We start from the raw sequence: 229,290 nt of genomic DNA on the forward strand, positions 1-229,290 counted from the left end.
AAATATGAACTTTTAAAATTGGGTGATAGGAAGAATGACAGTATTGGTTCAGATGCAAGTGAACAACCTGAACTGCCTTTTGTCTGTAATCCAAATTACATTCTCAGTCTGTGATGTTCAAGGTGTTCTGGATCACAATTCACCAACACACTTGGTCAAAATTATCAGAATGACACCATATCAGTGGATGGTGGGTTCAACCACATTCAGTGATTGTATCCCCAGTGCTCACTGAACAAAAAGTATCTTAGCTATGGTTATTCAATTAAGTCAATTTATCACAATAAACTGAATCATAAACTAGTCATGAAAACTCGATTCACAGAACATACTAAACCACAGTGTGATTGGATGGTTTGTGATTGCACATAGTGTATACACATATCCAGCATAAGGCAAGTCCCTGTGTAGGGAATATGACATAGTAAGGCTGTTAATAATAGAATAACAAAGTTGGAAAGGATTTTGGAGATCTTCTAGTCCAATCCCCTGCTCAAGTATATGGAAGCTGTTCACAGAATATCTCCCTGTATCAGAATTCTGAGTTGCAATTCATAATTCCAGAATTTTGAAGAACTGGAACTTTAATTTGTATCATTAAGCACTGATGATGGTCCTCCAATACCGTAGCATTGAAGCAATCTGGCTCACTGCACTTTGAATACTTCAATAGCTTAATAATGTTCCATTAACTGAGCAGAGAAAGAAGTGACACAGAGTGATCATCCCTGTATTTTGGCAAAAATGTCGCTTTAACAAAAATTTTATAGGATGACAATTTAGATGCTATAAACCCAGACAGCATCTGGGGAAATTCTGAGGGCAAAACAATTAAGAGAAAAATTGCTATGCAAAAACAGAAAAAATGTTTTTACATATAGTAAAGGTGAAAAGAGGCATAAATTTCACAGTGAGTATTTATGCTTAAACGCCAAAGCTCAGAAGAAGGATTTGCTTTTCTTTTCAAATTTTATTCATATCTAACAATCACTAAGTCTTACTGGAGTTTTGCCAGATTCCTCTCTAACCATAAAGATATGGGAATGAAGTATGGGTAGAGGATACACAGGGCTAAATCATACCTGAACTTAGCCTCTTTGATTTCCCATGGACTCTGAAATGAAATCAAAATGAACTGGCTGGGATGCAATCATAACAAATAACAGATATTGACAAGTAAGGGATTTATTTGAAGAAATGAAAAATGAGCATATATTAGACTATACCTAATGTTTCCCAAAGGGGAAACACCTGGTAAAGGTGTTTCAGTGAGTATAGGTGTATGTATATCTTAATGCAAGTCTCTAACTATAGTAATAACATGTCAGGCAGTAATCTTTGCCTGTATGATGTGTAGTTTGCAGTGAGCTAAGTCACACTGAAATACTGAAAGCTGATTTCTCAGGCATGCTGGCTGAGGAATTCTGGGAGTTGAAGTCCACAAGTCATAAAAGGGCCAAGTTTGAAGACCCCTGCATTATATAATTTAACAGATTCAAAAAGAGAGGAATTCAATGCTTCTGATCTTTTGGGGGGGAGCAATTTGAAGGGAAAGCAATTCAGATTCACCAATTCAGATTCACTTAGCAATAGGTTCAGTGACCGTTTCTTCTTATCAGAGGGAATGGAACAGTTTTCATTTCACAATTTATGGTGCTTTCGCTATAGTTAGCTTCTCCCTGATGGTCTGAGATGACATGAGTTCTATTAGTGAAGTCTTTTACACTTGTGACTTACGCTAGAGTGGCTTCACAACACATGTTTCATTGAAGTGTGAACACAACCTCTGAGGGAGCAATCGACATATAAGCCTTCATAACTGGATTACACTGATGAGGTGAAAACAAAACACTTTACTTAGTCCTCTGAAATATGATATTCCCCCAAACCATAAAGAAGACATTGGGGTCTATTGGTTCTGCCTATTCATCAGGGAGATACAAGCTTTTTAAGCTGGAGATTTGAGAGCATTTTGTAGGCACATTCACAAAATGACTGCCACAGATGATTTTTCTGGTCACCAAAAAAGCTTCCTATAATGCTGTGGTTTCTCATTAACTTCCCTTCCTTAATGCAGCCTGCCCATGTAATCAGACTTTTGCGTGGTCCAAAGTATTGCTGCAAATTTTGAATGTTTGTTTTGAAGCATGCTAAATTCTGATTTTTAGAACATGTATATTGAGCAAATGAAGATGTTTCTAGTGGTGCTAGGTTGCCTATTCCAGCAACATACAATCAACACTTCAAATATTCAAATAAGTTTAGGGTGTCTGATATAGGCTGCCATATATTTATTTAAAAACTGAAGTACAAGTTCATAAAGGAGACATTTTTAAAGGAAAAAAACACATACAGCAGCAAAGAACTAGATAACACTTTTGGCCCTGTTCCAATTGTCCTTGACTAAATTGACATTTCATACCATACTTTATCAAAGATGTTTTCCTGCTTGAAGGGGCTAGTTGAGTTCTCCAGGCTATGACTGTGTGTGATTTCAGCTTCAAGACAAGAAGTGCTTTTGTTTTCCCCACACTTATGAAAACCTGTTATTGACTTGAAGAAGAGCAACAATTCTCATAACAGGATTGTCTTCTGTTTGTGTACATTTCAAAGCCAGGACTTTATTAGATGTGCCATAATCGAAGCTGTACAACAGTTTTGGCAAAAGAATCTTGAAATATAGATGAACTTGACAGATCTTGAAAAACTAACCAGGATCAGAAGCCATTAATACTTAGGAGGAAGGCAATCATGAAATCCTAACATTGTAGACTAGAGTGGGTGATTAAAAAAAAAAACACTTGGGAAGAAGACAATGGAAACCATTTCTATATTGCCTGAGAAAACTGCATTGGCATTTCCATGAAATCATCACAAGTGGACGAACCAAAAAACCACCTGTACCATAGAAAACGTCGTGTCCCTTCCTTTGAAGTCAGGTTACTAGGAGAAACTACATTAGGAAGTGAATCCATACTTAAATGTTAAAATAAGTTTGAATTCTTGGTGCTTTCCTATGTTTCTCAAGTATAGCATAGTGAGAAAGTTGGAAGCCTTAATTTCTATTTCAGATTCATAACCAATTTTAATTTAATTATTATTAACTCTGATTTAGCAAAACAAACCAGACTCACAAGCCAAAGACTTGTGAAGGATTTGTGAAAGATTTGTGAAGCCAAGTTAATATGAATCAGGTTCAATAAGGAACCACAATTAATTGAAATGACAACAAAAAATTCCCATTTCTTTTCTGGTCCAGGGAGTAAGGCATGCGAGCCCTACAGATTCTATATCTAATGCTTAGTTATAGTTGAAAACTAGCCTATATACTTCATAATACAGTAATCTACACTTTGTTCATGCTCAGGTACTGCATGAATATTCAGTCTGATAAAGAACTGTATTACCCATATCAATATTATACATTAAAAGTGGCCAGAGTTATTGTGACATAGAACTAGGAACTGTAGAAATCTACTACTGTTGGTGGATCAAATCAGAAGAAATAGATGGAAACACACTGCTTTCTTTTTCAGAGCTGGAGAAGTAGATATTAGAAGTAGAAGTAGGCGGTCTACTTGCGAGACCGCCTACTACCTCATAGTTCCCTACGTCCGGTTAGATCCCACAGGCTGGGCCTCCTTCAGCCCCCGTCGGCCAAGCAGTGCCATTTGGCGGGGCCGTGGAGGAGGGCCTTCTCTGTGATGGCACCCACGCTTTGGAATCAGCTCCCCCCAGAGATTAGGACCACTCCCACCCTGTTGGTCTTCCATAAGCTACTTAAGACCTGGCTTTTCCGGCAGGCCTGGGGTTTATAAAACCTTACCCCTGGATGATTGTTTTTGTATTGTTGTTTTGTTATGTTTTATGTGTTTTTATTGTTAGCCGCCCAGAGTCCTTCGGGAGTGGGGCGGCTTATAAATTTTAAAAATAAAATAAAATAAATAAAATATGCAGCATTTCTCAGTTTCCATTGCTTTCTGTTTGTGCTCCAAATCAGGATGTTGGCAAGTCATTTCTTGCAAATAAACCATTCAGGTGTTCTCCTAAGAAGCATTATTTCTCCTCCATTGAGAATGCTGACTTCTCTTGCCTCCTGCAGAGTTTCCACACATTCAGAATTTATCCACATCAATTACTCAGGGGCTGCTTGAATTAGCTACAGCATCAGAACTGCTTCTATTTATGGAAACTCTCAATGAAATGGGGCCCTCTGCTTCTTTTGCCCCAGAGATCTTCCTGAGGAGAAGTGTTTGCGTATGGATCTACACTAGCCACAAACAACTTTTGGGGGCCAGTGCTCACACTTAGAAACTTCAGAGCACATTATGGGGCCTCTCATAAAATGATTTCCGTGGTTGGCTTTTCCAGTCACAAAACACTGAGGTACTGTTTACCAAAAGACAAATTGGTTGGTGTATTCCTAACACCTCTCTCTAGCATTTTACTTTTTGTAGGCTGCTTCCTACTTGCTGTGAGCAAAACAGTCCTGATTCAATTCAATTCAAAATCCACAGAGGGCATTATTTGATTCAAGCTTGCAAATTGAGATCATACTAATCTGATTCTAATAGGTTCAAGGACAACCTTAGCTTATAATACAGAAACATCAAAATGCCTACTTTTTTTTTTTTTTTTGTCAGAAAGGGAAAAAAATTGCAGGGCAGAGGACCTTAATTGTGTCTACTTTCATTTGTAGAGCTGTAAGATTTTCAACACAATATGATTTTAAAAATTTCCCTCCACCCCTGTCAAAGCAGAAGTAATGGAAAAAGAACAATGCAATAGGTTTCAAATTGTCCAGCCAAGAATCTAAAGTATTCTTATCACTACTCTTTGAATTGGCATTGGCAGCCACCAAGAGAAAGAAAAAAGGTTCAAAAAAATTGCTTTGGTCCTTTACTTTTCCTCACCACTTTATATTCTGCCTCAATACCACACTGTTTGGAAGGCAACCAGGTCAGTCAAATGCCTGCATGTATGCCACATCTTGCCCATGGGACCTTAGTAGAACAGAATGTGTTACCTTTGGATTGCAAAAATCCATATGCACTCCAGAGAGCAGCAAAGAGGTAGAAGAAATTCTAGTTCTGCAGCCATTTAACAACTAGAGTTTTGCAGCCTAAAGACAGAAGCCCTGGCTCCAACTTGCATCTAGTGGATAACTGGAAACCAACTTTGTATCATTCCTGTTGAACCCAATAAAATTCTGTGTTGATGTCATCTTCTTTTCATAACGATAACTATGTTTTAATAGCATGCCACTTCCCATTAAATTTTTGTTAGGTGTCAGATTTTGATTCAATTTTTATTTCAGGAGTGATATAATACTCCTTCTGTTTTCTCAATAGCCCTGAAAAGTAGGTTGGGCAAAGAGTTAGTACCCAGTCATGCAGAGTTGACATAGGCCAGAACTTGAGTCTTCTAGTCCACATTTTAACTGCTGTATCACACTGTCTCTCTTTAATTCTGGTGGCTATTAAAGGAGGCATCTGTGGCACAACAGGGTCCAGGGACACCATGTTGCATAGATCAACTCCAAAATAATACACAAGAACAAAGAATGAGCCATACTCTGGGAAGTACCCAAATTGCATGAAAAGAAGAACCTGGAGACTTAGAAGATGATATCACTCAAACACTGTCACAAATGAATTGAGCCTAGGTATGTATTTCAGGTTGGTGTTTGGATTCAATCACAGTACATTTAGAAATAATTAGTGAATGGTATCTTTACCGCTGTAGCTTCCTTTGAGTGAGGCGGATGGTCTTCAAGTCCTATGCAACTGCTCCCTCCATACCAAATTCTTTCCTTATCAAGGATGGATAATAAATGGTAGAAATGTATTATGTGTTTTAGGGGCAGTACACTGGAACAGAAGAAATGGACCAAACAGTCTTATTTACCAGACTAAGACTTACTTCCTGAAAAGGAAGTGAACATTAGTGCTGCTCTTATCTTCTAGTGCTGGTAAATATTTCGTTGTCCATAGATGTGTGAAGTCAACAGCATGGCTGGCATCCTTCCCAATTTCAATTATACTCACTTAATTTATGTGAGCACCTCAAAAGGAGTAAAGTAATAGGTTTTATTGGAGTAATTTCCTTTAAGAATTACAATAGGCAAACTTGTAAGGTACCAAAACTCATCTTCACACAGAATGAGGAAAGAGAAAGCTAATTCAGCCTCATACAAAGCAATAGTGCATATGCAAATACCTTTAGTCATTTCCAGCCTATAATGTTCAAATTACCCCCCTAAAAGTCTTTCCAATGTACCATATGGGTTGTTTGCAGTATATTAACCACCAGGAGGGTTACAGGATGTTACAATGACTAAGAAACTTGTGGCATTTAACCAAGGTATTCTGTGATTAGTGAATTCTAATGTGTTTGAAACACAGCTGCATTAAATACAGAATGCTGAAAACAGTTGTCATTTTCCCAAATTTAAATCTAAAACTGAAAACATTTGAAATTTTACAATCAGTTCTCATAATTATTAGTTAGTCATGAGTGTATTAAATTCATGTCCCTTTGGGTTGGCTATGGCTTCCCAGAGGTGACATATTGGGTCTTAGCAATGGTGATCATCCTACCATCTCTTAAGGAGGCAGTAGTTTGCCCCTTTCTCAAGAAGTCATTGCCGGACCCAATGGTGCTGAACAATTTTTTCCATTCTCTAACTTTCCCTTTTTATCTGGGCTCCCTTCAGTTAAAATTCAGGTCTGGTTATGTGACTGAAATAGCATTTATCATGCTTGTAGATGACATCTGGTGAGAGCAATATGGGAGTGGAGCATCCATCCTTGTTTTTCTTGATCTCTCAACATCTACTGCAGTACCTTTCTACTGTAGATCTGCTTCAAAGACTGGGAGGTAGTGTGTTGTGCTGGTTTTGTTTTTTTTTTCATTTCTCCATGCTTGTTCCCGTTGGTTTCAATGGAGGGTGAAAGAGCCTGTCCATGGTCTTTTGTGTGGTACCATGGGATTCAGAACTCTTCCTGCTTCTATTAAACATCTACATGAGACTTTTGAGCGAGATCATAGGGTGAGATATTATGTGTGCTGATGATACCCAACTTTATTTTTCCATCCCTGGCTGCCCAAGTGATGTTATGGAAGTTATTTCTTGATAGCTGCAGGCTGCAGAGGTTTGAACTCAACCCTAGCAAGAGTGAGTAACTTTGCATTTTAGGGATTGGTTCTGGGGGCTTTTCCTCTTTAGTTTTGGGCTGCCATATCCCAAACAAAACCAGTTTTCAATTTGAGTTCTGCAGGATTTATAGCTCCTGTTTAAAGATCAGGTAGCAGCTGTGGCCAGGATGGCCTTTGCACATCTTCATATTATGTAGAAATTGTATCCATTCTTGGACTATGAGGATATACTTATAATTTATATCATGGTCACCTCCTGAATGGACTTTACATGATGATGCAATGGGAGAGCACCCCATCTAAAATCAAAGACAGATGATTCCTGCAACCAGGAGGTCCAAAACTCAGAGCCACTCAATCTTGCTTAGCTTGAGCTGAAGTCTATCATGCCCTCTCCAGGTCTCCAAAGCCTCCAGAAACTGTGACAGAATTTCCACAAAGATGACCTGGGATGAAGTAGTAGTAATAATAATAATAACAACAACAACTAGAAAATGATAAAATTAAACTGCTCTGGGACTTCAGAATTCAAACAGACAAGCACCTGCAACATAACACCCCAGACTTAACAATTGTCGATAAGAAAGACAAAAAAGTCTGGACAATAGACGTGGCAGTGCCTGGAGACAGCAGAATAGAGAAAGAGCTGGAGAAGATAACAAAATACGAAGACCTACAAATAGAAATAGAAAGACTGTGGCAAAAGCAAGCAAGGGTAGTACCAATAGTCATAGGCGCCTTGGGTGCAATCCCAAAACAACTAGAGCACCACTTGAACACCATTGGCGTTGACAAATTCGCTATTAGTCAATTGCAAAAGGCGGCCTTACTAGGAACTGCTTCCATCCTGCGACGATATCTGTAATACCATCAAACATCCACATCTGCCTATCCCAGGTCCTGGGTAAGGACTCGATAGGTAGACAAAATGCCAAATCCAGTCTGAACATCTGGCTGACTGTGCTATGATCCATAATAATAATAATAATAATAATAATAATAATAATAATAATAATAATAATAATAATAAGTTGGAAGGGACCTTGGAGGTCATCTAGTCCAACCCCCGCTCAGGCAGGAAACCCTATACCATTTCGGACAAATGGCTGTCCAGTCTCTTCTTAAAAACTTCCAGTGTTGGAGCATTCACCGCTTCTGGAGGCAGGTTGTTCCACTGGTTAATTGTTCTAACTGTCAGGAAGTTTCTCCTTAGTTCTAGGTTGCTTCTAACCAAGATTAATTTCCATCCGTTGCTTCTTGTCCTGCCTTCAGGCGCTTTAGAGAATAGCTTGACTCCCTCTTCTTTGTGGCAGCCCCTGAGATATTGGAGCACTGCTATCATGTCCCCCTTCGTCCTTCTCTTCATTAAACTAGACATACCCAATTCCAGCAGCCGTTCCTTATATACTTTAGCCTCCAGTCCCCTAATCATCTTTGTTGTTCTTCTCTGTACTCTAGCTCTAGAGTCTCAACATCTTTTTTACATCGCGGTGACCAAAACTGGATGCAGTATTCCAAGTGTGGCCTTACCAAGGCATTGTAGAGTGCTATTAACACTTCACATGATCTTGATTCTATCCCTCTGTTAATGCAGCCCAGCACTATCATCAGGATACTGAAGATACCTCAATCCAGATTACCTCACTCAGTGGCTTCAGGTAGATAAACAGGAGAGAAGCACTACCCACAAAGTAGCAGCTGGTAGATAGACCCACCACATCCCAATACCAACTGGAACTGACTCTGGAGGAAGGAGGAGAATGAGGACACCATGTTGCTGACCCCCAACTCCTAGAGAATACAGCTGCATGGACAGTTATGCATGCTTTTTGATCAACACACAATATACCTCTTGCTTCAAGAGCTGATCTGGTTTCCATATAAAGCCCTTTATACCATGTCTGAACTAGTAGGGAATGTCATCTTGTGGAAGTCAGGGACAGAACCTGACACCCAGCCTTGAGAACATAATTCCAATAGAGCTTAGATGAGGAAAGTTGTGCTTGAGCCTGTGCAATAGTTGTGCTGATTTATTTTTGATGGTTTTTATCTTGGCTATTTTTCATCATTTTGTTTTAATGCTGTTTTATTGTTGTTGTGAATTTTTTGTGAATTTGAAATGGTCATATAAATTTAAAAAAAATATTTTAGAAAAACGCAAATCTACACTTCTTTGGAATGCCTCAGTGAACTTTAATGAGTTTGTTTCTGAATAAGCATATACAAGATTCCATCATGTCTAAATATTTTTGCCAATTTATTTTACTACAAATGCTTGAAGATTGGCTAAGATCTTTTTATATATTTTTTTGTTAATCAGCAAGCTTTAGTCATTCATTGCTTGTATGTCTCACCCTTGCCAATGCTAGCTAGGACAAAACCTGCCCCCAAATCACTCCATGTTTCGTCCATTCATGTGACATTATGATGACCCATCCACCAAAGCTTTGGCCAGGATTTTAAAGGAAGTGTGGCTTATGAAATGTAACCCAGCCTGCTTTATAGTTTATGCAAACCTGAGAACAAGCAGTTCCACCATCACATTCCCTTTGGTCTCCTGTCATTTAGATTATTAAATGGCAAGGGCTAATTCCTGGATGTGGTTTTTTTATGCACAACTTTGGAAACTTTCCTGGCTGAAGAGAAAAAAATGTAAGTGATGTATATTAAAGAAAAGTGAAAAATTCCAGACCTTAAAACTTAGATGTTAAAGTGAACTAGAATTATAAAGGACAATCCATGATTCTACTATGCAGCATTTGTACGACAGATTTTTATCTTAGCATTACCTGTTGTTGCATTTGTCTACTCCAAGGGAGGATGAAGATGCTTGCAGATTAGTTTCTAAATTTTAAAAAATGCAAAGCCAATGTTTTGCAGTAGTGAAGTGTAGCAATTAGGTTTGAATAGTGCTCAAAAAATACGCAGGACAACCCTCTCTACAGCAAACAATTGTACATGAACATAACCTTGCATTTTGTAGCAATGAAGAATAATTTTACTTAAGTAAAAATTAAGGAGCCTTAATGCTCCCATATGGAAAAAAAATAGGCCATTCTCGTCATATAAATATACTGATTGAATTTTCATTATGCCGTTACTTGATTAGCATCCTTCCATTTTCTTCCAAGTTTTGTTTTTGGTTTCAAAAGATCTGGAAGAAACTATAGGAGAACTTTTTTAAAGGGCTAGATATTGATTAAAACCAAATCAAGTATTCTCAAAACTTATTTTATTATTCTGTCCTAGGAAAATGAATTTGTGATGAAAAAAAGGGGTTCACATGGACAATAGTGAACAAAAGCAAAACTGGAGTTCATTCTCCACTGAATAAAATTATCCATCAATTTGTACACCATATGCCTACCAAAAACTCTATATATTGGCCTGACATAAGAAACAAGGTATGGCCATTCTTGTTTACTTATCTCAAAACTGTAGAGTTGTAAGCCACTCAGAATCACTTGGCTGAGCTGGATGGCTATAGAAATTGATAAAATAATTGTGCAAAAAATCCATGATAGGTATATTTATTTGTGATAAATCACAAAAATTCCTATTAAGACAGATCATGTAAAAAAGCTGTGTGGTCAGAGGGAGTTAATGATAACTTGATGGCACATAATCAATTGCCATCATCTTCTGATTCAAACAGAAACAAAATCTAGAATGTTGTTTTGGCAAAAATAAAATATAGAAAGGTCCTGGAACAGATATCAGTGTATCACCCCATTGCTGCTTACAAGAGATTTGGGCCCCAGTCCAACAACCATCTTACCCTCTCCTTCTTTTCTTCCCTTGCCTTAGTTCAACTGTTAATTATATAATGGTTTGGGTACATGTTTATTATAATGGATTCAGCAATAAGGAGCATGCACTTAGCAGGGCATATCATATGAATTTATCTGTCTTGTTCTGTTGCCTCTGCTCCTGGATTCTGCCAACCAATATCTGTACACACAGTTGTTAAGGCAACTTAGTCTTGTCCCCACTTCCATGCCTTCCTTCTCCAAACTCTAACCCTCTGCCACAGCTATATTTCAGTCTGTACTGGTTTTTTTTTTAGACAGTCCATGACTTCCAAAACACCTGTTTTAATCTGGACAAAACCAATACCATGCATCAAACAGTGTCATGCCCATCAATGTTAGTGTGAGATATGTATAGTATTCACTTGCAGTTATATTACCAGTGAGCAGTAAGCACTGTAATCTCATTCCTGAGCAGAGAATGGAAAATGCTTTTGGAAAAGATCAAGAGTTGCATATGATGAGAAAGAAGGGAAAGATAATGAGTATGATATATGAATCAATTGAAATATTGTTGGAGCCAAGAGTTAGCAATAAAACAAAATTAGGATGACAAGGATATGTATATCCTTGCAGACACCAAAAAGTCAAAGCTTATTTAGATGACAGCATCTAAATAAAATTGATTCTGAAAAACTGCCCTCCACTGCAAAATCAACTATAAAGTGATTTGGAACAAAAGATGGGACACTGAATTGATAAAGAGTTTTAGTTCAAAGTTCAGCTGTTTCAAAAAGGAAAACAATTTCATTTTAATTGAACATTTGATGTATTTCACATATAAATAATCAAATAATTCATTTTTTGGGGGATCTTTGTAAATCAACATTTATCTTGATTTAAAAAAAAACATGCAATTTTATGGAGTTAAATTTTTGTTTCCATATTTGCATGTAATACTGTACCAATAACAGATTACAGAATATTGAATTTGATAGAACAGTCTATCAAAAATGTAAAATATAAAGTTGAAAATATTCTTGGGCAGTTTTCTACCAGCACTTTCAAAACATTACAGCTACTTGCAGAGGATATTTTATTGTCAGTCTCTCCAACCTTGTTTTCTTGTTAAGACTAGGTTTGTGATTCCAAGATTAAACATGCAGCTTGTGCCTGTCACTCAGCACTGGCAACTTATGTCCAGCAGCAAAGGCGGCTGCTATTTGTCATCCAAACAAATATGCAGGCTTTGCTGGCTCTGATCAGGGCAAACAGCATTCCCATGTTCCTCTGCCAATTTTCACCACATATCATAGCTGCTATCCCTCTAGGTTGCTATCTAAAACTCCGCACCTTTAAAAATAGTTTCTAGAAGCAGTAGAAAAACAAGTCGACCCCTGAATAACAAAGCATAAGAGACAGACAGAAATAGGACTAAGATCCATAACTGAATGTCTCCAAGAGTTGAGAAAATCGTATTTAAATATCCGCCTGCCCTCAACTTTGACTGTTTTGAAAGAAACAGAGAAATCCTGTTTAACATTTTAAATAATGGTAAACTTTTTAAACCACATTTAATTTGTTCAAAAATGAGGTAGGAACTGTCGTAATGAACCTACCAATGAAAATTACTTGATCTCTAAAGAGCATGGAGACCATATCCTACTTTATGATTTCTATGGAAAACCAGCAAGTTCCCCTATTACTTAATGTAGAAAACATTAACTTTTTTAAAAAATATTTCCTTGAACTGTTCCTAGTTTGACTTTTTGTCTGTTAGTTTCACACAATAACAAAACTTTCTTATTCCTCCCTATTTTTTTTCTCTCTCAATGCTGTGAACCATATTTTACTGTCAGTTATCTTTTTCAAGCCAACCAAGAGCTGTCCTGCATATATAGTATCTGGGAATCCCAGTGTAGGAACTAAGACTACCAGCTGCCAAGCCTTTTTTGAGAGTAACAAACTCAAGAAGCAGAAACTACTTGAATTTCTGAAATGAACTTTACTGCTACTATGGTAATGTAACAGAATCTTTAAAGTAGAATTATTTGCCAAAATAATTCTTCAGTTCAACATGTCTATCATAATTACATCAGAATACTGCATCTTTTTCACAGTTCTGTAAAAGACTAAGAATTCTTTGTAGCAGTCCTTCTATGTCTTCCTCAGCAGGTCTACTATTTTTATCACATTTAAGTACTCATGGCCCTTTCCCTTAATGTCTTTTAGGTTTCCTGTACTGGTTTGTGACTAACATATTATGATGATAGCCATGGTGTGACTTGTCAGTTCTCATCTCCAAACATTTATGCCAGTTACCTGCTACCAAAAGAATTTATCAGCAAGAATTTAAGCTAGGCTAGCTTGACATATGATGAAAGATCTTCTGTGTTCAGATAATAGACTCCATTCAAGAATGAAATCTACAGCATGTAACTTATAGATCCTTCAAAGCACTGGATGCAACTTCTGGAACACTTCCAATAATTGGCAGCAAACCGTTAATTATTATGACAGAATAAATAATGAAATAATGTAGGGTAATCATATTAACTTTGAGTAAATAATCCTGGTCACACTCTCTTTTTGGAATGCTGCACTGACATGCCTGTTATTTTTCTCAGGATCTAAATTAACTTGATAGCTCACATGGTGCCTTTCAGGACTCTCAAAGTTGGTTATTTTCCAAAATCCAACCAGAATCCCAATGTTTTTAAGAGGAGGATTCCTTATGTCTATAAGCAATAGCTAGCTAATCAGTAATATAAAACAAGAAAACCAGAATTACCTAGGCTACTATCATTCATCAAGATGTAATGCTTGTCATCCATGGCATACTGAGGGGGAAGAAAAGCTTCATTAACCCTTTTTATTTCTTAAATGAGAGTGCCAAACTGGAAGAGAAAAAAAATCTTCCAGCCATATTCAGATTTTTTTTTAAAAAAAGTCTAAAATCCAATCATTGTACTCTTGATATCAAAATACTCTTCAAAAGTAGAATAATTATATTCATTTATTCATCACATTTCTATACCACCTCTTTCACTTAAGTAATTTATTATGGGGGCTTAGAAGCAAGCAAGAAGCTATGCAATGATTAAATGGCACTGCCAACATTTCCATCTATATTCTTTATTGACTGCTTCCTTCAAGGTGAAACAATATACATACTGGTAGGTCTTTTTGTAGCCTATAAGCTACAAAAAACAAACAAACAAACAAATACCCTCACCCTTTTCATGAGCAAACACTCAGACTTTTGTCCAATTAAGCTTTGCTTCCATTTACATCTTTGTCCAAATCTCCCTGCCCATTCTCCCCCCCCCCAGCTGAAATTCTTCAAAAATATTACTTACAGCAATATTTACAGTTCAGTTACAGTGGTGAAGGCCAGCAGATCTAAGGAAATGGAAAACAACTTAGGCCAAAGGTAACTTGGATAATGAAAGTAATTATCAGCAAAAGGAAACATATATTGTTGAGATCATTTATGTCTGATTCTATTGCTAAAGAATACATACTTGTGGTAGTTATAGAAGCATCAGAAATACCAATGGAGGCTTCTTGTCTATGAATCTTTTTGCCAATTTTATTATGATAAAAGAGATGTGTTCTGTTTGAAAAGATTTAAAATGGCTTGTCAGGGACAAAATTGGTATCAACAGTATCAAATAGTTAGCTACCAGATAAATGATTAATTGCATCATTTATGATGTGAGGAAATGACAAAGAAAAAAGGTAAAGTTCCTCAGTTACTTTGCTTTGATCAAAGGGCATGTGGAACTCCAGACTGTAATCTACAGTGCAGAATAAAAGAAGCCATCTGACACACATATCCTCCATTTCCTATTAATACAAAAGCACTATTCAATACAGGAATAGATTTTAAATATATATATTTAAATGTGTCAAGATTGGAAAAGCTAGCTAAGAAAACAGAAATGAAGAACATTGGGAACAAATGCCATCTGAAAGAAAAAAACTGAAACTAGAAACTGGAAAAGAATAGATAACTTGGGACATCCATCCTTTAAATATTTACCTGTGAGTTCTTTAACTAAACTCAGTGGAACCAATGTCTGGGTAGAGATGCAAAGGTTGCACTCTAAGTAAATGAAGATCATTGTGGAAAGCAAAACTCTAAAGGGCAACCATATGTTATTTATACCATACTGAATGAAACATCAATAGCTCATATAGTTTAAAATGCCCACGCTTAAGTTTCTTAGGTTGAATTAGTGAATGTCCTTTTTAATACACCCTCCCCACATCCTTACTGCAGTAACAATCTTAAGGAAATTAGACCATCAAAACAGAAATTCAAACATTCAGAGGTGGTGGTGGTAGAGGGAGCTACAATTCAAGGAACCACTATTTATCCAATGGTTAAACTCCAACTGTATGTCATAGTGTAAGAAAATGTGTAATTTTTTTACTTGCAATATGTAATATTCACTTATGAAAATTTAATATTACCTTTTTTGTTTTTCACAAACGATGCAAAACTGAATTATTCTTGTTTACACTGGATTTTACATCATGTTATCTTTGGTTTAAAATACCTCCATAGGAACCTGTTATCAGAGATTTCTATTTGTATTTAAAATCTAATATAAGCTGCTGATATTTAATCTACAGTGAGAGAGTATTAAGAAGCCAGGCATAGAAATCTGGGATATATGAAAGTGCCGAAATCATTAATGACAGTTAAAGAGTGCAAAATGTACATTCTTTATTCTGCCATACAGAACAAAATTTGATTTTTCAAAATATAAAAGTAATGGCAGCTCTGTATGCTGTCCATTGGCTTCTAAGCGTAAAGCACATGTACTTTCCAGTTTCATTGCACATTGTTTACAGGTGTGATGTTTTTTATTTACATGTGTTTGGGCAACATCATTTTTTCCTAGTACATGTTATATCATGGACATAAAATTCAAACAATACAACTCAAAAGGATACTTATATTTAAAAAAAAAATCTTTGTCTAATAATTAAATGCAAATCTTTCTCCTGGGAGTATCTCTGATTTAATTACCGCCATCATATCTAGTATCAAAAACTGATTATTGCAAATAAATAATCTGTGCTTCTCAAATACCCACTTCTGAGGCAGGATGTTCACACCTGCAGTTAGTTAGCTGGCAGCATAAAAAGAACCAGTTCCTTTTTAACCAGTTTGATTCAACATTGAGTATTACGTAAAATATTTGACTTGACAATTATAAATACTTGGAAAAGACATGAAATCCCAGATAATCTTTTTTTTTAATCAAAATATATTCTGTACTTGTGGACTTTGCATAAATTTATGCCAACATACAAATGATCTGCAGATATTTCACTGTCTGACTCTTGACTGTCTGTCCACTCTCAATTAGTATTTCCATCAGGAATTATTCCAGTGGTCCCCTAGTTAATAGGCTGAAAAATGAGATTTACAAATGTAAGCCTAAAGAACTATTACTAACACTAAATGTTTAAAGTTCTAGAAATATTAGTTCCAGCAAAAATAATGCTTTTGTGGCTTCCTAAAGGAACAATAGTGGCAATTTATTACTTGATCAAATGAAATTACAGCTTTTATTTACATTCCATTTTACTAGAAAAATCAGTCCAAATTCAATTTTAATTTTAGTGTTAATTTAGTTTAATGCTCATATTAATAATAATGCTCAATTTTTAATTGGGGAATGCACTTTCCTATCGCATGAAACCAATGCATCACCCACACTCTTCCAGTAAGATCCTACAGTTTAGAAGACTGTGGGAAACGAAATGGTAAAAGGGGAACTAGAGAAAAACTACCGTATTTTCCAGCGTATAAGACGATTTTCTAAAGCATGCAAATCGGCTCCGAAGTCGGGGGTCGTCTTACACGCCGAGTTGTCTTATACGCCGGAAATTACGGTAGTTTCCGGCGTATAAGACGACTTTCTAAGCATGCAAATCGGCTCCGAAGTCGGAGTCGTCTTATGCGCCGAGTCGTCCTATACACCGGAAAATACGGTACACTTCATCCTCCTCCAGTGACAACTCTCTGCTGCGTTCTTGCTCTGGATGGAGGTGCTAAAGAAAATATCTAATATTTAGCTAATAATAATATTTAGCACACTTAAAAATAATTTATAGTTTTTGGCACTGGTTTGCTCTCCAACCTTGTTTCAATTGAAACAAACTTGGAGATCAAACCACTGCCAAAATCTAAAACCTGAGCTACAAATATTTTCTATTATTTCAATAATTTATAGTACCTGACTTCTTTTAAGCTTCATAATATGGCAGTTTTTCAAAACCAAAAGTAATGACATGAAAAACCTATCCTTTATATTATTTTCACTCAAGCTACAGCAAAGCTTTTATGACTTTTGTTTTTAATCTATTAAAGGAAGTTACCAAAGGAAAAATTGGTTTTCCTCCAAAAGAAGTAACTTTGTTAGAAAGTGAGCTAATTATGTTAAAAATGTGGAAATGTCACGTTACACTTGTTGACTCATGCAATCCTACAAACTCAGATAATTTCCCCTCTATTATCTTCCTAATTAACATAATTAAACAGCCATTTCATCAACCATATGGGATGCTGACTGATGTTATAAAAAGATACATTTTTTTCCAAGCCTTGCAAGATTAAAAGGCCCTTAGGTAATTTTAGGCATATATAATTGTCAACTGCTTCTCATTCCACATTCATAAGAAATACTATTTGACCACTGCAGCATTTGGATATTTTTTCCTCTTTATCAAAAACATAAGAAGTGCTATAAAGAATATCTACTTTTTAGTATTAGTTACTGTTTAGTCTATGGCAGTGGTGGCGAACCTATGGCACGGGTGCCATAGGCGGCACTCAGAGCCCTCTCTGTGGGCACACGCACCGTCGCCCCAGTCCTAAGCCTTCAGCTGGGTTTTATAACCTTTTCGCTTTAGGCCTCTGCTGCTGTGTGCAAAAAAAAAAAAAAAAAAAAGTTTCAATCAATCAGTCAATTTCAACTTCTCACGGGAAAAAAAGGTCCTGCAAAGTTGGAATAATTGATTGAACTTTTTAGTCCCACCCAATCTGCCATTACCACAACCACACCCACCCAATGGGCCACACCCACCCAATGGGCCACACCCACCCGGCACCCGATGATGCGTAAGTGGGTTTTGGGTTGCAGTTTGGGCACTCGGTCTCTAAAAGATTCGACATCACTGTCTATGGGGCATATAATTTCAGATAAGTATGCATCCATGCATACTGTTATTGGATTTATTCCTATTACATTCTATACTACGGTATTATCAAGGCCTGTTCCCATTGTATATTTTTAGGAAAATAGGCTTGAATATATTGGGACATTTAGCTTTTACTTCATTTTTATTTCAATTTCTCTTTTACTATATAATTCATAATTGGTAAATCCTATTCCAGACTCTTCTAATAGATGATGAGTTACGATTATGCGGCATACTATTACAAAATATAGTTTTCAAAATATATTACATATTTCAGCAAGAATGACTGATTCCTATGCCACAAAATCTTTTTTCTTAAAAATGAAAAGGCTTTTTTAAAAAAAAAACATCGATGTTGTGCTTATAACAGCTCAATTTTATGTATGTCTATTCAGAATTAAGCCTTATTAATCTGATATAAATGGATATAAGTTTCAGCCTAAATTCTCTGAAGTGGATCATAGAAAGGAATGTTTTAAACAAATGCTGTTCCATATAAATGGGTCTCCCAGAAAATATATTAAATTAAATTTAAAAACAGATGAATAGGCCATATTAGCCATATTTTAATAACCATTATCTAATCATGAAAAACTTGAATAATTTATTATAAGATTTCTGCAAGCAATTATCTCCTGGATAAGCATACAAAATAATGTTAGACTTCTTTTTAAAATGGATATTTTATATACCTTCTGCAGTAATTAGAAAATTATCTACTTTGATTTTAAATAATTTTAACCTGTACTATGATGTCATTTAAATACTACACACCATAGATATAAAAAAGAAATGTTCAGCCTGAGAAGCAGTGAATCCACAATGTTAAAACTGTTTAAGAAACAGTCTGCTTTAAGACAATTTAATTACCGTAAATGCCGGCGTACAAGGCGACCCGGCGTATAAGACGACCCCCGCCTTTATAGCAGGGCCGCATTCCTAGAACGTCGTCTTATACACCGGAAACTACCAGTATTTCCGGCGTATAAGACGACTCGGCGTATAAGACGACCCCCGTCTTTGGCGCCAATTTCAGCACTCGCGGAAGTCGTCTTATACGCCAGCATTTACGGTACCTGAGACTTGCCATTTGAAGACTGCTTCTAAAATCATCTTTAGGATCACACTGAAATTGGAAGAAATATAGATCCTGCTAGTTTAATGGTCTGTTTCTTGCTTTAGATACATTTAGAAATGTGCACAATAATGTTATTCAGATACTGAAATGCTGAACTGTCATTTTAATCAGAACATTCAAATCAAATTAAATGTTTTTATCATAAAGGCTCAACAAAAAATCAAACTGGTTTCTTTGGGCACATATTGTATACCAATATATTGGTATCTTTGCCCTTTTGCTGTGAGGTGACAGTGATTAATTTAGAAAAGGAGATTGTGGAATTAGTAATGCAGATGCTGAAAGGCAAGTGGCAAGACTTTAAAAGAAGATTATCTGCAAATATGCTACTTGTTCCCCACTCTACTGGCACTTACCCATAAGGTAAAAGTCCAATATGACCAAAGCCAAATCAATGGTAGTGTGCAGAATGTCAGCCAAACAAACAACATAAAACAAATCATATGTTATCTGTGGTCACTTCTTCAGGGTTAGTCCAAGAACTCATAACTTACATTCTTCTGTCCTTCCTTGTTTATTCAATTAAACATGTAATGGTTAATAAACTGACGTAGTCCAAAGTTAGTAGGTTGTATTATAACATTTATTAAAATAATGCTATGGGTTAATAGAAACAGCAAAGAACCAAAGAATTAAAATGCAAGCTATGTAAAAACCCAACTAAAACCCAAATATGTCTAATGTATTCAATCCAGTAGCTAACTAAAAGCCTAAGAAAGACAACACTCCCAATATAATAATAAAGTACTGCAAAACAATTAGCAATTTTCAGTTATCAAAATTGTAGGTTTTGCATTTTTGTATCCTTTTCTCAATCAGGAAAAATTATTCTGAATGTTATATAACATACATATAAAACAAGATAGAAAAATACATTATAAACTTGTAACAATGGCTGTAAATACATTATCTTACATGTTTCTCATAGGCAATAGGTTGGTTATGTTACATACATAGCATCAAACTAAGATAAAAGAATAGACAAATACATGTCATCTGTACGGTTACATACAAGCGACACTCCCATATACCCACTCTAAAAATTACATAATACTGTCAGAAAAAAGACTTATAACTACAAATTTTAAGAAAGAAAAATTCAATAAAGGATGATAATACTGAGAACCAAGGCATTCAGAGATTCAAAAGTCATGCTTTAAGTTGATCCAAAATGTTATCAACCAAGTTTTCAAACTTTTTTTCAGAACAAATATTACTTTTAGAAGTCACACTTCTCTCAAGAAGAGACCTCTGATCAGCATCTAAAAATGTCCAGGTTTATCACAGTTGAGATGAAACTGGATCAAATACTGGTAACGTTATAGCAATCCTCTCTCCAAAATGTTTGAGTGTCGCAAGTTTATTCAACCAAACAAAAATCAAAATGGCACAGCATATACCAAAAGTAAAACCAAATAAAAAATAACAAAAATGTTATGTAACAGGAAGACAAAGCCAGTGGCAGAATAAAAGGAAAGCTAGCTGCATACAAAAAGATGAATGTTTATTGCATAGTAAATAAACTGATACTTGTTTCCAGGTGAGACACAATGTTGATAAAGTCACCATGCAGATGCTTAAAAATAAGCCCTCTTATCTAACTTACTATTGACCTTTGATTTGGAAACTGTGAAGGTTTTAGGAGAATAAGCTGACACAATGTAAAGGGCAAGGTATCACCTGGTCTTTGCCAATTTGCTTCAAAGCTGTGACCATGTTGATACTGGCTCATTAATTTTACACTCCACTTTTGTGCGTAAAGTGTTTTTGAACACTAGTGTTAATTAATACTAATTCAGCCACACAAACGTCTTTTAAAAATTCAAACTGAACCACAGCTGGATTTTCCAAGATAGTATATCCTCTTTAATGGAAAGTGCAACCAGTAGTTAACATTCCTCAAGTAGAAGTTTCATGAAAAATCATGTAAATCCATACGCACTTGGCATTGTAGCTAAAACATCCAGAACTTATAACATGCTCAATCTTAATGTTTGATTAGTCATGGATGAAATTATATGGGAGCAAGTTTAAGTTCCCTTGTAGTTTCCTGCATCTAGTTCAATCAGAAAAAAAGATAACTAATCTCTAAATAATAATAAAAAACCCAAACACTTGCTATTCTATTATTACTGTAATCTTATAATTTGATTTTGAATGAAACTGTATCGTAGAACCCTTTGGTTTAAGGCTGAGCAAGTATTATAAAAATATATTGTCTACAATTGAAGAGGGAACATGTTACAAAAATATTGCAGTTGGCTGTTGGTGGAACAATTCTATTTCACAGTTTGGGATCTGGCAAGGTTGTATCATGCTGTGGCAAAAACCAGGTAATTTTAATAGTCAACTCATTTGTCTTTCCTCACAGCTTCTTTTCACATACTGGGCGGACTGAGTGGCATGCATTAACTTGCTGTCTTAGGGAGGAGCTGATTATACAACACACCTGACTAAATGACCATGAAGAAAATAAGGCACTTTCTTTTCTTTATACTTATTCCAATACTTAAAAAATAAAAAAAGAAAGACGAAAAGGCTCTTTTGGTCTTTTGTTTCTCGACAACCACCAGAAAAAAATCATTTAATGAAATAAAGGGTTTCTTTGTTCTTTTTTCGTTTTTATAACACTTGAAAGTATAAAATGCTACATTTCCAAAAATATATATTTCTTCTGCACCAGCACCCTTGTATAGTAAAAGTATCTACTTTTTTCAATTTGTTTCAATGCACTACACTTTATCTACAATTTCATTACATGTATACAGCAAATAGGCAAGCATGGCTTTTATATCCTTATGAATTTACTCTATACAGGGAGGCTTAAAAAAATATTTGAACAGTTTGCCCAGTAATGTGACACATAATGCATGTACCTTGTACTCATGTAATTTTTAAAAGGAAGTTAATGTATAGTAAAATAACTGTATCTCAGCATTAGCTTCGATAGGGTTGCTGTCTTTTAATGCATTGATGTGGTTCAAAAATTCAGTAATCTATTTTTCATGGCACTTTTTTTTTCTTAAAAACACCCAATTTGGCAGGTAATATAAAAAAGGCTGCATCTTCTGCCCTTTGAGGGCATTGGTAGTGATTACACTGCATGTCAAATTTTGAATACTTTTAGGAATCCCTTCACCAATGAGATCACTGACCAAAGGTTCATGCATGATGCATCATCACACAGTACATTCAAAGAGAGCTTTGACTTCTTTATGAGAAGAGTAAGATTCCTAGAAGTGTCACAGTAACTGCCTCTGACATCAGGGAGTTAAGGGACATCTGCTTCCATCTCTTAAATGAGGCCCTCCTTACCATTTTTAGGGTGGGACACTAAAAGATGATCAGTGCGGAAGGATGAATTGGACCTTATTGCTTTACTACTATTCAGTGCAGGTTCTAGAACCACTTTCACCCAAACAGGGAAAAAAAGCTGAGTTGGAGGACAACAAATTCTTTGTCTTTTTGTTAGATGGTAAGACGAACGGACAAATGCCTCAGCTCGCTGCACTGAAGACAGACAAGCAAAGGCGATTACCAGTTAACTGATCAGCAGGCAGGCATGGTCAGGTCATCATTGGGTGAAGAGTTCAGAGGTCAGAAGGTCATAGGTTAGTTGCCGGTGGCGGCTGGGTGGTTAGAAACAAAAAAAACAAAAAACAAAAAAAAACAAAAAAGAAAGAAAGATAGAGAAGAGATTAGTTTCAGCTAGTGACGGCTTAATGACAACATGAAAACTAATCACAACTAATAAAAACAAGCATGTTTAATTCTGACATACTGCTTGACACCATCTACAAATGCAATAAAAATCATGACAGTCTAGTATCATGATTTGAACATATGAAGGAGAAGCCCAGTTCCCACAAAACTGGTTAACAAGGAAAAATAGAAATAAAAATATAACTAATGGTTAGTAGCAGTCAATGAAAGAAAAAACAAAACAAAACAAAACAAAATGATGAACAATTTCTGGAACTTGATAAAAGAATTGAGAACAGTCAGTGCACCATATCAGTATCTGACTGCTATTAAGCATTAGTATTCTCCCATGTGCAAGCAATCAAAGCAACTAGTAATGATGAATGTGATTATTAATACTGACTGTTAAGAGAAATGAATCTAAGAAATTTGACTTGACATTTGATTTCACAAACTACGGGCCAAACAAGTTTTTTGTTCAATAAATTTTATTGCTTTTCAATGATTCTATTTACAATCAACACTGAACTTCTTGGCTTCATGATACAAAGCAATACTAAATTGAAGTCTAGAAGAGTAGGCATCGTTCATGGGAAACAGAAAAAGCCCAAATGTTCTAGCCATCTTTTTCCTTCTTTAAAAAAAACAAACAAACAACTATCTTACAGATATAGGACACTAAGAAAATGCACTTGTATGTAAACACTGTAAAAGTCCTGCCATTTAAAATTCTATATTTAAAATGCTCTAGTTACATCAAAAATATAGGAAATCTAATTGATACTAATAAGGCATTTTAAAAACTACAGTTCTTTTTTTCAAAGCTAATACTTTGCAAATACAATAAAATTTGACATTTCATATACATTCCTGCTTTATATTTTTATATTTTAAAAGAAGCCACCTGTAAATACTATTTTCTTTTCCAAAACACACAAATATTACAATAAAACATAAAAAAGTTCTCAAGTGGAAAGTTATCATTCCCATTTGTCTTGAGCTGTTTCTTCTTTAATCACTCTCTTTCTCATTCTCCTTCAACAACTTGGTCCACTTTACAGTAGTACAAATTTTAAGACTCATTCAACAGCTTTATTATCTCTAATAAATTCTGAGGTTTGATAAGAATATTTGTACTGTTGCCATTGACTAAAGCAGAGGAGATGAAAGTGAGAAAGGTGTTCAGTGCAAAGTCAGAGTTGTGCTATTTTAAAAAATGAATTCAGTAGGTGCAATGTTCACAGATAGCACATTTTTAAAGGCCGTACATCTTGGGTTGGCTTTATATTATTTCTATGGCCTATCATTTAGGCTACAGTTCATGAACTCTAAAACCATTACTGTTGTAACTTAAATGATACCTTATTTTCCCTGATTTTTTTTAAAAAAATGCTGAGAAGTGGGGTTTTAAATTAAAAAATATTGTAAAAAAACTTTAAATTAATAAATATTTAATGTGGCATTATCTTGCCACCATAAAAATGTGTATTAGATATCCAGAATCTTAAAGTGTTCTTGGTACTTACTACAATTTTGATTAATATGGTATTACAATTTGTAGATATAAATTATGTGAAAACTGGCTTTGAGAAAAACACTGTTATAGTTTCAGCACTGCCATTTCTTGTGTATTTAAATCAATGCAAGCTATCATAAGATACGAGTACACCTGTGATACATCCTCTGCCAAGTCCCTGACCATCTACAGTACACACAGGTTTGTCAAGTGTGCAACACCATTACAGTTTATTACAATTAAATCAGTCAGTCTCTCTGTTACACAAATTCAGTTTTATATTATTTATATGGCGGGGCTTTAGGAGAAATTATGTGATCTCTTTAATTCTCAGAGAAATGAATTCTGAAAAGTTGGGAGCTCTTGCTTTAAACACAATGCTTACATATAAGCCAGCATTTAGAATAAATTCTTTAATCAGACGATACAATAATGGGATAGTTATTTTAAAATCTCCGTTAACCAATGATCAAATTAATGCATATGCTAGCTTCAGTTAACTTCTCATAGTTTTTCTTAAGAACAGAAAGTGGTTCAGTTTATTGACATTGAATTTTAACACATATTGGACTGGACAATTATTCAAACATATGTAAAGCTATACAGTTAGGTTACAGTTAGGTTAAAACAATGGAATTTTCAACTTGGTTGCACGCAACAAATGAAACTTGAATGGGGAACCAAGTGATATAAATAAAAAAATCTATTAATGACAAAAACTAGTATAATCTTCTACTCTTTTAAACTACTGTCCACAATTCAAAACAAATAAACAAAGCCACCTCAGAGTTTGATGGAATCTGGAATTATTCATCATGTTCACTTATGTCACGTTTATCTGAATCATATACCACCATTAGTAAAACCAATTATTAGGGAGAAAATAGTCTATACAATGGTAATTATAACTAAGATGTACTTTGGAACAATCTACTACTAAAGTGCATGCTACATGCTCTCAAATCTTAATAAAATATAAATATATATCTTAATACAATGTCTGCAAATTAGTTTTAACAAATCTCTCCTAAACTTACACAACATTGTTTCTAATAACTGCCAACTCTAGATACAATTAAAAATTCAGTCACAAACTGAACTAGCGCCCAAACTTCAAAGTCTTCTAGATACAAAAACTTAAAAACTAGTTGATTCTCTGGCCCAGTAACTATCCAACACAGTTGTCTCAATCAGCAGTGAAATATGATTTTTCTCCCCATTCCAGTTGATATATCTGTCCTGATTCCGTTAACTTTAGATATCCACATGGGACCATAATTTGCAAAAGAGAAGAATCAATAAAGTGAGTTTATAGCATATTTTTTTCACATTAAACAACACTCACATGTGGCATCCAAGAAGAATGGAAGTAGGAATGCATGATCTTGCTCCCTCATTATATGTACAAAAGGTATTTTTCTCAGAAGTGAACATTCATAACGGTGATTCAATACAAACAACAATGTTTTTTTTTTTCAGAAAAGAAAATCTTTTAAAATACAATGTGGCATTTCTGAAATACTGCAGAAAGTACCTATCTAGTTTGGAATGTTTCTAACAATGAGCTCCTATGGCATGAGCTCAAGAACTGGTTAAAAGTTAAAAATAAAGGCACTGGTATTAATTTAGGATTTGAAATATCATTTTGCAATAAAATTTCTTATTATCTGAATTTATTCTAGTTCAATATTACAAATGTACTCCAACAACTAAAATTTTGCATTCTAATCAGACAATACAACCTAAGTTAATCCTCACAATACCTCTGTCAACTACAGGAGGTATATTGATATCACAACTGAATTGCCAAATTCAGAAACCAAAACAATATTACAGTGGAACAAATGTTCCTGAACTGTCATACTGCTTTCAGTAGTAAATTCAATGTCAATAAACCGAGAAGTCATTTCTCACAAGAAAAGAACATCATTCAAAGGCCTATAAATTTACAAGGAATGTAAATTGCATCATATAAAGGAGAAAATGAAAACTTATTTTCCCTTCAATAACCAAGCCAAGCAAGTTTTTTGCTTTGCCTACCAAAATATCAAAAGTACTAAGTTCAAAAAATGAATTTTAGTTGCAAATACATTTTTTAAAATCCTAGAAGCTAAGAAAACACACTCAAACTTGAGATATATCACTTTTACTCTCCTTGTTAAATGTGGAGATTTTAGGGCAAATGCCACAAACAACTTGTCAGCAGAGAGGAAATAAATCTTCAATTTTCTCCTGAAATAATACATATAGCACTTACTTCTACCTTATTAAGCACTCATCCATTCATTTTATTTTGCAACACCAATTTGAAATATCTCAAATTATTTAAGAGTCCCAAAGGAAAATCAAATGACCCAACAATATGACACCTACTAGAATTAAATCATAGTGCTCACAAAGGAAGTTATAACTTTGTATACTCAACACACTGAAGTGTGTGTGTGTGTGTGTGTAGATTTTTGATAGAAAGGGTACAGTAGTTTTAAATTGCCAGAAAAGAGTTATGTTCACTTCAATTTAATATAAACATCAATAAAACAGTCAAAATAGAATTTGATTAACCACTTGTGGTGTTGCAAATTTCCATGTACACTCAAAGCATTTCTTATAAGCAAGAACTGCAGAACTAAACTAACCTCTGTCTGCGGTCACAATCCTTTGGTAAGGATGGACACGCATATCGTGCCTTCGAACTTTAGTAGCCACCGCACCTAGTTAAATTGCAATTACCAAGACAGTTAGAAAACATTTGATAAAACATTAACAGCAGGCTTATTAAAATGGATTTTAAATGATCACTTTCTTAAAATACTATTTAAAGAAAGCAACATGTTAAGGCACAGTAGTTTCAAATTTTAACCTTAATATATGAATTATATCTGTGCAGATTAATATTGCATTTATTTTAAACATCCAGGCCTTAACCTGCATTCATTTACAAACTTGATTACAGTATTTCATGAAATCTACTAGACCCAAAGACAATTGAGCTTTACTAGTCACATATTCACTGAAGTGCCTTCCTTGCAGCAGGACTATCTTAAATAATGCCATTTTTAATACTGAAGGTTTTTTTTACAAATTTTTAAACAACTTCCAGTTTTTATCATTTAAAAAAATTATAACACAATTCCTCAAGCCTACAGACTGTTTTAAAAACTAAGTCAATAACTGTGAACTGCAATGAATTAGGTGATTAGTAAAGCAAATAGTACAGAATACATAGCAGTCAGTATACTACCATACACTCATAAATCACAGCTACCTTGCCATAGCACAGGCTACATCAAATTAATAGCATTTTTATTTCTATGTGCAAAAAAGTGCAAGTAAGTCACTGACTGCTAGGCTACATTTTTTTCAAGGCTGCTGAAAACTAAACATTTGTTAAAAGTCAGCTCTGATGAGGTTCATTTAAGACCATTCTTGAATTCTTAGCCTTTCGTTGGGAAAGCCATACCTAAAGATAAAAGGGAATTAAACATTAGTCAACTAAGATTTGATGCTACTGTCAATCCTTCCCATAAATTTCCTAATCTTCCTTAAATTATTTACACGTTTTTCCTAAATTACTTTTCTTTCTAAATCCTAAGATTTTGCCAAAAATATTAGTAAATTGGGGCTTTACAAATTGTTTGAAATAGTTTTCTTTCTTTTTAACAAAGGGGAAGGGGCACATACAAAGCACAAGTTCTCAAACAATTAAAGAGGACTCACTGGAGGAAATAGGCACGCATATGCATGCAAAAATAGCTGAGAACAGCTTATGAACTTAAACAAAAAGATGCAGCTGCTTTAACAATTAAAATTGATAAAGTTCTTACACAATCAAAAGAAAAACTTCAAATAATTTGCTGGCATTCATCACGAAAAATAAAGATGCATATTTCCATAATAATAGTTTTAACACTGTAGCATTTTAGAGCCAACATTTATTAACATATAGTTTATTAGACTTATACTTAATTTTCACAATATAGCAGGAAATAATATATAGCATTTACTTTAGTGATCAGTTTTCAACATCAGAAGCATAGTTTTGACTCTGATATTTTGTTGTAAGAAATGATTATACTCTCTATATTCATAAAATGTATTACATCACCTATTTCAGATTTGATTACTCTTCAGAGTCAAAATTAAAATAAATATTTACACAAAATTCTAAACATTAATTTAAATTAGTAAATCTTTAGTAAGGGTGAACTTAGCTGAAAATTAGTCATAAATTAATACTATGTATAAAACTACATTATTATATTTAAGTTATGATAGGTGACATAGATATCTAAAATGTCAGCATGTAAACATTTCAAACAGAAGCAGTAACTTTTTTTAAAAAATATTTTTTTAAAATTAAAAAATTAAAAATTATAGGATCGTGTCCTATTCTTTAAAAAATCCCTAACTATACAAGATTCCAACAGTCTAGCCCTAAAATTTAATTAACATCTTAATTGCATAGTTAACAATATTTAATGGCGTATTATAAATATCTATGGAAATGCTACATTCATCTTATTTCTGTGTGTTGAACCAAATGAAGTAATGTAAAAAGAAGCATTTATTAGTGATTATAAATATATCTAGACAAGCTAAAGTGTTCCTGAAAATACTATCATCTTGAAAAACTCAAAAAGGAAGTGAAAATGTGAAGCAGCAGATAAATACACAATTGCCCTGTCTTAACACTATTGTTAATTGTAATTAATTTAAAGTAACAGCTATTTTATGTAAAAAGAAGTCTGTTGTGATTACAGTAGTAGAATTGGTATTACAAAAATACTTTTTAATACAGTGAAATATAAAATAACTATGCTGTTTTTTAAATCCCAGAGAAAATGGGAACTGTAGATGTAGGCATGAATTTTAATGCTTTGCAACCAGGCTTAGAATTTTAGGTTAAAAAAAAAAATAAAGATATGGAATTAAATAACTGATTCAAGAGTTCAAATGCCTAGGGATCCTAAAAGGCCAACAGTTAAGCTGTACCATGGATTTCAATGGAAGAGTTTTGCATTCAGTAATACAGTATATTGTATAAAATTCAATCAAGCATGCTTTCACATGCAACTAATTTCTCAAACTGAAATCCATGAGATTTTATGTATGTTTTACTTGGACTATATTTTTGCTCCTGAATATAATCACCAGCAGTAACTACTTTTTAGTCAAGTATTAAAAATGACATAAAACATAATTCATTATGTACATTTAATATAGGAACAGAGCAAAAAAGTAAAATGAACAAAAAGAGCAATATCAAATTAACACTAACTTTTTCTAAGTAATACTAAAATAAAGCATTCATGCTGAAAACCAAGGAACCAAAGTATTAAGAATATCAAATATTTCAATCTCCTAATCTCCACTACAGAAAAAGAAAGTGCAAGTTTTCAAACCCAATATCCTTATTATGTCGGGACACACACTTGTTTTAAAAAGGGAAACACATTTCATTGACAAAAAAAAAAAAAAAATGCTTTCAGAATCTCCCCAAACATAATGGGGCAAGCCATGCTACCTATAATGCTCAATTAAACTGTCTTGGAGAAACTTACCTAATACCCCACTGGGTTCAATAGGATACTCAAGAATTGATGTAGCAGGTGCCAGTGTGTAGGGATATTCATAAGGTGTGTAAATTAAACCAGCTTCAGGTCCTTGGGGAACTATTGCAGCAGTTGGGTGAGGAGTTCCATTTGGCATGACAGCGGTCTGTATTTGTCTGATCAAAGGCATTAAGGTAGGGCCAGCTGGCGTAGGGGTACGCAGGGCAGCTGGTGGGAGAACAGGCGCAGGCCCTGTTATAATCCTTGGAGCCTGGGCTGTTGCTGCAAGAGAAAAGGCAAGGGCTGCTACAGTAAGCAAAGAAATTCAGAAGAAAGTATGGAGACAGTAGTGCAACACATGAAAAAATGGGGAAAGTAGGAAAGTAGGAAAGAAGAAAAAAAATAAAAGGAAACCATTAGTACATGCATTGATCACACAGTGCCAAAGCACACCATTCAAAAGCAACAGCTTTCCATTTCCCAGTGTGAATAAGAATGAACATGCAAAATAAAAGCCAATTTAAAATGGCAGAATAGATTTCTAAAACACAGGTAACACACAGCACAAAAGCTCAATGTAGATCACATATTTTTCATTACCTATGCCTTCAAGACTGCATGAGACTGAGAGGCATGCAGGAAACAAAGAAAATATTGTTGTAATTGCATATGGAATATTAAATAGTGAGATTTCAGCATCTACAGATATTCAGTGAAACTTAGATATACAATGTAATATTTCAGTTGCAACTTAACCAGTAAACATTCTATTAAGTGAGCAAATACATTATAAACATTTGTTGGTATCTCCTGCCCTTTTTCTGAACTATCGCAGCACAGGTGGTGACAAGGATACAGAGAACTTTACTGTGTGCCCTTTCTCCCATTCTAATATAACTAGAAAACAATTCTGTAACTTTTTTTCTCTTGAGACAGGTTGGTAATATAAAAAGTAAAATACAATAAACTGTAAGTAAAGATGAACATTTATGTTAATATATATGTTAACGCTATTTGAAAAATATTTAAATTGCAGTGAGTTCCTAGTTAAGCCTAGTTTTAATAGTTTATCAAAATAGAGCAAAATACTGATATATATATATATATATATATATATATATATATATATATATATATATATATATATATATATATATATATTAAATTGGGTTATGTGCAGGCAGCACTATTTGATTTTTGAAATTTAACATAAAGCTGAACTACTAAAACTATTGACTGATTAATAAAGAATACATAATGAGTCAACTCTGAAGGGAAAGAAAGCTGTAATTTAACAAAAGCAAATAAACAGCATGCTGGTCATGTTATGGGTCATTTAGTCCTGTCTTTCTGTGCAACCTCTTCTGACAGATTCCATTGTTATTTTCTACCCCAGTATGTTTTCCTAACATCACTTGTAAAGCTGTTATTTTACAAATACCATTCCTAGCAATTCACAAGGAGCATGTGCAGAAAAGAGGGGGATGCCTTAAACTGTCATTTACAGTTTAAAAGAACTGTAAATGACAATAGAAATAAAGCTGTGAGATACTGAAGTGTAGCCAATTCATCACAAAAAGGCAGGCTTCAGAGAATCATTCTTTCTCAGGACAACATAACCTGGTAAAGATATCTAAATTTGAAATAATAGAAAATATTTGTAGCTCAGGTTTTAGATTTTGGCAGTGGTTTGCTTCCTCCAACCTTGTTTCAATTTAGTTTCTGAATGTTTCATTACCAGACTAAGTAACATCAGCAGCAGGATTTTCTTGCCCTATTTTCCTTAGATTATAAATGTCTGCCAGTGTGGTCAGTTGGTTGTGTGATTGGTTGTTCGTTTGGAGCTATATTTAAATTGTGAGCAGCTGATTGGTTCTCTTGTTGATTGAAAGTTCGAAAGGTCTGGATTCTTATATATTCATATGCTGGCTCTAGATCAATATGCTTGTTAATTGTTCCTTTGGTAGAATACCAGGCTTCAATAAATTCACATGTGTGGCGGGTGTTGGCATGTGCAATGATTTTTGTTCCTTTCCAAATGATGGTGTTGTTTATTATCAATGTGGTTTGAGATCAGGGATTTTTGCTTGTGCCATTTAATGCTAGTTGATGTTCATGAACCCTTATTTCCAATTGCTTTCCAGTTTGTCCCACATAGAATTGGTTACAATTGTTGCAACTGATTTTGTATACTATGTTGCAGTTGTCTTCCTTTTGTATTTTGTCTTTGACTTTAGATAACTCTTTTCTGAGTGTAAATGTGGGCTATCATTATTCCTAAGGATTTCAGTATTCTGGCAGCCATTATGGATGTCCCTTTGATGTACGGCAGGACTTGTTTTTCTGTTGTGGCTGGCTGTGTATTTATCGGGGTTTGGGTAATAAGCATTGTATTATGAAATTTTGGGGATAGGCATTGCTGAGGAAAATATTGAAAAGGTGTTTCTCTTCTACTTTTCTTAATAATTCAGTGCTGCAGTGTGTTCTGGCTCTATTCTACCAAAGGAGCAATTAACAGGCATATTGATCTAGAGCCAGCATATAATGATGATGATGATGATGATGACGACAACAACAACAACGACAACAACAATAATAATAAAGTTGGAAGGGCCCTTGGAGGTCATGTAGTCCAAACCCTGCTCAGGCAGGAAACCCTATACCATTTCAGACAAATGGCTGTCCAGTCTCCAAACTTGCAGTGTTGGAGCATGCACAATTTCTGGAGGCAGGTTTTTCCCTGATCAATTGTTCTAACTGTCAGAAATGTAAGAAACCAGACCATTTGAACTACCAATCAACAAGAGAATCAATCAGCTGCTCAGAATTTAAATATAGCACCAAACAAACAACCAATCACACAAACAACTGACCACACTGACACACAAGACATTTATCAGCTAAAGAAAATAGGACAAGAAAATCCTGTTGATGGCGTTACCTAGTCTGCAGTGGTGGGATTCAGCCGGTTCACAGGTACAGTAGAACCAGTAGCTAATTTTTTGTTGACTTTGGCAAACCGGCTAAAGCCCTAGCCGAGAAAGGACAGTGGAAGTGCGTGGACGCCACTTCTGGAAGTCTGTTCTGAGCCAGGGAGGCCTCCCAGGCCCAGAACGGTCCACCAGAAGTGCATGGATGCCACTTCCAAAAGTCCATTCTGTGCTGTGAGGCCTCCCAGAAGCAGCATCCATGTAGAGAACCGGTTGTTCAGGTATTTGAATCCCACCACTACTAGTCTGGTAACGAAATGCTCAGAAACTAAATTGAAATAAGCTTGGAGAGCAAACTACTGCCAGAAGGTATCTAAGTTGCCAATGTTTTTTTTAATATGATTCATATACTCATTAATTTGTAGATATTTTAAAATACTCTGGCATCTCCTAGCATGATGGAAATGTAAATCCTAAAGCGGTTATACTAGAAAATGGTGATGCTTTATGATAAATCTAGCAAATATTTCCATAAACAACAGCAAAGGCATGGCAAGATTACTTCTTGAAACTATGAGAGGTCTATCATTGCCTTGGAGCATAAAATCTAAAATCAAAAAACATATCACTAAAAACATGTCAAAATCATCGTATGTGAACCAGTAAATTACTTTCAAAACAAAAGCTTTGGGGCCCAACAGGAAACACAAGTGATTATTAGTGGTCAAGACCAAGTACAAACTAATCAATGCTTCAAAGTTTTAGAAATGTTAACAGTGTTTTTCTAATGGGATTCTGGAGCATGAAAAGAATGTATTGGGATGTGGTTTGAATGCACTATATTATTGAAATCGGAGACCATTAACGAAAATGTTATAGTGCAACATAGACTATGAGAAAAGAACTAAAAGTAAAATTCAGATAAACACTAAATATTAATAGTGATTCAGCTGTCCCCTAAGCTGCTAAAAAATCGTATTACCCAAACCATAGTATTAAAAAAGAAAACTTATACACTATACTAAATTATTTTGTATTTTATAAGAAAGAGTAATCTCTCAAAGCTGTAAATCATTTTTTTATGAAAAGTAAAGAATCTGGGATCAGATGCTAAAATAGGTATCATATTAAATGGCTAAACTTTAAGCAAACCCACACTACTGTAAACTCAATACTTTCATGACCAAATGCAAAATCCCTTTATACTGCAGGTACAAATTCATTTTAAAGCTCTGCAACTCAATGTCCCTACAAGTTTATTAAGAAAAGTTAGGAACGTTTCAAATGAGTATTGCTTTAATGTATTTATCTTTTATTCCAACTTATGTTTAGATATGTTCTTTTAATGCCATGAATCCAAACAGAGTGTTGCAGCATAATAAAAAAGTATTTTCTTTGTTTAGATTTATTGGTAGTGGTATTGGAGAAATGTATCTCTGGATTCATGTTTTTAAAAGGACTGTTTAATATTTGATAATAATGTAAAATATATGCTGAATTTCCCACACTGCCAATTGCCTGGGAAGCTCTGAGTAATAGATATGTTTAAGCAGGTATTCTGCAAATTTCTGAAATATTGGCTTATCTAAAATTATGGATAAAAGAAATCCAACAGACAATAACTTCCCAAAGCACTGCCAGAGTTCTGAATCAAATTCAGCCTTATTCTGCCATAGAAGGGATCTGCAATCTTGTTTCTACAATTCCTTACATGTGTACATTAGAAAATGAATCAATTTCAGAAACAGATCTGGACCAAATGTTGTGGTAGGCCCTCCTCATACACGAGAAAACCTTGCATTTCCATCAGTTTTGTGATTCATTGAATATAAAAGAGCACTGGTGTGAAGTATAACTTCCTATTATCTATTAGTGGTTAGATAAACCATTCTTATTCTCAAAATGCAATGATTTGCCTGTTAATGTTTCAACATGACTAAAATATAACCCAGTCAGTAAGTGAAAAGTATTTAGTTTTCAAATATCCCCGAAAACATGCATTTGTGAAAACATGCAGAATCAACTAAGAGTGTTTACAAAGTCATCATTACTATTGTATGACTGATCTCAGTATCCACAGCAAAAGAAATGGGGGAAAGTAGAAAACAAACAAAATATTACACAGTATGAACTATGGTCTGATCTCACTACTTTCCTGAAGGTGCCAAGGCTCTGTCCCCACGGCTGAATTAAGCAGAATTTATTTTGTAGTCACCACAATTAGGAATGTATTTAGTGAAGATTTAGTTAAGAAAAACCAAGAGATCCCCAGAAAATGTGTGCAATACCATTTTCTTTCAACCACAAGCTTTGCTCAATCTGTACTCAATATGGAGTACAAAATATGAACAGAGATATGCATGCTCTGGAAAGCAAGATAATACACATGGGGCAAATACAAAAAGTACTCTATGAGCACCAAGGATATTTGAAAAGGGTATAAAATATCATGTGAGTGACAAAAAGAACTATAACACATTTTGACAGCTTCTATCTGGCATATAAAGAACTTAAATTCTTGTACGCATATGAAAAGTTCTACAGCACTATAGGACTTACGTGATTTGATATTGGCGTCTCGATAGGTACCATTCAGAATTGCAAGTTCCATTAACTGCATCTTTTTAAGGCTATCTTCTCCCTCTGCCTGCACAAATGAAATACATTATTAGCAAAGCAGTTTATAATCTCATAGCACAATTGCAAAGAATTTGATACAAGTTCTAAGTGATATATGAAATAGAAACACATTTATATAAAGGAAACTGATGCTGATGCTGCTCTAGTCACATAATGCCTTTTTATATGCTTTGTAAATTCAAAAGCCTACACCTTCCAATGCACCTATTAGATTTCAAGAATGGGTAAAAGCCACTGTAATTATACTATACTATGACAGTGCTATACAAAATAAATAGAGACTGCTTTCTTCTGGACAGCAATTCCAATGTATAAAACAATGCATGAAATCCTTTCTTTCAAAGGTAAAACAAATTTGGAAGAGGATAGGAAACTTTTTACTGAATTAGAGTTGTACAAAATATACTATGGAAGTAGTTTAAAGGGCTGAATTGAGTCTTAAGTCCAAACTGAAAACTCTCAAATGAATGCCCAACAAACTTCAAATTGTAACACAACTACCAATGCTTCCATGAGAGAAATCTACAAGCACAATATTCAAAGCTATGATCCATGCATATTTGCTACTTATAAGCCGAGTTTGGTTACGAAAACTTTAAGGGATATAATTTCTACAAAATTAAACTGTATGCAGCATTTCTATATCAACAGGCCAAAGTACAAACAGTAAACTAATTTTTTCTTTGTATTTATAAATATTGTTAGTTTGCATTCTAAAATATAATTGATTAGAGTTACTAATAAGCAGTAAACAAAAACTTAAGAATATATTATTTATAAAAATATTTTTATTGAAAAGTTTAACAGCAATAATAAGAAGTAATACAAACTAAAATAGAGGAGGAAAAATGAAAGAAAAGAAAAAACAAAAAGTGCAATAAAAAAGGAAGAGAACACGAGGGGTCCTTGGTGCTCTCTGAGCTTGCTTGTTTCTTGCAGATGTTTCATTACTCAAATTAGGTAACATCATCAGTGCTAGTAAGAAGTGCCATTCACTGTCAGTTTATATTCTAGTGCAGGGGTGTCAGTCGTCACGTCACGTGATGTGTCACGATGTATCGTGACTTTTTCCCCCTTGCCGGAGCTGGGGTGGGTACGGCCTCCATGTGACGCATCCGGCCCACGGGCCGGCAGTTTGACACCCCTGTTCTAGTGACTTGCCTAGCAGTGTTGGTGGGATGGTCTTAGAGATTCTTTGGTTGGGCTCTTTGACTGATGTTGGCTTCTTTGGTAGTTTATTGATTGGGATATTGTTTACTTAATTGTTGGTCTGATGTTAACCTTGGAGTTAATCTATGTTGATCTGGGTGCTGATTGCTGGTGGAGATGAGCTTGGGTGTTGTTGTTTTTTTCCTTTTTGGGCTGAGTGATAGTCTCGCTTACTTAGTCTTACTTACTCAGTTAATTTAAACTTCGCTCTCTAAAGTTAAATCATGACCCTCCAGTCTAATCATCAAAATGATACATCACAAGTTGATTTTTTAAATAAATATATAAATCTCTTATGGATATATATATATATATATATATATATATATATATATATATATATATATATATCTCCATAAGAGATTTCCAATCATCAATAAATGTACACATTATCCTTAGAACATTTAACTATGTACTGTTAATTGCAATATATCACCAATTCACAATTTCTAAAATTTATTTTATTTATATCTTGCCTTTATTATTTCTTTTATAAAAAAACACACGTCAGTGAACATATCTAATATTCCTTCCTCATATTTTCACAACAACAACAACAACAACAATCCTGTGAGATGACTTGGGCTGACTGGCCCAAAGTCAGCTAATTGGCTTTCATTGCTAAGGCAGGACTAGAACTCATGATCTCCTTATTTCTAGTCTGGTGCCTTAAACACTAGATGATACTGCTTAAATCAAATTCTGTAAAAATATAACAGAAAAGAAGCATGTCATTTTAGTTAATTAGCTATTATTAGATTGGCAATTACAGAAAACTGGTACAATGACTGTAGCAGTTTTAGAGATATATTCTTCTAAAACAAACACAATACTGTGTATATCAGTGAACTGAGAAGGAGCCGATTTCAATAAATAAGGAACAATGCTTATGCATGCTTTTCTTTTAGTTTAAAATAAAATAACTTATGCAAGCGTTTCATCTTTGAAATCACAATCGATCATAAACACATACCATCTGAAAAATGATCAGAAAAATATATTATTGAAATGTTAAAAAATTGTTAAAAAAATTGGTGATTACTAGAAATGTGCTTTGTAGGGCTATAGATAGTTGTATTTACTAGGCATTTTAATCCCTGTTGTAGTTTCTGATACCAATATTTTTTTTTGTCTCTAACAATCTTTTTTATTAATTTTTTTCCCCATCAACATATGTTATTTTTTCCAATCAACAAGTTGTCTGGTGTTTGCTAAGCTAATACATGTTCACTTCCTAATCCTTCATTCTTTTCTCTAACCAAGAATAAAATAAATTTCAAATTTTATAATAGTCCGTATCTTCTTTGTCTTTCAGCCTCATAGTTAGTCTGTCCATCTCTGCACATTCCAATATTTTCGTGATTATTTCTTCTTCTGGAGGCAATCCTTCATTTTTCCAGTACTGTGCAAAAATTATTCTTGCTGCTGTGGTAATATGTAGAATTAAATATAATTTCTGCTCATTAATCTTTTCAGACATAATGCCTAGTAAAAAAAGTTCAGGTTTAAAATCCACTTGTTCACCCAATATTTTTTCTAACCACATATGTATCTTTTCCAATAGGCCTTTGCCTTCCCACATGTCCACCAAATATGATAATACGTGCCTATGTTATGTTTACATTTCCAACATCTATCTGACATATTTTTAAACATTTTTGCTAATCTTGCTGGTAGAAGGTGCCATCTATAAAACATTTTATACAGATTTTCTTTGTATGAAGTTGACATTGTTAATTTATAGTTTCTTGCCCATAACATTTGCCATTTTTCTAATTCTATATCATAACAAAAAAAATTTGCCCATCTTATATCATTGTTTCTTTCACTTGTTCACTTTCCATATCTAAAATTAACAAAAAATATACATTTTCTTAATTAATTTCTCATCCGAGGTTAACAAAATCTTATCAAACATTCTGATCCTTGTAAAATCCATACATTTTTACATCTTTTTCATATCTACTTTGTATCTGCAAATGTGCCCACCAGGACAAATTTATTCCTAAATTTTCCAATTCTTGTTTAGATTTCAATTTCCCATCAATATCTAAAATATCTTTATATGTTCATACTTTTTCAAAATCTACCAGATTCAGATGTATAAATGCCTCCATCGTTGATAACCTACCCTGGAATTTTTGAATATATTTTAGTTTTAATTTTTTTCCTATACTGTTAGTAAGGCATTTCTTATAAAATGATTTTGAAAGTACTTATGAACTTATGTTTTTCCCATACCATAAAAAAGCATGCCACCCCAATTGTAAATCATGTCCCTCTAAATACAATAACCTTTTATTTCTGAGTGTTATCCACTCTTTCACCCATATTAACACAGATGCTTGATAATACAATGTCCATTCAGGCAACCCAAAACCTCTATTTTCCTTAGCATCTTGTAATGTTTTCATCTTAATTCTAGCTTTTTTCCCCTGCCAAATAAAGTTCAAAACCAATGAATTTAAATTTTGAAAGAATTTTCTCTCAAGTTTTATCGGGATCATTTGAAATAAAAATAAAATCTTCGGCTACACATTCATTTTTACTGTAGCAATTCTTCCTAATATTGACAATTGGAGATTTTTCCATCTTTCCAAATCTAGCTTTATTTGCTTCAATAATTTTATATAATTGTCTTCTTTTATTGACGAACATTTAGCCGAAAGATGAATACCTAAATATTTAACTTTTTTCACTATTTGTACCTCTGTTTTCTCTAGTATTTGCCTTTTTTGTTTATCTGTGAGGTTCTTTACTATTACTTTAGTTTTATCTTTATTTATTTTTAGTCCTGCCACTTTTCCATATTCTTCTATCTTTTCCCATAGTTTAGGAATCATCTCTAAAGTTTCTTCCAAAATAAACACTAAATTATCGGCAAATGCTTGTAACTTATATGTTTCATCTTTTATTTTCAATCCTTTAATTTCTATATCTTGTCTTATCCTTTTATTTAATACTTCCAGAGTAAAGATAAATAATAATGGGGATAGTGGACATCCTTGTCTCGTGCCTTTCCTTATCTCAAAGTTCTCAGTATGATCTCCATTCACTATCACTTTTGCTGTCTGGTTACTATATATAGTTTTTATCATATTTATAAAATTCTTTCCAAAATCCATTATTTGTAATTGTTAAACCATAAATTGCCAAGAAACATTGTCAAACGCTTTTTGAGCGTCTAAAAACACTAATGCTAATTGTTTCCCTGGGTGTAGTTCATAAAATTCTAATACGTCCATTATCACCCTTAAATTATTTTTGATTTGTCTCTTCGGTAAAAAGCCGTTTTGATCTGGATGTATAAACTCAATTAAGTATCTTTTCAGTCTCTCTGCCATTATTGAAGTAAAAATTTTGTAATCCACAAGAGTAATGAAATCGGTCTATAGTTCTTAATATACATCAAGTCTGAATCTTCTTTTTGGTATCAAAGTACCGTAAATGCCGGCGTATAAGACGCCTTCCGCGAGCGCTGAAATCGGCGCCAAAGACGGGGGTCGTCTTATACGCCGAGTTGTCTTATACGCCGGAAATACTGGTAGTTTCCGGCGTATAAGACGACATTCTAGGAATGCGGCCCGGCTATAAAGACGGGGGGCGTCTTATACGTCGGGTCGCCTAATACGCCAGCATATACGGTAATATTTGCTTCTATCCATGTATTTGGGAGTTTGGCCTCTAACAATAGTCCATTGCAAACCTCTTTCAGTGGTTCGCTTAATATATCTTGTAGCTTTTTATAAAGTTCCTCCGGTAGCCTGTCTGGGCCTGGTATTTTCCCGTTCTTTTGTCGTTTTATAGCCTCTAAGATCTCCATCACTGTTATTCTGTCTTCTAACATAGTTTTGAATGTCTCTGGAATCTTTGACAATTTACTTTCTTCTAAATATTGAACAATTCTCTCTTTTGCAGCCTCCTCTTTGCCATACAATTCCATATACCGTATATGCCGGCATACAAGGCGACCCGGCGTATAAGACGACCCCCGTCTTTATTACTGGGCCGCATTCCTAGAACGTCATCTTATACGCCGGAAACTACCAGTATTTCCGGCGTATAAGACTACTCGGCGTATAAGATGACCCCCATCTTTGGCGCCGATTTCAGAGCTCGCGGAAGTCGCCTTATACGCCGGCATTTATGGTAATAATTCTTGATTATCTTTTTTATTTCTTCCTTTTAAAATTGTAAACAACCTTTCCCATCTACTAAATTATGTATTATTTTCTTCTCTTTTTGTTTTTTAAGCTTATAAGCTAGCCATCTTCCTGGCTTGTTAGCATTTTCAAAGAAATTTTGTTTTGCTCTCTTTATTTGTTCCGCCAATTTTTCTGAGTCCAACAAATTCAGCTTATGTTTTATTATTTCCATTTCTCTTTTCAAAGTCTTTTCCTGCGGGTTTTGTTGTAATTCTGTCTCTAATTTTCTAAATTCTTCTTTTAATAATAAATATTGCTGTCTTCTCTGTTTGTTTTTCTTTGCCATATACGTTATAGCTATACCTCTAAAATACGCTTTAGCTGTATCCCATACATTTTGTAATGATGTATCTTCTTCTTTATTTTCTTTAAAGAAGAATTCCATTTCTTTTTTGGCCAAGTCTATAAATTCTTTATCTTTTAGTATAGATTGATTTAAAATCCATCTTGGTTTTTTTTAATACTCCTTTCCATGTCGCTTTTATAGGGTTATGATCTGCCCATGTGCCTATTTCTATCTCAATTTCCTGTATTCTGATACCAATATTGATCTCCCCCTGCCCCCACCAATTCTTCTCATATAAGAGAAATCTTAAAATAGCTTCTCATTAATGGCAAAAGCAGTAAATGAGATGAAGGGAAAGATATTGAAACTAGTGGCACAATGGAATTAATATGATCTTCAAAAAGAGAACTGAGAAGTTTAAAGAACAAAAGGCTAAGTATGAATTGGTGTATGGACATAACCAAACCATCAAAGGATGGTTTTCAAGGACAGAATAGCAGAGAAAGTTGTAACAAATAGGTTTAATATAAACTGGATTTAGTCAGAATTTCTTTCCTTTTCTTTTATCTCCTGTCTTCAACTTCTTTTGTTACTCTTTTTTAAAATAATGCATAATGAAGAAGATACTATAATGTATATGTATGTATATAGAGCCAGTTTGGTCCAGTGGTTAAGACACCAGGCTAGAAAGTAGGAGATTGTAATTTCAAGTCCTGCCTTAACCATGAAAACCAGCTCGGTGATTTGGGGCCAGGCACTCTCTATCATCCCAACCTACTTCACAGGACTGTTGCTGTGGGGAAAACAGAGGAAGGCGTGTTGTGTGTGTCCACCACCTTGAGTTTTGAAACAATCATCAAAAGTTCAGTGTACATCTTTGATAAAGTTATCTCTTCCTTTTTTTCAGGCCACTCTTTGGAAATAAAGAAGAAGTATTTGGAAAAGGAAGAAATCAAGAGAAAGTGCCTGTTCCCATTTATATTTAATGCTGATTCTATCCATTTGTTTCATATTGCCCATCTCAGGGCCCCCAAGAGACTATCCTTGAGGAACAAATCCTTGGCAAAAAAGTTTTCCCATTCCTGATTTTGATAAGGAAACTAGTTAAATACATTGACTGCAAAATATAAAACATCCTTTACAAATTATTATTTCTAAGTTTCTTAAAGGATTTCTTCTAAAAATAGTAGATGTACATGTTCCATCTTCCTAGACACCTTATTTTAAACTTGAAATATATTAAGCTATATACAAAGTTAATGTTTACTCAAATATTGTAATTACACAGGGATGGCCCAGAATGCTTAAGATTGACCACTCAAACTTTAGCAAGCTTGCTCCATTTTTCAAAGTTTCTATTGTTGTTATGGGAAGAGTACATGATTTTAAAATCTAAAATGTCTTCTATTCTAATGAATGAAGTGTTACTAAAAGAAAATATAGGTAAGTTTTATCTGATCATTTATTCCCAACATAGGAAATTTGGTATCCGAAAGAATGACCCAAATAATACGTAAATATAAATAAATCCTTTCTCATCCCTATGAATGGTATGTATCTTCCTCAGTCTTGGGTCCTCTATTAGAGGTCTGGAAAATTGAAGATTCTTAGCTGTTCCTAGCATGGCATTATTCTTGGGTAGAGATGTTCTTGGATGATGTTGTTCCTTGGATGATGTTGGAGCCACTCTCCCATGTTAGGAATCACAGACTAAGTATTCCTACTACCACTGGGACCACTGTACTTTCCTCATCTTCTCTAGTGTCTACTTCAGGCCCTGGTGCTTCACCAACTTCTCAAACCTCTTCTTCCTGATGTTGCTTCATTTGGCACTGCTGCATCTATCACCCATGCTATCTTCTGGTCCTTGTCTACTATCAATGTTGTCTGGTTGACTGGCCAGTACCTGCCTATCCATCGGGCTCAGAGTTGTCTTTAAAACCATGGCATTCTTAATCTGGGATCTTGCTATAATGTGTTGTGCATGATATGTGAGGCAAAGTTTCTAGATTTTTAAAAATGCTAATCATCATAAAAAGCTGAACAGCTACTACTAATCCTAAATTCATTAACTGCGTTATACCATGCTTTTGTATGAAAATAATATAGCTGCTTCATTATCCAAATTAATGGAATTTGGCAATACTCTAATTGCACAAGCTACAATGGGGTGTGGGGGGGGCTTCAATTCCTTAGATTCAATTTGACATGAACATTATACTAAAAGTTTACACATCCCTGCTCTACAAAGTTGCAAAGATACTCCTCTTCATCCACAGATCTCTTACTCACTATGGTGACAGATCATTAAAACACAGTCCTCATTAGCCAGTTTTGATATGACTCTTCCTGCCATATGAGCCCCCAAATTCACCTTATAGTATGTATCTGAAAGCAAGACTAATTGCATTTAAAATATAGAATCCCTTTCTATAATTGATATTTGGTGTGGTATTACTGAGGTCTACAAGTAGTTCACTACTTAATTCCCACAATTGGGAATCAACTTCAGTTTTTAAGTAATGTGATCATTAAGTTAGTTGCGCCCAACTTTACGACCTTGCTTAAGCAAATTTGGATTCCTCCGCCCCAATTGTCAGAAGCCTCCTGAGAAGGTTTCAAATGGTAATCATGTGACCCCCCCAGGATGCTGCAAGTCATTTTTTGCAGCATCGTCATAGCTTTAAACCGTTCTTAAAAAAATGATCATAAGTCAAGAACGACCTGTAGTATCATAAATAGAAGGATTAAAGGAACAGTATTATATAACTTCACCCCTTTTACACTGAAATAATTAACTCTAATCGATGTAAATTGCTATTTTAAAAAGTAGAAAATCTTGCTTCATCTACGCTCACGTTTCTCACAAGCTTACAAATCAAACGAAGAATAGTTCTGCATATTTAAGAAATCCTTCTGTTCTGCACTGTTTTCCCACCTACCACAGATTGGCAGTTTATGAAAACTGTGAATATTAGCAAGACACACACAGCATCAATGCTCAAATTCTGGCTGACCCCATTTGAACAACCATTTTTAGAAGGCTGGATTTCGGCCCAAATATATATTAAAACACAGTGAGAAGGCAAGAATTTATTCTTTTCATTTTATTAACCTGAACCTCAATCTTATTATTTTTAGAATTAATTCAGGGCAGTGAACATATCCAATACACTTTCCTCCTATTTTCCCCACAACAACAACCCTGGGAGGTGAGTTGGGCTGAGAGTGGGAGACTGACCCAAAGTAACCCAGTTGGCTTTCATGGCCAAGGCAGGACTTGAACTCTTGTTTTCTAACTGTGTGCCCGAACTACTAGATCAATTGGCTGGTTCACAATAAAAAAAACCTAAGTGTTTTCATTTATAAAAATTATTTTTTGTTGACATTAAAGTCAGGTATATACTAACATATATTAATTGAGGGATTCTTGGGCATCTCTGAGCTTAATTGTTTCCTTGCAGACTTTTCATAAACCAAACTAAGTAACATCATCAGTGCTAGTAAGGAGTGGCGTTTGCGCTCAGTTTATATACTAGTGGCTTGCCTTGTCAGTGTTGGTGGGAGTGTTCTTAGTGGTTCTTTGATTGGGCTGTTAACTGTTGGCTTGTTTGGCAGTTTCTTGATTGGAGTATTGTTTACTTGATTGTTGGTCTGATGCTAACCTTGGAGTTAATCTATGTTGATCTGATTGCTGATTGCTGGTGGAGAGGAGCTTGGGTCTTTTTGTTCCCTTTTTGGCTTGCTGATTGTCTCTTTTGCATAGTCTATGTGGATATTATTTATATCTAAAAAGTAAAAGAAATACTAGAAGACAAAGAAACTTACATCCCAGTAAACACTAGCAGAATACAAAAATTAGACAACCGGATCAAGAGAACTCTCAGTGATATCACTAAGAAAGGCCAAATTACCAAAGAGAAAAAAGGCAACACTAAACAGCCCCAAGAACCTCTAAGGCCACCCCCAACAACAACAATGACAGAGCAAGCCACTAAAACAGGGGTGTCAAACTGCTGGCCCGTGGGCCGGTTTCATCATACCAGAGCTGCGCCCACCCCATTGCCGGCAATGGCGAAAAAGCTCCGATACGTCACGCGACATCATATGATGTCGCGAATTTGACATGCCTGCACTAGAACATAAACTGAGTGCAAACCTCACTCTTTACTAACATCGATTATGTTACCTAGTCTGGGTAATGAAACATCAACAAGAAAACAACCAAGCTCAGAGAACACCAAGGACTGCTCATTTCAATCTTGAGCTACAAATATTCTTCTTTATTGATACAATTTATTTATTAAATTTGTTCGCTGCTCATCTCGCTGCAAGGCACCTAGTTAATTATTTTTATTTGTTGGGTAAAACAATGGTCTTTATTACATAAATTTAAAATTGGAAATTGAGATTGACAATGGAACTGGAACTGATTTATAGAAGAGACAACAAGGTCAGATAGTCTTCATTTAAGAACCACAAATGGAACCAGCAACTCTGTCACTAAGTGACGCAGTTAAACAAATCACCCATGGTTGTTAAGCAAGACATCATGGGATAGTGGCTTGTGGGTTTACTACTTTCTTCTCCATTGACTGATATGTTGAAATCTGACCATGAAGCATGCAAATAATGATCATGTTTTTGTGGACACAGTAACAATAAATAAATACCCAGAGATTGCAGAGCATCAAAATCTCATGCCCTCAGGGATGCTACAACAATCGTTAAGTGCAAGGACCAATAGTAAAGTTACTAAACAGCCCTGGTGGTATAGTGGTTAGAATTCAATATTGCAGGCTAACTCTTGGAGTTTGATCCTAACTCAAGTTGACTCACCCTTCAAAACTTCCAAGGTTGATAAAATGAAGACCCAGACTGTTGGGAGCAATATGCTTACAATTTAAACTGCTCAGAGAGTGCTGTAAAGCACAATGGAGTGATATATAAGTGCTATTGCTACTTTTTCAGTGCCATCATAACTTCAAATAGCCGCTAAACAGGACAGCCATTAAACAAGGACTACCTGTATTTATTTAATCTCTTTATTAATTTTTCTTAAGTACACCCAACATACCACTAGATATCCATAAGGGCACTCAAATAAAATAGTTTGCACTTGTTTTATTGAAAGAAATTTGAGAGTAGAAAACCTTATAGACAACTTTCATAGGAGAAAGAGCGGTTGCATGGGGGCTGGTTTCAGATGCCACACTTAGCATCTCACCTGGAGTTTTAAATAGCATCATCAGAGAAGACTCTGAAAAGGAGAAGCTTAGAAAGGAGAAGGGGTGAAATGAATTCAAGCCACTGGCTGTTGAACATGGGCTGCTGGTTTTAATATTAGCCTCATAATGGGCTGATAAACCTGAGCTTAATTAGATTATGGGTAAATGGGAAGATTACAAAACCCCTTTTCAGTCCTACTTTAAGGAACATGCTGAAGAGTAGGAGAAAGTGGGGTCACCTGCCAACTCAATGTTGAAAACTCATAGTGCAGCTGAAAATGATGAAAGATAAGATAAAATGTACTTGAGGAAAGCCTGCAAATAACAAGCTATAAGTGTGATTGATGGAGGGATTTTGGGCAGTATAACTCTAAGACTTTCCTTAACTGATGAGGGGAGGTCTATAATTTAGCAATATAGAGGGTACATACATGCTAGGTACAAACTTAAGTTCATATAATAAATTGCTAAAACATTCATATTTAAGACAGCTTTTAGTTCACATTCATGTATGCATACCTATGTTATTTGTGTATCTAATATTTTCTTACCTAAATAAATGTTTTGAAGTTGCTTTGTTTTGGGTAGAATTCTTCAACATAACACCTACCTTAATTAGGAGCTGCTGATGAGCACTTTTGGGATACAATGATCATATAAATTCTGTAATCTAGTTTTTATTTTACAAATGTTTCCTTAAACTACAAAAAACACTGTACAAGGGTTTTTTTTTTTTAAAAAAAAACAAAGATTTTAAAAATTTATAGCAAATAATAAAAATTCTATTTTTACTGATTGATTGATTGCCTGCAGATTGCTTGCCTAGAAAAACAACCACAGAACTGAACAGGAAGAAATGGATTAACAAAACAACCCAGCAAAAATACTATCTGGCTATTGGCTTGAAGGTCCTATCAAATGCACAGTGCACTCACTGTAATGCTCACCAAACACAGCTGTCTTCAAATGTACGTAGCAATTTGAAAATTCAGAAGCATAGCAAAACTCTATAAAAAGTGTTTCTTTGCATCAGCCAACCAACGTGAAAAAGAAAGCTGAACACACACAAAACTCACAAAGATTATTTATATTACAACCCCTGGAATTCCACACAGCAAATATGGGAAAATAGCTATATTTAAAACAATAATTTATTTATTTATATGGCTGGTAGCACTTTTTTTTATCATGACCAAAATTGATTTGCAGCTGCTGAACAGGTGCTTCACTGATTCTCCCTTATCCCCATTTCTTCCACCTCAACTGACTTCACCCAATGACAGCAAAGATGAAACCTATGCCTGTTTAACAATGTAAGAGAAGGAAGAAAGGAAGGAATTATTAAGGGGGAACCTGCAGAAAAGATTACACGGACATGAGAAAGAAAAATGTGAGAAAGAAATTCAAAATAATATCACCGTGATTTTGTTTAGTATATGATAGGACAGAAAAAATATATAGACAGGCTTTCAATATTCTGTTCTTCTACATTACTATAAAAAGAATCCCTGCTGTGTTGCCTACCTCAAATAATCCTTCAGGTCTCCATGGCATGGAAGCATTTGAAACAAAAACAACTAACCAAATCACCAAACCAATCACAGAATGTCATGAAGCAGCACGGCACATAGGATGATTTACTTGAAAACAATTTTGATTTTGGAACATTATGCAATAATTTCAATATGCTTTGCAAAGCTGTGCTAAACTATGGTTAATTTAGCAATTAAGTACAAGTGGTCATCTGGTCATTTTTATACATTTGTAAGCAAAGTATGAAAGCCAAGTTTACTGCCATGAAGCAACTGTAGTGCTAAGTAGGTATGATGCACCTTACTTCCTCTGAAGAAATTTATATATTACAAGGAACAGCAACATTATAGCTCAGGGCTTTTGAACCTTTTCACAGATTGAACCATTTTTAGGACATGACAATATTTGAGTACCATCAGAGCTAAGCAAGGTGTCAAAGACTTGATGACTAAAAAAAAAAGGGGGGGGATTTTGGGTTTTACTGATTAGATTCATTTGTTGTTACAGAAATGGCTAGTTTATAATATTATGAAAAGTAAAAAGTTGAAGTTCAGTGTTAATGCCTCCTTCTACTGAAACAGAGGAAGTTGGAAGTCAATGCCTTTTCTTTTTCCCTTCTCCCCCTCTTCCCCCCCTTTCCTCCCCACAGTGTCCTACTATTTGCTTTTGTATTTTATTCTATAATAAAATGTTACAAACTGTAAAAAATAAAGTAATCACTTTCCCTTTACACTGACAAATGTATGACAAATTTATCCATATTTATTAATATGCACCACTACCTTGGTGGTAAGCTGGCTGGTCGGCCCTCTCTCCCTCTCCTTTCTCTCTGCCTCCCTCCTCTACAGTGTAGTAAGAATGCACACACATACCAGTCCCTTCACTGTACCTCTAAAGAAACAGGAATAAGCGCAAAGCAAGAAAGACTCACAAAAGACTCCCAGAATAAAGAAACACTAACTCAGACTTTTTTTCCTTCAAGCTAACAAAAAAGAGACTCAGCCATTTCTCAGTTTAAAGACTGTTGCAACCAGAGCCTGAAAGCCTCTGGCAATTGCAAAAAAGTGATAACCTTAAATTAAGCCTGTTTACCCACAAAGAAAACTCGCTAAAAGCCATAGACAGACTCAAGATAAGGGGGTAAAACTAATTATATTTGTTTAAACCCACATTTTGGACTCATTGCTAGCCTTTGTGAAACAGACTAAAATATTCCAATAATAAAAGCACACAAACCAAGCCTCTGAATTACAAAACTCTGTAAAAACTGTATAAAAATCCTTATGGTAATCCATTCAAGCTGCCAGCTGACCCAGAACCCATCAGCATTAATTGCATTCTCCTGGCTAGAGAAAACGAACTAGGGGACCTTTTCTTCCATCATCAGCTTCTTCTTCCCTGTCTCTTTTTCCTCCCTGCCTGCTGGGCTCTCCTTCCACAGCTTCTTCTCTGTCCCTGTTGTCTTTTTTCCCCTTTCCCACCAAAACCATCTCCCTTTCTATCCTTTCCTCTCCCCCTCCTTTTCTCTTCAGTTCACCTCCAGCTACACGCTGCTTCCGGAAGCGCCAATCAGCTGGAGCCCTGCGGCACTTCTGGGGCTTCTGCCAAGCCACGATAGTCCTGCAGCTGCAGCTGCCTCTCCCTCAGGCTTATGTTGCTTCAGCTCATTTCCCTCCTTCGCTACACTTCTCTAAGGGGGTCATGACCTGCCAGGTGCCAAAGTACCACTGGTGGTACCTGTACCATCAGTTGAAAAGCCATGTTATAGCTATTATATACAGTACAAGCCTTCCAAATTGAGTCTTTACAGATAACAGTTGAACCATCTGGCTTAGGGATGGAACAGGAGATGGAGTTTTGTCCTTTTTAACTATTCCAATTGCAATCCATTCAATGATGGAATAAGAAGTAGGCTTTACTGCCCTTACTCCCCAACTCTTGACAATGACTATGATGCAGTGACTATATTTTACATTTCATGAACTCAAAAGTGAAAGGAAAGGACAGAGAAAGGAAGGAGTGCCACTTGTTCGGTACAGCACTTTGGAATTAGTGGTCTATCTGTCAATAGATTTTTCTTGAGTGTATTGTTGCTCCAAAGTAGCTAAGCAAACACCACACAATCTAAGCAGCACTAGTAATGTTTGGGTAGAGACCATAAACTTATATGATAAAAGCTTTTATTTATACTTTATAGAATTTTCAGTAGGAAAGGATTTCAGAGGTTACTAGTCCAATTCTCTGCTTGGTGCAGAATCTGCTAAAGCTTGATTATCCAGCTTATTTTAAAGACTTCCAGTGAAGGAGAACTTCCACTATATGAAATAGCCTATTCCACTGGTTGACAGCCCTTATTGTTAGAAAAATTCTCTTAATATCTACCCTGAGTCCACCATGATATAGTTTCAAGTCATTACAGGTAATCCCTGAGTTATGAGCATTCACTTAACACTCATTTGAACTTAGGCAATCAGCGCCCCCTAGTGTTTACAACCAAAAAATTACGAATATTGCAGCACCATGGCAGTTGTTCGCCCTTACAAATGCCTGCAGAGGCTCTGCAATGTTCACCATATCTCCCTCCCATTCCTCATAACTGCTTCCCCCTCCCTTCCTGCCACGCCGGACTCACTTACCTTGCAAAATCCATCTCCTCTCTGCCACAGTTTCTTTCCTTTGAAGGAGAGGAGAATAGCTTGCAAAAGCTTGCTTTTCATGCTGACAATGGAAGCTCCTGGGTGCTGTAATATCATGAGCGTTCAAACACCCATTCACTCCAAAAGTAATCATGGGCCCTGGAAGCTTCCATTCTCTGGGGAGGGGAAGTATTTGCTTTTTTTGCATGCCTATGGGGCAAGGCGTGGAATCAGAGTCAGCCGGGCACAAGAACCAATACCATCCATGGACTGGCTGAGTGGCTCACTTGCATATGCTGGCCTTAGTTTGAGGGCAGGATTGAAGCCTTCAACTGAGCGGGAGGCATCGGGGGGCAAGGTCCCTTGCACCCTCATCCAATCCGGCAGTGATGGCAACCAACTGAGTAGCCATGATCCTCAGCCAGCCACTCCACCTGACCTACTCTTCAGCTGGCCAGCCAGCTGGCACAGATCATTACCACTCTTCTCCTCCTCCTTCTTACTCAAGCAACAGCAACACCTTGGGTTTCTCGGCTCCATCCGGGTGGAAGAAAGCGGAGGCGCAGCAGCAGGATTGCTCTAAAACAATAAGACCCAGATGCACTGCTTGCTCGCGTGCGCCAGCCTTATTGACAGCAATCCTGCTGCTGCACCTTTGCTTTCTTCCACTCAAATGGAGCCGAGAAACCCAAGCCAGTGCCACTCAAACTTTTTATCGAAAGGGAGACCTTGGGAAAACTGGATTCTTCATTTGTGAGCAAATGGGGTGGTTCAAAATGAAGCAAATTCACTATGTTTTCAAGCATTGCATTTGCACACAGAAGGAGCTCCCCATCTACCCAAGGTCTCCATTCAGATAAAAAATGTTTGAATACCTATGGGAGCCTTGGAAACGCAGCAATTTGCTGTGTTTTCAAGTGTTGTATTCGCACACAGAGGAGCTCCCCATCTCCCCAAAGTCTCTTTCAGATAAAAAGTGTTTGAGCGGCAGCGGCTAGAGTTTCTCCATTCCGTCCGAGAGGAAGGAAATCGGGGTGCAGAGCAGGATTGCTCTCAATAAGGCCAGCGCACGCAGAGCACCCGCATCTTATTGAGAGCTATTCTCCAGTTTCTTCCTTTCGGACGGAACACAGAACCTCAAGCCGCTACTGCCACTTGAGTTGGGAGGACGACAAGGAAAAGAGTGGTCAGGATTTGGGCTACCAGCAAATCAGGCAAGGAGTAGGTTGGGTAGGCTGGATGGCTGAGGAGGGGAGATTGTGGCCACTCAGATGGCTGCTGCTGCTGCCTCCAACAGCTTGGATGCAGGTGCAAGGTGACTGCCCCACGATGCCTCCCTGCTTAGTTGAAGGTTTAGTTCCTGCCCTCAAACCAAGGCTGGCATACGTGACTGAGAAACGCACCCGAGCATTGGTTCTATGCCTGCCTGACTACAATTTCATGCTTTGCCCCATAGGCAAGCAAACAAAGCAAACACTTCTCCCCCCACAATGGAAGCTTCTGGGGGCCATGATCCCTTTTGAATTTGTGCGGTATTACAGCACCCAGGAGCTTCCACTGTCGGCACAAAAAGCATTTCCAAGCCAACTCTCCTCTCCCTGAAAGGGAAAGGAAGTGTGGCAAAGAGGAGACAGATTTTGCAAAGTAAGTGAGTCTGGCACGACAGGGAGGGAGGAGGAAGCATGAGGTCTCTTAGTGGGTCGGGTTGGCCTTGGGGGCCTGTTCCATCACTAGGCCCTCCATGGCCTTCTCCACCCTGAGATACCACATGTGCACATAATGAGCCATGTGTGTCTTAATGAGCAAGGAGTGATCTCATTAGAGGTACAAGATTCACTCCCACAAGTTTTCGAGTTACAAATGGAATGTGCAGGCTCCATTACACTCATAACTCGAAGACTACTTGTAGTTCAATGTCAGAACAAATCTGACAGTACTCTAACAAATCAGATCTGGTAAATATTGTGTACCATCTTGTCATGTGATTTCAGAGAAAGAAATATAGACAGGACCTATCCTAACAGATCAATGTTAAAATTGGGAAGTTTGTACTTTCAGACTTGCAAGAATCCATTAATATAGCCTTATAATAAAGTAGAATTATTTCATATAGTTGTGCTTCCTGACTGGCTTACCTGGGAACGCTGATACCTAGTTACTGCATGGACTAATCTGTGCACTTTTTCATGGCAAGACTCACAAAAGTGGCTTGCTGTTGCCTTCTTCCTAGAGAAGAGAGTGACTAGTCCAAATTTACTAACTGGCTTCATTCCAATGGGATACTGGAACTCATAATGTCCCAGTTTCCAGTCTGGTGCTTTAACCACTATACCAAAGTGACTTTCAGTGTAAATCTAAGCAGATTATTTTCCTGCAGCTTTTTATTGCTGGCAGCTTGTAGATTCCAAGATGAGATGTTAATGCTATTTCTGCTGGACTGTCTTGGCTCATATTACTTCTGGCAAAGGCTTTACATTCAGTCAGTTTAAGAATACAGAGGATTAAAGAAAATTGTATGACTTCTCTCTAAAGAGCAAATGTAATTTTCATTCAAAATCCTTAATTCCACTTTGTTTTCTTTATATTGCTGGGAAGAATTTTCTTTATGTATGCATGTTTTAATCTAGCCTCTATATAATACATATTATTGAAGTTTAAAAATACAAAGATAAGAATACACACAAACATATATATAAAGGAATTCTTAAAAAATGAAAAAAATACAAATAAAAATTAAAAATTTAAATAAAATAAAAAAATAAAAAGTGTAGATAGCAATTAAAAGGCAGAGAGAAGAAAAAACATAAAGAAAAATATATGAACAATTTCATCAAGACAAGTGCAAATAATGTTACTGAAATTGTTTGTACTTGTCTTGATGAAGGGATACAATGTTTGCTTATATACTTTCTTCATATTTTTTCTTCTCCCTCTGCCTTTTAAATGTTGCCTGCACTTTTTATTTAAAATTTTCAACCAAAATCCTTGCTATCCCATATCTCATCTTTTATGTATTAATAATAAAGCCTCATCATTATTAAAGAATGTATGATTAAATGGGCACAAAATTTTGGTGAACCAGTTCTACTAGATACCTGGGAAACCATCTGGGTGAGGAATGTTAAATTTACACAAGCCCAGAACTTAAGGGAGAATTTTTACAAAATGTTTTATAGATGGCACCTTGATCCACAAAAAATGTCTCTCATGTATCCTGACTTACAGCCTAAATGTTGGAGATGTGGTTGTTTGGATGCTACTTATTATCATATTTGGTGGTCGTGTAAAAATATAAAAGCTTTTTGGATTAAGATATGGTGGAATATTCAAAGAATTTTTAGAAGGAGGGTAAAATTTACCCCACAATTGTTTTTGTTGGGTATCGTTACTGATTGTGATGTTAAGGAGGTTATACTGATGTTAAATTTAATTACAGCCGCAAGGTTGTTAGTAGGGCAATACTGGAAGAAGGAATCTTTGACTACCTTGCAAGAATGGTTTTTTAAAGTTTCTTATTTGGCGGAAATGGCAAAGATTTCGGCTTTTTTAAAGGATCAATCGCAAGAGAAGTTTTTTGCGGTATGGGAAAAATGGATAGATTTTATACAACATAAGTTGGATATAAAAATATTACTTAGTTTTTCAATAACTTATATATAAATCTTAATATTTTATAGATTGTATTTTTTTTCTTCTCTTTTCTTATATTTCTTATTTTTATTTTATCTTATTTTACTTCTTTTATATATATATATACATCTTTTCTTCTTTCTTTTCTCTTTTATTCTTTTTCTTTTTAAGCATTTTTCTTTTTTAATATTTTAATAATATTCGGTCGGGCTGCTGGAACGTGCTACATCCCACCAGCTGCTGCTTAAACTGTAAGTTTTGGGAGAATCCACCAGGAAAGTAGCGGCCCGCGCGCCTAATGGCGCGCGAATTATATAATTAGATAACTAAAAATCACAAACAGTAGCAGTACATTCAGGGCAAATGTGTCTGACATCCCCTGTATCTAAGATGTCCGGCTTAGTTCAGTGCAACACCTGCTTTGCAGCTGTTTTTTGCAGTACCCTTTTCAAACTTGGAAACTGTCCTATCTGTAAACAAATCACTAGCCTACAAGGACAGATCATTTACCTAGGGTCTGTAATCCGTGCTCTTCGGGCAGAAATTAGGTGTCCAGTTCAGCCCCTCTACTCTAGTAAGCCTCCCTGCTATCAGCCCCCTTTACCACAAAGATCCTGCAGGAAAAGGGCAGTGTGGACAACCGTGGGATCTGGCAGGGTGAGAGCTGTGAACCATAAACACAAAGCTTTCGCTGTGTCCCTGCACAACAGCTACAGTGCCCTTGCTGACCTTAATAGGGACATTAAGGAGACTGGTAAAGGTATTTGTGAAGATAACTCAAATAAGCAGGGGATTGTGGTCCGAGATGAAGAACTAGATTTTGACAGGGAGAAGTGTGAATCAGGTATTGCACATCAGTCATGCAAGAATAGAAAGGCTCCCAAAAAGAGAAGCTACCTTCTGGTAGGTGATTCAATTATAAGGGATGTAAATTTAGGAAAGGACACAGAGGCTTTGAAAGAGGTCAGGTGTCTTCCAGGTGCTACTGCCAGTAGGGACAAGAAGCGTATTTCTAAAATAATCAAGAATGGCAGCAAGGACTGTGATGTGGAGGCTATTGTACATCTTGGCACTAATGATCTGTCCCAAAAAGATGTACTCTCTGTGCAGAATGATTTCCAGAGCTTGGGGAAGGAACTTAGCAGAATAGGCTGTAGGCTTACTTTCTCAGAGGTTTTACCAGTGTATAAGGAGCAAAACGGAAAAGGCCAGCGCATAGCACAATTCAATATGTGGCTAAAGGAGTGGTGTAAAGGGGAAGGCTTCGGATATATTAGTCACGATGTCAGTAGCTGGTCCAATCAAAAGATGTACAAAAGAGATGGTTTGCATCCATCAAAAAAAGGGACTGAGTTACTCGGCTATAAATTCACAGATTTTCTGGAGGGAAATTTAAACTAAACAGCGGGGACAGGGAGTTAATTGATACGGAACAACCCTGTCCCCGGCAATTTAAAAACTATAGGGCTATCAGTGCATGTAGCATAGATGTGTGTGTGGACAAGAATACCAACCTTGCTACCAATCAAAATGAAGCCTCTAATAGCGAGTGCCACATAAAGTGCACTAACCAAATAGGTGGTAAGACAATAGGGGAACTCAGGCACCACACAGGTTATGTAGAAAGGAAACACAGGGCCACCCACAAAGGACTCAAATGTTTATACACCAATGCACAGAGTATGAACAGCAAACAGGGTGAACTAGAAATTCAGGTTAACGAGGGCAGATACGATATTGTTGCCATTACGGAAACATGGTGGGATGAAACTCACACATGGAACACACAGCTAGAGGGATTTAAATTATTTAAAAGAAACAGACCAAATAAAAGAGGAGGTGGAGTTGCTCTCTATATAAGAAATAACTACATCTCCACAGAAATAGAGTACAACAATGATAAAAACTGTCTTGAATGCATTTGGGTCAATATAAAAGGGGGGGGAAATGACATTGCCATAGGTGTATACTACAGACCACCCAACCAAACAGAGGAAATAGATGAACTTTTTGCTAGTCAGCTAACTAAGGTATGTAGGAAGCACATCACAATAGTAATGGGGGACTTTAACTACCCTGACATCAACTGGAAGACAAACTCCGCACCAAGTGGAAGATCAAACAGGTTCCTGGCAAACCTAGCAGACAACTTTGTCTCCCAAAAAGTAGAGAAGGGAACTAGGGGATTAGCCATTTTGGATCTAATTCTCACTAACAGAGATGAAATGATAGACGGTGTTGAGCCATAGGAACCCTGGGAGGAAGTGATCATGCAATATTAGAATTCAACATTATAGAAGCACAACCAATAGAACACAGTCAAACTAGAGTCTTGGACTTCAAGAGAGCTAATTTCAATAAACTTAGAGAGGGCTTGGGAAGGATTCCATGGATGAGAATCCTCAAGGGGAAAACAACTCAAGAAGCTTGGGAAATTTTGAAAAATGAGATAATAAAAGCACAGTCTAGCACAATACCAACAAAGAGGAAAAATAACAGCTCTCAAAAGAAACCAGCATGGCTGCATAAAGAACTCTCTGACAAATTAAAAGATAAAAAGGACAAGTATAGAAAGTGGAAAGAGGGGAACATAACTAAGTCAGAATATCAGCAAATAGCCCGAGCCTGCAAAGATGAAGTGAAGAAAGCCAAGGCTCAAAATGAACTAAGGCTTGCGACCAAAGTCAAAAATAACAAAAAAAGCTTCTTTCAACATGTAAAAAACAAGAAAAAAGTGAAGGAAATGATTGGTCCATTAGTGGGTGGAAGTGGCAAGAAGGTGACAAGCAACAGGGAGAAAGCAGAACTATTTAACTCATTTTTTTGCATCTGTCTTTACACAAAGGGAAAAAACAGACCAACCTATCAAAAATAGTGCCATAAAAAACAAAACAGAAACACAAGTTAAGATAGGCAAGAAAATGGTTAGGGAGCACCTGTCCAGCCTAGATGAGTTCAAATCGCCAGGACCAGATGGATTACACCCCAGAGTTCTCAAGGAACTGGCAGATGTGATATCGGAGCCACTGAACTATATTTTTCAAAGATCCTGGAACACAGGGGAACTACCAGAGGACTGGAAAAGAGCTGATGTAGTTCCCATCCTCAAAAAAGGAAAAAAAATGGATCCAGGAAATTACAGACCTATCAGCCTGACCTCAATACCTGGGAAGATCCTGGAAAAGATAATCAAACAACGAATCAACGAACACCTAGAGGCAAACAAAGTCATTACTAAAAGCCAACATGGGTTTGTCAAAAATAGATCATGCCAGACAAATCTTATTGCATTCTTTGACCAAGTGACAAAATTAGTGGATCAGAGGAATGCTGTGGACATAATTTACTTGGACTTCAGTAAGGCATTTGATAAAGTAGATCACAACCTACTACTTGACAAGATAGAAAAATGTGGGGTAGACAGAACCACCACCAGATGGATCCGTAGCTGGCTGACCGGCCGTACTCAGCGAGTGGTCCTCAATGGAACTGCATCTATATGGAGGGAAGTGTGTAGTGGGGTGCCCCAGGGCTCTGTTCTGGGCCCAGTACTCTTCAACATCTTCATCAACGATTTGGATGAAGGGATAGATGGGGAACTCATCAAATTTGCAGATGACACCAAGCTGGCAGGAATAGCCAACACTCCAGAAGACAGGCTTCAGATACAGAAGGATCTGGACAGACTTGAACACTGGGCACTAACTAACAAAATGAAATTCAATGGTGAAAAAAGCAAGGTTCTACATTTAGGCAAGAAAAACCAAATGCACAAGTACAGCATAGGTGGCACCATGCTCAATAGTAGTAACTGTGAGAGGGACTCGGAGTCCTAGTAGACAATCAGTTAAATATGAGCCAGCAGTGTGCGGCAGCTGCCAAAAAGGCCAACACAGTACTAGGCTGCATTAACAGAGGGATAGAATCAAGATCACGCGAAGTATTAATACCACTCTTCAATGCCTTGGTAAGGCCACACTTGGAATACTGCATCCAGTTTTGGTCACCACGATGTAAAAAAGATGTTGAGACTCTAGAAAGAGTACAGAGAAGAGCAACAAAGATGATTAGGGGACTGGAGGCTAAAACATATAAGGAACGGTTGCGAGAATTGGGTATGTCTAGTTTAACGAAGAGAAGGACAAGGGGGGACATGATAGCAGTATTCCAATATCTCAGGGGCTGCCATAAAGAAGAGGGAATTAAGCTATTTTCCAAAGCACCTGAAGGCAGGACAAGAAGCAACGGGTGGAAACTAATCAAGGAGAGAAGCAACCTAGAACTAAGGAGAAACTTCCTGACAGTGAGAACAATTAATCAGTGGAACAGCTGCCTCCAGAAGCAGTAAATGCTCCAACACTGGAAGTTTTTAAGAAGAGACTGGACAGCCATTTGTCCGAAATGGTGTAGGGTTTCCTGCCCGAGCAGGGGGTTGGACTAGATGACCTCCAAGGTCCCTTCCAACTTTACTATTATTATTATTATTATTTATGCTTTTCTTTTTTACATATATATTATTGTTAATTATCTTATAAGTTTATGTAATGTATTTAGATATATTTATGGTTTATACTTTTTTAATTTCTTTTTAAGATTTTTAGAAATTTTAATTAAGCCTATATTCAGTTCTGGGAAGGTTGGGGGGGATGGAGTGGGAGGGTTGGGGTGGTTGGGTAGGGTTGTTTTTTGTTTTTTATTTTTTCTTTTCTCTATTTGTAAAAATTTTAAAAATTTTCAATAAAAAAAAAATAAAGCCTCATCATTCATTCTTAATCAACAAATTCATTAAGAGCCAGAAATAACTATATTTTGATCTTAAACAAATAAATTAATTTCATATTCCTTTCCTTTTCACAGTAACTTATTATTTTCTCTAAAAACACAACAAAACATCTTTTTCTCCAGATCGTCTCTCTTATCTATAAATATTTCTTCAAAGCCTCACCATTCAAACTTAATCAAGAAAAATCCCAGTGAGCTACAATGCCAGAAACAATATATTGAAATTTAATCCCTTCAAATACTGGTTTATAAATTAATTTCTTATCATCTTCTCTTCATCTCCTGTTTAACAGATATTAACACTTTTCTTCTATTTTAATATTTATTCCTTTTAAATATTCCTAAAAGCTGATTTCATTCTTTTTTTCAAGAATATCTTCATAAGTGTAATACATCTTTTTTGTAAACTTAAAATAAAAAAGTTGTCCAAGTCACTCTTCTCTGTTGAAATCCACTCATACAAGTCACTTTACTGATTTATTATTTGCATGTCCCTTTTACTTACCGTATATTCCGGCGTATAAGACGACTGGGCGTATAAGACAACCCCCGACTTTGAGAAGATTTTCAGGGTTTAGAAAGTCGTCTTATACACCGGAAAATACGGTACAATATTGAATTTCTGTTTATAGATGAGCACAATAGGAGCTCCATTCCTTTGCTGCTAGAAAACGAGTGTTGCCCACCATTGCTTTCCTAATGCTTCCTGAATTCAGCTGGTATTTTTTTTCCCATATATTTTATTGATTTTTTAAACATAAATCACTTAATAGTTGGTAAACAGTGTGTTTGCTGGGTTTACATTTGTAAAGAAAAATCATTAACAATTGGTTTCTATAATCTATAATCCACATAGTACATTTAGTTGATTTCCCCCTTTCCCCAAAATGTCTTCTTTGCAAACCTTGAAATAATATAGTTCTTATTATTTTGATAAAATATATTTAATCTTTAAATATTCCGTTTAATGTGCCTAGTCATCTAATCCTTTAGGTCTTATTCAAAACATTTTTTTCTTTTTTATACATTATAATTTCCCTAAATTCAGACACATTTAATTATCTAAAACATTTCCGTCATCTAGGCCATTTCAGCAGTATTATATTACTTATATCAAGAAATAAAATAAAAGGAGGGGAAAGTATACAGTATTATTTAAGGAATTCATCTCTCTTAGAATGACATATGTATTCAGAATCTTTTCTGTTTCTTTAACCATATTCAAACAAATGTTTCTTTTTTAAATATTCTCTCTGGTAGATCCCATCATCTATTTTCTTAATTTTCACTTTGATCTTTTTCCTTTGACCAATATCTTTCTTAATCAATGTGATTTGCTGAATCAAAAAGTTTTTCCATATATTCATGACTGCTGCTATACGTATAAGAAGTAAATTGAATGTTTCTTTTTTTTGTAGATGTAATGTCCTTAATTTATATAGCTTACTGTTTTCTACTATTTAATTGCTTTTCCTGAAAAAGAATAAAGTGATGGGCGATGTAGAAAAATGGGATTTTTGTATGCTTTGTCCTGTTAGTGCTTATTTCTGTAAAAAAAAAATAGGGCTGGCCACTAGGGGGCAGATTGGTTTTAAATTCAGAGAACAGCTACTCGTATATTCCGGCGTATAAGATGACTGGGCGTATAAGATGACCCCGACTTTTAAGAAGATTTTCAGGGTTTAGAAAGTCGTCTTATACACTGGAAAATACAGTATTAAAACATCAGCTAGTTTCATTTTAAACAGCTATTTTGTCAACTTCATTCTTGTACCCTGTCCATTTAATATCCATATCCAATAGTCTGATTTTAGTTGTATTTTTTTCCTTTCTTCTTTTTGTAACAATTTTTATAGTTATGGATAATCTTAAAATAAAGTTCTGACTACATTGTTGCTCAATATCCTTGATAATTTCCAGAGTTTTTTTTTTTCCATTCTGTATTACTGGGTCTTGTCCTTTAACTATAATTATAATAGTAACCAGCCTTCAAGGTCTTGTCTTACCACGTTTCTTTCTAATGCACATCATTTTCCAAGAGAAAGATTTCTTAAACTTAAATACAAAATCTTCATATATTTTAATAGGATTGTAAACAAATCACAGTATATTAACAATTATCTTATTACCAATCAGTTTGGTCTCTTAGTCTGCTTAAAACTTTCAAAATTAACAATCTAATCACTCTTTTGCTGTTTATTTTCAAATAAAATGTTTTCCTTTAAGTACTTAAAATTACATAAAAGTTCTTTCTCTGATGACTGAATGAAAATCACCCAGTATAATAAAGCATATCCTTCTGAAGGTTTTTTCCTTAATCTGCAAAAAAATTCACAGAGCTCATTCAACCCCACCATGTCATATCTGACTTTAAACAGAAAAAGAGCTTAATGTTTTTTGCATAATAATTGTAAAAGGTATACACAATTAAATAACCTGACACAAATAATGAATATAGAGAATGAGATCGCTGGGAGATCTCAGAATGAAGATCTCATAGGCCATCTTAAGGGCTCTATTCTACTTTGCACATAGAAATGTCTCCCACTGATTTAAAATCTTCTGAAAACTAAAGGTTTTTTTCTTCCCAAGAGTAATCATCTTTCTGCAACTTTTAAAGAGGGTGCCTCTCTATAACATAAAATATCGTATTTACAATCCACCCTAGGCTCTCTAATAATCCTAAATTCTCAGTGTCAACTATTATTAAGAACAATAATGTTACACAGTACAATTTCATATTTTACCTAATAATAGCCACCCAGGGTTGCTCAATAGGACAATTTTCTCATAACAAAGGAGGAGATTTAGGAAAGGAAAATTATCCTTTGGATTTTTTTAGCCAATTAATTCAAACATCTAGCATGTTTACAGTTAACTTTAGGCAGTGAAAAAAATAGCTTTGAAGCTGGTTTTGTAAAAGCATCAGTGTTGTTTATTAAGGGCAACTGGAAGACAAGTTCCTGCTAACAGAAGTTCCTTAACATGTGATTAGGCAGTTTACTTTATAAAACTATGATAAAAATATAAGAGATCCTAAATAGTGTGTGGGGCGGTTGCTGTTCATGGAAAGAATATATAACATTTTCAGACAATCTCTGAACAGCAGAACATTTCTCAGATAATCAAGAGCACTGCTTAAATGACAATTATCCTACAAACAATTGTGTGATGGAATGTTAACAGAAATATGTGGATTAACTATATGAAAAGTATGAAAAAGGATTCCTTGTGAAATAACAATGTGAAAGAAATATTTTTCAATTACTGTACTGCAAACAACAAGTATGTGATGCATAAGGTGTATAATATTCATAAGGAGAAAAATAGCTGTAAATAATGTAGTCAAACAGTATAAGGAACAGTTAAGATAAAGAGATTAAAAAGTACACAGCAATTTTGATGCCAATAAACAAACTGTTTAAGAAATGGGTAATATGATATATAAGAAATATCTAGCAGAGCGAGTGTGATTAAAAATAAAATGATTGGGGACTTCCGGTTGGGATGCTGTGCTGATGGCAGCTTTCTTTGGGCTGCGAGCCCTGTGATTGTGTAAAAGCGGGCGGAGACAGTGAAAATCAACTGTCTTGCGGCTTGGAAACCTCCTCCTTGGGAGAAGAGGGGGGGAGAGTTCACCTCAGGTAGAGGTAGAGCTTCCCTAGACCTCCTTAATTATTTGGAGGTCGAAGGGTTTGAGTTGCCTCGAAGCCAGAGGCTTTTTCTCCGCACTCCAGGACGCCTTTGTTCTGAGTTTTAGGAGCAAAGCAAGACGCCGCACCCACATCTGCACTTCAAAGGGACTTGTGAGTAATTTAAAAGCAGACAGAGCTGACCAGGAGAAGTTAAAATTGTGAATGCTTGAAACTTTAACTCAAGGAGAAATAATAATCTCCATACTTTAATTTGACTTAAAGGAAAAAATGGCACCGGAATATTGTTTCTTTGTTTGAAAGGACAGTGTTAAGAAAGAGCTACATTTGGAAACAAAGTTTAAATAGTGTATTAGACTTGGGCTATTTACTTAAAAAGCAATTTTTACAGAGTATTTTTTTCTTTTTTCCTTCTTTTTTCTGGGATTTCGCTTTTTATAAGACTAAAATATTATCTAAATATATGACTATGAAGGAAAAGGAAATGTTAAATTGACAGGTTTTGAAAAAGTGAAAAAGGTTAAATATCTGGGAGTATATATTACAGCTTCTAATGCAAAATTATATAAAAATAATTATGAGATATTATGGTTAAAAGTTCAAAAGGACTTAAACAATTGGAAAAAATTGCAATTATCTTTGTTGGGGAGAATTGCAGCTGTTAAAATGAATGTTCTACCAAAGTTTCTTTTTTTGTTTCAAATGATACCAATTTTGAAAAAAGATGCCAATTTGGATGAATGGCAGAAGGGTATTAATAAATTTATTTGGGCGGGGAAAAAACCAAGAATTAAACTTAAGATCTTACAAGACGTACGGGAAAGAGGAGGACTTAAGGCGCCTAATTTGAAATTATACTTTGATGCAGTGGTTTTAACACTGGTTAGTGATTGGCTTAATTTAACAAATAAAAGTATACTTTATCTTGAGAGATGGGATTTATTATATGGGTGGCATGCATACTTAATTTATAATAAAAAAGTTGACCAAGCTTTTAAATCCCATATTTTAAGAAGTGCTTTATTGCGTGTCTGGAAGAAGTATTATTATAAGTTAAATTATAAATTACCAATCTGGGGATTCCTGGACACGCGATAGAGGGGGTATCTATGGGTGTAAATTTGGATAGGATTTCTTATAAGGAACTACTTAAATTGGTAGGGAATGATTGGCAATTAAAACCATTAGTTGAGTTAAAGCAAGAAAATATTGTACAATCTTGGTTTCAGTATAATCAATTGTTGGCTAGGTGGAAGTTAGATCAAAAGGTTGGTATTACTTCAATGGATGAGAATTTGGTAAAACAGATTAAAGATCAAAACCGAGCGCATATAAAGAGAATTTATAATGCTTTAATAGAATTGGATTCGGAAATGGATTTAGTTAAAGATTGTATGGTAAAATGGGCCCAAAATATTCAGGAACCGATTCCATTGGATATATGGGAGGTAATTTGGATTAGAAATGTAAAATTTACCCAGGCCCAAAATTTAAGAGAAAATTTTTATAAAATGTTTTATAGATGGCATCTGGATCCTAAAAAGTTTTCTTGTATGTATCCTAATTTAAAGCCCAAATGTTGGAGATGTGGTGGTTTGGATGCTACTTATTTTCATATCTGGTGGACTTGCAGAAATATAAAAGCTTTTTGGATTAAGATTTGGTGGAACATTCAAAAGATTTTTAGGAGAAAGATAAAGTTTACTCCACAATTATTTTTATTGGGTGTTATTGTAGATTGTGATGTTAAAGAAATTAATTTGATGTTGAATTTGATAACAGCTGCAAGGTTATTAGTAGAGCAATATTGGAAGAAGGATTGTTTGCCTACCATAGAAGAATGGACGCTTAAAGTGTCAAATTTAGCAGAAATGGCTAAGATTTCTGCTTATTTGAAGGATCATTCACAAGAAAGATACATTTCGGTTTGGAGAAAATGGATAGATTATATTCAGAATAAATACGGGACTAAAAAGTTCCATTTACTTTATGAGTAAATTTTAGAGTATTATTATTATTAATAGTTTATTATAGTGGAATTTTTATTAGTTTTATTATTATTTTTAGTATTAGTATTGTTTAACAATTTGGATATTGTATTGTTCAAGAATTAGGATATTAACTTGTTTATATTATTATGTTTATTTTTATGTTAAAGGGGAGTTAAAGCGCATTATGGACTTGATTATTTGTATAGTTGGTTAATGTTAGTTAGAGTATGATTATTATATTTGTTACCTTGTACTCAGCTCTGGGAAGTGGGGGAGGGAGAGGGGGGGTTTAAGGTGGGTGGGTTTTAGGGTGTATATTGTAACTTTTATAAAACTTTTCAATAAAAATAATAATAAATAAAATGATTGGGAAGAAACTAACTCTAGGGAATGTTGAAACAAGTATTTTAGAGATTTGAATGAGTGTGACAGTAATGCATTACATATGCTATAAATGTTACTGTCCAAGAAAAATGATGAAAGGGAAGTCACAATTGCAGTGAGAATGTTGAAAAATTGTACAGCTGTAGTTGCAGATGGCATAATTGCAGAAAAATTAAAATCTGGTTTGCTTCTGGAATGTCTTTGCAATTTGCTTAACAAATGTGAAGATTATCTTATAAATGGCAGAACAGCATTACTTTTTCTTTACACAAAGCCAAAAGTAATAAAATAAATGCAAAAACTATAGGAAAATTAGTATGTTTAATGCTCCCAAGAGTCTCTGAAAAATTTCTCACTGAGAGGAGACAATAATCAAAATTTGGGAAGTGTGGCCTTATATATGACAAGGAATTGACATAGTTTGGTTTTTCACAAGTTACTGAAAAAGTGTGGACGTAAAAAAAAAATTTTATTCCAAGTTTGATGATTTAGAAAAAGCACACGATGAACACACACTTATTATTACAATCCAGGATCAAAATAACAAAAAACAAGTCTTATGGCATAGGCACAGAATTTAGATAGTGTAGAAATGTCAGGTTATTTACATTTTAGAAAAAAGAAATACCATTGGTATGAACAACCAGGCATCTACAGTGAGGCAAAAAAGTATTTAGTCAGCCACCAATTGTGCAAGTTCTCCCACTTAAAAAGATGAGAGAGGCCTATAATTGTCATCATAGGTAGACCTCAACTATGAGAGACAAAATGAGAAAACAAATCCAGACAATCACATTGTCTGATTTGGAAAGAATTTATTTGCAAATTATGGTGGAAAATAAGTATTTGGTCAATATCAAAATACTTTGTTATATATCCTTTGTTGGCAATGACAGAGGTCAACTGTTTTCTGTAAGTCTTCACAAGGTTGGCACACACTGTTGCTAGTATGTTGGCTCATTCCTCCATGCAGATCTCCTCTAGAGCAGTGATGTTTTGCGGCTGTCGCTGGGCAACACGGACTTTCAACTCCCTCCAAAGGTTTTCTATGGGGTTGAGATCTGGAGATTGGCTAGGCCACTCCAGGACCTTGAAATGCTTCTTACGAAACCACTCCTTCGTTGCCCGGGCGGTGTGTTTGGGATCATTGTCATGCTGAAAGACCCAACCACGTTTCATCTTTAATGCCCTTGCTGATGGAAGGAGGTTTGCACTCAAAATCTCACGATACATGGCCCCATTCATTCTTTCCTGTACACGGATCAGTCGTCCTGGTCCCTTTGCAGAGAAACAGCCCCAAAGCATGATGTTGCCACCCCCATGCTTCACAGTAGGTATGGTGTTCTTTGGATGCAACTCAGCATTCTCTCTTCTCCAAACACGACGAGTTGTGTTTCTACTTTGGTTTCATCTGACCATAGGACATTCTCCCAATCCTCTTCTGGATCATCCAAATGCTCTCTAGCAAACTTCAGACGGGCCCGGACATGTACTGGCTTAAGCAGGGGGACATGTCTGGCACTGCAGGATCTGAGTCCCTGGTGGCATAGTGTGTTACTGATGGTTGCCTTTGTTACGTTGGTCCCAGCTCTCTGCAGGTCATTCACTAGGTCCCCCCGCGTGGTTCTGGGATTTTTGCTCACAGTTCTTGTGATCATGTTGACCCCACGGGGTGAGATCTTGCGGTGGACCCCAGATCGAAGGAGATTATCAGTGGTCTTGTATGTCTTCCATTTTCTAATTATTGCTCCCACAGTTGATTTCTTCACACCAAGCTGCTTGCCTATTGCAGATTCAGTCTTCCCAGCCTGGTGCAGGTCTACAATTTTGTTTCTGGTATCCTTCGACAGCTCTTTGGTCTTCACCATAGTGGAGTTTGGAGTGTGACTGTTTGAGGTTGTGGACAGGTGTCTTTTATACTGATAACAAGTTCAAACAGGTGCCATTAATATAGGTAATGAGTGGAGGACAGAGGAGCCTCTTAAAGAAGTTACAGGTCTGTGAGAGCCAGAAATCTTGCTTGTTTGTAGGTGACCACATACTTATTTTCCACCATAATTTGCAAATAAATTCTTTCCAAATCAAACAATGTGAATGTCTGGATTTGTTTTCTCATTTTGTCTCTCATAGTTGAGGTCTACCTATGATGACAATTATAGGCCTCTCTCATCTTTTTAAGTGGGAGAGCTTGCACAATTGGTGGCTGACTAAATACTTTTTTGCCCCACTATATCTTTTAAGAATTGGCTTAGTTGGGAGTGTAATTCCTTGAAAAGTCTACATAGAATACTGGATAGGCTTGAATTATGAAATGTTTTGTATGAATATAGTTGAAAATTGGGGTTGCTGATTTTGAAAAAAGCGTTATGTAATGAAAGCTAAGCATCTGCAAAAACAAACTGAATGTTTGTTGAATATTTGAATGTTCAGCATTGATCAATTAATCAGACAACCATATGCAATGCACTTTGGCTATTTAATGCATTTATGAATTAAATACAATTGAACAAATTAAATAAATTAAAAAGTTGCCTCCAGAAGTTGTGGGTGCTCCAACACTGGAGGTGTTTAAGAAGAGATTGGACAACTATTTGTCTGAAATGGTATAGAGTTTCCTGTCTGAGCAAAGGGTTGGAGTAGAAGACCTCCAAAGTTCATTCCAACTTTTTTTTTTGTTATATAATGTTGTACATTAGCAGAGTATTGGTTAGGGATATACATACAGTACATATTTACTTTTAAATGGTGAAATGCCATATTGTTAGACTGATTTAATGCTACAGCAGCTAATAGGGACTAAACATTAATCTGTCAAAAATGGCTCTTTGTTGTGTGGGGATTCCAACTTAAAAAGTAGTTTTAATCATGTTTTTTTCTTATCTCTTGTTTTAATTTATTACATTTACTTTTTATTCCTTTTGGTACTCTGATTGTTATGCTCCATTTCAAAAGAAATGATTGTTGGATGGCAGAATTATGTGTGAACGTGTGTGTGTGTGTGTGTGTGTGTGTGTGTGGATATATATACACACACACACACATACACACACACACATGAATACTTAATGCCAATCTATAATGCTGAATTGCACTGCAAAACTAGTATTATAGTAACTAGAGAATGTAAACCATTCTGAATTTATAAACATACATCATGTTTTGATATAAATAGGATAATTTACTTTTATTTTTATAGCTGAGTAATATTATTAAAATAGTCATTTCCATGAACATATTCTACTTTCTCATATTTTAGAAGTGTCAATATGAAGAAGAAAACTACTAACTCAAAACATAACCTCTTTAAAGTGGAAATGATATTTGGTTCTATTATATTTATATATAATCTTAAAGAATTAGTTCAGGCCACCTCATTTGCTTCAAATACAGATCAACTCATGACCACAATTGAGTTGAAAATTTATGTTGCTACTTGAGACATTTGTTCCATTTTGCGAACTTTTTTGCCATAGTTATTAAGTAAATCATTGCAGTTGTTAAATTAGTAACATGGTTGTTAAATGATGTTAAATAAATCATTGCAGTTGTTAGATTAGTAACATGGTTGTTAAATGAATCTGACTTCCCCACTGACTTAGCTTGTCAGAAGGTCGCAAAAGGTGACCCCGGGACACTGCAATTGTGATAAATAAATCTGAATTTTGATCGGGGATGCTGCAATGGTTGTGTGAAAAACAGTCATAAGTCACTTTTTTCAGGGCCGCTGTAACTTTGAAAGGTCACTAAACAAACTGTTGTAAGTCGAGGACTACCTATAAAGCTTTTAGTATCCGTCATAGTTACATTTGGCATGTCTAATAAATATTACATGCAGAGGGGAAAATTAAAATCAAATTAACGTTTGGTGAAAAAACATAGTTCTCTTTTCAATAGAATTTATTGAAAAGATATCTAATTCAGCAAGATAATTTAATTTACATCTACAGCAATCAGATTTTTTTTACTCAAGGGAATTGATACAAACTCTCTTGAATTATGCTTGCTATACTATATAGCATTAGGCAGAAACAGTTTAGCTTTAATAAGCTGATAGCCTGCATAGAATTTCTTCTCTATGTAAGCATTTTCTTTAAAGCCCCATGCTGTTTGCTGCTCAGTCTATGCCAGAGACAGCAAAGATTACTCCTTTAAAACCTGTAATTTATTATGAGTTTATTCATACCCTTCAAATCACTCAAGGGAATGCCTATTTGAAAATTCCCATGGCAACTGATTTAGTTTGGCAGAGAGACCCAAATTCAATCCTTTTATCCTTAGACTAAACCATTACAATGGTAATTCTATTCTGTCACTCTGAAGAGACTGCTAATTACTGTCCTTGGGGTCCCAAGACAGATTTTCCATTCAGATTAAAATGGCATTGGATGGTCGGAAATAACAGTAACACCTTTTTGGCACATTAGGACTACATACAAATATATATGGCTTATTAGGAAGACTCTGTTATTGCAAACTCAATATATATATCATGAACAAACATTTCAAACTATATTTTCTAAATAGAACTTTATATGTTTGAGTCAGTGACTAAACTGACTCAAATTTCTGGAGTCCTTAGTCCTTCATTACCCAGCTAGGTAACATCATCAGTGTAAGTAAATGTGGGGTTTGCTCCCTGCTTATATGTAGTAACCTCCCCTGCCTATTTCTGGTGGGGGTGTGGTTTTCTAAACTGACTTGAATATCAAAAATTCAAGTTACATTCCCCATTTCCCATCCACAATGCTCACTGGTGGTTTTTCTCATTCTAACCTACTTCATAGACTAGTAGTTGTAGATGTAGACGCGAATGATGTAGAACTGGCCACGCCCACCCAGTAGGCCACACCCACTCCATCCACGCCCACCCAGTAGGCTGCACCCACTCTGGCCACACACATCCGCCCTCCCTGAGGGCAACCGCAATGCTGATGCGGCCCTCAGTGAAATTGAGTTTGATACCCCTATTGTAAAGTATTCAAGACAAGTATGCCAATTAGCAAATGTTTTCCCCTTTGGAAAGAAAATACCATATTGCAGAAATCTATGCATCTAACATCATTTGAGTAACAGCTACTTACTTATAATGAATACTTATATTAAAATCCATGTTTTTATGAAAGGTGATGCACAGCCACTAAAAATATGCAAAAATTATAGAGATTCAATAGAAACCAGTACACTTTATCCTTAAACTAAAATGTCCTGCTTAATTATCTCTTGTGTTCAAAACCTTTAAGTATCAAACCAAGGAATGTAAATGCCGATTATGCTGTCATACACTTTAGATCATCACTCAAGCAGCTTAACTGTGTTCGTCAACAATAATTTAAAGAAAATGCATAATAATTTATGCAAACTGACCATTTATCATTAGAAATAGATGGTTGTATGGAGGCTTAGCTTATTTACAGGTGTAACAGACAATTTCAACTTTGTTAAGATGTGGCATGTGCATCAATCGGAGAACTGTTTAAACAGATTAAAGTAATTTTCAACAGGCACTTCAAGTTGTTTAAATTTATTGCCACTTTATTGTCAATTTTATAGTTCCTAGCAAGGGTACAAAATAAAAAGCTAGTCTCAATCATAATTATGTTATTGAACTTTTTTTTTATTTTATGAACTATTGGAAATAAGATACGAGGACTTCACAAGTCTTCACAATACTATTTTTTAAGATTTACCTACTCGTCTTATTGTTATTTAGGGAAGCGCATAAACTATATCACTATTCTGCATTTAAGAATCTTAATTTCAATCCACTCTTGGACTAGAACTAGAGAAATACTATATTTGCTTATACTGAAACTTTGCCATTTTAATTTCATTCTCCCAACAGAAATAACCTTTTGAAAGAATCCATTGTTCCTTTCTCTTTTAACCACCCTAAATTATTTGGTATCACCAAAGTCAAAATAACTCCACAGAACTGAAGATATTAAAATGCTTCATATGAGCAAAGTGGATAGACCTCCACTGTGAGAACTTTGTTTGCAATATTTCTACATCTATAGTTGTTTGTTAACTTGTAAGTAGATCATTTATTTTTTACACTATCCTAGCTATAATTCTAAAATGACAACAGCCAAGGAACTACTATTATGCCATTCATATCTTGCAGACAATTCCTATTGGCAAAACTATATAAAAAACCTGTATTTTGTCATATATCCCAAGTTCGTTTTAGAATGACATATTGTATACATAGACGAGTCAAAGTTATAGCTTGATAGTCTTTTTATCCGCACTCTTAATCGGCAAATGTACCAGTAGAAGTTGCAAACTGGGCTATGCTAAAATACATGTTTTACACTGTTTCCAAATACAAAGTATTCAAAAGTAGAATTATAATTTATAATCCTTGCATCTGAAACAAGAAAAACTCATACTGTTTGGATTATAAATAGTTGAATACAACCTCTAAAATAATAAATTTCAGCATTAACATAATTTAATGTTTTTCTAAAAAAAATATTACTATCATTTTAGACCCCTTAAATCCTCAAATATAAACCTTTAAGAATTTCCTATTATCTAGCGTTTGCATGAATGTTTTCTTTTTTTTTAATTCCAAAATGTCAGTATTTTCTATAAAATACCTAAAATAAATCACAATAATATGATTCAAATATATTTACTAATATTTAGCTTCATGGGTCAATTTCAGGGAATTGTAACTGTATAAGTTATACAGTTCATAAAATAAAGTGCATGTTTACAACTAACACTTTATAATCTTATAAAAAGGTAAAATACCTATAAAAGTTGCTTATTTTTACAACTTTTTAAATCAGAAAAATTACAGCCCAACTTACTTTTTCGGGGAGGAACTTATCAACCTTTGCAAGACCTGGAACATGACACAAAAACTGAAGTTAGAAAGAAGAAGCTCCTTACCTGTTAGGAGAATTCTTCCTTAGTCACCAAATACACAGGAAGCTCCATTCAACAAATGAAGACAATGTATTTGGTTGCCTTGCTTATCTTTCACTAATTAAAACATTCCCCAAAGAGGGAAACACTACAGATAGTTGATTAGACAATGGCACTCTGGAAGAACTCTATTTACAGGAAAGCAACCTCCATTTCTCATGCAGATGATCCTGCCCAGTCACAGGTTCAATTGGACAGAAAATATAGTACAGGTATCTGACCAGTTGCAGTTGTGTCATTATTAGAAATTAGATTAGATTAAGAATGTTAATACTAAAATTAGAATTAAGTGATTAAATTTGGAAGAGCAGAGACTGAGTAAAGCCATCACATTTGTAAAGCATATACTGTTGTCAAGTATTTTCAAGGAAAACGAATTTTTCTAAATATAATCCTCAAAGTGCAAATTTAGCTCCCTGTATAATTATCATAGAGGAAGCTAATTATTTCTTGAATGTTAACACTCTATACCACTTCTCAAATAATTTGTTGCAATATTTTATTCTCACAACAGCTCAGCGGTCTGAACAAGACAAATCAACAAACTTCATAAATAAGCAGAGCCTCAAACTCAAATCTTCCTTTCAAATCACACTGGCTTTAACCCCAAAGTTGACAAGCAGGTATCAGAATGTATGGATTCAAGATTTTATTTTGAGAAGAACAAGAATATTAAAAATGCAGCAGCTATGTTACAATGAAAACTGTCACAAAATATAATCTATGTAGTAGATCTACAATCCTAAAGATGTTTTTAAAAATATTGGCACAACAAATATATCGCCCTGTTTATGGCCCTTTCTAAGCAGCCAAGAACAAACAAGTCAAGGGATTTCAAAGGTCTAAATCAGATCTACAAAACTTGTAGAGGGGAAAGGGCCATATTGGTAAGTTAAAAATCATTATGGGCTCATAAAGAAATACCTGGTGCACCAATCAATTATTTAATAGCTAGAAAAGTGACACCAGCACTGGAAGTGGTGGTAAGGGTTACAAGTGCTCAGCAATGGATCTTTCAGGGTGACAGTAGGGTGAATTAATTCATTTTTTTAAAAAAAGCTGGCCAACTACACAAGACTGTTTAACAAGTCACATGTGGCCTGTGCACTATATGTTGTGCAGTACTGATCTACATAAAGAGGTGCATCTAACCTCTTAATAAAACTATACAAAAATGCAGAGATGTCTAAAGTAAAAAAATCACGATTCTTACTAATTTCCCCAACACTACTATCAAGGTCCACTGCAATCTCATTATGCTGGTCGGTACACATTATGAGAGGTATTCTGACTAGTATTCAGGCCTAAGAATTTTGAATTTTATAAATCAGCATCAATACTTTTGAGGTAGATTGATACTCCCCATACAGACTGCTGAGTAGTATTATTTCTAGGTAAAGGCAGCCTTATGTAGAATGTGCATAGTAATCTAAGACATTATAGCATGGTCATTGTGGCCAGGTTATACTTATTTTAAAAAGGGCATAAGAGACAAATGACCAGAACTGAAGAAAGCCAATCCCTGCAGCTACCCAGGCTCCAGAAATAAAACTAAATCAAGGAGTACTAACAAACCATAATCCTGTTCTTTGAAATGAATTTTCATTCAGAAATTCAATTTTACCAACTCCCAAATCTGGAACCACTCACTCACATTTTATGACATTTCAATTTCTGTTTACCAATCATCATCTAGCCTTCTGATCCCTTTATTACTTTACCTGATTAAATGAATTAATGTTGTAAAATTAATGAATTCCCTTGGAGAAAGTTATTCAGAAAGAATTCTATTAAAATAAGAAAATTGTATCTTTAAATCAGGTCTAAATTCTCTTCATGGCCAAAAGTATGATCAACTAGAGACACACTCTATAACAGATATTGAACTCCTAAATTTTAAAGTATGCCAGGAACTAATGTAAAAGAACTACTACCAATTTACAGAAGTAGTTTCGAAAATTTCTAAGTGTAATGATAATACAAAATTATTTTTAACTATAATTAATTATTGGTTGATATAGTTACTCAAAGGTTACCTGAATGTTTGTTGAAATCTACCTATTTTAAAACTTTACTATGGAGGCAATCTTAAAGATGCACAATCAGGTAAAGTACATAATCTATTACTGAAACCTACAGAGGATTGCATCACAATAAAACTTCCTGTTCTTTCTGAATTAGCTACACAGCATAAAAAGCAAAGTTGAAGATAATGACTGCATCTGTTTAGAAGGTTATAGAATATGATTTTCTATGGAAAAAAATAACATAGAACAATCTGTTAAAAATGCACAAACTACTTTCTGTTTGAACACAGCATAAACAATTCGTTGTTTGAACTTCCAAAACATTATGTATTGATACTTATAATGTATTGATAGTTATTATTTCCTCTAATTGCGAATTCACATGATTAGGTGACATCAAATATGGAATCAAAACAAAACTAGAGAAACAAACGGGCAGAACAAATATACTTGGGCAAACATCGAAGCAAGTAGAATCATAAGTAGAGTCATAAATGTTTTATATCCGAAAGAAAGATACTATACCATGTCAAAGAAGTTTAACAGATTGCGTGTATTTAATAGTTTCAGAACCATGCAATGTTCAATGTTGAAAAAAATAAAACAGAAAAAAGTCAACTGAGACATGAAGAATGAAGTCAACTGTTTACATAATTTATAATAAACTGGTTGGCTAGCAGAATGCTGAACAGAATTCTGCAAGTAGCTAAAGATACATTCAGCATTTTGTTGAGATTCCATTTGTTACACAAATGGCTCTTGGCATAGAAATTAGATACAATAGTTTACTTTTTTCATGCTACTATAATCACTACTTGGACTCAAATATGCTAAGCCATACTTTCATTTTAGCTCAGTGCAATTTATGAATCTGAGTGAAAAATTCAATGGAGCTGGCAAACAGTGGTCTACAACTTAATGTTGTGGTAACCTAAATATTACATCTTGTTCAACAAGCTGCGTGTATTAAAGATACTAATATCAATTTCTCCTACAGTATGACTATCAAGAGTAATATTTCCTGAGTCAAACTAAAAAGTTTATACCTTAATATTTACAAAGAAAATTTGGTAGAATCAATACAAACTAAGCTGAGTGAAAAATAGATTTCTAAATATAACTTGATGGCCTGCAGTTTAAGAATCACAGCCTTTAGTGTGATAGTATTTTAAACTACTAACATGATAGTCATTTTCTTTATGATTGTCCATATAGTCAAGAACATTTAGATAGAGGCACTCAAATAAAACTGTTTTCTTGTAAAAATGCAAACATTATTTCCCTCCAAGTAAAAATGGTAAAAAAATAAAAATAAAAAAATAACTGTAAATATGTAAAGCATATTTTGGATATATATCAAAATATTAACAGTGATAAAAGGATACAGAGTGCAAAACTCAAAATATAGATCAATAATAAACAATGATCTGTATTAAAAATATTGGCCAATTTTATGGTTTGTTATCTAAAATAAGAACTTAAAAAATACTTTCTTTTTGCATACTTCATCTTTATATCCTTATCCAAACCAACTAAAATCAATTTGGATAACATACATTAATTAAAAGTTTAATACAGTTCGCAGTCTAGATTTGAACAAAAAATCAGCACAATTAAACTTTAAACTCAATATATCTACAACTGAGATCAGTTCAGTTAGAAATGACTATGTGTAAAGCAAACATTTTCCATTTATGACCAAAAATGGAACTAAATTAGTTTATCGCTGAAGAATTGACTGATTAGCTACATGAGCAAAATTTAAATTAATGAAGTTTTTAGGTTTTTGTCTTAAGCCAGGGGTGTCAAACTCGCCTCGTCATGTGACATGTTGCGATGTATCACAAGTTTTTTCCCCTTGCCGGACTTGGCATGGTGTGTCTTCTGCCTGACGCATCCAGCCCGTGGGCTGGCAGTTTGACACCCTTGTCTTAAGGAAACAAACTATTCTATACAAACTATTTCCTTGATAAGAATGAACTTTCTTTTAATATTTGATTTTTATCTTGCTTTTATTTTTGACCCACATAAGATGGAGTATATACTTCATATTCCTCTTTCTATGAGATGGATAGGATTGAGATAGTATAAGCTGTCTCAAAGTCATCTAGCTAGTTTTCATGACTAAGAATTGGAACTCATAGTCTCCTTGGCCACTAAATCAAACCGGCTTTCAATTTTTACTAAAATTGCATCTTTACATGCAGTTTCAATTGTTCTCAATGGCTGAAACATGTAACTATTATCAAGCAAGGGTATTCAGAACTGATTTTAAGTAAAGTTGTACCATTCTTCTAGCATTTGTCATAATTTAATTCAGTAGTATAACAAAGACATATTTATGTCTCTCTGATCATTTTATTATAGTATCCAACTATTAAGATACAATTTTAGAAAAAAGCCATCTAACTTGAGTTTGTATGAAAAACGTATTCCAATTTTATATGGGTCTCTAAGGAACTTTTCTTTCTATATTAAGCAAACAGAATTTGTGTTTGTATTTTTGTATTTATATTTTTACATTAGTTTTCTTCCTCTGCATGTTTCTTTCTTTATAAATACCTATAACCAGACATCCTGCTCATGCACATACTTGGAATGAATATCCCCATCTCCAAAATGGTCTTTTATGGAACATAAATGATATAAGAAACTATTTTCTTATATAGTATAAATAAACTACAACCAATACACTGATTTCTTTGATACATTTCTCTGATATTTATGTTCAGCAGAACAATTTTATAACAAGAAAAATATTTCCTCAGTGAATTATGAAATCAAATCTCAAAATTATGGCTACAGTCAATAGTATTATATAACCTAGTGAGATGTGATGAACCCTCTTTCCACCCACCTGGATAGAATAGATAAGACTAGTAATTAGTAAGAGTTACTACTACAGAGTGTACATAAGTCATGCCCTGCTTAACAAATTGTTTTTCCTCTTAATAGGCCTCCTTATTATAAACTGTTTCTGAAAATTCCACAAGTTTAACTAATAACTTTAAAAGTAACTTACTACAGAGATGGGATGCTTTATTTAATTGAACAACCTCATACCTCTCCAGACAACAGTAAAAATTATCTGAAATATTCCTGTTTCTCCTATAAATCTATTAATTTGTCTTCTTAGTATGCATTAGTTATATATTACTCTTTTCAAATCAGAGAAAGTTGCTTTCGAAACAATTGATAGCCTACATTCAATCTTATTTTTATATTACAGTGCACCATATGCTTTAGATGAAAAACATTATATTTGAACATATTTCCTTTAACTAGATACTATGTAATACCACATGGAAGATAATATGATCTTAAGGAACACCTATCAAACATCAATATGTCAATAATATTACTTACTGCAGGTACCAGTAATTTTTTTACTTCTTCCACAGCCCTCTTCAATTTAATTTCTGCTCTATTTTGAGCATCTTCCACAGTGATTAATACATGCAAATCTTCATTCAGATGTTCCCAATTGGGCTTGCCTCTGTTTTGTTCTTCCTAGAAAAATGAAATATCATATTTAATTGGTTAGACTTAATTGCAGCAAGTCAGATTACTGGACAACATTAGAACCATATATGAGTATGTGTGCTTACATACTTCATAGTACATTTTGTATTTCTGAAAGCCCTAACAATTATCATCAAATGGCCAAAAAAGCACTTTCTGTGGCTAACAGGGAAAATTCAACATAAAAACTTTCTAGAGATTTCACTGAGTAAGAAAGACAAAGGAATAATTTGAGAACTAAGGATTTTCTCACTTTCTACAGGCTTCTTCAAGTCAGCAGCATAGTGAGAAAAAAACGGCAAGCGTTTAGGCGCTGTGCTGATCCCAGCGCTGCAAGGGGAAATGGAGAATTCACAAATGGGGAAAAAAGAACCATACAACCTGCTCTGTAGTTAAGTTTGAAACTGGGAGCCAAACTGACACGTCTTTTCTGGGCACAGACTAAGTCATGACTGGGAGGTCTCCTGGCCCAGGAGAGGCGTGGCAAATTTGACAGACTTAGTCTAATTGGGCAGGAAGACAGAGTTAACCCATTTGTGGATTCTCTATCTATCATGCTGGAGAAAGTGACAGTCACCTTAGGCTTTTTTTTTTTTTTGGTAAACATCAGCATCTTCCAAACATCCTTAATACATCCTGCTCATTTCAATAGCCCAATCTTGCTATACTCGACAACTCAGTTCATTATTACTATATACAAAATTAATTTTTTTTTCTTTTAATAGACACTTATGTTGTAGTGTGCCAATTTATCACACAAGCATTCCCTCATATAGAAAAACATTAGTCTACCTTATATGTCTATTATAAAAATTATCTCATTCATTTTAAGGCAATTGTTATTATTAAGTAGAAAGAGAACCTAAAAATTCCAGGAATTATATCAAATTCTGACTTCTACTTCCCCCCCCCCACTAGTTTTTATACATCTATAAAAGGTATCTGAAATACTATTACCGTATATTCCGGCGTATAAGGCAACCCGGCGTATAAGACGACCCCCGTCTTCGGCGCCGAGTCACATGCCTAGAAAGTCATCTTATATGCCAGAAACTACCGTAATTTCCGGCGTATAAGACGACTCGGCATATAAGACGACCCCTGACTTTGGTGCCGATTTTACCGCTCGCAAAAGTCGTCTTATACGCCGGAAAGTATGGTACTCCTGGTTTCTTTGGTTTCTTCTTTGTACCAGTTCATATCAAATTATTAATGTAAAGCCAAAGATGCAAAGGTAGTACATTGAAACCTTGGAATTGCACAATTACTGATGTGTATTTCAATTAACTTAACATATTATATTGTTTCCTATATATATGTAAACTGATCTTTTCACTATTATCCCACATACTTTAGACAAAATATCAAGAACTCAAATACACTTGCTTTATCTACTACAGTCACACAAATCAAATATTAATCTAAGCAAATTCAAATGTGTATTAATATCTTTCACCAAAAGAAATATTTGAATTGCCAAGGAGTAGGAAGTATAAGACCACTGTTTTCCATATCAAGCAAAGCAGATAATTAATTGCTATTCTGACATAGTCCTTTATCACCAAAATGCACATCACTGCTAAGTTTTTCTCAACATCACTTTACCGTGCTACATATCAAAGCAAAGCTGATGTTTCAGGGTCCTATTCACTCATTTAAGACAGAAGCATAAATATATTTTTAGACACTATTATTACGTACACTGAAAAAATCTAATTCTAAAATATAGAAAGGCGAACATGCAAATGTGATATTTTCTCCATAAAAGATTGCATTTCATTTTTCAGTTCCAAGAAGCTAGTTCACTTAATTTTGAATGCAGAGTAATTAGGCATGCAAATAATCTAGAAGCGCTTTGAAATTTTAGATTGTGTGCAATCAATCCTATTCTTTTTCTTCTGCACATAGAGACCTCTCATTAGAAGATAAATGTCTTCCAGATGTCTTTTTTTAAAGATCATACTATTAAGAAAATGCACAATATTCACAAGATATTATGAACTGGATCTAAATTTAGTTGTATATAAGGAGGCTGGATGCCAGAATACCACTGAGCAACAAGAACCCGAAATGGCAAATATAACATTTAAAAAAAAGCAACATACTTCATAGAGAGGGTATTTGGGAGAAAATGTAAATAAACATGGTGGCGCAGTGATTAGAATGCAATATTACAGATTAACTCTTCCCATAGCCAGGATTTGAACCTGACCAGCTCATGATTGACTCATCCTTCCTTCCTTCCGAGGTTAATAAAGTGAGGACCCAGATTGTTGGGGGCAATATTGGCTGAATCTGTAAACTGCTCAGAGAGTGCTGTAAAGCACAATGGAGCAGTATATAAGTGCTATTGCTATCACTAAACTAACTTACATTGTCATAATTTAAGAGAAAAATTATATAAAATGATGTAGTGTTGGTATATGATACCAACAAAATTATCAAAACTATTTCTAAAAGTATTTCAAACCAGTGCTGGAAATTCTGGTTACCAATTCATATAATGATGCAAAAAGTTTTAAGGACTAATACTGCTCAAAAATCAGAACTTTTTTTTATTGTGACTTATGGTACATTGCTACTGTAGATGGTAACTGCAACAAGATTATTGTATACACAATGATGAAAGAATAATGACATTTCCAGTGGAGGAATGAATTGTGAAAATGTCAGAATTTGCAGAAATGGAGAAACTGAGCTGACTAGTCAGAGAACAAACAACAAAAACTTTTTTTGAACAACTAGAACTTTATATTGACTTTTGTTAAAAGAATAAAAAAAAATGAATCAATGATTTATTTATCTGAAGACTAAGAAAGGACTAAATGAAAAGGTGAAGGTCCTTGTAAAGTATTTAGGAGAGAACACTGATTTTTGTGCACAGCCTAGAGTTGCTTTTGATAAGATGGGTGGCTATACAAATTTGATCAACCAATCAATTAATTAATTACTAAGAATAATATAATTATCTGTTTACAGGACGGCTAAATGTCATCTCTGTGCTTCTTTGGTTTTCTTTTTTATTTTCTTGCAATTTTCTGTTATTTTTCCTTTTATTTTGGTTTATTTTATATGAAAATTTTCAATACAAATTTTCTATATATACAATAATAAAATTATTATTAAAACTATTCAAAAGATAAATATAAGAGATTCATTTCATGTCATTTTTAAATGCAAAGGGAAATGTCTTTTCTATCTAATATGCAACATTTCTGAACTGATTTCCATTAAATGAAAGCATTAAGTGTCTTAAAATCTGTTAAATAAACAAAAGCACAGTGGAATTTTTTTTCAAATTCTTTAAATTGAATGCAATCTAATCACCATTTAAGATATTCATTACCACGTTTCCCCAAAAATAGGACCAGGTCTCATATTAATTTTTGCTCCAAAAGACACAGGGCTTTTCCGGTTAGGTCTTATTTTCGGGGAAATATGGTACTAAATGCGTCCATCTAGCTGATAATCTTAACTGGAGCTTATTTTTGGAGTGGGGCTTATATTACGAACATCCTGAAAAATCATGCTAGGGCTTATTTTCCGGTTGAGTCTTATTTTCAGGGAAACACAGTAACAGCATCTGGTAATAAAAATGGGTTGTGTTTTCAAAAATAATCTCATAACTGACTTTATTATAATTAAATTATACATATAAAATAACTAAACTTTCAACAAATTACTTTGTTGTTGTTATTTTAGTAGGTAAATGCTGAACAATGAAACTTGTTTGTCTCTCAAAATATCGGTTAAACTAATTGGAAAACCGGGAATCGTTTAGCTGCAGGATAATGAATATAGAATAACCACTAAAATTTCAACAAAGATAGCATTAGAGAGTGAGAGAAAAGTTTATATTTCATTTTTAAGTTTACATAGCATCTCTTTCTGTACAACTAGCTAACAGGACCATATTTCTACAGAAATCAATCAAATTTCCATATATTCACTAATTCAGTGAATCTTAACATTCTAGACTACAACGAAATAAACAGAGTTGCTTTAACTTCAAGGCCTTAAACAAGATATAGAGAAGCTTCTATTCCTATAGTATAACAGTTTTAGCCCACCTATCACATATACATATATTGTGGTGCTGATTAGAAGGGGCGTTGTCTTACCTGAACGCCTTTTCTCAGCATAATGATGGAGAATCTACGAATAGGTTAACTCTGTCTTCCTGCCCAATTAGATTAAGTCTGTCAAACTTGCCACGCCTCTCCTGGGCTAGAATACGACCCAGTCACAACAAAGGCAAAGCTATTGATGACAGTCCGATGTGTTGGCTCTCCTACCTGACACGGGACCTGATGGACACTAAGGGGTGGGTGTGGATTCCCCATCATCATGCTGAGAAAAGGCGTTCAGGTAAGACAATGCCCCTTCTCCAGCATGAAGATGGAGAATCCATGAATGGGACACACCAAAGCTGCCCTGTCCCTATGGGAGGGAATCAGTCTGGGCCTGTGTCCCACTATGTGGCACTACTTGCTGGAGCACTCTCCGGCCAAATGAGGCGTCTGCGGAGGCAAACCTATCCAGCTTATAATGCCTCACAAACAGAGAAAGCGAGGACCAAGTCGCCGTCCTACAGATATCCCCAATGGATGCCTGTGTCACCCACACCACGGATGTCACAGCACTGCGGGTGGAGTGGGCAGTGATATGGCTTGGGACAGGGAATGCGACTGATATGCTCTTGCAATGCAAGCTTTGATCCACCTGCCTATAGTGGAGGCCGAAACCTTCTGCCCCATGGAAGAGGGTTGAAAGGAGACAAAGAGGGCTTCTGACTTGCGAAAGGCTGAAGTTCGCTTAATGTAATGGCGTAATGCCCTGCAGACGTCCAAGGTGTGCCACTGATGTTCTAAGTCATGAGATGGATGAGGACAAAAGTCTGGTAGAATCACCTCCTGCATCCTGTGGAATAAGATATTCACTTTAGGAATAAATGACGGATCCAATCGAAGGACCACCCTGTCATTATGAAAAACACATAGGTCATCTCTGACAGAGAGCTGCCAGTCCCAAGATGCGTCCAGCCAACGTGACAGCTATCAGGAAGGCTACCTTCATGGTTAAGGACCACAGTGTACAAGTCCTGATGGGTTCAAATGGCAGTGAGATAAGGGCCTATAAGACCCGCAACAATTCCCAAGAGGGATATCGATAAAGGCGGTTTGGTATTAGTCGCTCCCTTGACAAAGAAGCACACCACGGAGTGCTGAGCCAATGGCTCGGAACTGTCACATGTAAATACCGTGGATAGAGCTGCCACGATGTCTGCGGATAGTATTGGGCGCCAAACCCTTGTTGAGCCCCTCCAATAAATAGTCCAGGATTCTTGAGATCGTAATGGCCGAGAGATCTAACTGGTTCTTTGCATACCAGTGACAGAAACTCCTCCCATGTGGAGTCGTAAATCCTATTTGTTGCAGGACGCCGGGATGCTTAAATCATAGCAATTACACCCGCCGAATAGGACTCCTGCGTCAGGAGCCACCGTTCAAGTTCCAGGCGGTTTACTGGAGCCACTGGGGTTCTGGATGTTGCAGAGCTCAATGGCTGAATGCAATGTGACCTGGAGGAATCCTCCATGGGGGAAGAGATGGAAAGGCCCACGAGGTCGACAAACCATGGCCGTCTTGGCCAGTGTGGAGCAACCAATATCAACTCTGCCCGTTCCTGCATATCTTCTGGATGACTGCTGGGATCAGAGGGAGAGGAGGAAAGGCATATAGCAGGTCCTCGGGCCATGGGCCGCGGAGGGCGTCTGCCTTCTCCGCCCCTGGAGATCGGAACCGGGAGAAAAACCTTGGAAGCTGGGAATTCGCTGGAGAGGTGAACAAGTCCAGTACTGGATGACTGAACCTCTCTGATATCTCCCTGAAGAGATCGGGATGCAGGTGCCACTCGAAGTGATCCACTGTCGACTTGCTTAAGAAGTCCATCTGCTGATTTGCCTCTGCCGAGATGTGCTCTGCCCTAAGGGAGGAGAGGTTGGTCTCTGCCCAAGAGCCCAACAACTGGGCCTCAGTCGTGAGGGACCTGGATCGGGTACCCCTTGCCAGTTCACATGGGCTTTTGCTGCCACATTGTCCATGAGGACTAGGACATGTTGTCCCACCACTCTGTTGCTGAAGTGGCGTAGGGCCAGATGTATGGCTCTGAGTTCCAACCAGTTTATGTTGTGCTTCAGGTCTGACCGGGACCACCGGCCCTGAGCCAACTGAGACCATAGGTGCACTCCCCAGCCAAACAAACTGGTGTCCATAGTCAGGGTAAGCCGGGCTGGCTCCTTGAACAATGAGCCTCTGGCTACCGCTGGGGAGGTCCACCACTAAAGGGATCTTAGGGTTTGAAACGGAACCCTTACCCTCTGGTTGGAGGAGCTGGTGCCCAGCCTCTGAAACGGAAGCAAAAACCATTGCAGGTTCCTGGAGGGTAGCTGGCCCATGGCACTATCACCATGCAAGAAACCATCTTCCCTAACAATTGGGAAAGGATGGCCAGTGTAACTACATGCTCCCTTTGGACCCGGAGGACCAGGGCTCAGATACTGTCCTGGCACTCCCGCGATAGATAGACCTTGCTTTGTCTTGTGTCTATGATCGCGCCCAGGTGAAGGAGGTGGGTTGGGGGAGCTGTCTGGCTCTTTTGGAAACTCACTGAGAACCCGTGGTCTTGGAGGGTCCTGATGGACAAGGCCAGGTCCGACTGAGCCGCCTGAATAGAGGGGGACTGGATGAGGATGTCATCCATGTAATATTGAATGCGTACCGGGACTAGCCTCAGATGAGCGGCCAGTGCTGCCAAGATCTTTGTAAATACTCTTGGAGCTGACAAGAGACTGAACGGTAGGGCTCTACATTGATAATGGTGGTTTATGTAACAGAACCTGAGGAACTTCCGATGGCCAGGAAGGATGGGAAAATGCAGGTATGCTTCTGTGAGGTCGATAAGACGTCAGGAAGTCGTCCCTTCTGATGCTGTCCAGAATAGACTTGAGAGTTTGCATTTTGAATTTTTTATAGGCAAGATGAGAGTTCAGCCCCTTTAGGTCGAGTATTGCCCTCCATCCTCCCGAGGCCTTTGGAACGACGAAGAGGATTAAGTAGAACCCCCTTCTCAGTTGTCCAGCTGGTACTGGTTCTATGGCCCTTATCTCCAAAGGTGTCGAATGGTCTCGCTCATGAGGCCCTTCTTGACTGGATTTTTCGACGTTGAACAAGAAATGAAATGTTCTGATACAAATTCCAGGGACAGGCCGCACCTGATGGTGTTGAGAACCCAGGTGTCTGTGGTGGTGGTCTCCCATTTGTGAGCAAAGAGAGTCAATCTGCCAGCTATGGGGGAGGTCTCCCTGAAGTCACTTGGATCTTCTGAAGGGACAGCCTCCCGTGCTCAAAAGGGCCGCTTGGCCTGGAATTGCTGCCTGGGTTTGGTAGCAGAACGTTCAAATTGGCAATCTGATCTGGCAGGGAAGGAATGGGGAGGCTCAGCCAACTCCAATCCTAACCCTGATTGAAAGGGCTATACGGGTTCAGCCATCTGTCTGCCCATCTGGTAAGGTGGGACATCACCTTACGTTTGTCCTTATTCTCCACTAGGTAAGCGTTCAGAGCCTCTCCAAACAGCTGACCGCCACGGTAAGGGGCAGCCACTAAGCACCACTTTGATTTTGCATCTGCTCGCCATTGTTTGAGCCACAGGAACCTGCGTTTGAAGCTATGGCTTGGGATGAGAATCTGGCAGCGTGTAGTGACACATGCGCCATGTATTCTGAGGCAGCCGCTAACTTACCCAAGTTCTGGTGTGTTCGTACGTCCTCCGGAGGAACTGTGGCCTGAAGCTCGCGAAACCAGATAAGAGAGGTTCTGGCGAAGGAGGTGGATATAGCTGCCCTTACCAACCATGCCAAGGCCTGGTGAGTCCTGTGGAAAGAGAGCTCAGATTTTCTGTCCTCCGCCTTCAAGGTTTCAGCCATGTCCCCTGACATCGTGGAAGAGGAAAATAGTGGCGTTAGAGGTTCATCTATAACCGGAACCTCCAGCAGTTCTGACAAGGCAGGGGCGACATTAAAGAGCCTTTTGTCTGTTCCCCCCAGTGTGGGGAGGGCGCCAGGTATTCCCCACTGCTTTTGAATAGTATTAAGAAAGAGAGGAACGGGGATGTGCCTTTGTGTAACAATAGGCTCGGAGAACAGCAGATTTGTGTCTTGGCTGGTGGATGGACCCGGTTGAGGCTCCTGATCAGGGCCAATCTTGGCAGAGGTATTTGCCTTGTGGAGCAGCAATTTGAATAACGCTGAGTCAAATAGGCCCACAAAGGGAGGAGGGTCTGGAGAAGGTTCCTCATCCTCCGATAACTGTATGCCCATTGCTCCGTACTCCTCGGAACGTGACTCTCTGTCTTGAGAGGATCGGATAGAAGAAATAGAACCCAGATATTCTGGGGTTCCCGCCTGGGAGAAATAAGATGGGATCATTGATGCCACAGATTCGGGTCTGGGAATCATCTGGGAATCATCTCCTCCTGTCTGGGTCTGCCCGATGGACAATTAAATTGGAGGGGGCAAATTGTGGCCCAAAAACTGAATCCTCAGCTGGAACCGGGGAGGCATGGCCTGTCCCCTTATGCTCAGTTTCTCAACTTTGGAAAACTGCTTTTCCAAGGCTTGGTGTCTCCTGCTGGCCTCCTTCTCAGCCGCCTAAGAGGGCCTCTTGCCCGAAATGGCCTTGGCCTTGGCCTTAAGTTTTCCCACAGCCTCCAGTTTGGAGGATTTGTGCTTCTTTTGGATGGGAGTGCCAGGAGCACCATGCGTGGTCTGAGGTGCCGTGTTGTCTGCCATCGCAATGGAGATATCTCAGTGGTGTTCTGAGAGGGATCTCAAAGTAAAGGAGCAGAGTACTGATCTGTGACTGTGTGTCACCACGATGGAACCAGCAAGTACTCTAGGTAATGGTGGCTGCAGGACCAACTTAATGGATTCTCGCACACCCACAACGCTACTGATGGCTGTAACACCAGTTAATGCACCTTCAGTGCACTGCTCAAAGCTTACTGTAGCAGCAAAACCAACAGGTGGTGACAGCCAGCACACACGTAACTCACTTAGTGGCAGCAAGATCACCTCAGTGATAACGGCTGGCACACTAGGCCTATTTGGTGGCGGCAAGGCCAAGAGGCATGGCCAGCACACTTTGTTGTTGCGATAAGTAGAGAAGCACCCTGTTGAGGCCTGGGGCTGTATGTGCTACCTCTTGTGAATGACCATCCACTATGAGAAACTTGGACTTGTGCTTCTTTGTCTAGAAATTGAAGATATTGAGTATCTTTATATGTGTATAAACAGTAGTATAAAGGCCTGATCTCAATAAGCTATGAGTACTGTGCAGCCTGAACGCTGTTACCCACAGAAGGCCTCAGTGGCTGGGAACAGTCACAGGGGAAGAACGCCCCCCCCACTGTTGCTTATTTTTAGATCTATGGACCTTGTGGCATTCTGACCACGCCCCATCCTGTTTCAAGCTCCTGTCTGATAATTAAGATTCCGATGCAAGGTTTGATCTTGTCTGTCTCTCCCTTCAGATTCAAATGAATATTAGCGACGCCTAAAATGGCGGCCACTACATAAAATCACCTCAGGAGAGTGAGTGCCGATCAGGAGAACCAGGAACAACAAAGGAACGCATCCCTTTAGCCAGTTAGTTTCTGGCTGAAGGAAGCAATCCAGGCCGTTAGGTGTTGCAAGCGGCAGTTGGGAGGACACTAAAAGGATTTTTAGGAAAAAAACGGCTCCCCATGCAGTTTTTAAAATGGCAGCCGCGACGAGCGCTGAAGAATGGGACAGCTGCCAGGGGCTTTCCTGAGCCTGCAGTCCAGTTGGCAAGGCCGATAAACTGCCTATGCACTGCGCTGGTCCCAGCGACTGAAAAAATAAAGGGAAATCTGATTTCAGCGATTTAGCCAAAATAAGGAGCTTAGAGCCAAGGCTGCAGCTGAATGGGAGAAAGGGGAAAAAAAACGCTGAGCAGTTTGTCGCAGCACTGATCCCAGCACTGCAATGAAAATAGAGGATTCACGAATGGGTGAGAACCATACAACCTGAACAATGAAGAATAAGTCTGAGAAACTGGAGCCAAAAATTTTACATCCTTCTGGGCATCAGACTAAGTCGTGATTGGGTGGTATTCTAGCCAGGAGAGGCATGGCAAGTTTGACAGGCTTAGTCTAATTGGGCAGGAAGACAGAGTTAACCCATTCGTGGATTCTCCATCTTCATGCTGGAGAAAATAAATCTTCCAAAGTGAGACTGAATTGGTGATGACTTCACCAAGTCACACGTGTGCCATCTTCCAGGATGTCTAACCCTAGTAGTCTCCATTCAAGCAACCTAAGTTCTGTATGTTAGATGGGCAGCCATACATTTTTTCTAATAATATTTATATATTTATGTTTCTAAGCCTAGATGTGGTTTGCTGGATGATACTATCCACATAAAATTATGCTCTTGGTACTGAAGTGATGGTAGAGAAAATACAAAATTTATTGGAAAACATTAACTGGAAAAAGAAAAAATAGAGGAGAAGGAAGAGGACCTGAGCTCATATTTAATGCTAGATACAGTATAATCATTCCTCAGTTTAGTATCTAAAAATATAGTCGAGCTAAAATTAGCTATCTTCTAAATTATGTTATACCTTAGTTTTATTTTTTTATATTTCACATAATAATCAGAACTCTATAAACATAACATTTTATTTTGCATACTTTTGCATTTATATTCTTATAAAGTGAAAGCTAAATACTACTGTCTTAAATTTTATAATTAATCTTTTAAGTGCTGATATAAAAATAATTAGTAGTCTTGAGATTAAAAAACTGAATCTATGTTTCATATCAAACTCTTAAAATACAGCTCTTTTTTTATATAAAAAACCAACCAGAAGATTTCATCTGTTTTTTAGTGAATGGTTAATTAACAATGAGTAGTGATATTATAATAGAGAAAACTCTTTTTCTAAACATGATATTGTCTTTAGGATTTTTGCAATGAACATCTCAGTCATAACTATACAACAGAGGAGCCAAGATTACAGACCTCAGTATTAAAATCAGTCATGATTTACAATCATGGTTAACCATGATTGTTAACAGCTATTTCTTAGTCCAGTCAGTTTATATATTAGGGTTTACTGAAATATGTAATTTCTCAAAATTCTTTGCATAATCCAAATATACTATGAATCCAATGGGCAGATTTTCCATTTTTTAAAAACAAATACAGCTGCCCCTCTATTCTTGAAAATAAGATTGCATTTAATTCTTTTTTAATGTTAAATTTAATTCTCTCCATATCTGGAGGATGTTACAAAATCCCAGGAGACATTCCACCAAAACACACACACATACACACACACTTTGTAAGTAAGCAAAGCCTCAAGATTTCCTTCAGAACATATAACATATGTACAAATGATTTGAATAAAATAAAAAACTTTTTTTCCAAAGTACTACATAATTTAGTAATATAGTTATGGAATATTTTATTAACTTAATCATTTAATTATATTGGAAATTCTGCCATCTGTGAAAAAGTTTTCCTGACAATAAATTGCTATTCTTTAATGAACTTACCTTTTTCTTGTCTCTCATGGACCCTTTGCCTCGGACCATTATCTTACATCCTGTTTCAGCCTCAAGTTGTTTAGCTGTTAGCCCTCTAGGCCCAAGAATTCTTCCAACAAAATTAAACTGAAATTTTAAAAAAGAAAAATTGCTCAGAACAGAGTGAAAATAATTTTACAGCATTCTGTAAAACTTTGCCTTAGCACATGCCTATAATTCCTTCAAAACAATGAAAAAAACTTTGATTTTTAAAGTTTAACGAAGGTAATCAAGTAAAACAACTACAATGATTCACTAAACTATGGCAAGAAAGGTCATAAAATGGGGCAAAACTCACTTAATAAATTTCTCATTTAGCAACATAAATTCTGGGCTCAATTGTGGTTGTCAGTTGAGGATACCTGTATTTAAAATTAATATTTTTTGATAACTGGGCAAGCTTCTTGGCTATCAAATTTTCCAGGTTTTTTTTTTTTTTTTTTTTACAAAAATTCAACAGGTTAAAATTATTTTCCATTCAAGGACAATTGCAAATGATGTGAATTAGAGACTATATAGTTGTTAAAACCTTCAATAAACTGTCACTAACCATAGCACATTCACAATCAAAGAATGGTTTTGAGAGGCGCTTGGTCCCTTAAGTCCAAGATAAAGTCTTGAACTCAATTAGTAACTGGAAGTTACTGAAAACATCTAAGATGCACTACTTGGCACAAATAGCTAGCTGGAATTAGAGGGTACATAGCGAAGCTTAAGAAGTGTACTTTACCCCCGTGGTCCCCTTAAATCTCTTAGCTCTCTCCCTAGGGAATTAATCAGGTGATCTGTATCCAGTTTCTGAACCTGAATATTCATTACTATCTTCACTGTGATCAGTAGACATCATGATTAGGCTGAGTAGCAATCTAGAAAGAGGCACTATTACAAAAAACTGTAGACTAATCGATACTAGATCAAAAACTATAGTACTGTTTACTGTTTACCGCATAGGAATATATTTCATCAACCTAAGTACTGAAGTTCTAATAACACATTATAAACTTCCTTTAAAAACAAGTATATAGAAATAACTCTAGTGATTATATGCTTCTTTCTTATTTTCTTTCGTTCTTATTAGTTTTAAGCCCAATGCTTTATTGAATGACAGCCATTTAGTAAAGGATTAGGGTTAGTCTTCTCCATGGCAGCTTTAGCATCAATAACATGATCTTAAAATTCCACAGATGTTAAAATGTTTGCATTCTTCTGTCTTACTAAATTTGTTTTATCGCCTTGAAATCTTCACGAATACTGAACTACCCCATACATGAGGCAAAAAACTCCATATATAGATCCCAGGTTTATCCAAACTAGGGAAAGGGAAAGGCAAATGCAGACACCACTTATCCTGTGCAGACAGTTAAGTCTCCATACTTCAAATGAAATCCAACAGGGGGGAAAATGATGTAGAGAAAGGAAAGCGTATATATTTTTTATCTTCTTTAAAAAATGCATTTCACTATTTTAGCTATCAAAGGTTCTGCAATATATTTAGGCATGTACAGTAGATAAAACACCTGAAGGATCCTAAAGGGAACAAATGGATGATTACCTGGTGACTTCAGTATTATCTAAAGATGGACCATTATCTCCAAAAACCTTAAAGGAACAGATTTCATATGAAAGTCTAGGAATGTCATATGAAAGTCTAGGAATTCAGGATCAATGCTCAAAAAGACCCAGGTAACTTGGAGCCAATAAAGAAAAGTTGGCAAAGAAAATTAAGATAAGTCATGAAAGAGCTTTTACATATAGTCTTCACTTATCAACTATATTGTTCAGCGACCAAATATATGATGGTGCTGAAGGGGCGTTGGTCTTACCTGAACGCCTTTTCTCAGTACGGAGATGGATAATCCACGGATGGGTTTTCTCTGTCTGCCTGCTCTTGAGACCAAGTAGCCAAAGCTTGACACGCCCCCACTTCCTGTGGAGTCCATTCTTAACGAGGGCGAATTGGCTGATGATTGACGAGGTATTGGCTCTCAGCTCCCTACTAGCGGCCTACTGGCCTTGGGGTGGGTGTGGATTATCCATCTCCGTACTGAGAAAAGGCGTTCAGATAAGACCAACGCCCCTTCTCCAGTACAGGAGATAGATAATCCACGGATGGGACGTACCAAAGCCTCACTGTCCCAAGGGGTGGGAAACAGATAAGGCCGGTAGATTGATCTCTGAGACAACTTGCTGGAGGACCCTCCTACCAAAGGAGGTGTCCGCCGATGCAAAGCGGTCTATCTTGTAGTGTCGTATAAACGGGGAAGGCGAGGACCATGTCGCGGCACTGCAAACTTCCTCGATTGACGCCTGGGTAGCCCATGCCGCCGAAGTTGCAGCGCTTCGGGTGGAATGGGCCGTGAGATGACTTGGGGGCGGCAGGGATGATACATTGTAAGCTTCTGCGATACAGCTTCGGATCCACCTTCCAATGGTGCCCGCGGAAACTTTACGCCCCAAGGTGCCCGCTTGGAAGGACACAAATAGGGCCTCCGATTTGCGGAAGGGTTCTGTACGCTTTATATAACGCCGCAAGGCTCTGCGGACGTCCAATGTATGCCACTGCCGCTCCCGGTCATGTGTTGGATTTGGACAGAAGTTTGGGAGAATTACTTCCTGTGTCCTGTGAAAGAGTGAATTCACCTTCGGTATGAAGGCAGGATCTAACCTAAGGACCACCCTGTCCTTGTGGAAAATGCATAGGTCGTTTCTGACTGACAGTGCGGCCAGTTCCGAAATTCGTCTGGCCGATGTGATGGCAATCAGGAACGCCACCTTTAGCGACAGGTGTCGCAAGGAAACGGTCGCCAATGGTTCAAATGGTGACCGAGTGAGTGCGTGAAGGACTCGCGGTAGTTCCCAGGACGGGTACCTGTGAATTACTGGAGGTCTGGTGTTATAGGCGCCCTTGATAAAGGCGCGGATCCTGTGGTGGTGAGCTAAGGGAACCGAATCCGTGCAGGTGAGGAGGGTGGACAAGGCCGCCACTTGCCTGCGGATGGTCGCGGGGGCGAGGCCTCTGTCTAGTCCCTCCAAGAGGTAATCTACTATCTGAGGGATGTAGAGTTTGTGTAAGTCAAACTGCCATTCCCTGCACCAAAGGCAAAAATTTTTCCAAGTGGAGTCATAAATGCGGTTTGTTGCCAGACGGCGTGAAGCTTAAATTATGGTAATGGCCCCGGGAGAGAATAGTTCCTGTGCCATTATCTGGCGCTCAAGTGCCAGGCGGTCAGTTGTAACCATTGGGGTTCCGGGTGACTGATGGTTCCCTGGTGTAGGGACACTTGATGAGGGGGAATGTTCCATGGGGGCGACTGAGACAGGTTCATCAGGTCGGCGAACCACGGTCTCTGTGGCCAATATGGTGCTACTAGGATCACTTCTGCCCGCTCCTGAATCAGCTTGCGGATGACCGCCGGTATGAGTGGTAGTGGGGGAAAGGCATAAAGCAGACCCTGAGGCCACTGAGTTCTCAGAGCGTCCGTCCCCTCTGCTCGCGGGTTGAAGTAACGAGAGTAAAATCTGGGGAGCTGGGCATTGTCTGATGATGCGAACAGATCGAGGATCGGGTACCCGAACTTGCGGGAGATGTCTAGGAACAAGTTCGGGTGTAGCCCCCACTCCGAAGGGTCCACTGTGGTGCGGCTTAGGAAGTCCGCTTGCTGGTTGTTGACCCCCGATATGTGTTCCGCTTTTAGTGACTTCAGATTGGGCTCTACCCAGCTGAATAGGAGTCGTGACTCTGTCATCAGGGTTTTTGATCTGGTCCCCCCCTGCCGATTGATGTGCGCCTTGGCTGCTACGTTGTCTGTTAGGACTAGAACGTGGTGGCCTCTGATTCTGTCTTTGAATTGTTGCAAGGCTAGGTGGATAGCCCTGAGTTCTAGCCAGTTGATGTTGTTTCTCAGATCCGTGGCGGACCAACGTCCCTGTACAAACTGGGAGTCCAGATGGGCTCCCCAACCATACAGACTGGCGTCTGTAGTGATGGTAACTCTGACTGGTTCCTTGAAGGGTGACCCCTTGGTCACGGCCCGAGAGCACCACCAGCGTAGCGCCCTGCGGATTTGTGCCGTGACCCTGACTAGGTGGTTGGATGCGCTGGTGTTCTGCCGTTGGTAAGGGAGCAGAAACCACTGTAGTTCCCGTAGGTGGAGCCTGGCCCAGGGTACAATGGCTATGGCCGATACCATCTTGCCCAATAATTGGGAAAGTGTTAGTATCGGAACTGAACGTTGCCTGTGAACCCAGCGAGCCAGTTCCCTGATGCCGGCCACCCAGTCTTGGGAGAGATAGACCATACAGTTGGTTGTGTCTATCATGGCCCCCAGATGCAGCAGCCTGGACGAGGGAACTGTCTGGCTCTTCTGAAAGTTTACTGAGAATCCGTGTAATTGGAGGACGCGAATGACGGTCCTTACGTCCGCCTGAGCTGTCTGTAGGGATGTTGCTTGGATTAGTATGTCGTCTAGGTAACATTGGACGCGTATTGGGATTTTTCTCAGTTTGGCGGCTACCACTGCTAGTATCTTGGTAAATACCCTGGGTGCCGAAGATAGACCGAAGGGGAGAGCTCTGTATTGGAAGTGTTTTCCCCCGTAACAGAAACGTAGGAACCGGCGGTGGTTTGGGTGGATGGGGATGTGAAGGTAGGCTTCCGTGAGGTCTATCGATGCCAGGAAGTCTCCTTCTCTGATGCTTCCCAGGATGGACTGAAGGGATTGCATCTTGAATTTTTTGTATGTGATGTAGCGGTTGAGGTTTTTTAGGTCCAGGATTGCCCTCCATCCTCCTGAAGTCTTTGGAACCACGAAGAGGATGGAGTAAAATCCTCTGCCTCTGTATTCCGCTGGGACCGGTTCTATGGCTTGAATGTCCAACAGGTGTTGGATGGCCTCCTGCATGAGTTTGCGTTTGGTGGGGTTCCTGGAGACCGAGCAGTTGATGAGTCGGTCTGGGGGTGTGACCAGGAACTCCAGGGACAGCCCGGACTGGATGGTTTGTAGTACCCAGTTGTCCGTGGAGGTCTGCTCCCACTGGTGGAAGAAGTGAGCTAGTCTTCCTCCAATGGGTAGGTCTATGTAGGAGTCATTTTGTCTTCCGGTACGGACGACCCGTTCCACAAAAGGGTCATCTCGACTGGTTTTGTTGTCTGGGCTGGGACCCCGGTCTGTCGTAGGGGCGGCCATACGGTTTGTTCTGCCTGGGAGTGAATGGCTTGGGTGCCTGACTGATAGGCGTGGTTGTCGGTTGGCGAAAGGACTGCCTACGAAAGTAAGGTGTGGTACGTTTGTCTGACCTTTTGTTCAAGTGTGCCATGACCTTCCGCTTGTCTTTGTTCTCTACAAGATAGGGGTCCAAGGCCTCCCCAAACAGACCGTTGCTTGAGTAAGGGGCGGTCGCTAGCCGCCACTTAGCCTTGGTGTCAGCTTGCCAGTGTTTTAGCCATAGCATTCTCCTGGCAATTATGTTGGATGCTATGGATCTGGATGAAAAAATGGCCGATTGGAACGTTGCGTCTGCAGCGTATTCCGTGGCTGCTACCATCTTAGCCAGGTCCTGGTGTGTTCGTATGTCCTCCATAGGAACTATGGTTTGTAGTTGTTGCAACCAGATGAGGGTGGCCCGGACAAAAAAGGAGGCCGAGGTGGCTGCTTTGATGGCCCATGCCGCTGTCTGGTGGGTTTTGCGAAAGGCTTGTTCCCACTTTTTGTCATCTGCCTTAAGGGCCTCCACTAGGTCCCCAGCCATGGCTGTCTGGGAGACCAAGGGGGTCCAGGCTTCATCTACTTTAGGAATTTCTAAGGCCTCATTGAGGTCTGTGGCAGTGCTGTATAATTTTTTGTCCGTACCACTCACTGATGGGAAGGAAGCGGGAGAGTCCCATGGCTTCTTGATCCCTTTCAGGAAAATGGCGGGGCAAGGTATATGGTGTTGCATTGTCACCTTTTCTACGAATACGGGTCTGGATGTGGTGGCCGGTGTCGCTTGCGGCTGAGAAAACTGATCCGTCCCCATGTCCGCAATGGCTGTGGCCTTGCGTAGTATCGTGAGGAAGCGGTTGTGATTAAATAATCCCCCTGAGGGGGGCTCAGGGGGAAGTTCCTCATCCTCTGACATAGAGATCCCAGGTTGATCCTCCTCTTGTGGTGAAGAATAACCACTCATGGAGGACTGGGCCGGGGAGACGGGTTCCTGAATGCCTGAGGACTCTGAGGGGAGTTCCGAGTGTGGCATGGCTGAGATGGAGGGCCCCTGGTCGTGGTGGGCGGAGCGCTGTGCTAGGGCTCGGTCCACCACTTTGGTTAATAGGGCCTCTAGCCGTCCATCTGCCCAGATGTCCCCTATGTCATTACCTTTGGGTGTGGTGACCGCAGGTGGAGAGTTGGACTCAGTGGTTGTGCCTGCCGCCGTGGTTGTTTGTTGGGCTGATGTAGATGGCGGATCCAGTGGTTGCGGTGTTCCTGGAATGGACCACGCGCTCTGGGTTGATGTGGATGGACCCAATGGTAATTCCATCTCGGTGGCCGCTATTTGAACCAATTCCAATTGGGCCTGCCTCTGCGCTCTGGAGAACTCCTTCTCCAGGGCCTGGTGCCTACGGCTGGCTTGCTTTTCCGCCAACTTGGAGGGCCTCTTGAGCGAGTGTTTTGTCTTCGCTTTGCACTTGCCTGCCGCCTTCTGGTCAGAAGGTGTGTTGCAGCCGTCATTGGGAGATGGAGGGGTCGTGCTCATGGATTGAGGCAACGAGGGTCCCTCCATTCCGCTTGAGCAGTCCCAGAAAAACTGAGAAGACGCTCAGGCAGGCAAGTATTGGCGGGAGCGAAATTGGAACAAGTACCAGGACTGTTCCTCTGATCACCCGATCACAACGAAAATATTCTCTCTGGGCTAAGGTCACGGTAGCTGAGGGAGGTACCGAAGACATGTTTGGAACCACTCTTTGGGTTCCGCCCGGAGGCCTTAGGTGACCAGGCAACGTGCACCAGTAGAAAAAGGAAAAGGGAGGCAAAAAATATCAGTGGCGACCTCAAAAGGGTCTGTAGGCCTGACTTAATACACAACAAGGTATCAAATGGTGGTCACCTAGAGCGGAATTTATTCTTATTAATATTATTACTATTATACTAATAATAGGAACAACAATAATAATAAAATAATAACAACAACAACAACAATAATGGTGATGATGATAATATTGTGTGTTCTGCCTTTAGGCCTGTTGGCCCTGCAGTCGCTTAATTTTTAGCTTTAAAAAAATTTTTTTTTAAATTATTATTATTATTATTAAAATTTATTTATTTATTTTTATTATATTATATTTTGTCCTATTATTATATGTGTGTATCGGGGATGGAGCGCTGGCTGTGCGCTCCTATTCCGCCTCTATCCGTACTTCCAGATATGATGTGGAGCTTCCTTAAGCTCGGTTTGCCTTCCTCTGGCAAGAGATGGCAGCCGCAGCTCGTTTCTCCCTGAAAACGGGCTTTGCGGATCCCAGGAGGGTTCTCTAGCCTCCGTTTCTTGGTTGGGGCTTACTCCCTTCCTGTGCTTCGGCTTTTTAAAAAGGAGGGTGGCCGCGGCTCGTTTCCCTCTGAAAATAAGCTCCGCAGCCTCCCAGAAGCTGCTTGTGCCCGGGGATTTAAATTTGGCGTGCTGGTGACGTTTTAAGGGAATCCCAGTCAGGGATTGCCTTTGTTGCCTGAAAACGGCAACTAAAATGGCGCCTGCAGGTGCCCTGGGCTGCTAGGGAATCTCCGATGATCCGAATTCAAGTTTGAATCCGGACCTGGAGATTGTTATTTTTTCCCCCAATTTGAGGAAAAAATCCCTTGGAAGGTTGGGGAGAAAAGCTCAGCAAGTGGTCTCTGCTGATGCCTTCCCCCCCCCCTTTTCCACCTCCAGAGCCCTGGGGCTGACTGGGATCCGTGGGGAGTTTCCCCCCCCCACACCCCCTTTTTCAATTTTAATATAGGATCAGGGATGATCCCAAGGAAAACTTAGTGGTTGGGGAAAAAGTTCAGCAAGTAGTCTCTGCTGATGCCTTCTTCCCCCCCTTTCCACCCCCCAGAGCCCTGGGGCTGGCTGATATCTGTGGGGAAGTTTCCCTCCCCACCAATCCCCTTTTTAATTTTAGGTTTGAGATCAGGACTGATCCCCAGAAAATTTTGTGGTTAAATTCCTATAGGTGGAAAAATTTTTTTGGGAAGGGGAAGCCAATTATCAAGGGATAATCAATCAATGGATTTCTTGTCTAACCTGATAAGCTGAGAGCCACGCCAAAATGAGTCTTCTCGAGCAGAGACCAAGTTAAGAATGGACTCCACAGGAAGTGGGGGCGTGTCAAGCTTTGGCTACTTGGTCTCAAGAGCAGGCAGACAGAGAAAACCCATCCGTGGATTATCCATCTCCTGTACTGGAGAAAAATTGGATTTATAACGAATCCTTCAACTAGCATCTGTCACAATGTCACCCAGTCACATGATCACCATTTGCAACTTTAACAGCCAGCTTCCCGCATATAAAGTCAATGGGCATGCCAACGGGAAGTTGTAAATAATGGTCAAATGATGTTGCACTTAACCACACAGCAGAACTGACATTATGTCCAGCACAGTCATATGATAACTCACATCACCAAGTTGCTTAGTTATTGAGTTTCCAGTTTCAACTGCAGACGACTATCTGTAGTTCTTTTCAGCGTTGCTTGCTTAATTTGAGAAGTTTTCTATCTGGTCTTGACTGTTTATCCGGTTAAAAACAATTATCTTTTCATACACAATTTCAGCCTTATATAACTTGTTGTAACTAATTATCTCAATTTTTACTTGATTACCTTTGTTAAACTTTAAAAATCCTTTCCTATTCCAAAGAGGGATTTTAAGTGCAGCATAAATTCAAAACCATGTGATCTAGTAATGCTGAATAAAACAAGAGAACGGGATCCATCTGTTCGTCTGTCTGTCTGTCTGAAGTAGACGTACTCAGATATCCCAGACAGGATATGTGAATGTTAATGGCAAATACCCCCAATACTCCCAAATTTACTCCTAGAAATCCAATTATTCTAAAATGCTTGTTCCTTGGTTTTCCATTTAATAATTAATATGAAGTAATCCATGTCACTTCCCATAAGGATACTATAATTGTTCAGTACAATGTAGTTAAAACCTTTAAAATCAAGTTTGCCTCCTGATAATTTAACGGAAATAGCCATTTAATTTTATTAAGAAAACCAGTAGAGAACCAATGTCCATTGTCCATTCTCTGTTTCCAAGAAAAAAAAATTTAACCTCATTTTTTATTTTTAACCATATTTTGTATGTATGAAACTTGAAACTAGGAGTTAATTCAATTTATGTTCTTACAATAAAAAAAGAATCTAGTTAAAAATACATGTTTAAGAAATGAAATATAACGTCAGGCTAAGTCGACATGCAAAGGTTCAATTAAACTGATTTACTGGTAAAAGCTTGTGCACAAGAATTCTCTCAACTAAAATTAATACATCTAACCGCACTCAAAGGGAACTGGATTTAGTTCTCTTGCAACTATGTAAGGATTCTAGGCTGATCCCTTTTCACTCAATCCCCAGATGTCATCTCTTGTCCTACGGTTAGCAAGTATTTGTTAAGAAAACATAATACAACTACTTTCTATAACTGTATTATACAGATACACAATTATTTTAGCACCTGTTTAAAATTGTACTGATCTTGTTTTTTTATACTGAGCTGTTTATACTGTCACTAAGAATAGTGATAGAATAAGCATAGCACTATGTATGTTTTTTGTATAATCAAGAATAATGATGAAAGAGAACAAATATAGCACTATACAATGAATCAAAAGCACAACTTTATTATACTCCTAGTATTTGGGTACTATCCTTAAATCTGTAAAATAGAGAACACAAAAATATGTACAATTTTAGTAAAAATGGTTATTTTGAAGTTATTTTAAAAAACTGCATACTGCAGCTATAGACATTTCTATAAAGAAATATTTCAAATTATTTTCTAGGAAATATGAAGCAAGATATTATATGATCTTAGTTTTAGTAAGGCATTAATAAGGCACTTCAATCCAGGCATGTGGGGAAAAAATAAAGTTCCTTCCAATAACTTATTCTCTTACTACCACCCATTTGGATTACTTCAATGCACACTTCATACTTAAGGCTGCCTTTCACCAATCAAAAACTGCAGCTAGTAAAAATTATGGCGAAGAATCAGAATTGCTATAGTAATACTACACTTCATTTATAGTTGCTGCCCTTGCTTCAATATGATTCTGAGGACAATTAGAAGGTTGGGTTTGACCAATATAACCCTATACAATTTGGCACAGAGAGAATAATGGGAACACTTTTTTTACATAGAAATAGTTCATTCAATTTATGCAGTGCAAACCTGCCGTCAACATCTTTAATGTTTGCCAGGCATATAGGATGAAGGTGGCTACAATATTTTTGAATGCAACCTCCCCACTACTACCATACCAACTACCACGCACACCATATGGTGGAACAACCTTCCTTTATAGATTAGGTTGGTACCTTTATTTTTGGTTATCTGAAAGCCCTTGGAAAATCATCACTGTGTCTATTGTACAATGGCAGATTTATGCACTTACGTGTGTGTGTGTCTATGTATGTGTGTGTGTGTGAAACATTAAGGAGTTTTGCATACTGAATGAGCTTTCTGAAATACTGCTTTTGATCTCAAAACAAAATGTAGTTGTTTTTGTCCCCTCTGATCAGTTTTTCATGTAATAGCCAATTTTTTTGTGGACTGGGTAACAGATAACAATCAGCATAGGTTTTCATTCTACCTCTACTTGGACTCTGAAGAACAAGCTTGTTCTCAGTTTTTAATGTCAACACACTTCATTTTCTATCATATTAAATGTAGAATTTGGGACCATTTTAAACTTTATTGCCTCAAGAGATAGCTGGAAGTATCGGGGCTGTTTTTCCCAAGCTCAAACCAGTATGTTTTCTATTTCACTCCCCTATTTAAACACATGTTTAATACTGCAGTTAGTGAGACAGGATTAAATCAATTAAACTGAACCCACTGTAGAGTTAATATGTTGAGATGTCAAACTGAGACTGGAAAAACAGAGGTTAAAATTTTCCCTATTAAACCATCACGGTGGTGTAACTGCTTTTTTTAAAGATCTGAAATCAGTGTCTTTAAGTATTTGAAGGTTTTAGGTTGTCTATATTCTTCTTAAAGTCCCTGAAGTCAGACTGAAAAATTTGGCCTTCTCCAATCTAGGACGTGAAAATGATAATGGGTCATTACATTTAGCCTATGACTTCTCCACTCTTCTATAGGGACAGAACAATAATTTAGATCATTCCCATAGCATAGCGTACATGTTAAGTCACTGAGTCAATGAAGTGAGATGCCTAAGAAGATACTATAATTAGTGATATGAATATCTACAGGACTCATAAATGAATGCAAATGCCCATTTGTTTGAGTCTTATCCCCAATTTTAAAGCATAATTGACTGAATGTATTTCAAGATAATGCTCTTCTTTGCTTCTCATATGAAAAACTGAAAAGTTACTTGTAATTAAAAAAAATGAAACCTATATTCATAAATTAAATCTTTCAATATGAATAAGTATGTTACAGAGAATGCCTGATTATGTTTGTAGAATGCAGGGAAATATATTTATTATATACAGTAGTACCTCTTTAGTTTGTTCACAAAGAACATGAAACTCACTTAATTTTTTTTAAAGTCTGACCTTCCCTGTCAGTTAAGAGGAGTGATAAATCCACCAGCTGTTTCCTTCTTCATATGTGGGCTACAATACATTGCTTCCTTTTTAAGGCCAATATATTTGAACAACAACAGCAGGGCTTAAACCAGCTGCTAGAATGTGACAGGCATATATTTAACTCTGATCTCATTTATTGCCCTTCTTCTCTGACAACTATCCTTTTTTCTGGCATCTACTGACATTCTTTACTTAGCTGACACAGCCATTTCACTGAAAGAACAATATGCAACCATAAAGCAGAAACTTAGGACATATATATTCCAGTCAAATACATTTATTGGTGATTTATTTGTTTGTGAGTAGTTTTTTTTAAAGTCTTGCAAATTAGGTTATCTTTATATCACTGAACTCAGAAAGATTTCCATACATAGATCTTACATTCAATTACTAGTATGTTTTAAGTCCAAAGCCAAGCATGCTACAGTATTAACCAATCAGGTAAGAATTTTATACATTTTGTTCCCACTTACAACTTATAATATTCTCAGCAAAGAACTCTGTGTTTGCATCTATGTATTGAAAAATAGAACAAAAAATAATAGAAAAGCAGACAATTCCTAGTAGTCTCAGAGAACATGAACAATGTTGTAAATTCTCCTTGCAGTATCTCTGGCCAAATGTTAGAACTCATGAAGCATCTCCCTTGCACAGTATCTGGCAATGAACTTAATATAGAAACATCTAAATCAGTGGTGGTGAACCTATGGCACGGGTGCCAGAGGCGGCCCTTGGAGCCCTCTCTGTGGGCACACGTGTCATTGCCCCAGCCTTGCCTCCCCCCATGACCCCCTCCTCTCCAGCAGCCCCCCGAAAGAGAGTTGCCCTCAAGCATGGCCCACATGGACAGCGCAGCCAAGGACATGGCAGCCAGGCAGCGTAGACAAGACTCTGCCCTCACACCCCATCATGCAGTTGATGCTGCAGGGTGCGGGCAGAGGGTGTGGCCGCCATAGCGCTGTTGGGCTGCCTAGGCGATCTGCAGCGGGTCCTGGAGGCGGTGAGTGGTCTTGTGGGCAGGCGGGGTGGGGGATGGGGGCAGAGCGGGGGTGGAGCAGGGGCGGGGCCAGTTTTGGGGCACTCAGTGTCTAAAAGGTTTGCCATCACTGATCTAAATCAACATAGATTAGAATGAAAAGAGTACATAGCAACTCTGTCATATAATTTGGAAGTGAGACTGAATATTGACACGTACTGCAATGAGATAAGGAGTATTTGAAGATTACCCTAGTGCAGGTATATCAAACTGCCAGCCTGCAGGCCGGATGCATCTTAGTGAAACCGTGCCCACACCATTGCCGGCAATGGTAAAAAAAAGTCATGCTATGTTACATGTCACATGATGTTGCGAGTTTGACACCCTGCCCTAGTGAATCAAATCTGAAACTCAAACTGTTTCTGAAGCAATGATCCATCTTCATTGGATCACTGAATCTCTCTCAACATTATTGAGTAACACAGAATAAATGTAGATAAAAATTGGCCTTGACTGAGCTGAAAGTTTTCAAGGGAAATTTTGAACAGGGATAAAATAAAACAATTTACTATCTATCTATTTAGAAAATTTGTATTGCCGCCTACTTGCACATGGTGACTCAAGACAGCTTACATCAATAATCACTCTATCTATCTATCTATCTATCTATCTACTTCAAATGTTTCTGAAATGAGAGGAAAGACTGCTTGCTCAAATTTATGAGCAATAATGGAATAATAATTATGAGCAATGGAAAACAAGAGGTACCGCCTAACACAGGGGTCCCCAACCAGGGGTGCTTGCACCCCCGGAGCACAAAATGATATTGCAGGGGGTGTGAAAACTTGGGTTTTCAAAATTATAGTGTATATGCATAATTCATTGCTGTTATTTTGAACTTTTGTAAGGGGTGAGAGAATATATCAGAGGTGTTCTAGGGGTGTGGAGTATAGAAAGGGTTGGGAGCTGCTGACCTAACATATCAATAATGAAACAATGCATAGCTCTGTATTTAAAAATAAACAAGCAAGGAATAATTTATTTTTATGTCTACTAAGATCAAGCCACAGGATTCAAATTGTCTATATGTGATAAAGGATTTTACCTTGCACCTATGCAAGAAGATACTACAGGATAAATGGAAGTGCTTAAACTGCATGTGTTACAATCAAAATGTTATAATTGTGCAATCTTTCTGCTATAGGTATTTTCAAATATAAATGGATGCTAATAAGAAAATGTGTCTTGTTAGTGCTCACTATTGATTTAAGGCTTCTGAAATATAAAAGATAAAAAATATAGAAACTAAGTAACTTACAAAGATATTCTATCATAAGCCCCAGAAGAACTTCAGATTGAGATAGTAAGGATTCAAACTTCACTCATGCACTATTAAGTTGAATTTGTCATGCAAGTATATTAAGGCAACATCAATGCAACCACAAATAGAATCAACCTGAGATTGAACTAGGTAAACATGTGATTTTCTTTTTTAAAAAAAGGCTTTTTAAATGTTAGACTTTGTTAGCAGGTTTTACTTTATGTATAAATCTGAATCTCTGTGTCATTTTATTACAATAAATATGCAACAAAATCTGGAACTTGAAAAATGGAAAATACGGTAAGTTTTTGGAGTATTTATAACATACAATATCCTCCTGATGGTTTAAAAAATTATTCCAAGCTATGGTAGACAAAGTAGTGACCATAGCAACAAAATGCTGTGGCAAAGGTTAAGAACCAAGTTGTAAGTCAACTTGTTTTAGAAAATTTAGGAACCTCAAGATTGGGAAATATTTGAATTTGGCAAAAAAATAAATGCTTCTTGGAATATTACTGTTTATAGCAACACTTTGTGGACCATTGGTCACAAACAAAGCTGGTGTTAAATAAGCACAATGCCAGAATCAATATTACTGACATATATATCTGCTGGTGTTAAATATGGAGTGAAAAAATAATCTTTTAATCCTTAAAGACATAATCTATTTCTTTTCTATATGTTCAGAAAAAGAATGTGCTAGATCTGTACACTAAAAAAAAAACATACTAAATCCTTAGCAATATAACTGCAAAAAGTATAACTGAGAATACTTAATTTATGGGGCTTCCATAAAAGGATTTTATCTAACACTTTTTTTTAGATTATCCATTGAGATTTTATTTCAATTGCTGATACTTTTTAAACTCAAAATAGTGAAGCCATAAAAAATTGTAGTATTACTTAACACATTTCTAACTAGAAAAAATATTTAATCAATTTACATTAGAATAAAAACATTAATTTAAAATAATTAACTTTTCACTCTATTAAAAAAAATAAAATCTTTTGCAACTGTTCTGTTTCAAATTAATTAATTAATCTAGAATAATATGCATGTTCCATGAAATTAGAATATGAACAATTTGGTTATTTCCACAAAAGTCCTTCAAAAGAATTGCTGGAGTGCTGCTGCTACTCTAATCTACAGTATTAGTAGGGGAAAAAATGCTATACTTTTATACATATGCAACTCACAGCATGATAAAATAGCCACAAAACCCTGTTTTTTTATATATTCTGCAGCAACGTTTAGAATTATACAGTACAACAGGTTAGCATGACCAATCTCAAATAGTTGATAGTTCACATAGCGAAGCATTTCCAACAAAGAATTCATTTGCTGATCATATTAACTGAGAAGACATATAAGCAGGACTTTATCATGCTTGATCAGTTCTGTTTTAATAATGAGTCTATTTAATGTTGAATGGATCCCCAGAGAATGCCTTAAGTCAGCTTTGACCAATGCTTCCAGTGCTTTATCACCTACTTGGTGACAATGCTGACAAGTGTCAGAGATACACTACTTGTTTATGGAAGAGAAACTGATCGTTGTCACCTACTCCAAGGAAAAATCCCAATAGAAAACAACACTTTAATTTTCCTTATGAACTATGGTATATCAAACAAGATTAAATTGAAATAACAAAAATAAACATATTTAATACACTTTCTGAAGGAAAGGCATCCTACTTAATAGTTTCAGCATTAGGTAACAAAAAGCCAAATTTACATTCTCTTCCCATAACAGTAAGTAGGAAAAATTATTATGTAACTACTCTCCTCTCCCAGATAATACATGTGGATATCAGTAAGCCTGGATCAACTTCTAGACCAGTGGTTCTCAACCTGTGGGTCTGGACCCCATTTGGGATCGAACGACCATTTCACGGGGGTCGCCAAACAACGCAGTCTGCCATTTTTTCCCCCTTTTCCTTAGCTGTACTCCCTTTTATTCTATTGGCTTTTGAAAGCCAATAGAATAGACTCTCTTGAATAGAGTCTAATTCTATTGGCTTTCAAAAGCCAATAGGAATTGTCCAGGCTGTCTCTGCCCCGCCAAAAGTCCCATTCTGCAAATGGTGCTGCACCAGTTGAGTAGCCCTCGACTTACGACCGGTTGGGGGTCGTGGCATTAAAAAGGTTGAGAACCACTGTTCTAGACACATCTATACACTACTACTGTATGTGTTCCTTAAAAACTCCTGCAGACATTAGTATTTAACATGTTAATCAAAGCATTATATGGACAATCAAATTAAAACATAATTCTATAAATATGAATCATATTAACCAAAGAATATAATTTAATCTGAGCCATTTTCTAATTAAACTATGGCATTAGTAAATCTCTCTCTCTCTCTCTCTCTCTCTCTCTCTCTCTGTCAGGAATGCTGTACAATAAATATACTGTTTTAAAGAAATCAAACTATGAAGTTTGTATATGCTCATTATACTATATCAACACAACTGAAGCATAGCTCTTGCAGTACCACATCATTAGTGGGGGGGAGTGAATTATCTGTTGCATCAAAGCAATGGTTAAAAAATTATCAAAGAGATAAGCAACTTAGAACCAAGAAAAAAAGTTCTATAACTTTTGAAGGCAAGCCATTCCACTGATTGATTGAGAACAATCAATCAGTGGAATGGCTTGCCTTCAAAAGTTATAGATGGTCCATTACTGGAGGCATTAAAAAGGGATTGGACAGCCATTTGTCTGAAATGGTATGGGATCTCCAGCTTGAGCAGAGGGTTAGATTAGAAGACCTCCAAGATCCCTTCCAACTCTGTTATTCTGTTATCAAATGTCATTTATCTAGCATGCTAGACCATGCTTCTTATGCCATAGTGAAAGAAAGTTCATGAAACTATTATAAGTACCCCAAATCCTACAATAATACAATAAGATTTTTAATGCATTAAGAGCTTCATTTAAGTCCCAGATAAGGATATTCAAATTAAACCATGCCAAAACACTTTATTTTGCAATTTTTCCCTGAATATATTTCAAAAATGTTCACTGTCTTTTTTGGAAAAGTATGTTAAGTCTACAATAATTAGCTCTCTTAAGAGAGTAGGTTGAGACAGATGTTCCAATAACAAGATGACAATATGATGTCAGTTTGAGAAGGACAAAAGGACACATGTGTTGATTGTGACTAGCAGAGTCTACTTTTCATGACACTAGTTTGTAGAACTGACTATGCTTGATCAAAAGAGCTCTTAGGAGAATTCAAAAAAAGTGTTGTTTATGCTCATGAGACTGGAAAAGGCTATTAAACTATTATGAAAGACTCTTATAATTCCTCAGTCAGGCAGACAGTGTACAACTGGAGAAAATGTAACACCGCTCTTATTCATTCATGGAAAGCCACACCAAGAATAAGGCATAAAATATTTTGTAAAGGAGCTGCGGGAATTTTCTGCTGTGTTGTATTTTAACTGAACATATGGTAACAAATACAAATGAGTCTACCATTAAAAAAATGAACAAGAATGATGAAACAACTACTCTCCGAAAGTTGATTGCTGCCTATTTGAAGTTTGCCAAAAACCACCTGAATGAGGCTTTGGAACAATTTTCTGTAGACAAGTGGGAACTTTCTGTCATTAATTAGAAATATTACTTTTATAGAAAACAAAACCCTGCATCTCGCAAAAGAAACATACAAGTTTACAGTATTTAGAGCAGAACAGCTAAATAGAACATTGGTCTTTGAATTTCAAAATGGGCCAACTGGAGAAAGATCCAATGAGAAAGTAGCTTTCTTGGAGTCCTGTACATTGGATCAGTTACAGATCAGCTGGCCAAATTCAAATTCCAGCCTCCAATTAGCCCATTTCAGGTACCTGCGAGCTGCTGAGAAATATGCCGCAAAGCAGCTCACTCTGCCTCTGAAAATGCCAGCCACAACTTCTAGAGAAATATCAGAAAAAAGAAAACTAGACCAGGATCATTCAGCCTGAAAGCTTGTCACTGAGACATGGTATGCTGTGTGCTATTTAATCAGAATCTCTTTATCTTTTAACAGGCCTTTTTGTAAGTTCAGATCACACCGAAGGTAATAATACTGCAGGATTATGGATACGTGTAAAATGTTTGCAAACTTTAGCACTTTAAAAAACAGCAGCATCATACTTGTGATGGAGCCATAAATAGCAATTACAGGCTTACCTCTCAATAGCATTCTTGGGCCTGCAACATTTGTACAATAGAGGTCACATGAAAAAATACACTACAAAGGTATCACATGAACCAGAAGAAAAAAAATTATCTGACTAGTAGATACTTACATCTGGATATTCTTTTACAGGCACATATAGTTTTTCTTGTAGCTGTACAATAGGTCCCACAGCATCAGGTAACTCTGCACTTCTTTTCTCCGTACTACCATTTAATGTGTCGTTATACATGTCTTTCCGTACTCTGCTAATTTCTGTAAGAGAAAAATATACTGTGTGTTATATTAACAAAATTAAAAATCTGGAACAATAATTTATTAACTGCCATCTCTATGGAATATTAATCAGAAAAGTAATTAGAAGCTGAGAACACAAAGATATATTTTAAATACATTTATGTTTTTTAAGTAGAAAGTACTGATGGGCAGCAATTAGGGACCATCTCCAAATGCACTGAATCTCTTTTACTCACCATAAACAGTCTCTGAAATTTTATATAAACTTGTTTTTGCATTTTAAAATAGTCTTGGGAACGAACTGGTTTTTGGTTTACAAATCCAAAGGATAAAGCTTTGATTCTTAGGCTTGCAGGGCACACAGTCTACAGAGTTTCAACCCCTTCCTGTTCACCATTTTGTGGCAGAAGCAACTTTCTGCTTTACCTCTCAAATATTCAAAATACAGGTAGTCCTTGACACCCGACTGCTTTGCTCAACTACTGTAATCCCAACCCTTCCAACTGTGGCCACTGAGCAATCTCCTGAAGTGCATGAAGTGAACAAACTTGCCTATGGAGTTCAAATTCCCTCCATCCATGGAAGGGAACTACTCTTATGAGTTGTAGAAACAGAACTAGTATTTGAGCTTTTTTCCCCCCACCACCACTAGAGGAGTTCAAGTTCAAGTTCATCCAATGGAGCTCTTTCCAGCAGCCTGGAAGGGAGATGAACTCTTCCAGTGGAGAGGAGAAATGAGCTCAGATAGATTCCCAGTTCCGTTCCTGAAGCCTGCCAGAGGGTTTTTGGATCTGATCTCCTTTTCTGGAACCCTTAGTGCATGAAAGGGAACTCCTCTGGTAGGCTGCAAAAGCAGAGCTTAAATCTTTAGGATCTCCTCTATGCACAGTTAAGATTTCCTCCGAACAGGAAGTCCTTTCATTTTCAAAGAGTTGTGGGGGAAAGAGGATTTTAGCTCTTTGACAGGAGGCAGCAATTGCAACCTTCCCTACTAACTCTCCCATTGATTTTTTATAGGAAGCTGGCCTAGAAAGATTGCAAACAGTAATTACACAATTGTGGGGCATTTGACAACTAGTCTACATTGCCAAACTCCCATATTGAGATCATGTGACTGTGAGGGGAGTTGGCAAATTGTACAATAGCTGGAAGCTCTTTAGAGGTTGTAAACACCCTTGCTGAGGCTATCATAACTTCAAATGGGTATTAAGCAACCAGTCTGATTTGAAAAGATGGGACTACAGATTCTGCCCACCACTGATTCTGTCACTGTAAAATCAATCTCCTTGGAAATTCCTTCCTGTAAAATGTGATTTTCTAAAGTCAGATAGTGATGAAAAATTGCACAAAAACTTCAACCAACCATCTTCCTCCCCCTGCAAGTTCTCCTACTATTTTTGATAAGGATTACCTCCATGTAGGTTAATTACTGGTTTTTGACCTATCTATCTATCTATCTATCTATCTATCTATCTATCTATCTATCTATCTATCTATCTATCTATCATATTTCTATATTGCCTATTCCCTCAAAGAGGTAGTATTGCATATTGCTATCCTTTCTCCATCAGAACTGTAGAAGGTAGTAATTTTTATCAGGGGTATGGACAATCTGATTTGCCTAATGAAAAGACACAAATATTTTTTCTTTAATATTAATCATGAGAAATATCCCCTGTCCCCAGTCCTGCTATGGTATTACAATGTGTGGGGGGGGGTGAGCTTGTTCCCAGTGGAATGACCAAAGAACACCAGAAATGTATGCCTAGAATATATACTCCCAGCAGGGTCTCCCAAAAGTCATCTCAGCTGCTTAACAAAAGCAAGCAGGCATTTAGATTGGGCAGAACAGTGATATAGGGAGATTCTTGAGGCAGATGATTGCTTTAGTACTAATCGTAAAGGCCTCACTTCATACTGCACTGGAGAAAACAAGGATAAACCATTCCTGTATTTTATCAAGAAAATCTCATGGGCAGCAAAGACAAAGTAATTGCTGATGTAAGTGCTGAGTGATGGGCCCCTGAAGTCAGATGGCACTCAACATGCTATTGATAGAGGATGTTTCATAATACTAACGTTGTTTATGATGTGGCTAGATTAAAGCTTTTGAAATGTCTAGTTGCGGATGCTACCATGCAAGAAAAGAAAATCCCATTGTAATTCTATCTTTGCAACTTATGACAAATGAAGTAGTGTTTCATAAACAGGGGGGATAGCAAAGTCTATATTTGGGTACATTTAATCAATGATTTAATATCATTAAATGAACAACTCTTCAGTATGATACTGATGTAGAAAAAGGGGAGGTTGACAATAAAGCAGGAGAATCATTTTCTGCAAATTCAATTATTTATTCATTGCTAACAGCCTTCAATTCAAACAAGCAAAAAAACACCTATCTAGATGAACAATACCAGATTTCCCCCACAACACTCCTATGAGATGGGCTGAAGTATGAGAGAGTGACTAGCTCAAAGTCACTCAGCCAGTTTTAATGACTAATAGATTTTAGAACTCATGGTTCTGTTGCTTAGATCAATATCTGTAAAGAGTGAAACAAACATGGAAAAGAAGGAAAAGTTTTCCAAAAGATTTCCTAATTCAAAAGCCTCAATTTTGTATGCTAAAGAACACTAAAGGACAGATAGTGATCAAAGATGTAAGGTGTGTCTCAAAATTCTATACGGTAAGGATTTCAATATCCTAATCAAAAGGTAACAAGGATTGATGCAGTATCTACAGTATAGAACAGTGGTGGCGAACCTATGGCACACATGCCGGAGGCGGCACTCAGACCCTCTCTGTGGGCACGCACGCCATCACCCCAGACCTGCCTCCCCCATGGCCCCCTCCTCACCAGAAGCCCCCTGGAGGAGAGTCAACCCTGAACGTGGTCCGCGCGGAGCAGCGCAGCCAAGGACATGGCAGCCAGGCTGCGGGGACAAGACTGTGCCCTCGCGCCCCATCATGTGCAGATGATGCTGTGGAGCATGAACGGAGGGTGTGACTGCCACGGCGTTGTTGGGCCGCCTGGGTGATCTACTGTGGTGGGCTGTGGAGACGGTGGTGGCCTTGTGGGGGAATGGGGGCGGAGCAGGGGCGGAGTGGACGGGGCACGGAGTGGGGTGGGCGGGGAGGCAGGGGCGGTTTTGGGACACTAAGTCTCTAAAAGGTTCGCCATCACTGGTATAGAAATATGTTAAGCAACTTAAGAATCAGTAACATTTCTAAACAAACTAAGCCAACATACCTGGTGAACAATACAATGGCAAACAAACCAGATGTCAACATACCGATACTATAGAAGGGAGAGTTAACAAGGCGTCTCATAATGTTCTTAATTTCACAAGCTAGTAAAATAAAACTTAGGATCATACAAGGCAGATTAGAGCTCTACATAGAAAAAGAGCTACCAGCAAGTCAAGTTGGTTTTAATAACAGCTGAGGAATAAGAGATTATTGCTAATGCATACTGGATAACTGAGTAAGGCAAAGGAAACTAAAAAGAATTACGTGCTTCACTGACTACAGAAAGGCCTTTGATTGTAATGAGCATGTATTTCCTCAGACATTAAGAATCAACTAAGTTGCAAATGTAAGGAAATCTAAGTACATCAGAATGGGCGGCATATAAATTAAATAAATAAATAAATAAATAAATAATCTTTTACTTATGATCACAATTGGGACCAGAATATTTGTTAAGCAACATGGTTGTTAAGTGAGACATCACATGACTGCACATCCAACTTCACAACATTTTTTTGCCGGTCATTATCAACATATCACATGATCATGATTTGCAATCATGCCTGATTTTCCCATTGAGTTTGCTTGTTGGAAGTCAACTGGGAAAATCGCAAATTGTAATTACATGATCACAGGATGTTGCCACCATCCTGGTTGCCAAGTGCCAAAATCCCAATCACGTGACCATAGAGGTAGTGTGATAGTCATAACTTTGAGCAGGCTGTAAGTCAATTTTTTCCAATGCCATTGTAACTTTCAACCACCATTAAATAAATGTTTGTAAATCGAGCAGTTCATATACAAATTATATCTAAAATAACTTTTCAAATATTCACACATAGAGAACATTCTACTCCTCGGCTAATAAGACATCTTATTCCTTCTTGAATTTCTTGATTAAAGTTCTCCTATAATAATTTTTATTTTAAAAAATTGTACACTCAGAAACTGCTCTGAACTTGATCAGGTTTCTTCTGCTACAGGGAGTGTTTTGTTTTGGCTACTTTTCTTTGCTCACTAAAGCCCCCTTCCATTTTTGTGGATGGTTAACATTTTGGTTACAGCAGCCATGATTTCTGAGTATCAGAATTAGGTCAAAAGTTCCGCAACAAGTGGCAGTGAAAATGTGTTTTTGTTTTTCACTTTTGGTTGAAATATAAAACAGCTTAGCACCAAAAAAAACAATTTCTGTTCTAGCTCCAATAGTATTTCATGTCCAAAGTATTTGTGTAAGCAAGTATGAACATTTTGAGCAGTTAATAAATAAGCAACCAATTCTGCATGAATGAATTTCTCAATGCAATTAAGAACCTGCACCTGTAGAAAGACTCGGAACATTTCTTTTCTTCATTAGAATAAACAAAAATCCAGTTTCTATCAAACTCTGATCTAAATCAATTACAAAATTGAAAATATAAATATTTCAAAACTAGTTATTTCCTCTTATCAATGTTTTATGAAGGAATGTTTTATTTAGCTTACCGTAAATGCCGGCATATAAGACGACTTCCGCGAGCGCTGAAATCGGCGCCAAAGATGGGGGTCGTCTTATACGCCGAGTCATCTTATACGGCGGAAATACTGGTAGTTTCCGGTGTATAAGATGACGTTCTAGGAATGCGGCCCGGCTATAAAGACGGGGGTCGTCTTATACGTTGGGTCGCCTAATACGGCGGCATATATGGTATATAATTTTCTTTCATTTTAAAATATTAAACCATTCATTGGTTGATTGTTCTAATCAATCCCATCATCTTGTAAGATTTAAAATAACTGGACATTCTTAATTATTTCCCATCAAATGTCAATGTTTCAGCTTTATCATTTTATATATAAAATGCCCTTGCCAAGTTTTAAACTCTTATATGTATATAAGTGCAACTTTTCCATCAAAAACCATTACATCAGGATTTGACCAATGATTTCTAGTTAACACACCACTTTACAATTTGTAAAAATGAATGAAATCTTTTGTAATACAGATACAAATATTCAAATATCAAGTGAAAATGTACTAAAGATCCTGCTAACTTTTCTTTCAACACACCTTTGTAAAGCTTTATTTTATTTTTATTTTTTTTGCACACATAGCAACCAAGATCAAATATCAAAATAGGCCATATATTGTGCTGATTCTAAGAATTTGTTTAAATAAATCTCACTTCAGGCAATGAAGAAATAAGTTTTCATATGCATGTTTATATATCTGATTAAGATTTGTAATCAATATATACCTGTAAGAGAAAATAAACAGGAGAAACAAAACATATTTTATTCCAATATTCCCTTTATGTGTTTTCCCATTTTTTTTTAAAGAAACAGTCATAGGAAGTCCCAGACTAATTCTAACACTGTACTATGAACTTACAAAGTTTTAAGACACATTTCACTGAGGCATTTATATAATGCATACATCTATAACACGGCTGGCTAAGGAATTTGGAGTTAGTCCACATATTAAGGTTCAGAAACACTGCTCTAATATTTACCTTGAAAGTATCAAAACTAGTGACACAAAGCTAGGAACTTATTAAGTTCCTTATTAAGGCAAAACTGACTAAACAAAAGGGGCGTTGTCTTACCTGAATGCCTTTTCTCAGTACGGAGATGGACAATCCACCAATGGGTTTTCTCTGTCTGCCTGCTCTTGAGACCAAGTAGCCAAACTTGACACGCCCCCTCTTGCTAGAAGATCCAGTCTTGACGAGGGCGAAAGTGGCTGATGCAAGGACGAGGTATTGGCTCTCAATTCCCTAATAACGGCCTAACTGACCATAGGGTGGGTGTGGATTCTCCATCTCCGTACTGAGAAAAGGCGTTCAGGTAAGACAACAGCCCTTCTCCAGTACAGAAGATGGAGAATCCACCTATGGGACATACCAAAGCCTCACTGTCCCGATGGGTGGGAAACAGATAAGGCCGAATCTACGTACCCGGAGACCACTTGCTGGAGGACCCTCCGACCAAAGGAGGCGTCCACTGAAGCAAAGCGGTTAATCCTATAATGACATATAAAAAGGGAGGGCGATGACCATGTCACAACCCTGCAAATCTCTCCGATGAATGCCTGAGTGGCCCATGCCGTAGATGTCACAGCGCTTTGAGTGGAATGGGCCGTGATATGACTTGGAGTTGGTAAGGAGGAAGATTGGTACGCCTCCGCGATACAGGACCTGATCCACCTGCCGATAGTGCCAGTGGATACCTTCTGTCCCAGGGAAGCCGGACGGAAGGAAACAAAAAGGGCATCAGATCTGCGAAAAGGTTCCGTGCGCTTAATGTAACGCCGCAGGCCCTGTGGACGTCCAACATGCGCCACTGCTGCTCCAAGTCATGGGAGGGATCAGGACAAAAGTCAGACAAGATGATTTCCTGTGCCCTATGGAAAGGTGAATTGACCTTGGGCACGAAGGCGGGATCCAACCGAAGGACCACCCGGTCTCGGTGGAAGGTGCAAAGATCATTCCTGACCGAGATAGCAGCCAGTTCTGAGATACGCCTGGCTAACGTGATGGCGATCAAGAATGTAACTTTAAGAGATAAAGCTTGCAATGGTATAGTAGCTATGGGCTCAAAGGGAGGCTTTGTTAGTGCGCAAAGCACACGAGGCAGCTCCCAAGAAGGGTACCTGTGTACCACAGGATGTCTAGTGTTGCAAGCCCCCTTGATGAAAGCGTGTATCCTAGGATGATGAGCTAGAGGACCTGAGTCTGCACAAGTGAGCAATGTCGATAGGGCCACTACCTGCCTCTGTCCAGACCATGAGCAATGTCGATAGGGTTGCAGGAGCCAGGCCTCTGTCCAGACCGTCAAGAAGGTAAGTCTATGATCTGGAGAATAGTTAAATTGTAAACATCCAGTTGCCGCCTTCTGCACCAATGGCAAAAATTGTTCCATGTGGAATCATAAATGCGATTGGTCGCCAGTCTACGAGAGGCCTGAATCATGGTTATTGCCCGTGGAGAGAATAACTCGTGTTATGATGTTGCACTCAAGCGCCAGGCGGCTAACTGTAACCACTGAGGGTCCGGATGTTGGAGGACCCCCTGGTGTAAAGATATGTGATGTGGGGGGAATCCTCCACGGAGGAGAGAGGAAGATATTCATTAGATCGGCAAAGTACGGTCTCTGCGGCCAGTATGGGACCACGAGGATCACTTCCACCTGCTCCTAAAGCAGTTTGCGGATGGTCACCAGAATGAGCAGAAGGGGAGGGAAGGCATAAAGAAGACCCTGCGGCCACGGAGTCCGCCGGACATCCGTCCCCTCCGCCCCCGGAAGATAATAACAGCAGAAGTACCTGGGGAGTTGGGCATTGCTCAACGATGCAAACAGGTTGATGACCGGATGGCTGAACCTGCTGAATATTTTGGAAAAAAGATCCGGATGTAGTGCCCATTCCGAGGGGCTATCGTGGAGCGACCAGGAATGTCCATCTGCCGGTTCTTGACCCCTGAGATGTGTTCGGCCTTGAGAGAGGCCAGAATCCTAGTAACCGGGCCTCGGACATAAGGGGCTTGGACCTGGAGCCCCCATGCCGATTCACATGGGCCTTGGACACCACATTGTCCGTGAGGATTAATATGTGACATCCTCTGATCCAGTGTCAGAATTGACGGAGAGCCAAGTGAACGGCCCTGAGTTCCAGCCAATTGATGTTGTGTCTCAAGTCTGCATGGGACCAACGGCCCTGCGCAAACTGAGACCGAAAGTGGGCTTCCCAACCAAAGAGGCTGGCGTCTGTCGTGATGGTGAGGGGGTCTGTCTCCTTCAAAGGAGACCCTCGGCTACTGCCTGTGAGAACCACCAATGTAGAGACCTGAGGGTACGGACCGGGAGCCTCACCTGCCGGCTGGATGCGCTGACATTCAACTGCTGGAATGGAAGAAAGAACCACTGGAGCTCCCGCAGATGGAGTCTGGCCCAGGGAACAATAGCTATGCAGTTTGTGGTGACTATGATAGTTCCCAGGTGCAGGAGCCTGGATGAGGGAACCGTCTGGCTCTTTCGGAAATTCAACGAGAACTCGTGCTGCTGGAGGACCTGAATAGTTAGTTGCAGGTCTGACTGGGCCGCCCAGAAGGAGGACGCTTGGATCAGAATATCATCCAGATAACATTGGACGCGTACCGGTACCTTCAGCAAGTGGGCGGCCAGAACAGCCAGGATCCTGGTGAACACCCTGGGTGCCGAGGAAAGGCCGAACGGAAGGGCCTTGTACTGGAAGTGGTGGCCCCTGTAACAGAACCTGAGGAACCGCCGATGTTCTGGATGGATGGGGATGTGGAGATACGCTTTCGTGAGGTCTATTGATGCCAGGAAGTCTCCTTGTCTGATGCCTCCCAAAATGGATTAGAGGGATTGCATTTTGAACTTTTTGTATGCAATGTAATAGTTCAGACCCTTGAGGGCTAGAATTGCCCTCCATCCCCCCAAAGTCTTGGGAACCACAAAGAGGATGGAGTAGAATCCCCTGCCTATGTGGCCCGGCGGAACCGGTTCTATGGCCTGAATTTCTAGGAGATGTTGAATGGCCTCCTGCATAAGTCCCTGTTTTATCGGATCCCGAGAGGTGGAACAGGAGATGAAGCGACCCGGGGGACAGTCCAAACTGGATTGTTTGTAAGACCCAGGCGTCCGTGGATGTGAGTTCCCACTGATGGAAGAAGTGGGCAAGTCTTCCCCCTATGGGGAGTGTGGTGTGAGAGTCCTTTGGACTTCTTGAAGGGATGTCCTGTCTTTCAAAATGGCCTCTTAGATTGGCTCTGCTGCCTGGGGCGAAAGCCCGGTCTATCGTACGGATGGTCATATGGCCTGTCCTGCCAGGGTGTGTATGAACGGGAGGGCTGGGTGGCTGCTGAACTTGCTGCTGTCCGAAGGGACTGCCTGCGGAAATATGGAGTGGCACATTTGTCGGACCGTTTACTAAGGTGTGCCATTACCTTCCGTTTATCCTTGTTCTCAACAAGGTACGGATTCAGTACCTCCCCAAAGAGATTGTTGCCCAGATATCCATGGCATACTCAGTTGCAGCCACCATTTTACTTAGGTCCTGGTGAATCCAAATGTCCTCAAAACTGCTGGCCTGCAGTTGGCGCAGCCATAAGAGGTGGTCCTTACCAAAAAAGGATGCACAGGTGGTCGTTTTGATTGCCCATGCCGCTGATTGATGAGTCCTACAGAAAGTCTGTTCCCACTTCTTGTCCGCTTTAAGCACCTCAGACATATCCCCAGTGACCACAGTCTGGGATACCGGTGGGTTCCAGGCCTCGTCCACCTTGGGGACCTCAAGGGCCTCACTTAAGTCTGTAGAGGTACCAAAGATCTTTTTATCCGACCCGCTTATGGAAGGAAATGAGGATGGAGAGACCCATTGCTTTTTGATCCCCTTGAGAAATATAGAACAGGGAACGAGGTGCTGGGATTGCCACCATTTCAAGGAATATAGGATTTGGACCGAAATCCGATGTGATCTGCAGTTGAGGGGACTGATCCGACCCAATTTTTGCTGTTGAGGTGACCTTGTGAAGCAAGGGAAGAAACAGGGCCGGATTGAATAGACCTCAAGATGGGGAGGATTCAGGGGAGAGTTCCTCATCCTCTGAAAGATTGTAGTCCGGTTGGTCGTCACCCTGCTGAGATGAGTATCCGCTCATTGAGGAGTGTATGGGAGATGTGGGCTCCTGAAACATAGGGATCCCTGCAGTAGGAACATAAGGCGGCGCAACTGATGTGGATGCTTGTCCAGGTAGATGGAAAGACCATTCTGCTAGAGCGCGGTCCACCACCTTAGATAACAGGGCCTCCATTCGTCCATCGGAGAAAATATCTCCGAGGTCAGAACCCCTGACCCCTGCTGCAGTTGGAGTAAAGGTAGCCTCAGAGGTCGAACCCGAGTAAGTGAGGGATTAGTAGCTATATGCTGAACTAGAGCCGAAGGTGTAATGGGAGCTTCTGAGAGACCACACACCCTGAGCTGAGGTCGAAGGACCTAAAGGTAGGTCAAACTCAGGGGCCACCTCTTCATCCATCTCTAATCCTGCCTGTCTCAACGCTCTGGAGAGCTCCTTCTCCAGAGCCTGGTGCTTACGGCTGGCATGCTTTTCCGCCAACTTGGAGTTTTTCCTGACAGTGACCATAGCTTGGTTGTGGGCTTCCCTGCTCCCTCCGGATTGGAGGTGGTCTGTCGGCCGTAATGAGAGGATGGGGAAGCTGTGCACATGGGTTGAGGCCCAGTGGAATCCTACATCCTAGATTGAGCTGTCTCAGGGAAACTGAGGCGAAGTTCTGGCAGGCAAGCAGTTGGCGGAAGCAAAATTGGAGCAAGTAACGAGAACTGCTCCCCTGACCACCTGACCAAAAAAGCATCTCTATCTGGGCTTGGTCACGGCAATGGCAGCTGATGCCGAAGGCACAGTTGGGGACCCGCTCTGGGCTCCGCCCAGAGGCCATAGGTGACCAGTCAAAAGTGCACCAGAGGGCCCAATGAAGGGCGCAGAGGGCCTGAATAGAGGCCAGGCAAGGAAAGATGAGGATCAATAGAAACTTGACTAATTTAGTGTATACTGTATAATATTACAAAACAAACGTCCCTCAAAAATCACTCAGGTTTTTGTGACTACAAGGCTTTGGCCTGATGAGGTCTAAATTTTCCTTTTTTTTACGTGGCTTTCAAAATGGCGGTCGTCAGAATTCAGGCTGGAAATTAGAGACTCTAGGGCTGTGTCACCTGACCAGGGAACGAAGACCCAGAAGGCAGAGGCAATTAAATCACAGGAGGAAGATTAAACAGCCTAGGGTATGCCAGGAAAAACTTTTTACTATTCATTGTTTTAGCGGTAACAAAATGGCGGCCGCCACTCACTCTGCCGCCGAAAACGACTGTGAGCACACAGGGGAAGTTTCCCCAACGTTGGGAAGGTCCTGGCAGAAGCCAGTGCACTGGCTGTGGGAAATTGCTCAAATTTGCCTCCGATTGTAAGAGAGGAAAAAACGGAGCCTTGGGAGTTGTTTTAAATTTTGCTGCTTCAAACTGCAGCCAAAATGGCACCTGTAGCATCCCAAACAGCTCCGAAGGTCTGGGAAGTGAAATTGAATCAATCTGAGGCCAACCCTGACGCGTCTTCAAGAGCTTGAGACCAAGTCAAGACTGGATCTCTTAGCAGGAGGGGGCATGTCAAGTTTGGCTACTTGGTCTCAAGAGCAGGCAGACAGAGAAAACCCATTGGTGGGTTCTCCATCTCCTATACTGGAGAACACCTCCAGCAAAGATACATTTTTAGTTAATTTAAAGATTAGAAAAATGTTTAAAGTATTATACAGGGATCAGTATGCCATTCCATACAAAACATATGTAGGAACATTATCAATGGCTGTTCCTCAAATATAAATTAAACAATAATTATTCTATTTTATAGAACAGACATTGCAAACTCAAGGACTGTGGACCAGATTAGATCTGGCCCACAAGCAGACTGCTAGGAGGTGACTGAGTAGTTACCTCCTCGCTTCTTTCGGTATCCTGTCAGTGGCAGCAGCACTAGCAGATATGGGCTAGCCGATATGGACAGCAGGAGCCTCTCCAATGCGTGGAGCTGTGCGGCAGCAGTAACCATAGGGGCAGGTCGGTGGGCATGGCTAATGCTCTCTCTACCCAAGAACGAATGGCTGGCCAAGGGAAGGAAAGAGAAAATACAGAAGGTGCTTGGGTCATGTGTTTCTTCAATTCTCATCCTTGCCTCGCTGCCCTTTCCCTGCCTCTGTGCTGCACTTTCCCATAAGTAGCCGCTCACCTCACAGACTTTTTCCCAAAGACAAGAGGAAACGAGCGCTGACATGTGCCAGGCCTGGGCCAAAGTTAGTCGAGAAACCCAAGTCAGGCACTGCTGAAGTGCACACACTTCCTTCGAAGCTGCTGCTGGCCCTGAGCTAATATGATACATAGTCTTATATGCAACTGGTCCTTTAAGGGTAACCATAATGCTGATGTGGCCCTCAATGAAATTGAGTTTGACACCCCTACAATATCAGAAAGATTTGGGAAAGACTTGCTGATCCAGAAAGGATCTTACTAGTGAAGATTTATATCAAGTTCATGTCAGCTTGAATTCAGGAGATTTACATCTGGGCTAGCCAGTTTCAACAAGAAAGTACCATCTGAAGCAATGTATCTCTGCAATAGACAAACATAATTGTTTGTGGGGGAGGTACCCCGGCATACACTGATCTAGAGCTAAAAATTAGGAATCTTTGTTAACTATGGAAATACCCCATATTTCTAATAGATGTGTTTACTCTTAAATCATATCTATTGTTGAAAGCAAAACATACCCAATATTACAGAGTTATAATTTTATAAAAGTAATAAACCATCTATGCCATCTCTTTCATAAACTACAAAAGAAATAAAATATTGATATTTTACTATAAACATTGCATGGGAAGTCAGGTACTGGCAAGTGAACAAAAATATTTAGATTAGGCTTTTGAGATTCCATTCCATCTATCATCACAATATTGCACATTTCGATTTCTTATTTTTCAACAGGCTTTATCTTTCAAGTTTTCAAATATTTATTAATAATTTATATAAGCTGTAGTTTGCATACTATATGGACAAAATACATGCAGTATGTATATGGTGAACACCAGTCCTGGGAGCCAGTTTGGTTTAATAGTTAAGGTATCAGGCTAGAAAGCAGTACAGTTCAAGTTCTGCCTTAGTACAAAAGCCAGCTAGCTGGGTGACTTTGGGCCAGTCACACTCTCTCAGCCCAATCCACCTCACAGGGGTTGCAGTTGTGGAGGAAAGAGTATTGAATATGTTTGCCGCCTTGAGTTATTTGTAAAAACAATAAAGGTAGAATACAAATAAACAAATCGAGAATCTTGTCCACTACCTGGTGACATACAATACTTGAGTTCAGTTTCTATAGTCACTCATAATGGATCAGTGTCATTGTTGCAATTGCCACTCTAGTACTGCTTTTTGGGTGGGGCGCAAGATTTGGGAAAACAAGATGTATTTTCCATTACTGAACTGTTACTATGGTTCATTGTTTCCCCATCCTTTTTGGCTGATTCCATATTTTAGTGCTTTTTCACCAGCAATTTGTTTTTGGTTTTTTTTCAATTCATTGAGCTTATTCCCATTCTCAATGTTTTCATTCTCCTGGTCGCTGTGTAGGGCTAGAATGGTTTCTCAGCTCTGCTGAAATTAATGGTCAGAAGGTCTGTTGGAAACGGCCTGTAAAGTGCTGAGGCCTTCGGTTAATTATTTGGCTGATGGCAATGCAAGGCCGACCGCGTAGCGCACCCAAAATGGCGGCCGCGGCAAATTCTTTTAAGGCTTCCTGATATCGATTAGGGGACTGCTGTGAACACCCGTCTCGAAAGGCAGGACCCTAATAGTTTTGGTTCAGAAACTGATTGCAAAGGGAAGGAAACCTCCATTTGAATTCTGGACTCGTCGGCCATCCAAAATGACGGCTGCAACTTTCGGGCCATTTGAAATGGCCTCCGGAGGCTTGGCAAGGTAATATTACTCTTGGTGAAAAGCAGACTGCAGCGCAAAGCGCTGTGCAGAGAAAACAGGGCTCCAATTAAAATCTTCCAGAAGCTGCTTGCCAAGTGAAGGAAAAAACCTCCATTCGGTTTCTGAGCTCCTGGCCCATTCAAAATGGCGGCCGCAACTTTCAGGCCGTTTGAAACGGCCTCCGGAGGCTTGGCAAAGTAATATTACTCTTGGTGAAAAGCAGACTGCAGCGCAAAGCACTGTGCAGAGAAAACAGGGCTCCAATTAAAATCTTCCAGAAGCTGCTTGCCAAGTGAAGGAAAAAACCTCCGTTCGGTTTCTGAGCTCATGGGCCATCCAAAATGGCGGCCACGACTTTCAGCCGTTTAAAAACGGCCTCCAAAGGAGAAAAAACTCTGGGGCTGATAGTGGCTGCAGAGTTGAGCATCGCAGAAAAGCCCACGGGGAATTGGAAAACTTTTTCCTCCCCCTCCCCAGAGTCCTGGGAAAAGAGTGGAGAAGTGTTTCCCCCCCCACACACACACCCAGGAGCCTCGAATCAGCCGATTAGAGGCTGTGCTGAGTCCAGCGTCTAAGGGAAAATTTTTTGGGGAAATTAACCTGCTTTTGAGAGAGAATCACTAATTAGGGAATATAAATTTTAGAGGCAAAGAGAATCCAACAATGGTATCTGACCTGCTAATGAATTGAAGATCTCTAAACCTGAGAGCCAACCTTGATACGTCTTCAAGAGCTTGAGACCAAGTCAAGACTGGATCTCCTAGCAAGAGGGGGCGTGTCAGGTTTGGCTACTTGGTCTCAAGAGCAGGCAGACGGTGAAAACCCATTGGTGGATTCTCCATCTCCTATACTGGAGAAAAGTTAGTTGAAGAGGAAAACACAGCAAGAACCTTGGAAGAAAGTGACCATGTCATTTTGCAGTTTAAACATCTACAGAAAAAAAAAAAAACCTGAAATATGCAGTCCAGATTTCAGGAGAGCCATTTTCAGCAGACTTAAAGGAATATTAGATGAGATAGATAGTATAGGTACAAATCCTTAAAACAAAAGGTTGGGGAAATTTAAAAAATGAAATACTGTATATTCCGGTGTATAGGGCAACCCGGCGTATAAGACGACCCCCTAGTTCAACGCCGGGTCACAAGATGATCGACGCCAAGTCGCATGCCTAAAAAATCATCTTATACGCTGGAAACTACCAGTATTTCTGGCGTATAAGACGATCGATGCCAAGTCGCATGCCTAGAAAGTCGTCTTATATGGCAGAAACTACCATATTTCCGGCATATAAGACGACTCAGCGTATAAGACGACCCCTGAGTTCGGAGGCTGTCTCAAAAGTCGTCTTATATGCCGGAATATACAGTACTTGAAATACAATTTCTTCAAATAAAACAAAGTACTTGAATTACAATGGGGGGGGCAACTTAGAAAACTACTGTAGATAATATACCTAAATTACAAGGGGAGGCAGCTTAGAAGACATTTGTAGATACATGGGAGAGTTTTCTTTGACTGTACAAGTTAAAGGAACATGTGTAGGAAATGGAAAGTAGATGGAGTCATCAAGGGGATTAACCAGCCAGTATATAGTATTTACAGAAGGAAAGAAAAGTTAAAGTGCAATATCAACTTAGGCTTGCAAGAGACACTAAAAGCGACACAAAGTTGTTGTTTTTTTTTTTACTATCTAAGTATAGAAAAGAAAGGGCAAGCCAGTTGTCAAGAAAGGACGGTAGGACAGGTGACCGTGAGAAGGCAGAGTTTTTAAACTCCATAATATGCTTTGTTCTCCTTTGATTTCCTCCCCCCCAAAAAATTTGTTCAAATGTATATAAATAGAGAAATTGACAAAAGAAAAAGTGGCAAACTACTGAGTAAAAAGACAGGGAGCACAGTTTAAGTCGATGGCATTTGAAAATATGATTATCATATTTGCAAACCATACCAGATGGAGGATATAGCAAACACCTCAAAGGAGAGTTACAAGATTAATCAGTATCAAAGATTTATCTTTAAAAGTCAGCAAGTTAAATTTTACTGCAAATACGAATCCTATATTTGATTAAGAAAAAATAAAAGCATGATGGATCAGGTCAGTGTATGCAAAAAAAGAGATCTGTGTATTTTAGTACATTATTATCTGAATATATGCTAAACATGTGATGAACTTGCATAATTAAGGGTCAGTTTGGTGTAATGGTTAAGGCATTAAGCTAGAAACTAGGAGACTGTGACTTGTAGATCTGCTTAGGCACAAAGCCAGCGGGGTGACCCTGGGCTTGTCACTCTCTCAGACTTCAGAATGAGGCAATGAAAAACCATTTCTGAACAACCTTGCCAAGAAAAGTGCAGGGATTTGTCTAGGGCAGTCACCAGGAGTCAAAAACTAATTAGATGCCCATCTGTTAAAAATACTACAATAGTGGAATCTTGGACTATATGAGATCCAAAATCCTGTTCAACCTTTATATTCTGTGATTCTATACATTGTATAGATTATACACTTGTTTCTTAAAAATATTCTCTCCTTGTAAAACAGTGTAGCCATTTAATAACAGCCCCACTAATAGGTGTGTATTTTACATTAGGTAGTGTGTTCCAGTCTATTCCTTTTGGTCTTACTCAGGTTCTTCTATCTTGTGCCTTTCTCTGGCTAGTATCATGTACAGTTGTGCAATTGATATCTACAATTCTACAATAGCTAACAGAGGCAAACTGATGGCTGGCTCCCATTATACAGAGAAAGTACCCTTTCATGTCCTAAAATTACAAGGTATCTAGTAAGTCTGCAACCAAGAAATTAAAAGACGCTTGCTCCTGGGGAGGAAAGCTATGGCAAATCTAGACAGCATATTAAAAAACAGAGACGTCACCCTGCCAACAAAAGTGCGTATAGTCCAGGCCATGGTTTTCCCAGTTGCAATGTATGGCTGTAAAAGTTGGACCATAAGAAAGGCTGAGCACCAAAGAATGGAGGCCTTTGAACTATGGTGCTGGAGAAGACTCCTGCGAGTCCCTTGGACTGCAAGGCGTTCAAACCGGTCAGTCCTAGAAGAGATCAACCCCGACTGCTCTTTAGAAGGCCAGATCCTGAAGTTGAAACTCAAATACTTTGGCCACCTAATGAGAAGGAAGGACTCACTGGAGAAGGGCCTAATGCTGGTAAAGATTGAGGGCAATAGAAGAAGGGGACGACAGAGAATGAGATGGCTGGATGGAGTCACTGAAGCAGTAGGTGTGAACTTAAATGTACTCCAGAAGATGGTAGAGGACAGGAAGACCTGGAGGAACGTTGTCCATGGGGTCGCGATGGGTCGGACACGACTTCGCAATTAACAACAATAACAAATCTAGTAAGTAGCAGTACTAGCTGTTTTGTAACTGCAATATTTTGGGAAATAGGAAACGGTGGTGCTAATCACCTTTCAGCAATGCTAGAAAAAAAATGTAGCCTCACAGCTCCTCCATCTAGATCAGGAATGAACTCAGTCTCCTGAATATCCAGAGTACCACAGGAAGTGTCAGGGTTGAATTTTTCCAGATGATTTTACTGCTGTGATTAAGCTTGGGAAAAAAGAGCATCTTTTTAGGAATCAAGCCACTGGCTTTTTTCCCAAACCATTCATAATCCAAAACTTCGAAATTTTTGGACTAACGTAGGTTACTATTTTACTTCCTCTTGCTCATTCATATAGACGTGCAAGAGAGATGCTGTGGCTTGTCAAAACATCATACCCTTCATCCATCATCACTTCTACTTTACTCAGTGGCTGAAGCTGTGTAATCAACAAGCCAAATTGTTCCCTAACACTTTTGGATCATATTGCCAAAATTTGGTTGCAAAAGGAGCGTTGTCCTACCTGAACGCCTTTTCTCGGCATGACGATGGAGAATTCACCAATGGGTTATGCTTGTCTTCTGCCCGTAGATTAAGTCAGCCAATTTTGCTCGCCTCTTCCTGGAACCTCCATTCCCCAGTTCTCGACTGAGATGAAGTTGCTGACTAAGATTCTGTTTGTTCGCTCAATCCTCTTCCCTGCACAGGACTTTACTGGCCCTAAGGGTGGGAGTAAATTCTCCATTGTCATGCTGAGAAAAGGCGTTCAGGTAAGACAACGCCCCTTCTCCAGCATGACGAGTGGAGAATCCACCAATAGGACATACCAAAGCCTCACTGTCCCTGTGGATGGGAAGCTGAGAACTGAGCCGAGGTGGCGCAGCAGTTAGAGTGCAGTACTGCAGGCCACTTTAGCTGACTGTGTTCAGCAGGTCAGCGGTTCAAATCTCACCGGCTCAAGGTTGACTCAGCCTTCCATCCTTCCGAGGTAGGTAAAATGAGGACCCAGATTGTTGGGGGCAATGTAAATATATATATACACATTGCTTACTGGTGTACACCGCTTAGAGAGTGCTTGCACTTAAAGCGGTATATAAGTCTCATAAATAAATAAAGCAGTCTGGGCCTGTGTCCCACTTTCTGGTACTATGCACTGGAGGACCCTCCTGCCAAATGAGGCCTCTGCAATGCGAACCTATCTAACTTGTAGTGTCTTATGAAGGGAGAAAGTGATGCCCATGTCACCGCCCTACATATTTCCTCAATCGATGCCTGAGTCGCCCACGCTGCTGAGGTGGCAGCGCTGCGAGTGGAGTGTGCATGATTTGTCTGGGGACTATTAGCAACTGTCCCTGGTACGCCACTGCTATGCACTTCCTGATCCATCTACAGCAGCGGTTCTCAACCTATGGGTCGCGACCCCATTTGGGGTCGATCGACCATTTTGGGGGGGTCGCCAAAGGCGGCGATCCGCCATTTTCTCCCTTCCGGGGGCGGCGCCGCGCATCCGCACCGTACATGGGGGCGGCGCACAAGGGCGGCGCCGCACCGTGCCTGCGCATAACGTTTGTGTGACGGGGGTCACCGTCACACAAACATTGAGAACTGCTGATCTACAGATTGTGGAAGCTGTTGACTTTTTGACCTCTTGTGCATGATTGGAAGGAAACAAACAGGGCCTCCGATTTGCAGAAGGGTTAGGGTTAATGTAGTTAACTTAATGTAGTTCGCTTAATGTATTGCCTAAGGGTCCTGTGAACGTCCAGGTTATACCACTTGCACTCCAATTCATGGGAAGGGTGAGGGCAAAAATCTGGTAGCACCACCTCCTATGTTCTGTGGAAGGAGAGGTCTAAACGTAAGACCACCCTGTTCGTGTGGAAGGTACAGAGATCGTCTCTAACTGATAGTGCTGCCAACTCTGAAATGCGCCTAGCTGAAGTGACTGCAATCAGGAATGCGACCTTAAGGGTCAAAAATTGTAATGTGCAGGTCCTGCCAGGTTCAAATGGAGGTGAGGTAATTGCTTGCAGGACCTTGGACAGACCCTAGGAGGGATATCTGTGGACCATAGGCGGCCTGCTATTTGTTGCGCCCTTAATGAAAACCTGCACTGCTGGGTGTTTGGCTAGTGGTTCAGAGTTGCCATATGTAAGAATAGAGGATAGGGTGGCCACCTGCTTATGAATTGTGTTGGGTGCCAAGCCCTTGTCCAGACCCTCCGCTAGGTAGTCTAAGATCCTTGGGATAGAAGACGGTCTCTATCCCAAGAGGGTCTAGCTGCTGCCTTGTGCACCAGCTGTAATAATTTCTCCATGTGGAGTCGTAAATTCTGTTGGTTGAGGGCCTTCTTGAGGCCAGGAGTGTCCTAATGACTCTCTGCGAAAAGTTTTCCCTTTCTAGGAGGGAAGTGCCAGGCGGTTAATTGGAGCCACTGTGGTTCTGGATGAAGTAGAGCCCCCTGACTGAGGGAAATTTGATCGTGCGGAATCCTCCATAGTGGGGATGTTGAAAGACTTACAAGGTCGGCAAACCATGGCCATCTTGGCCAATGCGGTGCAATGAGTATCACCTCTGCTTATTCCTGCAATATCTTCCTGATGGTTGTCTGAATCAGAGGAAGTGGGGGGAAGGCATATAGTAACCCCTCCGGCCAATGTCCCTGGAGGGCATCTGCTCTCTCTGCTCCTGGAGACGGGAAACAGGAGAAGAATCTTGGGAGCTAAGCATTCTTGGGGCTGGCAAACAGGTCCAGTACTAGGTGACCGAACCGAGCTGATGCTTCCCAGAAGAGAGCAGGGTGTAGTCTCTACTCTGAGTGATCTATTGTTGCCCTGCTCAGAGAATCTGGCTCCCAGTGATTTGGCCTCGGTCATGAGGGCCCTGGACCGCGTGCCCCCATCGGTTGATGTGGGCTTTGGCCGTCACATTGTCCATGAGCACTTGAACGTGCTGATCCGTCACTGCGATGTGAAATTGACAGAGAGCCAGATGTATGGCTCTGAGCTCCAACCAGTTTATGTTGTGTTTCAGATCCCCCTTTGACCATTGGCCCTGTGCCAACTTGGATTGTAGATGTGCTCTCCAACCAAATAGGCTGGCATCTGTGGTCAGGGTGACTCGGACAGTCTCCTTGAACATGTGTCTCCTTGTCATCGCTGGGGACAACCACTTTAGTGAATTTAGGACTCCTGGTGGCACCTTTACCCTTCGGTTGGAGGCGCCCGTTCCCTCTTTCTGGAATGGGAGTAGGAAGCATTGCAAGTCTCTGGAGTGTAGCCATGCCCACGGCACGATCGCTATGCATGATATCATCTTTCCTAGTAAGCTGGAGAGTGTGGCCAGTGTAGTGGTCCGCCTTCTTCGGATTAGCCTGACCAGGGTTTGAATGCTGTTCCTGCGTTCTCGAGAGGGGTAGACCTCACACCTTAATGTGTCTATTACTGCTCCCAAATGAAGGAGACAGGTCAATGGGACCGTTTTGACTCTTCTGAAAGTTTATTGAGAACCCGTGATTCTGAAGAACCTTTAGGGTCAGTGCTATATCTGACTGTGCCGCCTGAACTGATGAGGACTAGATGACAATGTTGTCCAGGTAGCACTGGATGCACACCGGAGTTGTCCGCAGGTGTGCCGCGAGGGTCGCCAGGACCTTTGTGAATATTCTGGGGGCCGAGGACAGATTGAAGGGAAGGGCTCTGTATTGATAATGCTGTCCTGCGAGGCACAACGTGAGAAACCTTCAGTGTTCTCGCAGGATTAGGATGTGAAGGTAGGCCTCCATCAGATCGATGGACATCAGGAAATCTCCCTTTCTGACGCTTGCTAATATTGACTGAAGGGTCTGCATCTTGAACCTCCTGTATGCCAGGTGGGTGTTCAGATTGTTTAGATCTAGAATTGCCCTCCACCACCCCGAACTCTTTGGGACTAAAAATAATATGGAGTACAACCCCTGCCCGTTGCTCCTTCTGTATCGGCTCTATCGCCTGGATGTCCAGAAGGTGCAGAATAGCCTCCCTGAGGAGCCGCCTTTTGGTTGGATCCCTTGACAGTGGGCAAGGAATGAATCGGTTTGGGGATCTGGAGATGAATTCCAGTGAGAGGCCGAATCTGACAGTGGTTAAGACCTAAAGGTCCATGGTGGAGGCCTGCCATTTGTGTGCGAAAAGGGCCAGCCTGCCACCAGTGGGGGAGTCCTCCCCACTGTCACTTGGATTTGCGAAAGGGACAGCCCCCTGTTTTGCGAAAGGGCCACTTTGACTGGAATTGTTGCCTAAATCTGTCCCTGCTGCCTGGACTATCACCTTGTCGGTCTGATCTGGGCTGATAGGGACGGGAAAAAGAGTTATGCTCTGGGCCTACTTCAAATTGAAAGGACAGCCTGTGAGGGTAGGAAGAAACTCTCCTCTCTGCTCTTTTTGACTGGTGGATCAACACCTTGCATTTATCCTTGTTTTCTACCAGATAAGGGTTAAGGCCCTCACCAAAAACTTGCCGCCCTGTAGGATGCTGCCGCCAACCAACACTTTCCTTTGATGTTGACTCGCCATTGTCTGAGCCACAGCAGTCTATGTGCAGCTGTGTTTTGCACTATTGCCCTTCCAGAATAGTTTGCCGCGTGTAAGGATGAATCTGCCAAGAATTCCACTGCCGCCACTAACCTTCTTAAGTCCTGGTGGGTTATCTCCTCCTCCCGGGAGGCTCTCGCCTGGAGTTGGCGGAGACAGAGTAATGCAGTCCTAGCAAAAAAAGGAATTAGAAATAGCTGCCTTGATCGCCCATGCTGAGGCTTGGTGGGCCCTGCGGAAGGTGAGGTTCACCTTCCAATCCTGACTTCAGGACCTCTGCTCCGTCTCCGGCTACTGTGGATGGAGGAAAAAACCACAGCTAGAGGCTCATCTACCTTCGGGACCTCTATTACCTCCGCTAGGCCAGGGTCTATGTTGAACAGCTTCTTGTCTGTTGCCCCCATCAGAAGGAAAGATCCCGGTGCCCCCATATTATTCTGAATTGAATCATACAGTTGGTTGTGTCTATCATGGCCCCCAGATGCAGCAGCCTGGACGAGGGAATTGTCTGGCTCTTCTGAAAGTTTACTGAGAATCCGTGTAATTGGAGGACGCGAATGACGGTCCTTATGTCCGCCTGAGCTTCTGTAGGGATGTTGCTTGGATTAGTATGTCGTGTAGGTAACATTGGACGCGTATTGGGATTTTTCTCAGTTTGGCGGCTACCACTGCTAGTATCTTGGTAAATACCCTGGGTGCCGAAGATAGACCGAAGGGGAGAGCTCTGTATTGGAAGTGTTTTCCCCCGTAACAGAAACGTAGGAACCGGCGGTGGTTTGGGTGGATGGGGATGTGAAGGTAGGCTTCCGTGAGGTCTATCGATGCCAGGAAGTCTCCTTCTCTGATGCTTCCCAGGATGGACTGAAGGGATTGCATCTTGAATTTTTTGTATGTGATGTAGCGGTTGAGGTTTTTTAGGTCCAGGATTGCCCTCCATCCTCCTGAAGTCTTTGGAACCACGAAGAGGATGGAGTAAAATCCTCTGCCTCTGTATTCCGCTGGGACCGGTTCTATGGCTTGAATGTCCAACAGGTGTTGGATGGCCTCCTGCATGAGTTTGCGTTTGGTGGGGTTCCTGGAGACCGAGCAGTTGATGAGTCGGTCTGGGGGTGTGACCAGGAACTCCAGGGACAGCCCGGACTGGATGGTTTGTAGTACCCAGTTGTCCGTGGAGGTCTGCTCCCACTGGTGGAAGAAGTGAGCTAGTCTTCCTCCAATGGGTAGGTCTATGTAGGAGTCATTTTGTCTTCCGGTACGGACGACCCGTTCCACAAAAGGGTCGTCTCGACTGGTTTTGTTGTCTGGGCTGGAACCCCGGTCTGTCGTAGGGGCGGCCGTACGGTTTGTTCTGCCTGGGAGTGAATGGCTTGGGTGCCTGACTGATAGGCGTGGTTGTCGGTTGACGAAAGGACTGCCTACGAAAGTAAGGTGTGGTACGTTTGTCTGACCTTTTGTTCAAGTGTGCCATGACCTTCCGCTTGTCTTTGTTCTCTACAAGATAGGGGTCCAAGGCCTCCCCAAACAGACCGTTGCTTGAGTAAGGGGCGGTCGCTAGCCGCCACTTAGCCTTGGTGTCAGCTTGCCAGTGTTTTAGCCATAGCATTCTCCTGGCAATTATGTTGGATGCTATGGATCTGGATGAAAAAATGGCCGATTGGAACGTTGCGTCTGCAGCGTATTCCGTGGCTGCTACCATCTTAGCCAGGTCCTGGTGTGTTCGTATGTCCTCCATAGGAACTATGGTTTGTAGTTGTTGCAACCAGATGAGGGTGGCCCGGACAAAAAAGGAGGCAGAGGTGGCTGCTTTGATGGCCCATGCCGCTGTCTGGTGGGTTTTGCGAAAGGCTTGTTCCCACTTTTTGTCATCTGCCTTAAGGGCCTCCACTAGGTCCCCAGCCATGGCTGTCTGGGAGACCAAGGGGGTCCAGGCTTCATCTACTTTAGGAATTTCTAAGGCCTCATTGAGGTCTGTGGCAGTGCTGTATAATTTTTTGTCCGTACCACTCACTGATGGGAAGGAAGCGGGAGAGTCCCATGGCTTCTTGATCCCTTTCAGGAAAATGGCGGGGCAAGGTATATGGTGTTGCATTGTCACCTTTTCTACGAATACGGGTCTGGATGTGGTGGCCGGTGTCGCTTGCGGCTGAGAAAACTGATCCGTCCCCATGTCCGCAATGGCTGTGGCCTTGCGTAGTATCGTGAGGAAGCGGTTGGGATTAAATAATCCCCCTGAGGGGGGCTCAGGGGGAAGTTCCTCATCCTCTGACATAGAGATCCCAGGTTGATCCTCCTCTTGTGGTGAAGAATAACCACTCATGGAGGACTGGGCCGGGGAGACGGGTTCCTGAATGCCTGAGGACTCTGAGGGGAGTTCCGAGTGTGGCATGGCTGAGATGGAGGGCCCCTGGTCGTGGTGGGCGGAGCGCTGTGCTAGGGCTCGGTCCACCACTTTGGTTAATAGGGCCTCTAGCCGTCCATCTGCCCAGATGTCCCCTATGTCATTACCTTTGGGTGTGGTGACCGCAGGTGGAGAGTTGGACTCAGTGGTTGTGCCTGCCGCCGTGGTTGTTTGTTGGGCTGATGTAGATGGCGGATCCAGTGGTTGCGGTGTTCCTGGAATGGACCACGCGCTCTGGGTTGATGTGGATGGACCCAATGGTAATTCCATCTCGGTGGCCGCTATTTGAACCAATTCCAATTGGGCCTGCCTCTGCGCTCTGGAGAACTCCTTCTCCAGGGCCTGGTGCCTACGGCTGGCTTGCTTTTCCGCCAACTTGGAGGGCCTCTTGAGCGAGTGTTTTGTCTTCGCTTTGCACTTGCCTGCCGCCTTCTGGTCAGAAGGTGTGTTGCAGCCGTAATTGGGAGGTGGAGGGGTCGTGCTCATGGATTGAGGCAACGAGGGTCCCTCCATTCCGCTTGAGCAGTCCCAGAAAAACTGAGAAGACGCTCAGGCAGGCAAGTATTGGCGGGAGCGAAATTGGAACAAGTACCAGGACTGTTCCCCTGATCACCCGACCACAACAAAAATATTCTCTCTGGGCTAAGGTCACGGTAGCTGAGGGAGGTACCGAAGGCACGTTTGGAACCACTCTTTGGGTTCCGCCCGGAGGCCTTAGGTGACCAGGCAACGTGCACCAGTAGAAAAAGGAAAAGGGAGGCAAAAAATATCAGTGGCGACCTCAAAAGGGTCTGTAGGCCTGACTTAATACACAGCAGGTATCAAATGGCTGGTCACCTAGAGCGGAATTTATTCTTATTAATACTATTACTATTATACTAATAATAGGAACAACAATAATAATAAAATAATAATAATAGTAACAACAACAATAATGGTGATGATGATAATATTGTGTGTTCTGTCTTTAGGCCTGTTGGCCCTGCAGTCGCTTAATTTTTAGCTTTTAAAAAAAATTTTTTTTTAATTATTATTATTATTATTATTTTTTTAAAATTTATGTATCTATTTTTATTATTATTATATTTTGTCCTATTATTATATGTGTGTATCGGGGGTGGAGCGCTGGTTGTGTGCTCCTATTCCGCCTCTATCAGTGATTCCAGATATGATGTAGAGCTTCCTTAAGCTCGGTTTGCCTTTCTCTGGCAAGAGATGGCAGCCACAGCTCGTTTCTCCCTGAAAAAGGGCTTTGCAGATGCCAGGAGGGTTCTCTAGCCTCCGTTTCTTGGTTGGGCTTACTCCCTTCCTGTGCTTCGTTTCCCTCTGAAGATAAGCTCCGCAGCCTCCCAGAAGCTGCTTGTGCCCGGGGATTTAAATTTGGCGCGCTGTGACGTTTTAAGGGAATCCCAGCCAGGGATTGCCTTTGTTGTCTGAAAACGGCAACTAAAATGGCGCCCGCGGTTGCCCTGGGCTGCTAGGGAATCTCCGATGATCCGAATTCAAGTTTGAATCCGGACCTGGAGATTGTTATTTTTTCCCCCAATTTGAGGAAAAAATCCCTTGGAAAGTTGGGGAGAAAAGCTCAGCAAGTGGTCTCTGCTGATGCCTTTGTTCCCCCCCCCCTTTTTCACCTCCAGAGCCCTGGGGCTGACTGTGATCCGTGGGGAGTTTTCCCCCCCCACACCCCCTTTTTCAATTTTAATATAGGATCAGGGATGATCCCAAGGAAAACTTAGTGGTTGGGGAAAAGGTTCAGCAAGTAGTCTCTGCTGATGCCTTCTTCCCCCCCTTTTCACCCCACAGAGCCCTGGGGCTGGCTGATATCTGTGGGGAAATTTCCCTCCCCACCAATCCCCTTTTTAATTTTAGGTTTGAGATCAGGACTAATCCCCAGAAAATTTTGTGGTTAAATTCCTATAGGTGGAAATTTTTTTTGGGAAGGGGAAGCCAATTATCAAGGGATAATCAATCAATGAATTTCTTGTCTAACCTGATAAGCTGAGAGCCACGCCAAAATGAGTCTTCTCCGAGCAGAGACCAAGTTAAGAATGGGCTCCACAGGAAGTGGGGGCGTGTCAAGCTTTGGCTACTTGGTCTCAAGAGCAGGCAGACAGAGAAAACCCATCCATGGATTATCCATCTCCTGTACTGGAGAATTGCCCTCCACCACCCCGAACTCTTTGGGACTAAAAATAATATGGAGTACAACCCCTGCCCGTTGCTCCTTCTGTATCGGCTCTATCGCCTGGATGTCCAGAAGGTGCAGAATAGCCTCCCTGAGGAGCCGCCTTTTGGTTGGATCCCTTGACAGTGGGCAAGGAATGAATCGGTTTGGGGGTCTGGAGATGAATTCCAATGAGAGGCCGAATCTGACAGTGGTTAAGACCTAAAGGTCCATGGTGGAGGCCTGCCATTTGTGTGCGAAAAGGGCCAGCCTGCCACCAGTGGGGGAGTCCTCCCCACTGTCACTTGGATCTGCGAAAGGGACAGCCCCGTTTTGCGAAAGGGCCACTTTGACTGGAATTGTTGCCTAAATCTGTCCCTGCTGCCTGGACTATCACCTTGTCGGTCTGATCTGGGCTGATAGGGACGGGAAAAAGAGTTATGCTCTGGGCCTACTTCAAATTGAAAGGACAGCCTGTGAGGGTAGGAAGAAACTCTCCTCTCTGCTCTTTTTGACTGGTGGATCAACACCTTGCATTTATCCTTGTTTTCTACCAGATAAGGGTTAAGGCCCTCACCAAAAACTTGCCGCCCTGTAGGATGCTGCCGCCAACCAACACTTTCCTTTGATGTTGACTCGCCATTGTCTGAGCCACAGCAGTCTATGTGCAGCTGTGTTTTGCACTATTGCCCTTCCAGAATAGTTTGCCGCGTGTAAGGATGAATCTGCCAAGAATTCCACTGCCGCCACTAACCTTCTTAAGTCCTGGTGGGTTATCTCTTCCTCCCGGGAGGCTCTCGCCTGGAGTTGGCGGAGACAGAGTAATGCAGTCCTAGCAAAAAAAGGAATTAGAAATAGCTGCCTTGATCGCCCATGCTGAGGCTTGGTGGGCCCTGCGGAAGGTGAGGTTCACCTTCCAATCCTGACTTCAGGACCTCTGCTCCGTCTCCGGCTACTGTGGATGGAGGAAAAAACCACAGCTAGAGGCTCATCTACCTTCGGGACCTCTATTACCTCCGCTAGGCCAGGGTCTATGTTGAACAGCTTCTTGTCTGTTGCCCCCATCAGAAGGAAAGATCCCGGTGCCCCCATATTATTCTGAATTGAATCCAAAAAAAGAGGGGGGCAGGGAATAAATTGTTGTGTGTAGGTAGGTTGAGAAAACACCTCGTTGTTTTTGACCTGACTAGCTGAAGGTTCCTTTTGAGGGATTGAGGGTCTCTCGATCTTGGCAGTGCTGCTGGCCTTGTGAAGGAGGTACTTGAATAGGGTGGGGTTAAATAGACCCACGAATGGTGGAGGGTCTGGGGATATGTCATCATCCTCTGACAGTACCTGATCCATCTGCTCATAGATCTCAGCAGGAGACTTCCTGCCTCTGGAAGATCCGAGAAGGAGAGATTGATTCCTGGTACACAGAGGCTTCCTCTTGAGAGAGGAGGGAGCGAAGTCATGGACCAGGCCCTTTAACAATGATGTCTTGAAGAGGCCATGACTGAGCGATGGCCTGAGATATCAGAGATTGTAAGTGTTCCAGTGACAATGCTCCTTGGTTACCTGTCATTGTCCCCGGGCCCTCAAGCCCTTCACTAAGACGGGATTCAATTGCCTGTACTGTGTCAGCCTCCATTTCCAGAGGTTCCTGACCAGGCTTCCTTGGACCAAATATTTCCTCCTCTTTGTAATTAGGTGGAACTAGGCCGTCCTCTGCTGTGGCTTGCCTCTTTTTGGCCCCAGAAAACTGTTTTTCCAGGGCCTGGTGTCTACGCTTGGCCTCCTTATCTGCTGCCTTAGATGGCCTTTTGCCAGAAAAGGCTTTGGTCTTGATTCTGCCCACCGCCTCCTGGTTAGATGATTTTGGCCTCTTGCGCCCAGGAGGGCTGATGGAGGATTCCTGCGGTGATTGGGCATTGTTTGTGTCTGCCATTAGCAGAAAAAGAGATATCCCAGCTCAAACATTGGGAGAAATCTCAATAAGAGGCCTTGTGCAGGATTAGTTCAGGAAAACAATTGAGCAATTTGACAGGTTTCTGTGACTATCTTCCCTTGAGGAGGTATCCGAATGATTGGTTGATTTTTTTTAAATTAATTTTTATTTTATTTTTTATTAATTTTTATTTTATTATTATTATTTTTAAAACTAACTTGGCTAGGAGGAAGGAATGAGATGCTGAATCCGATTTCCTTGAGAAGGGGGAGAATGGTTCAACTGCAGTCCTGCCCTCCTTGCTCTGCAAACATGTGGAGTTAAAATGGCGACCAAAGTCCGGCAATCGCTCTCCGCGTCCCAGATGATGATCGGAAAGGCTGGCACAGCTCAATTAGCGCCCGCCTATTGGCTGGGCTCCCAGAAGAACTGCATGGTGAGTTTAAATACTCCGCCAGCCGGCGGAGCTTCATAAGGAAAACTGCGGGAGTCCCTTAGCTCTCTGCGGCTCAGCTGATCCGTGGGGGAAGCTCTATGAGCCGACTCACTCTCTACGGCTCAGCTGGCTTCGGAGAAGGCCGCGGGGGGGTTATCAGCTCTCCGTGGCTCAAAAACATTCGGAAAAGCCATGGAGATCTAACAGGACTTGCGGATCAGCCGGCTTAGGGAAAAAAAACGAGGCTGAAAAGGGCATCCACAAGGATTCAACTAACCCTCTGAGAAGGGATTAAAAGATCTTCAAGGGAGGGAGGAGGTGCTGGGGGGTATAGGGAAAAACGAAGGTCCCCCCCCCGCCCTGGAGCTCGCTCAGAGGTCAAACAAAAATAGCAGTGTTCCAATATCTCAGGGGCTGCCACAGAGAAGAAGGAGTCAAGCTATTCTCCAAAGTGCCTGAGAGCAGGACAAGAAGCAACGGATGGTAACTATCCAATTGTTTCTTTATTTGAAACAGTTGCATCTATTTTTCTTTTTGCAGCAAAATTGCAAAGGAAATTGAACATAATTGCTGAACAATTAATCATTTCCATTCATTACTCCTCTGGTCAAAATGAAAGAATTCAAACTACACTTTTAGGAACGATACCTGAAACCATAGACTTTGGGGTTTTTTCTTTTGTTTTGTTGGGTTTTTTTTTCAGAATGAGTGATTCAAATTTCTTTGATTTTCCTTTGCTAGATGATAAATGAGGAAGACTACAATATACTAACATCCCTACTTCTATTTTCCCCAATATTTTTTTGGGAGGAAGGGGAGTTTACCCCCCAAAAAAATCACAAGCAAAATAACACAATTGCCAATAATAGGAAATGCTGAGCTGCCTTATTAAAACTAAATCATATAAGCCAAGGCATCTAAAAAAAGCAGCTGATCTTTTCTAAAATAGGAAGGTTCTAAAATAGGCAGGTGAACCAAAAATTTTCTTGCAGGGTCTCCGAAAATGATACACCCTACAAGGACTATGCTGGTAGTTATTTGACATGCCAATTACAATTACAAGAGAATCAGGGAGATATGTATGTATGTATGTATGTATGTATGTATACATATTTGTTTTCTGAGGTTTTCGTGGGTGTTTGTATGTAGGTCTTTGGTTATTCGGGTTTTCTCCCATATAAAATTGGAAATGTCTTGGTGACGTTTCGACAAAGTCCCATTCGTCATCTTCAGGCTGGTGTTTTCGGCTTCATGCTTCAAGGAGCAATGTATGGTCTTAGCTGTTTCTTCCTTTTAACTGCCAGTGGGGGTATGAACTGATTGGATGGGAGCTTGGCTGTGTTCTGATTGGGTGGAGGTGTGTTCTGATTGGTTAGGGGCTTGGCTGTGCTCTGATTGGATGGGGGTTGGCTGTGCTCTGATTGGATAGGGGAGTGTTCTGTTTGGGTGGGGGCTTTGTTGTGCTCAGGTTAGTCTGAGTTGCAGGGGGATTTGAGATGGTGAGCTGCCTCCAGAAGCAGTGAATGCTCCAACAATGGAAGTTTTTAAGAAGAGACTGGACAGCCATTTGTCCGAAATGGTATAGGGTTTCCTGCCTGAGCAGGGGGTTGGACTACATGACCTCCAAGGTCCCTTCCAACTTTATTATTATTATTATTATTATTATTATTATTAATCAATTATTATTTGACAGTTCGGAATCCTCAACATAGAGAACAGAATTTAACAAAAGATAATTATACTACTATATAATAATTATGAATATGGTTGGGAATGACAGATGCATGAAAATGATGACTCAGCAAGCATTCAATTCTCCTCACTTGGCGGAACAAATCCATAATAGTTTAATATTATCTGACTTATCTGATATTAATCTATTAGTATCACCTACTTGTAAATGGAACTGGAAGGCTTTCAGTTCAATAAAAATAAAATGGAGAAATTGACAACAATAACATGTACTTATCAGGTTTCCAAATTCACTTGCTCCTAAAAAACAATCATAACAGAAATAACCAACTTTACAAAAATGAACAGTGCACAAAAATAAAATTCTCAACTAATAACCAGTTATCTGAAGTATAGCAATAACCTAAAGCAAAAAGATGTTGAAAATAAATGATTGTCAGAATAACATTTTTATTTCTTCAATTGTCTAAATATATTAGCCTGTCAATTTTTTTCAGTAGCTTTGGTTTATAAATAATTTTAAAACATAAATTGTAAAATGGCTAGATTCAAAATTAAAACAAGCTTGTATCCTTATTGATACAAAAATCCAGCCAATATATGGCAATATTTTCTTTCAAAATGTAATCATGATTCCAAAAAAACACTCTATATTATTTATTTCTTTATATCCTACTATTATTTTTATATATAACTCAAGGCAGTGAACATACCTAATGTTCCTCCTCTTATCTTCCTCACACAATTCTGTGAAGCAAGTTGGCCTAAGAAATGGTGACTGGCCTAAAATCATCCAACTGGCTCTGAATAACTCAAAAGCTTTCTAAGTGTACTGGTTTGCTATAATATGAAACAAGCATGATAAAAAGTATTCAAATACAAAAGAAACATTTCCTAAAGCAAATATGTAGTGCAAAGGTCCCCAATCTTTTGGGCTGCGGACTGGTACCAGGCTACGCAAGCGGTGGGCAAGCACACAAAGTTTCTTTTGCACTTATGCATGTGAAATCTCTTCCCTCCCCCACCACTGCTGCTGGTCTGTGGAGCAAGAAAGGCTGGGGACCACTGAAGTAGTGCATAATTACAGGGTGTTTTTTTAACTAACAATAAAGAGGAAAAATACAAACTGATAAAATATGCGTATGGTAAAATAAAATAATGTTGACACAAAGGAGAAAAGAATCGCTGATCTGAAGACAAGCTGGTATAGAATAATGATTTCCAGTTATCTTCTCCTGAAGCTGTTACTGCATCCTAATATATTCTGGAAACATTTTGTTTCTTCATATACAGGTAGTTCTCGTTTAATGATCATTCATTTGGTGACCATTCAAAATTATGTTGGGGTTGAAAGAATGGTATTTATGCCCTGTGCCTGAACTTATGTCCATTACAGATCCTCCCGTCACATGATTAAAATTTGTGTGCATGACAGCCTATCCACACTTACAATTGCAGGAGCAATTCAATTCCCTCCAACCCGCCTCCCATCCCCCCCTCTGTCCTTTGGACCACCCTGCACAGCAGCATTCCTCTGTAATAGCAGCAGTGCTAGGATTGAAACAGAGGCCCTGGGCCTTCAGCAGTCTCATCCAGCCACTCCCAGATCTCTACTTCAGCCCCAACACCATCAGTAAGGAGAGCAGCCTCAAGCACCATGCCATGACTGGCCATCCCAGTGCCAAATACTCACCATGCTGCGATCCACAGGGCCTGAGGCACCCCGCTGACCTTTACCCTCTTCCTTCCATTTATGAGCCCAGCCTGACATTACATGAGACAGCCTCTGGCCACAGCAGGCCTTCTTCACTCCACCATTTGTGCTGTCCTCCAAATTGTGTGTGCTGTTCTTGTGATGCCTTGACATGGTACACTCAGCAATTGCCTTACATAAAGCCAGGTTGAGGGCACCTTGACAGCAGGCTAGGAGAGGCACCTTGACAGGAAGTTATGCAACTGGACTTTTCTTTTTTTAGTTTGAAAGTTTTATTTATTCATGTAGCTTCTTCAGTCTGAGCTGAAGCTGCTTGGATAGCAGCAAAATGTTTCAAAACAAAAAACAAAAGAAGTTCAATTGACATGACTCAACTTCCAGACAATTCTACCTGTATGACTGAAAATCTTCATTGACATCATGAAGGAAGTGGAAGGAAGACAGCAAAAGTTGCCCAAGGGCAGGAACATCTAAGAGTATAGAGACCTATTAGATCAGATTGCCAGTGGTTGATTGTAAGGCTATAATCAATCTGAACATTCACAACAAAAAAATTATTTTATTTATTAATTAGGTTGTAAGCCATCAGAATCCCTAAAGATCCCCAGTTAGCATCAAAATATGAATAGTATAACAAGAAAATATTAAAATCTTCCAAACCATAAAATATAAACAGGTTACACCACTCTGGTAATATTACTTCATTTTACCTGCTTTAATTGATTAGGTTTTATACTGTCTAGCTTATTTACTATTTTTATTGCCAGCATTTCTTTAGAGCTGCCTAAATGTGTAGTATGTCTGTTTTCTAATTCTGAATATTTTAACTGCTTGGCTTTATTTCTGTACTTTTTAAGTGCAATATAAATACTACCATTACTGTGATGATAGGTCATTCTCTTTTATGTTAGACTGACACTGTCAATAACAAATGACAAGTAAATAATTGTTAAGAATGTTATCCAAAATAATATGGTTAAAGGGCACGATTCTGATTTTCTACATTAGTCAATTATTATGCACTTTACTGCATTTTATTTTGTTTTTCGAATATTATTGTATTAAAAAGAAAAATTTACAAACGTGTAAATATAACTAGTGGGATATTATAACTTGAATCTATAAGCTCAATAATTATTAAAGAAACAGAGAGGAAAGGGCCTAATAGATCATGTTATAATCAGTAACTTCAAAATAATTTACCATAATGTTCAAAATTCCTTTTTCTTACTGCTTTATAATAGATACATTCAAGCACTGAATGAAAACACAAATCAACACTACACTTTAAAGTATTTCTGTATAATATAATTTACTGGAAAAATTCTGATAAAAATTTTTAGACTTTCCCAAACTGATAGCAACTCAATATGCTGTAATATGTAATTCTCATTATTTGTAACCAATATGGTTAAGACACGAAAATTGTCACTGGGGTATTTTATTGCTGCTTGATCTAGCTCATAATATGGTGAAGGAACTTGCATACTAATCTGCATTCATTAGAGATGAATAGAATAGAAACATAGTAATTGTACAGAAACACATTATGTACTGTAATTGCCTATATTAAGATAGGCGACAAGCATATATAATACAAAGATCCTAGAATTCCCTAAACATATTAGTTTCACAAAAACAAACAAGCAAAACAAACCCTAAGCAATCTCAAAAATTTTGTCAATTTTAAAATTATTTTTGAACTGCAGCAGCATGTAACCATTAAACAATGCCTACTAAATTAATAATTTTCAATTATGATGTGTAACAAAAATAATTTGTTAAATATTTTAAAATCTTACAAAGAAGGCTGAAAAATGTCGTAATTTTAAGATAGCAAGGTCATCTTTTAACGTACTCTCCAGTTCTTAAATAAAGAAAAAAATAAATCATCATCCATCTAAACTAAGGAAGTACATGAAATATCCTGCAATTCCTATTGTCTGTGCAGTTTTGAAATAGATGGATAAATTTAAAACCTGCTCTCCTAGAGTTGCTTTATAGGCAATTTTCTCCCAGTATCAAGGTCTGTAATTTCCATTCAGTTGCGAGTTTGCTGTTAAATTCATCATCTTTATTATAAAAATGTGTTGTGCTCTACAAGCTATTGGGAAAAATTGTAAAAAGATTTTTAAAAAATTTTAAGAACAGCATCGTTCTAATAGTGAAGAATATATGGAGCTCAGGATTGAATTGTGAAGTCTCTTGGTGATGTCTGCTTGGTTGTTTGCTTGCAAATATTTCATTACCAAATAGAGTGGACTTGATTTAATTCAAGTCAACTTAAATCACTTTTTAAATCACTAGTAAAAAGGCTTGATTTAAATCAATTCAATTTAAATCATAATTTTTAAAGAGCAACTGTGATCTCTGTCCCGCAGCAGTTCCTCCTGACTCACTGTTGATTCACCAACTGTCCCATTCACTTTAATGGGAGGTCTGGTGATGCAGCAGTGACACAACAAGGTGAAGAATGTGGCAGGCAGCAGGTGAATGGATGCCCGCTAACAGACGCTGCCATGATGGATCTGAAATAACAGGTGCTCTTTAAATGTAAGGACTCATTCATGCTGATAGATAGAATCTTTAATATTATTATTTCCAAACAAAATGAAGGTTTCCTATTTAGAATGAGCTGTCAGGTTAGTAAAACAGCGATATCAGAAATGGTTTTAGGTTAATAGGTTAATCATACATAATTGGAGAACTACTCAAATTATTTTATTTAATTAAAACTTAGAGCCTGGTATGGATGCATTTCTCTTCAAACAATCACACAGTTTGTAGTGTACATAGATTTGCAAAACAATGGGATAAAGGAATATTCCTGAACTTTTGTTTTATGATTTATCTCATGGTTACTGTGAAATTGTGTGAATGCATCAATGCAGTGCATGTTATCTCAGCTTGCAGAGCTTGGATTTATTGAATGAGTTTACCAAAAATGTAAATATTGCAGAATATACAGCCTCATGCTACATAACTAATTGCATGCTGAATAAACTAAATCATTAATTTATTTTAAATATAAAACTATCAGATTTTTACTCCAAAAGCATTTTATTAAAATAAATTTGATAAAAATAAAAAAATCCAATTTAAATTTAAAAAATCTGATTTTTCTTATTTTTTAAAAAATATCATTGATTATTATCTGCCGTTACCCAACTAGGTAACAGCACCAGTGCTAATGAGGATGGGATTTGCCCCCTATTTATGTAAGGTAATTTGTCCTTCCAATGTTGATGGGGATATGGGATGGAGGACCATTACCTTACCATTACCAAGCCTCCATAAAGGAAGGGGTCTGTCTCCTCTTGAAACCCCCTCACCTGTCTATCTCCCTGCCCATCTCTGCTCTTTTGACTGTCTGCCAATGCACTGCCACCAGTGCCCTTGCCACACAGCCATGCCTGCCACTACACCTACCAACCACCACTGTACTGTACTGCCAACCATCACTGTAGGGCCTTATTTTGTGCTACTTCCATTTCGTGCCAATGCAGCCAGGCTTCCATTCGTGTCCTCTCCAGGACCTCCTTTGTGCCCCGCCCAGGATCTCTGTTCATGCCCTGCCCAAAGTATCTTTCAGGAAAGCAACTTAGTGTGTGAAAGAAATTCCTGGCTGAACCAGTGTAAAAGAAGAAGGATCCTTGGGAAGGGCACCAACAGAACCCCTAATTGCTGAGCAAATGTATTAATTATTTATTATGCCCATTTCACTATCGAAGACTTTGGATGGCATGGAATTAATACCCTGCCAGATATATGAGGAAACTGTAGTTTAGGCAAAAGGGTGTGAAGCGTTTTTTTAAGTCTGGAACAGATTAACATTTGGAAAAGGCTCAGATGTACACCTCCTTAACTCAGTGAATTATAAGAAGGAAGAGGAGGTACAGCACACTCAGACTTGCAAGATTCTGTTATTACAATAAACCTCAATGAAGCACTTTTATTTAGCCTTCCTGTGGAGCTGAATTCCCAGTCGGATCCACTTAATGGGGCTGGCACTTCAGGAAATGACATCACTGGAGAACCTGATTCTGAGAGAAAGCTATCAGAATAGACATCAGTGAATTTCTACGGCCTTTTAGCTTTCCTAATCCATTCACGCTTCCACATACCAAGGAACTGCTTCTCCAAATCAATCACATTTCTTTCAATGAAATCACAAAATATACAAATGTGCAATTGTACCATAAATAGATATGTGAGGTGGCAGAAACTGAGAAATTCTACCAAAAGACAGCACTGAGGCATTGATCATAGCAGCATGTGAACGACCACTAAGCACCAGGTCTATAGCAGCAAAACTTTACCATACTAGACAGGATCTAAGATGTAGATTGTACAGAAAAGCCTGAGAGATTATTTAATACATAGTGGCAAGGTGCAATATCCAGGTCGGAACAGCATACACAGAATGGCACAACCAAGTAACTGGTACTATATATAGGAACATGTCCATAGTGTATGGACTACACCTAACCTTTCATAAAAGGTCATGGAGATTAACAAGGATAAGATCCTGTGGGACTTCTATATAAAAATACTGGCCAATCAACCAGGCATCATGGTAGTAAACAAAGACCAGAAGACAATGGTGGTGATAGCTGTAGCAGTGCCAAATGACAGCAACCTCAGGAAGGAGTAGGAGATGCTGAAGAAATTCCAGGGACTTAAGGAGGAACTAGAGAGGATGTGGGCAGTAAAGTGGTTCCAGTGAAGGTAGGAGCACTCGAGGCTGTACCTCCTAAGCTGGGAGAATAACTCCATCATGTTGTTCACATTTCCAAAATGCATTTTAAATGCCTTTATAGATTCTAGTTAATTTCTCTGGCATTATCTAGTAATACTACATAGTTTTATTTAAAACATCATCATTTTATAAAAATCTATAAAAATATATTGTAAATTTCAAATCATTTAATCATATATTTATCTTTAAATTTTATCATATATTCTTTAACCTGTTCTTCCCGTTTCAAATTTTAACAAAGGTTTGTACATTTTAGCAATTACATGTTCATCATCAATATATACAGTAATTGTACTTCAAATTCTGTCATTCTTTGCTCTATTACCATAAGTCTTTTTATTAATTTTTAATCTTTCTGATAACTGTGAGAAAACCACTGACAATTATATTCTTCTACCATATTCCACTTGATGGTTTTCCAAACATTCCTGGTACATTAATCATTTGCTTTTTCCTGTTATTTCTCTTCTACAGAATGTTCCATGTGTTGAGATCCACAGAGGTGTTTTTGGACACAACGTGAGTTTTTATTTATTCCATATTCTCAATATGCCATATCTAATAAAATGATTTTTTAAAAAATGTATATTAATTTTAACTTTATAATAATACTTTAAGTATTCATGCCATCCAAACCTTAGGTCCGTGATGGTGAACCTATGGCCACAGGTGGCACGCAGAGCCCTTTTTGTGGGCACGTGCACCGTCGCCCTAGGCCTTCAGCTGCGTTTTATAAAACCCTTTTGCTTTAGGCCTCCGCCGCCGTGTGCAAAATAAAAAAAAAGATTCAGTCAATCAATTTCAACTTCTCACAGGCAAAAAAAAAAGACCTAGCAAAGTTGGAATTGATTGATTGAACTTTTTAGTCCCACCCAGTTTGCTGTTACCACCATAGCCACGCCCACCCAATGGGCCACACACACCCAATGCGCCATGCCCACCCAGCACATGACGATACATAAGTGGGTTCTGAGTTGCAGGTTTGGGCACTCAGTCTCTAAAAGATTCACCATCACTGCCTTAGGTTGTAGTTTTCTAATTCTAAAAGTTTGTTTCTCATCAACATCCGTTCTTTAATCCAGACCAAACAATAAATTGCCTATAGTTTTACTTGATATTCTAATTTCATATTTTTGTTAACATCTTTGACTTCTGATTGTTGTTGTTAAAACCTGCTACTATATTAAAATGATTTTTATCATAACTAGACAGGAATCATATATACATACATACACATACACACATACATACATATATATAAATTAATGTAATAATGTAATATAATAAATATAATATAATATAATAATATAATATAATATAAGTTCTTTCTTCTTTTATGCTTCTATTTAGTACCTCAAGAATTAAAATGAACAAGAGTGGAGACAGTGGGCATCCCTGTCCTGCCCCATTTTGAATCTCAGTTTTCTCAGTTCTTCACTTGTTTTTTTCTGTGAAGTATAAATCAATCTTTTTTTTTATTGAATTTTTTTCAGAAATTTTACAGATAAACATCCACCCCCCCCCTCCCAAACCACCCCACCCTCCCCCCCGACTTCCCAGAACTGAATATAGGATTATTTAACAAATTTTAAAAATAACGTTTACAATTTATAAAATAATTAATAATAATAAAAATCGTAATCATAATATATATAATAATAATATACATAACATAAGCTTTAAAGTGAATAATATATACTAAAAAAAAAGAAAAAAAAGAGGAAAAAAGGAAAAAGAAAAGAGAGAAAGAAAAAAAGAAAAAGGTAGACGAAAAATAAAACATATATAAAAAAGTATATGAATAATAATACATAAAGCATAAAAAAAGAAGAAAGAAAGAAAAAAAAACAATCATTACAAGTTATAGAAAAGCTAAATAATATTTTTCCATATCCAAATTATGTTGTATAAAATTTATCCATTTTTCCCATACCGCAAAAAATTTCTCTTGAGATTGCTCCTTTAAAAAAGCCGAAATCTTTGCCATTTCTGCCAAATACGAAACTTTATAAAACCACTCTTGTAAGGTAGGCAAGGATTCCTTCTTCCAATATTGTCCTATTAACAGCCTAGCGGCTGTGATCAAATTTAACATCAATATAACCTCCTTAGCATCACAATCAATAACGATACCTAATAAAAATAATTGCGGAGTAAATTTTACCCTCTTTCTAAAAATTCTTTGAATATTCCACCATATCTTAATCCAAAAGGCTTTTATATGCTTACACGTCCACCAGATATGATAATAAGTAGCATCCAAGTATCCACATCTCCAGCATTTCGGCTGTAAATTAGGGTACATAATGGACATTTTCTTTGGATCAAGGTGCCATCTATAGTATAAATCAATCTTATCCATTTAACAAAATGACCTGCAAGATTCATGTGTTCCAGAACTCTAACAAAAAAATTCAATTCGAATTATCAAATTTACTGAATTTATTGAAGATCACAGAGAATCAGAGACAAATTCTGGATCATCAGGGAAATATGTGAAGCTATTAAAAAGGCTTAAAGAAGAAAAGCAGATGGGCTGCCAGCTACTTACAGTAATTTTAATGCTTTAAAGATGTTGTTCCTTTACAAAAAACATTATTTTATAGAATGGAAAGATCACTGACAGCTGGGAAAAGGCTAATATAGCATTAATACCTAAAAATGTCCAAGAGCAACAAGAAATTATCAACCAATATTTTTATTGAATAATAACTATAAATTGTATACAACGATATTGTCTGAAAGGTTGAAAACAATTTTACTGGACTTTATTCATGAAGGGCAGAGGCAAGATCTGATGTGCAGTAGCATAGGGAGTATTTGTCTCTGTTGAACTCACCTGTCAAAATGATGCAATTTAATTATTTACAATTTATTAACTAATCAGGGTACTAAACATTTCTAGAAAAAGTGCACTTCATACAGTTTAGTATAAGGCTGTAAACAGCTGTTATCTACATATACTACTTAAACTCTTGTTTCTATAACTTTTAACTGGGTGAAAGTGCATCATAGGGAAACAATCTTTGAACTAAGGTAACTCAAATGGGCTAACTTACAGAATGCATCCTGGATCCCTATGGAATTGAAATTTTGCAAATTTTATAAAAACTTTTTATGACATAAAATTATCATAAAATGGTTTATGACTTAACATAAAATGTCATAAAACATTTATGTGCTGACTGAACTACACAGTTCAACATGGAGTATTTTCAAGGCAAAAACATTTCTGAATGTATCCCAACTTTTTTACTGAAGGTAGTACATTATAGGTTCTGTCATTGTTGAAGAAACTGAGGAATCTAGCAAAGAAATATCTCATAAAGGATGAGCCAACAGGTAAGGTCGTCTAGTTATGATAAAAATCAGATTCTCCTCCCTTCTTTTACACATTCACAATTTGTCACATCTGCTGCAAAGAATCTGGGAAGGCTGAAAGAAGGGGATGGGAGAAATTCTAATTGAGCTTATAGAAGTACACAAGAGACAAACATTTATAGTCTAATATCAGCAAATAGTCTAAACATAAAATACAATCCTCCATATTAATTTTTACTCTTGATTAGTAAATGGCAGAACATTAGTGACAGATTATAAATCCTTTGGGTATATGTGGCTGATTCCCTATACCTCAACAAGAGGACAAGGTCAAAAAAAAAAATAGTAAGTTATATTTAGTTAAATTAAGTAAATTAATTAATTGAACATAGCAACTTTGACTACAAGACTTTAGAAAACTGGACAAAGCTCTGGATCTATAAGTTACAGTGGTGGTTATTGTGGCTTATAATGAAAGCTGGCAATTCACATTTTGAAATAAAACTATAACTTTGTTTCTCGCAATAAAAATCGTATACAACTGAATCTTGATGGTCCTTACCTAAAGCTAATGCCAACCTACTTAACTACCAAAAGTTCGTTCATAAAGATACTGTTTAACATTTTTAATTGTATAATAGATTGACAAATACTTTCACAGTCAGTTACAGATTAAAGAAACAATTACAGCCATTATTTGAAATAAGTATCTATACTTTTTTTGGCATAAAATAAACTGTCCGCATTTTTCAATCTATCATGAGAAATATTTATTGTGATGTTACAGTATGTAAATTGTGAAGCTATAGTATGTTAAATGTAAACTGTTTAACATTTGTTATTTTCATATTACTGTAGTAAAACCTGAAAAAAAAACTAATTGCTTTACAATTCTACAAATTGCACATATGATAGCTATTAATGAATTAATCAGCAGTTTCTGAAAGAGAATCTAGTTCTTTTGTCCCATTTTATGAAATAATATTTAAGGTATACACGAAAGATTTTTAAAAATTCAGCATTGCAGATACTGAGTGGAACAAATTAAGCGGAATAACTTTGATTTTTTTAACCACTTCCAGAAGTACAAACTAGTGTTATGTGATGACATAAAAAAAATAGAAAAATCTAGTTTCAGCAAAGAGATTGTGTTTTATTTGGCAGTGTTATTTCACCAGTGCTAAACTTCTATTGCCTGGGAAGATTCCTTTTCATCCTTGTCCAATTATCAAATCCAATATTCCTGATTTTGTTGGTGCAGAGTCACTTTCAGAATCTGTTACACTAAACACTACCTATATAATTTGTACCCCCAGTATTATATAAATTGTACCAACTATGTACGTTGTACCACAAACAAACCATATAATCACAAACAATGCTAACATATCGTATGTTCAAACACCAATAACATTAAATTTAATGCTAATGAATATTTGAATCCTAAAACGCAAGCCTTAAATACTGAAATATTGCCGAAACCGGCCTCTATGCTAAAATAATTTATAATAATTTATATGCCATGCTTTACTAAAATAATTTTTTACTCTTAAGAACTATTGTCGTGCCTCTGTCACAGCCTGAAACTGCTAAGGAAAATGAGTTGGAACTGGAGCCTACTGAGGTCGGAGGGAGAGGTGTCTGTGGCTTCAGAGGGATATGGGGAAGAGCAGGCCAAGGCAGGCCAGGGCCTTTCAGGACTGGGACAGGATGAACATGAGAGACAGAGCTCAGGCGATGAGCAAGGGCCACCCCCTCCTGATCCTAGAGCATGGAGAGTGGAGAGAAGGAGAAAACAATGCAGACAGACTCAACTACTAGGGAGGAGAGTGTCCCACCCCCCTCCACAAGGCACACCTTGAGACTGAGACTTAAAGAGACGCTGTGGGGAGGGGCATCTGTCAGGAACAAATACCGATTTCTTGGAGTTTTGTGTGCTGTTGCTGATCTTGGAAACAACTCTCTGATCACAACTCTGTGTTGTGATTTTTGCTTGGAAACCCTGAAAGTCTGACCATTAGACTGGCTTACAAACTTGATTTGGTGTTCAAAGACCTCGGATTGAATTTTGACTTCTCTTCTGAAACTGCTCAGGCACGCAATTTCCATAGACTCATTAGATTTTGGATGTATGTTTCTTTCCTTGTTATCTATGTGGCCTTCAGTAAATTACTCTTTTAATCTATGTGTGAGTTGAAACCTAAAGGAGGATGGCTTGTTTCATACATACACTTCCCCTGTCTGAAGAGTTAAAAACTTGTGAAACGCAGCCAAAGGCTGGTGAAAGTGTGTGTGTCTTACTTTGTTTTGGGGCTGGCCAGAAACATGGGAGCATTTGGGGAAAATTTGGAGCAATTAAAGGGCGGTTTGAATTGCCAGCTGTTTTGCCTTTATTTTATTAAAAAGTCACTGTAAAGAAATAGTAAATTTATAATTGGGACAAATAATGAATAAAGTCACCTGACATCTGGAATGAGATGGTTCCCACAATTATGGCATTCTACACAGAATTGGGGATAGGGTGAATGGGTCTCCCTTGCTGGATGTGGGTGTCCGTGTGTGTACTGATTTGTCAGATTGCTATCTTATTTATACTGTATTGTATTTTTAATGCTATTTGCTTGATAAGCCTATCTCACAGCAATTTTTAAGTTGAATAGTGACCAAATCTAATAAAACAAACTAAGAAAAAGTCAACAACTTTGAACCAGGGAAGATACTACAATTATTTACACAGCTGTGTAAATATTCTATCTGTATTACAAGTACCTTGAAACGCTACTTATGATTACTTCAATTTCCTTCAACAGTTTCTTTAAAAAATTGTGCAACTTACGATCATGCCACTACAAATAGCTAACATTGTGATCTTAATGCCTGAAAATCCCAAATTTTGTCAGGATTCAAATAAAAGATATTTAATTAAGCTAAGTTTTAAATACTAGTTTTTAAATAATTCCATTAATTTAAACAACTTTTCAATTAGTAGCCTCTATTCATAAAAACATAATTTTCTACCTAGTCTCCCAGCATTCATTTACTCTAAGCCAGGGGTGTCAAACTGCCGGCCTGCAGGCTGCTTGCATCATATGGAGGCCGCATCCACCCCAGCTCTGGCAATGCAAAAAAAAGGTATGATATGTCACGACAGATCACGTGACGTGGCGAGTTTAACACCCATGCTCTAAGCAAACAGAAATTTAACTTATTAAAAAGACTGGACATATTTTCCAAGATTTTGTTTTTGGTCAGTTGAAATGCCACAGCTAACATTTTAAATGATCATATTGGTTATAATTTAATCTGCTAACTTTAATCCACAAGGAAATTAAATGTTTTTCACCAGTATTCTTTAGGGGGAATTTATTTTCTTCTAATACAAGATAAGAACCCTGATGGTACAATAATTAAAATGCAGAATTGAAAGCTAACTCTGCTCACAGCCAGGAGTTTGATCCTGATGGGGCTCAAGGTTGTCTCAGACTTCCATCCTTCCGAGGTTGGTAAAATGAGGACTCAGATTATTGAGAATATGCCGACATTGTAAATCACTCAAGAGTGTGCTATAAAGCACTATGGAGTGGGTATATAAGTTTAAGTGCTATTGCTATAAGTGTTTGAAATGCCAGAAGTTATGATTGCAACCAAATTCAGTCACGTGTATGTTAAAGAGACAATTACATTTTAATTTTTATTTGTTCATCTTTGCCTATAAATAAAATCTGTTGTTTCTGCTACTGAACATACTCTCTTGCAGAGTAACAATTGCTTTCAGCTCAATTTTTTTAAAATTGAAAAAAAATAGTGAAATTTAAAAGTTCTATTATAATATTATTTGTAAAACATAGTGATATGCTATCACTGTTTATTATTTTTATACATTATTTTTATACATTAAAAGACAATTGCTGGAGTTTGAGTCCATATAGCTTTCTTCCTGACATTACAAATTGAGATGCTCAAATGCTAATTAACACTGATTTGTATCAATTACCTATCGTGGGACAAGCACATGGGAACATACTGGATTAAGGGATTTCCTTTAGATTAGAAAGGATTGCTGATTCCTAGCCTTGATAATTATAAATGGAAAAACAAAGACTGTTATGGTATGGCTAGCATTTTCTATGGCATACAAATACTTCACAACTGATGACTGCAACTTTACAATACATTACTGAATTGCAAGAAATTGGGTAGATACAGCTTCCATATCATTAGAAATATCTGGGGATATATAAAGATAATTTAAGAACGACTTCAATATATGCCATCATGTTGAAGATATGCTCCTCACATGACCAACAACTCTGGAACGAAAAGGCATTTCAAATTAAACTGAGAAAACCATAATTCTGACCTATTACGGAAATGTAGAATGTATATGCAATATAAAATATACTTTAAACTCACTAGAAACTAATTCCTGAGATTCCCCCAAGTTAGGACCAGGTTTTTTTTAATATAATCATCTAAATAATAAACCCCATTAATTTCCTAAGTTATTCTTTTGGAACTGGAATGCTATCCACATGTATAATTAAAATAGAAAAGAGACAGTTAAACTTCTTCTGGTAAGAAGTTTAATTACTCACTATTAAAGTTTTAATAATTTCAGCCTTCCATTGAACAATACAAAGTAGTTTAATTTGTACTAATATGTTTGGCCCAACAGGAAGAACCCCTAACTGACTTTGGTTTATCTTGAAAAGCTAAGCTATTTGGATGGAGACCACCATGGAATCCCAAGGCTGTATACTATACAAGAATTTTTTTAAAAAAGCCAGACACCTTTGGCAGGATACTTTTGTAGGTACCAAACAGAATAGATAAGTAAGAGGTAGATTACTACAAAGAATCAAGCTCAAGAAAGTATTTAATTGTTTTGCAGTTTCCAAATAATGGTACACAAACCAAAAACAGGATTTCCATTACCAAGTATCCAATACAGTATAATATCTAAATTGGGCTTTTGTGATTCCAACATGTTCCAAAGTAGTGTACCTATAAAGAAGATTCAATTTAATGATTTAAACTATAATTTATTCATTTTAGGAACATCATACATAATTCTAGTGTCTAGTAAATGACATTCTTCTCATTTGAGGGGCTACCACAAAGAAGAGGACGTCGAACTATTCTCCAAAGCACCAGAGGGCAAGACAAGAAACAATGGTTGGAAACGGACCAAAGAGAGAAGCAATCTGGAATTAAGGAGAAATTTCCTAACAGTGAGGACAATTAACCAGTGGAATAGATTCCCTTCAGAAATCGTGGGCGCTCCATCACTGGAAGTTTTTAAGAAGAGACTAAAGACAGTCATTTGTCTGAAATGGTATAGGTTCTCCTGCTTGATCTGGGGATTGGACCAGAAGACCTCCAAGGTCCCTTCCAGCTCTATTTCTATTCTATATTCTATTCTACTCTACTCTACTCTATTGATATAAAGGTGAAGGTTTCCCCTGTCCAATCGTTTCTGATTCTCCATGTTTTAGCCAAGGGAACTAACATTGTCCAAAGACATTTCCATGGTCATATGGCCAACATGACTATTTGCCAAGGTGCATTGAACACTGTTACCTTCCCACTGAAGTGGTCCCTATTTATTTACTCACATTTGCATGCTCCCAGACTGCTAGGTGGTCAGATCCGGGGCATACAACGTGAGCTCATCCCATCATGCAGCACTCGGGTCTCAAACCCGAGCATCTTTAACCATCTTTGAGCCACTGAGCCCCTCATTTGATATAACCTGATTATATATTTGCAGTATGCAAATAAACATACAGCTAATTTTTAAAAAATATATATAACAGATAAGCAATTATTTTATCAGAATATTTTCCAGCTTTTAATTGCAAAAATGTTATCTAAGTATCAGATAAGTAGATACATATTTGACCATTAGGCATTGAACAAACCCGAGTCCAATTTATTACAATATATACTTGGAAAGATATTTTTGCTGTGATATATATGGTTATATAACAGAACAACCATCACCAAGTCTAAAAATGATTGTACTCCAGCAGCTCAAATTCTGTTGAGTTTGCATTTTTTCTAAAGAAATCAGTTACCAGATCTACTATCTTGTTCCCATATCACATTAGCAGTTACAAAAAAATGCAATAATAAAACAATATGATGAGAAGTTTACCTTTGTTAGCTTCATTATTTTTTAAAAAATGCTAAAGAGTTTTAAAATCTAATTTAAAAAGACATCTGATTTTCATTATTTTTAATAATCAATTTTTACCCATGCTATTAAGTTCAATATGCTAAAACGTAACTACTACTTTGGGCTTAGCATGTTATCTGAACTTAATCATTGTAGGAGCCGTGATGGTGCAGTGGTTAAAATGCAGTATTGTAGGCTAACTCTGCCCACAGCCAGGAGTTTGATCCTGGTTGTCTCAAGGTTGACTCAGCCTCCCATCCTTCAGAGGTTGGTAAAATGAAGATCCAGATTGTTGGGGTCAATATGTTGACTCTTTAAACTGCTCAGAGAGTGCTGCAACGTCTAAATGCTATAGCTTAGTGCTTTGGGTATTCCCTACCAGTTGCTATTTAACACAAAATATTAAGCAAATCTTATCATAGCTCAATATATGAATTCAACTTAAATAAACAGATTTCTCTATAGTATTTAATTCCAGTTTATTATACAAAATGTTTACATATATAGTAAGTCTGCAAAAAGGTATGGGAAATTATTCAATAATGCCCTCGAAACACATTTTTTGCAATACGCTGCACATACTCCAAAATCAATTAAGATGCCCTAGGAAAACTTCTCAAATATATCTGGGTGATATATAATGAGCTGTGATAAGATGGGAAACCCCCCCCCCAAAATTGTCTCTTCCTCTTTTTTTGCAATACATTTTCCAATCTAACCTTCATTAGATTCTATTCATATGTATTTTTATCCCCAAATCTATTTTGATTGAAATTGGAACTAATGAATATCTATGCCCAAAGATGAACCTGTGTACTTTTTATTATTTGGAATCTTTCAATTGATATACACATTTTCACTTGTGGCAGAAGTTATAATGCTACAACTATCTGAATTATGACCTTACTCAAATCCTATGCAGATTCAGAATGAAAAAATGATAAACCTCTCTTGTTCTAATTATATAAGCCAAAGTTCATCCTAGCATTATCATTAAATCTGGAGATACTCAAATAGTAGTCAAGGTATTGGACTGGCATCAAGGAAATTCTAGCTTTATAGCTCCTTTATCCACAGAAATTCAGTACATAACTTTGAGCCAGTCATTCTCTTAGTTCAACATAATCCAGAGTTGTCATGATAGAAGGAAATCAGATGGAGTATTATGTATTCAGCTTCTTAAAAAATGGGATTAAATATAATAACATTATTACCAAACTATGTAAATCTGTAGACAAATATAAAAAATGTATTCAAGCCTCTAATTCTTCTCTCAGAAGAGATGTTAATTCATTATTTAAATTTCTTAGTAACAAGATTTACAAAATCAGAATTAAACTATTGTGCTTAACAGTTACAGATGTAGTTGAGTTTTAAAAAGCTTTAACTATTAATGTTTTACTTGGATAGGGCTAATTGGATATCCCTAGTTATTCACTTTTTAACTATATGTTTTCTTAGAAATGCGTAACTAACCTCATGGAAACTTACTCCCAAATAATTCCTACGGTATATAAGAGTGCAACACAAGCAACCATACATCAATGATCCTTCTCCGCCTAATCTACCTTGGAGTTTTGTTAGAATTCTGGATAAAATGGAAAAGGAGCCATGTGCCTTGTATTGCCTTGAGTTCTTTGAGGATAAACACGCATTAAGTTCTGTTCAAATTCAGAACTGGCAAAGAAAGATTTCTTTTTTCTTCTACATCAGGCTGCTTTATATAATTTAAAACATAACAAATTGACTTACATTTCTATACAACACATAAAGAATAAATATGCAATCTGAAATGCAGACTATTAAATTTACAGGAGGCTATTAGAAAAATGCAGCTAAGACTTTGTAAAGCTACCTTTTTATTCCCATAAAAACAATGTAATAAAAATTCTGGAAGCTATTCGAAAAACTATCTAAAAAGGATAAACAAATAGACATTTTTCACATTACATAAGCTGGGCAATTCTGGGGAGAGGTCTGCATGCTTCACAAGAATCTTCTGATTTGTTTTCTTTTTTTTCTTTCTTCTATGAGGGCTAAATAAACCAACAAATATGATTCTAGATGAAAAAGATTTAAGAACAAACATTGCTTCTTTCACATTCTGTTTACAGTATTTAACTACATTGAAGTACAAATCCACTATTTAAAATCTAACAATTTCAAGAATTATGCATAGTATTTTAAATTTCCAGTAGTTCAGGAAAGACACACAGCACAGAATAATGTACTTAGTTACTTCATACATTATATTTAACAATACGCTGTTATAGTGGTATTCACAGCAATATCTATATCAAAATACAATGGGTAGAAACCAAATAAATATTTTAAGCATGAAACGCTCAAGAATGCCCAATGAGATCTTTTATCCTAACAATTTCTTTTCCCCAGCTTATTATCATATTTTAAACAAAAAAGGTTAAGATCACAGTTGAGTTAACTCCTAGTGATTAAATAGATGCAACTATGTAATTTTCTCGGCAACAGCACAGAAATGGTTTGATATTGCCTTCTTCCAGAATGTTTAATTTCTTAGAGTAGTTTATAATCTTGGTATCCTTCTTAATCTTTCATCCAATTAGTAAGCAATTTCAATGATACTTAATACCTCAATGATCGTTAACTTCCTCCCCTTGTAAGTCATAAGAAAACTAAGATGCTTTTGGAAAGTCTCCTCCTTCCATTGGGTGGCATGGTAGATTGCTGTTCAGTTTAGATTCCCCCCCAAAACAGATACAACTCTGAATCTCAGCCAAAATCTAGCCAACTGTGCTTTAAAAATTAAAGAGCTTAGTGTGACAAATTATTTATTCAGTTGTTTCCTCATAAAAAATATCTTCTATTGTTTCTTCCTTCCCTGATACTGTATATACTAAAACCTAAGGTTAAGACGTAAAGGTTCTATTTATATTTTCTTAGCTAACAAACTTATCAAATGATTGGTATATCAAATCAGGAACAATAATTTTATATTCATCTTAAATTCATAATGACAATCTTTTCAAAAATCCTTATAAGAAAATAATTAAGTATTCATATGATAAACTAATCTAACCATGTTTTGCTATAGCATATTATTGTATCTGATGTTAAGCTATTAAAAAATTAAAACATTATATAGTTGAGAACTTTAAGATAGTATTTTGTATCTTGAAGTTGGAAACAATGATATGAATGAGCCACTGACTCACAAATCTTGAATTTGAATTGCAAGAGCATAGTTTACAGTAAACTATATTAATTTAAAATGCATTACCGTTACTGTCATAAGCTTATATATTCTAAATTACCAGGAATTTATTAAAAAAAGAAACCATTTTATTCACTTTCAATCAAAAATGCCATAAAATCATTAAACATGTTTTAATAGTTCTATCATAAGTAGCTACCAATTTTATCAGAAACTATCTATGAAATGGCTTATTCTGATTTAGTCAATACACAATTTGGGTTTAATGAAGCTATTTTCAAATTATATATCACTTCAGTATCTTTCCAAATACTGATTTTAGCTTTAAAATTTATATCCCTGAAGCCTCTGTAAACCCAAGTTATCATATACAACATTATAATGAATAGAGACTACCAAAACCTTCCACTATTATTAAACCAACCCTGGAAATATTTTGCTGTTGTACAGGTCATATCTAGGTACTACATCCAAATAAATAAAATTTACTAGTATACATCAAGAAAAAAAATCATATCCCTGCACATCAATTACCTATATGGATTTTCTAATAATTCTGTATTTTATAAATACATATTGAGTGGTCATAAATTTTAAACTAAACATAAAATCTGTACAGAAACATATTTAATTGGGCACTGCAACTTTCAAATGAAATCTTACTTATTGTATGTTACATGTAATACAGTTATGTTTCTATAGAACTCTTCACAAATGTAATTGCTTTAACTGAGACATAGTTTCTCTCATTTAACAATTTTACTAAAGAAATGATGTCACTAGGGAAATCAGTAGGATTGTTTCTTGAATGTAGTATTGAAAAGTAAAATAAATGCCTTAAATGGAATAAAATACTTATTTCCAGAATGCTTGTATATAGCTGGCAAATTCTCTTATGCAGTAAATTGAACCAATATACAAATATAAATATATTAAATAATAAAAAATATAAACATATAATAGGAGACAATTTCAAGAAAAAAATTGCTAAGGAAATCTTGTAAATTTCTTTTCACTGACAATATATTAGATCATACTTAAAATACTATTAGCATACAATGTAATAATATTAGCAATGAGGAAAGTTTCAGTAATAGAATGAAACATAATAAATGTTAACCCTTGTATGCTGTTCTTAAATATATTTTCACTGGAATTTCTAGTTGTTACTTATTGACTTACCTAGTTGTTTTATGATAATTATAAAATTAAAAATTCTAATTAAACAATCTCAAAATCAGTAACATATTACCTAATTTAATATTAGCTCTTTCAGGAATTATTAAAAATGGCTGCCTTTAGCTACTACTCATTTACATTGTAGAATTCACATACTATAAAAGTGCTGAGAAATCTAGAACATTTTGGAAACTTGAGCCTCTATCAATATTTCATTTAAAACTGAATTAATTCCAGTTTAATAGAAATAGGCTGAAAATAAGACTGCATGAATTCATACATGCAGTACATCTGTAATAATGTGATACCAATATTCTTGGTTTGCAAATTGGGCCGTTGGACCAAACTGAAAAATTATTTGCCGCAACATGTTATTTTGATTGCTTAGTCCTTGTCAAATGTATATATCAGATCATACTCAAGGTAGTAACACTTTTTCTTTTGCATATTATGTCATTTAATTATGACTCATTCACAATAAAAAAACATGAGTACATTTTTTCAGACTAATTTTAAATAATTTATAATGTGAAATGTTAGCTAAGAATACACACAACAGCCATAGAATAAAAACTCCTATTTCTTAGATGGGAAGGGTTTTTTATTACACTTTATTTATCATTAGTTATCAGTGTAAGTGAGTGTAGTAATAAAGATTAAGCTAAACAAATATTACAGGTCAAGAGGACACATTTAAATTACAATTTATGAAAAATAAACATTCATTACACACACTTCAAGGATGGAGAGAAATTTGTAAATTTAGCAGTTTTTTGCTAAAGGTTTTTCTGAAAAAAATAACTCGGAAAACCAACTAAGATAAAGTGGGTTTTTTTAAAAAAATTATGTAAAAATATCATACACATGAAGCTTTCTTCTGTCAGTTGCCAAGAAAGATTTGGATCATTGACTAGAACTTAATATTCAGTTTACAGGTACTTATTACAGAAGAACACAAGAAAAAAGAAACCAAAAGATTTCTCTTTTCAAAAATGAAAAGGTTTTAGCTTTAAAATATGCTTTTAATAATTTTAAGATACAACTGATGGAATTATATCTTCAAACTCAGAAAAACTCCTCCTCTTCTTTCTATAGGCTACTGTAAACCAATAGAAAATGCTCCATTTTTAAAAATCTTTCCTATTAGATATATTTATCCATTTATAGAAATAGCAGGAGAGTATGTTAAACAATGAAAGCATTATTTTCCCTTTCTTTACTTTTGAATATAAAAAGGTGCATAACAGAAAATGTTTATACTCCTTCAAAAGTACATCCATTCATATACAAGGATTTGGAAATATGAAAAATATCCAATTTTTTCAATAACTATAAGAGGATTTCATTAAAATGTTATGTTTTTTTCATTTTAAACTTGAAATAAGTTAACTAAATATTGATAATTTACTCTAAATGCTGTAAATAAATAGTATTAAGTGAAAAGTATAGAATAGGTAAATTTTGTATTTACTTTCTCCCTGCTTGTTCACAGAAGCATTATATTACTAGGGCTTTTAGCTTTTAAAAAAAATTAATCTTCAAAAAAAAAAAAAACCTCCACCATTAAAGATCTAAGCAAAACTGTTATTCCTGTAAAACAAGTTATTTGCACTATTGGATAACAGAATATGTATTTTCCTAACATCTTCCAATTGTATAAACTTTTTGCAGTATTTTATGTGAAAGAAATATCATAACCCAAGCAACAAAAAATCAAAGTATGTGAATATGCTTGTGTTTTAAACTTAATTTCTTATGTCTTAAATACAACACAAGTACACTGATTTTGATATTAATGTTTAAAACCGTATCTTAATCTTTTTTCCAGAAAGAACTGGCGCCCCTTAGCGTTCACCTCTTAAAACATTTAAATCATTCACTTATTTGCATAGGACATTTTTTTTTAACATTCCAGAAAGTTTTCAACATTTGCAGTTCTTCCACCCAGAAGCCAATGCAAACAGAGGAAAACAGGATTTAAAGGGCTACTAAAAGAAAAGAACAGTAGTATAGGAAAAAATGTATATAATATTGGGACAATCAGTTTGACTTTTGAATTATTAGATTTTCCAGTTCTTATTTTGGACTTATGAAAAAACTGACAATTCAAAGCCTTCAATGCTTCAAGAGCATTCAAAAGATTCAGTGACTTAATACATTCTTGAAATAGTCACACCAAAAATATTCTCATGTGCTCTTCTTACAGAATCTTTAGGGTTCTATTCTCCTATGATGATTCCAGAAATTTTTAGTCATTGTTAGTGTTGTGATAGTTATTTTTAAAAAGGAATTTATACTAAACTATTCCCATTTTTATACTCAGAAACTTTTTTACTTGATATCCAGGGTATGTTATTAATTTTCATCTAAACTAAAATTAGCCAAATGCAAACCCTAATCAACTGCTATTTGAACAATATCCTTCAAAGGAACCCAAATATGTCACATTTCAGTTACAGCTATGAATATGCTTCTCCAACAATAAAGATTAAACCATCTCAAAGGGAACCTGAAAAGCACTAATTCTGTCTAATTCACAAATGATGAGGAAACCAAGTTTCACCTATCTTCTTAAAATATGAAAGTTTCAAGATGTTTTAGAATTTTGACTGAATTTTATTCTGAACATACAGTATACGTTCAAAACTTTTATATTTAAGGTATATTTTATGACATTTCTAACTGAATTCTCAAACCAAATAATTTGTTTAAAATTTACAACATTTGAAATTACTTATTTTGCGGAAACCTAAATCTGCACTAACTTCGGTCTGCAAACTTACTTACTTGCCCCAACCTTGCACCTTCTCTTGGAATTCAACTACAGACACACGGCCTAAAACTACCAACGGTTATTCAGAGACTCCAAAAACACTTTTCGCGTTGACTTTTGATAGTCAAATGGAGAATCACCCAGTATGTCTTTCACGGTAGAAGCTAATAAAGTTCGTAATATTTATTCGCAGACATAATACTTTTGTGTCTTTTTAGGCCGACAACCAGCCCAATATTGAATAAAAGAACTGAGCCCCTCAAGTTTCTCCCGTTTTTTTTCACGTCCCTCCGCGCAAACTCAAAATAAAAATCAGCCATGTACAGTTTAGGCTGAAAGACTAAGTTGCTTAAAAGTATTTCATAAACATACCATCGGGCCTACTGTGCCTTTCATACTTTCAATGAAGATTTAAGAACTGAAAATGCTATAATCCTATTAAAAAAACTTTCTCCTCTCCCAACTTTTTTCTTATACAAAATATAATTTTATATACTAAGTTTGCCGATTAAAAAGTATCTACACAGAAATTAAGATCACGTAGAGAGTTTATAGTTCCCTAAAGGCCAAAACTTCTGCGTGTAGACTTCCCGCTTCTCTTTGTTTATGGGCAAGAGGCGAAGCCAAAAGACGCCATTGAGGGGGCCCAAAGCCTCGTCCGCCCCCATTTGAAGGATAGGAATGGGAAGGGCAAAGCGGATCTATGTCGCGGAGAGGCCCAAAGTGTCGGGGCACGGGCACCACTATCCCCCTTACCCTCAGACCTGCAAAAAAGAGTTAGTTCTGGGGTTTTCGTTTGAGTTCTTGTAATTGCGTTTTACCTTCGTCCAGCAGCCTCTCGAGATGGTTGAATATCCCGCAGAAGTTAGGGAGGCTGCTCATGAGCTTCTTGTCGTTCATCAACTGCATCAGGTAATCGGGGCTCGGCTTGGGCTTCTCCTTCGTTTCCATTTCCCCAACCATATTCCAAATAGAGAGCGAGCGAGCGCCCGCACCAGCACTCACCCAACCACCGCACTGGGTGCACGCCAGACGGGGAAGAAACGGGGTGTGTTATGTGGGCTGAGGGGGGGAGAGGCCTCTTCCCCCCCTAGGAAAACAGGAGAGCGGAAAAAAGGGGGTCTCGTCAACGAAGAAGCCACAACCACGCCGCGGCGGGTCTCAGGCGATGGAGGAAAATAAAAGGGGGGAACCGCCACCCCAAACCCTCCTCGGCCGCCGCCACCACGGAGGGTTGCGCCCTAGTCGTCTTCCACCCCGACTGTACAGTGATCCTCCTCCACCACCGCCGCTTCCTGTCGCCGCTCCCACTGGATGCCTTTCTCCAAAGCAGCGCAGTCTTCGGTAGTTCCCCCTCCTCTCCCTCGCCGCACACGCAGACGTTGGTCGCGGCTCTTTTGTCGGCGCTGCTGCCCCCTGGTCTGTCTCCGCGGCTGGGAGGCAGGCAAAGGGGCGGCGGACTTGGCCGTTTCCCGAGGAGTCCTCGCGGGTGCTGCCGCCGCCGCCGCGTATTGTAAGGCTGTTCCCGGCCACCGGCGGTGCTTCCGTTGTTGTTATTCCTACCGCTGCTGCTGGCAGTTCCGCCTCGTCTCCCGCGCCGCCTTGCCTCCTTCCCCTCCCGCTTCTGCCGTTTGCTTGAGGCTGACGACTCTCAGCCCCGCCGCTGCCGCCGCTGTGGTGCCTTCACCTCCTCCTGCCTCCTCCTCTTCAGTTCGCTCTGGAGTTCGCTTCAGTTCAGGCGGCGCTGGCAGCGGCGGCAGCAAGCAACGACGGCGGGAAGGGGAGGGAACAGAGGGGCAGGGAGGGGGCAGCGGAGGAGCAGAGGCGGGGCGGCCGTTAATCAGCGACGGCAACGGTAGCGGCGGCGGCAGAGGCGCCACTTGGCAGATCCACTCCGCTCCGCCCCTCCAGCTTGCCTGTGAGCGACTGGGGACTCGGTTGACAGCCGGCGGTGAGCGGAAGGGAGCGCGCCCCTCACACCCACACCCGTGTGATCTGCCTGGGCTTTGGAGTGACGGAGCGCGCCTCCGAGAGCTCGCGCCGCTGCCTCGTACTACTTTTACGCGCGAGGTGGTTGCGCGCGTGCGCGTGATCCCTCCTTTCCCCTCCCCGCTTGCCGCCCTACCGATTTTTTTGTTGTTGTTGTTTTGTACAGAAATCCCGTACGCGACCGCACGGGAAAGAAACTGAACAAACTCTGGCTACTTCACAGATCCGGTGTTGGGGCGGGGCTCGGTCACGTGGTGCTAGTGGGAGGGGGGAAGAGCCCTGATCTGGTTGCGCTGCCTCTGAGGCGCAAGCGCGCTGCGTTTTCTGCCACCCGCGATTCGCACGAGGGTGCGCGCCCGCGCGCGCTTTCAATTGTGTAGCGCCCTTTATTGAGGTTTAGGATTGAAACGGGAGAGGCGGGGTTGAAATGAGTATTGTGCGCTTGCGCAAGAGGGAGAGGGAAGAAGACAGACGAAGGGATCGGGGGTGCACCAAGAAGGGGTGATGTTCGTCTGTCTCGAGTAGCGGCTGCGAAGGCAAGGGAAAGCGCGGCTATTAAGCAAGGCGGCTTCTCCGCGGCGAACAGAACTGGGAGCGGAGAAGCCGAAGCGCTTCCCCGTGCAAAGTTTAGCTCACCCGTTCATTTAGGAGGTGTCTTCCGACCGCACGCGAGGTACCCCCCCACCCGTCCGAGCGCATACGGTGGGAAGTCAATGCTTTTACATTGGATGGTGGTCCGGACCTCTGGCGATGCAGACACAGCCCGTTGCACTTCTTGAGAGACTGGCTGGGAAGTTGGGCAGCGTCGGCTCGCTTTCCTTTTCGCCTGTTTGGCAGCCCCCTCCCTTCCTCTGCACGCCAGAGGCCTTGGGCACGGCGGCCTGCGTGGGTTCCCTTTGGGGGTGGGGGAGGTCTCAGTGAAAAGCTGTCTACCTCTGCTGGCTCGTCTCTTGACCTAAACTCATTTTCGTGCAAGAAGTTCTACCGAGGGTTGACGCGGTCTTCCAACGCTCTAAGTAGCTGGCAAAGCTTCACCGCTGGAGCAGAAAGGCGGGAAAACTCTCTTTGGTATTAACAAAAAAAACAAACAAAAAATCCCCAACAGCTGATTCGGATTTGAGGTTTCTTGACTAGCCGGGAAGAAGCCGAGTAGCCGGTTCCACGCAAAAGCCGCCGCGGCCGTTCCCTTCTCCCTTCTTCAGACGAGGGAGCTTAGCCTAGCATCCCAGCTGCCCTAGTCTCTAGTAAATCCCACTGAGATGAATGAGCAGTTCTGCCGAGAAACCGCTGCCGGGCTGGAGCTTTCCAGCCGCCTGGAAGTCCCCATCAAAGCCTAAGGCTTCCTGTGCTCGCGAGTATCTTTAGAAACCAACTTCCCGCCCAGACTAGCGGCTTGAATGAATTCTTTCTTTTTGGAGGGCCACCAAACCGACCTCCTATCGAATTTGCACCTTATTTTCCCCGATTTCGAGGTAGTCTACAAAGAAGACGTGCCTCCGCTCTTTTTTTTTTTCCTTTTCCTTTTTTACCTTTGTTAAATACTTTCACGCCATCGGTCAACTAAGTAACCAGAGTTTTTTTTTCCTCTCCCCTGCCCAGCAGTACCCACATTTGCACTTCTTATGCGCCCCCTGTAAAGACTTTTTATCGCTGCATTCTTAACTTTCATCCATGTTTCTCGTTAGAAGTAGTGTGTGGTTTACAGCTGCCTGCATGCTGAATTTTATTTCTACAAAACTGAATAAAAAAGGAAGGGAAGGGACTTAAGAAAAAATACAGAAGAGAATATAGTTAGGTTTTATTATCCATGTAGCCTAGTGCTAGACCCATATTTCAGAAAATGTGATTGATTTCAAAGTGGCATGCCAAGCACCTGCCACTCATTTATTTGGAAGAATGGCTCACTTTGTTTAACAACTGGTTTTATTCCCCATGGAAGCTTAATCAGTAGTTCTATTGACAGTGTGTTTCACTGAAACCTGATGCATAAAAACACAGTAACAAATACCAATGAATTCCTTTGTATGCTTTTCTGTATTTTAACAAGGATATTGATAAAATTGACCACATGGAGCAATGCCAGTGGTTTAGGTTTATTTTTACATTCCATTAGAAATCATGTAATTGTTTTGACTCTGATTCAGAATGCTGTCATTCTTTCCCAAGAACTAATGTGTGTACTAATGTTGTTCAGTGTTATTGTTAATTTAAACATTTGTTCAAAAACTTTGAAAAAAAAAGTAATTTCTGTCAATACAGATTATATAGGTTTTTTTAAGGAGCGGAAGAAAAGGAATTTGGTTAAATTAACAGATCCTTTTCTCCTTTTGGAGAATATCTGTACTCAATATGTATATTAAAAGAAGAACATATAAAGCAACCCCATTTTAGCATGATTTATTAAATGTGTTGCCACTGCTTGCTACAATCAAATCAAAACTAGGTATATTACAGTCCAATCCTAGACCTGTTTGCTTAGTCCTTCCATTGACTTTAGTGCACTTCTTAGTAAGTATTATGGGGTATTATTGCCTGATGATTTAAAGATAAGAACTAACAGTGAATGGGCTGATCTCACCCCATCTGCTTTGGCATCACTTCACTGGCCTTTTGCAGACCTGAAATGTCAAGCAGAAAAATGTCTTCAGAGTAGTATTTCAGACTTCAACTGATTTGATTAATATGATTAATAAACATGACTTAGGAAGCAGGAACTTTTACTTATTTGTTGCTTTTTATTAGAACTATAGGCATATTCTTTTACTTTCTGTCATGTAGATTTATTTCTTACATATGTGTACAGACCATGCTGTTCTCATTTTCTTTTCAAGAGGATTCCGATGCTTTCAAGAGTATTGTTTAATATTCTTACTAGGCAACTGCCCAGATTGCCATGGGATTAGTCTGCTTCCCATTGAAATAGCAACAAAAGGGAGACACGGTTCCTCATGTGACTGTTGCACCAAATTTGATGATCACATATCCCTGGATGTGACCAAATTTGCGGCTTTGTTCTCTTAGCTTCCTTCCTTTTCTTAATCTAAAATAAATAAATAAATATTGCTCTAGTGTGCAATCATCTTTTTAAAAACATCCCAAGGTAGCTGACATGGTAATAGTGGTAGACTATGCTAGTAGATGAGGGCTATTTCATGTACTGTGTTATCTACTTTCTCTTAGGTATATTTCAAATATTTATTCATGGATCAATATTTATTTGACTCTGCACACCCCCTGAAATGGTCTTAGGGACCCCAGGAGTCATCACACCACACTTTGAGTATTCTTGCTCTGGAACAATATTTCTTGAACTTTTCAAGGCTACAGAATATCCAGCACTTTAATGAGGAATGTTTCTTTAAAAAAACCCATAAAGGAATATTGAAATAAAACTTACTGTAACGTTTATTTTTCTTTATCTTTCATACATCAGCTACAAAATTTAATAGAATGTATAGTGTTGTTTTGTATTTGTTTGGGTGCTTTATTTGAATCAGTTTTTGATTCCTTCCAGAGAAGTTTCTGCAATTTTCTGGACAAGTTTTTCAGAAGTGGATTGCCATTGCCTCCTTCCTAGGGCTGAAAGAGAGTGATTGGCCCAGGTTACTCAGCTGGCTTCATGCTTAAGACAGGATTAGAACTGGGATGGATTTGATTTAAATCAGGTTGATTTAAATCGTGATTTAAATCACTAGCAAAAAGGCTTGATTTAAATCAACTCGATTCAACTCATAATTTTTAAAGAGCAACTATCATCTCTGTCTCGCAGCGGCTCCTCTGACCCGCTGTTGACTCACAGACAGTCCCATTTACTTTAATGGGATGGCTGGTGATGTGGCAGTAACACAACAAGGTGAGGGACGTGGCGGGCAGCAGGTGAGCGGATGCCCGCTAACGGGCGCTGCCATGATGGACCTGAAATGACAGGTGTTCTTTAAATGTAATGACTCATTCTTGCTGGTAGTTAGAATCTTTAATACTATTATTTGCAAACAAAATGAAGGTTTCCTATTTAGAATAATAAGCTGTCAGCTTAGTAAAACAGCGATATCAGAACTGATTTTAGGTTAATAGATTAATCACATATAACATGTTTCCCCCAAAATTAGACCTACCTTGAAAATAAGACCTACCCTGATTTTTTGGGGTGGGCCTAATATAAGCCCTACTCCAAAAATAAGCCCTGACCACTCCATCCCATCTCGCTGCCGCAAAGGGGCAGGAGAGTGCATGTCACACCGCTGCCACCACAACAAGGCAAGGCAGGTGGAGGGTGGACGGCGACCTTTTCTTTCACTCCCCTCCCCTGCTAGCTTGGATTCATTGAATGAGTTTACCAAAAATGTAAATATTGCAGAATATACAGCCTCATGCTACATAACTAAGCTCCATTTCATGCTGAATAAACTAAATTATTAATGTATCTTAAATATAAAACTCTCTTTAGATAGATTTTTACTCCAAAAGCATTTTATTAAAATAAATTTAATAAAAATAAAAAAGTCTGTTTGTTTATTTATTTATTTAAAAAAACATTGATTATTATCCACTCTGACTAGAACTCATGGTCTTCTGGTTTCTAGTCTGATCCTTTAACTACTACACAAAATTGGCCATAGAAGATTGTATAAGGAAACATATTTCATGAATATAAGATTTATTAAAGTCTTAGCATTAATGTTTAGCCTGTTTCAATATTGGTTAGTACTAAGTGGTGAAAAACTCCTTTAGCAAGTATATGTTGAAGAAAACTTAGTAAGACTTCCATTGCCTTTCATCTCTGTGATCTTTTGTTCAAAATTCTTGTGATAATTTTTAAAAATACTTTTAATGTACCATAACATATCAAGATAGATCTGCTATCATGCCTTCATTCAAAGATTGGATTTTTGTTAGGGCTTGTAAACTGAATGAATTAAAATCTCATGAAAAAAATCCCTGTTCATCCTAAATTAAGAAAACTTTTAACTCTTTTATCCCTTAGTTGTGTTGAGAAAATAAACCTAGCACAATAGTTATCATTTCTTCAAGGCACTTGTCAGAGTGTAAGACCATTCTAATACTGGGATTGTACAGAGCATTAGAAACTCTATTATAGAAGTTGGCTACTGTGAGATGATTTGGCTTCCAATCTCTTTCCAGGTACAATTCAAGGTGCTGATTATCACTTTTGAGGTCTGGAATGGCATAGAACCAAGTTTTTTGCAGGACTTAATTTCCTGTGGGGTATCTGTACTTTCCACCAGGTCTGATAAGGTGGATAGACTCCAGCTCCCTTCTCTTAAATGCACACATCTCACCTAGGAAACATGTCTTCTATGTGATAGCTGTTGCTCTATGGAACAGCCTTCCCTCTAAAGCTCTGGCAGGCTACCATCCTTCTAACCTTCCAGAAGACCTTGAAGAGATAACCATTCTTGCAAGCATTAGGTAGTGAAGTTGAAGCTCAATACATTTGCAAGTGGAGAAGTTGCTTTTGAAGCACTTGGAGTTTTTCTTGTGGTTATTATGTTTTTCTTGATGTTCTGTGACCTGCTCAGGTTATGGAAATGGGAGCCCATGTAGGTCAAATAAAATAAATATTCCACATAAGAAAAACAAGTCAAATAAAAAAATAGGAGAAGTCAGCCAGTGCTCAAATATAAGGTTCCCAAGGTTCATGTCTCTCTCCCCTAATGTATAATGAAATTGCCCAGGGTATGTGCCAGTTTGAGGTGTGATAATACAATAATGACAACAAACAACTTTACATATCCATTGCAGACTAAGCTGGAGATGTTGTTAAAGTCTTGGGATTAGAGTCTACAAGCTGCTGAAATATAGACTTAAAACTAGACACAGATATTTATTGTCTAGAATGTATTTCGATCCGTTCTGATAAGTCTGAATACAGTAGTATTTTTGAAAAAGCAGTTCACAATTTGGGGGAATCTCATGAACGCATAGCTACTACGAGAGAGGTTGAAGGCCAGGTGGGACTTTGGCCTATTTTAGCTGCTATGCCACAGGTGCCTCTACCTTGAGCCGGAAGTCTTATCAATATTGATTCATGCACTTAATAGCCATTTGATCTATATGTCTACATTCAGTTGCTTTTGAAAACCATTTGGAAACTGCAATTGGTCCAAAATGCAGAGGCTGGTATGGTGACTCAGAATTGTCACAATCCTAAATGACCTATAAAGTGGTGATTGTATTAGTTAGTAATAGGTTGCCAAGTATAATTCAAAATGCTGGTTTTAATTTGAAGAGCTTGATGCTAAGTTACTTATAGGACTGTTTGCTTAATGTAAAAGTGGCATGTCAGACCCTGAAAAAGTCATGGAACACATACTTTAGAATAGCCTCCCTTTCAAAGTCCAGTTAGTGGTCTCCTTACTGCTTTTATTTATTTATTTATTTATTAGACTTATATACCGCTTTAAGTGCAAGCACTCTCTAAGTGGTGTACACCAGTAAGCAATGTATATATATATTTACATTGCCCCCAACAATCTGGGTCCTCATTTTACCTACCCCGGAAGGATGGAAGGCTGAGTCAACCTTGAGCTGGTGAGATTTGAACCGCTGACCTGCTGAACACAGTCAGCTAAAGTGGCCTGCAGTACTACACTCTAACAAATTGTTGAAAATTGAATTGTTCCTCAGGGCATTTGGAGATCGAATAACATCATCATGCTGCTCTTTTACACGTGTTATTGCACATTTTATAGACTGAATTTTATTTCTATATTTTATACCCTTTATATTGTTATTCATGTAAACTACCAGGAACCAGTATAGATTATTGCAATCTAAAAGACCATCGATCCCTCCTTTGGATTTTTTAAAATATTCATTTCCGTGAATGAAAATTAAAATGCAGCCTTTTAGACAAGATTTTTCCAAACCATGTTATAAAGCAGTGGTTCTCAACCCGTAGGTCGGGACCCCATTTGGGGTCGAACGACCATTTCACGGGGGTCGCCAAACAACGCAGTCCGCCCTTTTTTTCCCCTTTTCCTTAGCTGTGCTACTCCCTTTTATTCTATTGGCTTTTGAAAGCCAATAGGAATTGTCCAGGCTGTCTCTGCCCTGCTGAGCCTGCCAAAAGTCCCATTCTGCAAACAGTGCTGCACCAGTTGAGTAGTCCTCGATTTACAACCGGTTGAGTAGTCCTCGACTTACGACCAGTTGGGGGTCGTGGCATTAAAAAGGTTGAGAACCACTGTTATAAAGTATACTCAGAATTCAGTAATGAACACTCTTATGTCTGTTTTCTACACGTATATTGATTCTCCTGGGAAAAGCTGTGGAATCTGTTGGATAAATGTATTTCCCAAAGATTCAAAAAATTATGATAACTACCGTATAGCTATGTTGAAACAAAGTTAATCTTCAAAGGCTTATCTTTGAAGGACTGTGGCTTGAACAAAAACAAGCTCTTTTTTAAGCATAACTAAACTTTTTTTTAAAGTTTTGTTTAAAAACTGTATGCCATCCATTGGAAACAAACAATATCATAAGCACTGAGGTTCTATTTTTGTTTCAGTCACACACACAAAGTGCAGGGGTAACCTTTTGCCCCCCATTAGAAGCAGGTATTTAAAAAGACAAAAACTAAAACTACGTCTTTAATCTAGAGTCTTCCACTTATACATTGATTTTTTTTCCCCCTTTCTTTCTGCGGAAGGATTCTAGTGCAATGCACAATTATCTCTGAGACCAAGGTTGAAGTGTAAAAAGGAAGTGATGGTCAGCAATTATTTGTTTATTTTTATGGTCTCTTTAAGTTTTCCAGAAATGTTCCAACAGCCAGAAAGACAGTCTAGAAGATGGAATTGAGGGCAGCAGAGAACAAAACACTTTGCTTCCCCTCAGAAATTCTTGTACCAATATGTCTGCTGGTATGGAAAAATCTGGAAACTAATCCAGTTGTTTGAAAAGATAAAAACAGGGTTTCCTGACTAAACAATTTTCCATCAATTCTCTTGATAAAACATCTATTTAACATTGTTGATAGTGTTGCAGCAAAAATATTCTTCAAGCATAACTTAATTGACTTCATTTCCAGAAAGTTTTCATTTTCCAGACAATATTTGCTTATTAAGTCATTGTTCTGTATATATTATATAAAATACTAATTTCTATCAAGGGCAAATTTTCATCGCACTTTTATTAATGTACCTTGAGAACATAATTCATTTTCTTTCCATTCTCATGTAAAGTGATAGATTTCTGTAAATTGTACTCAGAACATTCTAAGTGTTGTGGATCTTAACACTTATGAATTTTGATTTTGGGGGGGAAGAGTAACATTACTAGCAAAGGTTAGAAAAGAAGTATAATTGCTGCCTGCATTCAAATTGTAACCCTTAAACAAACAACCTAGATCCTCTATCATAGATAGCTGTTCTGGTTGACAAATCAGTGCATCCTGATTTCAATTCATCTGGACTGAAGGATGCTAGGTTAGGAAAGGGTACTTCACATGGAGGAACAAAATACATATTTCTCTTGCCACCTTCTCTTTGCAAAGCTGTTGGTCATGTGCGGAATCCAACTAGGCAGTGAGACTGGGACTTGGGCTGACAAGAATAAGATGAATAACCCTCTAGAGACAGTGGGTTTGCATACTAGTTTCCAGCATCTTTTCATCCTTTTGAATCTTCTTTTGGTTCACATGCAGATTAACTCTGATTAGGTCCTTACCAAATACTCTGCCCCCCACCTTTGCTTTGGAAGGTAGACAGGAGAATCTAAATATTTATGAGGTCGTCCCTTCCCCCTCATTTATGATGCATTGTTGTTGAAGGTTGAAGAATTACGTTAATGAATGCATGCCTGCACACACAGACACAGAAACCAAGCAAAGGGGGAAAACACAGACAAAGCTTTGTCAGCTTTAATGTCTGCCCTTACCAAACAGTTCCCATGGAAAAAGAGAGGCAAACAAATTTAAAATCTTTTGCCAAGAGAAAGGATTGTCGGGCAAATGTAAAAGCTTAACATCTTTTTGTTTTGAACCTGTTCAGGAAAAAGCAATACAGCCTATTAATATAGAAATTTTACTTTACACTGTAAAGCTGTCTCTAGTTTGATTTGTCCAATAATCAGAGAAGATCCAGTCATGTGCATGAAAAATATATTTAAAAAGAGTCATGGATAATGTAGATCTTACGATTGTTTGGCTTGTATAACACTTAGTTTTGTTTAAAGATAATATACACATCAACATTGCTGGACAAATGTAATTATAACTCCTCCCTTCCTCATGTAATGTGAGTGTATATGGCCCATAGCTTAAATGTATATCAATTCCATTCACACTTATCTAAATACTTTCCAAGGGCCTCATTTCTCTAAGTAAATGTGCCTGCTGTCCTCATCTCCTTTTTCAGTGTTCCAGCTTCTTTATGTTCTTCCCTTCATATATCTCAGGCCTCTCTACTCCTTTCAAAACTCCATTGGTGGCTCCGTAGGTAGCCTAATTTGTCAATCAGATAAGGTGGCTGTGTGGTTTGTTTCCATTGCCTTCCCACTCATTTATATCTAGCATGAATTCTATCACAGGGGAAAATCATAGATAAGATAAGGCACTGCATACAGAAGTATTTTGCATTTATTTTGGTGGGATTTTGCAACAGTTTCATACTTTAGTATCATAATTATCCATTGAATAATGGATTTATGTTTTGCACATAAATATTTGGATATAAACCTTTTTTGACAATGCAAAACCTGAGTTGTACAGATAGGGTGAACACACTGCATTAAAACACTGGAACTGCGGTAGTGCTTAATCAGTTGTTCAAGATTAATCTTGTCCATCTTTTATCATTGCAGCTCTACCCATCAATCCATTTCTTTTATTTCTTTCTAGGAGCAAGAAGCTGGGGAATTTTGCCGTTTACTTCATGGAAGGATAGGAAATGTTAAAACATGTATTCCGTTGTTACCATTTAAACACTTGTTAGATATGGCAGAATGTTCACTGCTTCTTGAAAAGCAATAAGATTTTAACTGACTCCTACTGTTTATGTTCTTGTCTTTTGGGATTTCAAAGTCTGTTGCCTTAATAAATATGTACCAGTTTTCATTGTAGTTTGTTTTCAAGTTGTCTAATTTCATATGTAGTTGGATCCACTAAAGTGATCTACATTTCATTTATTCAAACCCTATCATTTACATCAGTCTCAATATTGACATTACCATTTTCATTTACCATGCTAAGGACTTTCCTGAATGAAAAATAACTTCAAGCTAGATTGAGTTTCAGTATAATGTGGCACACAGGGAGTTTGTAGCAAGAGCAACAATAAGCTAGCTTCCTGATGAGTTAAAGTAAGACATAAAAGACCCCCAGATGATATATAATGATCAAATACAGGGCTTTAGTAGTTAGGACCTTCAAGGAAGCAGCAAATTATCTTTGGAGATGATCTGCTTCATCAACCTGGGCAGCTCCAGCACAAGTGACTTCAACTCCCAGAATTCTCAGCAACAATCACACTAGTTGGGAGTGTGGGAGTGAAGTTCACGTATAATCTATTCAGGAGGGCCAAATTGGATTAAGCATATCACATATTCTTTGAGTGTGATATAATAGTTAATGTGATTAAAAATGAATTTGCCACATGGTAATTGTAACAATGACTTATTTATATATTTAAAACATACTGAGATTCTTCTTTCTCATCACTAATTCATATAGAATTGATTGACTCATTTCTGAGTTGAATTGAGATTTACTGTAATTTTGCCAGTTTTATTTTGGACAATGCTTTTTATTAGCCTTCTCCATAAATCTGAAGTGAAATGCTTTTTATTAATCTTAAAAGCTTGTATCACTATCATACTTTAATATTATTTCTCTATCAAAAGATAATTCAATCTTGCAAATAACACAAGTGGAATTTGTTTGCATAATGTAATTCTACAAATGTCAATGCTGAGAAGCTGAGTGCTAATTATATGATCTAATTTTGTGTTTGTTTTATGGGGGTTTTGTTATAAGAAAATTAATACCAAGAATTAAAGCATTTTCCCCATTTTTCAATGCTTTGTCTATGTGCTTATTTAGCATTATTTCTAAGATATCTAAGCTGAATAAACCTAATAAATGCTAGAAAAATAGAAAAATAAGATGAAGTGTGTGGCAGCCTTCCTAATAGCATATATTATGCCAAGACTGAGATACCTTTATTGTCATTTTTTACTGTGAGCACACTGTAAAAATGAAATTCTGTTGCCTGCTCTCAAAAGACAGTCTATATATACCCATACACATACTGTACATAACATACATATACATATAGACATGCACATATATATATACATACAAATATTAACTATTGTCCATTTTGAATACATAGCGGAAAGGAAACTTGAGAGTTCATAAGGTTGATGCTATATGGAACAAAACTTTGTCTGAATCTGAATGTTTTGCTTCAGATACCACAAAGCCTCCTCCAGAAGGTAACAAGGAAAAAAGGTTATAAAGAGGATGTGTAATGTCCCAACAATCCTGCGGACCCTGCTCAAGCATCGCTTATATGCTATGTCCTGGATAGAATGGAGAGAACTACCAATAATCTTTTCTGCCATCCTCACCACTCTCTGCATCGCCTTCATGTCTGGAGCAGTGATGCTTCCAAACCAGACATGCAATATGACAGGATGTTCTCAATCGTCCCTCTGTAGAAAGTGATAAGGACAGGGGAAGGAAGATGTGCTTTTCTCATGTGATGCAGAAAATGCAGGTGCTGCTGTCCCCACTCTACCAATTTCTCACTGTTGAGTGACAAGCTAGTCTACCCTTTAGCTGCACACCCAGAAACGTGATGCTGCTAACTATCTCCACAGGAGAATTATTAATACACAGAGGTGTGTGGCTGTGCCTGCCTTTTCTGAAATCGACAATGTATTATTGAAAATGTGCTTAAACAAAAATATTAAATGAATTCTAAAGATAAATTAAAAAATCCCCCTCACTAAAATTCATATAGAAAGAAAGTCCATAGGTTGGACATGATTGTCTTTGTTTTTTACTTGCTTATAATAATATCCTATTTTTCACTCTGTGTGTGTGTGTCTTAGCCAGGTAATCCAAGAGTTCAAGAACATTTGGTGAGACACAGGTTGGCCACACCTGTTGAAAAGAAATGTAAAGCTTATCAATATGTACCACCATAACTGAGTAACTGCAGTTGATCTTCAGATATCTAAACTGGGGCTCCCTCACAGAGGTCCTAAGGAAATTTGAACATCTGTTCTTATTGATTGGGTTCAGACATCCAGCTAGGTGATAATTTATTTAGTTCTGAATTAGCATGTTATGTTAACCACTAAATCATGCACCTTATGAAACATAAACCAGTATTTATAGTTTAATAAATTAGGCAAGCACAGATAGTTACCTAGTCTACAAATTATGATTAAACCATGGCTTAATGCAATATATATTCATTTTGCTTTTTTTTTTGCTGCCTTTTATATCTGAAATTGTTACTTTTTTGTTTGTGAAATTCCAGATTTAAGATAGTAATACTCCTGTGTGCTGTACCTGACTATACCGGCTTATAGGAATTTACAGCATTTATTTCTAAAAGTAATAGGAAGCACACAAGTGGGATTTAGTTTATGTTCAAACTGTCCTTTGGGCAGAAATGTTTGCTTGATAAATTGTGTAAGGCATGTCGGCACAAATAGTTTGACTAATATTGTTACAGGACCACATAAAAATGTTCATTTAAAGATCATTTTCAAATATGTAGCTACCGTTTTGCCTTGATAAATATTTATCTTGGAGGGAGAGTATCTTAAATAGGTATATATTATGCGAGTAAAATCTCATCAAGGGTAGAAGTGGTAGACCTTCATTAAGTCCCTCAGACATAGTTATGTTCAAGACAGTAGAAGAACATATGCTTTGAACATATATACAGAGCAAAACTACCCTAATTAGTAACACACATTTTCAAGATATCAATAAGTGTTTTCTTTTTTAAAACAAATCCAGCATAATAAAATGTAACAAAAAAAGAATGCTTCTGGAATCTAATTTCAGAGAGTCTGAGGAAGATAGGTGGTTCAAAAAATGTGAAAAATAAATAAATTAAATTTAGTACAGATTAAATTATCAGACACCAGTTTAGAGTCAGTTTATTTAATGAAATGACTACATTTTAGGTAACTGCATTTGGTTCAAGAGAGATGGAAAAGATTGTGCCCCAATTCCTTTAGAAGGATCAACTGATACATTCTCATATGCTATATCTATCATTCCCCCAGTTTTATAGAGTGCAATTCAACAAGCTGTAATATAGTAAATGAAGATGATAAAAGGAAGTATATGGTGCCAAGATTCATATCTTAATTATAGTTATAATTTTAAAATAATAGAAAATGAATAACTGTAAATGGTGTGGCCCTGGGCTGTATAAACATACTAAGCATTTAAAGTACTAACAGCCCAGAAATAGAATTGTAATTATTATCGCACCAAATAATTTCTAATATGACAGGTAATCATTAAATATATGTGTTGTAATCAAATTAATGATAATTAATTTAATTTTAAGTTTAACTTTGAACTCTGTGAACTGTTTGTCCTGCAGGTTTGTCAATTACAGAAATAGTGTTGCTCTTGCATTTTTTTTTTCATTGACATATATTATGTGTATTGCATACTTTTCCTAACTCATTTTTACCTCTGCTGCCATTGCAGCATAAGTAACGGAATATATGTGTTACTTCATGTAACTTCCCAACGAGGATCTGATCCATAAAACAAAAGATTCCTTGGCTATCATACCTCTCAGAGAGTTGTTATAATAACCTGGGCACTCTAGATTTTTGCTTAAAATCTATCTTGCATGGAGGCATCAGGCCTTATAAAGTATCTGATGAACAAATGCTTCTGCAAAAGGTTTATTGAAGAAAATGAAAGAACATGTGTCTATACCCCTTACTAAATAGCTTTTATTTTTTTTTTTCCATTCTGAAATTGTGTTCAAAATTCACAGGTCATATATTCATATTAAAAACACAAGATTTTTTTTTGTTATAGATTGGAAGAGCCTATAGATACTATTTAATAATTAAATCAAAAAATTATTCTATCACCTTAAATGTATCAGAAAAGAAATAACCCAAAGTTGCTATGAGAGAAACTTGAAAGTTTTATAAACATTTTGTAGAAGGAAAAAGGGAGGATAAAACAATTTAAAAGATTTTAAGAAAAAATATGCAGATAAATAAATGATCTTAGAACAACATTACTACTGGCTTAGTTTGGATTTGCAAAGGTTCAGAGTACTATAGTTTGAATTCTGTATTTGGATTCATACAAAATATTAAATAGACGTTATCTCCAACACCTGCTTAAGAAAATACAAAAGGTACAGCCAAGACATTACTATATATTATAACTTCTTTGAAAGCGTGTTAGCTTTCCCTGATTTACTCTGAACTACAACAATATTCACTGTGTAAGGCCTGAAAGATAATGTATGGTTTCAGCATGTTCCACAGATGTGACACTGACTTGCCCAAGATGTCAATTTTTTATATCAGTAAATTGGTTATTCAAGTGACAAAGTTTTGTCATAGGCAGGAAATCAGATAGATTTAAGAGATGTGCAATTCTCCGTATTTGAAGATTAAAACGTATTCTGGACAAGATGAGAAGTATCTGCTACTGTTGCATCTGGATGCGAGTCCTAAGAACACTCAGTGCTCAGTTTGATTTTTACTTCACTTTATTTATTTGATTTGTATAGCTGTTGATCTTAACAAGTGACTCTTCCAATCCAACTCTTATGTTTTCCACTTATTAATTTATATGGTACCCATCTTACTCTGAAAAGTGATTCCAGATGGCTTCAACATATTCAGCTTCCCAGTAAATCATACACTTTATCACACTGATAAACCAACCACACTTATCTCTCTGATAAACCCTGATATCTGGCTCTTGATGAGAGTGGGAAGTGCTTAGGTAATAAAGAGTAGTGGTGTATTATTCCTGGTCAGCCAAATACAGCAGGTTAAAACTGGCAGATTGCTGGGTGATGGATTTGATCAGGAAAAGGGAATCTTTCTGGATTTATATCACTCAACCATCATAATCTCCAAACCATATTTGCTTTCATTCTACCCAATATAACATAGTCCTAAAAACCATAATTATTTTTAGAAGTTATTCTGACTGGGGATTTTATAATATCTTAAGCATTTCAGTGTATCCTTTTCTTGGATAAAATAAAGAGAGTTATATCTGAATTTGAGTCAGTGTTAAGTGGTAGTCTTAGTCTTCTGCTCAGTGAATGAAGCTGTGGGGATGGTAGGAAGAGCCAAACTAGCACTCTAAAAAATATTTGGAAGGGTGATGCTGAAGAGTTAGTTCATTCAGAAAAATCTTAGTACAAATTCTGCATATTACCTCTAAAGAGGTTAATAAACTGTAAAAAATAGTATGTCTAAATAATAATAGATCTGTGAACATCTAGAAACAAATAAAGTTATAACTAGTAACTAGCATGAGTTTGTTAAAAGCAAATCATGCCAAACCAATCTTATTTCATTCTTTGACAAAGTGACTAAATTAGTAGACCAGCAAAATGCTGGACATAGTATATTTAGATTTCAGTAAGGCATTTGACAAAGTAGACCACAACCTACTTCTTGGTAAGCTAGAAAAATGGTGGGATAGACAGCATCACCACCAGATGGATTTGTAACTGGCTAACAAACTTTATTCAACTAGTAGTCCTTAATGGTACTACATCTACATGGAAGAAAGTAAGCAATGAGGTACCACAAGAGGCCCAGTCCTCTTTAATATCTTAATAAATGACTTAGATGAGTGAATAGAAGGGGAATTCATCAAATTTACAGATGACACTAAACTGGCAGGAATAGCTAACACCCCATAATACAAGCTCAGAATCCAGAAAGATCTTGACAGACTTGAACAATGAGCTCTATCCAACAAAATGATATTTAATGTGGAGAAAAGTAAGGTTTTACACCTGGGTAGGAAAAACCAAAGGTACATGTACAGATTAAGTGAAACCTGGCTCAAAAGCAATAACATGAGAGGGATCTTGGAGTCCTAGTGGACACTCACTTAAACATGAGCCAGCAGTGTGTGGCAGCCAAAAAAAGCAGCCAAAAAAGCTAATACAATCATTGGTTGTATAAACAGAGGCATAGAATCAGAATCATGTGAAGTATTAGTACCACTTTATAAAGCCTTAGGCACATCTGGAATACTGCATCCAATTTTGCTCACCACATTACAAAAAAGATGTTGAGACTTTGGGAAAAGTGCAAAGAAGAGCAACTAAGATGATTAAAGGTCTGGAGACTAAAACTTATGAAGAATGGTTGCAGGATTTGGGACTGGCCAGTCTAGAGAAAAGAAAGACTAGGAGTGACATGGTAGCAGCATTCCAGTATTTGAGAGGCTGCCACAAGGAGGAGGGGATCAATTTATTTTCCAAAGCACCAGAAGGCAAGACAAGAAACAATGGATGGAAACTGATCAAGGAGAGAAGCAACCTGGAATTAAAGAGAAACTTCCTAACAGTGAGGACAATTAACAGCTTGCCTTCAGAAATCGTGGGCACTCCATCACTGAAGATTTTTAAGAAGAGACTAGACTACAGACAGTCACTTGTCTGAAATGGTATAGCAGGGATGTCAAACTCAATTTCATTGAGGGCCGCATCAGCATTGTGGTTGCCCTTGGGGGGGTGGGGGGTGGCCAGGATGGGTGCGGCCTACTGGGTGGGCATGGATAGGTGTGGCCTACTGGGTGGGCATGGATAGAGTGGGTGTGGCCTACTGGGTGGGCATGGCCAGCTCTACATCGTTCGCATTAAGGGTGCCTGTGGGGGCCTGGGCAGGAGTGGGACAGGTCTGAGGGTCTCTGGCAGAAGGGGGTGGAACCGGGGCAAGCGCCAAGACATGGTCCATTTCTTCATTCCTCACAAAGGGTGACACCTCCCCAGCATGCACCCAGGGGGCAGGGGCTAGTTCCTCGGTGTTTCCAGACAGCCTTGTGACGGAGCTAAGACTGAATGCGTTTCAGCATAGATGGCCACCACAAAATTGTACATTGGCTCCCAGCCAGCCTGGGCCAGGGCCAAGGCAGCGGGGGCCTTTCCCTCACTGTTTCCAGGATGGCTTCGCGGGCCACATGAAACCATTTTGTGGGCCGCATCCGGCCCCCGGGCCTTGTGTTTGATATGTCTGTGGTATAGGTTCTCCTGCTTGAGCAGGGGGCTGGACCAGAAGATCTCCAAAGTCCCTTCCAACTCTATTTTGATTCTAACAGCAACACTGTATATTATTAACAGACAATGCCTCCTTTGGCTGTTTGCTGCTCTATGTGCAATGGTGGATACATGTAATCTTTCACACATGTTAATTTGAAGCCATATTAAGTTGTTTCTAAAGTTCTGTGACCCTTGCCTTTCAGCAGGCTGTATCTGCCAATCATTGGTTTGAGTATTTTGGTGGAACATCTTCATAACCAATTTTGGTATAAGCAAATTAATTGCTGCTGCAAAAGGGGGGCCTAATTTAAAAAGCACTCACCCACAGAACAATCCAAAGTTACCTGATGTTATGCCATCCGAACAGGTGTATAAATCATTTGCAAAGTACTTGTCTCATCCCACATACTGTTTGACTGCAGAAAGTTGAATCCTTACTGATTATTGTATTATCCTTGATGGTTACTTAGATCAGTGGTTCTTAACCTGGGCGATATTGCTCCCCAGGGGGCGATTTCATTTTTCAGGGGGGTGATGGAACAAAAAGGGGCGATATGGGGGCGAAGGAAGAAAAAGGGGGCGATATGGGGGCGATGGAGCGAGAAGTTTTGGGGACACTTTTGAGACTTTTTCGTACAGTGAACAGCTGCATATCTGTCATACAAAAACATCAGGTCGCTTGCTATTAGTGGATTGAATTGTGTTTTCAAATGTTCCTCCAGCTAGCTTCAGTAAAGAACGCCGTACATATGTGAATACGCATTGCTTATCTTCGTGCGCATTGCGCAGCAGCCTCTACCCTTTTTATATTTCTTTTTGCATCTTAAATTTCACTTGTAATTCAATCATTAAATGTTACTCTTTTTCTTTACGGGCATTTCACTTTCTTGCAATTAAATTTTGTTTTCAGTGGTGATTACATTTAAGTGTCTTGAATAAATAAGATAATAATGAAATACATGTATCACGAAGTTTGGGCATAAAGTGATGGGTGGCACCAAAATTTTTCAAACAGTTGAGATATGGGAAAAAGACTGGAAATAAATTATTTGCATTAATATGTCCTGATGACAATTTTAAAGAAAACAAAAAAAGGGTTTGCATAAATTGAAGAATTATTTCCTATGTTGTGATTGAGAGGTGTTGTTGGGGGAGGGGGGTGATGACAACTTCCTCATTGGCTCAAGGGGGCGATTCGTTCAAAAAGGTTAAGAACCACTGACTTAGATGGTGACATCTCCAATTTTCAGGGCTCCCTACCCCCAATAACAATTCTCAAATGTTCCTCTCAATATCCTTTTGCTAGGCATATGTTCATCGAGCCTATAATAACAGATGGAGTTTTATGCTCAGCTGGATTTTTTTTTTCCTAGTTGATCAAACTGGAAAATCAGGCTACACGGAAATTTGCTGAAATTCAGATTTCTTCCTGCAGTTTTACAGATACTATATGTTATCATTCATTGATTCTGCGAGGTCTCCAGTCTCTGGCATCTGTTGGCTGCATATGGAGGAAATCTTTCTTTTCAAAAAATGTCAATGCATGACAGAATGCAAATGCATATCTGTAATAAAGAAAAATAATATGTATACGTGTGTGTATGATTATTAAGCTAATGATAATTCTGTCAATGACCCAAAAGGGATAATCTATATAATAGCTCTCAGTTACTTTCAATCTCTGTGCATTCTCTAATATAATTCTTAATTGGCATTTTAGTATCTGCGTGTATCCAGGAGCCCATGACATCTTCAATTGCTGTCTTCTGCAACCAAAAAATGAACGAGAGAGGAAAAAAATGACATTGGCAGAAACCTTTTGAGATTCCAGGAGAGAACTTGATATTATTACATGAGATCCCGTGAGTTCACTGGGGTAGATCTGGACCATTTTCTTAATTTAAAATATTCATTTACTGTATGATATTTAACTCCTGAAAAACTTGCTGACCTCTGCTGAAGACAAATGTTCTTATCTAAAGAGCTTGAATGTTGATGTATGGAGGAGGAACAGAATCTGAAAAAGTTGCTTCTCTAAGCTTTCTCTCAAGCCCCCATAGCAAGGCACAATCAAGGAAAATAGAATTCCCTAATTCCAATAAGATGTTTTAATACAAGGATTTGAATTAAGGTAAAAAAAATATCTTATGAATTGTGATAGGACCTTCCAGCCCTCATTTATTAATGGGTTCACTGAAGCAGAGACATTCTTCTAACATTCTGGATCTTTTATTCCTTGACATTTTGAAACCAAGACTGAGATGCTAAGTCCCAAAGTGCTTTTTCAAAAGACAACTGGACTTTGTTTTTCCTTGAAGACATTTCGCTCCTCATCCAAGAAACTTCCTTCAGTTCTGACTGAATGACGGAGGATGGAAGGCAGGATGGAAGGCGCCTGAAGGCAGGAAAAGAAGCAACGGATGGAAACTAGTCAACTAGAGAAGCAACCTAGAACTAAGGAGAAACTTCCTGACAGTTAGAACAATTAACCAGTGGAACAACCTGCCTCCAGAAGCGGTGAATGCTTCAACACTGGACGTTTTTAAGAAGAGACTGGACAGCCATTTGTCTGAAACGGTATAGGGTTTCCTGCCTGAACAGAAGGTTGGACTAGATGACCTCCAAGGTACCTTCCAATTTCTTTACTACTACTATTATTACTACTACTGTTGTTATTACTACTACTACTACTACTACTACTACTACTATTATTATTATTATTATTATTATTATTATTATTATTATTATTATTATTATTATTTATATTCCTTGCAGTCATTTGGTTCCTAACATTCATTCTGGCAGTCACTTGTAGGTTTATCTGTACCCTCAGGGTCATCTGCATAGTGCAAATGGGTGTGGAACCTTGGAACTGCTGAGAGGACTGTGTTGTAAACAGGAGATAGGTAGTGTCATATCCTTTCCCCTTTGATAAACCTCCAAGGGGCTTCAAAGACTCTCAGAATGAGTGCTAATGACCAGATGGTTGCAAGGAATATAAATCCTTCCATCGTCCACCATTCAGTCAAAACCAAAAAAGCTTCTTAGATGAGGAGTGAAATGTCTTCAAGGAAAAACAAAATCCAGTTGCATTTTGGAAAAGCACTTTTGGGATAACTATAACATGGATGACTGAGAATCTCCATAGATAGACATTTATGAGATAAGCTGCTAAGAAATTCCTATCCATTAATCATTTATATCTAAAGTTCTTCCCAGTACTTTCTCTTTTTTAAATATATTTTATTGATTTTTTTTAACATATTCATCTTAATATTTGGTAAACAATCTATAACAACTAATTTCTATAATTCCATAATGCATATAGTAGCTTTCTTTGATTTTCTCTTCTTCCAATAATATTCTTTTTCCAACCTTAAATTAGTACATTTCTTAATATATTGATAGATAACAATTTAATATAAACATTTTTCTAGTATTTAACAACCACATCGATATAAAGCTTCTTTTCTAAGTAATCATCTTAATTACCACATCATAAATCCTATTTTCAAAGTTCTTGTTTAGATTTGTTTTCCCACACTGTTCAAAACATTCTTACCAGTTAAGATTTTCTCAGTTAATTACACTTAAGTATTAAATCTTTTTCCTCATATAAGCCATCCCAACAGTTTTACGTTTCTCTTATCTTAAAAAGAAAAAGAAAAAAAGGAAAAGAGAAAAAAAGAAGGAAATAACAAACTACTTGAAAAACATATCCCTCTTAAGTTAAAATACATTTATATCCAAAATTTTTCTATTCTTTTTAACCATATTCAAATAAATCTTTAATTTTTAAATATTCCATCTAATAAATCCAATCATCTAACCTTTTGAATCTATTCAGAGCATTCTTATCCACTGAGATTGTCTCAAGATCAATTACACTTAAATATCTAAAACCTTTCCCTCATATAAACCATCCCAACATTTTTATATTTCTCTTATCATAAAATAAATAAATAAATAAATACTATGTTACTGGAAGGGCCTTCCCTCTTAAACTAAAATACATTTATATCCAGAATTTTTTCTATTTTTTTAACCATATTCAAACACATGTTTAATCTTTAAATATTCCATCTGATAGGTCCCATCATCCAATTTCTTAATTCTAACTTTAGCCTTTTCTTTTTTGCCAAACATTTTTCCTAATCAGTATCCTCCCCTGGACCAAAAAGTCTTCTCATAGTCTTGTAGATGTTGTCGTAGGTACAAAAGACATATCCAGTAAAATGTTCTTGTGGGAGGGTTTTGCCTCTTCATATTGATTGAAAATCTTTTTCTTTCTTTCTCTCTTAATTTCTCTTATCATTTTTGTCTCTCAAGTTCTTGTAGTCCTCCTTACAGCTCTGTAATCCATTTTGTCAAATCTTTTTTCTTGTCCTCAGACTTATTTTGCAATCTTTTCCATGTCCAATATTTCCTGCAAGTTTTTTTCCACCTGGGTTAAATCATAATCCCTTTTACTGTTGAGTTCCATCTTTAAATCTCTTTCCTCTGGTTTATATTCACTTGTCTTCTTTATCTGATCACTCTCTATTTTTATTTTCTGAGAGGTTTTTTTTGTTGTAAAGTTAAACTGAAGATATGTTCATTTAAATTTTTAAAGCTGATTTTAATTTCCTCACAATTTGAAATCATTGTTGTTTGAATTAGTTGCAGCATAGCATACATTTCTTTCTGGAAGGTATTTGTTTTTTCTTGATATGTTCTTTCTGCAGGTCTCTGATGTTCCATGATAGCCAAGAATCAAAGTTTTCATTTCTCTATAAACAGCTTTAAAGTCACAATTCTATAAGTATTTATAATCCAGGAAGGTCATTTTTCCCCCTAAGGTTTATAGTTCTTACCTTGTAAATAGCCCAAAATGTTTTCTTTTTGTTGCAGCTGTTCTCTGTTTAGTTAAGATGTTGAAGGTCACAAAAACAAGTTATCTTTTACTGGGCTTTCTGTCAGTTCCTGTATTAGAGCAACTACAGTTGTATATTTTCTTTCACCACTAATGTCAGCACCATTTTCATTTTTTCAATTTTTAAAACATGCAATTGCTTTCTTCTGTTTTTAATAATCTTTTGAAAACTTATCCAAATTTAAGTCTTATATTCATTTCATTTCAATATATTTCTGTCCCCCATAAAAAAATTAATTTGCCTCTTCCTTCTGTGGATGAGTGGAGCAAAGCTCCCCCTCCTTCTCACTTTCGGAGGATTTTGCTTCTTGGGTTTTTTCCCCCAGGAAATCAATTATCAAGTAGAAGAGAGAAAATCGATGTTCTTACCCAGTTCCAATCACGTTGTTTGCAAATCAAGCTTGAATTAGTGCTTTTTGGCTTCGACTGCTTGTAGCTTGGGCTAGACTCTGGAATGAAGCTAGCCTTTCTTCTGCTGGTTTCTGGAGGGCTTTCCCCAGCCAACCAGATCGACCACCATCTCTCTACGGTTGATGGGGCACTCCTCCTTCTTCGTCACGTCTCTGGGGCAACTTCAGGACCATTTAGGGTCTCCTAGCAGAGAGAAATCAGCTGTAGAGTGAAGAGGCCCACTGTCGCGCTAACTGCACAAAACCGGAAGCCTTCCCAGTACTTTCTTAGCCTCTCTTTGCTCTCTCACAGTTATCTATTAAGTTTATGGTACCGTGTTTCCCCAAAAATAGACCTGGTCTTCTATTTTTTTGCCTCCAAAAGAGGCACCAAGCACTAAGTCGTATATTTTCGGGGGATGTCTTACCTGCTTACCTTAGGACCGCCGCAGCCAGGCCTCCCATGCCCCAACACCTGTCACACCACTGCCTGAGTTCTTCTGCAGCCGCTTGCAGCCACATGCCATATGGCACATTGTGCTGCTGCCATTGCTTGTAGTAGGAGACCACATGGCTCGTCGCACTGATCGCACTGCTGCTGCAAGTGGCAGCAGGCTGTGTAGCTCGTCATGCTGATCACGCTGCTGCCATTGATCACAGCAGAAGGCCACGTGGCTTGTTGCACTGATTGCACTGATGCTGTGAGCGGCGGCAGCACATGAAGCGCCACACGGCATGGAGCTGCAAACAGCCACAGAAGAACTGAGCAGCGCAATAGGCATGGGAGACCTGGCTCCAGAGGTCCTAAGGTAAGTGGGTGCGAGGCACGTGGGGCAGCTCCACCTCCCACCTCCGCCCTAATTTGATTTTTAGATATGTGCCTCACCCCAAAACTAGGGCTTAGTTTGGGGATAGGGCTTATATAAAAATCAAGCTAGGGCTTATTTTCAAGATAGGTCTTATTTTCGGGGAAACACAGCACCAGCAAAATTCATGATAAATCCCTATGTATCATTAAGTGACCTTCCTAGAAGTTTTCTGAAGAGAAAGTCTGTGCAGTCTTTAAGATAAGACACGCATTATATAGTCAAAGGTGCGGTATATACCTAAGAAGTATAGTCAATCATGACTTCCATTTTGTAATCTGAATCATATTTTTTATTTAACTTAACTTTTGTCTTTTTCAACCCAAATGACCTAGAGATAAGCCTTATCAAACCTAATGTCATCCCAGCCTTGAGCCATACTCTGCATGTTTTAGCTCATTCTTCTCTAATCAGGTGACTTCTGTGTATAGGTCTGCAGTTCCCAGAGCCCCAACATGTATGAAAAAAAATCAGGGGAAGCTCTTTCAGCTATTTAGGACCTTTCTTCTATTCACCCAGCACTTATTGCATACCTTTTTTTTTTTTCAATTTTTCTCCTTAAAATTTACATGACAAAGCAAATGTTGTTCAAAAGGAACATAGAAACCGTAGCTCTTGCCCAATGCTTGTGCCTTGTGGATTCTAATTCTAAGTGAACCTCTCAATTTAGGAGAAGAAAGAGAGAAGAGTGAAATGGGAACAGCAAATTACTTCCTAGTGTCTGTTTATATTGCCTCATAAGAGCATGCCGGTGCTTTTTAAGCCAGCAAAGGAGAAGGTAGAAGAGAGGAGCTTTTGTATCCATGGTCTGCTGGGTGCTAATTCGACACAGCAATAAGATGAAAGTTGGTCTCCTGCTAGTTTTAACATCAGAGGATTGGAATGTGGCCTACTTAGCATAAAAGTCAAACAATTCGCTTGCAATAGATTGCTTTTCACTTCTAGATCTGCTAAATAAATAGAAAACTAATTAACAGTGAGGTATGGCAGACATAGCAGGTTTGAAATTCATTACAAACTGACTAACAACTGCAAGAATCAAGGAGTAATGCTTTGTCTGATGAATTTTCCTTTGCCTGGAGGTAGAATAAAAAGATGGTTGAGGCAGGAACTCAGAAGTTTCTTCTACTTCCCTCATAGTTGCACTTTATAGAAACCATTAAAAATAGCTATTCAAAGTCTGGATACGTTTCATATTTTACTGTCCATCAAATTCTTTAGAAGATTATGTTTCTTGCAGCACATGTGCTGGACATCTGCTCTTTCTTTAGTTTTTATCAAATATGTTTTGTGGCATTTTTGGGGTTCTTCTTCTGCAAACTCTATGAAGATAAGATAACTAGATAACCAGACAGACAAACAGACAGACTGATTGACTCATAAACATGCATATACATTTTCCTGATAATGACCACATCCTTATCCTCTGCAGGAAATAAAGATTTCCAATAATATACCACATATAAAAAGGTGGAAGTGATATGGACAGTCATTCCCTCTTACACACATTTAACTAGCTGGAATGTCTATGTCCAGATTTGCATAACCAGATTTGGCAGTATTAATTAACAATAAAACAGTGTGTCCACTTGTGTCAGTAAGAGAATTATGTTACCAAAGTCACGAGAGTCATATGATTTTGCTCTTGGGTGTATAATTAATGACAGAAAGTTCCATATCAGGAAAAGAAGATTAAGGGAAAAGAGAACACTTCCTGCCACAGAAACCCATGTTACTAAGTTGGTGTAAGAATGCTACGGTATGTGCAGAAATGTAGAAGGGATGTGTGTGTGTTGTGTCCCAGAAATTTTGTGGGACAGGTTTCATTGATGTGCAAGAAACACCAGAGCCATTTTAGATATTTGGTCCTAGGAATATTTTTTGCCACACTTCGTATAACTCCATTTCAAGTAGCCATTATAAAAGCAAAGTACTGTACATAAATATGCATGAAAGATTATTATTGCCATGAGATGATACTTAAAAGGGTCAAATGTCTCTTATTCGTTTACTTGCTGAAAGACAGGAAACTGAGTGCTGTATATCCTTTGACACAAACCATTTAGATTTATTTTACTAACTGCAATTTAGTTTTTCACAAGATGTTCACATATGCCCATGGAGCACTTTTCCATCTACTTTCCATCCCAGGGTTTCAGGCTTGATTAACTAAAAATAAGAGCCCAGATCTTGAGTTAAACTGTGTAATCCAGAGGGGGTAGAATGAACAGGTGGTTTTCTTTTTTTCTTTTTTTAAAATCTGGCTGGAAATAACAGTGTTCCTCACATTCACCATCAGCCTTATCTGTGTCTTGATAATTATGATGCATGGGTCTAGTTCAAATTAACCATTGCTCTCCCCTCACTTTTTGTATTTCAAATTATTGTATGCTCTTGTGTTCTTTCTTTATATAGGTAAATGTGGTTCTCTGTCTAGTGTACAGATAGTTCTCAACTTACAACAGTTCATTTAATGACCGTTCGAAGTTACAACGGTACTGAAAAAAGTGATTTATGACCATTTTTCACACTTATGACTGTTGTAGCATCCCAATGGTCACATGCTTTACATTCGGATGCTTGACAACAGACTCACATTTTTGACAGTTGCAATTTCCTGGAGTCTGTGATCCTCTTTTGCGTCGTTCTGACAAACAAAGTCAATGGGTAAACCAGATTCACTTAACAACCTTGTTATTCATTTAACAACTGCAGTGATTCACTTAACAAATGTGGCAAGAAAAGTCATAAAATGGGGCAAAACTTACTCAACAAATTTCTCACTTAATAATATAAATTTTGGGTTCAATTGTGATCGTAAGTTGGGGACTGCCTGTACTACAGCCCCTGGTCTCCAGCACCTCCGGCTTTGTAGACTGCTAATTTGCTTGTAGGGTAACCAAAAGTGCTGAACAGATTGAAGATGGTGTGAATCTGTTGACAAAGCTTATTGAAGTCAATTATATATCTATCCATCTACACATCTGGGGAGAAAAGGAAAAGAATTCAAGTGAGGATCTTGTTGAAGTCAAGGCAGCATTTCTTCTCAAATCACTCTGGACATTACTTTAAGTGGTGGAGATTTCACCTCTTGAAGTCATAGCTTTTGATTCATTTTCATTGAGAAGAGAAACTTCAAAGTTTTTCTGGTCTTGCTTTCTATGTCCTGGAAGGCTGATAAATGAAATGCAAAGTTTAGAAAAAGGAGTGTGATAGCTCAGACTTCCTCAATGACTGCCTCTGCAACATCTGTAAATAAGGATGTGCAGATCAAAAAAGTTAATTTTGTTATCCGTGTTAGTAAGGCAAAATTCCAGCTTGTCTGTATTTTTCTTATTATTATTAATTGACAGTAAAATCTGTATCTGATAATTTCCTTAATTGCCTGATGTACAAAGTTGTTCTCTTCCTCAATTCATTTTGCTGTTGACTGCCTTTTTTAAAATGCCTATTTCCTGGATGAGACTCTTACGTTAATTTCCCAGATGCAAAGTTTTAAATACATATTTCCTCATATGTGTTTTTTTTTTACTTTGCTGCGTAATGCTGCTCCTATTTATATTCAACATCTTTTAGAAAAGTATATTGTTTCTCAGTTGTGTTTTTGCAGATTGTTGTTCATAGGTAAGTTGTCTCTAATAGATTGTTGATTAATTTTAGATTATTAGGACAAACAGGCGGAAGACTAGCAGAGCACATCCATGAACACCAATTGGCAGTCAAAGGACATGATGAAAACTCCTTAATTTCATAACACATGGACAAACTTAACCATAGTTTCAACTGGGAAACTATGAGCATTCCAGACTAAGCCAAGTCTAAATACGTTCAAGAACTCCTGGAAGCCTGCCACTCAGACCAATCAGCCATCAACAGGCACATAAACAATAGCAATAACATTTAGGCTTACATACCCATAGCGCTTTATGGCACTCTGTGGACAGTTTATAATGTAAACATTATTTGCATATTGGCCCCAACAATCTGAGTCCTCATTTTACCAACCTTGGAAGGATGGAAGGCTGAGTCCATCTTGAGCTAGTTAGGACCAAACCCCTGATTGTAGACAGAGTTTGATTACAATACTGCATTGATGATACATTTATCATCAGTGGTAAACAACTTCTATATATCACTCAAAAGAGAGAATCAAAAAGGAAAAAGGAAACAAAAAGACAAAATGCCTCAGCACCCAGATGTGCAAGATTAATATCAAAATTAACATTAAATCAACAATCAAGAAGCAAACAATGCCTCAAGCAAGGAACTGCCAAACAAGCCAACAGTAAAGAATAGCCTGATCAAGGAATCACCAAGACCACTCCCACTAGAACTGACAGGGCAAGCCACTAGAATATGAGAGCAAACCCCACTCCCTTCTAACACTGATGATGTTACCTCTTTTGGTAAAGCAACGTCTGCAAGAAAGCAGCCAAGCTCATAGAGCACCAAGGACCCCATAATTTTAGTTTCAGTGGTACTGTCAAGCCTGTTGTGACCAGATTGCACCAATCTACTCCCTACAAGATCCAGGGTGGATTTCTTTGGCTTCTTCTTTGGTGGGTTCCAGTTTAGGGAGACTAAACTAAGGAGTATGAAAGAAATGGAATCTGGATAAATGGCATTTGCATAATACTGGAACAGTGGAGACAATTTATTCTGGAGCAAAGAGTTTCTGATCACTTTTTTCCGATTTCAATCTCTCATGACAATTAAGAATGGCTCTGTGTTCTGTGTTACACGTAGTTTAAGCCAGAATTCCACTTCCACGTAATGAGAGCCACATTACTCACCGTTCCCACTGTATTCTCTACAGATGAACTCTCATGAGCCAGAAGCCATAAACAAACAGCAAAACTACTATGGCATGTGACTGCAGGCTTGGAGAGCTTAAAGAAAAACAACTGAAAATGTTTCAATGTTCATCTTTTGATTGCAGTGCACATAATAAAAATGAGGTTACCTACACTTTTCTCATCAGATGCACTGCCAGCCAGGGAGAAATGGGAGAAAAGAATTACTAAAAATTGTATGATTTTCAAGAGGGGCTATTCATTTCCTTAGGGAAATAATAATAATAATAAAAGATTCATTCAGCCTAAGAACTATTTGTCAGCCTCAAGATTCAACCTATGTTAGTGAAAAGCAATAAGGAAGAACTTTTTCTCCAAACTAGAGCTGGATCGTTGAAATGTAAAGTTCAAGAGTTTTCTATTGGCCTGTCCTGCTGAATAACTAGCACAACCAAGTTATCTCCAACTAAGAACAAGGATCTCTAGGGTGCATGGAATGGCTTCTAAGAAACCATTATTTGTTGATTACTTCTCTCCTACTCTCTAGTACCTTTTCTTTGGGTTGTCAGGCAGAAGTCACAACAATACACAAGAATAAGGGCATTGCCCCTTAGCTCATAGAAGGTTCAAATACACTATCCAGAACACACATATTTCTAGCTACTGCAGAAATATATGGAGCACTAAGTGTTTCTTTTGGCTTATCTTGATAGGTGAATTCAGCCAACTGTGGTTTATTTAATATGAACTAGTTAAGTAAACTATATTATGTTATGACAGCCCACTCTGTGTCTGTTGTTACAACCAATTTAAATAGTTATATATCCTAGAAGCATATAAGCTGCAATTTGAAAAACTTCTTTGCTGTCAATGAGTATTAAGACACCCATTTAAGCATTGTCCAGGCAACAGCAACTGTGAGTGTAGTTCTCAGTTGTGTGAGGATCCTATTGAAGGATTCTGAACTTTATGAGAATCTCATTCTATTTCTTTTGCATTCCCACCATTCCAAATCTAAATACCTCTTTGCTCCCCTCCCAAGCCTCCCAGGACAATAAATACTAAATGGCAGCAGTATCATAACAATAATATGTGGTGTTATACATTGAAAAGTGAGAATAATCTAGTAGGGAAAGCCTCGGTTGAATATTTCCTGGAGAAGGGAATAGTATAAATGTCATCTTAAGTTCCTGGATGAAAGGCATATAATCTAAGAAACATATGCTCTCAAACCAAAGTGCTGGACATTTCACTCTTTGCTATCCACCTTCTTTGGAAAATACACATTGGTAGAAACAACCTTCATTAATCTACTTCACGAGTTTGCAAATGTTATTTAAAAAGTGGAAGAGTACTTATGTTAAGGTGACCAACCGTCCTCCTTTAGGGAGGACAGTCCTCCTTTTGTAAGTTCTGTCCTCCCTCGAAAAGTGTCCTCCTACATGTCCTCCTTTTTAATATTTGAAGACTAATCTGCAGGGCTTTTTTTTCTCATAGAACGCTCAGAACGGCATTTTTTGATGTTTTTTTTTTCAACTTTTGCATGAGCTGTGCTACTCCCCCTATTGGCTTTCAAAAGCCAATAGGAATTGCTGCTGAGCGTGCCAAACACCCAACCAGCAAACTTTGCACATGCAAGTTGTCTGCAGTGAAGGCGAATTGGCAGGAACTTAGCACCCCTGCCTGCTACCCAACTGCACCATCTCCTAGTTAGTTTCAAAGATACCATGCTGTGGGAACTGCAGGGCCCTCTCTACATGGGGCTGCGCAGGGTGGGCGGTGGTACTGGTGGGGCGGCTGCAGGCAGGGTGTGTCGACGGCAGGCTGCACCCCAGGGCCGGAGCTGGCGCGGCTGGTGCTTTGGGAGCCGCGGGACCCGCTCTACATGGCAGGGCAGCGGTGCTGGCGGGGCGGCTGTGGGCGGGGGCGTGGCAGGCGGTTGACCTTCCATGGTCCGAGCCAGTTTTTACGATATTTTTTTCTTCAATTTATTTGTGTCCTCCTTTTCATTGTAAAAAAGTTGGTCACCTTATTTATGTGCATCTCTGTCTCTCTATCTCAGAAGTAAGTTAAGCACTCATATTAGGCTGTCTTATATTATCAGAGCATGGGACTTACAGTTGGATGTGCATGTAATCATTTTGGCTGTTTCAAAGCGCTGAATACATCAGACACTTACATTGTAAGAGACTAGAGTGACTATCCGATGCTTACATTAGCAGCAGCAGTCTTCTCCAAACATATACCCGCACTACAGTTTCTATCATTAGGTTTTTGTAATTTATTTATTTATTTATTTATTTATGAGACTTATATACCGCTTTAAGTGCAAGCACTCTCTAAGCGGTGTACACCAGTAAGCAATGTATATATATATTTTACATTGCCCCCAACAATCTGGGTCCTCATTTTACCTACCCCGGAAGGATGGAAGGTTGAGTCAACCTTGAGTCGGTGAGATTTGAACCGCTGACCTGCTGAACACAGTCAGCTAAAGTGGCCTGCAGTACTGCACTCTAACTGCTGCGCCACCTCGGCTCATAATGGAATGGAATGTGTGGATGGCCTTGGGAGTTGAAGGCAAGAGTTGCTGCCTAGGAAACAATCAGACAAAAGTGGGAGGCGCCCCCAGTGGCTTAACGGTCAGAAAAAGAAACTTATAAGGACCTACCCTAATGGATCAAGCAATTAACAGTGGCTGTGCAAAGTTAGTGCCTTCAGACTTGCAAGTTTCTCCTAATTCAGCCTTACAATAAAATATAATTAGTTCATCTATTTCTGTTTCCTGTCAGGTTTATTTGAGAAGGCTGACAGTTATACTGCCTGGGGATTCCTGGATATTTGGACCAAGATGCTGGAAGAATCTTTAGTTAAGAAAAAGTAGCTTAGAACAACTAGAACCTGGTTTGAAAAATAGATTCTAGCAACTTTTTGAACAAGCTGGGTATGCATAAGTTCTCAAGAGGTAGTGCAGTTCCCTTTCCTCCATGCCAGTGTAGTCATATGCTTTGTTAACAAAAAAATAATTTAATCAAAGAGTAGATTGGTGGATTTTTAGAACTATCAACATTTTAATGCTACTTCATTAGCATACACTGATAAATTCTTGTCCTTACTATGTCTTATGCAATCTATGTGCTACTGATGTTTCCTTTAATAATTTGAGACTGATTTTTGTGGTTGGATTTACACATGTTGCTAAAGCACAAACAGACTAAAAGACCAGAAGGGCACATTTTACACAAAGCATTAAGCCAAAATCAAATAAGCCATATTATGATTTACTTCGATATGTAATCCCAGTTCTACAATAACAGACCATCCACCATTGCTGACCTGGTCATTGTCTGATGTCAATCCTGGTGTTAAATCCATGCTTCTTTGGGTGTTGATTGCTGGGCAGGAAGTGTTCTGGTCCTTTAGTTTCCGTTTTAGCTTTTTTATTGTCTCTTTTGAATGGTGTGTAAATGTTGTTTATTTCTATGTGCCTCTTGATTTTTCTGAGAGCCAAACTTCCAGGAATTCCCTGGCATTTGTGGATTTAGTTTAGCCTAGGATTCTCACAATTTCCCAGTTGAAACTGTGGTTAAATTTGTCCACGTGTTGATCAAATTAAGGTGTTTTCATTGTGTTATCTAACTGCCACTTGGTGTTCATATATAAACTCTGCTAATCTTCCTGTCTGTCCTTAACAGACAGACTGGATTAACATCAGAAATAATATCAGACAAACAATTAAGCAGTAAACAAATCCCTAATCAAGGAACTATCAACTCAAGCAATTCAAGCTGTAAACAATAGTCTAATCAAGGATGTACCAAGGACAAAACAACACACAGAGGCAACTTTTTCAGGGCAAGCTACAAATCCCTGTCCCTTCTAGCACTGAAGATGTTACCTAGTCACAGGGCTTTTTTTTCTCATAGAATGCCCAGAACGGAGTTCCGGCACCTTTTTTGGATAGAACCTTGTAGGGTAGGCAAGGTGGATTGTATGACGTGTGTGAGTTCCAGCATCTTTTTTTTTTTTTTTAGAAAAAAAGCACTGCCTAGTCAGATAGCAAAATGACTGCAAGCAAACAGCCAAGCTCAGAAAGCACCAAGAACTCCACATTTCAACCCTGATGAACATATATTCTCCTCTATTAATATTCTCTCTACACAAGAACAATCTTATGACACATTTCCCATTTCTGTGGTTTTGTATTCGGGGTCTCTTGACTGTCTACTGAGTTCATGCTCAGGATACCTTTTTTGTATGTACTGTATCTGGTATGATGGAATCCACAGCTTTTTTAAAAGCAGCAAAACTCAATTTGCAGAAATGTGTTTTAATTTTCCATACTTGAGATATAATCCAACCCTGTTGTACCCCAAGTGGAAAGCAAATTGTAGCTAATTAGAAATATCTAAAACAGTGGCAGGCTTATTTCCTTTACTATAAAAAACACACCTGTTAAATCACAGGTGTATTGAGCGCTGACTTCAAAATTTCAAGTGGTAAGGATATAGCCCTAGGGCAGGCTTTTCTCTCTCTCCCCCACCAAATGTTACACATGACAATCCTGTAGCTCCTGTTTATTGAAGGTTACATGAGAAGTGGTAAATCTGAATTAAATTAACACTAAATAATGCATATTTATTCAAACTCCCTATTTATCTCCATATAAGCAGTTGGAAAGTAGCTGAAGAGGTCTTCATCCTGCAGGGGATTGACTGAGATTGAGAATGAATGAAAAAAATGAATGAAATTAATCCAATATATTAACATGTATCTGCCTATGCTTAGAGACACTCTCTTATTTATTTGAGTTGCCTTCAAAGTGTTTTCTGACCAAGTTCTTTATTTTGAACAATTTATTATCAAGAGGGCATTATTAACCTAAAGTCCTTTCCTAGAGAATAAAAACATGTCACTGCTCCATGGGATTCAAATATGTGAACAACCAGTTCTCTCTGTGGATGCCGCTTCTGGAAGTCCATTCTGGACCTGGGCAACAAAAAAGTAGCTACTGGTTCTGCCGAACTGGTATGAACTGACTGAATCCCACCACTGCACTGCTCCCAATACTCAATAACTGCACTTATTAATGAGGCTGTCAAGTGATGTGAATTTGAAGAGAGATGATGATTCATTCTTGCATATAAAATTTGACTGCCATTCTAGAACCAGGTTTTGGAGTATAAAGTGGATTTATACTCTTGAATATGGAAACAAAATAAACAAAGCATAATCCGTCCAGGAACTTTTGTGTCTTTTGCAGAAAAAGAGATGGAACAGGGAGAAAGTTGCATCATCTTCACTTTGCAGTGTGCCTTGTAGGCCTCTTTCCTTGCCAAATTGTCTCCCTTTCCTGCAAAATAATTGGGGGGGGGGGGGGAATTCAAGGACTCCATTTCCTGTTTCATGGAAAGAAAGACCACCTGATTTTTGCAGCTGCTTGCAGCAAACCTCCCTTATCACATGAGCTGACATGGAAAAACTCTTGACGGAGCATTAGATGCATTTTAGAGAAATGAAATGTTGACATCTCAGTCTCTGGAAGGAAAAAAAAAAGGAAATGAATCTTGCAAGCTTTCACTTTTGTGTTTCTTTCTGTCTGCTGGAGGAAATTTAAAGTATATATCAAACATGGGTTCTTGAGGGCGGGGTAATGTTGGAATCACATATTTTAACAGTTTATGGGGGGAAATCTCTCTTGCTTTGCTTTTCTTTATTCTAAGGTCAAGATTCATCCTGTTCCCATTTTATATTGTCAGTAACCCCAATTAGGGAGATTAAATGCTTCATCAATATATTGAGTTATATAGTTGAATTAATATATTTCCACTGAATAATATCATGAAGTGGTGGGTTAAACCCATTCAGCTCCCTTTGCTGTGGTGTATCCCTAACCACACAATAACTATTAGTGGATTTATGAAATCATACAATAGGTTGCAGGCAGGGAGACCCAGTTCCTATCAGTCACTAGGTTGCTGATTATCTGAGATCAACCTTCTTGTAAATTCTCTCTGTTGTACAATATTTAGGATCCTGGCCAGCTAGATTACCCCACAAGAACAAAAAAATTGCAATGGTCTCCTTTGGTTATTTGTTATAAGTATAAATATACTATTTCTGAATACAGAGCATCCACATAGTAGCTTTTGTGTACCAAATGTGTGATTTTGTTCAAAAACCTGTGTATGTACTTTAAATTACATATTTGGCACTGAAGAAAGAGATGACTGGAGGGATATCATGTTTCATTCTATTAAAATTTTTCACATGATAAAATTGCCATCTATTTCAAAATAAGTCTCGCCATCTGATTTTTTTCCCCCTCAAAGAAGATTTTACCTAACAAAAGAAGCCATTCAGGTTCATGTATTTAAAGCAGAGATGTACAACCTGAATTTCCAGAATGTATGCAGCTCTGAAATGAGTAGTCTCAGGCTATATCAATGTGAGGATTAAGACTCATGCATATGATAATCCTGATGCAGAGTGGACCACTCTTCAATTCCTCAAAGACAGCAGTACAGCACAATACCATTTTTTACATTTTATATTTAATTTGGCACTTAGTCATTGCAATCAGCACACGTATTACCCTAAGAACTGAGAAAGCGGATTAAATGCATAAATACGTTAAGATTAATGTTATGGTTTTGATGCAAAGCCCTTGTCTCTTGGGTACTTTCTGTAGGGTAAGTCCTTGACTTATGACTACCATTAAGTCCAAACTTTCCATTGCTAAGCAAGACAGTTGTTAAGGGAGTTTTGCCCCATTTTATGACCTTTCTTGCCACAGTTATTCACTGAATCAGTGCAGTTGTTAAGTTAGTGACACGGTTGTTAAGTGAACCTGGCTTCCCAATTGACTTTGCATGCCGTAAGGTTGCAAAAGGTGATCACATGACCTGGCAATTTTCATAAGTATAAACTAGTTGCCAAGCATTTGAATTTTTGATCATGTGACCATGGGGATGCTGCAAGTGTGATAAATGGTCATGTCACTTTTTTCAGTGCCATTGTAACTTCAAACATTCACTAAATGAACTGTTGTAAGCTGGGGGGGTGGGTGGGACCTGTAATCTTAGAACATAAGAAAGGGCTATCCAGTTCATTGTTTTTTCAACCTTAGTAAACGTTGGGTGGATCTCAACTTCTAGAATTCCCTAGCCAGCTCCAAGCTGAATTCCACCTATCTTAAAATTGCCAAAATTGAGAAACGCAAGTTTGAATGTACCTTTAAATCAGGAAAATAGGATTTGGTGAAGTTTAAGCCAGCAAGGAATGTAAACACTAAATCATCTAAATGAGACTTTATTCCTTTTTAGGTCTCCTTCTCCCAAAGCTTTTTTTTTTTTTTACTTCATCAATACCCTTTTAATACTCTTCCTTTATAATTTTTTGCACACATGGTCCCAGTTCCCTTACCTTTTACTCCAAAGGTATATATTTTATGGCCACAAGTCTGCATTAGGTGACTTGAAAGTGGATTTGAATATGGACCCAGAGATACAGTGGGCAAAAAAGTATTTAGTCAGCCACCAATTGTGCAAGTTCTCCCACTTAAAAAGATGAGAGAGGCCTGTAATTGTCATCACAGGTAGACAAAAGGAGAAAAGAAATCCAGACAATCACATTGTCTGATTTGGAAAGAATTTGTTTGCAAATTATGGTGGAAAATAAGTATTTGGTCACCTACAAACAAGCAAGATTTCTGGCTCTCACAGACCTGTAACTTCTTTTTTAAGAGGCTCCTCTGTCCTCCACTCATTACCTGTATTAATGGCACCTGTTTGAACTTGTTATCAGTATAAAAGACACCTGTCCACAACCTCAAACAGTCACACTCCAAACTCCAGTATGGTGAAGACCAAAGAGCTGTCGAAGGACACCAGAAACAAAATTGTAGACCTGCACCAGGCTGGGAAGACTGAATCTGCAATAGGCAAGCAGCTTGGTGTGAAGAAATCAACTGTGGGAGCAATAATTAGAAAATGAAAGACATACAAGACCACTGATAATCTCCCTCGATCTGGGGCTCCACGCAAGATCTCACCCCATGGAGTCAACATGATCACAAGAACGGTGAGAAAAAATCCCAGAACCACACAGGGGGATCTAGTGAATAACCTGCAGAGAGCTGGGACCAACGTAACAAAGACAACCATCAGTAACTCACTACACCGCCAGGGACTCAGATCCTGCAGTGCCAGACGTGTCCCCCTGCTTAAGCCAGTATATGTCCGGGACTGTCTGAAGTTTGCTAGAGAGCATTTGGATGATCCAGAAGAGAATTGGGAGAATGTCCTATGGTCAGATGAAACCAAAGTAGAACTGTTTGGTAGAAACACAACTCGTCGTGTTTGGAGGAGAGAGAATGCTGAGTTGCATCCAAAGAATACCATACCTTCTGTGAAGCATGGGGGTGGCAACATCAAGCTTTGGGGCTGTTTCTCTGCAAAGGGACCAGGACGACTGATATGTGTACAGGAAAGAATGAATGGGGCCATGTATTGTGAGATTTTGAGTGCAAACCTCCTTCCATCAGCAAGGGCATTGAAGGTGAAACGTGGCTGGGTCTTTCAGCATGACAATGATCTCAAACACACCGCCCAGACAACAAAGGAGTGGCTTTGTAAGAAGTATTTCAAGGTCCTGGAGTGGCCTAGCCAGTCTCCAGATCTCAACCGCATAGAAAACCTTTGGAGGGAGTTGAAAGTCCGTGTTGCCCAGCAACAGCCCCAAAACATCATTGCTCTAGAGGAGATCTGCATGGAGGAATGGGCCAACATACCAGCAACAGTGTGTGCCACCATTGTGAAGACGTACAGAAAACGTTTGACCTGTGTCATTGCCAACAAAGGATATATAACAAAGTATTGAGATGAACTTTTAATATTGACCAAATACTTATTTTCTACCATAATTTGCAAATAAATTCTTTCCAAATCAGACAATGTGATTGTCTGGATTTGTTTTCTCATTTTGTCTCTCATAGTTGAGGTCTACCTATGATGACAATTACAGGCCTCTCTCATCTTTTTAAGTGGGAGAACTTGCACAATTGGTGGCTGACTAAATACTTTTTTGCCCCACTGTAAGTGAAGATATTCAACTGACAAATGAATTCTCTTTCATGCTAAAGAAATCCAATTTCCTGTTTTGTTCTGACCCACCCACTTTTTGAAGTTTAGCCTCTTAAGAGCTTGCCCAAAAGCCAAGTTTGACCCTTTATCCAGGAAAAAAGTTCATTTAAATGAATCACCTAAATCATTTAGCTTAATTAATTTCATTTATTTGAGCCACGGATAGTTCAGAAATGAGACGAAGGAGTGCTTTAGGCCTCAGAAGAGCACAGATTTTCTTTGCTGCTCATTAAAGCAGTACAAACTTTATTTTAAGGGTTCCTGTGAAACTAAAAGGAGCCACCACTTAAGGGAATCTATGAGAACTATGGACGTTAATGGACTCTTAAAGCAGCAGCACTGTTTCTTCAGACTAAAGCAAAACCTGAAAAATGACAGGCTGCTTTGATGAACAGCAAAGGTTCTGTGCTAACATGAAAGCCAGAGCACTTAGGAATCATTTTCAAAGTGTGAAAAGGGGTGTGAATGACTCTTTATTTAAATGAATAACCCTATTCACTAGTTAAGCATTTTAATACTTTTTAATTGTACTTGGTTCAAAAACAAATCTCAGGATAGTACTCATAAATATTTGTAAATTATACAACAAGATTAAATCTGAATGCATATAATAAAAATAAAATACATTGGACAATAACTTTTCACATAAGATAAGATAAAGTCTCCAAGTACTGTAAATACATAAGCTATAAAAATGTTTTCTCTTGGAATCAAAAAGAATAGTGTTAGCACTAGATATAACTTCCAAGGTATGGAGCTTCCACAGAGAAGGTTTTCTATAAGGAGAATATTTGTAGTCCCTGGTGCTCTTTGAGCTTGGTTGTTTTCTTGCAGACATTTCATTACCCAAACTCAGAAACACAGTGTTTCAGTGTTAGTCTGAAGGCTCTCTTTTGTCCACCGTTTTGTCAAATTCAGGTACATATTCCAAACTTTGGTACCTGCTGAAGGAACAGCAGGTACCTTGTGGTGCATTGCCTTCTGCAAGTAGCAATAACAATAGCACTTAGACTTATATACCCGCTTCACAGTGCTTTACAGCCCTCTCTAAGCGGTTTACAGAGTCAGCATATTGCCCCCCCAATAATCTGGGTCCTCATTCTACCAACCTCGGAAGGATGGAAGGTTGAGTCAACCTTGAGCAGGTGAGAATCGAACTGCCAAACTGTTGACGCTGGCTCCCAGCAATTTGGCAGTTCGATTCTCACCTGCTCAAGGTTGACTCAACCATCCATCCTTCCGAGGTTGGTAGAAGTAGCCTGCAGTATTGCACTCTAACCACTGCCCCACCACGGCCACAAGAGAGAACATTTGACAACAATAGGATGCAAACCTTGTCCTTATGTGTCTCAATATTAGATGCAAGTATGCAGTTTGTTTTGTGTCCTCATGATACATTATATGTCCTCCTTTCAGAGCCCACCCACTACCTTAGAAAAACTGCAAATCCAGAAAAAGGCTCATTTGTGACACATGTTTTGGAAGGCTGAAAGATGCAACTCAATGTCGTAAGGAGTGGCTTAGAAGGAGCGGGTTTTTCAAACCAACAATGATTTTGTCATGGTCACTATTAATATCACTTATATTGTCTCTATCTCCTGTATATCACTTCTTTTTGACCTCTCTAATACTATGAATATATATTAACTTATTTCTCAGGATAATGTTCCATTTTATTTCAGTATCTATTTACTAGCAGGATATGTGAAGATTCTCTTTCTTTGCATAGAATATAAAGAACCTCGTAGTAGAATTGGAGAAGCAGAATAGGGATGCCTATTTAATACTCTTTGTGTATACACACACAACATACACACACACACACACACATTACTGCTACAACTACATATTAGTAATATTTAATGGCAGGAAGGAAACCCTATCATTTCCTTTCATTTGGAAGTATCAGATTTGTCTTATCTTCTCCTTGATGGAAAAAAAAAACTAATCCACTTCTCCTCAGTGATTACTCTACAAAATCAAATCTTACCAAGGTTCAGTAGCTAGACTTTCAAGTAAGTTCAACCCAGGTGCACTGAATGGAAATCAGCCTTGTAATGATAACTGTGGAATACCTGCCTTTCTGGTTCAGCTGCAGAATTATGCCCAATCAGCTATTCTGGAAGCTCTACCAATTTCACAGATAACATCAAAGTTTAATGTAGAATTCGGTGAGGATTACCTCTGAGTAGATATACACAGAATATCTGAGTATATAAGAAGGTAGGTTGACATTCTACAGCAGACATGTCAAACACAAGGCCCGGGGGCTGGATGCGGCCTGCGAAGTGGTTTCATGTGGCCCATGAAGCCATCCTGGAAACAGTGAGGGAACGGCCCCCGCTGCTTTGGCCCTGGCCCAGGTTGGCCGGGAGCCAATGTACAATTTTGTGGTGGCCATCTATGCTGAAACGCACTGTCTTAGCTCCACAAGGCCATCTAGAAACAGTGAGAAAGCAGCCCCTGCTGCGTTGGCCCCGCCCCCTGGGTGCATGCTGGGAAAGTGTCACCCTTTGTGAGGAATGAAGAAATGGACCATGCCTTGGCGCTTGCCCCAGTCCCACCCCCTTCTGCCAGAGACCCTCAGATCTGTCCCACTTCTGCCCAGGCTCTCACAGGCACTCTTGACGCGAACAATGTAGAGCTGGCCATGCCCACCCAGTAGGCCACACCCACTCCATCCACGCCCACCCAGTAGGCTGCACCCACCCTGGCCACATCCACCCGGCCCTCCGAGGACAACTGCAATGCTGATGCAGCCCTCAATGAAAGGTTTCTTGTCCCTTTCTTCCAGGGTTCCACATTTCTTCCCTGTAGGCTCTAGGACAGCATCTTCCAACCTTTTCTATACCCCACACCCCTAAAATGCTTCTGATATATTCTTGCACCTCCCTTGCAAAAGTTCAAAATACTGTAACGGCAAAAGTTCTGTCTTTTTTTAAAAAACAAAAACTTGAAATGCTTTGGGTATTCCATCTGTAAGAACCTGTTGTTCTCTTATATTTCACCCTTAACATGTGCTGAATCTGCAGAGATTGCAGAAAATTTGTCCTAGAGCTTGATTTTTAAAACATTTTTTAAAAAGTATTAAAGCAAAATCCCACAAGGCTAATAATAATAATAATAATAATAATAATAATAATCCCCCAGTGAGACACTATCTTGACGTGGTTGTGGGGCTTGTGTACTCTGAGGAAGATGAGAGCTATGCCAGAGGTTCAACCACACTGGACAGGTCTCATCAGAGGAGTCAGACAAAGAGTGTCTCTCCCATAAAAAATATGGTGAGACGTAAATTGCAGAATGCCATACCAGCTCGGACGTCACCCGGGTTAACAAGGTCCGCGCTAGATATTGGAGTTCCTGGATATCTGGTGAAAAATGGGTTACAGGACTCAGGACTGTTGGCTGAGCAACTAGGGCCAGCAGCTGCAGAACTACTGGAAGAAAAGGTGTTTACCCGTTGCAGATACACAGTGATGGAAAACAAAGAAATAATGATCTGTTACTACAGATCAAGTCCAACAAGAAGAGGATATCTAAAACAAATGCACTAGTTCTGGAAAGAACAACATCTAGAATCAGAAATAACAGAACAGAGACTAGCAGATCAACGCCGATTTATAACACGAAATAAAGTATTCACAGAAACAGAATTGGACGAACTGCAAAGGTTTACCCAGGGCAAAGAAATCAAAGCGTTACCAGAAGTAATTCAGAATGTAGAGGCAAACCAGGGGGAGTTGGCAGTGAAGGAATCTAGCAGAGATATACAACTGTTCTCATTTGGAAACCAGGCACCTCTACCTCAGGAAGAACAAAACCCTCTAACTAAAGAAATAAAAGAATTGAAACAAAGAATAACTGAGCATCTAGAACAGCACAAAAACAACAGAATAAGGCTACCTGCATTGAAGCTTGTTCCAAAGAAACAGCTAGCACAAGCATTAAAAGATGCAAATATTGCAATATCAAGTATAAGCACCAATTCACTGCAAGAAACAAACCAACTAATGTACAGCACAGCTGCAGTTATAACAGAATACCTGGGATGCAAAATCAACAAAGAAGAAAAACAAACAAACAGTGCACCAGAAAAATGGAAGGTTAGACTAGAAAATAAGATCAGCAAGTTAAGATCACATGCAAGCAAGCTAGAACAGATGAAAGAAAAGAAGCTGAAGAACAAGAAGACCAAAGAATACCTAATCAAGAAATACCACTTAGAAACAAGGAAGATCAAGGAAGCACTGGAAATAATAAAGCAACAAATAACAGCTATAGCCAGGAAAATCAGTAGATATGAAGCTCGAATTGCAAACTATAGGCAGAACCTCCAATTTCAATCCAATCAGAAACGTTTCTACCAATCCATCAATGGAGAAACTGCAAGGAATCAGTCAGTACCTGACAAGGAAGAAACAGTGCAGTTCTGGAAGCAGATATGGGATAACCCAAAGAAATACAACAAGGATGCGGCTTGGTTAAAAGAGGTGGATGCAAATAAAACAGAAGTTGAAATGAAAGAACTAGTAATAACAACAAAAATGGTAGAAAAAAGAGCAAGGAAAATCAAAAATTGGTCAGCACCAGGTGAAGATGAACTGCATGGGTTTTGGTTGAAACATCTAACTGTTATACACCCACTCATTTCCAAGCAGTTCAACAATATACTACAAGGAGGAGAAATTGAAAAGTGGCTAACAACTGGGAAAACCTACCTAATAATAAAAAATCCAGAAAAAGGGGCAACACCAGGCAACTACAGGCCAATTACCTGTTTACCAACAACTTTCAAATTACTAACTGGTGTGGTAGCTGATGCAGTATAACAGCATCTAGTTGAAAACAATCTCTTTCCACCTGAGCAGAAAGGAAACCGCCCCAATAGCAGAGGAACAAAAGATCAACTCCTAATAGACAAAATGATCTTGGAAAACTGCAAGAGAAGGAAGACCAACCTGAATGTGGCATGGATTGACTACAAAAAGGCATTTGACTCTCTGCCACATGATTGGATAATAAAGTGCCTAGAAATAACAGGAGTCAGTAGAAACATCAGAAAATTTGTGCAAAGATCGATGGCACAATGGAAGACACAGTTGCAGATCAATGGTGAGAAGCTGGGAGAGGTTAATATCAAGAGAGGAATATTTCAAGGAGATTCATTATCACCATTACTATTTGTTATTGCACTGTTTCCTCTGTCAACAATACTGAATAACTCAGGACATGGCTATCAAACATCAAAAACATCTGCCAGACTATCCCACCTCCTTTACATGGATGATCTGAAGCTGTATGGAAAAACATCATCTGAAATAGAATCGCTGCTCAACACTGTCCGTATATATAGCCAAGATATTGTAATGGAGTTTGGCTTGGACAAATGTGCCACACTTACTATCAAACAAGGAAAAATAGTGAAAACTGAAGGAATCAAGATGCCCCACGAAAATAACATTAAGAGTCTGGATGAGGAAGAGTACTACAAATACTTGGGTATCCTTCAAGCTGACAACATCAAGCACACTGAAGTCAAGAAAAAGATTAGAGGTGAATACATCAAGAGAGTGAAGAAGATCTTAAAGTCCAAACTCAATGGAGGAAATACCATAAAGGCAATCAACACCTGGGCAATCCCAGTCATTAGGTACACAGCTGGAATAGTGGACTGGACTCAAGCAGAACTAAAAGCAATGGATAGGCAGACCAGAAAAATAATGACAATGAATCATGCCCTTCATCCACGCAGTGACATTGATAGACTTTATCTACCAAGGCAAATAGGTGGGCGTGGAATGCTACAAGTACATCAGATGGTTGAAGAAGAAAAAATGGCTTTGGAAGAATATCTGAAGAACAATGATGAAGATGCACTGAAATTAGTATATCAGGAAGGCTTACTAACTACTGGAGAGACCAAACTGGCCTACAAGAAAGACCAAATGAAGAACAGAATAGAGGCATGGGAAGACAAAGCACTACATGGCCAATACATGAAAAAAATAGCTGGGAAAGCAGATAATAATAAAACCTGGCAATGGCTAAGAGCAGGAAAATTGAAGAAAGAGACCGAGGGACTAATTCTGGCTGCACAAGACCAAGCCTTAAGGACAAATGCATACAAAGTCAAAATTGAGAAGACAGCAACAGACAGTAAGTGCCGCCTATGCAAAGAAGCTGAAGAAACAGTGGACCACTTGGTAAGCTGTTGCAAGAAGATTGCACAGACTGATTACAAGCAGCGGCATGACAAAGTAGCAACAATGGTGCATTGGAAGATCTGCAAAAAATATCATTTGCCTGTAAGCAAAAACTGGTGGGATCATAAAATAGAGAAAGTCATAGAAAATGATAAAATTAAACTGCTCTGGGACTTCAGAATTCAAACAGACAAGCACCTGCAACATAACACCCCAGACTTAACAATTGTCGATAAGAAAGACAAAAAAGTCTGGATAGTGGACGTGGCAGTGCCTGGAGACAGCAGAATAGAAGAGAAAGAACTGGAGAAGATAACAAAATACAAAGACCTACAAATAGAAATAGAAAGACTGTGGCAAAAGCAAGCAAGGGTAGTACCAATAGTAATAGGCTCCTTGGGTGCAATCCCAAAACAACTGGAGCACCACTTGAACACCATTGGCATTGACAAATTCGCTATTAGTCAATTGCAAAAGGCGGCCTTATTAGGAACTGCTTCCATCCTGCGACGATATCTGTAATACCATCAAACATCCACATCTGCCTATCCCAGGTCCTGGGTAAGGACTCGATAGGTAGACAAAATGCCAAATCCAGTCTGAACATCTGGCTGACTGTGCGATGATCCATAATAATAATAATAATAATAATAATAATAATAATAATAATAATAATAATAGTAGTAGTAGTAGTAGTAAAGTTGTGAGGGACCTTGGAGGTCATCTAGTCCAACCCCCTGCTCAGGCAGGAAACCCTATACCATTTCAGACAAATGGCTGTCCAGTCTCTTCTTAAAAATCTCCAGTGTTGGAGCATTCACCGCTTCTGGAGGGCAGGTTGTTCCACTGGTTAATTGTTCTAACTGTCAGGAAGTTTCTCCTTAGTTCTAGGTTGCTTTTCTCCTTGATTAGTTTCCACCCGTTGCTTCTTGTCCTGCCTTCAGGCGCCCTGGAAAATAGCTTGACACCCTCTTTTTTGTGGCAGGCCCTGAGATATTGGAACACTGCTATCAATGTCCCCCCTCGTCCTTCTCTTCATTAAACTAGACATACCCAATTCCAGCAGCCGTTCCTTATATGCTTTAGCCTCCAGTCCCCTAATTATCTTTGTTGCTCTTCTCTGTATTCTTTCTAGAGTCTCAACATCTTTTTTACATCGCGGTGACCAAAACTGGATGCAGTATTCCAAGTGTGGCCTTACCAAGGCATTGAAGAGTGGTATTAACACTTCACGTGATCTTGATTCTATCCCTCTGTTAATGCAGCCCAGCACTGTGTTGGCCTTTTTGGCAGCTGCAGCACACTGCTGGCTCATATTTAAGTGATTGTCCACTAGGACTCCAAGATCCCTCTCACAGTTCCTACTATTGAGCAAGGTACCCCCTATACTATACCTGTACATTTGGTTTTTCTTGCCTAAATGTAGAACCTTGCTTTTTTCACCATTGAATTTCATTTTGTTAGATAGTGCCCAGTGTTCAAGTCTGTCCAGTCTGTAACATAGCTTAGCAAGCTAAAATTTAAAAAGAAAAATCTGTTTCAATTAGCAGTTGTTATCAAAAAAAAAGGCCATCTTAACAGAAAGAAGAGACATCTTAAACCAAATCTTCTAGACTGTTCAGCCAAGTAATAAAACAGACAGTTTCAGTGATTATATCCATCCCACAAGGCTTTCGTAATTTTTATTTCTTCTTAATTACCTTAGGTCAGCCTACTGTAGATATTTTTTCTTCTTCTCCAGCTTTTTTCTTTTTCTTTTCTTTTCTTTTTTTTTTGCAGCCTGTCCAGTATAAGTCCAACCATGTTACTACATGAAATGACAACCTATGCCAATAACTTGGTAGGCTGCAAACATGCAGCAGTAACCAGCTCTTTTCTGCTTGGCCATGTGTTTAATTGTTTCTTTCCTCAATGCTCCACTCCCTGAACACCCCATTCAGTCTAAATTGAGAAGACGTGCCTGGGCCATCTACTCTGCACTGGCTGGACTAGAAAAAGGGGGAAACAAACCAAGCCAATCCCAAGCCACCAAACAACAGTGAACGGGACACAAGCATGCAAATTGAACAGTCACATGCATTTTGCCTCATGCTTGGAACAGTCCAAACAGGTGCTTTGAAATGAAGTGTGTGTGTGTGTGTGTGTGTGTGTGTGTGTGTGTGTTTAAACCTTTTGCACATACTTAAGAATAATGGCTGGAGTTTTACTTCACTGATGGGTGGAGAATTGTCAATGGGAACAATGAAAGCCAATGGCAGTTAAAGCACTTCTCATGTCAGCTGTAAACGAAAAAGAAAATCATTGTATTATAACATAAAATTCAAACAACACTTGCACATCTTTTCACTGAGAAAGCAAAAGTGATTATGGGATTTCACTGACCACCCAGAGACATATTTGTTCAATCTACGCTTTTAGTATCATATTAAAAGTTTTCACTTGGAGTCCATGAAAGGTCAATGGCTGCAGATGTTTTGGCTACTTGAAGTTCAGTATCAAAAGTTATCCATTTGGGTGTTATTGCTGCTTCAGAAGAGCATAGCTTCCTATGAAAGGAGAAGAGTTTTACTGCTAAATGTAAGGGTTCCTCTTCTGTGCTGCCAGTAAGCGTTGGGGACAAAGCTGACTTTCTGGAGGTGCTTTCCCCCATGCTGCAGGGTATGAACAGAGCTGACATCATCATCTTTTTCTTAACAAACCTTCATAAGAACAAGAAAAAGCAACATCTCCTTAGAATAGGGGAAATTCCAGCAGAAATGACGTGTAATTTTTCAGTTCACGCTATTTTACTTTCAGGGCACTTCTAGTGACCACTCTATAGTACCAGGGAATTGTGGTCTGCTTTGGGCCCAATTTTGTAATAAAAATTCCTTAGAGTTTTCTATCTGGCCATGGATATCATCCCTGTATTGAAGGTAGCTGCAATCTAAAGTTGAAAACTCATGTACTTCCTCCCCCCACAGAAAATACAGAAGTATTTAGTGAGGGACCTGTATCTAAAATCCAGCATAGAAAAAACAGCCATCAGCACTCTTGAAGGCAAACTTCATCTTTTTCATCCTTGATATTGGGATATCGTCCCATGCCTTACTCAAATTTTAAGGATGGCCCACCAAAAAGTAGCAGTGGAAAGGCACTTTACCTAAGCTCCTATCAAACCTAGTGTCAAAACTCAAGTCCCTTAGTGAATTCATGGCGGAGTTAAGGGTTTATTCTGCAATAGGTTTTTCCACCCTACACTAATAAAGTAGTGCTATTCGAGGGAAGAGCTACAGCTGAGAAGTATAACATACAGCAGTGGGAAAATATTCCATGCAGAAGACCCAAGGTTTTGAAATCCTAAGCTAAACTCTTCCATTTGAGAAGAATCAAATAGCAGGACAAATGGCAGAGTCTTTTGCCTGAGATCCTGGAGAGAGCTACTCTCACCACCAGGCCAATCAATTCTCAACCAGATTGATATTTTGACAGGTGCACACGTCATACTAACACATAATGGTATTTGCTTCCTGGTGGCCAAATATGTGGCAGTGGTTGTGCTTTGTAAACTCTGGTTTACAGCTTGGTCATTAAGCCTCAGTATGCTGTGTTTGAACTCAAGCCTGCTTGTGACTGATTCAACAAATCAAGATTAAGCAATCAATGACCTAATGCATTGCACAAGACAATCATAGTCTGAGTTAGTACAAAGTTGCATCTTGTGTTCCTTATGTTTATTTATGTCATTGCCTAAACAAGATAGGATGACCAAATCCAAGGAAAAAGGTGAGACAATACAGATTAATTTCTGTACAGATTATATTTGGATATCTTCTATGCCCAGAACAGGAGGATCTGTTTATTGGATTGACTCTTAAACAGTCTAGGCAATCCTTGATCAAAGGCAGATATTGATTCCACGTTTTATGACACAGGTATATCTTTCTTTCCTGGCCTTGAGTTTCCCTTAAGCAGTGATAGGCTTATTGTGATAGGCTGTCACAGTGATAGCCCATAGAAGGAGAACATAGCTCCTATGTAGAGCATCTACTTTACATGCAGAAGCCCCAGTTTCAGTTTCTCCAGATAAGCTGAAAGAAATCCCTGCTTGCATCCCTGAAGGATTCCAGCCAGTTCATCCTCACAATCTTGGATAGATGGACCTACAGGCTAATTCTGTGCAAAATTGCTTCTGGCATAAATATCCTAAAACCACCAATTAGCAATAGAATAGAGATAATACTCGTGTTAACTCACTGCTTTTGTGAATCTGTGCTAAAACATTAGATACCTAAAAGAAAACAATTGACATCAGTATTGGAATGCTGAGAAGAAGAAAAAAAGAGTATAAATAAATCCAATTTTATTATCTGGATTTCTTTTATCCTTGCTCCCTCGTGATGTTCCTACTGCCTGTGATGACACTGTACAATCCCATAAGTCAAAGGACAGCTTTTTTCATTGCTTTAAATCCCACCAAAAGTTTGCTATAGCTCTCAGATCAGTCCTCAGCAACCCTGAAGCTAGTACTACATCTAAGCTTTGCTCGGTGACTCTAACCTAATAGACTTGGATGATATTTCTGAGATTATCCTCCCAGATGCTGACCTAGTGAATCATCAGAAACAAAAGCCTCAGGGGAGGAGGGGTCCAAGCAAAGGTGTGTTCTTCACTCATCTAGTGATAAATGACAACATAGCAATTAAGTTCTAGTGGTGCATTTCTTAACTCCACAATGCAATCTGTTGATAACACAACAAGACTGCTGGTATTTCATTCACAGTATCTATATTTCATGAATGTTAACAAGCAAGAGGCCCAGGACAAGCAAGCAGTTATGAGCTCAAAAGGCTTTGTCAGATATTTTCTCTGAGGGCTCGTTAAAGTGGTCTTATAATGGCGTACTTCATATCTGAATCTTTAACTGTAGCTATAAATAGGGCTTATAAGTACTTGACAGTGTGTGGTAAAGGAGCATTAGTAATGCTTGCCCTCCTTCTCCTCATATTGTACCATATCTGCAAACATAAAAAAGGGCAGAGAAGAAAAAGGGTCATGGAAATAGTTCCTGACATTCATTTAGCTATATGAACAAATTAATATGGATCTCTAGCTTGCTTCCCTTATCTTCTACTTTTTTAAAAAATCAAGAATCTGTGTGTTTTTGTGTGGACTAGAGGTGGTCTAGTTTAGTTTATCTTTAAATAAATATTTATTTTAATTTTAAAGTAATATTCTCATTATCTTTTCAAAAATAGGGTGGACACCATTGGGTTTTTTTTGCATGCCCAGGACCCTAAATGCAAATTGATAGCTAGAGCTGCATACTCTTCATTCACCGGCTTGCAGCTGGAGCTAATGCAGACTTTATGGCAACAACTTCTAGATTCCTCCCCCCCCCCTTTCTTTTCTGTTTCTGCCATTTCTTTTTTCCTTTTACTTTTTTTGGTGAGCTGGGGATTTCCTCTAGCTTCTCTGCTTGCTCATTTTGTAGTGGTATGTCGACCAATCCTCTTTAGGATATTGTTCATGCATTGTTATTGTTGTTGTTTTCCTAATGGATCTATACAACTTCCTCTCGTTTTGTCAAATCTACTTTTATTTACACAATTGTAGGATACCTTTCCTTTAGGATTTCATAATGTTAGTTTCCTTTTGCTCCATCTTTGCTTGCTTAGTATTAATCTTTTTCTATGGATATAGAGGCTGTGAAAGTTGGACCATAAGAAAGGCTGAGCGCCAAAGAATTGAGGCCTTTGAACTATGGTGCTGGAGAAGACTCCTGCGAGTCCCTTGGACTGCAAGGCATTCAAACCGGTCAGTGCTAGAGGAGATCAACCCTGACTGCTCTTTAGAAGGCCAGATCCTGAAGTTGAAACTCAAATACTTTGGCCACCTAATGAGAAGGAAGGACTCACTGGAGAAGGGCCTAATGCTGGGAAAGATTGAGAGCAATAGAAGAAGGGGACGACAGAGAATGAGATGGCTGGATGGAGTCATTGAAGCAGTAGGTGTGAACTTAAATGGACTCCAGAAAACGGTAGAGGACAGGAAGACCTGGAGGAACATTGTCCATGGGGTCACGATGGGTTGGACACGACTTCACAATTAACAACAACAACAACAACAATGGATATAGAAACTGAGGCATATAGAGACACTGGTATTCAAATACCTGGGCTTGCATCCCTACAGGTCCTTTATGAAAATTGCTCATAGGAGTAATTTCAGGTTTCTGAATGTTTGGAAGCCCCATGTTACTGTTAACCATGAATTAGAGAAAAGCATCAACAAGAGTTGTATGTCTATTCATAGAACCGAGTTCTGTTACCAGCTGAACTGAAAAATTATCCTGGACTTTTTTGTAGCTGTCTGATGTTTGATGCCTGGTTGACAATAACTTCTGTTTTGGTCTCATCAGCAGAACCAAACAACCAACAGAGATAGCAGTGAACTCAGGCTAGGAGCAAACCGAAGGGTTCAGCCTGATGTGTTTCTTAGAAATAGGCTGTCATAATCATTATTTATTGAATATTTATCCCACCTTTATTTATTTATAAGTAACTCAAGGTGGTTGTCAGCTGCCTATCTTGGTCTTCTTTGAAGCTCGCTAGCAACTGTCATAACTAGGGGGGAGGGGGCACTTGGGAGGGGAAGAGTGCTAAAGGTGTGAAAGAATCTTGTGGGAAATTAAGAAGTATGGACACTGACAGGAAGCAGAGGTGCTAAACTGAATCATCTTCATTCCTTCTAGGATACCGGCCCTGGAAAAGGACTTTGCTGTTTCGCCAGAGGCACCATTTTCCTAAAACATCGGAACAAGACCTGATTGGACTGCTCTCCTGGGTGGGATGAAGGTTGGACATTGGGGATTGCTTCAATATATGATTTTTGCATGGTTTTTCTTCAGAGTTGCCTCACTCATGCTATACTCAACATCTCTAGTAAAAGTATCTTTTTTCTAATACTTATGAAGTCAAGGGTCATTCTTTCCTAGGGAGCAGGTTGGGGCCAGTCTGACATACGTAATACTCCTTCCTCTTTCAATTTTCCCCACAATTACAGTCTTGTGAAGTAGATTTGGCCAAGAGAAAAGGGACAGGCCCAAAATCACCCAGCAGCTTTCACGCCTAAAGCAGGATTAGAACTCACAGTCTCCTGGTTTCTAGTGTGGTGCCTTAGCCACTTGGCCTAACTGGCTCTTGTTAAAGTAAAAGTCACTGGAGGTGATAATATCCTTTCATAAATCAATACATGCCATTATATATTCAAAAGTGAGCCTGCCCCAGAAAAATAAATAAATATTTGTTTATTTATTTTATGTTGATTAGTGAGGCATGTGAAACTGTGCTATATCTCTGCCCTGTCTTCAGACTCTTACCTCCTTTCTGTGTATATAATTGGACTGACTCTGTGTGCTACAGTGTTATACTGATTATATTAAGGAACTGAATCGTGTTTTTCAGTTGAATGATAAATAACAGAGCCCTAACAGAGTTTTCAAAGCCTTCTTGACATATTAAAAACACTGACAAAGAATAGCTGAACAAAACATTCAAATCAAATCATTTATTTACAGTCCCATACCATTAACAGCAAAACATTTATTCAGGAAAACATAATCTCAGAATGATGGAAAGAAAGAAAAACGCATCCCAACTAGCCGGATTTTTAAAAAATTAAATTACAGGGTTGTAAAAAGGGAGTTGTTGGTGTATTAGGCCAATTATACATGACAAAAGATGCTTGTTTTTCATTGCAGTAAAGTTTCTTACAGGTATGGTTTTCATTCCACAACAGAGAAAGAACAATAAAATGCCTCCCTTGGTAGAATAATATTTGATCAATACCATCAAAACAAAAAGACATTCAAAAACTTTGGAGGAAAAACTTTAATCCTGTTTATAAATACTACCACTGTCACCACCTGCTCTACTGTTATGGACGTCCGCAGGATAGATTAAAAAAATGCAAGATGGTGGCCACAACTATATGATCAAAACTCTGATCTTTTTTCTCTTCCTGGATGGACAACCTAATTGCGGCCATTGAGTAATTATAAAAACAGCGGCAGTTTACATAAAGATTAAAGACCCACGTTTTCCTGGAAAACAGAATTTGCTTTTTGCTGCCTAAGATTCATATTAACATATTTAGATGATATTGTTTAACTCATTTATTTTTCCTGATGGGAAGGCACATGCTAAGGTCCAGTATGGAGGTGACAGGCGGTTCAAAAATGTGAAAAGTATTATATAAATTCAGTTTAACGCTCATGTTTATGATACTTAAAAAAATTCTCAAGGAAAGGGGATTGAACAACAGAAAAAGTGGGAAAAGAGAATGTTAACAGGCAGATGGATGGTTCAAAAATGTGAAAAATTAATTATGAATTAATATTATGATTGGGATGGCTGAGTACAGATAAAAGAGTGAAATGCACTCTCTTCCTACACTTCTTACAATGATTTTCAATGCTACTGATCACAGTATCCTTCTGGACTGGCACTAGGGTTTAGCAGTGGGTGGGCTCCAGGTTCCTCTGTATTCAGTTTTCCCAAATTGCAGGAGTAAGGAAGACTCTTCTTTGTCACACCTTCCGGAACAGCATTCCTCTCCTCCCCCTCTCCCCCCCACCCAAGATAAGGAGGGTGCCCTCTCTCCTAGGGTTCCAGAAGCCTTTAAAACCTCTCATTGGTTCCAGGGTGGGGGTTAAATGTATTATTGTTTGTCTAGGGCAGTGGTTCTCAACCTGTGGGTCGGGACCCCATTTGGGGTCGAACGACCATTTCACAGGGGTCGCCAAACAAGGCTGTCCACCATTTTTCCCCCTTTTCTTTGGCCACGCCCCTGGCACCCGGTGATATATAAGTGGTTGGGGGTCACCACAACATGGGGAACTGTATTATGGGGTTGCGGCATTAGAAAGGTTGAGACCCACTGGTGTAGGGCCCTATTTTGTTTGACCTTTGTGGTTATTAAAATTACTGAAGTCTGAGCTGCCTGTCTGGTTTGATTTTTCCCCCCTTGTTTTTCCCCTTGTTTTATTTGTTCCAGTTTCGTATGGTGCCTATAGTCTATTGGATTTCAGTGGCTAATAAATTCAAACAAATAAATACAGTTCTGATGTGGATCCTTGTCCAGTTTGATGGTCTGTAAGGTGTGAAATTTGCCATATGCAGTTGACAAGTGGAATCTCTATGGGTTTATAATCTGATATATGCTAAGTATTTGCTTGCTCATAATTCCTATACTACTTGGTCTATGACTCAGTTTGCAGAAAACAAAGAAAATCTTAATATGATAACCCTAATCTTAATATTACAGGCCAGTTTCGTAAACTGGAGTGGTCTAAAATCTAGAATAAAAACAAGGCAGAGAAAATGTAGCATGACTAAACGAAAACGTTTTCTTCCCTCATTTAGAAATTATTAAGGAAGAGTCCAGTCTAATCTTTCCTGGAAAAAACTCAGTCAGTGTTGAATGGCTGTTCCCTTATCTTGCACGTCAGGTTAAGGGCTACATTTCTAGAATAAGGTCACCAAAATGATTATAGTGAAGCAGGGTCATGTCAAAAGAAGTAGACTGCCTTGGAATAAATTGGATGCCTATGCCTATGAAGCATGAGTGTAATACAGGCCACAAAATGAGCAACAGCGATATGTTCAGATGATACAATCAACTGGATCATGAACCAGGTGATGGTATTATGCTTAAGCCCAGGCAGATGTGGGGTTATGGAGGGCAGTTTTAATGTTCCCCTGGTTAATTCTGGGTTTAAGTCCTCCCTGGTCAGTTCTATTGTGAGCCATCATAACTCAATTGAAAAAAGAGGCAATTGCATAGCTAAATAGCTTTATAAGAAAAAGTGGTGGGATTAGTAAGTGACTAGAAAAGCTGAGGTCTCCATTATACAACTTCTTGTCAGAATCCTGGCAACCTCTGAACACACCTCTCTACACTAATTGGTTGCAAGAGATACCAAACCATCAAACCACCAAACTTGGAAACAGCTTTCTTCTGACATACTTTCAAATTGTCCTAGTCTCCATTCCTAGAAGGTGCCGGAACTCACACACATTATACAACCCACCTTGCCTACCGTACAAGGTTCCATCCAAAAAAGGTGCCGGAACTCCGTTCTGGGCATTCTATGAGAAAAAAAAAGCCCTGGCGCCTATTGCAAATTACACATTTCCAAGTATTGTTTTGTGCGTTTCTAAGAAATAGTTGAATAGCACTACAAGACTTGAGAACCAGTTGGTCGTGATATGTAAGTAAATCACTATACTAGTCTACCTATCTTCACCAGCCTTTTGAAAATAGACTATCTGTACTAGACTATTTGTACAGGTATTTGGTGAAAGATTTTTGGATTCATTTGCTTGTCATATTCTGATGGGTGAGACTGAGAGCTGGCAGGAAACCTCACACTAACATTTACAAGCATTCCAGTAGCTTAAGCAGATGGCTGGAATTCAACCTTGGCTCTGAAAGGCCCAGATTGTGTGTCTTGGAAGAAGTCAGTTAACCTCTCAATACTTTGGCCTTCTAACCAAGGAACAGCAACAAGAACAGCTCAGCTGTCAGCAAACAACAGCTTAGAATGATCTCATAGGAAATGCATTATACCCAGTTGCATTGGGGATCCTCAGAGTTTAGTATTATCTGCATTGTCTGGAGGTGGCTTTACTGGATGGCAGATTGAGAGCTATCCCAGGTAATATCTGGAAGTGCAGGGGTTGAATTTGGCATCATTTGTTTTTAAAATATGAGTTCTGCCGCTGACCTATAGGACATTTGAAACAGTCATCAAATACAAAAAAAAAAAAAAAGATTTTCTTCCCTAGAGAGTGAGACCACTAGATTTAGTAACTCTTATGATTCTGGTAGGATTACTTAACCTGGATGAAATGGCATGGAACTCCGGCTGGTTGATCTATATAAGCTATACGGCAATACTGGTTGTGGAGCAGAGAGAGTGGTCATCTAAGGACTCCGCCACAGACCCAGCACTTATATTTGACTAGGGCTATGAGCCCATTTCAGGACAAAATGATCCATTAGATTCAGAGGTGGGATTCAGCAAGTTTATATCACTTCGGCAGAACCAGTAGCTAATTTTTTGTTGCCCAGGCCCAGAACGGACTTCCGGAAGCAGCATCTATACAGAGAACTGGTTGTTCACATATTTGAATCCCACCACTGATTAGACTACACATCCAGCAGGTTCATTTAACATTTTGAAAGCAAGTCACAGAAGCCCAAACAAAACAATTGTCATGGATTGGAGAGTGCCTATTCATAAAATGGCTGCTAGAGGGGATGAGGCCAATCACATGACACCAACCGATCAGAAAGCAGGTTAGTAAAGATGCTTTATTTGGGGGGGGGGGCAAAAGGGAAAAAATGCTCTATCATATTTATGACAGCCTTTCTTATACCTGAACCTGGTTATCACATCGCCTTTTCCACTCTCTTCTCCAGGATAAAAATCCTCATACCTTTAACCTTTCCTCAGAGGATAGATGGCTGTACCCCAAGGGGAAAAAAATCTTCTAAGGGTGCCAATAAAATGGAGCTTTCAGCATTTGTGTCAGGTCTGAAATGCCTGCCTGTCATGACACCACCAACTGTTTCCAAATCAGAAGTAGGATTTTCCCTATTCCCACAGCCACATCCACTAATCACTGTTGGCAAATCCTGTCCTTATCTCCTACTAGGTCCTCAGATTGCAATATAGGATTAGGTTAAATTACATTTTAATAACTTTAAATTGTGTTGCTGCTATGCAGATCTAAGACCCAGGAAATGTAGACAAAGTCCTCAAATTATGACCAATTGTGATCAAAATTTCTCTTGCTAAGCAAGGTGGTTATTAAACGAGTCATGCCTGATTGTATGTCCTTTTTTCTCACAGTTGTTAAGCAAATCCCTGCAGTTGTTAAGTTAATCATGCTGTCATTTAGTGAATCCAGCTTCCTTTATTGACTTTGTTGTCGGAAGCCAACTGGGAAGGTTGCAAATGGTGATCACATGATTGGAACTACTTGATGATTGCCAAGAATTGGATCAGGTGACTATAGGGACACTGCAATGGCTGTAAGTGTGAGGACTGGTGGTAAGTCACTTTTTTCAGTAGTTATAATTTTGAACAGTGGCTAAACCAGTGGTTCTCAACCTTTTGAATGCCGCAACCTCCAACTGGTTGTAAGTCGAGGACTACTCAACCGGTCGTAAGTCGAGGACTACTCAACTGGTGCAGCACCGTTTGCAGAATGGGACTTTTGGCAGGCTCAGCAGGGCAGAGACAGCCTGGACAATTCCTATTGGCTTTTGAAAGCCAATAGAATTAAACTCTGTTAAAGAGAGTCTAGTCTATTGGCTTTCAAAAGCCAATAGAATAAAAGGGAGTAGCACAGCTAAGGAAAAGGGGCAAAAATGGCGGACTGCGTTGTTTGGTGACCCCCGTGAAATGGTCGTTTGACCCCAAATGGGGTCCCAACCCACAGGTTGAGAACCACTGGGCTAAACAAATGGTTATAAGTCAGGATCTAGTGAAGCTTACTTCAGTGTATTCAGATACTGAATTGTGGCTGAAGCTGATATTTTTGAAACTCAAAGTTGTCGATATTTTAGATATTTTATTTTAAAACACCCACAGGGCTTTATTTCAAGAATGCCTTGTTGGTGTTTTTCATTTTGTTTTACTGGCACATTCCTCTGAATGTGGGACAGGCCTACAGGTTCACTAACAAGTCAACAAAAGCAGCTTCATACTGTAAACCTGAATACAGCCTACACTCTGTTTGCCAAGAAAGGCATGTTTTTGTGAAGGAGACTTTTCACTAATTTTCTTTCCCACTCTGCCATTCCTCGCCGTGCATTTTTACATGCTTGGACATCCCAGGCATATGGGGGAGTGGACAAAAAGCCTTTGAGAAGGACAACGTTTTGAATGATCCTATTGTGCCCTGCCCTGAATCAAAGTATGCCTGGCTCTGATCATATATGGAGATCGCCTCTCAGCTGTTTGGTCAGCTTGAACTAAGCTACCCATGTTTTCAGCCAAAGCAGTGGACGGAGGCAGCAAATGTTTTCATTAAATCACATGATTTCTGTAATAATGCACCACAAACAAGAAGTAGATGTAACTAGAGATTTTTACAGCAACAGATGTGAATTCTTTGGATTCCTGAGCACAACGCTGGCGTTTTTCTTCTTTTGTTCCTGACAAGAATGGTTCTGCATTATTAGGAAAACAAAACAAAATAGTTTGGAGCATAAACGTCTTAGAGGCAATGACTGAGAAATAAAATGAGTGCTTTTGAACTGCTGAATTTTCTTCCTGAGAATACAGAAGATGGGATAATACTCACACGGAGTCAGTGACTTAAGTTTAATTTCCCATCATCCCTCGTTACTTAGTTTTCTGTTTGTAGCAGAATTCACATAGTTGCCTTCCAGAAATGGATTGGTCTCAGTGCAATGTTTACTTTGTCAAGCTCTGCTGCAATCTGTTGACAGAGCTGTGCAGGAAGAGAAAACAAGAAACATGCTGTGTTCCACTGGGGTACATAAAGCTGCTGAAATGGATTCTTAGACCTACAACTGATGGGAGAGAGACATTTGGGAGCTCATGAGGCAAGTACAGATTTTGTATCAGCAGAAAAAAAGAGACAATTCAATGAAATGGGGGGGCAGTTTCCAGAAACAGCCCAATCTCATCTTCATCCCTCCAGAATTGGCTCAGTTTGGTTAGATCTTTGGAAACAGAGCTCTAGACTCTACAGCAGGGGTCTTCAAACTTGGCCCTTTTATGACTTGTAGACTTCAACTCCCAGAATTCCTCAGCCAGTTTGAAGACCCCTGCTCTAAAGCTACCATGGGAGAAAAATAGAACCAAATTTATAAGTTTTGTTTTTCAGAATGGAATTATACTTAACAGGCGAGTTAAATAGTCTCGAAGGGATGGTGCAAACAAAGTTTTGCAGAAGCTGATTTCTCAAATTGTGTTTCTTTTTCAGTAGTCATGATCTTGTTATCTCTAGTGATAGTGGCATCAACAATAGGAACATACACGAGTTGATGTCAGGAAAGTTTTTTTTTAAAGGCAAGTTGGGGCATAAATGCAATTGAGCCACTCCCCTTTTATATCTAGCACAAACACGCCCCACATAAAAAGCAGGGGGGCTTCCATATTTTGACATTTTAGACCTCCTATCCATGGATGCCCTTGAACACACATTGGTTTAAAAACTCAGCTAAACGATGTCTTATATGTAACATACTATGTTTTTATTTTCTTATTCTTATTTATAATTTGCGTATGTATATGTAAAAATGACACAAATCAAATTTTATCATTTTATGTATAGTAAATCAATAGAAATAATAATAAAAATAGAAAAGCCAGTTTTAGGCCAAAGAGAAGAAGTATTTATAATAAATTATTTTATTAAATATAATAGAGCTCATTGCTAGAGTATGAAATAAAAGTGTGAAGTAAATCTGAAATGATTTCCCCATCATAAAATAAGTTACTAAGCTACCTTCACTAGCTGACGCAATTTGCAGTCACTATAAAATTACCTTGAACATCTCGTTGTCCTCACAAGAGACATGCAGACTAGGAAAACACAATGTGGAAAGAACATGGTGAAACTGATGCTGTTACAGTGGCACTGGAAGACCTGAAGGAGCAGGTTTGGGATAGATTGTCATGGAGACAATCTGTGGATGCTAGGAATTGAAAATGACTTAGTGGCACATAATCAGTCAATCAATCAATAAAACCTCTAAGGAAAAAAGACTGGGCCATATTACAAAGAACTGAATGGTACAATTAAGAATCAATGAATTTACCTCAGTTCTCACATCATTCTACCTTTCAAGTTAGAATCATTGAGACATCATCCAAGGGTGATATGATATTTCAGCTTTGGGGACAAGTCTGTCAGTCATTCAATCCAATTTTCTCCCTTCCCTATCAGGATGTTTTTACTATTTAACTGTTGTAACTTTCCCCACTCTTGTTAGGCATGGCTGTTGTAGCTTCATCCTTTGGCATCTGAGTGAACAAGAATTGGAAAGCTAAGGTCAGACATATCTGCTATTTTCCAAGTAATTAAACTAAGTCATATTTCTATTTGATTTGGATTGGAAGGCTATTTGGGCTAAGTGATCATGATTAGTCAATCATGATTTATGGCTTAGCATCCTATGTGAATCCAACCAACTCTGGCTTATTCACAAACAATGCTTTAATAAAATGCTTTGGAACGATTTATGACTCTTTGTCTAAGCTTCTTGTATTTGGACACAGAAATATCTTTCTACATTGTTCCCTTAAGTACAGTCCAAATTCCCTGCTTTCTCTTTTTCATTAGACTAAGAAAAGCTGTTTCAGGCCTGTGTGGCAAACTCTACTAGAAAGCTATATGTAATGCTCTTAAACAGATCTGGCTGTTATAAACATTGTGTGGAGCCTGAACCAGAAGGCAACGTTCAACAGACTTTTGATTTCCCTAGCCTGATTGAGCAGCCAGATTTTTTATTTACATAAACCCATTAGATGATCTGAAAGGGCTCCAACAAGCAGCTTGAGAAAGGAACTGGACTTAATGCCCCCCCCCTAAACAGCTTATCTTCATGACAGCTGATTATCTGACAATGATATGCTGCCCAGGATCAGCTCAGAGCCTATCTGTATTATATCCAGGGAAGAGATAGGAGATGCAGATCTACGATGCAGCGAGTCTGTTAACCTTACAGGAATGAGGTGTAAATATGGAAATTGGGTCCTGTGTTTTGGCAAAGGATAACCATGTGCTTCCTTGTTGGTGGAAATACCTGTTTGGTACTTGGTCTTGTCCAATCCCAACTCCAGAGATATCAAAATACATTCTCTAGGGTAGACCTTTCCACCTTACTTTTTTATGCCTCTTGCTTAAAACTGCATGTACTTGTATAGATAACATGACCTTGAAGAAGAGAACTGTATAACTGTATAAGTCAGTGGTTCTCAACCTGTGGGTCGGGACCCCATTTGGGGTCGAACGACCATTTCATGGGGGTCGCCAAACAACGCAGTCTGCCATTTTTTCCCTCTTTTCCTTAGCTGTGCTACTCCCTTTTATTCTATTGGCTTTTGAAAGCCAATAGAATAGACTCTCTTGAATAGAGTCCAATTCCATTGGCTTTCAAAAGCCAATAGGAATTGTCCAGGCTGTCTCTGCCCTGCTGAGCCCACCAAAAGTCCCATTCTGCAAACGGTGCTGCACCAGTTGAGTAGTCCTCGACTTACGACCGGTTGAGTAGTCCTCGACTTACAACCAGTTGGGGGTCGCGACATTAAAAAGGTTGAGAACCACTGGTATAAGTGGAGATATATACATTTGATAGTTGACACAAACCCCCACAGTCAGAGTTGCAATGGCACTGAATTCAGTTGCTAGATGACAAAGCAAGAGAGACAATGACTTTCATGCCTATGGCTAGCTGGAGTCATCTTATCAGCTTCTTTGGGCACAACATGCTGTACTATATTTGATCTGATCCTTTCCATCACATTCTTCTTACAATAATATTTTCTGCTTATTCTTCTCTGAATTTTTTGTAACAATCTGGCCACTTAGTAACTTAACAGAATAACAGTTAGCAGGAAACTTTATACCATTTCAGACAAATGGTTGTCCATTCTCTTCTTAAAAACCTCCAGTGTTTTAGTACCCACAACTTCTGGAGGAAAGTCATTGCACTGATTGTTTTGACTGTCAGGAAATGTCTTCTTAGTTCTAGTTTGGTTCACTCCTTGATTATTTTCTACGCTTCTTATCCTGCCTTCAGGTATTTTGACCCACTCTTCTTTGTGACAGCCCCTTAGATATTGGAACACTGCCATCATGTCACCACTAGTATTCTTTAAACATACCCAATTCCCACAATTGTTCTTCATACGTTTTAGCTTTCAGTTCCTTAAGATATTAGTATTCTGTATTTAGATTCATTGAAAATGAGTACAAATCCCTTTCCCATTCTGGATCCTTTTACTTTGCTAAATAATCAGAAGATTTAAGGGCTGCTTTTAGGCTAAGAAAAGTCTCAAAATGCTTTAGAATATACTTCATAACTGTTCTGTGTTGAGTCTCAAGACTGACTTGTATTGATGACAACATAAACTGTTGTTCAACGACTGAATTTCTCATCTAGTGAGCAGAACTGTCACTCATACTTCTGTGGCTTTCTTTCACATAGTAAATATAAAGTCCTCCTGTTACTTCATGAACTTATCCATGATGAGTTTCAGGGTGGGGGCACAATAATGCAGAAGTGGTTTCCCACTGGCTTCTTCTGCGATGTTTTTCACTTTCCATGTTTCAATCCTGGGATCTCCTATCTACCCACTAGCTAGGTCTGACCTACTTATATTTTCCAAGGTCATCTAGACCAGTGGTTCTCAACCTGTGGGTCGGGACCCCATTTGGGGTCGAACGACCATTTCACGGGGGTCGCCAAACATCGCAGTCCGCCATTTTTTCCCCTTTTCCTTAGCTGTGCTACTCCCTTTTATTCTATTGGCTTTTGAAAGCCAATAGAATAGAATCTCTTGAATAGAGTCTAATTCTATTGGCTTTCAAAAGCCAATAGGAATTGTCCAGGCTGTCTCTGCCCTGCTGAGCCCGCCAAAAGTCCCATTCTGCATATGGTGCTGCACCAGTTGAGTAGTCCTCAACTTACGACCGGTTGGGGGTTGCGGCATTAAAAAGGTTGAGAACCACTGATCTAGACAATGCTGTGATATTTAACTTTAATGAAAAAAATGTACATATATATGTATCTGTGCAAACTTTCATGTATGCACATGCTTACAGTATGTATTCATAGAAAATTCTAGTCAATACAAAATTTTAAGGTGCAAATTAGGTGTTTCACTAGTACAAATACTAAACAGGTAACTAAACTAACTACACAGAATATATTGTACCATCATTTATATAGAAAACCAACATTACATTCCAGTGCATGGACCAGAAACCAAAAAAAGAAAAAAAATAGAATATTTGGAAGTGGATCCGTGACTACTTAAGTAATCTTTCCCCAAATGGCTGACCTACAAGTGTTTGCCTGCAACAGCCATGAGGTGAGGAAGGCTGATCACATTCAACCAAAGCTGATGTTCCCTTTCTTCCACCCAGCAGGTAATTGAACAATGAACAGGGTAAGAGGCTTTTTGAAATATGCCCTTCAGTTTTATAGTCAATTCTTATCCATCTGGTTAAAGAACCATTGTTTGTTGGCTCCATGAAACTGAATAAGAGGTAGGACAGAACTTAGTCCTTTAAAGATGGAAATAAGGTTCTTCTATAGAATCATGGTCTGAACTTCAATATTTGGTTTCAGTTCTTCCTTTACCTAGGATTAAGAAATTGAAGACAAACTGCCCAAGTAGGTAGAAACACCAGACATTCTTGATGCTACAGATTGCCTGGACTAATTTGTATCTGGCTTCTGGTCCAATTTGGGTACTGCAAATTCCATGATTACCTTGTTAGATAAATACCAGAAAGATGACAGAAAAGTTCAACTCTTGATTTTCCTCAACCATTCTCTGACTGTAAATAATTTAAGTGCAATACTGTTCTGGACCTTCTGCTTCCAACGGAGATGGTAGCCTTATATACTAGTGACCCAGATCTTGCTTTATGTGACAATTCCAGTTTGGGATGGAAAATTATTGCTACGCCCCTCTGCATTTTGTTGGATTCATTTTGTTTTGATTTATCCCCCTGTGAATATTTTGTTGTTGTTGTTAATTGCAAAGTTGTGTCCGACCCATCATGACCCCATGGACAACATTCCTCCAGGTCTTCCTGTCTTCTACCATCTTCTGGAGTCCATTTAAGTTCACACCTACTGCTTCAGTAACTCCATCCAGCCACCTCTTTCTCTGCCATCCCCTTCTTCTATTGCCCTCAATCTTTACCAGCATTAGGCCCTTCTCCAGTGAGTCCTTCTTTCTCATTAGGTGGCCAAAGTATTTGAGTTTCAACTTCAGGATCTGGCCTTCTAAAGAGCAGTCGGGGTTGGTCTCTTCTAGGACTGACCGGTTTGAACGCCTTGCAGTCCAAGGAACTCGCAGGAGTCTTCTCCAGCACCATAGTTCAAAGGCCTCAATTCTTTGTCACTCAGCCTTTCTTATGGTCCAACTTTCACATCTAGCATCCATATTACACTGGTGGCAGATATCTTTTAGATATGGAAAGTAAGCTACACTTGTTATTTTTCAGCAGAAATGTTTTCTTCTTCTGTATAGAAAAAGAAGTCCTTTGTGCTCTTTATTTTACAGCATGGGCCCCAACCCCCACTCTGTGGACCAGCACTGTGGCATGCCAGAAACCAGTCTGAGCAAACAAGCATGCATGGGATGCAGGCAGCTTGTGAAACCACGCCCACTCCAGTCCACGGAAAAACCTCTCTCTACGGAACCAGTCCCTGGTGCCCAAAAGGTTGGGGCCCGCTGTTCTACAGGATTGGATTCAATAATGAAGTGCTACAATATCTACAAGAATCCATATTCTATAATACTCTTATTTGTATGCAGTAGTGAGCATATGGGGTTGTGGCCCCTGCTCATGGTGGAATGCATATGGACCAACTCTCTTATATTTCCACAGACAATATGAACATGTGCAGGCAGAAGCCTTAGCAAGTTTCTGTGGAAATTCAAACCCTGCACTACAAACTTGGCAGATTTTGGGCAAGCCCTTCTATGCATAGTTGTGTATATAAACAGTGTGTTCCCACAAATGTTTGACACAAAGTTGTTGATACTGGAGGAGCAAATCACTGCACACTGCATCAAGCACAGAATTATGGTTTGGCCCTATTTCCTCTTGCACCCATCCAGCCAAGGAGGGGGACTTCTGAATTAAGCAATTGTAAACTATCAGCAAGATATTTGCAGATACTGCAAACATTCACTCTGAATGCTACTTTTCTTGGAGGCTGAATTAACACCTGCTTCCAAGTTGAAAGAGAAAGCTTTTCCTGCTGCAGTTTCCTCTGCTAAATCATAGAGGAACTTAAAATTTAGTCTACTGAGGTCAAAACTGTCTGTTTTACTGCACTACGGAATGCTTTTTTTAAATTATATTCCCTTTGTGCTACATTTAAAACTTCTGGATGTTATCAGTGTTACAACTTTACCTCAGATCCCTGATAATTTTGATTTTTTTTTCTGCATCTCTCTCCCCCCCACACCATCTCTGCTGACCTTCTACAATGCCCCCCCCCCTTTTTGAAGTTGTATCTCAAGCTGGTAGTTTACACAAAAGCAAGGCATTTAAATTATCCCCAGCTATTCCCAAAATGTTTATTCATATAATTGTATTTTATAAAACATAAACTTGGATAACATCTTCCTCTAGACTATACTGTGATTGCATGGGAACTTACTCCTTTAATATAAGGAGCCATCTGAGTGTATCCCTTAAATCAGTGTAAATTTCTGTTTTGGCCCTGCATGTGTTGATGACCACAGAGTGGAGAAGGAGGAGAGACCAGCCATTCCTCTTGCTCACCACTTCTATTTTTATGTTGGGTGATGTGTCCTGGCTTCTTTTTAGGTCATGGAACAAAGTGTGTGTATGTCTGTGTGTACATGTCTGTATACTGGGAAGGAGATATGCTGAAGCACATACTAGCCCTGTGATTGCAATCCTTCCTGCCCATTGCCAGACTGCTATTCTAGCTGCTTGTAATTGGAGTGGCTTTTTCTGTATCACACACAAACACAAACACAAACACAAACACACACACACACAGAGAGAGAGAGAGAGAGAGAGAGGGAGGGAGAGAGAAACTTGGACTTTTGCTTTGGCCTTTTCTACTTATATTTCAGCAGAACAGGGCACATATTATAAACAAAAAGTAAAATGCCTTTTCTCCAAGGGATTATTTTTTAAATTCCCTACAAAATAACTGTTATTTGTGTTTTTACAGCTGATTTAGAACAATCAAATTATGCACACCAGTATTGTGCTGTGTTCTCAGATAAATGAATGAAGCCTACAACAGCAAAAACTGAGCATTGTTTGATACCACAAACAGGGACAATTCAGGCAACATTACATTTCATTCATTTCAATGGGAGGACAAAGCGCTGCTTAAATCTTACCCATTTAATTCCACAGGATTCAAAATACTTAATTTTGGCTGGAGGACATCCACTTCACAACACTTTTTAGTTAAAAAAAGTATTTTTAAAAAGCACACACTCAACTGTTATAAACACCAAGGATCTTCATATCATCATGCTTATTTGAACTCAGCCTGGGATTCCAACTAGTAGCACTGTTCATCCATGCCACCTTTTTCCTTCATTGTAAACAATAATTTTGTGTTTGGGTAAGTATAGAAGTGTTCTGTTGTGACACAGAGTTGGGGGATGATTGAAATACTCCATTTGTAGAAATGTGCCCCGCATGGACCATCAAAAAAACCATGCCAGAAAAGCCGTCCCCCAAGGATTATTTTTTTTATTGCTTAGGCAGCTTCAATTGTACAAGCCACCTCAATAGTTATATTACATCCTCTGTTCTGAACATATTAAATCTTCTGTGACTGGAGATTTTTAAGTATGAAGAAAGAGTTCTGCTGGCCTCATAAACTCACACAATATCTCTGACTGTAGGTCTGGTAGTTCTGTATCAGAAATGGGAACAAGAGGTTTGTGGAGAAGAATTGGAGCCACCACTGCCATTGCAAATATAACACAGACTTAGTGGGTGGATGGGGAATGGTGGCTGCCAAGTACATAAACACCATTATTCTCAAAACTAGAAAAGGATGAGTTGCTGGAGTGGAGAGCTTTTCTTATGGTCTAATGCAGGTACTTCTCCAAACTGTGCTGCTTATAATCCAAAGGCCAAGAAACCCCATTTGTATTTTGCATTGTTATATTGCTTCTATAACAGAAACACAGCTAAGTTCTCTAGATGTAGTTAAACTGAATCTTTTATCCACAAGAATTGGGGATGCTGGCAGCCAGAGCTCAGCAATATCTGGGAAGTCACATGTAGCTCTCTCCTGAGTTATGTTGTGCCTGTGAAAAACATCATTTCAATCTTTTTTTTTTTTTTTTTAAAAAAAGACTCTTAATTTTTACATTTGTAAAGGGCTCTTAAAGTATATGGCACCTTTGCAGAAAAATCCTGTCACCTTGATGTGGACACAACATAGGCAGCTTTACCATTTGCCTTCCTTTCTATTCCCCATCTAATTTGCAATTTTTATGGGTAAGGATGACAGAAATGGTGGACACTTGATCTTCTCTGTACAATCTTCAATGGCAATGGAGTTGGGACAGTACAATACCCAACACAACAGAAATATAGTTTCTGGATAGAGACATCTGCTGGACATTTTTTTTTAAACCATTTTTTTTTTTTTTTTGGTATAAGCAGTCAACATCTAATTTTGTTTTGGGAACCGGATCCCCT

General features: G+C 38.4%; 2 protein-coding genes across 10 annotated transcripts; one reads left to right on the plus strand and one right to left on the minus strand.

Annotated features, from left to right (window-relative positions):
- Positions 1-19,830: 19,830 nt before the first annotated feature.
- Positions 19,831-162,249, minus strand: QKI (QKI, KH domain containing RNA binding). 7 transcript variants are annotated; one of them, XM_039321635.1, is made up of 9 exons: positions 162,069-162,249; positions 107,689-107,831; positions 89,269-89,385; positions 77,473-77,616; positions 35,526-35,613; positions 30,637-30,660; positions 30,046-30,318; positions 27,121-27,195; positions 19,831-22,895 (listed from the first exon to the last, which is right to left on the minus strand). In XM_039321635.1, exons 1-9 carry the CDS (start codon positions 162,208-162,210, stop codon positions 22,879-22,881), a joined length of 1,023 nt encoding a protein of 340 aa, XP_039177569.1. In that variant the 5' UTR covers positions 162,211-162,249; the 3' UTR covers positions 19,831-22,878. The 7 variants fall into 7 exon arrangements, 6 of the variants coding, with proteins under 6 accessions (XP_039177569.1, XP_039177571.1, XP_039177570.1 ...); XR_005553989.1 differs by lacking the exon at positions 30,637-30,660 and having other exon boundaries at positions 27,121-27,944; positions 30,046-30,342; XM_039321637.1 differs by lacking the exon at positions 30,637-30,660.
- Positions 162,250-162,528: 279 nt separating this feature from the next.
- On the plus strand, positions 162,529-182,318 carry LOC120298187. 3 transcript variants are annotated; one of them, XM_039321640.1, is made up of 2 exons: positions 162,529-163,198; positions 182,221-182,318. In XM_039321640.1, exons 1-2 carry the CDS (start codon positions 162,562-162,564, stop codon positions 182,301-182,303), a joined length of 720 nt encoding a protein of 239 aa, XP_039177574.1. In that variant the 5' UTR covers positions 162,529-162,561; the 3' UTR covers positions 182,304-182,318. The 3 variants fall into 3 exon arrangements, with proteins under 3 accessions (XP_039177574.1, XP_039177576.1, XP_039177575.1); XM_039321642.1 differs by lacking the exon at positions 182,221-182,318 and adding an exon at positions 175,315-175,337; XM_039321641.1 differs by lacking the exon at positions 182,221-182,318 and adding an exon at positions 173,099-174,196.
- The last annotated feature ends 46,972 nt before the right edge of the window (positions 182,319-229,290 follow it).

Source organism: Crotalus tigris, unplaced genomic scaffold (genome assembly GCF_016545835.1).
Source record: "Crotalus tigris isolate CLP2741 ecotype Arizona unplaced genomic scaffold, ASM1654583v1 scf7180000023772.879304, whole genome shotgun sequence".
NCBI classification, from domain to species: Eukaryota; Metazoa; Chordata; class Lepidosauria; order Squamata; family Viperidae; genus Crotalus; species Crotalus tigris.

Excerpts from the sequence above, each read along its gene's own strand:
- QKI (XM_039321634.1), bottom strand. The coding sequence starts at position 162,210 with ATGGTTGGGGAAATGGAAACGAAGGAGAAGCCCAAGCCGAGCCCCGAT. Across the intron at positions 89,386-107,688 it reads CTGTAAAAGAATATCCAGAT|TTTAATTTTGTTGGAAGAAT; the intron begins GTAAGTATCTAC and ends TTAAAATTTCAG. Across the intron at positions 27,196-30,045 it reads TGAACCCAGTGGGGTATTAG|GTGCGGTGGCTACTAAAGTT; the intron begins GTAAGTTTCTCC and ends CAATTTAACTAG.
- LOC120298187 (XM_039321640.1), top strand. The coding sequence starts at position 162,562 with ATGCCTTTCTCCAAAGCAGCGCAGTCTTCGGTAGTTCCCCCTCCTCTC. Across the intron at positions 163,199-182,220 it reads GACTCGGTTGACAGCCGGCG|TATCTGCGTGTATCCAGGAG; the intron begins GTGAGCGGAAGG and ends TTGGCATTTTAG.